Below are 257,880 nucleotides of genomic sequence, written 5' to 3'. Positions count from 1 at the left end.
CATGCTTTGCATGTATGAGGACCTGGGGCATTTCCACTTGTTTCTCTTTTTGACTGTCATATGATCTCTATCCACTAGATGGCCCTTTGAGCACAGTAATCCTCTGGTGGAAATCTTCCCCTGGAAGTCATCTCTTATGGAGAAGCAAAATGCACACTGCTTCAGTGTGACCATGAGGTTTTCCATTCTTGCTCCAGTTTTCCCTGCTCTTTTGCTAGTGCTTCACTCGGCAGAATGTTTTGACCAGAAGAGTTCTCCCTGAAAATTATGTCTGCGGGACAGACACACTGCATACCGAGGGGATGTAGCTCAGTGGTAGAGCACTTGCTTTGCATGGATGAGGCCCTGGGTCCAATCCCTGGCATCTCCAATTGTTTCCCTTTTTTTGACTGTCATATGGTCTCTGTCCACGAGATGGCTCTTTGAGCACGGTAATCCTCTGGTGGAATACTTCCCCTGGAAGTCATCTCTTATGGAGAAGCATAATGCACACTGCTTCAGCTGACCATGTGCTTTTCCAGTCTTGCTCCCGTTTTCCCTGGTCTTTTGCTAGTGCTTCAGTTGGCAGCATATTTTGACCGGAAGAATTCTCCCAGGAAAAGATGTCTGCAGGACAGGCCCACTGCACACCGAGGGGATGTAGCTCAGTGGTAGAGCGCATGCTTCGCATGTATGAGGTCCCGGGTTCAATCCCCGGCATCTCCATTTGCATAAACATCAGTGTGATTTTGTCCCGGTTATTTTGTATTTCACACTGCAACTCGGGCCATGATTATAGGATCATCGACATTCATATCTATTTGTCTGAGAAAACGCTGGTGCCCGTATGGCAAACCTGCCTATAATATATCACTGAGGTTTACGTCCCTGCCAGTGTCAACATCCTGTATGCCTTCACAATCACTACAAATAGAAATGCACAGAGAGAAACATCACACCACAGTTTTAACGGTGCAGAATCGTGAAAGTATTGGCATTGCCTTGCGTTTCTTTTCAGTCGATTGTTTTGGTTCCGAATGTATAGCTCCACCATTGTACCTTTGTAGCATATGATGCCTAGCTTTAAAAATAATTTGTTTTCACTGGATGTGGCCACAGATGTGCCTCTGTTGTCAACCTAAGTCGATCAGGTTCTGTAACTTGTTAGTTTTGAGCTGGAATATCCTACCAGCTCTGCTGCTGGGGCCTATCTCTGGCTTCTAAAAGCAAAAGTCTTGAACATATTGATATTTTTCATTAGTTGGTCAGGGGAATTGCATGGGGGGGCAGCCTTTCTGCATGTTTCTATGGACAACCAGACACAGGTGGCTCTAAAATGAAGTCTGCCATTTGGAAACTCCAATTCGACAGTTACCGTCAGTTCTGGGCGCTGTTAGTCCCAAGCAGCCAGCCAGCATCTGGTAGATTTCACAGTTCCTTGCTGGCAGTGGGGATGTAACTCAGTGGTAGAGCACATACTTGGGAAGTATGAGGCCACAGGTTCGATCCCAGGCATCTCCATGTGATATTTTTCCTCAATTGTGGGCTTTTTATCCTGTACATAGGAATTAGGATGATGTGTTCTTTTGCCATACTAAATCCTGTTCCTGAACGTCTTCTCTTTGGAGCCGATGATTGTGGACATGCACGGTGCACCATGCTTCAGTGTGATGTCTGCTTTTTTCATTGGAAGCCTGTTAGCCTGATCTCTTACCGGGATGACACAAGGCAGACTCGTTCAGACAGAGGGGCATTGGCTGAAAATAGTGTCTCCACCGGTCCCCCTGCTAGGCAGTGGTGTCATTCTGAGGTGCTGTGCACGCTCACCAACTATCACCCCCTCTGACCTTTCCCACCGCAGAACACCCTGAATGCATTCAGCGGGTTATGCTTCATTCTAGGGCTGCAATGGATCGCCTAGTGGCAAAACCAATGGAAGCACCATTGACCTTCCGCAGAATTCCACTGCTTGTCTGCCTAGAGAAGCGACATCTGCCGAGTGTGCTAGGGACACTCATGACGGCAGAGCTATAGAGTGGTGGGTCCACGTTGCTTTCCACTAGCCAGCAAATACAGAAGGACATCCGAAAGAGGTGTCAGTCTATCTAGCAACATATGTGGGCTTTCGGCTGGAGGAATTCCTGCGCGAAATGGTGCTATCTCATTTTTGGTGTTTGAAGACATACATATATATATATATATATATATATATATTTATTTTTTCTCCATAACTACACTTCTCAAATCTGGGGCATCTATCCGAGATGGCTGTGTCACATTATGTGATGTCTCAGGCACCAACGTGATGAGATCGACCTGGCGCTTTAACTTTGTCATTGTAAGTAGTAAGATGTAATTTGGCAGTTGTCATGTTTTTTCATATGCACTACTGCAAACCCCTTTCCTTACTTAGCCCACTCCCTCCTGAAGCTTTTAGGTGTGATGAGGAAGCGTCCTCTCAGCGGGGATGTAGCTCAGTGGTAGAGCGCATGCTTTGCATGTATGAGGACCTGGGGCATTTCCACTTGTTTCTCTTTTTGACTGTCATATGATCTCTATCCACTAGATGGCCCTTTGAGCACAGTAATCCTCTGGTGGAAATCTTCCCCTGGAAGTCATCTCTTATGGAGAAGCAAAATGCACACTGCTTCAGTGTGACCATGAGGTTTTCCATTCTTGCTCCAGTTTTCCCTGCTCTTTTGCTAGTGCTTCACTCGGCAGAATGTTTTGACCAGAAGAGTTCTCCCTGAAAATTATGTCTGCGGGACAGACACACTGCATACCGAGGGGATGTAGCTCAGTGGTAGAGCACTTGCTTTGCATGGATGAGGCCCTGGGTCCAATCCCTGGCATCTCCAATTGTTTCCCTTTTTTTGACTGTCATATGGTCTCTGTCCACGAGATGGCTCTTTGAGCACGGTAATCCTCTGGTGGAATACTTCCCCTGGAAGTCATCTCTTATGGAGAAGCATAATGCACACTGCTTCAGCTGACCATGTGCTTTTCCAGTCTTGCTCCCGTTTTCCCTGGTCTTTTGCTAGTGCTTCAGTTGGCAGCATATTTTGACCGGAAGAATTCTCCCAGGAAAAGATGTCTGCAGGACAGGCCCACTGCACACCGAGGGGATGTAGCTCAGTGGTAGAGCGCATGCTTCGCATGTATGAGGTCCCGGGTTCAATCCCCGGCATCTCCATTTGCATAAACATCAGTGTGATTTTGTCCCGGTTATTTTGTATTTCACACTGCAACTCGGGCCATGATTATAGGATCATCGACATTCATATCTATTTGTCTGAGAAAACGCTGGTGCCCGTATGGCAAACCTGCCTATAATATATCACTGAGGTTTACGTCCCTGCCAGTGTCAACATCCTGTATGCCTTCACAATCACTACAAATAGAAATGCACAGAGAGAAACATCACACCACAGTTTTAACGGTGCAGAATCGTGAAAGTATTGGCATTGCCTTGCGTTTCTTTTCAGTCGATTGTTTTGGTTCCGAATGTATAGCTCCACCATTGTACCTTTGTAGCATATGATGCCTAGCTTTAAAAATAATTTGTTTTCACTGGATGTGGCCACAGATGTGCCTCTGTTGTCAACCTAAGTCGATCAGGTTCTGTAACTTGTTAGTTTTGAGCTGGAATATCCTACCAGCTCTGCTGCTGGGGCCTATCTCTGGCTTCTAAAAGCAAAAGTCTTGAACATATTGATATTTTTCATTAGTTGGTCAGGGGAATTGCATGGGGGGGCAGCCTTTCTGCATGTTTCTATGGACAACCAGACACAGGTGGCTCTAAAATGAAGTCTGCCATTTGGAAACTCCAATTCGACAGTTACCGTCAGTTCTGGGCGCTGTTAGTCCCAAGCAGCCAGCCAGCATCTGGTAGATTTCACAGTTCCTTGCTGGCAGTGGGGATGTAACTCAGTGGTAGAGCACATACTTGGGAAGTATGAGGCCACAGGTTCGATCCCAGGCATCTCCATGTGATATTTTTCCTCAATTGTGGGCTTTTTATCCTGTACATAGGAATTAGGATGATGTGTTCTTTTGCCATACTAAATCCTGTTCCTGAACGTCTTCTCTTTGGAGCCGATGATTGTGGACATGCACGGTGCACCATGCTTCAGTGTGATGTCTGCTTTTTTCATTGGAAGCCTGTTAGCCTGATCTCTTACCGGGATGACACAAGGCAGACTCGTTCAGACAGAGGGGCATTGGCTGAAAATAGTGTCTCCACCGGTCCCCCTGCTAGGCAGTGGTGTCATTCTGAGGTGCTGTGCACGCTCACCAACTATCACCCCCTCTGACCTTTCCCACCGCAGAACACCCTGAATGCATTCAGCGGGTTATGCTTCATTCTAGGGCTGCAATGGATCGCCTAGTGGCAAAACCAATGGAAGCACCATTGACCTTCCGCAGAATTCCACTGCTTGTCTGCCTAGAGAAGCGACATCTGCCGAGTGTGCTAGGGACACTCATGACGGCAGAGCTATAGAGTGGTGGGTCCACGTTGCTTTCCACTAGCCAGCAAATACAGAAGGACATCCGAAAGAGGTGTCAGTCTATCTAGCAACATATGTGGGCTTTCGGCTGGAGGAATTCCTGCGCGAAATGGTGCTATCTCATTTTTGGTGTTTGAAGACATACATATATATATATATATATATATATATATTTATTTTTTCTCCATAACTACACTTCTCAAATCTGGGGCATCTATCCGAGATGGCTGTGTCACATTATGTGATGTCTCAGGCACCAACGTGATGAGATCGACCTGGCGCTTTAACTTTGTCATTGTAAGTAGTAAGATGTAATTTGGCAGTTGTCATGTTTTTTCATATGCACTACTGCAAACCCCTTTCCTTACTTAGCCCACTCCCTCCTGAAGCTTTTAGGTGTGATGAGGAAGCGTCCTCTCAGCGGGGATGTAGCTCAGTGGTAGAGCGCATGCTTTGCATGTATGAGGACCTGGGGCATTTCCACTTGTTTCTCTTTTTGACTGTCATATGATCTCTATCCACTAGATGGCCCTTTGAGCACAGTAATCCTCTGGTGGAAATCTTCCCCTGGAAGTCATCTCTTATGGAGAAGCAAAATGCACACTGCTTCAGTGTGACCATGAGGTTTTCCATTCTTGCTCCAGTTTTCCCTGCTCTTTTGCTAGTGCTTCACTCGGCAGAATGTTTTGACCAGAAGAGTTCTCCCTGAAAATTATGTCTGCGGGACAGACACACTGCATACCGAGGGGATGTAGCTCAGTGGTAGAGCACTTGCTTTGCATGGATGAGGCCCTGGGTCCAATCCCTGGCATCTCCAATTGTTTCCCTTTTTTTGACTGTCATATGGTCTCTGTCCACGAGATGGCTCTTTGAGCACGGTAATCCTCTGGTGGAATACTTCCCCTGGAAGTCATCTCTTATGGAGAAGCATAATGCACACTGCTTCAGCTGACCATGTGCTTTTCCAGTCTTGCTCCCGTTTTCCCTGGTCTTTTGCTAGTGCTTCAGTTGGCAGCATATTTTGACCGGAAGAATTCTCCCAGGAAAAGATGTCTGCAGGACAGGCCCACTGCACACCGAGGGGATGTAGCTCAGTGGTAGAGCGCATGCTTCGCATGTATGAGGTCCCGATCTCCATTTGCATAAACATCAGTGTGATTTTGTCCCGGTTATTTTGTATTTCACACTGCAACTCGGGCCATGATTATAGGATCATCGACATTCATATCTATTTGTCTGAGAAAACGCTGGTGCCCGTATGGCAAACCTGCCTATAATATATCACTGAGGTTTACGTCCCTGCCAGTGTCAACATCCTGTATGCCTTCACAATCACTACAAATAGAAATGCACAGAGAGAAACATCACACCACAGTTTTAACGGTGCAGAATCGTGAAAGTATTGGCATTGCCTTGCGTTTCTTTTCAGTCGATTGTTTTGGTTCCGAATGTATAGCTCCACCATTGTACCTTTGTAGCATATGATGCCTAGCTTTAAAAATAATTTGTTTTCACTGGATGTGGCCACAGATGTGCCTCTGTTGTCAACCTAAGTCGATCAGGTTCTGTAACTTGTTAGTTTTGAGCTGGAATATCCTACCAGCTCTGCTGCTGGGGCCTATCTCTGGCTTCTAAAAGCAAAAGTCTTGAACATATTGATATTTTTCATTAGTTGGTCAGGGGAATTGCATGGGGGGGCAGCCTTTCTGCATGTTTCTATGGACAACCAGACACAGGTGGCTCTAAAATGAAGTCTGCCATTTGGAAACTCCAATTCGACAGTTACCGTCAGTTCTGGGCGCTGTTAGTCCCAAGCAGCCAGCCAGCATCTGGTAGATTTCACAGTTCCTTGCTGGCAGTGGGCATGTAACTCAGTGGTAGAGCACATACTTGGGAAGTATGAGGCCACAGGTTCGATCCCAGGCATCTCCATGTGATATTTTTCCTCAATTGTGGGCTTTTCATCCTGTACATAGGAATTAGGATGATGTGTTCTTTTGCCATACTAAATCCTGTTCCTGAACGTCTTCTCTTTGGAGCCGATGATTGTGGACATGCACGGTGCACCATGCTTCAGTGTGATGTCTGCTTTTTTCATTGGAAGCCTGTTAGCCTGATCTCTTACCGGGATGACACAAGGCAGACTCGTTCAGACAGAGGGGCATTGGCTGAAAATAGTGTCTCCACCGGTCCCCCTGCTAGGCAGTGGTGTCATTCTGAGGTGCTGTGCACGCTCACCAACTATCACCCCCTCTGACCTTTCCCACCGCAGAACACCCTGAATGCATTCAGCGGGTTATGCTTCATTCTAGGGCTGCAATGGATCGCCTAGTGGCAAAACCAATGGAAGCACCATTGACCTTCCGCAGAATTCCACTGCTTGTCTGCCTAGAGAAGCGACATCTGCCGAGTGTGCTAGGGACACTCATGACGGCAGAGCTATAGAGTGGTGGGTCCACGTTGCTTTCCACTAGCCAGCAAATACAGAAGGACATCCGAAAGAGGTGTCAGTCTATCTAGCAACATATGTGGGCTTTCGGCTGGAGGAATTCCTGCGCGAAATGGTGCTATCTCATTTTTGGTGTTTGAAGACATACATATATATATATATATATATATATATTTATTTTTTCTCCATAACTACACTTCTCAAATCTGGGGCATCTATCCGAGATGGCTGTGTCACATTATGTGATGTCTCAGGCACCAACGTGATGAGATCGACCTGGCGCTTTAACTTTGTCATTGTAAGTAGTAAGATGTAATTTGGCAGTTGTCATGTTTTTTCATATGCACTACTGCAAACCCCTTTCCTTACTTAGCCCACTCCCTCCTGAAGCTTTTAGGTGTGATGAGGAAGCGTCCTCTCAGCGGGGATGTAGCTCAGTGGTAGAGCGCATGCTTTGCATGTATGAGGACCTGGGGCATTTCCACTTGTTTCTCTTTTTGACTGTCATATGATCTCTATCCACTAGATGGCCCTTTGAGCACAGTAATCCTCTGGTGGAAATCTTCCCCTGGAAGTCATCTCTTATGGAGAAGCAAAATGCACACTGCTTCAGTGTGACCATGAGGTTTTCCATTCTTGCTCCAGTTTTCCCTGCTCTTTTGCTAGTGCTTCACTCGGCAGAATGTTTTGACCAGAAGAGTTCTCCCTGAAAATTATGTCTGCGGGACAGACACACTGCATACCGAGGGGATGTAGCTCAGTGGTAGAGCACTTGCTTTGCATGGATGAGGCCCTGGGTCCAATCCCTGGCATCTCCAATTGTTTCCCTTTTTTTGACTGTCATATGGTCTCTGTCCACGAGATGGCTCTTTGAGCACGGTAATCCTCTGGTGGAATACTTCCCCTGGAAGTCATCTCTTATGGAGAAGCATAATGCACACTGCTTCAGCTGACCATGTGCTTTTCCAGTCTTGCTCCCGTTTTCCCTGGTCTTTTGCTAGTGCTTCAGTTGGCAGCATATTTTGACCGGAAGAATTCTCCCAGGAAAAGATGTCTGCAGGACAGGCCCACTGCACACCGAGGGGATGTAGCTCAGTGGTAGAGCGCATGCTTCGCATGTATGAGGTCCCGATCTCCATTTGCATAAACATCAGTGTGATTTTGTCCCGGTTATTTTGTATTTCACACTGCAACTCGGGCCATGATTATAGGATCATCGACATTCATATCTATTTGTCTGAGAAAACGCTGGTGCCCGTATGGCAAACCTGCCTATAATATATCACTGAGGTTTACGTCCCTGCCAGTGTCAACATCCTGTATGCCTTCACAATCACTACAAATAGAAATGCACAGAGAGAAACATCACACCACAGTTTTAACGGTGCAGAATCGTGAAAGTATTGGCATTGCCTTGCGTTTCTTTTCAGTCGATTGTTTTGGTTCCGAATGTATAGCTCTACCATTGTACCTTTGTAGCATATGATGCCTAGCTTTAAAAATAATTTGTTTTCACTGGATGTGGCCACAGATGTGCCTCTGTTGTCAACCTAAGTCGATCAGGTTCTGTAACTTGTTAGTTTTGAGCTGGAATATCCTACCAGCTCTGCTGCTGGGGCCTATCTCTGGCTTCTAAAAGCAAAAGTCTTGAACATATTGATATTTTTCATTAGTTGGTCAGGGGAATTGCATGGGGGGGCAGCCTTTCTGCATGTTTCTATGGACAACCAGACACAGGTGGCTCTAAAATGAAGTCTGCCATTTGGAAACTCCAATTCGACAGTTACCGTCAGTTCTGGGCGCTGTTAGTCCCAAGCAGCCAGCCAGCATCTGGTAGATTTCACAGTTCCTTGCTGGCAGTGGGCATGTAACTCAGTGGTAGAGCACATACTTGGGAAGTATGAGGCCACAGGTTCGATCCCAGGCATCTCCATGTGATATTTTTCCTCAATTGTGGGCTTTTTATCCTGTACATAGGAATTAGGATGATGTGTTCTTTTGCCATACTAAATCCTGTTCCTGAACGTCTTCTCTTTGGAGCCGATGATTGTGGACATGCACGGTGCACCATGCTTCAGTGTGATGTCTGCTTTTTTCATTGGAAGCCTGTTAGCCTGATCTCTTACCGGGATGACACAAGGCAGACTCGTTCAGACAGAGGGGCATTGGCTGAAAATAGTGTCTCCACCGGTCCCCCTGCTAGGCAGTGGTGTCATTCTGAGGTGCTGTGCACGCTCACCAACTATCACCCCCTCTGACCTTTCCCACCGCAGAACACCCTGAATGCATTCAGCGGGTTATGCTTCATTCTAGGGCTGCAATGGATCGCCTAGTGGCAAAACCAATGGAAGCACCATTGACCTTCCGCAGAATTCCACTGCTTGTCTGCCTAGAGAAGCGACATCTGCCGAGTGTGCTAGGGACACTCATGACGGCAGAGCTATAGAGTGGTGGGTCCACGTTGCTTTCCACTAGCCAGCAAATACAGAAGGACATCCGAAAGAGGTGTCAGTCTATCTAGCAACATATGTGGGCTTTCGGCTGGAGGAATTCCTGCGCGAAATGATGCTATCTCATTTTTGGTGTTTGAAGACATACATATATATATATATATATATATATATTTATTTTTTCTCCATAACTACACTTCTCAAATCTGGGGCATCTATCCGAGATGGCTGTGTCACATTATGTGATGTCTCAGGCACCAACGTGATGAGATCGACCTGGCGCTTTAACTTTGTCATTGTAAGTAGTAAGATGTAATTTGGCAGTTGTCATGTTTTTTCATATGCACTACTGCAAACCCCTTTCCTTACTTAGCCCACTCCCTCCTGAAGCTTTTAGGTGTGATGAGGAAGCGTCCTCTCAGCGGGGATGTAGCTCAGTGGTAGAGCGCATGCTTTGCATGTATGAGGACCTGGGGCATTTCCACTTGTTTCTCTTTTTGACTGTCATATGATCTCTATCCACTAGATGGCCCTTTGAGCACAGTAATCCTCTGGTGGAAATCTTCCCCTGGAAGTCATCTCTTATGGAGAAGCAAAATGCACACTGCTTCAGTGTGACCATGAGGTTTTCCATTCTTGCTCCAGTTTTCCCTGCTCTTTTGCTAGTGCTTCACTCGGCAGAATGTTTTGACCAGAAGAGTTCTCCCTGAAAATTATGTCTGCGGGACAGACACACTGCATACCGAGGGGATGTAGCTCAGTGGTAGAGCACTTGCTTTGCATGGATGAGGCCCTGGGTCCAATCCCTGGCATCTCCAATTGTTTCCCTTTTTTTGACTGTCATATGGTCTCTGTCCACGAGATGGCTCTTTGAGCACGGTAATCCTCTGGTGGAATACTTCCCCTGGAAGTCATCTCTTATGGAGAAGCATAATGCACACTGCTTCAGCTGACCATGTGCTTTTCCAGTCTTGCTCCCGTTTTCCCTGGTCTTTTGCTAGTGCTTCAGTTGGCAGCATATTTTGACCGGAAGAATTCTCCCAGGAAAAGATGTCTGCAGGACAGGCCCACTGCACACCGAGGGGATGTAGCTCAGTGGTAGAGCGCATGCTTCGCATGTATGAGGTCCCGGGTTCAATCCCCGGCATCTCCATTTGCATAAACATCAGTGTGATTTTGTCCCGGTTATTTTGTATTTCACACTGCAACTCGGGCCATGATTATAGGATCATCGACATTCATATCTATTTGTCTGAGAAAACGCTGGTGCCCGTATGGCAAACCTGCCTATAATATATCACTGAGGTTTACGTCCCTGCCAGTGTCAACATCCTGTATGCCTTCACAATCACTACAAATAGAAATGCACAGAGAGAAACATCACACCACAGTTTTAACGGTGCAGAATCGTGAAAGTATTGGCATTGCCTTGCGTTTCTTTTCAGTCGATTGTTTTGGTTCCGAATGTATAGCTCCACCATTGTACCTTTGTAGCATATGATGCCTAGCTTTAAAAATAATTTGTTTTCACTGGATGTGGCCACAGATGTGCCTCTGTTGTCAACCTAAGTCGATCAGGTTCTGTAACTTGTTAGTTTTGAGCTGGAATATCCTACCAGCTCTGCTGCTGGGGCCTATCTCTGGCTTCTAAAAGCAAAAGTCTTGAACATATTGATATTTTTCATTAGTTGGTCAGGGGAATTGCATGGGGGGGCAGCCTTTCTGCATGTTTCTATGGACAACCAGACACAGGTGGCTCTAAAATGAAGTCTGCCATTTGGAAACTCCAATTCGACAGTTACCGTCAGTTCTGGGCGCTGTTAGTCCCAAGCAGCCAGCCAGCATCTGGTAGATTTCACAGTTCCTTGCTGGCAGTGGGGATGTAACTCAGTGGTAGAGCACATACTTGGGAAGTATGAGGCCACAGGTTCGATCCCAGGCATCTCCATGTGATATTTTTCCTCAATTGTGGGCTTTTTATCCTGTACATAGGAATTAGGATGATGTGTTCTTTTGCCATACTAAATCCTGTTCCTGAACGTCTTCTCTTTGGAGCCGATGATTGTGGACATGCACGGTGCACCATGCTTCAGTGTGATGTCTGCTTTTTTCATTGGAAGCCTGTTAGCCTGATCTCTTACCGGGATGACACAAGGCAGACTCGTTCAGACAGAGGGGCATTGGCTGAAAATAGTGTCTCCACCGGTCCCCCTGCTAGGCAGTGGTGTCATTCTGAGGTGCTGTGCACGCTCACCAACTATCACCCCCTCTGACCTTTCCCACCGCAGAACACCCTGAATGCATTCAGCGGGTTATGCTTCATTCTAGGGCTGCAATGGATCGCCTAGTGGCAAAACCAATGGAAGCACCATTGACCTTCCGCAGAATTCCACTGCTTGTCTGCCTAGAGAAGCGACATCTGCCGAGTGTGCTAGGGACACTCATGACGGCAGAGCTATAGAGTGGTGGGTCCACGTTGCTTTCCACTAGCCAGCAAATACAGAAGGACATCCGAAAGAGGTGTCAGTCTATCTAGCAACATATGTGGGCTTTCGGCTGGAGGAATTCCTGCGCGAAATGGTGCTATCTCATTTTTGGTGTTTGAAGACATACATATATATATATATATATATATATATATTTATTTTTTCTCCATAACTACACTTCTCAAATCTGGGGCATCTATCCGAGATGGCTGTGTCACATTATGTGATGTCTCAGGCACCAACGTGATGAGATCGACCTGGCGCTTTAACTTTGTCATTGTAAGTAGTAAGATGTAATTTGGCAGTTGTCATGTTTTTTCATATGCACTACTGCAAACCCCTTTCCTTACTTAGCCCACTCCCTCCTGAAGCTTTTAGGTGTGATGAGGAAGCGTCCTCTCAGCGGGGATGTAGCTCAGTGGTAGAGCGCATGCTTTGCATGTATGAGGACCTGGGGCATTTCCACTTGTTTCTCTTTTTGACTGTCATATGATCTCTATCCACTAGATGGCCCTTTGAGCACAGTAATCCTCTGGTGGAAATCTTCCCCTGGAAGTCATCTCTTATGGAGAAGCAAAATGCACACTGCTTCAGTGTGACCATGAGGTTTTCCATTCTTGCTCCAGTTTTCCCTGCTCTTTTGCTAGTGCTTCACTCGGCAGAATGTTTTGACCAGAAGAGTTCTCCCTGAAAATTATGTCTGCGGGACAGACACACTGCATACCGAGGGGATGTAGCTCAGTGGTAGAGCACTTGCTTTGCATGGATGAGGCCCTGGGTCCAATCCCTGGCATCTCCAATTGTTTCCCTTTTTTTGACTGTCATATGGTCTCTGTCCACGAGATGGCTCTTTGAGCACGGTAATCCTCTGGTGGAATACTTCCCCTGGAAGTCATCTCTTATGGAGAAGCATAATGCACACTGCTTCAGCTGACCATGTGCTTTTCCAGTCTTGCTCCCGTTTTCCCTGGTCTTTTGCTAGTGCTTCAGTTGGCAGCATATTTTGACCGGAAGAATTCTCCCAGGAAAAGATGTCTGCAGGACAGGCCCACTGCACACCGAGGGGATGTAGCTCAGTGGTAGAGCGCATGCTTCGCATGTATGAGGTCCCGATCTCCATTTGCATAAACATCAGTGTGATTTTGTCCCGGTTATTTTGTATTTCACACTGCAACTCGGGCCATGATTATAGGATCATCGACATTCATATCTATTTGTCTGAGAAAACGCTGGTGCCCGTATGGCAAACCTGCCTATAATATATCACTGAGGTTTACGTCCCTGCCAGTGTCAACATCCTGTATGCCTTCACAATCACTACAAATAGAAATGCACAGAGAGAAACATCACACCACAGTTTTAACGGTGCAGAATCGTGAAAGTATTGGCATTGCCTTGCGTTTCTTTTCAGTCGATTGTTTTGGTTCCGAATGTATAGCTCCACCATTGTACCTTTGTAGCATATGATGCCTAGCTTTAAAAATAATTTGTTTTCACTGGATGTGGCCACAGATGTGCCTCTGTTGTCAACCTAAGTCGATCAGGTTCTGTAACTTGTTAGTTTTGAGCTGGAATATCCTACCAGCTCTGCTGCTGGGGCCTATCTCTGGCTTCTAAAAGCAAAAGTCTTGAACATATTGATATTTTTCATTAGTTGGTCAGGGGAATTGCATGGGGGGGCAGCCTTTCTGCATGTTTCTATGGACAACCAGACACAGGTGGCTCTAAAATGAAGTCTGCCATTTGGAAACTCCAATTCGACAGTTACCGTCAGTTCTGGGCGCTGTTAGTCCCAAGCAGCCAGCCAGCATCTGGTAGATTTCACAGTTCCTTGCTGGCAGTGGGCATGTAACTCAGTGGTAGAGCACATACTTGGGAAGTATGAGGCCACAGGTTCGATCCCAGGCATCTCCATGTGATATTTTTCCTCAATTGTGGGCTTTTCATCCTGTACATAGGAATTAGGATGATGTGTTCTTTTGCCATACTAAATCCTGTTCCTGAACGTCTTCTCTTTGGAGCCGATGATTGTGGACATGCACGGTGCACCATGCTTCAGTGTGATGTCTGCTTTTTTCATTGGAAGCCTGTTAGCCTGATCTCTTACCGGGATGACACAAGGCAGACTCGTTCAGACAGAGGGGCATTGGCTGAAAATAGTGTCTCCACCGGTCCCCCTGCTAGGCAGTGGTGTCATTCTGAGGTGCTGTGCACGCTCACCAACTATCACCCCCTCTGACCTTTCCCACCGCAGAACACCCTGAATGCATTCAGCGGGTTATGCTTCATTCTAGGGCTGCAATGGATCGCCTAGTGGCAAAACCAATGGAAGCACCATTGACCTTCCGCAGAATTCCACTGCTTGTCTGCCTAGAGAAGCGACATCTGCCGAGTGTGCTAGGGACACTCATGACGGCAGAGCTATAGAGTGGTGGGTCCACGTTGCTTTCCACTAGCCAGCAAATACAGAAGGACATCCGAAAGAGGTGTCAGTCTATCTAGCAACATATGTGGGCTTTCGGCTGGAGGAATTCCTGCGCGAAATGGTGCTATCTCATTTTTGGTGTTTGAAGACATACATATATATATATATATATATATATATTTATTTTTTCTCCATAACTACACTTCTCAAATCTGGGGCATCTATCCGAGATGGCTGTGTCACATTATGTGATGTCTCAGGCACCAACGTGATGAGATCGACCTGGCGCTTTAACTTTGTCATTGTAAGTAGTAAGATGTAATTTGGCAGTTGTCATGTTTTTTCATATGCACTACTGCAAACCCCTTTCCTTACTTAGCCCACTCCCTCCTGAAGCTTTTAGGTGTGATGAGGAAGCGTCCTCTCAGCGGGGATGTAGCTCAGTGGTAGAGCGCATGCTTTGCATGTATGAGGACCTGGGGCATTTCCACTTGTTTCTCTTTTTGACTGTCATATGATCTCTATCCACTAGATGGCCCTTTGAGCACAGTAATCCTCTGGTGGAAATCTTCCCCTGGAAGTCATCTCTTATGGAGAAGCAAAATGCACACTGCTTCAGTGTGACCATGAGGTTTTCCATTCTTGCTCCAGTTTTCCCTGCTCTTTTGCTAGTGCTTCACTCGGCAGAATGTTTTGACCAGAAGAGTTCTCCCTGAAAATTATGTCTGCGGGACAGACACACTGCATACCGAGGGGATGTAGCTCAGTGGTAGAGCACTTGCTTTGCATGGATGAGGCCCTGGGTCCAATCCCTGGCATCTCCAATTGTTTCCCTTTTTTTGACTGTCATATGGTCTCTGTCCACGAGATGGCTCTTTGAGCACGGTAATCCTCTGGTGGAATACTTCCCCTGGAAGTCATCTCTTATGGAGAAGCATAATGCACACTGCTTCAGCTGACCATGTGCTTTTCCAGTCTTGCTCCCGTTTTCCCTGGTCTTTTGCTAGTGCTTCAGTTGGCAGCATATTTTGACCGGAAGAATTCTCCCAGGAAAAGATGTCTGCAGGACAGGCCCACTGCACACCGAGGGGATGTAGCTCAGTGGTAGAGCGCATGCTTCGCATGTATGAGGTCCCGATCTCCATTTGCATAAACATCAGTGTGATTTTGTCCCGGTTATTTTGTATTTCACACTGCAACTCGGGCCATGATTATAGGATCATCGACATTCATATCTATTTGTCTGAGAAAACGCTGGTGCCCGTATGGCAAACCTGCCTATAATATATCACTGAGGTTTACGTCCCTGCCAGTGTCAACATCCTGTATGCCTTCACAATCACTACAAATAGAAATGCACAGAGAGAAACATCACACCACAGTTTTAACGGTGCAGAATCGTGAAAGTATTGGCATTGCCTTGCGTTTCTTTTCAGTCGATTGTTTTGGTTCCGAATGTATAGCTCCACCATTGTACCTTTGTAGCATATGATGCCTAGCTTTAAAAATAATTTGTTTTCACTGGATGTGGCCACAGATGTGCCTCTGTTGTCAACCTAAGTCGATCAGGTTCTGTAACTTGTTAGTTTTGAGCTGGAATATCCTACCAGCTCTGCTGCTGGGGCCTATCTCTGGCTTCTAAAAGCAAAAGTCTTGAACATATTGATATTTTTCATTAGTTGGTCAGGGGAATTGCATGGGGGGGCAGCCTTTCTGCATGTTTCTATGGACAACCAGACACAGGTGGCTCTAAAATGAAGTCTGCCATTTGGAAACTCCAATTCGACAGTTACCGTCAGTTCTGGGCGCTGTTAGTCCCAAGCAGCCAGCCAGCATCTGGTAGATTTCACAGTTCCTTGCTGGCAGTGGGCATGTAACTCAGTGGTAGAGCACATACTTGGGAAGTATGAGGCCACAGGTTCGATCCCAGGCATCTCCATGTGATATTTTTCCTCAATTGTGGGCTTTTCATCCTGTACATAGGAATTAGGATGATGTGTTCTTTTGCCATACTAAATCCTGTTCCTGAACGTCTTCTCTTTGGAGCCGATGATTGTGGACATGCACGGTGCACCATGCTTCAGTGTGATGTCTGCTTTTTTCATTGGAAGCCTGTTAGCCTGATCTCTTACCGGGATGACACAAGGCAGACTCGTTCAGACAGAGGGGCATTGGCTGAAAATAGTGTCTCCACCGGTCCCCCTGCTAGGCAGTGGTGTCATTCTGAGGTGCTGTGCACGCTCACCAACTATCACCCCCTCTGACCTTTCCCACCGCAGAACACCCTGAATGCATTCAGCGGGTTATGCTTCATTCTAGGGCTGCAATGGATCGCCTAGTGGCAAAACCAATGGAAGCACCATTGACCTTCCGCAGAATTCCACTGCTTGTCTGCCTAGAGAAGCGACATCTGCCGAGTGTGCTAGGGACACTCATGACGGCAGAGCTATAGAGTGGTGGGTCCACGTTGCTTTCCACTAGCCAGCAAATACAGAAGGACATCCGAAAGAGGTGTCAGTCTATCTAGCAACATATGTGGGCTTTCGGCTGGAGGAATTCCTGCGCGAAATGGTGCTATCTCATTTTTGGTGTTTGAAGACATACATATATATATATATATATATATATATTTATTTTTTCTCCATAACTACACTTCTCAAATCTGGGGCATCTATCCGAGATGGCTGTGTCACATTATGTGATGTCTCAGGCACCAACGTGATGAGATCGACCTGGCGCTTTAACTTTGTCATTGTAAGTAGTAAGATGTAATTTGGCAGTTGTCATGTTTTTTCATATGCACTACTGCAAACCCCTTTCCTTACTTAGCCCACTCCCTCCTGAAGCTTTTAGGTGTGATGAGGAAGCGTCCTCTCAGCGGGGATGTAGCTCAGTGGTAGAGCGCATGCTTTGCATGTATGAGGACCTGGGGCATTTCCACTTGTTTCTCTTTTTGACTGTCATATGATCTCTATCCACTAGATGGCCCTTTGAGCACAGTAATCCTCTGGTGGAAATCTTCCCCTGGAAGTCATCTCTTATGGAGAAGCAAAATGCACACTGCTTCAGTGTGACCATGAGGTTTTCCATTCTTGCTCCAGTTTTCCCTGCTCTTTTGCTAGTGCTTCACTCGGCAGAATGTTTTGACCAGAAGAGTTCTCCCTGAAAATTATGTCTGCGGGACAGACACACTGCATACCGAGGGGATGTAGCTCAGTGGTAGAGCACTTGCTTTGCATGGATGAGGCCCTGGGTCCAATCCCTGGCATCTCCAATTGTTTCCCTTTTTTTGACTGTCATATGGTCTCTGTCCACGAGATGGCTCTTTGAGCACGGTAATCCTCTGGTGGAATACTTCCCCTGGAAGTCATCTCTTATGGAGAAGCATAATGCACACTGCTTCAGCTGACCATGTGCTTTTCCAGTCTTGCTCCCGTTTTCCCTGGTCTTTTGCTAGTGCTTCAGTTGGCAGCATATTTTGACCGGAAGAATTCTCCCAGGAAAAGATGTCTGCAGGACAGGCCCACTGCACACCGAGGGGATGTAGCTCAGTGGTAGAGCGCATGCTTCGCATGTATGAGGTCCCGATCTCCATTTGCATAAACATCAGTGTGATTTTGTCCCGGTTATTTTGTATTTCACACTGCAACTCGGGCCATGATTATAGGATCATCGACATTCATATCTATTTGTCTGAGAAAACGCTGGTGCCCGTATGGCAAACCTGCCTATAATATATCACTGAGGTTTACGTCCCTGCCAGTGTCAACATCCTGTATGCCTTCACAATCACTACAAATAGAAATGCACAGAGAGAAACATCACACCACAGTTTTAACGGTGCAGAATCGTGAAAGTATTGGCATTGCCTTGCGTTTCTTTTCAGTCGATTGTTTTGGTTCCGAATGTATAGCTCTACCATTGTACCTTTGTAGCATATGATGCCTAGCTTTAAAAATAATTTGTTTTCACTGGATGTGGCCACAGATGTGCCTCTGTTGTCAACCTAAGTCGATCAGGTTCTGTAACTTGTTAGTTTTGAGCTGGAATATCCTACCAGCTCTGCTGCTGGGGCCTATCTCTGGCTTCTAAAAGCAAAAGTCTTGAACATATTGATATTTTTCATTAGTTGGTCAGGGGAATTGCATGGGGGGGCAGCCTTTCTGCATGTTTCTATGGACAACCAGACACAGGTGGCTCTAAAATGAAGTCTGCCATTTGGAAACTCCAATTCGACAGTTACCGTCAGTTCTGGGCGCTGTTAGTCCCAAGCAGCCAGCCAGCATCTGGTAGATTTCACAGTTCCTTGCTGGCAGTGGGCATGTAACTCAGTGGTAGAGCACATACTTGGGAAGTATGAGGCCACAGGTTCGATCCCAGGCATCTCCATGTGATATTTTTCCTCAATTGTGGGCTTTTTATCCTGTACATAGGAATTAGGATGATGTGTTCTTTTGCCATACTAAATCCTGTTCCTGAACGTCTTCTCTTTGGAGCCGATGATTGTGGACATGCACGGTGCACCATGCTTCAGTGTGATGTCTGCTTTTTTCATTGGAAGCCTGTTAGCCTGATCTCTTACCGGGATGACACAAGGCAGACTCGTTCAGACAGAGGGGCATTGGCTGAAAATAGTGTCTCCACCGGTCCCCCTGCTAGGCAGTGGTGTCATTCTGAGGTGCTGTGCACGCTCACCAACTATCACCCCCTCTGACCTTTCCCACCGCAGAACACCCTGAATGCATTCAGCGGGTTATGCTTCATTCTAGGGCTGCAATGGATCGCCTAGTGGCAAAACCAATGGAAGCATCATTGACCTTCCGCAGAATTCCACTGCTTGTCTGCCTAGAGAAGCGACATCTGCCGAGTGTGCTAGGGACACTCATGACGGCAGAGCTATAGAGTGGTGGGTCCACGTTGCTTTCCACTAGCCAGCAAATACAGAAGGACATCCGAAAGAGGTGTCAGTCTATCTAGCAACATATGTGGGCTTTCGGCTGGAGGAATTCCTGCGCGAAATGATGCTATCTCATTTTTGGTGTTTGAAGACATACATATATATATATATATATATATATATTTATTTTTTCTCCATAACTACACTTCTCAAATCTGGGGCATCTATCCGAGATGGCTGTGTCACATTATGTGATGTCTCAGGCACCAACGTGATGAGATCGACCTGGCGCTTTAACTTTGTCATTGTAAGTAGTAAGATGTAATTTGGCAGTTGTCATGTTTTTTCATATGCACTACTGCAAACCCCTTTCCTTACTTAGCCCACTCCCTCCTGAAGCTTTTAGGTGTGATGAGGAAGCGTCCTCTCAGCGGGGATGTAGCTCAGTGGTAGAGCGCATGCTTTGCATGTATGAGGACCTGGGGCATTTCCACTTGTTTCTCTTTTTGACTGTCATATGATCTCTATCCACTAGATGGCCCTTTGAGCACAGTAATCCTCTGGTGGAAATCTTCCCCTGGAAGTCATCTCTTATGGAGAAGCAAAATGCACACTGCTTCAGTGTGACCATGAGGTTTTCCATTCTTGCTCCAGTTTTCCCTGCTCTTTTGCTAGTGCTTCACTCGGCAGAATGTTTTGACCAGAAGAGTTCTCCCTGAAAATTATGTCTGCGGGACAGACACACTGCATACCGAGGGGATGTAGCTCAGTGGTAGAGCACTTGCTTTGCATGGATGAGGCCCTGGGTCCAATCCCTGGCATCTCCAATTGTTTCCCTTTTTTTGACTGTCATATGGTCTCTGTCCACGAGATGGCTCTTTGAGCACGGTAATCCTCTGGTGGAATACTTCCCCTGGAAGTCATCTCTTATGGAGAAGCATAATGCACACTGCTTCAGCTGACCATGTGCTTTTCCAGTCTTGCTCCCGTTTTCCCTGGTCTTTTGCTAGTGCTTCAGTTGGCAGCATATTTTGACCGGAAGAATTCTCCCAGGAAAAGATGTCTGCAGGACAGGCCCACTGCACACCGAGGGGATGTAGCTCAGTGGTAGAGCGCATGCTTCGCATGTATGAGGTCCCGATCTCCATTTGCATAAACATCAGTGTGATTTTGTCCCGGTTATTTTGTATTTCACACTGCAACTCGGGCCATGATTATAGGATCATCGACATTCATATCTATTTGTCTGAGAAAACGCTGGTGCCCGTATGGCAAACCTGCCTATAATATATCACTGAGGTTTACGTCCCTGCCAGTGTCAACATCCTGTATGCCTTCACAATCACTACAAATAGAAATGCACAGAGAGAAACATCACACCACAGTTTTAACGGTGCAGAATCGTGAAAGTATTGGCATTGCCTTGCGTTTCTTTTCAGTCGATTGTTTTGGTTCCGAATGTATAGCTCTACCATTGTACCTTTGTAGCATATGATGCCTAGCTTTAAAAATAATTTGTTTTCACTGGATGTGGCCACAGATGTGCCTCTGTTGTCAACCTAAGTCGATCAGGTTCTGTAACTTGTTAGTTTTGAGCTGGAATATCCTACCAGCTCTGCTGCTGGGGCCTATCTCTGGCTTCTAAAAGCAAAAGTCTTGAACATATTGATATTTTTCATTAGTTGGTCAGGGGAATTGCATGGGGGGGCAGCCTTTCTGCATGTTTCTATGGACAACCAGACACAGGTGGCTCTAAAATGAAGTCTGCCATTTGGAAACTCCAATTCGACAGTTACCGTCAGTTCTGGGCGCTGTTAGTCCCAAGCAGCCAGCCAGCATCTGGTAGATTTCACAGTTCCTTGCTGGCAGTGGGCATGTAACTCAGTGGTAGAGCACATACTTGGGAAGTATGAGGCCACAGGTTCGATCCCAGGCATCTCCATGTGATATTTTTCCTCAATTGTGGGCTTTTTATCCTGTACATAGGAATTAGGAGGATGTGTTCTTTTGCCATACTAAATCCTGTTCCTGAACGTCTTCTCTTTGGAGCCGATGATTGTGGACATGCACGGTGCACCATGCTTCAGTGTGATGTCTGCTTTTTTCATTGGAAGCCTGTTAGCCTGATCTCTTACCGGGATGACACAAGGCAGACTCGTTCAGACAGAGGGGCATTGGCTGAAAATAGTGTCTCCACCGGTCCCCCTGCTAGGCAGTGGTGTCATTCTGAGGTGCTGTGCACGCTCACCAACTATCACCCCCTCTGACCTTTCCCACCGCAGAACACCCTGAATGCATTCAGCGGGTTATGCTTCATTCTAGGGCTGCAATGGATCGCCTAGTGGCAAAACCAATGGAAGCACCATTGACCTTCCGCAGAATTCCACTGCTTGTCTGCCTAGAGAAGCGACATCTGCCGAGTGTGCTAGGGACACTCATGACGGCAGAGCTATAGAGTGGTGGGTCCACGTTGCTTTCCACTAGCCAGCAAATACAGAAGGACATCCGAAAGAGGTGTCAGTCTATCTAGCAACATATGTGGGCTTTCGGCTGGAGGAATTCCTGCGCGAAATGATGCTATCTCATTTTTGGTGTTTGAAGACATACATATATATATATATATATATATATATATTTATTTTTTCTCCATAACTACACTTCTCAAATCTGGGGCATCTATCCGAGATGGCTGTGTCACATTATGTGATGTCTCAGGCACCAACGTGATGAGATCGACCTGGCGCTTTAACTTTGTCATTGTAAGTAGTAAGATGTAATTTGGCAGTTGTCATGTTTTTTCATATGCACTACTGCAAACCCCTTTCCTTACTTAGCCCACTCCCTCCTGAAGCTTTTAGGTGTGATGAGGAAGCGTCCTCTCAGCGGGGATGTAGCTCAGTGGTAGAGCGCATGCTTTGCATGTATGAGGACCTGGGGCATTTCCACTTGTTTCTCTTTTTGACTGTCATATGATCTCTATCCACTAGATGGCCCTTTGAGCACAGTAATCCTCTGGTGGAAATCTTCCCCTGGAAGTCATCTCTTATGGAGAAGCAAAATGCACACTGCTTCAGTGTGACCATGAGGTTTTCCATTCTTGCTCCAGTTTTCCCTGCTCTTTTGCTAGTGCTTCACTCGGCAGAATGTTTTGACCAGAAGAGTTCTCCCTGAAAATTATGTCTGCGGGACAGACACACTGCATACCGAGGGGATGTAGCTCAGTGGTAGAGCACTTGCTTTGCATGGATGAGGCCCTGGGTCCAATCCCTGGCATCTCCAATTGTTTCCCTTTTTTTGACTGTCATATGGTCTCTGTCCACGAGATGGCTCTTTGAGCACGGTAATCCTCTGGTGGAATACTTCCCCTGGAAGTCATCTCTTATGGAGAAGCATAATGCACACTGCTTCAGCTGACCATGTGCTTTTCCAGTCTTGCTCCCGTTTTCCCTGGTCTTTTGCTAGTGCTTCAGTTGGCAGCATATTTTGACCGGAAGAATTCTCCCAGGAAAAGATGTCTGCAGGACAGGCCCACTGCACACCGAGGGGATGTAGCTCAGTGGTAGAGCGCATGCTTCGCATGTATGAGGTCCCGGGTTCAATCCCCGGCATCTCCATTTGCATAAACATCAGTGTGATTTTGTCCCGGTTATTTTGTATTTCACACTGCAACTCGGGCCATGATTATAGGATCATCGACATTCATATCTATTTGTCTGAGAAAACGCTGGTGCCCGTATGGCAAACCTGCCTATAATATATCACTGAGGTTTACGTCCCTGCCAGTGTCAACATCCTGTATGCCTTCACAATCACTACAAATAGAAATGCACAGAGAGAAACATCACACCACAGTTTTAACGGTGCAGAATCGTGAAAGTATTGGCATTGCCTTGCGTTTCTTTTCAGTCGATTGTTTTGGTTCCGAATGTATAGCTCCACCATTGTACCTTTGTAGCATATGATGCCTAGCTTTAAAAATAATTTGTTTTCACTGGATGTGGCCACAGATGTGCCTCTGTTGTCAACCTAAGTCGATCAGGTTCTGTAACTTGTTAGTTTTGAGCTGGAATATCCTACCAGCTCTGCTGCTGGGGCCTATCTCTGGCTTCTAAAAGCAAAAGTCTTGAACATATTGATATTTTTCATTAGTTGGTCAGGGGAATTGCATGGGGGGGCAGCCTTTCTGCATGTTTCTATGGACAACCAGACACAGGTGGCTCTAAAATGAAGTCTGCCATTTGGAAACTCCAATTCGACAGTTACCGTCAGTTCTGGGCGCTGTTAGTCCCAAGCAGCCAGCCAGCATCTGGTAGATTTCACAGTTCCTTGCTGGCAGTGGGGATGTAACTCAGTGGTAGAGCACATACTTGGGAAGTATGAGGCCACAGGTTCGATCCCAGGCATCTCCATGTGATATTTTTCCTCAATTGTGGGCTTTTTATCCTGTACATAGGAATTAGGATGATGTGTTCTTTTGCCATACTAAATCCTGTTCCTGAACGTCTTCTCTTTGGAGCCGATGATTGTGGACATGCACGGTGCACCATGCTTCAGTGTGATGTCTGCTTTTTTCATTGGAAGCCTGTTAGCCTGATCTCTTACCGGGATGACACAAGGCAGACTCGTTCAGACAGAGGGGCATTGGCTGAAAATAGTGTCTCCACCGGTCCCCCTGCTAGGCAGTGGTGTCATTCTGAGGTGCTGTGCACGCTCACCAACTATCACCCCCTCTGACCTTTCCCACCGCAGAACACCCTGAATGCATTCAGCGGGTTATGCTTCATTCTAGGGCTGCAATGGATCGCCTAGTGGCAAAACCAATGGAAGCACCATTGACCTTCCGCAGAATTCCACTGCTTGTCTGCCTAGAGAAGCGACATCTGCCGAGTGTGCTAGGGACACTCATGACGGCAGAGCTATAGAGTGGTGGGTCCACGTTGCTTTCCACTAGCCAGCAAATACAGAAGGACATCCGAAAGAGGTGTCAGTCTATCTAGCAACATATGTGGGCTTTCGGCTGGAGGAATTCCTGCGCGAAATGGTGCTATCTCATTTTTGGTGTTTGAAGACATACATATATATATATATATATATATATATATTTATTTTTTCTCCATAACTACACTTCTCAAATCTGGGGCATCTATCCGAGATGGCTGTGTCACATTATGTGATGTCTCAGGCACCAACGTGATGAGATCGACCTGGCGCTTTAACTTTGTCATTGTAAGTAGTAAGATGTAATTTGGCAGTTGTCATGTTTTTTCATATGCACTACTGCAAACCCCTTTCCTTACTTAGCCCACTCCCTCCTGAAGCTTTTAGGTGTGATGAGGAAGCGTCCTCTCAGCGGGGATGTAGCTCAGTGGTAGAGCGCATGCTTTGCATGTATGAGGACCTGGGGCATTTCCACTTGTTTCTCTTTTTGACTGTCATATGATCTCTATCCACTAGATGGCCCTTTGAGCACAGTAATCCTCTGGTGGAAATCTTCCCCTGGAAGTCATCTCTTATGGAGAAGCAAAATGCACACTGCTTCAGTGTGACCATGAGGTTTTCCATTCTTGCTCCAGTTTTCCCTGCTCTTTTGCTAGTGCTTCACTCGGCAGAATGTTTTGACCAGAAGAGTTCTCCCTGAAAATTATGTCTGCGGGACAGACACACTGCATACCGAGGGGATGTAGCTCAGTGGTAGAGCACTTGCTTTGCATGGATGAGGCCCTGGGTCCAATCCCTGGCATCTCCAATTGTTTCCCTTTTTTTGACTGTCATATGGTCTCTGTCCACGAGATGGCTCTTTGAGCACGGTAATCCTCTGGTGGAATACTTCCCCTGGAAGTCATCTCTTATGGAGAAGCATAATGCACACTGCTTCAGCTGACCATGTGCTTTTCCAGTCTTGCTCCCGTTTTCCCTGGTCTTTTGCTAGTGCTTCAGTTGGCAGCATATTTTGACCGGAAGAATTCTCCCAGGAAAAGATGTCTGCAGGACAGGCCCACTGCACACCGAGGGGATGTAGCTCAGTGGTAGAGCGCATGCTTCGCATGTATGAGGTCCCGATCTCCATTTGCATAAACATCAGTGTGATTGTGTCCCGGTTATTTTGTATTTCACACTGCAACTCGGGCCATGATTATAGGATCATCGACATTCATATCTATTTGTCTGAGAAAACGCTGGTGCCCGTATGGCAAACCTGCCTATAATATATCACTGAGGTTTACGTCCCTGCCAGTGTCAACATCCTGTATGCCTTCACAATCACTACAAATAGAAATGCACAGAGAGAAACATCACACCACAGTTTTAACGGTGCAGAATCGTGAAAGTATTGGCATTGCCTTGCGTTTCTTTTCAGTCGATTGTTTTGGTTCCGAATGTATAGCTCCACCATTGTACCTTTGTAGCATATGATGCCTAGCTTTAAAAATAATTTGTTTTCACTGGATGTGGCCACAGATGTGCCTCTGTTGTCAACCTAAGTCGATCAGGTTCTGTAACTTGTTAGTTTTGAGCTGGAATATCCTACCAGCTCTGCTGCTGGGGCCTATCTCTGGCTTCTAAAAGCAAAAGTCTTGAACATATTGATATTTTTCATTAGTTGGTCAGGGGAATTGCATGGGGGGGCAGCCTTTCTGCATGTTTCTATGGACAACCAGACACAGGTGGCTCTAAAATGAAGTCTGCCATTTGGAAACTCCAATTCGACAGTTACCGTCAGTTCTGGGCGCTGTTAGTCCCAAGCAGCCAGCCAGCATCTGGTAGATTTCACAGTTCCTTGCTGGCAGTGGGGATGTAACTCAGTGGTAGAGCACATACTTGGGAAGTATGAGGCCACAGGTTCGATCCCAGGCATCTCCATGTGATATTTTTCCTCAATTGTGGGCTTTTTATCCTGTACATAGGAATTAGGATGATGTGTTCTTTTGCCATACTAAATCCTGTTCCTGAACGTCTTCTCTTTGGAGCCGATGATTGTGGACATGCACGGTGCACCATGCTTCAGTGTGATGTCTGCTTTTTTCATTGGAAGCCTGTTAGCCTGATCTCTTACCGGGATGACACAAGGCAGACTCGTTCAGACAGAGGGGCATTGGCTGAAAATAGTGTCTCCACCGGTCCCCCTGCTAGGCAGTGGTGTCATTCTGAGGTGCTGTGCACGCTCACCAACTATCACCCCCTCTGACCTTTCCCACCGCAGAACACCCTGAATGCATTCAGCGGGTTATGCTTCATTCTAGGGCTGCAATGGATCGCCTAGTGGCAAAACCAATGGAAGCACCATTGACCTTCCGCAGAATTCCACTGCTTGTCTGCCTAGAGAAGCGACATCTGCCGAGTGTGCTAGGGACACTCATGACGGCAGAGCTATAGAGTGGTGGGTCCACGTTGCTTTCCACTAGCCAGCAAATACAGAAGGACATCCGAAAGAGGTGTCAGTCTATCTAGCAACATATGTGGGCTTTCGGCTGGAGGAATTCCTGCGCGAAATGGTGCTATCTCATTTTTGGTGTTTGAAGACATACATATATATATATATATATATATATATATTTATTTTTTCTCCATAACTACACTTCTCAAATCTGGGGCATCTATCCGAGATGGCTGTGTCACATTATGTGATGTCTCAGGCACCAACGTGATGAGATCGACCTGGCGCTTTAACTTTGTCATTGTAAGTAGTAAGATGTAATTTGGCAGTTGTCATGTTTTTTCATATGCACTACTGCAAACCCCTTTCCTTACTTAGCCCACTCCCTCCTGAAGCTTTTAGGTGTGATGAGGAAGCGTCCTCTCAGCGGGGATGTAGCTCAGTGGTAGAGCGCATGCTTTGCATGTATGAGGACCTGGGGCATTTCCACTTGTTTCTCTTTTTGACTGTCATATGATCTCTATCCACTAGATGGCCCTTTGAGCACAGTAATCCTCTGGTGGAAATCTTCCCCTGGAAGTCATCTCTTATGGAGAAGCAAAATGCACACTGCTTCAGTGTGACCATGAGGTTTTCCATTCTTGCTCCAGTTTTCCCTGCTCTTTTGCTAGTGCTTCACTCGGCAGAATGTTTTGACCAGAAGAGTTCTCCCTGAAAATTATGTCTGCGGGACAGACACACTGCATACCGAGGGGATGTAGCTCAGTGGTAGAGCACTTGCTTTGCATGGATGAGGCCCTGGGTCCAATCCCTGGCATCTCCAATTGTTTCCCTTTTTTTGACTGTCATATGGTCTCTGTCCACGAGATGGCTCTTTGAGCACGGTAATCCTCTGGTGGAATACTTCCCCTGGAAGTCATCTCTTATGGAGAAGCATAATGCACACTGCTTCAGCTGACCATGTGCTTTTCCAGTCTTGCTCCCGTTTTCCCTGGTCTTTTGCTAGTGCTTCAGTTGGCAGCATATTTTGACCGGAAGAATTCTCCCAGGAAAAGATGTCTGCAGGACAGGCCCACTGCACACCGAGGGGATGTAGCTCAGTGGTAGAGCGCATGCTTCGCATGTATGAGGTCCCGATCTCCATTTGCATAAACATCAGTGTGATTGTGTCCCGGTTATTTTGTATTTCACACTGCAACTCGGGCCATGATTATAGGATCATCGACATTCATATCTATTTGTCTGAGAAAACGCTGGTGCCCGTATGGCAAACCTGCCTATAATATATCACTGAGGTTTACGTCCCTGCCAGTGTCAACATCCTGTATGCCTTCACAATCACTACAAATAGAAATGCACAGAGAGAAACATCACACCACAGTTTTAACGGTGCAGAATCGTGAAAGTATTGGCATTGCCTTGCGTTTCTTTTCAGTCGATTGTTTTGGTTCCGAATGTATAGCTCCACCATTGTACCTTTGTAGCATATGATGCCTAGCTTTAAAAATAATTTGTTTTCACTGGATGTGGCCACAGATGTGCCTCTGTTGTCAACCTAAGTCGATCAGGTTCTGTAACTTGTTAGTTTTGAGCTGGAATATCCTACCAGCTCTGCTGCTGGGGCCTATCTCTGGCTTCTAAAAGCAAAAGTCTTGAACATATTGATATTTTTCATTAGTTGGTCAGGGGAATTGCATGGGGGGGCAGCCTTTCTGCATGTTTCTATGGACAACCAGACACAGGTGGCTCTAAAATGAAGTCTGCCATTTGGAAACTCCAATTCGACAGTTACCGTCAGTTCTGGGCGCTGTTAGTCCCAAGCAGCCAGCCAGCATCTGGTAGATTTCACAGTTCCTTGCTGGCAGTGGGCATGTAACTCAGTGGTAGAGCACATACTTGGGAAGTATGAGGCCACAGGTTCGATCCCAGGCATCTCCATGTGATATTTTTCCTCAATTGTGGGCTTTTCATCCTGTACATAGGAATTAGGATGATGTGTTCTTTTGCCATACTAAATCCTGTTCCTGAACGTCTTCTCTTTGGAGCCGATGATTGTGGACATGCACGGTGCACCATGCTTCAGTGTGATGTCTGCTTTTTTCATTGGAAGCCTGTTAGCCTGATCTCTTACCGGGATGACACAAGGCAGACTCGTTCAGACAGAGGGGCATTGGCTGAAAATAGTGTCTCCACCGGTCCCCCTGCTAGGCAGTGGTGTCATTCTGAGGTGCTGTGCACGCTCACCAACTATCACCCCCTCTGACCTTTCCCACCGCAGAACACCCTGAATGCATTCAGCGGGTTATGCTTCATTCTAGGGCTGCAATGGATCGCCTAGTGGCAAAACCAATGGAAGCACCATTGACCTTCCGCAGAATTCCACTGCTTGTCTGCCTAGAGAAGCGACATCTGCCGAGTGTGCTAGGGACACTCATGACGGCAGAGCTATAGAGTGGTGGGTCCACGTTGCTTTCCACTAGCCAGCAAATACAGAAGGACATCCGAAAGAGGTGTCAGTCTATCTAGCAACATATGTGGGCTTTCGGCTGGAGGAATTCCTGCGCGAAATGGTGCTATCTCATTTTTGGTGTTTGAAGACATACATATATATATATATATATATATATATATTTATTTTTTCTCCATAACTACACTTCTCAAATCTGGGGCATCTATCCGAGATGGCTGTGTCACATTATGTGATGTCTCAGGCACCAACGTGATGAGATCGACCTGGCGCTTTAACTTTGTCATTGTAAGTAGTAAGATGTAATTTGGCAGTTGTCATGTTTTTTCATATGCACTACTGCAAACCCCTTTCCTTACTTAGCCCACTCCCTCCTGAAGCTTTTAGGTGTGATGAGGAAGCGTCCTCTCAGCGGGGATGTAGCTCAGTGGTAGAGCGCATGCTTTGCATGTATGAGGACCTGGGGCATTTCCACTTGTTTCTCTTTTTGACTGTCATATGATCTCTATCCACTAGATGGCCCTTTGAGCACAGTAATCCTCTGGTGGAAATCTTCCCCTGGAAGTCATCTCTTATGGAGAAGCAAAATGCACACTGCTTCAGTGTGACCATGAGGTTTTCCATTCTTGCTCCAGTTTTCCCTGCTCTTTTGCTAGTGCTTCACTCGGCAGAATGTTTTGACCAGAAGAGTTCTCCCTGAAAATTATGTCTGCGGGACAGACACACTGCATACCGAGGGGATGTAGCTCAGTGGTAGAGCACTTGCTTTGCATGGATGAGGCCCTGGGTCCAATCCCTGGCATCTCCAATTGTTTCCCTTTTTTTGACTGTCATATGGTCTCTGTCCACGAGATGGCTCTTTGAGCACGGTAATCCTCTGGTGGAATACTTCCCCTGGAAGTCATCTCTTATGGAGAAGCATAATGCACACTGCTTCAGCTGACCATGTGCTTTTCCAGTCTTGCTCCCGTTTTCCCTGGTCTTTTGCTAGTGCTTCAGTTGGCAGCATATTTTGACCGGAAGAATTCTCCCAGGAAAAGATGTCTGCAGGACAGGCCCACTGCACACCGAGGGGATGTAGCTCAGTGGTAGAGCGCATGCTTCGCATGTATGAGGTCCCGATCTCCATTTGCATAAACATCAGTGTGATTTTGTCCCGGTTATTTTGTATTTCACACTGCAACTCGGGCCATGATTATAGGATCATCGACATTCATATCTATTTGTCTGAGAAAACGCTGGTGCCCGTATGGCAAACCTGCCTATAATATATCACTGAGGTTTACGTCCCTGCCAGTGTCAACATCCTGTATGCCTTCACAATCACTACAAATAGAAATGCACAGAGAGAAACATCACACCACAGTTTTAACGGTGCAGAATCGTGAAAGTATTGGCATTGCCTTGCGTTTCTTTTCAGTCGATTGTTTTGGTTCCGAATGTATAGCTCTACCATTGTACCTTTGTAGCATATGATGCCTAGCTTTAAAAATAATTTGTTTTCACTGGATGTGGCCACAGATGTGCCTCTGTTGTCAACCTAAGTCGATCAGGTTCTGTAACTTGTTAGTTTTGAGCTGGAATATCCTACCAGCTCTGCTGCTGGGGCCTATCTCTGGCTTCTAAAAGCAAAAGTCTTGAACATATTGATATTTTTCATTAGTTGGTCAGGGGAATTGCATGGGGGGGCAGCCTTTCTGCATGTTTCTATGGACAACCAGACACAGGTGGCTCTAAAATGAAGTCTGCCATTTGGAAACTCCAATTCGACAGTTACCGTCAGTTCTGGGCGCTGTTAGTCCCAAGCAGCCAGCCAGCATCTGGTAGATTTCACAGTTCCTTGCTGGCAGTGGGCATGTAACTCAGTGGTAGAGCACATACTTGGGAAGTATGAGGCCACAGGTTCGATCCCAGGCATCTCCATGTGATATTTTTCCTCAATTGTGGGCTTTTTATCCTGTACATAGGAATTAGGATGATGTGTTCTTTTGCCATACTAAATCCTGTTCCTGAACGTCTTCTCTTTGGAGCCGATGATTGTGGACATGCACGGTGCACCATGCTTCAGTGTGATGTCTGCTTTTTTCATTGGAAGCCTGTTAGCCTGATCTCTTACCGGGATGACACAAGGCAGACTCGTTCAGACAGAGGGGCATTGGCTGAAAATAGTGTCTCCACTGGTCCCCCTGCTAGGCAGTGGTGTCATTCTGAGGTGCTGTGCACGCTCACCAACTATCACCCCCTCTGACCTTTCCCACCGCAGAACACCCTGAATGCATTCAGCGGGTTATGCTTCATTCTAGGGCTGCAATGGATCGCCTAGTGGCAAAACCAATGGAAGCACCATTGACCTTCCGCAGAATTCCACTGCTTGTCTGCCTAGAGAAGCGACATCTGCCGAGTGTGCTAGGGACACTCATGACGGCAGAGCTATAGAGTGGTGGGTCCACGTTGCTTTCCACTAGCCAGCAAATACAGAAGGACATCCGAAAGAGGTGTCAGTCTATCTAGCAACATATGTGGGCTTTCGGCTGGAGGAATTCCTGCGCGAAATGATGCTATCTCATTTTTGGTGTTTGAAGACATACATATATATATATATATATATATATATTTATTTTTTCTCCATAACTACACTTCTCAAATCTGGGGCATCTATCCGAGATGGCTGTGTCACATTATGTGATGTCTCAGGCACCAACGTGATGAGATCGACCTGGCGCTTTAACTTTGTCATTGTAAGTAGTAAGATGTAATTTGGCAGTTGTCATGTTTTTTCATATGCACTACTGCAAACCCCTTTCCTTACTTAGCCCACTCCCTCCTGAAGCTTTTAGGTGTGATGAGGAAGCGTCCTCTCAGCGGGGATGTAGCTCAGTGGTAGAGCGCATGCTTTGCATGTATGAGGACCTGGGGCATTTCCACTTGTTTCTCTTTTTGACTGTCATATGATCTCTATCCACTAGATGGCCCTTTGAGCACAGTAATCCTCTGGTGGAAATCTTCCCCTGGAAGTCATCTCTTATGGAGAAGCAAAATGCACACTGCTTCAGTGTGACCATGAGGTTTTCCATTCTTGCTCCAGTTTTCCCTGCTCTTTTGCTAGTGCTTCACTCGGCAGAATGTTTTGACCAGAAGAGTTCTCCCTGAAAATTATGTCTGCGGGACAGACACACTGCATACCGAGGGGATGTAGCTCAGTGGTAGAGCACTTGCTTTGCATGGATGAGGCCCTGGGTCCAATCCCTGGCATCTCCAATTGTTTCCCTTTTTTTGACTGTCATATGGTCTCTGTCCACGAGATGGCTCTTTGAGCACGGTAATCCTCTGGTGGAATACTTCCCCTGGAAGTCATCTCTTATGGAGAAGCATAATGCACACTGCTTCAGCTGACCATGTGCTTTTCCAGTCTTGCTCCCGTTTTCCCTGGTCTTTTGCTAGTGCTTCAGTTGGCAGCATATTTTGACCGGAAGAATTCTCCCAGGAAAAGATGTCTGCAGGACAGGCCCACTGCACACCGAGGGGATGTAGCTCAGTGGTAGAGCGCATGCTTCGCATGTATGAGGTCCCGGGTTCAATCCCCGGCATCTCCATTTGCATAAACATCAGTGTGATTTTGTCCCGGTTATTTTGTATTTCACACTGCAACTCGGGCCATGATTATAGGATCATCGACATTCATATCTATTTGTCTGAGAAAACGCTGGTGCCCGTATGGCAAACCTGCCTATAATATATCACTGAGGTTTACGTCCCTGCCAGTGTCAACATCCTGTATGCCTTCACAATCACTACAAATAGAAATGCACAGAGAGAAACATCACACCACAGTTTTAACGGTGCAGAATCGTGAAAGTATTGGCATTGCCTTGCGTTTCTTTTCAGTCGATTGTTTTGGTTCCGAATGTATAGCTCCACCATTGTACCTTTGTAGCATATGATGCCTAGCTTTAAAAATAATTTGTTTTCACTGGATGTGGCCACAGATGTGCCTCTGTTGTCAACCTAAGTCGATCAGGTTCTGTAACTTGTTAGTTTTGAGCTGGAATATCCTACCAGCTCTGCTGCTGGGGCCTATCTCTGGCTTCTAAAAGCAAAAGTCTTGAACATATTGATATTTTTCATTAGTTGGTCAGGGGAATTGCATGGGGGGGCAGCCTTTCTGCATGTTTCTATGGACAACCAGACACAGGTGGCTCTAAAATGAAGTCTGCCATTTGGAAACTCCAATTCGACAGTTACCGTCAGTTCTGGGCGCTGTTAGTCCCAAGCAGCCAGCCAGCATCTGGTAGATTTCACAGTTCCTTGCTGGCAGTGGGGATGTAACTCAGTGGTAGAGCACATACTTGGGAAGTATGAGGCCACAGGTTCGATCCCAGGCATCTCCATGTGATATTTTTCCTCAATTGTGGGCTTTTTATCCTGTACATAGGAATTAGGATGATGTGTTCTTTTGCCATACTAAATCCTGTTCCTGAACGTCTTCTCTTTGGAGCCGATGATTGTGGACATGCACGGTGCACCATGCTTCAGTGTGATGTCTGCTTTTTTCATTGGAAGCCTGTTAGCCTGATCTCTTACCGGGATGACACAAGGCAGACTCGTTCAGACAGAGGGGCATTGGCTGAAAATAGTGTCTCCACCGGTCCCCCTGCTAGGCAGTGGTGTCATTCTGAGGTGCTGTGCACGCTCACCAACTATCACCCCCTCTGACCTTTCCCACCGCAGAACACCCTGAATGCATTCAGCGGGTTATGCTTCATTCTAGGGCTGCAATGGATCGCCTAGTGGCAAAACCAATGGAAGCACCATTGACCTTCCGCAGAATTCCACTGCTTGTCTGCCTAGAGAAGCGACATCTGCCGAGTGTGCTAGGGACACTCATGACGGCAGAGCTATAGAGTGGTGGGTCCACGTTGCTTTCCACTAGCCAGCAAATACAGAAGGACATCCGAAAGAGGTGTCAGTCTATCTAGCAACATATGTGGGCTTTCGGCTGGAGGAATTCCTGCGCGAAATGGTGCTATCTCATTTTTGGTGTTTGAAGACATACATATATATATATATATATATATATATTTATTTTTTCTCCATAACTACACTTCTCAAATCTGGGGCATCTATCCGAGATGGCTGTGTCACATTATGTGATGTCTCAGGCACCAACGTGATGAGATCGACCTGGCGCTTTAACTTTGTCATTGTAAGTAGTAAGATGTAATTTGGCAGTTGTCATGTTTTTTCATATGCACTACTGCAAACCCCTTTCCTTACTTAGCCCACTCCCTCCTGAAGCTTTTAGGTGTGATGAGGAAGCGTCCTCTCAGCGGGGATGTAGCTCAGTGGTAGAGCGCATGCTTTGCATGTATGAGGACCTGGGGCATTTCCACTTGTTTCTCTTTTTGACTGTCATATGATCTCTATCCACTAGATGGCCCTTTGAGCACAGTAATCCTCTGGTGGAAATCTTCCCCTGGAAGTCATCTCTTATGGAGAAGCAAAATGCACACTGCTTCAGTGTGACCATGAGGTTTTCCATTCTTGCTCCAGTTTTCCCTGCTCTTTTGCTAGTGCTTCACTCGGCAGAATGTTTTGACCAGAAGAGTTCTCCCTGAAAATTATGTCTGCGGGACAGACACACTGCATACCGAGGGGATGTAGCTCAGTGGTAGAGCACTTGCTTTGCATGGATGAGGCCCTGGGTCCAATCCCTGGCATCTCCAATTGTTTCCCTTTTTTTGACTGTCATATGGTCTCTGTCCACGAGATGGCTCTTTGAGCACGGTAATCCTCTGGTGGAATACTTCCCCTGGAAGTCATCTCTTATGGAGAAGCATAATGCACACTGCTTCAGCTGACCATGTGCTTTTCCAGTCTTGCTCCCGTTTTCCCTGGTCTTTTGCTAGTGCTTCAGTTGGCAGCATATTTTGACCGGAAGAATTCTCCCAGGAAAAGATGTCTGCAGGACAGGCCCACTGCACACCGAGGGGATGTAGCTCAGTGGTAGAGCGCATGCTTCGCATGTATGAGGTCCCGATCTCCATTTGCATAAACATCAGTGTGATTTTGTCCCGGTTATTTTGTATTTCACACTGCAACTCGGGCCATGATTATAGGATCATCGACATTCATATCTATTTGTCTGAGAAAACGCTGGTGCCCGTATGGCAAACCTGCCTATAATATATCACTGAGGTTTACGTCCCTGCCAGTGTCAACATCCTGTATGCCTTCACAATCACTACAAATAGAAATGCACAGAGAGAAACATCACACCACAGTTTTAACGGTGCAGAATCGTGAAAGTATTGGCATTGCCTTGCGTTTCTTTTCAGTCGATTGTTTTGGTTCCGAATGTATAGCTCCACCATTGTACCTTTGTAGCATATGATGCCTAGCTTTAAAAATAATTTGTTTTCACTGGATGTGGCCACAGATGTGCCTCTGTTGTCAACCTAAGTCGATCAGGTTCTGTAACTTGTTAGTTTTGAGCTGGAATATCCTACCAGCTCTGCTGCTGGGGCCTATCTCTGGCTTCTAAAAGCAAAAGTCTTGAACATATTGATATTTTTCATTAGTTGGTCAGGGGAATTGCATGGGGGGGCAGCCTTTCTGCATGTTTCTATGGACAACCAGACACAGGTGGCTCTAAAATGAAGTCTGCCATTTGGAAACTCCAATTCGACAGTTACCGTCAGTTCTGGGCGCTGTTAGTCCCAAGCAGCCAGCCAGCATCTGGTAGATTTCACAGTTCCTTGCTGGCAGTGGGCATGTAACTCAGTGGTAGAGCACATACTTGGGAAGTATGAGGCCACAGGTTCGATCCCAGGCATCTCCATGTGATATTTTTCCTCAATTGTGGGCTTTTCATCCTGTACATAGGAATTAGGATGATGTGTTCTTTTGCCATACTAAATCCTGTTCCTGAACGTCTTCTCTTTGGAGCCGATGATTGTGGACATGCACGGTGCACCATGCTTCAGTGTGATGTCTGCTTTTTTCATTGGAAGCCTGTTAGCCTGATCTCTTACCGGGATGACACAAGGCAGACTCGTTCAGACAGAGGGGCATTGGCTGAAAATAGTGTCTCCACCGGTCCCCCTGCTAGGCAGTGGTGTCATTCTGAGGTGCTGTGCACGCTCACCAACTATCACCCCCTCTGACCTTTCCCACCGCAGAACACCCTGAATGCATTCAGCGGGTTATGCTTCATTCTAGGGCTGCAATGGATCGCCTAGTGGCAAAACCAATGGAAGCACCATTGACCTTCCGCAGAATTCCACTGCTTGTCTGCCTAGAGAAGCGACATCTGCCGAGTGTGCTAGGGACACTCATGACGGCAGAGCTATAGAGTGGTGGGTCCACGTTGCTTTCCACTAGCCAGCAAATACAGAAGGACATCCGAAAGAGGTGTCAGTCTATCTAGCAACATATGTGGGCTTTCGGCTGGAGGAATTCCTGCGCGAAATGGTGCTATCTCATTTTTGGTGTTTGAAGACATACATATATATATATATATATATATATATTTATTTTTTCTCCATAACTACACTTCTCAAATCTGGGGCATCTATCCGAGATGGCTGTGTCACATTATGTGATGTCTCAGGCACCAACGTGATGAGATCGACCTGGCGCTTTAACTTTGTCATTGTAAGTAGTAAGATGTAATTTGGCAGTTGTCATGTTTTTTCATATGCACTACTGCAAACCCCTTTCCTTACTTAGCCCACTCCCTCCTGAAGCTTTTAGGTGTGATGAGGAAGCGTCCTCTCAGCGGGGATGTAGCTCAGTGGTAGAGCGCATGCTTTGCATGTATGAGGACCTGGGGCATTTCCACTTGTTTCTCTTTTTGACTGTCATATGATCTCTATCCACTAGATGGCCCTTTGAGCACAGTAATCCTCTGGTGGAAATCTTCCCCTGGAAGTCATCTCTTATGGAGAAGCAAAATGCACACTGCTTCAGTGTGACCATGAGGTTTTCCATTCTTGCTCCAGTTTTCCCTGCTCTTTTGCTAGTGCTTCACTCGGCAGAATGTTTTGACCAGAAGAGTTCTCCCTGAAAATTATGTCTGCGGGACAGACACACTGCATACCGAGGGGATGTAGCTCAGTGGTAGAGCACTTGCTTTGCATGGATGAGGCCCTGGGTCCAATCCCTGGCATCTCCAATTGTTTCCCTTTTTTTGACTGTCATATGGTCTCTGTCCACGAGATGGCTCTTTGAGCACGGTAATCCTCTGGTGGAATACTTCCCCTGGAAGTCATCTCTTATGGAGAAGCATAATGCACACTGCTTCAGCTGACCATGTGCTTTTCCAGTCTTGCTCCCGTTTTCCCTGGTCTTTTGCTAGTGCTTCAGTTGGCAGCATATTTTGACCGGAAGAATTCTCCCAGGAAAAGATGTCTGCAGGACAGGCCCACTGCACACCGAGGGGATGTAGCTCAGTGGTAGAGCGCATGCTTCGCATGTATGAGGTCCCGATCTCCATTTGCATAAACATCAGTGTGATTTTGTCCCGGTTATTTTGTATTTCACACTGCAACTCGGGCCATGATTATAGGATCATCGACATTCATATCTATTTGTCTGAGAAAACGCTGGTGCCCGTATGGCAAACCTGCCTATAATATATCACTGAGGTTTACGTCCCTGCCAGTGTCAACATCCTGTATGCCTTCACAATCACTACAAATAGAAATGCACAGAGAGAAACATCACACCACAGTTTTAACGGTGCAGAATCGTGAAAGTATTGGCATTGCCTTGCGTTTCTTTTCAGTCGATTGTTTTGGTTCCGAATGTATAGCTCCACCATTGTACCTTTGTAGCATATGATGCCTAGCTTTAAAAATAATTTGTTTTCACTGGATGTGGCCACAGATGTGCCTCTGTTGTCAACCTAAGTCGATCAGGTTCTGTAACTTGTTAGTTTTGAGCTGGAATATCCTACCAGCTCTGCTGCTGGGGCCTATCTCTGGCTTCTAAAAGCAAAAGTCTTGAACATATTGATATTTTTCATTAGTTGGTCAGGGGAATTGCATGGGGGGGCAGCCTTTCTGCATGTTTCTATGGACAACCAGACACAGGTGGCTCTAAAATGAAGTCTGCCATTTGGAAACTCCAATTCGACAGTTACCGTCAGTTCTGGGCGCTGTTAGTCCCAAGCAGCCAGCCAGCATCTGGTAGATTTCACAGTTCCTTGCTGGCAGTGGGCATGTAACTCAGTGGTAGAGCACATACTTGGGAAGTATGAGGCCACAGGTTCGATCCCAGGCATCTCCATGTGATATTTTTCCTCAATTGTGGGCTTTTCATCCTGTACATAGGAATTAGGATGATGTGTTCTTTTGCCATACTAAATCCTGTTCCTGAACGTCTTCTCTTTGGAGCCGATGATTGTGGACATGCACGGTGCACCATGCTTCAGTGTGATGTCTGCTTTTTTCATTGGAAGCCTGTTAGCCTGATCTCTTACCGGGATGACACAAGGCAGACTCGTTCAGACAGAGGGGCATTGGCTGAAAATAGTGTCTCCACCGGTCCCCCTGCTAGGCAGTGGTGTCATTCTGAGGTGCTGTGCACGCTCACCAACTATCACCCCCTCTGACCTTTCCCACCGCAGAACACCCTGAATGCATTCAGCGGGTTATGCTTCATTCTAGGGCTGCAATGGATCGCCTAGTGGCAAAACCAATGGAAGCACCATTGACCTTCCGCAGAATTCCACTGCTTGTCTGCCTAGAGAAGCGACATCTGCCGAGTGTGCTAGGGACACTCATGACGGCAGAGCTATAGAGTGGTGGGTCCACGTTGCTTTCCACTAGCCAGCAAATACAGAAGGACATCCGAAAGAGGTGTCAGTCTATCTAGCAACATATGTGGGCTTTCGGCTGGAGGAATTCCTGCGCGAAATGGTGCTATCTCATTTTTGGTGTTTGAAGACATACATATATATATATATATATATATATATTTATTTTTTCTCCATAACTACACTTCTCAAATCTGGGGCATCTATCCGAGATGGCTGTGTCACATTATGTGATGTCTCAGGCACCAACGTGATGAGATCGACCTGGCGCTTTAACTTTGTCATTGTAAGTAGTAAGATGTAATTTGGCAGTTGTCATGTTTTTTCATATGCACTACTGCAAACCCCTTTCCTTACTTAGCCCACTCCCTCCTGAAGCTTTTAGGTGTGATGAGGAAGCGTCCTCTCAGCGGGGATGTAGCTCAGTGGTAGAGCGCATGCTTTGCATGTATGAGGACCTGGGGCATTTCCACTTGTTTCTCTTTTTGACTGTCATATGATCTCTATCCACTAGATGGCCCTTTGAGCACAGTAATCCTCTGGTGGAAATCTTCCCCTGGAAGTCATCTCTTATGGAGAAGCAAAATGCACACTGCTTCAGTGTGACCATGAGGTTTTCCATTCTTGCTCCAGTTTTCCCTGCTCTTTTGCTAGTGCTTCACTCGGCAGAATGTTTTGACCAGAAGAGTTCTCCCTGAAAATTATGTCTGCGGGACAGACACACTGCATACCGAGGGGATGTAGCTCAGTGGTAGAGCACTTGCTTTGCATGGATGAGGCCCTGGGTCCAATCCCTGGCATCTCCAATTGTTTCCCTTTTTTTGACTGTCATATGGTCTCTGTCCACGAGATGGCTCTTTGAGCACGGTAATCCTCTGGTGGAATACTTCCCCTGGAAGTCATCTCTTATGGAGAAGCATAATGCACACTGCTTCAGCTGACCATGTGCTTTTCCAGTCTTGCTCCCGTTTTCCCTGGTCTTTTGCTAGTGCTTCAGTTGGCAGCATATTTTGACCGGAAGAATTCTCCCAGGAAAAGATGTCTGCAGGACAGGCCCACTGCACACCGAGGGGATGTAGCTCAGTGGTAGAGCGCATGCTTCGCATGTATGAGGTCCCGATCTCCATTTGCATAAACATCAGTGTGATTTTGTCCCGGTTATTTTGTATTTCACACTGCAACTCGGGCCATGATTATAGGATCATCGACATTCATATCTATTTGTCTGAGAAAACGCTGGTGCCCGTATGGCAAACCTGCCTATAATATATCACTGAGGTTTACGTCCCTGCCAGTGTCAACATCCTGTATGCCTTCACAATCACTACAAATAGAAATGCACAGAGAGAAACATCACACCACAGTTTTAACGGTGCAGAATCGTGAAAGTATTGGCATTGCCTTGCGTTTCTTTTCAGTCGATTGTTTTGGTTCCGAATGTATAGCTCTACCATTGTACCTTTGTAGCATATGATGCCTAGCTTTAAAAATAATTTGTTTTCACTGGATGTGGCCACAGATGTGCCTCTGTTGTCAACCTAAGTCGATCAGGTTCTGTAACTTGTTAGTTTTGAGCTGGAATATCCTACCAGCTCTGCTGCTGGGGCCTATCTCTGGCTTCTAAAAGCAAAAGTCTTGAACATATTGATATTTTTCATTAGTTGGTCAGGGGAATTGCATGGGGGGGCAGCCTTTCTGCATGTTTCTATGGACAACCAGACACAGGTGGCTCTAAAATGAAGTCTGCCATTTGGAAACTCCAATTCGACAGTTACCGTCAGTTCTGGGCGCTGTTAGTCCCAAGCAGCCAGCCAGCATCTGGTAGATTTCACAGTTCCTTGCTGGCAGTGGGCATGTAACTCAGTGGTAGAGCACATACTTGGGAAGTATGAGGCCACAGGTTCGATCCCAGGCATCTCCATGTGATATTTTTCCTCAATTGTGGGCTTTTTATCCTGTACATAGGAATTAGGATGATGTGTTCTTTTGCCATACTAAATCCTGTTCCTGAACGTCTTCTCTTTGGAGCCGATGATTGTGGACATGCACGGTGCACCATGCTTCAGTGTGATGTCTGCTTTTTTCATTGGAAGCCTGTTAGCCTGATCTCTTACCGGGATGACACAAGGCAGACTCGTTCAGACAGAGGGGCATTGGCTGAAAATAGTGTCTCCACCGGTCCCCCTGCTAGGCAGTGGTGTCATTCTGAGGTGCTGTGCACGCTCACCAACTATCACCCCCTCTGACCTTTCCCACCGCAGAACACCCTGAATGCATTCAGCGGGTTATGCTTCATTCTAGGGCTGCAATGGATCGCCTAGTGGCAAAACCAATGGAAGCACCATTGACCTTCCGCAGAATTCCACTGCTTGTCTGCCTAGAGAAGCGACATCTGCCGAGTGTGCTAGGGACACTCATGACGGCAGAGCTATAGAGTGGTGGGTCCACGTTGCTTTCCACTAGCCAGCAAATACAGAAGGACATCCGAAAGAGGTGTCAGTCTATCTAGCAACATATGTGGGCTTTCGGCTGGAGGAATTCCTGCGCGAAATGGTGCTATCTCATTTTTGGTGTTTGAAGACATACATATATATATATATATATATATATATTTATTTTTTCTCCATAACTACACTTCTCAAATCTGGGGCATCTATCCGAGATGGCTGTGTCACATTATGTGATGTCTCAGGCACCAACGTGATGAGATCGACCTGGCGCTTTAACTTTGTCATTGTAAGTAGTAAGATGTAATTTGGCAGTTGTCATGTTTTTTCATATGCACTACTGCAAACCCCTTTCCTTACTTAGCCCACTCCCTCCTGAAGCTTTTAGGTGTGATGAGGAAGCGTCCTCTCAGCGGGGATGTAGCTCAGTGGTAGAGCGCATGCTTTGCATGTATGAGGACCTGGGGCATTTCCACTTGTTTCTCTTTTTGACTGTCATATGATCTCTATCCACTAGATGGCCCTTTGAGCACAGTAATCCTCTGGTGGAAATCTTCCCCTGGAAGTCATCTCTTATGGAGAAGCAAAATGCACACTGCTTCAGTGTGACCATGAGGTTTTCCATTCTTGCTCCAGTTTTCCCTGCTCTTTTGCTAGTGCTTCACTCGGCAGAATGTTTTGACCAGAAGAGTTCTCCCTGAAAATTATGTCTGCGGGACAGACACACTGCATACCGAGGGGATGTAGCTCAGTGGTAGAGCACTTGCTTTGCATGGATGAGGCCCTGGGTCCAATCCCTGGCATCTCCAATTGTTTCCCTTTTTTTGACTGTCATATGGTCTCTGTCCACGAGATGGCTCTTTGAGCACGGTAATCCTCTGGTGGAATACTTCCCCTGGAAGTCATCTCTTATGGAGAAGCATAATGCACACTGCTTCAGCTGACCATGTGCTTTTCCAGTCTTGCTCCCGTTTTCCCTGGTCTTTTGCTAGTGCTTCAGTTGGCAGCATATTTTGACCGGAAGAATTCTCCCAGGAAAAGATGTCTGCAGGACAGGCCCACTGCACACCGAGGGGATGTAGCTCAGTGGTAGAGCGCATGCTTCGCATGTATGAGGTCCCGGGTTCAATCCCCGGCATCTCCATTTGCATAAACATCAGTGTGATTTTGTCCCGGTTATTTTGTATTTCACACTGCAACTCGGGCCATGATTATAGGATCATCGACATTCATATCTATTTGTCTGAGAAAACGCTGGTGCCCGTATGGCAAACCTGCCTATAATATATCACTGAGGTTTACGTCCCTGCCAGTGTCAACATCCTGTATGCCTTCACAATCACTACAAATAGAAATGCACAGAGAGAAACATCACACCACAGTTTTAACGGTGCAGAATCGTGAAAGTATTGGCATTGCCTTGCGTTTCTTTTCAGTCGATTGTTTTGGTTCCGAATGTATAGCTCCACCATTGTACCTTTGTAGCATATGATGCCTAGCTTTAAAAATAATTTGTTTTCACTGGATGTGGCCACAGATGTGCCTCTGTTGTCAACCTAAGTCGATCAGGTTCTGTAACTTGTTAGTTTTGAGCTGGAATATCCTACCAGCTCTGCTGCTGGGGCCTATCTCTGGCTTCTAAAAGCAAAAGTCTTGAACATATTGATATTTTTCATTAGTTGGTCAGGGGAATTGCATGGGGGGGCAGCCTTTCTGCATGTTTCTATGGACAACCAGACACAGGTGGCTCTAAAATGAAGTCTGCCATTTGGAAACTCCAATTCGACAGTTACCGTCAGTTCTGGGCGCTGTTAGTCCCAAGCAGCCAGCCAGCATCTGGTAGATTTCACAGTTCCTTGCTGGCAGTGGGGATGTAACTCAGTGGTAGAGCACATACTTGGGAAGTATGAGGCCACAGGTTCGATCCCAGGCATCTCCATGTGATATTTTTCCTCAATTGTGGGCTTTTTATCCTGTACATAGGAATTAGGATGATGTGTTCTTTTGCCATACTAAATCCTGTTCCTGAACGTCTTCTCTTTGGAGCCGATGATTGTGGACATGCACGGTGCACCATGCTTCAGTGTGATGTCTGCTTTTTTCATTGGAAGCCTGTTAGCCTGATCTCTTACCGGGATGACACAAGGCAGACTCGTTCAGACAGAGGGGCATTGGCTGAAAATAGTGTCTCCACCGGTCCCCCTGCTAGGCAGTGGTGTCATTCTGAGGTGCTGTGCACGCTCACCAACTATCACCCCCTCTGACCTTTCCCACCGCAGAACACCCTGAATGCATTCAGCGGGTTATGCTTCATTCTAGGGCTGCAATGGATCGCCTAGTGGCAAAACCAATGGAAGCACCATTGACCTTCCGCAGAATTCCACTGCTTGTCTGCCTAGAGAAGCGACATCTGCCGAGTGTGCTAGGGACACTCATGACGGCAGAGCTATAGAGTGGTGGGTCCACGTTGCTTTCCACTAGCCAGCAAATACAGAAGGACATCCGAAAGAGGTGTCAGTCTATCTAGCAACATATGTGGGCTTTCGGCTGGAGGAATTCCTGCGCGAAATGGTGCTATCTCATTTTTGGTGTTTGAAGACATACATATATATATATATATATATATATATTTATTTTTTCTCCATAACTACACTTCTCAAATCTGGGGCATCTATCCGAGATGGCTGTGTCACATTATGTGATGTCTCAGGCACCAACGTGATGAGATCGACCTGGCGCTTTAACTTTGTCATTGTAAGTAGTAAGATGTAATTTGGCAGTTGTCATGTTTTTTCATATGCACTACTGCAAACCCCTTTCCTTACTTAGCCCACTCCCTCCTGAAGCTTTTAGGTGTGATGAGGAAGCGTCCTCTCAGCGGGGATGTAGCTCAGTGGTAGAGCGCATGCTTTGCATGTATGAGGACCTGGGGCATTTCCACTTGTTTCTCTTTTTGACTGTCATATGATCTCTATCCACTAGATGGCCCTTTGAGCACAGTAATCCTCTGGTGGAAATCTTCCCCTGGAAGTCATCTCTTATGGAGAAGCAAAATGCACACTGCTTCAGTGTGACCATGAGGTTTTCCATTCTTGCTCCAGTTTTCCCTGCTCTTTTGCTAGTGCTTCACTCGGCAGAATGTTTTGACCAGAAGAGTTCTCCCTGAAAATTATGTCTGCGGGACAGACACACTGCATACCGAGGGGATGTAGCTCAGTGGTAGAGCACTTGCTTTGCATGGATGAGGCCCTGGGTCCAATCCCTGGCATCTCCAATTGTTTCCCTTTTTTTGACTGTCATATGGTCTCTGTCCACGAGATGGCTCTTTGAGCACGGTAATCCTCTGGTGGAATACTTCCCCTGGAAGTCATCTCTTATGGAGAAGCATAATGCACACTGCTTCAGCTGACCATGTGCTTTTCCAGTCTTGCTCCCGTTTTCCCTGGTCTTTTGCTAGTGCTTCAGTTGGCAGCATATTTTGACCGGAAGAATTCTCCCAGGAAAAGATGTCTGCAGGACAGGCCCACTGCACACCGAGGGGATGTAGCTCAGTGGTAGAGCGCATGCTTCGCATGTATGAGGTCCCGATCTCCATTTGCATAAACATCAGTGTGATTTTGTCCCGGTTATTTTGTATTTCACACTGCAACTCGGGCCATGATTATAGGATCATCGACATTCATATCTATTTGTCTGAGAAAACGCTGGTGCCCGTATGGCAAACCTGCCTATAATATATCACTGAGGTTTACGTCCCTGCCAGTGTCAACATCCTGTATGCCTTCACAATCACTACAAATAGAAATGCACAGAGAGAAACATCACACCACAGTTTTAACGGTGCAGAATCGTGAAAGTATTGGCATTGCCTTGCGTTTCTTTTCAGTCGATTGTTTTGGTTCCGAATGTATAGCTCTACCATTGTACCTTTGTAGCATATGATGCCTAGCTTTAAAAATAATTTGTTTTCACTGGATGTGGCCACAGATGTGCCTCTGTTGTCAACCTAAGTCGATCAGGTTCTGTAACTTGTTAGTTTTGAGCTGGAATATCCTACCAGCTCTGCTGCTGGGGCCTATCTCTGGCTTCTAAAAGCAAAAGTCTTGAACATATTGATATTTTTCATTAGTTGGTCAGGGGAATTGCATGGGGGGGCAGCCTTTCTGCATGTTTCTATGGACAACCAGACACAGGTGGCTCTAAAATGAAGTCTGCCATTTGGAAACTCCAATTCGACAGTTACCGTCAGTTCTGGGCGCTGTTAGTCCCAAGCAGCCAGCCAGCATCTGGTAGATTTCACAGTTCCTTGCTGGCAGTGGGCATGTAACTCAGTGGTAGAGCACATACTTGGGAAGTATGAGGCCACAGGTTCGATCCCAGGCATCTCCATGTGATATTTTTCCTCAATTGTGGGCTTTTTATCCTGTACATAGGAATTAGGATGATGTGTTCTTTTGCCATACTAAATCCTGTTCCTGAACGTCTTCTCTTTGGAGCCGATGATTGTGGACATGCACGGTGCACCATGCTTCAGTGTGATGTCTGCTTTTTTCATTGGAAGCCTGTTAGCCTGATCTCTTACCGGGATGACACAAGGCAGACTCGTTCAGACAGAGGGGCATTGGCTGAAAATAGTGTCTCCACCGGTCCCCCTGCTAGGCAGTGGTGTCATTCTGAGGTGCTGTGCACGCTCACCAACTATCACCCCCTCTGACCTTTCCCACCGCAGAACACCCTGAATGCATTCAGCGGGTTATGCTTCATTCTAGGGCTGCAATGGATCGCCTAGTGGCAAAACCAATGGAAGCACCATTGACCTTCCGCAGAATTCCACTGCTTGTCTGCCTAGAGAAGCGACATCTGCCGAGTGTGCTAGGGACACTCATGACGGCAGAGCTATAGAGTGGTGGGTCCACGTTGCTTTCCACTAGCCAGCAAATACAGAAGGACATCCGAAAGAGGTGTCAGTCTATCTAGCAACATATGTGGGCTTTCGGCTGGAGGAATTCCTGCGCGAAATGGTGCTATCTCATTTTTGGTGTTTGAAGACATACATATATATATATATATATATATATTATTTTTTCTCCATAACTACACTTCTCAAATCTGGGGCATCTATCCGAGATGGCTGTGTCACATTATGTGATGTCTCAGGCACCAACGTGATGAGATCGACCTGGCGCTTTAACTTTGTCATTGTAAGTAGTAAGATGTAATTTGGCAGTTGTCATGTTTTTTCATATGCACTACTGCAAACCCCTTTCCTTACTTAGCCCACTCCCTCCTGAAGCTTTTAGGTGTGATGAGGAAGCGTCCTCTCAGCGGGGATGTAGCTCAGTGGTAGAGCGCATGCTTTGCATGTATGAGGACCTGGGGCATTTCCACTTGTTTCTCTTTTTGACTGTCATATGATCTCTATCCACTAGATGGCCCTTTGAGCACAGTAATCCTCTGGTGGAAATCTTCCCCTGGAAGTCATCTCTTATGGAGAAGCAAAATGCACACTGCTTCAGTGTGACCATGAGGTTTTCCATTCTTGCTCCAGTTTTCCCTGCTCTTTTGCTAGTGCTTCACTCGGCAGAATGTTTTGACCAGAAGAGTTCTCCCTGAAAATTATGTCTGCGGGACAGACACACTGCATACCGAGGGGATGTAGCTCAGTGGTAGAGCACTTGCTTTGCATGGATGAGGCCCTGGGTCCAATCCCTGGCATCTCCAATTGTTTCCCTTTTTTTGACTGTCATATGGTCTCTGTCCACGAGATGGCTCTTTGAGCACGGTAATCCTCTGGTGGAATACTTCCCCTGGAAGTCATCTCTTATGGAGAAGCATAATGCACACTGCTTCAGCTGACCATGTGCTTTTCCAGTCTTGCTCCCGTTTTCCCTGGTCTTTTGCTAGTGCTTCAGTTGGCAGCATATTTTGACCGGAAGAATTCTCCCAGGAAAAGATGTCTGCAGGACAGGCCCACTGCACACCGAGGGGATGTAGCTCAGTGGTAGAGCGCATGCTTCGCATGTATGAGGTCCCGATCTCCATTTGCATAAACATCAGTGTGATTTTGTCCCGGTTATTTTGTATTTCACACTGCAACTCGGGCCATGATTATAGGATCATCGACATTCATATCTATTTGTCTGAGAAAACGCTGGTGCCCGTATGGCAAACCTGCCTATAATATATCACTGAGGTTTACGTCCCTGCCAGTGTCAACATCCTGTATGCCTTCACAATCACTACAAATAGAAATGCACAGAGAGAAACATCACACCACAGTTTTAACGGTGCAGAATCGTGAAAGTATTGGCATTGCCTTGCGTTTCTTTTCAGTCGATTGTTTTGGTTCCGAATGTATAGCTCTACCATTGTACCTTTGTAGCATATGATGCCTAGCTTTAAAAATAATTTGTTTTCACTGGATGTGGCCACAGATGTGCCTCTGTTGTCAACCTAAGTCGATCAGGTTCTGTAACTTGTTAGTTTTGAGCTGGAATATCCTACCAGCTCTGCTGCTGGGGCCTATCTCTGGCTTCTAAAAGCAAAAGTCTTGAACATATTGATATTTTTCATTAGTTGGTCAGGGGAATTGCATGGGGGGGCAGCCTTTCTGCATGTTTCTATGGACAACCAGACACAGGTGGCTCTAAAATGAAGTCTGCCATTTGGAAACTCCAATTCGACAGTTACCGTCAGTTCTGGGCGCTGTTAGTCCCAAGCAGCCAGCCAGCATCTGGTAGATTTCACAGTTCCTTGCTGGCAGTGGGCATGTAACTCAGTGGTAGAGCACATACTTGGGAAGTATGAGGCCACAGGTTCGATCCCAGGCATCTCCATGTGATATTTTTCCTCAATTGTGGGCTTTTTATCCTGTACATAGGAATTAGGATGATGTGTTCTTTTGCCATACTAAATCCTGTTCCTGAACGTCTTCTCTTTGGAGCCGATGATTGTGGACATGCACGGTGCACCATGCTTCAGTGTGATGTCTGCTTTTTTCATTGGAAGCCTGTTAGCCTGATCTCTTACCGGGATGACACAAGGCAGACTCGTTCAGACAGAGGGGCATTGGCTGAAAATAGTGTCTCCACCGGTCCCCCTGCTAGGCAGTGGTGTCATTCTGAGGTGCTGTGCACGCTCACCAACTATCACCCCCTCTGACCTTTCCCACCGCAGAACACCCTGAATGCATTCAGCGGGTTATGCTTCATTCTAGGGCTGCAATGGATCGCCTAGTGGCAAAACCAATGGAAGCACCATTGACCTTCCGCAGAATTCCACTGCTTGTCTGCCTAGAGAAGCGACATCTGCCGAGTGTGCTAGGGACACTCATGACGGCAGAGCTATAGAGTGGTGGGTCCACGTTGCTTTCCACTAGCCAGCAAATACAGAAGGACATCCGAAAGAGGTGTCAGTCTATCTAGCAACATATGTGGGCTTTCGGCTGGAGGAATTCCTGCGCGAAATGGTGCTATCTCATTTTTGGTGTTTGAAGACATACATATATATATATATATATATATATATTTATTTTTTCTCCATAACTACACTTCTCAAATCTGGGGCATCTATCCGAGATGGCTGTGTCACATTATGTGATGTCTCAGGCACCAACGTGATGAGATCGACCTGGCGCTTTAACTTTGTCATTGTAAGTAGTAAGATGTAATTTGGCAGTTGTCATGTTTTTTCATATGCACTACTGCAAACCCCTTTCCTTACTTAGCCCACTCCCTCCTGAAGCTTTTAGGTGTGATGAGGAAGCGTCCTCTCAGCGGGGATGTAGCTCAGTGGTAGAGCGCATGCTTTGCATGTATGAGGACCTGGGGCATTTCCACTTGTTTCTCTTTTTGACTGTCATATGATCTCTATCCACTAGATGGCCCTTTGAGCACAGTAATCCTCTGGTGGAAATCTTCCCCTGGAAGTCATCTCTTATGGAGAAGCAAAATGCACACTGCTTCAGTGTGACCATGAGGTTTTCCATTCTTGCTCCAGTTTTCCCTGCTCTTTTGCTAGTGCTTCACTCGGCAGAATGTTTTGACCAGAAGAGTTCTCCCTGAAAATTATGTCTGCGGGACAGACACACTGCATACCGAGGGGATGTAGCTCAGTGGTAGAGCACTTGCTTTGCATGGATGAGGCCCTGGGTCCAATCCCTGGCATCTCCAATTGTTTCCCTTTTTTTGACTGTCATATGGTCTCTGTCCACGAGATGGCTCTTTGAGCACGGTAATCCTCTGGTGGAATACTTCCCCTGGAAGTCATCTCTTATGGAGAAGCATAATGCACACTGCTTCAGCTGACCATGTGCTTTTCCAGTCTTGCTCCCGTTTTCCCTGGTCTTTTGCTAGTGCTTCAGTTGGCAGCATATTTTGACCGGAAGAATTCTCCCAGGAAAAGATGTCTGCAGGACAGGCCCACTGCACACCGAGGGGATGTAGCTCAGTGGTAGAGCGCATGCTTCGCATGTATGAGGTCCCGGGTTCAATCCCCGGCATCTCCATTTGCATAAACATCAGTGTGATTTTGTCCCGGTTATTTTGTATTTCACACTGCAACTCGGGCCATGATTATAGGATCATCGACATTCATATCTATTTGTCTGAGAAAACGCTGGTGCCCGTATGGCAAACCTGCCTATAATATATCACTGAGGTTTACGTCCCTGCCAGTGTCAACATCCTGTATGCCTTCACAATCACTACAAATAGAAATGCACAGAGAGAAACATCACACCACAGTTTTAACGGTGCAGAATCGTGAAAGTATTGGCATTGCCTTGCGTTTCTTTTCAGTCGATTGTTTTGGTTCCGAATGTATAGCTCCACCATTGTACCTTTGTAGCATATGATGCCTAGCTTTAAAAATAATTTGTTTTCACTGGATGTGGCCACAGATGTGCCTCTGTTGTCAACCTAAGTCGATCAGGTTCTGTAACTTGTTAGTTTTGAGCTGGAATATCCTACCAGCTCTGCTGCTGGGGCCTATCTCTGGCTTCTAAAAGCAAAAGTCTTGAACATATTGATATTTTTCATTAGTTGGTCAGGGGAATTGCATGGGGGGGCAGCCTTTCTGCATGTTTCTATGGACAACCAGACACAGGTGGCTCTAAAATGAAGTCTGCCATTTGGAAACTCCAATTCGACAGTTACCGTCAGTTCTGGGCGCTGTTAGTCCCAAGCAGCCAGCCAGCATCTGGTAGATTTCACAGTTCCTTGCTGGCAGTGGGGATGTAACTCAGTGGTAGAGCACATACTTGGGAAGTATGAGGCCACAGGTTCGATCCCAGGCATCTCCATGTGATATTTTTCCTCAATTGTGGGCTTTTTATCCTGTACATAGGAATTAGGATGATGTGTTCTTTTGCCATACTAAATCCTGTTCCTGAACGTCTTCTCTTTGGAGCCGATGATTGTGGACATGCACGGTGCACCATGCTTCAGTGTGATGTCTGCTTTTTTCATTGGAAGCCTGTTAGCCTGATCTCTTACCGGGATGACACAAGGCAGACTCGTTCAGACAGAGGGGCATTGGCTGAAAATAGTGTCTCCACCGGTCCCCCTGCTAGGCAGTGGTGTCATTCTGAGGTGCTGTGCACGCTCACCAACTATCACCCCCTCTGACCTTTCCCACCGCAGAACACCCTGAATGCATTCAGCGGGTTATGCTTCATTCTAGGGCTGCAATGGATCGCCTAGTGGCAAAACCAATGGAAGCACCATTGACCTTCCGCAGAATTCCACTGCTTGTCTGCCTAGAGAAGCGACATCTGCCGAGTGTGCTAGGGACACTCATGACGGCAGAGCTATAGAGTGGTGGGTCCACGTTGCTTTCCACTAGCCAGCAAATACAGAAGGACATCCGAAAGAGGTGTCAGTCTATCTAGCAACATATGTGGGCTTTCGGCTGGAGGAATTCCTGCGCGAAATGGTGCTATCTCATTTTTGGTGTTTGAAGACATACATATATATATATATATATATATATATTTATTTTTTCTCCATAACTACACTTCTCAAATCTGGGGCATCTATCCGAGATGGCTGTGTCACATTATGTGATGTCTCAGGCACCAACGTGATGAGATCGACCTGGCGCTTTAACTTTGTCATTGTAAGTAGTAAGATGTAATTTGGCAGTTGTCATGTTTTTTCATATGCACTACTGCAAACCCCTTTCCTTACTTAGCCCACTCCCTCCTGAAGCTTTTAGGTGTGATGAGGAAGCGTCCTCTCAGCGGGGATGTAGCTCAGTGGTAGAGCGCATGCTTTGCATGTATGAGGACCTGGGGCATTTCCACTTGTTTCTCTTTTTGACTGTCATATGATCTCTATCCACTAGATGGCCCTTTGAGCACAGTAATCCTCTGGTGGAAATCTTCCCCTGGAAGTCATCTCTTATGGAGAAGCAAAATGCACACTGCTTCAGTGTGACCATGAGGTTTTCCATTCTTGCTCCAGTTTTCCCTGCTCTTTTGCTAGTGCTTCACTCGGCAGAATGTTTTGACCAGAAGAGTTCTCCCTGAAAATTATGTCTGCGGGACAGACACACTGCATACCGAGGGGATGTAGCTCAGTGGTAGAGCACTTGCTTTGCATGGATGAGGCCCTGGGTCCAATCCCTGGCATCTCCAATTGTTTCCCTTTTTTTGACTGTCATATGGTCTCTGTCCACGAGATGGCTCTTTGAGCACGGTAATCCTCTGGTGGAATACTTCCCCTGGAAGTCATCTCTTATGGAGAAGCATAATGCACACTGCTTCAGCTGACCATGTGCTTTTCCAGTCTTGCTCCCGTTTTCCCTGGTCTTTTGCTAGTGCTTCAGTTGGCAGCATATTTTGACCGGAAGAATTCTCCCAGGAAAAGATGTCTGCAGGACAGGCCCACTGCACACCGAGGGGATGTAGCTCAGTGGTAGAGCGCATGCTTCGCATGTATGAGGTCCCGATCTCCATTTGCATAAACATCAGTGTGATTTTGTCCCGGTTATTTTGTATTTCACACTGCAACTCGGGCCATGATTATAGGATCATCGACATTCATATCTATTTGTCTGAGAAAACGCTGGTGCCCGTATGGCAAACCTGCCTATAATATATCACTGAGGTTTACGTCCCTGCCAGTGTCAACATCCTGTATGCCTTCACAATCACTACAAATAGAAATGCACAGAGAGAAACATCACACCACAGTTTTAACGGTGCAGAATCGTGAAAGTATTGGCATTGCCTTGCGTTTCTTTTCAGTCGATTGTTTTGGTTCCGAATGTATAGCTCTACCATTGTACCTTTGTAGCATATGATGCCTAGCTTTAAAAATAATTTGTTTTCACTGGATGTGGCCACAGATGTGCCTCTGTTGTCAACCTAAGTCGATCAGGTTCTGTAACTTGTTAGTTTTGAGCTGGAATATCCTACCAGCTCTGCTGCTGGGGCCTATCTCTGGCTTCTAAAAGCAAAAGTCTTGAACATATTGATATTTTTCATTAGTTGGTCAGGGGAATTGCATGGGGGGGCAGCCTTTCTGCATGTTTCTATGGACAACCAGACACAGGTGGCTCTAAAATGAAGTCTGCCATTTGGAAACTCCAATTCGACAGTTACCGTCAGTTCTGGGCGCTGTTAGTCCCAAGCAGCCAGCCAGCATCTGGTAGATTTCACAGTTCCTTGCTGGCAGTGGGCATGTAACTCAGTGGTAGAGCACATACTTGGGAAGTATGAGGCCACAGGTTCGATCCCAGGCATCTCCATGTGATATTTTTCCTCAATTGTGGGCTTTTTATCCTGTACATAGGAATTAGGATGATGTGTTCTTTTGCCATACTAAATCCTGTTCCTGAACGTCTTCTCTTTGGAGCCGATGATTGTGGACATGCACGGTGCACCATGCTTCAGTGTGATGTCTGCTTTTTTCATTGGAAGCCTGTTAGCCTGATCTCTTACCGGGATGACACAAGGCAGACTCGTTCAGACAGAGGGGCATTGGCTGAAAATAGTGTCTCCACCGGTCCCCCTGCTAGGCAGTGGTGTCATTCTGAGGTGCTGTGCACGCTCACCAACTATCACCCCCTCTGACCTTTCCCACCGCAGAACACCCTGAATGCATTCAGCGGGTTATGCTTCATTCTAGGGCTGCAATGGATCGCCTAGTGGCAAAACCAATGGAAGCACCATTGACCTTCCGCAGAATTCCACTGCTTGTCTGCCTAGAGAAGCGACATCTGCCGAGTGTGCTAGGGACACTCATGACGGCAGAGCTATAGAGTGGTGGGTCCACGTTGCTTTCCACTAGCCAGCAAATACAGAAGGACATCCGAAAGAGGTGTCAGTCTATCTAGCAACATATGTGGGCTTTCGGCTGGAGGAATTCCTGCGCGAAATGGTGCTATCTCATTTTTGGTGTTTGAAGACATACATATATATATATATATATATATTTATTTTTTCTCCATAACTACACTTCTCAAATCTGGGGCATCTATCCGAGATGGCTGTGTCACATTATGTGATGTCTCAGGCACCAACGTGATGAGATCGACCTGGCGCTTTAACTTTGTCATTGTAAGTAGTAAGATGTAATTTGGCAGTTGTCATGTTTTTTCATATGCACTACTGCAAACCCCTTTCCTTACTTAGCCCACTCCCTCCTGAAGCTTTTAGGTGTGATGAGGAAGCGTCCTCTCAGCGGGGATGTAGCTCAGTGGTAGAGCGCATGCTTTGCATGTATGAGGACCTGGGGCATTTCCACTTGTTTCTCTTTTTGACTGTCATATGATCTCTATCCACTAGATGGCCCTTTGAGCACAGTAATCCTCTGGTGGAAATCTTCCCCTGGAAGTCATCTCTTATGGAGAAGCAAAATGCACACTGCTTCAGTGTGACCATGAGGTTTTCCATTCTTGCTCCAGTTTTCCCTGCTCTTTTGCTAGTGCTTCACTCGGCAGAATGTTTTGACCAGAAGAGTTCTCCCTGAAAATTATGTCTGCGGGACAGACACACTGCATACCGAGGGGATGTAGCTCAGTGGTAGAGCACTTGCTTTGCATGGATGAGGCCCTGGGTCCAATCCCTGGCATCTCCAATTGTTTCCCTTTTTTTGACTGTCATATGGTCTCTGTCCACGAGATGGCTCTTTGAGCACGGTAATCCTCTGGTGGAATACTTCCCCTGGAAGTCATCTCTTATGGAGAAGCATAATGCACACTGCTTCAGCTGACCATGTGCTTTTCCAGTCTTGCTCCCGTTTTCCCTGGTCTTTTGCTAGTGCTTCAGTTGGCAGCATATTTTGACCGGAAGAATTCTCCCAGGAAAAGATGTCTGCAGGACAGGCCCACTGCACACCGAGGGGATGTAGCTCAGTGGTAGAGCGCATGCTTCGCATGTATGAGGTCCCGGGTTCAATCCCCGGCATCTCCATTTGCATAAACATCAGTGTGATTTTGTCCCGGTTATTTTGTATTTCACACTGCAACTCGGGCCATGATTATAGGATCATCGACATTCATATCTATTTGTCTGAGAAAACGCTGGTGCCCGTATGGCAAACCTGCCTATAATATATCACTGAGGTTTACGTCCCTGCCAGTGTCAACATCCTGTATGCCTTCACAATCACTACAAATAGAAATGCACAGAGAGAAACATCACACCACAGTTTTAACGGTGCAGAATCGTGAAAGTATTGGCATTGCCTTGCGTTTCTTTTCAGTCGATTGTTTTGGTTCCGAATGTATAGCTCCACCATTGTACCTTTGTAGCATATGATGCCTAGCTTTAAAAATAATTTGTTTTCACTGGATGTGGCCACAGATGTGCCTCTGTTGTCAACCTAAGTCGATCAGGTTCTGTAACTTGTTAGTTTTGAGCTGGAATATCCTACCAGCTCTGCTGCTGGGGCCTATCTCTGGCTTCTAAAAGCAAAAGTCTTGAACATATTGATATTTTTCATTAGTTGGTCAGGGGAATTGCATGGGGGGGCAGCCTTTCTGCATGTTTCTATGGACAACCAGACACAGGTGGCTCTAAAATGAAGTCTGCCATTTGGAAACTCCAATTCGACAGTTACCGTCAGTTCTGGGCGCTGTTAGTCCCAAGCAGCCAGCCAGCATCTGGTAGATTTCACAGTTCCTTGCTGGCAGTGGGGATGTAACTCAGTGGTAGAGCACATACTTGGGAAGTATGAGGCCACAGGTTCGATCCCAGGCATCTCCATGTGATATTTTTCCTCAATTGTGGGCTTTTTATCCTGTACATAGGAATTAGGATGATGTGTTCTTTTGCCATACTAAATCCTGTTCCTGAACGTCTTCTCTTTGGAGCCGATGATTGTGGACATGCACGGTGCACCATGCTTCAGTGTGATGTCTGCTTTTTTCATTGGAAGCCTGTTAGCCTGATCTCTTACCGGGATGACACAAGGCAGACTCGTTCAGACAGAGGGGCATTGGCTGAAAATAGTGTCTCCACCGGTCCCCCTGCTAGGCAGTGGTGTCATTCTGAGGTGCTGTGCACGCTCACCAACTATCACCCCCTCTGACCTTTCCCACCGCAGAACACCCTGAATGCATTCAGCGGGTTATGCTTCATTCTAGGGCTGCAATGGATCGCCTAGTGGCAAAACCAATGGAAGCACCATTGACCTTCCGCAGAATTCCACTGCTTGTCTGCCTAGAGAAGCGACATCTGCCGAGTGTGCTAGGGACACTCATGACGGCAGAGCTATAGAGTGGTGGGTCCACGTTGCTTTCCACTAGCCAGCAAATACAGAAGGACATCCGAAAGAGGTGTCAGTCTATCTAGCAACATATGTGGGCTTTCGGCTGGAGGAATTCCTGCGCGAAATGGTGCTATCTCATTTTTGGTGTTTGAAGACATACATATATATATATATATATATATATATTTATTTTTTCTCCATAACTACACTTCTCAAATCTGGGGCATCTATCCGAGATGGCTGTGTCACATTATGTGATGTCTCAGGCACCAACGTGATGAGATCGACCTGGCGCTTTAACTTTGTCATTGTAAGTAGTAAGATGTAATTTGGCAGTTGTCATGTTTTTTCATATGCACTACTGCAAACCCCTTTCCTTACTTAGCCCACTCCCTCCTGAAGCTTTTAGGTGTGATGAGGAAGCGTCCTCTCAGCGGGGATGTAGCTCAGTGGTAGAGCGCATGCTTTGCATGTATGAGGACCTGGGGCATTTCCACTTGTTTCTCTTTTTGACTGTCATATGATCTCTATCCACTAGATGGCCCTTTGAGCACAGTAATCCTCTGGTGGAAATCTTCCCCTGGAAGTCATCTCTTATGGAGAAGCAAAATGCACACTGCTTCAGTGTGACCATGAGGTTTTCCATTCTTGCTCCAGTTTTCCCTGCTCTTTTGCTAGTGCTTCACTCGGCAGAATGTTTTGACCAGAAGAGTTCTCCCTGAAAATTATGTCTGCGGGACAGACACACTGCATACCGAGGGGATGTAGCTCAGTGGTAGAGCACTTGCTTTGCATGGATGAGGCCCTGGGTCCAATCCCTGGCATCTCCAATTGTTTCCCTTTTTTTGACTGTCATATGGTCTCTGTCCACGAGATGGCTCTTTGAGCACGGTAATCCTCTGGTGGAATACTTCCCCTGGAAGTCATCTCTTATGGAGAAGCATAATGCACACTGCTTCAGCTGACCATGTGCTTTTCCAGTCTTGCTCCCGTTTTCCCTGGTCTTTTGCTAGTGCTTCAGTTGGCAGCATATTTTGACCGGAAGAATTCTCCCAGGAAAAGATGTCTGCAGGACAGGCCCACTGCACACCGAGGGGATGTAGCTCAGTGGTAGAGCGCATGCTTCGCATGTATGAGGTCCCGATCTCCATTTGCATAAACATCAGTGTGATTTTGTCCCGGTTATTTTGTATTTCACACTGCAACTCGGGCCATGATTATAGGATCATCGACATTCATATCTATTTGTCTGAGAAAACGCTGGTGCCCGTATGGCAAACCTGCCTATAATATATCACTGAGGTTTACGTCCCTGCCAGTGTCAACATCCTGTATGCCTTCACAATCACTACAAATAGAAATGCACAGAGAGAAACATCACACCACAGTTTTAGCGGTGCAGAATCGTGAAAGTATTGGCATTGCCTTGCGTTTCTTTTCAGTCGATTGTTTTGGTTCCGAATGTATAGCTCCACCATTGTACCTTTGTAGCATATGATGCCTAGCTTTAAAAATAATTTGTTTTCACTGGATGTGGCCACAGATGTGCCTCTGTTGTCAACCTAAGTCGATCAGGTTCTGTAACTTGTTAGTTTTGAGCTGGAATATCCTACCAGCTCTGCTGCTGGGGCCTATCTCTGGCTTCTAAAAGCAAAAGTCTTGAACATATTGATATTTTTCATTAGTTGGTCAGGGGAATTGCATGGGGGGGCAGCCTTTCTGCATGTTTCTATGGACAACCAGACACAGGTGGCTCTAAAATGAAGTCTGCCATTTGGAAACTCCAATTCGACAGTTACCGTCAGTTCTGGGCGCTGTTAGTCCCAAGCAGCCAGCCAGCATCTGGTAGATTTCACAGTTCCTTGCTGGCAGTGGGGATGTAACTCAGTGGTAGAGCACATACTTGGGAAGTATGAGGCCACAGGTTCGATCCCAGGCATCTCCATGTGATATTTTTCCTCAATTGTGGGCTTTTCATCCTGTACATAGGAATTAGGATGATGTGTTCTTTTGCCATACTAAATCCTGTTCCTGAACGTCTTCTCTTTGGAGCCGATGATTGTGGACATGCACGGTGCACCATGCTTCAGTGTGATGTCTGCTTTTTTCATTGGAAGCCTGTTAGCCTGATCTCTTACCGGGATGACACAAGGCAGACTCGTTCAGACAGAGGGGCATTGGCTGAAAATAGTGTCTCCACCGGTCCTCCTGCTAGGCAGTGGTGTCATTCTGAGGTGCTGTGCACGCTCACCAACTATCACCCCCTCTGACCTTTCCCACCGCAGAACACCCTGAATGCATTCAGCGGGTTATGCTTCATTCTAGGGCTGCAATGGATCGCCTAGTGGCAAAACCAATGGAAGCACCATTGACCTTCCGCAGAATTCCACTGCTTGTCTGCCTAGAGAAGCGACATCTGCCGAGTGTGCTAGGGACACTCATGACGGCAGAGCTATAGAGTGGTGGGTCCACGTTGCTTTCCACTAGCCAGCAAATACAGAAGGACATCCGAAAGAGGTGTCAGTCTATCTAGCAACATATGTGGGCTTTCGGCTGGAGGAATTCCTGCGCGAAATGGTGCTATCTCATTTTTGGTGTTTGAAGACATACATATATATATATATATATATATATATATATATATATATATTTATTTTTTCTCCATAACTACACTTCTCAAATCTGGGGCATCTATCTGAGATGGCTGTGTCACATTATGTGATGTCTCAGGCACCAACGTGATGAGATCGACCTGGCGCTTTAACTTTGTCATTGTAAGTAGTAAGATGTAATTTGGCAGTTGTCATGTTTTTTCATATGCACTACTGCAAACCCCTTTCCTTACTTAGCCCACTCCCTCCTGAAGCTTTTAGGTGTGATGAGGAAGTGTCCTCTCAGCGGGGATGTAGCTCAGTGGTAGAGCGCATGCTTTGCATGTATGAGGACCTGGGGCATTTCCACTTGTTTCTCTTTTTGACTGTCATATGATCTCTATCCACTAGATGGCCCTTTGAGCACAGTAATCCTCTGGTGGAAATCTTCCCCTGGAAGTCATCTCTTATGGAGAAGCAAAATGCACACTGCTTCAGTGTGACCATGAGGTTTTCCATTCTTGCTCCAGTTTTCCCTGCTCTTTTGCTAGTGCTTCACTCGGCAGAATGTTTTGACCAGAAGAGTTCTCCCTGAAAATTATGTCTGCGGGACAGACACACTGCATACCGAGGGGATGTAGCTCAGTGGTAGAGCACTTGCTTTGCATGGATGAGGCCCTGGGTCCAATCCCTGGCATCTCCAATTGTTTCCCTTTTTTTGACTGTCATATGGTCTCTGTCCACGAGATGGCTCTTTGAGCACGGTAATCCTCTGGTGGAATACTTCCCCTGGAAGTCATCTCTTATGGAGAAGCATAATGCACACTGCTTCAGCTGACCATGTGCTTTTCCAGTCTTGCTCCCGTTTTCCCTGGTCTTTTGCTAGTGCTTCAGTTGGCAGCATATTTTGACCGGAAGAATTCTCCCAGGAAAAGATGTCTGCAGGACAGGCCCACTGCACACCGAGGGGATGTAGCTCAGTGGTAGAGCGCATGCTTCGCATGTATGAGGTCCCGGGTTCAATCCCCGGCATCTCCATTTGCATAAACATCAGTGTGATTTTGTCCCGGTTATTTTGTATTTCACACTGCAACTCGGGCCATGATTATAGGATCATCGACATTCATATCTATTTGTCTGAGAAAACGCTGGTGCCCGTATGGCAAACCTGCCTATAATATATCACTGAGGTTTACGTCCCTGCCAGTGTCAACATCCTGTATGCCTTCACAATCACTACAAATAGAAATGCACAGAGAGAAACATCACACCACAGTTTTAGCGGTGCAGAATCGTGAAAGTATTGGCATTGCCTTGCGTTTCTTTTCAGTCGATTGTTTTGGTTCCGAATGTATAGCTCCACCATTGTACCTTTGTAGCATATGATGCCTAGCTTTAAAAATAATTTGTTTTCACTGGATGTGGCCACAGATGTGCCTCTGTTGTCAACCTAAGTCGATCAGGTTCTGTAACTTGTTAGTTTTGAGCTGGAATATCCTACCAGCTCTGCTGCTGGGGCCTATCTCTGGCTTCTAAAAGCAAAAGTCTTGAACATATTGATATTTTTCATTAGTTGGTCAGGGGAATTGCATGGGGGGGCAGCCTTTCTGCATGTTTCTATGGACAACCAGACACAGGTGGCTCTAAAATGAAGTCTGCCATTTGGAAACTCCAATTCGACAGTTACCGTCAGTTCTGGGCGCTGTTAGTCCCAAGCAGCCAGCCAGCATCTGGTAGATTTCACAGTTCCTTGCTGGCAGTGGGGATGTAACTCAGTGGTAGAGCACATACTTGGGAAGTATGAGGCCACAGGTTCGATCCCAGGCATCTCCATGTGATATTTTTCCTCAATTGTGGGCTTTTCATCCTGTACATAGGAATTAGGATGATGTGTTCTTTTGCCATACTAAATCCTGTTCCTGAACGTCTTCTCTTTGGAGCCGATGATTGTGGACATGCACGGTGCACCATGCTTCAGTGTGATGTCTGCTTTTTTCATTGGAAGCCTGTTAGCCTGATCTCTTACCGGGATGACACAAGGCAGACTCGTTCAGACAGAGGGGCATTGGCTGAAAATAGTGTCTCCACCGGTCCTCCTGCTAGGCAGTGGTGTCATTCTGAGGTGCTGTGCACGCTCACCAACTATCACCCCCTCTGACCTTTCCCACCGCAGAACACCCTGAATGCATTCAGCGGGTTATGCTTCATTCTAGGGCTGCAATGGATCGCCTAGTGGCAAAACCAATGGAAGCACCATTGACCTTCCGCAGAATTCCACTGCTTGTCTGCCTAGAGAAGCGACATCTGCCGAGTGTGCTAGGGACACTCATGACGGCAGAGCTATAGAGTGGTGGGTCCACGTTGCTTTCCACTAGCCAGCAAATACAGAAGGACATCCGAAAGAGGTGTCAGTCTATCTAGCAACATATGTGGGCTTTCGGCTGGAGGAATTCCTGCGCGAAATGGTGCTATCTCATTTTTGGTGTTTGAAGACATACATATATATATATATATATATATATATATATATATATATATATTTATTTTTTCTCCATAACTACACTTCTCAAATCTGGGGCATCTATCTGAGATGGCTGTGTCACATTATGTGATGTCTCAGGCACCAACGTGATGAGATCGACCTGGCGCTTTAACTTTGTCATTGTAAGTAGTAAGATGTAATTTGGCAGTTGTCATGTTTTTTCATATGCACTACTGCAAACCCCTTTCCTTACTTAGCCCACTCCCTCCTGAAGCTTTTAGGTGTGATGAGGAAGTGTCCTCTCAGCGGGGATGTAGCTCAGTGGTAGAGCGCATGCTTTGCATGTATGAGGACCTGGGGCATTTCCACTTGTTTCTCTTTTTGACTGTCATATGATCTCTATCCACTAGATGGCCCTTTGAGCACAGTAATCCTCTGGTGGAAATCTTCCCCTGGAAGTCATCTCTTATGGAGAAGCAAAATGCACACTGCTTCAGTGTGACCATGAGGTTTTCCATTCTTGCTCCAGTTTTCCCTGCTCTTTTGCTAGTGCTTCACTCGGCAGAATGTTTTGACCAGAAGAGTTCTCCCTGAAAATTATGTCTGCGGGACAGACACACTGCATACCGAGGGGATGTAGCTCAGTGGTAGAGCACTTGCTTTGCATGGATGAGGCCCTGGGTCCAATCCCTGGCATCTCCAATTGTTTCCCTTTTTTTGACTGTCATATGGTCTCTGTCCACGAGATGGCTCTTTGAGCACGGTAATCCTCTGGTGGAATACTTCCCCTGGAAGTCATCTCTTATGGAGAAGCATAATGCACACTGCTTCAGCTGACCATGTGCTTTTCCAGTCTTGCTCCCGTTTTCCCTGGTCTTTTGCTAGTGCTTCAGTTGGCAGCATATTTTGACCGGAAGAATTCACCCAGGAAAAGATGTCTGCAGGACAGGCCCACTGCACACCGAGGGGATGTAGCTCAGTGGTAGAGCGCATGCTTCGCATGTATGAGGTCCCGGGTTCAATCCCCGGCATCTCCATTTGCATAAACATCAGTGTGATTTTGTCCCGGTTATTTTGTATTTCACACTGCAACTCGGGCCATGATTATAGGATCATCGACATTCATATCTATTTGTCTGAGAAAACGCTGGTGCCCGTATGGCAAACCTGCCTATAATATATCACTGAGGTTTACGTCCCTGCCAGTGTCAACATCCTGTATGCCTTCACAATCACTACAAATAGAAATGCACAGAGAGAAACATCACACCACAGTTTTAACGGTGCAGAATCGTGAAAGGATTGGCATTGCCTTGCGTTTCTTTTCAGTCGATTGTTTTGGTTCCGAATGTATAGCTCCACCATTGTACCTTTGTAGCATATGATGCCTAGCTTTAAAAATAATTTGTTTTCACTGGATGTGGCCACAGATGTGCCTCTGTTGTCAACCTAAGTCGATCAGGTTCTGTAACTTGTTAGTTTTGAGCTGGAATATCCTACCAGCTCTGCTGCTGGGGCCTATCTCTGGCTTCTAAAAGCAAAAGTCTTGAACATATTGATATTTTTCATTAGTTGGTCAGGGGAATTGCATGGGGGGGCAGCCTTTCTGCATGTTTCTATGGACAACCAGACACAGGTGGCTCTAAAATGAAGTCTGCCATTTGGAAACTCCAATTCGACAGTTACCGTCAGTTCTGGGCGCTGTTAGTCCCAAGCAGCCAGCCAGCATCTGGTAGATTTCACAGTTCTTTGCTGGCAGTGGGGATGTAACTCAGTGGTAGAGCACATACTTGAGAAGTATGAGGCCACAGGTTCGATCCCAGGCATCTCCATGTGATATTTTTCCTCAATTGTGGGCTTTTTATCCTGTACATAGGAATTAGGATGATGTGTTCTTTTGCCATACTAAATCCTGTTCCTGAACGTCTTCTCTTTGGAGCCGATGATTGTGGACATGCACGGTGCACCATGCTTCAGTGTGATGTCTGCTTTTTTCATTGGAAGCCTGTTAGCCTGATCTCTTACCGGGATGACACAAGGCAGACTCGTTCAGACAGAGGGGCATTGGCTGAAAATAGTGTCTCCACCGGTCCCCCTGCTAGGCAGTGGTGTCATTCTGAGGTGCTGTGCACGCTCACCAACTATCACCCCCTCTGACCTTTCCCACCGCAGAACACCCTGAATGCATTCAGCGGGTTATGCTTCATTCTAGGGCTGCAATGGATCGCCTAGTGGCAAAACCAATGGAAGCACCATTGACCTTCCGCAGAATTCCACTGCTTGTCTGCCTAGAGAAGCGACATCTGCCGAGTGTGCTATGGACACTCATGACGGCAGAGCTATAGAGTGGTGGGTCCACGTTGCTTTCCACTAGCCAGCAAATACAGAAGGACATCCGAAAGAGGTGTCAGTCTATCCAGCAACATTTGTGGGCTTTCGGCTGGAGGAATTCCTGCAGGAAATGGTGCTATCTCATTTTTGGTGTTTGAAGACATACATATATATATATATATATATATATATATATATATATTTATTTTTTCTCCATAACTACACTTCTCAAATCTGGGGCATCTATCCGAGATGGCCGTGTCACATTATGTGATGTCTCAGGCACCAACGTGATGAGATCGACCTGGCGCTTTAACTTTGTCATTGTAAGTAGTAAGATGTAATTTGGCAGCTGTCATGTTTTTTCATATGCACTACTGCAAACCCCTTTCCTTACTTAGCCCACTCCCTCCTGAAGCTTCTAGGTGTGATGAGGAAGTGTCCTCTCAGCGGGGGTGTAGCTCAGTGGTAGAGCGCATGCTTTGCATGTATGAGGACCCGGGGCATTTCCACTTGTTTCTCTTTTTGACTGTCATATGATCTCTATCCACTAGATGGCCCTTTGAGCACAGTAATCCTCTGGTGGAAATCTTCCCTTGGAAGTCATCTCTTATGGAGAAGCAAAATGCACACTGCTTCAGTGTGACCATGAGGTTTTCCATTCTTGCTCCAGTTTTCCCTGCTCTTTTGCTAGTGCTTCACTCGGCAGAATGTTTTGACCAGAAGAGTTCTCCCTGAAAATTATGTCTGCAGGACAGACACACTGCATACCGAGGGGATGTAGCTCAGTGGTAGAGCACTTGCTTTGCATGTATGAGGCCCCGGGTCCAATCCCTGGCATCTCCAATTGTTTCCCTTTTTTTGACTGTCATATGGTCTCTGTCCACTAGATGGCTCTTTGATCACGGTAATCCTCTGGTGGAATACTTCCCCTGGAAGTCATCTCTTATGGAGAAGCATAATGCACACTGCTTCAGTGTGACCATGTGCTTTTCCAGTCTTGCTCCCGTTTTCCCTGGTCTTTTGCTAGTGCTTCAGTTGGCAGCATATTTTGACCAGAAGAATTCTCCCAGGAAAAGATGTCTGCAGGACAGACTCACCACACACCGAGGGGATGTAGCTCAGTGGTAGAGCACATGCTTCGCATGTATGAGGTCCCGGGTTCAGTCCCCGACATCTCCATTTGCATAAACATCAGTGTGATTTTGTCCCGGTTATTTTGTATTTCACACTGCAACTCGGGCCATGATTATAGGATCATCGACATTCATATCTATTTGTCTGAGAAAACGCTGGTGCCCGTATCGCAAACCTGCCTGTAATATATCAGTGAGGTTTGCGTCCCTGCCAGTGTCAACATCCTGTATGCCTTCACAATCACTACAAATAGAAATGCACAGAGAGTACCATCACACCACAGTTTTAACCGTGCAGAATCGTGAAAGGATTGGCATTGCCTTGCGTTTCTTTTCAGTCGATTGTTTTGGTTCCGAATGGATAGCTCCACCATTGTACCTTTGTAGCATATGATGGCTAGCTTTAAAAATAATTTGTTTTCACTGGATGTGGCCACATATGTACCTCTGTTGTCAACCTAAGTTGATCAGGTTCTGTAACTTGTTAGTTTTGAGCTGGAATATGCTACCAGCTCTGCTGCTGGGGGCCTATCTTCGGCTTCTAAAAGCAAAAGCCTTGAACATATTGATATTTTTCATAAGTTGATCAGGGGGATTACAGGGGGGGCAGCTTTTCTGCATGTTTCTATGGACAACCAGACACAGGAGGCTCTAAAATGAAGTCCGCCATTTGGAAACTCCAATTCGACAGTTACCATCAGTTCTGGGCGCTGTTAGTCCCAAGCAGCCAGCCAGTATCTGGTAGATTTCATAGGTCTTTGCTGGCAGCAGGGCTGTAACTCAGTGGTAGAGCACATGCTTTGGAAGTATGAGGCCACAGGTTCGATCCCCGGCATCTCCATATGATATGTTTCCTCAAGTGTTGGCTTTTTCCTGTACATGGGAATTAGGATGATGTGTTCTTTTGCCATACTAAATCCTGTTGCTGAACGTCTTCTCTTTGGAGCCGATGATTGTGGACATGCACGGTGCACCATGCTTCAGTGTGATGTCTGCTTTTTTCATTGGAAGCCTGTTAGCCTGATCTCTTACCGGGATGACACAAGGCAGACTCGTTCAGACAGAGGGGCATTGGCTGAAAATAGTGTCTCCACCGGTCCCCCTGCTAGGCAGTGGTATCATTCTGAGGTGCTGTGCACGCTCACCAACTATCACCCCCTCTGACCTTTCCCACCGCAGAACACCCTGAATGCATTCAGCGGGTTATGCTTCATTCTAGGGCTGCAATGGATCGCCTAGTGGCAAAACCAATGGAAGCACCATTGACTTCCGCAGAATTCCACTGCTTGTCTGCCTAGAGAAGCGACATCTGCCGAGTGTGCTAGGGACACTCATGACGGCAGAGCTATAGAGTGGTGGGTCCACGTTGCTTTCCACTAGCCAGCAAATACAGAAGGACATCCGAAAGAGGTGTCAGTCTATCCAGCAACATTTGTGGGCTTTCGGCTGGAGGAATTCCTGCGCGAAATGGTGCTATCTCATTTTTGGTGTTTGAAGACATACATATATATATATATATATATTTATTTTTTCTCCATAACTACACTTCTCAAATCTGGGGCATCTATCCGAGATGGCTGTGTCACATTATGTGATGTCTCAGGCACCAACGTGATGAGATCGACCTGGCGCTTTAACTTTGTCATTGTAAGTAGTAAGATGTAATTTGGCAGTTGTCATGTTTTTTCATATGCACTACTGCAAACCCCTTTCCTTACTTAGCCCACTCCCTCCTGAAGCTTTTAGGTGTGATGAGGAAGTGTCCTCTCAGCGGGGATGTAGCTCAGTGGTAGAGCGCATGCTTTGCATGTATGAGGACCTGGGGCATTTCCACTTGTTTCTCTTTTTGACTGTCATATGATCTCTATCCACTAGATGGCCCTTTGAGCACAGTAATCCTCTGGTGGAAATCTTCCCCTGGAAGTCATCTCTTATGGAGAAGCAAAATGCACACTGCTTCAGTGTGACCATGAGGTTTTCCATTCTTGCTCCAGTTTTCCCTGCTCTTTTGCTAGTGCTTCACTCGGCAGAATGTTTTGACCAGAAGAGTTCTCCCTGAAAATTATGTCTGCGGGACAGACACACTGCATACCAAGGGGATGTAGCTCAGTGGTAGAGCACTTGCTTTGCATGGATGAGGCCCTGGGTCCAATCCCTGGCATCTCCAATTGTTTCCCTTTTTTTGACTGTCATATGGTCTCTGTCCACTAGATGGCTCTTTGAGCACGGTAATCCTCTGGTGGAATACTTCCCCTGGAAGTCATCTCTTATGGAGAAGCATAATGCACACTGCTTCAGCTGACCATGTGCTTTTCCAGTCTTGCTCCCGTTTTCCCTGGTCTTTTGCTAGTGCTTCAGTTGGCAGCATATTTTAACCGGAAGAATTCTCCCAGGAAAAGATGTCTGCAGGACAGGCCCACTGCACACCGAGGGGATGTAGCTCAGTGGTAGAGCGCATGCTTCGCATGTATGAGGTCCCGGGTTCAATCCCCGGCATCTCCATTTGCATAAACATCAGTGTGATTTTGTCCCGGTTATTTTGTATTTCACACTGCAACTCGGGCCATGATTATAGGATCATCGACATTCATATCTATTTGTCTGAGAAAACGCTGGTGCCCGTATGGCAAACCTGCCTATAATATATCACTGAGGTTTACGTCCCTGCCAGTGTCAACATCCTGTATGCCTTCACAATCACTACAAATAGAAATGCACAGAGAGAACCTTCACACCACAGTTTTAACGGTGCAGAATCGTGAAAGGATTCGCATTGCCTTGCGTTTCTTTTCAGTCGATTGTTTTGGTTCCGAATGTATAGCTCCACCATTGTACCTTTGTAGCATATGATGGCTAGCTTTAAAAATAATTTGTTTTCACTGGATGTGGCCACAGATGTGCCTCTGTTGTCAACCTAAGTCGATCAGGTTCTGTAACTTGTTAGTTTTGAGCTGGAATATCCTACCAGCTCTGCTGCTGGGGCCTATCTCTGGCTTCTAAAAGCAAAAGTCTTGAACATATTGATATTTTTCATTAGTTGGTCAGGGGAATTGCATGGGGGGGCAGCCTTTCTGCATGTTTCTATGGACAACCAGACACAGGTGGCTCTAAAATGAAGTCTGCCATTTGGAAACTCCAATTCGACAGTTACCGTCAGTTCTGGGCGCTGTTAGTCCCAAGCAGCCAGCCAGCATCTGGTAGATTTCACAGTTCCTTGCTGGCAGTGGGGATGTAACTCAGTGGTAGAGCACATACTTGGGAAATATGAGGCCACAGGTTCGATCCCAGGCATCTCCATGTGATATTTTTCCTCAATTGTGGGCTTTTTATCCTGTACATAGGAATTAGGATGATGTGTTCTTTTGCCATACTAAATCCTGTTCCTGAACGTCTTCTCTTTGGAGCCGATGATTGTGGACATGCACGGTGCACCATGCTTCAGTGTGATGTCTGCTTTTTTCATTGGAAGCCTGTTAGCCTGATCTCTTACCGGGACGACACAAGGCAGACTCGTTCAGACAGAGGGGCATTGGCTGAGAATAGTGTCTCCACCGGTCCCCCTGCTAGGCAGTGGTGTCATTCTGAGGTGCTGTGCACGCTCACCAACTATCACCCCCTCTGACCTTTCCCACCGCAGAACACCCTGAATGCATTCAGCGGGTTATGCTTCATTCTAGGGCTGCAATGGATCGCCTAGTGGCAAAACCAATGGAAGCACCATTGACCTTCCGCAGAATTCCACTGCTTGTCTGCCTAGAGAAGCGACATCTGCCGAGTGTGCTATGGACACTCATGACGGCAGAGCTATAGAGTGGTGGGTCCACGTTGCTTTCCACTAGCCAGCAAATACAGAAGGACATCCGAAAGAGGTGTCAGTCTATCCAGCAACATTTGTGGGCTTTCGGCTGGAGGAATTCCTGCACGAAATGGTGCTATCTCATTTTTGGTGTTTGAAGACATACATATATATATACATTATGTGATGTCTCAGGCACCAACGTGATGAGATCGACCTGGCGCTTTAACTTTGTCATTGTAAGTAGTAAGATGTAATTTGGCAGCTGTCATGTTTTTTCATATGCACTACTGCAAACCCCTTTCCTTACTTAGCCCACTCCCTCCTGAAGCTTCTAGGTGTGATGAGGAAGTGTCCTCTCAGCGGGGGTGTAGCTCAGTGGTAGAGCGCATGCTTTGCATGTATGAGGACCCGGGGCATTTCCACTTGTTTCTCTTTTTGACTGTCATATGATCTCTATCCACTAGATGGCCCTTTGAGCACAGTAATCCTCTGGTGGAAATCTTCCCTTGGAAGTCATCTCTTATGGAGAAGCAAAATGCACACTGCTTCAGTGTGACCATGAGGTTTTCCATTCTTGCTCCAGTTTTCCCTGCTCTTTTGCTAGTGCTTCACTCGGCAGAATGTTTTGACCAGAAGAGTTCTCCCTGAAAATTATGTCTGCAGGACAGACACACTGCATACCGAGGGGATGTAGCTCAGTGGTAGAGCACTTGCTTTGCATGTATGAGGCCCCGGGTCCAATCCCTGGCATCTCCAATTGTTTCCCTTTTTTTGACTGTCATATGGTCTCTGTCCACTAGATGGCTCTTTGATCACGGTAATCCTCTGGTGGAATACTTCCCCTGGAAGTCATCTCTTATGGAGAAGCATAATGCACACTGCTTCAGTGTGACCATGTGCTTTTCCAGTCTTGCTCCCGTTTTCCCTGGTCTTTTGCTAGTGCTTCAGTTGGCAGCATATTTTGACCAGAAGAATTCTCCCAGGAAAAGATGTCTGCAGGACAGACTCACCACACACCGAGGGGATGTAGCTCAGTGGTAGAGCACATGCTTCGCATGTATGAGGTCCCGGGTTCAGTCCCCGACATCTCCATTTGCATAAACATCAGTGTGATTTTGTCCCGGTTATTTTGTATTTCACACTGCAACTCGGGCCATGATTATAGGATCATCGACATTCATATCTATTTGTCTGAGAAAACGCTGGTGCCCGTATCGCAAACCTGCCTGTAATATATCAGTGAGGTTTGCGTCCCTGCCAGTGTCAACATCCTGTATGCCTTCACAATCACTACAAATAGAAATGCACAGAGAGTACCATCACACCACAGTTTTAACCGTGCAGAATCGTGAAAGGATTGGCATTGCCTTGCGTTTCTTTTCAGTCGATTGTTTTGGTTCCGAATGGATAGCTCCACCATTGTACCTTTGTAGCATATGATGGCTAGCTTTAAAAATAATTTGTTTTCACTGGATGTGGCCACATATGTACCTCTGTTGTCAACCTAAGTTGATCAGGTTCTGTAACTTGTTAGTTTTGAGCTGGAATATGCTACCAGCTCTGCTGCTGGGGGCCTATCTTCGGCTTCTAAAAGCAAAAGCCTTGAACATATTGATATTTTTCATAAGTTGATCAGGGGGATTACAGGGGGGGCAGCTTTTCTGCATGTTTCTATGGACAACCAGACACAGGTGGCTCTAAAATGAAGTCCGCCATTTGGAAACTCCAATTCGACAGTTACCATCAGTTCTGGGCGCTGTTAGTCCCAAGCAGCCAGCCAGTATCTGGTAGATTTCATAGGTCTTTGCTGGCAGCAGGGCTGTAACTCAGTGGTAGAGCACATGCTTTGGAAGTATGAGGCCACAGGTTCGATCCCCGGCATCTCCATATGATATGTTTCCTCAAGTGTTGGCTTTTTCCTGTACATGGGAATTAGGATGATGTGTTCTTTTGCCATACTAAATCCTGTTGCTGAACGTCTTCTCTTTGGAGCCGATGATTGTGGACATGCACGGTGCACCATGCTTCAGTGTGATGTCTGCTTTTTTCATTGGAAGCCTGTTAGCCTGATCTCTTACCGGGACGACACAAGGCAGACTCGTTCAGACAGAGGGGCATTGGCTGAGAATAGTGTCTCCACCGGTCCCCCTGCTAGGCAGTGGTGTCATTCTGAGGTGCTGTGCACGCTCACCAACTATCACCCCCTCTGACCTTTCCCACCGCAGAACACCCTGAATGCATTCAGCGGGTTATGCTTCATTCTAGGGCTGCAATGGATCGCCTAGTGGCAAAACCAATGGAAGCACCATTGACCTTCCGCAGAATTCCACTGCTTGTCTGCCTAGAGAAGCGACATCTGCCGAGTGTGCTATGGACACTCATGACGGCAGAGCTATAGAGTGGTGGGTCCACGTTGCTTTCCACTAGCCAGCAAATACAGAAGGACATCCGAAAGAGGTGTCAGTCTATCCAGCAACATTTGTGGGCTTTCGGCTGGAGGAATTCCTGCGCGAAATGGTGCTATCTCATTTTTGGTGTTTGAAGACATACATATATATATATATATATATTTATTTTTTCTCCATAACTACACTTCTCAAATCTGGGGCATCTATCCGAGATGGCTGTGTCACATTATGTGATGTCTCAGGCACCAACGTGATGAGATCGACCTGGCGCTTTAACTTTGTCATTGTAAGTAGTAAGATGTAATTTGGCAGTTGTCATGTTTTTTCATATGCACTACTGCAAACCCCTTTCCTTACTTAGCCCACTCCCTCCTGAAGCTTTTAGGTGTGATGAGGAAGTGTCCTCTCAGCGGGGATGTAGCTCAGTGGTAGAGCGCATGCTTTGCATGTATGAGGACCTGGGGCATTTCCACTTGTTTCTCTTTTTGACTGTCATATGATCTCTATCCACTAGATGGCCCTTTGAGCACAGTAATCCTCTGGTGGAAATCTTCCCCTGGAAGTCATCTCTTATGGAGAAGCAAAATGCACACTGCTTCAGTGTGACCATGAGGTTTTCCATTCTTGCTCCAGTTTTCCCTGCTCTTTTGCTAGTGCTTCACTCGGCAGAATGTTTTGACCAGAAGAGTTCTCCCTGAAAATTATGTCTGCGGGACAGACACACTGCATACCAAGGGGATGTAGCTCAGTGGTAGAGCACTTGCTTTGCATGGATGAGGCCCTGGGTCCAATCCCTGGCATCTCCAATTGTTTCCCTTTTTTTGACTGTCATATGGTCTCTGTCCACTAGATGGCTCTTTGAGCACGGTAATCCTCTGGTGGAATACTTCCCCTGGAAGTCATCTCTTATGGAGAAGCATAATGCACACTGCTTCAGCTGACCATGTGCTTTTCCAGTCTTGCTCCCGTTTTCCCTGGTCTTTTGCTAGTGCTTCAGTTGGCAGCATATTTTAACCGGAAGAATTCTCCCAGGAAAAGATGTCTGCAGGACAGGCCCACTGCACACCGAGGGGATGTAGCTCAGTGGTAGAGCGCATGCTTCGCATGTATGAGGTCCCGGGTTCAATCCCCGGCATCTCCATTTGCATAAACATCAGTGTGATTTTGTCCCGGTTATTTTGTATTTCACACTGCAACTCGGGCCATGATTATAGGATCATCGACATTCATATCTATTTGTCTGAGAAAACGCTGGTGCCCGTATGGCAAACCTGCCTATAATATATCACTGAGGTTTACGTCCCTGCCAGTGTCAACATCCTGTATGCCTTCACAATCACTACAAATAGAAATGCACAGAGAGAACCTTCACACCACAGTTTTAACGGTGCAGAATCGTGAAAGGATTCGCATTGCCTTGCGTTTCTTTTCAGTCGATTGTTTTGGTTCCGAATGTATAGCTCCACCATTGTACCTTTGTAGCATATGATGGCTAGCTTTAAAAATAATTTGTTTTCACTGGATGTGGCCACAGATGTGCCTCTGTTGTCAACCTAAGTCGATCAGGTTCTGTAACTTGTTAGTTTTGAGCTGGAATATCCTACCAGCTCTGCTGCTGGGGCCTATCTCTGGCTTCTAAAAGCAAAAGTCTTGAACATATTGATATTTTTCATTAGTTGGTCAGGGGAATTGCATGGGGGGGCAGCCTTTCTGCATGTTTCTATGGACAACCAGACACAGGTGGCTCTAAAATGAAGTCTGCCATTTGGAAACTCCAATTCGACAGTTACCGTCAGTTCTGGGCGCTGTTAGTCCCAAGCAGCCAGCCAGCATCTGGTAGATTTCACAGTTCCTTGCTGGCAGTGGGGATGTAACTCAGTGGTAGAGCACATACTTGGGAAATATGAGGCCACAGGTTCGATCCCAGGCATCTCCATGTGATATTTTTCCTCAATTGTGGGCTTTTTATCCTGTACATAGGAATTAGGATGATGTGTTCTTTTGCCATACTAAATCCTGTTCCTGAACGTCTTCTCTTTGGAGCCGATGATTGTGGACATGCACGGTGCACCATGCTTCAGTGTGATGTCTGCTTTTTTCATTGGAAGCCTGTTAGCCTGATCTCTTACCGGGACGACACAAGGCAGACTCGTTCAGACAGAGGGGCATTGGCTGAGAATAGTGTCTCCACCGGTCCCCCTGCTAGGCAGTGGTGTCATTCTGAGGTGCTGTGCACGCTCACCAACTATCACCCCCTCTGACCTTTCCCACCGCAGAACACCCTGAATGCATTCAGCGGGTTATGCTTCATTCTAGGGCTGCAATGGATCGCCTAGTGGCAAAACCAATGGAAGCACCATTGACCTTCCGCAGAATTCCACTGCTTGTCTGCCTAGAGAAGCGACATCTGCCGAGTGTGCTATGGACACTCATGACGGCAGAGCTATAGAGTGGTGGGTCCACGTTGCTTTCCACTAGCCAGCAAATACAGAAGGACATCCGAAAGAGGTGTCAGTCTATCCAGCAACATTTGTGGGCTTTCGGCTGGAGGAATTCCTGCACGAAATGGTGCTATCTCATTTTTGGTGTTTGAAGACATACATATATATATATATATATATATATATATATATATATATATATTTATTTTTTCTCCATAACTACACTTCTCAAATCTGGGGCATCTATCCGAGATGGCCGTGTCACATTATGTGATGTCTCAGGCACCAACGTGATGAGATCGACCTGGCGCTTTAACTTTGTCATTGTAAGTAGTAAGATGTAATTTGGCAGCTGTCATGTTTTTTCATATGCACTACTGCAAACCCCTTTCCTTACTTAGCCCACTCCCTCCTGAAGCTTCTAGGTGTGATGAGGAAGTGTCCTCTCAGCGGGGGTGTAGCTCAGTGGTAGAGCGCATGCTTTGCATGTATGAGGACCCGGGGCATTTCCACTTGTTTCTCTTTTTGACTGTCATATGATCTCTATCCACTAGATGGCCCTTTGAGCACAGTAATCCTCTGGTGGAAATCTTCCCTTGGAAGTCATCTCTTATGGAGAAGCAAAATGCACACTGCTTCAGTGTGACCATGAGGTTTTCCATTCTTGCTCCAGTTTTCCCTGCTCTTTTGCTAGTGCTTCACTCGGCAGAATGTTTTGACCAGAAGAGTTCTCCCTGAAAATTATGTCTGCAGGACAGACACACTGCATACCGAGGGGATGTAGCTCAGTGGTAGAGCACTTGCTTTGCATGTATGAGGCCCCGGGTCCAATCCCTGGCATCTCCAATTGTTTCCCTTTTTTTGACTGTCATATGGTCTCTGTCCACTAGATGGCTCTTTGATCACGGTAATCCTCTGGTGGAATACTTCCCCTGGAAGTCATCTCTTATGGAGAAGCATAATGCACACTGCTTCAGTGTGACCATGTGCTTTTCCAGTCTTGCTCCCGTTTTCCCTGGTCTTTTGCTAGTGCTTCAGTTGGCAGCATATTTTGACCAGAAGAATTCTCCCAGGAAAAGATGTCTGCAGGACAGACTCACCACACACCGAGGGGATGTAGCTCAGTGGTAGAGCACATGCTTCGCATGTATGAGGTCCCGGGTTCAGTCCCCGACATCTCCATTTGCATAAACATCAGTGTGATTTTGTCCCGGTTATTTTGTATTTCACACTGCAACTCGGGCCATGATTATAGGATCATCGACATTCATATCTATTTGTCTGAGAAAACGCTGGTGCCCGTATCGCAAACCTGCCTGTAATATATCAGTGAGGTTTGCGTCCCTGCCAGTGTCAACATCCTGTATGCCTTCACAATCACTACAAATAGAAATGCACAGAGAGTACCATCACACCACAGTTTTAACCGTGCAGAATCGTGAAAGGATTGGCATTGCCTTGCGTTTCTTTTCAGTCGATTGTTTTGGTTCCGAATGGATAGCTCCACCATTGTACCTTTGTAGCATATGATGGCTAGCTTTAAAAATAATTTGTTTTCACTGGATGTGGCCACATATGTACCTCTGTTGTCAACCTAAGTTGATCAGGTTCTGTAACTTGTTAGTTTTGAGCTGGAATATGCTACCAGCTCTGCTGCTGGGGGCCTATCTTCGGCTTCTAAAAGCAAAAGCCTTGAACATATTGATATTTTTCATAAGTTGATCAGGGGGATTACAGGGGGGGCAGCTTTTCTGCATGTTTCTATGGACAACCAGACACAGGTGGCTCTAAAATGAAGTCCGCCATTTGGAAACTCCAATTCGACAGTTACCATCAGTTCTGGGCGCTGTTAGTCCCAAGCAGCCAGCCAGTATCTGGTAGATTTCATAGGTCTTTGCTGGCAGCAGGGCTGTAACTCAGTGGTAGAGCACATGCTTTGGAAGTATGAGGCCACAGGTTCGATCCCCGGCATCTCCATATGATATGTTTCCTCAAGTGTTGGCTTTTTCCTGTACATGGGAATTAGGATGATGTGTTCTTTTGCCATACTAAATCCTGTTGCTGAACGTCTTCTCTTTGGAGCCGATGATTGTGGACATGCACGGTGCACCATGCTTCAGTGTGATGTCTGCTTTTTTCATTGGAAGCCTGTTAGCCTGATCTCTTACCGGGATGACACAAGGCAGACTCGTTCAGACAGAGGGGCATTGGCTGAAAATAGTGTCTCCACCGGTCCCCCTGCTAGGCAGTGGTATCATTCTGAGGTGCTGTGCACGCTCACCAACTATCACCCCCTCTGACCTTTCCCACCGCAGAACACCCTGAATGCATTCAGCGGGTTATGCTTCATTCTAGGGCTGCAATGGATCGCCTAGTGGCAAAACCAATGGAAGCACCATTGACTTCCGCAGAATTCCACTGCTTGTCTGCCTAGAGAAGCGACATCTGCCGAGTGTGCTAGGGACACTCATGACGGCAGAGCTATAGAGTGGTGGGTCCACGTTGCTTTCCACTAGCCAGCAAATACAGAAGGACATCCGAAAGAGGTGTCAGTCTATCCAGCAACATTTGTGGGCTTTCGGCTGGAGGAATTCCTGCGCGAAATGGTGCTATCTCATTTTTGGTGTTTGAAGACATACATATATATATATATATATATTTATTTTTTCTCCATAACTACACTTCTCAAATCTGGGGCATCTATCGGAGATGGCTGTGTCACATTATGTGATGTCTCAGGCACCAACGTGATGAGATCGACCTGGCGCTTTAACTTTGTCATTGTAAGTAGTAAGATGTAATTTGGCAGTTGTCATGTTTTTTCATATGCACTACTGCAAACCCCTTTCCTTACTTAGCCCACTCCCTCCTGAAGCTTTTAGGTGTGATGAGGAAGTGTCCTCTCAGCGGGGATGTAGCTCAGTGGTAGAGCGCATGCTTTGCATGTATGAGGACCTGGGGCATTTCCACTTGTTTCTCTTTTTGACTGTCATATGATCTCTATCCACTAGATGGCCCTTTGAGCACAGTAATCCTCTGGTGGAAATCTTCCCCTGGAAGTCATCTCTTATGGAGAAGCAAAATGCACACTGCTTCAGTGTGACCATGAGGTTTTCCATTCTTGCTCCAGTTTTCCCTGCTCTTTTGCTAGTGCTTCACTCGGCAGAATGTTTTGACCAGAAGAGTTCTCCCTGAAAATTATGTCTGCGGGACAGACACACTGCATACCAAGGGGATGTAGCTCAGTGGTAGAGCACTTGCTTTGCATGGATGAGGCCCTGGGTCCAATCCCTGGCATCTCCAATTGTTTCCCTTTTTTTGACTGTCATATGGTCTCTGTCCACTAGATGGCTCTTTGAGCACGGTAATCCTCTGGTGGAATACTTCCCCTGGAAGTCATCTCTTATGGAGAAGCATAATGCACACTGCTTCAGCTGACCATGTGCTTTTCCAGTCTTGCTCCCGTTTTCCCTGGTCTTTTGCTAGTGCTTCAGTTGGCAGCATATTTTAACCGGAAGAATTCTCCCAGGAAAAGATGTCTGCAGGACAGGCCCACTGCACACCGAGGGGATGTAGCTCAGTGGTAGAGCGCATGCTTCGCATGTATGAGGTCCCGGGTTCAATCCCCGGCATCTCCATTTGCATAAACATCAGTGTGATTTTGTCCCGGTTATTTTGTATTTCACACTGCAACTCGGGCCATGATTATAGGATCATCGACATTCATATCTATTTGTCTGAGAAAACGCTGGTGCCCGTATGGCAAACCTGCCTATAATATATCACTGAGGTTTACGTCCCTGCCAGTGTCAACATCCTGTATGCCTTCACAATCACTACAAATAGAAATGCACAGAGAGAACCTTCACACCACAGTTTTAACGGTGCAGAATCGTGAAAGGATTCGCATTGCCTTGCGTTTCTTTTCAGTCGATTGTTTTGGTTCCGAATGTATAGCTCCACCATTGTACCTTTGTAGCATATGATGGCTAGCTTTAAAAATAATTTGTTTTCACTGGATGTGGCCACAGATGTGCCTCTGTTGTCAACCTAAGTCGATCAGGTTCTGTAACTTGTTAGTTTTGAGCTGGAATATCCTACCAGCTCTGCTGCTGGGGCCTATCTCTGGCTTCTAAAAGCAAAAGTCTTGAACATATTGATATTTTTCATTAGTTGGTCAGGGGAATTGCATGGGGGGGCAGCCTTTCTGCATGTTTCTATGGACAACCAGACACAGGTGGCTCTAAAATGAAGTCTGCCATTTGGAAACTCCAATTCGACAGTTACCGTCAGTTCTGGGCGCTGTTAGTCCCAAGCAGCCAGCCAGCATCTGGTAGATTTCACAGTTCCTTGCTGGCAGTGGGGATGTAACTCAGTGGTAGAGCACATACTTGGGAAATATGAGGCCACAGGTTCGATCCCAGGCATCTCCATGTGATATTTTTCCTCAATTGTGGGCTTTTTATCCTGTACATAGGAATTAGGATGATGTGTTCTTTTGCCATACTAAATCCTGTTCCTGAACGTCTTCTCTTTGGAGCCGATGATTGTGGACATGCACGGTGCACCATGCTTCAGTGTGATGTCTGCTTTTTTCATTGGAAGCCTGTTAGCCTGATCTCTTACCGGGACGACACAAGGCAGACTCGTTCAGACAGAGGGGCATTGGCTGAGAATAGTGTCTCCACCGGTCCCCCTGCTAGGCAGTGGTGTCATTCTGAGGTGCTGTGCACGCTCACCAACTATCACCCCCTCTGACCTTTCCCACCGCAGAACACCCTGAATGCATTCAGCGGGTTATGCTTCATTCTAGGGCTGCAATGGATCGCCTAGTGGCAAAACCAATGGAAGCACCATTGACCTTCCGCAGAATTCCACTGCTTGTCTGCCTAGAGAAGCGACATCTGCCGAGTGTGCTATGGACACTCATGACGGCAGAGCTATAGAGTGGTGGGTCCACGTTGCTTTCCACTAGCCAGCAAATACAGAAGGACATCCGAAAGAGGTGTCAGTCTATCCAGCAACATTTGTGGGCTTTCGGCTGGAGGAATTCCTGCACGAAATGGTGCTATCTCATTTTTGGTGTTTGAAGACATACATATATATATATATATATATATATATATATATATATATATATATATATTTATTTTTTCTCCATAACTACACTTCTCAAATCTGGGGCATCTATCCGAGATGGCCGTGTCACATTATGTGATGTCTCAGGCACCAACGTGATGAGATCGACCTGGCGCTTTAACTTTGTCATTGTAAGTAGTAAGATGTAATTTGGCAGCTGTCATGTTTTTTCATATGCACTACTGCAAACCCCTTTCCTTACTTAGCCCACTCCCTCCTGAAGCTTCTAGGTGTGATGAGGAAGTGTCCTCTCAGCGGGGGTGTAGCTCAGTGGTAGAGCGCATGCTTTGCATGTATGAGGACCCGGGGCATTTCCACTTGTTTCTCTTTTTGACTGTCATATGATCTCTATCCACTAGATGGCCCTTTGAGCACAGTAATCCTCTGGTGGAAATCTTCCCTTGGAAGTCATCTCTTATGGAGAAGCAAAATGCACACTGCTTCAGTGTGACCATGAGGTTTTCCATTCTTGCTCCAGTTTTCCCTGCTCTTTTGCTAGTGCTTCACTCGGCAGAATGTTTTGACCAGAAGAGTTCTCCCTGAAAATTATGTCTGCAGGACAGACACACTGCATACCGAGGGGATGTAGCTCAGTGGTAGAGCACTTGCTTTGCATGTATGAGGCCCCGGGTCCAATCCCTGGCATCTCCAATTGTTTCCCTTTTTTTGACTGTCATATGGTCTCTGTCCACTAGATGGCTCTTTGATCACGGTAATCCTCTGGTGGAATACTTCCCCTGGAAGTCATCTCTTATGGAGAAGCATAATGCACACTGCTTCAGTGTGACCATGTGCTTTTCCAGTCTTGCTCCCGTTTTCCCTGGTCTTTTGCTAGTGCTTCAGTTGGCAGCATATTTTGACCAGAAGAATTCTCCCAGGAAAAGATGTCTGCAGGACAGACTCACCACACACCGAGGGGATGTAGCTCAGTGGTAGAGCACATGCTTCGCATGTATGAGGTCCCGGGTTCAGTCCCCGACATCTCCATTTGCATAAACATCAGTGTGATTTTGTCCCGGTTATTTTGTATTTCACACTGCAACTCGGGCCATGATTATAGGATCATCGACATTCATATCTATTTGTCTGAGAAAACGCTGGTGCCCGTATCGCAAACCTGCCTGTAATATATCAGTGAGGTTTGCGTCCCTGCCAGTGTCAACATCCTGTATGCCTTCACAATCACTACAAATAGAAATGCACAGAGAGTACCATCACACCACAGTTTTAACCGTGCAGAATCGTGAAAGGATTGGCATTGCCTTGCGTTTCTTTTCAGTCGATTGTTTTGGTTCCGAATGGATAGCTCCACCATTGTACCTTTGTAGCATATGATGGCTAGCTTTAAAAATAATTTGTTTTCACTGGATGTGGCCACATATGTACCTCTGTTGTCAACCTAAGTTGATCAGGTTCTGTAACTTGTTAGTTTTGAGCTGGAATATGCTACCAGCTCTGCTGCTGGGGGCCTATCTTCTGCTTCTAAAAGCAAAAGCCTTGAACATATTGATATTTTTCATAAGTTGATCAGGGGGATTACAGGGGGGGCAGCTTTTCTGCATGTTTCTATGGACAACCAGACACAGGTGGCTCTAAAATGAAGTCCGCCATTTGGAAACTCCAATTCGACAGTTACCATCAGTTCTGGGCGCTGTTAGTCCCAAGCAGCCAGCCAGTATCTGGTAGATTTCATAGGTCTTTGCTGGCAGCAGGGCTGTAACTCAGTGGTAGAGCACATGCTTTGGAAGTATGAGGCCACAGGTTCGATCCCCTGCATCTCCATATGATATGTTTCCTCAAGTGTTGGCTTTTTCCTGTACATGGGAATTAGGATGATGTGTTCTTTTGCCATACTAAATCCTGTTGCTGAACGTCTTCTCTTTGGAGCCGATGATTGTGGACATGCACGGTGCACCATGCTTCAGTGTGATGTCTGCTTTTTTCATTGGAAGCCTGTTAGCCTGATCTCTTACCGGGATGACACAAGGCAGACTCGTTCAGACAGAGGGGCATTGGCTGAAAATAGTGTCTCCACCGGTCCCCCTGCTAGGCAGTGGTATCATTCTGAGGTGCTGTGCACGCTCACCAACTATCACCCCCTCTGACCTTTCCCACCGCAGAACACCCTGAATGCATTCAGCGGGTTATGCTTCATTCTAGGGCTGCAATGGATCGCCTAGTGGCAAAACCAATGGAAGCACCATTGACTTCCGCAGAATTCCACTGCTTGTCTGCCTAGAGAAGCGACATCTGCCGAGTGTGCTAGGGACACTCATGACGGCAGAGCTATAGAGTGGTGGGTCCACGTTGCTTTCCACTAGCCAGCAAATACAGAAGGACATCCGAAAGAGGTGTCAGTCTATCCAGCAACATTTGTGGGCTTTCGGCTGGAGGAATTCCTGCGCGAAATGGTGCTATCTCATTTTTGGTGTTTGAAGACATACATATATATATATATATATATTTATTTTTTCTCCATAACTACACTTCTCAAATCTGGGGCATCTATCCGAGATGGCTGTGTCACATTATGTGATGTCTCAGGCACCAACGTGATGAGATCGACCTGGCGCTTTAACTTTGTCATTGTAAGTAGTAAGATGTAATTTGGCAGTTGTCATGTTTTTTCATATGCACTACTGCAAACCCCTTTCCTTACTTAGCCCACTCCCTCCTGAAGCTTTTAGGTGTGATGAGGAAGTGTCCTCTCAGCGGGGATGTAGCTCAGTGGTAGAGCGCATGCTTTGCATGTATGAGGACCTGGGGCATTTCCACTTGTTTCTCTTTTTGACTGTCATATGATCTCTATCCACTAGATGGCCCTTTGAGCACAGTAATCCTCTGGTGGAAATCTTCCCCTGGAAGTCATCTCTTATGGAGAAGCAAAATGCACACTGCTTCAGTGTGACCATGAGGTTTTCCATTCTTGCTCCAGTTTTCCCTGCTCTTTTGCTAGTGCTTCACTCGGCAGAATGTTTTGACCAGAAGAGTTCTCCCTGAAAATTATGTCTGCGGGACAGACACACTGCATACCAAGGGGATGTAGCTCAGTGGTAGAGCACTTGCTTTGCATGGATGAGGCCCTGGGTCCAATCCCTGGCATCTCCAATTGTTTCCCTTTTTTTGACTGTCATATGGTCTCTGTCCACTAGATGGCTCTTTGAGCACGGTAATCCTCTGGTGGAATACTTCCCCTGGAAGTCATCTCTTATGGAGAAGCATAATGCACACTGCTTCAGCTGACCATGTGCTTTTCCAGTCTTGCTCCCGTTTTCCCTGGTCTTTTGCTAGTGCTTCAGTTGGCAGCATATTTTAACCGGAAGAATTCTCCCAGGAAAAGATGTCTGCAGGACAGGCCCACTGCACACCGAGGGGATGTAGCTCAGTGGTAGAGCGCATGCTTCGCATGTATGAGGTCCCGGGTTCAATCCCCGGCATCTCCATTTGCATAAACATCAGTGTGATTTTGTCCCGGTTATTTTGTATTTCACACTGCAACTCGGGCCATGATTATAGGATCATCGACATTCATATCTATTTGTCTGAGAAAACGCTGGTGCCCGTATGGCAAACCTGCCTATAATATATCACTGAGGTTTACGTCCCTGCCAGTGTCAACATCCTGTATGCCTTCACAATCACTACAAATAGAAATGCACAGAGAGAACCTTCACACCACAGTTTTAACGGTGCAGAATCGTGAAAGGATTCGCATTGCCTTGCGTTTCTTTTCAGTCGATTGTTTTGGTTCCGAATGTATAGCTCCACCATTGTACCTTTGTAGCATATGATGGCTAGCTTTAAAAATAATTTGTTTTCACTGGATGTGGCCACAGATGTGCCTCTGTTGTCAACCTAAGTCGATCAGGTTCTGTAACTTGTTAGTTTTGAGCTGGAATATCCTACCAGCTCTGCTGCTGGGGCCTATCTCTGGCTTCTAAAAGCAAAAGTCTTGAACATATTGATATTTTTCATTAGTTGGTCAGGGGAATTGCATGGGGGGGCAGCCTTTCTGCATGTTTCTATGGACAACCAGACACAGGTGGCTCTAAAATGAAGTCTGCCATTTGGAAACTCCAATTCGACAGTTACCGTCAGTTCTGGGCGCTGTTAGTCCCAAGCAGCCAGCCAGCATCTGGTAGATTTCACAGTTCCTTGCTGGCAGTGGGGATGTAACTCAGTGGTAGAGCACATACTTGGGAAATATGAGGCCACAGGTTCGATCCCAGGCATCTCCATGTGATATTTTTCCTCAATTGTGGGCTTTTTATCCTGTACATAGGAATTAGGATGATGTGTTCTTTTGCCATACTAAATCCTGTTCCTGAACGTCTTCTCTTTGGAGCCGATGATTGTGGACATGCACGGTGCACCATGCTTCAGTGTGATGTCTGCTTTTTTCATTGGAAGCCTGTTAGCCTGATCTCTTACCGGGACGACACAAGGCAGACTCGTTCAGACAGAGGGGCATTGGCTGAGAATAGTGTCTCCACCGGTCCCCCTGCTAGGCAGTGGTGTCATTCTGAGGTGCTGTGCACGCTCACCAACTATCACCCCCTCTGACCTTTCCCACCGCAGAACACCCTGAATGCATTCAGCGGGTTATGCTTCATTCTAGGGCTGCAATGGATCGCCTAGTGGCAAAACCAATGGAAGCACCATTGACCTTCCGCAGAATTCCACTGCTTGTCTGCCTAGAGAAGCGACATCTGCCGAGTGTGCTATGGACACTCATAACGGCAGAGCTATAGAGTGGTGGGTCCACGTTGCTTTCCACTAGCCAGCAAATACAGAAGGACATCTGAAAGAGGTGTCAGTCTATCTAGCAACATATGTGGGCTTTCGGCTGGAGGAATTCCTGCGCGAAATGGTGCTATCTCATTTTTGGTGTTTGAAGACATACATATATATATATATATATATATATATATATATATATATATATATATATATATATTTATTTTTTCTCCATAACTACACTTCTCAAATCTGGGGCATCTATACGAGATGGCTGTGTCACATTATGTGATGTCTCAGGCACCAACGTGATAAGATCGACCTGGCGCTTTAACTTTGTCATTGTAAGTAGTAAGATGTAATTTGGCAGTTGTCATGTTTTTTCATATGCACTACTGCAAACCCCTTTCCTTACTTAGCCCACTCCCTCCTGAAGCTTTTAGGTGTGATGAGGAAGTGTCCTCTCAGCGGGGATGTAGCTCAGTGGTAGAGCGCATGCTTTGCATGTATGAGGACCTGGGGCATTTCCACTTGTTTCTCTTTTTGACTGTCATATGATCTCTATCCACTAGATGGCCCTTTGAGCACAGTAATCCTCTGGTGGAAATCTTCCCCTGGAAGTCATCTCTTATGGAGAAGCAAAATGCACACTGCTTCAGTGTGACCATGAGGTTTTCCATTCTTGCTCCAGTTTTCCCTGCTCTTTTGCTAGTGCTTCACTCGGCAGAATGTTTTGACCAGAAGAGTTCTCCCTGAAAATTATGTCTGCGGGACAGACACACTGCATACCGAGGGGATGTAGCTCAGTGGTAGAGCACTTGCTTTGCATGGATGAGGCCCTGGGTCCAATCCCTGGCATCTCCAATTGTTTCCCTTTTTTTGACTGTCATATGGTCTCTGTCCACTAGATGGCTCTTTGAGCATGGTAATCCTCTGGTGGAATACTTCCCCTGGAAGTCATCTCTTATGGAGAAGCATAATGCACACTGCTTCAGCTGACCATGTGCTTTTCCAGTCTTGCTCCCGTTTTCCCTGGTCTTTTGCTAGTGCTTCAGTTGGCAGCATATTTTGACCGGAAGAATTCTCCCAGGAAAAGATGTCTGCAGGACAGGCCCACCGCACACCGAGGGGATGTAGCTCAGTGGTAGAGCGCATGCTTCGCATGTATGAGGTCCCGGGTTCAATCCCCGGCATCTCCATTTGCATAAACATCAGTGTGATTTTGTCCCGGTTATTTTGTATTTCACACTGCAACTCGGGCCATGATTATAGGATCATCGACATTCATATCTATTTGTCTGAGAAAACGCTGGTGCCCGTATGGCAAACCTGCCTATAATATATCACTGAGGTTTGCGTCCCTGCCAGTGTCAACATCCTGTATGCCTTCACAATCACTACAAATAGAAATGCACAGAGAGAAACATCACACCACAGTTTTAACGGTGCAGAATCGTCAAAGGATTGGCATTGCCTTGCGTTTCTTTTCAGTCGATTGTTTTGGTTCCGAATGTATAGCTCCACCATTGTACCTTTGTAGCATATGATGCCTAGCTTTAAAAATAATTTGTTTTCACTGGATGTGGCCACAGATGTGCCTCTGTTGTCAACCTAAGTCGATCAGGTTCTGTAACTTGTTAGTTTTGAGCTGGAATATCCTACCAGCTCTGCTGCTGGGGCCTATCTCTGGCTTCTAAAAGCAAAAGTCTTGAACATATTGATATTTTTCATTAGTTGGTCAGGGGAATTGCATGGGGGGGGGCAGCCTTTCTGCATGTTTCTATGGACAACCAGACACAGGTGGCTCTAAAATGAAGTCTGCCATTTGGAAACTCCAATTCGACAGTTACCGTCAGTTCTGGGAGCTGTTAGTCCCAAGCAGCCAGCCAGCATCTGGTAGATTTCACAGTTCCTTGCTGGCAGTGGGGATGTAATTCAGTGGTAGAGCACATACTTGGGAAGTATGAGGCCACAGGTTCGATCCCAGGCATTTCCATGTGATATTTTTCCTCAATTGTGGGCTTTTTATACTGTACATAGGAATTAGGATGATGTGTTCTTTTGCCATACTAAATCCTGTTCCTGAACGTCTTCTCTTTGGAGCCGATGATTGTGGACATGCACGGTGCACCATGCTTCAGTCTGATGTCTGCTTTTTTCATTGGAAGCCCGTTAGCCTGATCTCTTACCGGGATGAAACAAGGCAGACTCGTTCAGAGAGGCATTGGCTGAGAATAGTGTCTCCACCGGTCCCCCTGCTAGGCAGTGGTGTCATTCTGAGGTGCTGTGCACGCTCACCAACTATCACCCCCTCTGACCTTTCCCACCGCAGAACACCCTGAATGTATTCAGCGGGCTATGCTTCATTCTAGGGCTGCAATGGATCGCCTAGTGGCAAAACCAATGGAAGCACCATTGACCTTCCGCAGAATTCCACTGCTTGTCTGCCTAGAGAAGCGACATCTGCCCAGTGTGCTATGGACACTCTTGACGGCAGAGCTATAGAGTGGTGGGTCCACGTTGCTTTACACTAGCCAGCAAATACAGAAGGACATCCAAAGAGGTGTCAGTCTATCCAGCAACATTTGTGGGCTTTCGGCTGGAGGAATTCCTGCGCGAAATGGTGCTATCTCAATTTTGGTGTTTGAAGACATACATATATATATATATATATATATATATTTATTTTTTCTCCATAACTACACTTCTCAAATCTGGGGCATCTATACGAGATGGCTGTGTCACATTATGTGATGTCTCAGGCACCAACGTGATGAGATCGACCTGGCGCTTTAACTTTGTCATTGTAAGTAGTAAGATGTAATTTGGCAGTTGTCATGTTTTTTCATATGCACTACTGCAAACCCCTTTCCTTACTTAGCCCACTCCCTCCTGAAGCTTTTAGGTGTGATGAGGAAGTGTCCTCTCAGCGGGGATGTAGCTCAGTGGTAGAGCGCATGCTTTGCACGTATGAGGACCTGGGGCATTTCCACTTGTTTCTCTTTTTGACTGTCATATGATCTCTATCCACTAGATGGCCCTTTGAGCTCAGTAATCCTCTGGTGGAAATCTTCCCCTGGAAGTCATCTCTTATGGAGAAGCAAAATGCACACTGCTTCAGTGTGACCATGAGGTTTTCCATTCTTGCTCCAGTTTTCCCTGCTCTTTTGCTAGTGCTTCACTCGGCAGAATGTTTTGACCAGAAGAGTTCTCCCTGAAAATTATGTCTGCGGGACAGACACACTGCATACCGAGGGGATGTAGCTCAGTGGTAGAGCACTTGCTTTGCATGGATGAGGCCCTGGGTCCAATCCCTGGCATCTCCAATTGTTTCCCTTTTTTTGACTGTCATATGGTCTCTGTCCACTAGATGGCTCTTTGAGCATGGTAATCCTCTGGTGGAATACTTCCCCTGGAAGTCATCTCTTATGGAGAAGCATAATGCACACTGCTTCAGCTGACCATGTGCTTTTCCAGTCTTGCTCCCGTTTTCCCTGGTCTTTTGCTAGTGCTTCAGTTGGCAGCATATTTTGACCGGAAGAATTCTCCCAGGAAAAGATGTCTGCAGGACAGGCCCACCGCACACCGAGGGGATGTAGCTCAGTGGTAGAGCGCATGCTTCGCATGTATGAGGTCCCGGGTTCAATCCCCGGCATCTCCATTTGCATAAACATCAGTGTGATTTTGTCCCGGTTATTTTGTATTTCACACTGCAACTCGGGCCATGATTATAGGATCATCGACATTCATATCTATTTGTCTGAGAAAACGCTGGTGCCCGTATGGCAAACCTGCCTATAATATATCACTGAGGTTTGCGTCCCTGCCAGTGTCAACATCCTGTATGCCTTCACAATCACTACAAATAGAAATGCACAGAGAGAAACATCACACCACAGTTTTAACGGTGCAGAATCGTGAAAGGATTGGCATTGCCTTGCGTTTCTTTTCAGTCGATTGTTTTGGTTCCGAATGTATAGCTCCACCATTGTACCTTTGTAGCATATGATGCCTAGCTTTAAAAATAATTTGTTTTCACTGGATGTGGCCACAGATGTGCCTCTGTTGTCAACCTAAGTCGATCAGGTTCTGTAACTTGTTAGTTTTGAGCTGGAATATCCTACCAGCTCTGCTGCTGGGGCCTATCTCTGGCTTCTAAAAGCAAAAGTCTTGAACATATTGATATTTTTCATTAGTTGGTCAGGGGAATTGCATGGGGGGGGGGCAGCCTTTCTGCATGTTTCTATGGACAACCAGACACAGGTGGCTCTAAAATGAAGTCTGCCATTTGGAAACTCCAATTCGACAGTTACCGTCAGTTCTGGGAGCTGTTAGTCCCAAGCAGCCAGCCAGCATCTGGTAGATTTCACAGTTCCTTGCTGGCAGTGGGGATGTAATTCAGTGGTAGAGCACATACTTGGGAAGTATGAGGCCACAGGTTCGATCCCAGGCATTTCCATGTGATATTTTTCCTCAATTGTGGGCTTTTTATACTGTACATAGGAATTAGGATGATGTGTTCTTTTGCCATACTAAATCCTGTTCCTGAACGTCTTCTCTTTGGAGCCGATGATTGTGGACATGCACGGTGCACCATGCTTCAGTGTGATGTCTGCTTTTTTCATTGGAAGCCTGTTAGCCTGATCTCTTACCGGGACGACACAAGGCAGACTCGTTCAGACAGAGGGGCATTGGCTGAGAATAGTGTCTCCACCGGTCCCCCTGCTAGGCAGTGGTGTCATTCTGAGGTGCTGTGCACGCTCACCAACTATCACCCCCTCTGACCTTTCCCACCGCAGAACACCCTGAATGCATTCAGCGGGTTATGCTTCATTCTAGGGCTGCAATGGATCGCCTAGTGGCAAAACCAATGGAAGCACCATTGACCTTCCGCAGAATTCCACTGCTTGTCTGCCTAGAGAAGCGACATCTGCCGAGTGTGCTATGGACACTCATGACGGCAGAGCTATAGAGTGGTGGGTCCACGTTGCTTTCCACTAGCCAGCAAATACAGAAGGACATCCGAAAGAGGTGTCAGTCTATCCAGCAACATTTGTGGGCTTTCGGCTGGAGGAATTCCTGCGCGAAATGGTGCTATCTCATTTTTGGTGTTTGAAGACATACATATATATATATATATATATTTATTTTTTCTCCATAACTACACTTCTCAAATCTGGGGCATCTATCCGAGATGGCTGTGTCACATTATGTGATGTCTCAGGCACCAACGTGATGAGATCGACCTGGCGCTTTAACTTTGTCATTGTAAGTAGTAAGATGTAATTTGGCAGTTGTCATGTTTTTTCATATGCACTACTGCAAACCCCTTTCCTTACTTAGCCCACTCCCTCCTGAAGCTTTTAGGTGTGATGAGGAAGTGTCCTCTCAGCGGGGATGTAGCTCAGTGGTAGAGCGCATGCTTTGCATGTATGAGGACCTGGGGCATTTCCACTTGTTTCTCTTTTTGACTGTCATATGATCTCTATCCACTAGATGGCCCTTTGAGCACAGTAATCCTCTGGTGGAAATCTTCCCCTGGAAGTCATCTCTTATGGAGAAGCAAAATGCACACTGCTTCAGTGTGACCATGAGGTTTTCCATTCTTGCTCCAGTTTTCCCTGCTCTTTTGCTAGTGCTTCACTCGGCAGAATGTTTTGACCAGAAGAGTTCTCCCTGAAAATTATGTCTGCGGGACAGACACACTGCATACCAAGGGGATGTAGCTCAGTGGTAGAGCACTTGCTTTGCATGGATGAGGCCCTGGGTCCAATCCCTGGCATCTCCAATTGTTTCCCTTTTTTTGACTGTCATATGGTCTCTGTCCACTAGATGGCTCTTTGAGCACGGTAATCCTCTGGTGGAATACTTCCCCTGGAAGTCATCTCTTATGGAGAAGCATAATGCACACTGCTTCAGCTGACCATGTGCTTTTCCAGTCTTGCTCCCGTTTTCCCTGGTCTTTTGCTAGTGCTTCAGTTGGCAGCATATTTTAACCGGAAGAATTCTCCCAGGAAAAGATGTCTGCAGGACAGGCCCACTGCACACCGAGGGGATGTAGCTCAGTGGTAGAGCGCATGCTTCGCATGTATGAGGTCCCGGGTTCAATCCCCGGCATCTCCATTTGCATAAACATCAGTGTGATTTTGTCCCGGTTATTTTGTATTTCACACTGCAACTCGGGCCATGATTATAGGATCATCGACATTCATATCTATTTGTCTGAGAAAACGCTGGTGCCCGTATGGCAAACCTGCCTATAATATATCACTGAGGTTTACGTCCCTGCCAGTGTCAACATCCTGTATGCCTTCACAATCACTACAAATAGAAATGCACAGAGAGAACCTTCACACCACAGTTTTAACGGTGCAGAATCGTGAAAGGATTCGCATTGCCTTGCGTTTCTTTTCAGTCGATTGTTTTGGTTCCGAATGTATAGCTCCACCATTGTACCTTTGTAGCATATGATGGCTAGCTTTAAAAATAATTTGTTTTCACTGGATGTGGCCACAGATGTGCCTCTGTTGTCAACCTAAGTCGATCAGGTTCTGTAACTTGTTAGTTTTGAGCTGGAATATCCTACCAGCTCTGCTGCTGGGGCCTATCTCTGGCTTCTAAAAGCAAAAGTCTTGAACATATTGATATTTTTCATTAGTTGGTCAGGGGAATTGCATGGGGGGGCAGCCTTTCTGCATGTTTCTATGGACAACCAGACACAGGTGGCTCTAAAATGAAGTCTGCCATTTGGAAACTCCAATTCGACAGTTACCGTCAGTTCTGGGCGCTGTTAGTCCCAAGCAGCCAGCCAGCATCTGGTAGATTTCACAGTTCCTTGCTGGCAGTGGGGATGTAACTCAGTGGTAGAGCACATACTTGGGAAATATGAGGCCACAGGTTCGATCCCAGGCATCTCCATGTGATATTTTTCCTCAATTGTGGGCTTTTTATCCTGTACATAGGAATTAGGATGATGTGTTCTTTTGCCATACTAAATCCTGTTCCTGAACGTCTTCTCTTTGGAGCCGATGATTGTGGACATGCACGGTGCACCATGCTTCAGTGTGATGTCTGCTTTTTTCATTGGAAGCCTGTTAGCCTGATCTCTTACCGGGACGACACAAGGCAGACTCGTTCAGACAGAGGGGCATTGGCTGAGAATAGTGTCTCCACCGGTCCCCCTGCTAGGCAGTGGTGTCATTCTGAGGTGCTGTGCACGCTCACCAACTATCACCCCCTCTGACCTTTCCCACCGCAGAACACCCTGAATGCATTCAGCGGGTTATGCTTCATTCTAGGGCTGCAATGGATCGCCTAGTGGCAAAACCAATGGAAGCACCATTGACCTTCCGCAGAATTCCACTGCTTGTCTGCCTAGAGAAGCGACATCTGCCGAGTGTGCTATGGACACTCATAACGGCAGAGCTATAGAGTGGTGGGTCCACGTTGCTTTCCACTAGCCAGCAAATACAGAAGGACATCTGAAAGAGGTGTCAGTCTATCTAGCAACATATGTGGGCTTTCGGCTGGAGGAATTCCTGCGCGAAATGGTGCTATCTCATTTTTGGTGTTTGAAGACATACATATATATATATATATATATATATATATATATATATATATATATATATATATTTATTTTTTCTCCATAACTACACTTCTCAAATCTGGGGCATCTATACGAGATGGCTGTGTCACATTATGTGATGTCTCAGGCACCAACGTGATAAGATCGACCTGGCGCTTTAACTTTGTCATTGTAAGTAGTAAGATGTAATTTGGCAGTTGTCATGTTTTTTCATATGCACTACTGCAAACCCCTTTCCTTACTTAGCCCACTCCCTCCTGAAGCTTTTAGGTGTGATGAGGAAGTGTCCTCTCAGCGGGGATGTAGCTCAGTGGTAGAGCGCATGCTTTGCATGTATGAGGACCTGGGGCATTTCCACTTGTTTCTCTTTTTGACTGTCATATGATCTCTATCCACTAGATGGCCCTTTGAGCACAGTAATCCTCTGGTGGAAATCTTCCCCTGGAAGTCATCTCTTATGGAGAAGCAAAATGCACACTGCTTCAGTGTGACCATGAGGTTTTCCATTCTTGCTCCAGTTTTCCCTGCTCTTTTGCTAGTGCTTCACTCGGCAGAATGTTTTGACCAGAAGAGTTCTCCCTGAAAATTATGTCTGCGGGACAGACACACTGCATACCGAGGGGATGTAGCTCAGTGGTAGAGCACTTGCTTTGCATGGATGAGGCCCTGGGTCCAATCCCTGGCATCTCCAATTGTTTCCCTTTTTTTGACTGTCATATGGTCTCTGTCCACTAGATGGCTCTTTGAGCATGGTAATCCTCTGGTGGAATACTTCCCCTGGAAGTCATCTCTTATGGAGAAGCATAATGCACACTGCTTCAGCTGACCATGTGCTTTTCCAGTCTTGCTCCCGTTTTCCCTGGTCTTTTGCTAGTGCTTCAGTTGGCAGCATATTTTGACCGGAAGAATTCTCCCAGGAAAAGATGTCTGCAGGACAGGCCCACCGCACACCGAGGGGATGTAGCTCAGTGGTAGAGCGCATGCTTCGCATGTATGAGGTCCCGGGTTCAATCCCCGGCATCTCCATTTGCATAAACATCAGTGTGATTTTGTCCCGGTTATTTTGTATTTCACACTGCAACTCGGGCCATGATTATAGGATCATCGACATTCATATCTATTTGTCTGAGAAAACGCTGGTGCCCGTATGGCAAACCTGCCTATAATATATCACTGAGGTTTGCGTCCCTGCCAGTGTCAACATCCTGTATGCCTTCACAATCACTACAAATAGAAATGCACAGAGAGAAACATCACACCACAGTTTTAACGGTGCAGAATCGTCAAAGGATTGGCATTGCCTTGCGTTTCTTTTCAGTCGATTGTTTTGGTTCCGAATGTATAGCTCCACCATTGTACCTTTGTAGCATATGATGCCTAGCTTTAAAAATAATTTGTTTTCACTGGATGTGGCCACAGATGTGCCTCTGTTGTCAACCTAAGTCGATCAGGTTCTGTAACTTGTTAGTTTTGAGCTGGAATATCCTACCAGCTCTGCTGCTGGGGCCTATCTCTGGCTTCTAAAAGCAAAAGTCTTGAACATATTGATATTTTTCATTAGTTGGTCAGGGGAATTGCATGGGGGGGGGCAGCCTTTCTGCATGTTTCTATGGACAACCAGACACAGGTGGCTCTAAAATGAAGTCTGCCATTTGGAAACTCCAATTCGACAGTTACCGTCAGTTCTGGGAGCTGTTAGTCCCAAGCAGCCAGCCAGCATCTGGTAGATTTCACAGTTCCTTGCTGGCAGTGGGGATGTAATTCAGTGGTAGAGCACATACTTGGGAAGTATGAGGCCACAGGTTCGATCCCAGGCATTTCCATGTGATATTTTTCCTCAATTGTGGGCTTTTTATACTGTACATAGGAATTAGGATGATGTGTTCTTTTGCCATACTAAATCCTGTTCCTGAACGTCTTCTCTTTGGAGCCGATGATTGTGGACATGCACGGTGCACCATGCTTCAGTCTGATGTCTGCTTTTTTCATTGGAAGCCCGTTAGCCTGATCTCTTACCGGGATGAAACAAGGCAGACTCGTTCAGAGAGGCATTGGCTGAGAATAGTGTCTCCACCGGTCCCCCTGCTAGGCAGTGGTGTCATTCTGAGGTGCTGTGCACGCTCACCAACTATCACCCCCTCTGACCTTTCCCACCGCAGAACACCCTGAATGTATTCAGCGGGCTATGCTTCATTCTAGGGCTGCAATGGATCGCCTAGTGGCAAAACCAATGGAAGCACCATTGACCTTCCGCAGAATTCCACTGCTTGTCTGCCTAGAGAAGCGACATCTGCCCAGTGTGCTATGGACACTCTTGACGGCAGAGCTATAGAGTGGTGGGTCCACGTTGCTTTACACTAGCCAGCAAATACAGAAGGACATCCAAAGAGGTGTCAGTCTATCCAGCAACATTTGTGGGCTTTCGGCTGGAGGAATTCCTGCGCGAAATGGTGCTATCTCAATTTTGGTGTTTGAAGACATACATATATATATATATATATATATATATTTATTTTTTCTCCATAACTACACTTCTCAAATCTGGGGCATCTATACGAGATGGCTGTGTCACATTATGTGATGTCTCAGGCACCAACGTGATGAGATCGACCTGGCGCTTTAACTTTGTCATTGTAAGTAGTAAGATGTAATTTGGCAGTTGTCATGTTTTTTCATATGCACTACTGCAAACCCCTTTCCTTACTTAGCCCACTCCCTCCTGAAGCTTTTAGGTGTGATGAGGAAGTGTCCTCTCAGCGGGGATGTAGCTCAGTGGTAGAGCGCATGCTTTGCACGTATGAGGACCTGGGGCATTTCCACTTGTTTCTCTTTTTGACTGTCATATGATCTCTATCCACTAGATGGCCCTTTGAGCTCAGTAATCCTCTGGTGGAAATCTTCCCCTGGAAGTCATCTCTTATGGAGAAGCAAAATGCACACTGCTTCAGTGTGACCATGAGGTTTTCCATTCTTGCTCCAGTTTTCCCTGCTCTTTTGCTAGTGCTTCACTCGGCAGAATGTTTTGACCAGAAGAGTTCTCCCTGAAAATTATGTCTGCGGGACAGACACACTGCATACCGAGGGGATGTAGCTCAGTGGTAGAGCACTTGCTTTGCATGGATGAGGCCCTGGGTCCAATCCCTGGCATCTCCAATTGTTTCCCTTTTTTTGACTGTCATATGGTCTCTGTCCACTAGATGGCTCTTTGAGCATGGTAATCCTCTGGTGGAATACTTCCCCTGGAAGTCATCTCTTATGGAGAAGCATAATGCACACTGCTTCAGCTGACCATGTGCTTTTCCAGTCTTGCTCCCGTTTTCCCTGGTCTTTTGCTAGTGCTTCAGTTGGCAGCATATTTTGACCGGAAGAATTCTCCCAGGAAAAGATGTCTGCAGGACAGGCCCACCGCACACCGAGGGGATGTAGCTCAGTGGTAGAGCGCATGCTTCGCATGTATGAGGTCCCGGGTTCAATCCCCGGCATCTCCATTTGCATAAACATCAGTGTGATTTTGTCCCGGTTATTTTGTATTTCACACTGCAACTCGGGCCATGATTATAGGATCATCGACATTCATATCTATTTGTCTGAGAAAACGCTGGTGCCCGTATGGCAAACCTGCCTATAATATATCACTGAGGTTTGCGTCCCTGCCAGTGTCAACATCCTGTATGCCTTCACAATCACTACAAATAGAAATGCACAGAGAGAAACATCACACCACAGTTTTAACGGTGCAGAATCGTGAAAGGATTGGCATTGCCTTGCGTTTCTTTTCAGTCGATTGTTTTGGTTCCGAATGTATAGCTCCACCATTGTACCTTTGTAGCATATGATGCCTAGCTTTAAAAATAATTTGTTTTCACTGGATGTGGCCACAGATGTGCCTCTGTTGTCAACCTAAGTCGATCAGGTTCTGTAACTTGTTAGTTTTGAGCTGGAATATCCTACCAGCTCTGCTGCTGGGGCCTATCTCTGGCTTCTAAAAGCAAAAGTCTTGAACATATTGATATTTTTCATTAGTTGGTCAGGGGAATTGCATGGGGGGGGGGCAGCCTTTCTGCATGTTTCTATGGACAACCAGACACAGGTGGCTCTAAAATGAAGTCTGCCATTTGGAAACTCCAATTCGACAGTTACCGTCAGTTCTGGGAGCTGTTAGTCCCAAGCAGCCAGCCAGCATCTGGTAGATTTCACAGTTCCTTGCTGGCAGTGGGGATGTAATTCAGTGGTAGAGCACATACTTGGGAAGTATGAGGCCACAGGTTCGATCCCAGGCATTTCCATGTGATATTTTTCCTCAATTGTGGGCTTTTTATACTGTACATAGGAATTAGGATGATGTGTTCTTTTGCCATACTAAATCCTGTTCCTGAACGTCTTCTCTTTGGAGCCGATGATTGTGGACATGCACGGTGCACCATGCTTCAGTGTGATGTCTGCTTTTTTCATTGGAAGCCTGTTAGCCTGATCTCTTACCGGGACGACACAAGGCAGACTCGTTCAGACAGAGGGGCATTGGCTGAGAATAGTGTCTCCACCGGTCCCCCTGCTAGGCAGTGGTGTCATTCTGAGGTGCTGTGCACGCTCACCAACTATCACCCCCTCTGACCTTTCCCACCGCAGAACACCCTGAATGCATTCAGCGGGTTATGCTTCATTCTAGGGCTGCAATGGATCGCCTAGTGGCAAAACCAATGGAAGCACCATTGACCTTCCGCAGAATTCCACTGCTTGTCTGCCTAGAGAAGCGACATCTGCCGAGTGTGCTATGGACACTCATGACGGCAGAGCTATAGAGTGGTGGGTCCACGTTGCTTTCCACTAGCCAGCAAATACAGAAGGACATCCGAAAGAGGTGTCAGTCTATCCAGCAACATTTGTGGGCTTTCGGCTGGAGGAATTCCTGCGCGAAATGGTGCTATCTCATTTTTGGTGTTTGAAGACATACATATATATATATATATATATTTATTTTTTCTCCATAACTACACTTCTCAAATCTGGGGCATCTATCCGAGATGGCTGTGTCACATTATGTGATGTCTCAGGCACCAACGTGATGAGATCGACCTGGCGCTTTAACTTTGTCATTGTAAGTAGTAAGATGTAATTTGGCAGTTGTCATGTTTTTTCATATGCACTACTGCAAACCCCTTTCCTTACTTAGCCCACTCCCTCCTGAAGCTTTTAGGTGTGATGAGGAAGTGTCCTCTCAGCGGGGATGTAGCTCAGTGGTAGAGCGCATGCTTTGCATGTATGAGGACCTGGGGCATTTCCACTTGTTTCTCTTTTTGACTGTCATATGATCTCTATCCACTAGATGGCCCTTTGAGCACAGTAATCCTCTGGTGGAAATCTTCCCCTGGAAGTCATCTCTTATGGAGAAGCAAAATGCACACTGCTTCAGTGTGACCATGAGGTTTTCCATTCTTGCTCCAGTTTTCCCTGCTCTTTTGCTAGTGCTTCACTCGGCAGAATGTTTTGACCAGAAGAGTTCTCCCTGAAAATTATGTCTGCGGGACAGACACACTGCATACCAAGGGGATGTAGCTCAGTGGTAGAGCACTTGCTTTGCATGGATGAGGCCCTGGGTCCAATCCCTGGCATCTCCAATTGTTTCCCTTTTTTTGACTGTCATATGGTCTCTGTCCACTAGATGGCTCTTTGAGCACGGTAATCCTCTGGTGGAATACTTCCCCTGGAAGTCATCTCTTATGGAGAAGCATAATGCACACTGCTTCAGCTGACCATGTGCTTTTCCAGTCTTGCTCCCGTTTTCCCTGGTCTTTTGCTAGTGCTTCAGTTGGCAGCATATTTTAACCGGAAGAATTCTCCCAGGAAAAGATGTCTGCAGGACAGGCCCACTGCACACCGAGGGGATGTAGCTCAGTGGTAGAGCGCATGCTTCGCATGTATGAGGTCCCGGGTTCAATCCCCGGCATCTCCATTTGCATAAACATCAGTGTGATTTTGTCCCGGTTATTTTGTATTTCACACTGCAACTCGGGCCATGATTATAGGATCATCGACATTCATATCTATTTGTCTGAGAAAACGCTGGTGCCCGTATGGCAAACCTGCCTATAATATATCACTGAGGTTTACGTCCCTGCCAGTGTCAACATCCTGTATGCCTTCACAATCACTACAAATAGAAATGCACAGAGAGAACCTTCACACCACAGTTTTAACGGTGCAGAATCGTGAAAGGATTCGCATTGCCTTGCGTTTCTTTTCAGTCGATTGTTTTGGTTCCGAATGTATAGCTCCACCATTGTACCTTTGTAGCATATGATGGCTAGCTTTAAAAATAATTTGTTTTCACTGGATGTGGCCACAGATGTGCCTCTGTTGTCAACCTAAGTCGATCAGGTTCTGTAACTTGTTAGTTTTGAGCTGGAATATCCTACCAGCTCTGCTGCTGGGGCCTATCTCTGGCTTCTAAAAGCAAAAGTCTTGAACATATTGATATTTTTCATTAGTTGGTCAGGGGAATTGCATGGGGGGGCAGCCTTTCTGCATGTTTCTATGGACAACCAGACACAGGTGGCTCTAAAATGAAGTCTGCCATTTGGAAACTCCAATTCGACAGTTACCGTCAGTTCTGGGCGCTGTTAGTCCCAAGCAGCCAGCCAGCATCTGGTAGATTTCACAGTTCCTTGCTGGCAGTGGGGATGTAACTCAGTGGTAGAGCACATACTTGGGAAATATGAGGCCACAGGTTCGATCCCAGGCATCTCCATGTGATATTTTTCCTCAATTGTGGGCTTTTTATCCTGTACATAGGAATTAGGATGATGTGTTCTTTTGCCATACTAAATCCTGTTCCTGAACGTCTTCTCTTTGGAGCCGATGATTGTGGACATGCACGGTGCACCATGCTTCAGTGTGATGTCTGCTTTTTTCATTGGAAGCCTGTTAGCCTGATCTCTTACCGGGACGACACAAGGCAGACTCGTTCAGACAGAGGGGCATTGGCTGAGAATAGTGTCTCCACCGGTCCCCCTGCTAGGCAGTGGTGTCATTCTGAGGTGCTGTGCACGCTCACCAACTATCACCCCCTCTGACCTTTCCCACCGCAGAACACCCTGAATGCATTCAGCGGGTTATGCTTCATTCTAGGGCTGCAATGGATCGCCTAGTGGCAAAACCAATGGAAGCACCATTGACCTTCCGCAGAATTCCACTGCTTGTCTGCCTAGAGAAGCGACATCTGCCGAGTGTGCTATGGACACTCATGACGGCAGAGCTATAGAGTGGTGGGTCCACGTTGCTTTCCACTAGCCAGCAAATACAGAAGGACATCCGAAAGAGGTGTCAGTCTATCCAGCAACATTTGTGGGCTTTCGGCTGGAGGAATTCCTGCACGAAATGGTGCTATCTCATTTTTGGTGTTTGAAGACATACATATATATATATATATATATATATATATATATATATATATATATATTTATTTTTTCTCCATAACTACACTTCTCAAATCTGGGGCATCTATCCGAGATGGCCGTGTCACATTATGTGATGTCTCAGGCACCAACGTGATGAGATCGACCTGGCGCTTTAACTTTGTCATTGTAAGTAGTAAGATGTAATTTGGCAGCTGTCATGTTTTTTCATATGCACTACTGCAAACCCCTTTCCTTACTTAGCCCACTCCCTCCTGAAGCTTCTAGGTGTGATGAGGAAGTGTCCTCTCAGCGGGGGTGTAGCTCAGTGGTAGAGCGCATGCTTTGCATGTATGAGGACCCGGGGCATTTCCACTTGTTTCTCTTTTTGACTGTCATATGATCTCTATCCACTAGATGGCCCTTTGAGCACAGTAATCCTCTGGTGGAAATCTTCCCTTGGAAGTCATCTCTTATGGAGAAGCAAAATGCACACTGCTTCAGTGTGACCATGAGGTTTTCCATTCTTGCTCCAGTTTTCCCTGCTCTTTTGCTAGTGCTTCACTCGGCAGAATGTTTTGACCAGAAGAGTTCTCCCTGAAAATTATGTCTGCAGGACAGACACACTGCATACCGAGGGGATGTAGCTCAGTGGTAGAGCACTTGCTTTGCATGTATGAGGCCCCGGGTCCAATCCCTGGCATCTCCAATTGTTTCCCTTTTTTTGACTGTCATATGGTCTCTGTCCACTAGATGGCTCTTTGATCACGGTAATCCTCTGGTGGAATACTTCCCCTGGAAGTCATCTCTTATGGAGAAGCATAATGCACACTGCTTCAGTGTGACCATGTGCTTTTCCAGTCTTGCTCCCGTTTTCCCTGGTCTTTTGCTAGTGCTTCAGTTGGCAGCATATTTTGACCAGAAGAATTCTCCCAGGAAAAGATGTCTGCAGGACAGACTCACCACACACCGAGGGGATGTAGCTCAGTGGTAGAGCACATGCTTCGCATGTATGAGGTCCCGGGTTCAGTCCCCGACATCTCCATTTGCATAAACATCAGTGTGATTTTGTCCCGGTTATTTTGTATTTCACACTGCAACTCGGGCCATGATTATAGGATCATCGACATTCATATCTATTTGTCTGAGAAAACGCTGGTGCCCGTATCGCAAACCTGCCTGTAATATATCAGTGAGGTTTGCGTCCCTGCCAGTGTCAACATCCTGTATGCCTTCACAATCACTACAAATAGAAATGCACAGAGAGTACCATCACACCACAGTTTTAACCGTGCAGAATCGTGAAAGGATTGGCATTGCCTTGCGTTTCTTTTCAGTCGATTGTTTTGGTTCCGAATGGATAGCTCCACCATTGTACCTTTGTAGCATATGATGGCTAGCTTTAAAAATAATTTGTTTTCACTGGATGTGGCCACATATGTACCTCTGTTGTCAACCTAAGTTGATCAGGTTCTGTAACTTGTTAGTTTTGAGCTGGAATATGCTACCAGCTCTGCTGCTGGGGGCCTATCTTCGGCTTCTAAAAGCAAAAGCCTTGAACATATTGATATTTTTCATAAGTTGATCAGGGGGATTACAGGGGGGGCAGCTTTTCTGCATGTTTCTATGGACAACCAGACACAGGTGGCTCTAAAATGAAGTCCGCCATTTGGAAACTCCAATTCGACAGTTACCATCAGTTCTGGGCGCTGTTAGTCCCAAGCAGCCAGCCAGTATCTGGTAGATTTCATAGGTCTTTGCTGGCAGCAGGGCTGTAACTCAGTGGTAGAGCACATGCTTTGGAAGTATGAGGCCACAGGTTCGATCCCCGGCATCTCCATATGATATGTTTCCTCAAGTGTTGGCTTTTTCCTGTACATGGGAATTAGGATGATGTGTTCTTTTGCCATACTAAATCCTGTTGCTGAACGTCTTCTCTTTGGAGCCGATGATTGTGGACATGCACGGTGCACCATGCTTCAGTGTGATGTCTGCTTTTTTCATTGGAAGCCTGTTAGCCTGATCTCTTACCGGGATGACACAAGGCAGACTCGTTCAGACAGAGGGGCATTGGCTGAAAATAGTGTCTCCACCGGTCCCCCTGCTAGGCAGTGGTATCATTCTGAGGTGCTGTGCACGCTCACCAACTATCACCCCCTCTGACCTTTCCCACCGCAGAACACCCTGAATGCATTCAGCGGGTTATGCTTCATTCTAGGGCTGCAATGGATCGCCTAGTGGCAAAACCAATGGAAGCACCATTGACTTCCGCAGAATTCCACTGCTTGTCTGCCTAGAGAAGCGACATCTGCCGAGTGTGCTAGGGACACTCATGACGGCAGAGCTATAGAGTGGTGGGTCCACGTTGCTTTCCACTAGCCAGCAAATACAGAAGGACATCCGAAAGAGGTGTCAGTCTATCCAGCAACATTTGTGGGCTTTCGGCTGGAGGAATTCCTGCGCGAAATGGTGCTATCTCATTTTTGGTGTTTGAAGACATACATATATATATATATATATATTTATTTTTTCTCCATAACTACACTTCTCAAATCTGGGGCATCTATCCGAGATGGCTGTGTCACATTATGTGATGTCTCAGGCACCAACGTGATGAGATCGACCTGGCGCTTTAACTTTGTCATTGTAAGTAGTAAGATGTAATTTGGCAGTTGTCATGTTTTTTCATATGCACTACTGCAAACCCCTTTCCTTACTTAGCCCACTCCCTCCTGAAGCTTTTAGGTGTGATGAGGAAGTGTCCTCTCAGCGGGGATGTAGCTCAGTGGTAGAGCGCATGCTTTGCATGTATGAGGACCTGGGGCATTTCCACTTGTTTCTCTTTTTGACTGTCATATGATCTCTATCCACTAGATGGCCCTTTGAGCACAGTAATCCTCTGGTGGAAATCTTCCCCTGGAAGTCATCTCTTATGGAGAAGCAAAATGCACACTGCTTCAGTGTGACCATGAGGTTTTCCATTCTTGCTCCAGTTTTCCCTGCTCTTTTGCTAGTGCTTCACTCGGCAGAATGTTTTGACCAGAAGAGTTCTCCCTGAAAATTATGTCTGCGGGACAGACACACTGCATACCAAGGGGATGTAGCTCAGTGGTAGAGCACTTGCTTTGCATGGATGAGGCCCTGGGTCCAATCCCTGGCATCTCCAATTGTTTCCCTTTTTTTGACTGTCATATGGTCTCTGTCCACTAGATGGCTCTTTGAGCACGGTAATCCTCTGGTGGAATACTTCCCCTGGAAGTCATCTCTTATGGAGAAGCATAATGCACACTGCTTCAGCTGACCATGTGCTTTTCCAGTCTTGCTCCCGTTTTCCCTGGTCTTTTGCTAGTGCTTCAGTTGGCAGCATATTTTAACCGGAAGAATTCTCCCAGGAAAAGATGTCTGCAGGACAGGCCCACTGCACACCGAGGGGATGTAGCTCAGTGGTAGAGCGCATGCTTCGCATGTATGAGGTCCCGGGTTCAATCCCCGGCATCTCCATTTGCATAAACATCAGTGTGATTTTGTCCCGGTTATTTTGTATTTCACACTGCAACTCGGGCCATGATTATAGGATCATCGACATTCATATCTATTTGTCTGAGAAAACGCTGGTGCCCGTATGGCAAACCTGCCTATAATATATCACTGAGGTTTACGTCCCTGCCAGTGTCAACATCCTGTATGCCTTCACAATCACTACAAATAGAAATGCACAGAGAGAACCTTCACACCACAGTTTTAACGGTGCAGAATCGTGAAAGGATTCGCATTGCCTTGCGTTTCTTTTCAGTCGATTGTTTTGGTTCCGAATGTATAGCTCCACCATTGTACCTTTGTAGCATATGATGGCTAGCTTTAAAAATAATTTGTTTTCACTGGATGTGGCCACAGATGTGCCTCTGTTGTCAACCTAAGTCGATCAGGTTCTGTAACTTGTTAGTTTTGAGCTGGAATATCCTACCAGCTCTGCTGCTGGGGCCTATCTCTGGCTTCTAAAAGCAAAAGTCTTGAACATATTGATATTTTTCATTAGTTGGTCAGGGGAATTGCATGGGGGGGCAGCCTTTCTGCATGTTTCTATGGACAACCAGACACAGGTGGCTCTAAAATGAAGTCTGCCATTTGGAAACTCCAATTCGACAGTTACCGTCAGTTCTGGGCGCTGTTAGTCCCAAGCAGCCAGCCAGCATCTGGTAGATTTCACAGTTCCTTGCTGGCAGTGGGGATGTAACTCAGTGGTAGAGCACATACTTGGGAAATATGAGGCCACAGGTTCGATCCCAGGCATCTCCATGTGATATTTTTCCTCAATTGTGGGCTTTTTATCCTGTACATAGGAATTAGGATGATGTGTTCTTTTGCCATACTAAATCCTGTTCCTGAACGTCTTCTCTTTGGAGCCGATGATTGTGGACATGCACGGTGCACCATGCTTCAGTGTGATGTCTGCTTTTTTCATTGGAAGCCTGTTAGCCTGATCTCTTACCGGGACGACACAAGGCAGACTCGTTCAGACAGAGGGGCATTGGCTGAGAATAGTGTCTCCACCGGTCCCCCTGCTAGGCAGTGGTGTCATTCTGAGGTGCTGTGCACGCTCACCAACTATCACCCCCTCTGACCTTTCCCACCGCAGAACACCCTGAATGCATTCAGCGGGTTATGCTTCATTCTAGGGCTGCAATGGATCGCCTAGTGGCAAAACCAATGGAAGCACCATTGACCTTCCGCAGAATTCCACTGCTTGTCTGCCTAGAGAAGCGACATCTGCCGAGTGTGCTATGGACACTCATGACGGCAGAGCTATAGAGTGGTGGGTCCACGTTGCTTTCCACTAGCCAGCAAATACAGAAGGACATCCGAAAGAGGTGTCAGTCTATCCAGCAACATTTGTGGGCTTTCGGCTGGAGGAATTCCTGCACGAAATGGTGCTATCTCATTTTTGGTGTTTGAAGACATACATATATATATATATATATATATATATATATATATATATATATATATATTTATTTTTTCTCCATAACTACACTTCTCAAATCTGGGGCATCTATCCGAGATGGCCGTGTCACATTATGTGATGTCTCAGGCACCAACGTGATGAGATCGACCTGGCGCTTTAACTTTGTCATTGTAAGTAGTAAGATGTAATTTGGCAGCTGTCATGTTTTTTCATATGCACTACTGCAAACCCCTTTCCTTACTTAGCCCACTCCCTCCTGAAGCTTCTAGGTGTGATGAGGAAGTGTCCTCTCAGCGGGGGTGTAGCTCAGTGGTAGAGCGCATGCTTTGCATGTATGAGGACCCGGGGCATTTCCACTTGTTTCTCTTTTTGACTGTCATATGATCTCTATCCACTAGATGGCCCTTTGAGCACAGTAATCCTCTGGTGGAAATCTTCCCTTGGAAGTCATCTCTTATGGAGAAGCAAAATGCACACTGCTTCAGTGTGACCATGAGGTTTTCCATTCTTGCTCCAGTTTTCCCTGCTCTTTTGCTAGTGCTTCACTCGGCAGAATGTTTTGACCAGAAGAGTTCTCCCTGAAAATTATGTCTGCAGGACAGACACACTGCATACCGAGGGGATGTAGCTCAGTGGTAGAGCACTTGCTTTGCATGTATGAGGCCCCGGGTCCAATCCCTGGCATCTCCAATTGTTTCCCTTTTTTTGACTGTCATATGGTCTCTGTCCACTAGATGGCTCTTTGATCACGGTAATCCTCTGGTGGAATACTTCCCCTGGAAGTCATCTCTTATGGAGAAGCATAATGCACACTGCTTCAGTGTGACCATGTGCTTTTCCAGTCTTGCTCCCGTTTTCCCTGGTCTTTTGCTAGTGCTTCAGTTGGCAGCATATTTTGACCAGAAGAATTCTCCCAGGAAAAGATGTCTGCAGGACAGACTCACCACACACCGAGGGGATGTAGCTCAGTGGTAGAGCACATGCTTCGCATGTATGAGGTCCCGGGTTCAGTCCCCGACATCTCCATTTGCATAAACATCAGTGTGATTTTGTCCCGGTTATTTTGTATTTCACACTGCAACTCGGGCCATGATTATAGGATCATCGACATTCATATCTATTTGTCTGAGAAAACGCTGGTGCCCGTATCGCAAACCTGCCTGTAATATATCAGTGAGGTTTGCGTCCCTGCCAGTGTCAACATCCTGTATGCCTTCACAATCACTACAAATAGAAATGCACAGAGAGTACCATCACACCACAGTTTTAACCGTGCAGAATCGTGAAAGGATTGGCATTGCCTTGCGTTTCTTTTCAGTCGATTGTTTTGGTTCCGAATGGATAGCTCCACCATTGTACCTTTGTAGCATATGATGGCTAGCTTTAAAAATAATTTGTTTTCACTGGATGTGGCCACATATGTACCTCTGTTGTCAACCTAAGTTGATCAGGTTCTGTAACTTGTTAGTTTTGAGCTGGAATATGCTACCAGCTCTGCTGCTGGGGGCCTATCTTCTGCTTCTAAAAGCAAAAGCCTTGAACATATTGATATTTTTCATAAGTTGATCAGGGGGATTACAGGGGGGGCAGCTTTTCTGCATGTTTCTATGGACAACCAGACACAGGTGGCTCTAAAATGAAGTCCGCCATTTGGAAACTCCAATTCGACAGTTACCATCAGTTCTGGGCGCTGTTAGTCCCAAGCAGCCAGCCAGTATCTGGTAGATTTCATAGGTCTTTGCTGGCAGCAGGGCTGTAACTCAGTGGTAGAGCACATGCTTTGGAAGTATGAGGCCACAGGTTCGATCCCCGGCATCTCCATATGATATGTTTCCTCAAGTGTTGGCTTTTTCCTGTACATGGGAATTAGGATGATGTGTTCTTTTGCCATACTAAATCCTGTTGCTGAACGTCTTCTCTTTGGAGCCGATGATTGTGGACATGCACGGTGCACCATGCTTCAGTGTGATGTCTGCTTTTTTCATTGGAAGCCTGTTAGCCTGATCTCTTACCGGGACGACACAAGGCAGACTCGTTCAGACAGAGGGGCATTGGCTGAGAATAGTGTCTCCACCGGTCCCCCTGCTAGGCAGTGGTGTCATTCTGAGGTGCTGTGCACGCTCACCAACTATCACCCCCTCTGACCTTTCCCACCGCAGAACACCCTGAATGCATTCAGCGGGTTATGCTTCATTCTAGGGCTGCAATGGATCGCCTAGTGGCAAAACCAATGGAAGCACCATTGACCTTCCGCAGAATTCCACTGCTTGTCTGCCTAGAGAAGCGACATCTGCCGAGTGTGCTATGGACACTCATGACGGCAGAGCTATAGAGTGGTGGGTCCACGTTGCTTTCCACTAGCCAGCAAATACAGAAGGACATCCGAAAGAGGTGTCAGTCTATCCAGCAACATTTGTGGGCTTTCGGCTGGAGGAATTCCTGCGCGAAATGGTGCTATCTCATTTTTGGTGTTTGAAGACATACATATATATATATATATATATTTATTTTTTCTCCATAACTACACTTCTCAAATCTGGGGCATCTATCCGAGATGGCTGTGTCACATTATGTGATGTCTCAGGCACCAACGTGATGAGATCGACCTGGCGCTTTAACTTTGTCATTGTAAGTAGTAAGATGTAATTTGGCAGTTGTCATGTTTTTTCATATGCACTACTGCAAACCCCTTTCCTTACTTAGCCCACTCCCTCCTGAAGCTTTTAGGTGTGATGAGGAAGTGTCCTCTCAGCGGGGATGTAGCTCAGTGGTAGAGCGCATGCTTTGCATGTATGAGGACCTGGGGCATTTCCACTTGTTTCTCTTTTTGACTGTCATATGATCTCTATCCACTAGATGGCCCTTTGAGCACAGTAATCCTCTGGTGGAAATCTTCCCCTGGAAGTCATCTCTTATGGAGAAGCAAAATGCACACTGCTTCAGTGTGACCATGAGGTTTTCCATTCTTGCTCCAGTTTTCCCTGCTCTTTTGCTAGTGCTTCACTCGGCAGAATGTTTTGACCAGAAGAGTTCTCCCTGAAAATTATGTCTGCGGGACAGACACACTGCATACCAAGGGGATGTAGCTCAGTGGTAGAGCACTTGCTTTGCATGGATGAGGCCCTGGGTCCAATCCCTGGCATCTCCAATTGTTTCCCTTTTTTTGACTGTCATATGGTCTCTGTCCACTAGATGGCTCTTTGAGCACGGTAATCCTCTGGTGGAATACTTCCCCTGGAAGTCATCTCTTATGGAGAAGCATAATGCACACTGCTTCAGCTGACCATGTGCTTTTCCAGTCTTGCTCCCGTTTTCCCTGGTCTTTTGCTAGTGCTTCAGTTGGCAGCATATTTTAACCGGAAGAATTCTCCCAGGAAAAGATGTCTGCAGGACAGGCCCACTGCACACCGAGGGGATGTAGCTCAGTGGTAGAGCGCATGCTTCGCATGTATGAGGTCCCGGGTTCAATCCCCGGCATCTCCATTTGCATAAACATCAGTGTGATTTTGTCCCGGTTATTTTGTATTTCACACTGCAACTCGGGCCATGATTATAGGATCATCGACATTCATATCTATTTGTCTGAGAAAACGCTGGTGCCCGTATGGCAAACCTGCCTATAATATATCACTGAGGTTTACGTCCCTGCCAGTGTCAACATCCTGTATGCCTTCACAATCACTACAAATAGAAATGCACAGAGAGAACCTTCACACCACAGTTTTAACGGTGCAGAATCGTGAAAGGATTCGCATTGCCTTGCGTTTCTTTTCAGTCGATTGTTTTGGTTCCGAATGTATAGCTCCACCATTGTACCTTTGTAGCATATGATGGCTAGCTTTAAAAATAATTTGTTTTCACTGGATGTGGCCACAGATGTGCCTCTGTTGTCAACCTAAGTCGATCAGGTTCTGTAACTTGTTAGTTTTGAGCTGGAATATCCTACCAGCTCTGCTGCTGGGGCCTATCTCTGGCTTCTAAAAGCAAAAGTCTTGAACATATTGATATTTTTCATTAGTTGGTCAGGGGAATTGCATGGGGGGGCAGCCTTTCTGCATGTTTCTATGGACAACCAGACACAGGTGGCTCTAAAATGAAGTCTGCCATTTGGAAACTCCAATTCGACAGTTACCGTCAGTTCTGGGCGCTGTTAGTCCCAAGCAGCCAGCCAGCATCTGGTAGATTTCACAGTTCCTTGCTGGCAGTGGGGATGTAACTCAGTGGTAGAGCACATACTTGGGAAATATGAGGCCACAGGTTCGATCCCAGGCATCTCCATGTGATATTTTTCCTCAATTGTGGGCTTTTTATCCTGTACATAGGAATTAGGATGATGTGTTCTTTTGCCATACTAAATCCTGTTCCTGAACGTCTTCTCTTTGGAGCCGATGATTGTGGACATGCACGGTGCACCATGCTTCAGTGTGATGTCTGCTTTTTTCATTGGAAGCCTGTTAGCCTGATCTCTTACCGGGACGACACAAGGCAGACTCGTTCAGACAGAGGGGCATTGGCTGAGAATAGTGTCTCCACCGGTCCCCCTGCTAGGCAGTGGTGTCATTCTGAGGTGCTGTGCACGCTCACCAACTATCACCCCCTCTGACCTTTCCCACCGCAGAACACCCTGAATGCATTCAGCGGGTTATGCTTCATTCTAGGGCTGCAATGGATCGCCTAGTGGCAAAACCAATGGAAGCACCATTGACCTTCCGCAGAATTCCACTGCTTGTCTGCCTAGAGAAGCGACATCTGCCGAGTGTGCTATGGACACTCATAACGGCAGAGCTATAGAGTGGTGGGTCCACGTTGCTTTCCACTAGCCAGCAAATACAGAAGGACATCTGAAAGAGGTGTCAGTCTATCTAGCAACATATGTGGGCTTTCGGCTGGAGGAATTCCTGCGCGAAATGGTGCTATCTCATTTTTGGTGTTTGAAGACATACATATATATATATATATATATATATATATATATATATATATTTATTTTTTCTCCATAACTACACTTCTCAAATCTGGGGCATCTATACGAGATGGCTGTGTCACATTATGTGATGTCTCAGGCACCAACGTGATAAGATCGACCTGGCGCTTTAACTTTGTCATTGTAAGTAGTAAGATGTAATTTGGCAGTTGTCATGTTTTTTCATATGCACTACTGCAAACCCCTTTCCTTACTTAGCCCACTCCCTCCTGAAGCTTTTAGGTGTGATGAGGAAGTGTCCTCTCAGCGGGGATGTAGCTCAGTGGTAGAGCGCATGCTTTGCATGTATGAGGACCTGGGGCATTTCCACTTGTTTCTCTTTTTGACTGTCATATGATCTCTATCCACTAGATGGCCCTTTGAGCACAGTAATCCTCTGGTGGAAATCTTCCCCTGGAAGTCATCTCTTATGGAGAAGCAAAATGCACACTGCTTCAGTGTGACCATGAGGTTTTCCATTCTTGCTCCAGTTTTCCCTGCTCTTTTGCTAGTGCTTCACTCGGCAGAATGTTTTGACCAGAAGAGTTCTCCCTGAAAATTATGTCTGCGGGACAGACACACTGCATACCGAGGGGATGTAGCTCAGTGGTAGAGCACTTGCTTTGCATGGATGAGGCCCTGGGTCCAATCCCTGGCATCTCCAATTGTTTCCCTTTTTTTGACTGTCATATGGTCTCTGTCCACTAGATGGCTCTTTGAGCATGGTAATCCTCTGGTGGAATACTTCCCCTGGAAGTCATCTCTTATGGAGAAGCATAATGCACACTGCTTCAGCTGACCATGTGCTTTTCCAGTCTTGCTCCCGTTTTCCCTGGTCTTTTGCTAGTGCTTCAGTTGGCAGCATATTTTGACCGGAAGAATTCTCCCAGGAAAAGATGTCTGCAGGACAGGCCCACCGCACACCGAGGGGATGTAGCTCAGTGGTAGAGCGCATGCTTCGCATGTATGAGGTCCCGGGTTCAATCCCCGGCATCTCCATTTGCATAAACATCAGTGTGATTTTGTCCCGGTTATTTTGTATTTCACACTGCAACTCGGGCCATGATTATAGGATCATCGACATTCATATCTATTTGTCTGAGAAAACGCTGGTGCCCGTATGGCAAACCTGCCTATAATATATCACTGAGGTTTGCGTCCCTGCCAGTGTCAACATCCTGTATGCCTTCACAATCACTACAAATAGAAATGCACAGAGAGAAACATCACACCACAGTTTTAACGGTGCAGAATCGTCAAAGGATTGGCATTGCCTTGCGTTTCTTTTCAGTCGATTGTTTTGGTTCCGAATGTATAGCTCCACCATTGTACCTTTGTAGCATATGATGCCTAGCTTTAAAAATAATTTGTTTTCACTGGATGTGGCCACAGATGTGCCTCTGTTGTCAACCTAAGTCGATCAGGTTCTGTAACTTGTTAGTTTTGAGCTGGAATATCCTACCAGCTCTGCTGCTGGGGCCTATCTCTGGCTTCTAAAAGCAAAAGTCTTGAACATATTGATATTTTTCATTAGTTGGTCAGGGGAATTGCATGGGGGGGGGCAGCCTTTCTGCATGTTTCTATGGACAACCAGACACAGGTGGCTCTAAAATGAAGTCTGCCATTTGGAAACTCCAATTCGACAGTTACCGTCAGTTCTGGGAGCTGTTAGTCCCAAGCAGCCAGCCAGCATCTGGTAGATTTCACAGTTCCTTGCTGGCAGTGGGGATGTAATTCAGTGGTAGAGCACATACTTGGGAAGTATGAGGCCACAGGTTCGATCCCAGGCATTTCCATGTGATATTTTTCCTCAATTGTGGGCTTTTTATACTGTACATAGGAATTAGGATGATGTGTTCTTTTGCCATACTAAATCCTGTTCCTGAACGTCTTCTCTTTGGAGCCGATGATTGTGGACATGCACGGTGCACCATGCTTCAGTCTGATGTCTGCTTTTTTCATTGGAAGCCCGTTAGCCTGATCTCTTACCGGGATGAAACAAGGCAGACTCGTTCAGAGAGGCATTGGCTGAGAATAGTGTCTCCACCGGTCCCCCTGCTAGGCAGTGGTGTCATTCTGAGGTGCTGTGCACGCTCACCAACTATCACCCCCTCTGACCTTTCCCACCGCAGAACACCCTGAATGTATTCAGCGGGCTATGCTTCATTCTAGGGCTGCAATGGATCGCCTAGTGGCAAAACCAATGGAAGCACCATTGACCTTCCGCAGAATTCCACTGCTTGTCTGCCTAGAGAAGCGACATCTGCCCAGTGTGCTATGGACACTCTTGACGGCAGAGCTATAGAGTGGTGGGTCCACGTTGCTTTACACTAGCCAGCAAATACAGAAGGACATCCAAAGAGGTGTCAGTCTATCCAGCAACATTTGTGGGCTTTCGGCTGGAGGAATTCCTGCGCGAAATGGTGCTATCTCAATTTTGGTGTTTGAAGACATACATATATATATATATATATATATATATTTATTTTTTCTCCATAACTACACTTCTCAAATCTGGGGCATCTATACGAGATGGCTGTGTCACATTATGTGATGTCTCAGGCACCAACGTGATGAGATCGACCTGGCGCTTTAACTTTGTCATTGTAAGTAGTAAGATGTAATTTGGCAGTTGTCATGTTTTTTCATATGCACTACTGCAAACCCCTTTCCTTACTTAGCCCACTCCCTCCTGAAGCTTTTAGGTGTGATGAGGAAGTGTCCTCTCAGCGGGGATGTAGCTCAGTGGTAGAGCGCATGCTTTGCACGTATGAGGACCTGGGGCATTTCCACTTGTTTCTCTTTTTGACTGTCATATGATCTCTATCCACTAGATGGCCCTTTGAGCTCAGTAATCCTCTGGTGGAAATCTTCCCCTGGAAGTCATCTCTTATGGAGAAGCAAAATGCACACTGCTTCAGTGTGACCATGAGGTTTTCCATTCTTGCTCCAGTTTTCCCTGCTCTTTTGCTAGTGCTTCACTCGGCAGAATGTTTTGACCAGAAGAGTTCTCCCTGAAAATTATGTCTGCGGGACAGACACACTGCATACCGAGGGGATGTAGCTCAGTGGTAGAGCACTTGCTTTGCATGGATGAGGCCCTGGGTCCAATCCCTGGCATCTCCAATTGTTTCCCTTTTTTTGACTGTCATATGGTCTCTGTCCACTAGATGGCTCTTTGAGCATGGTAATCCTCTGGTGGAATACTTCCCCTGGAAGTCATCTCTTATGGAGAAGCATAATGCACACTGCTTCAGCTGACCATGTGCTTTTCCAGTCTTGCTCCCGTTTTCCCTGGTCTTTTGCTAGTGCTTCAGTTGGCAGCATATTTTGACCGGAAGAATTCTCCCAGGAAAAGATGTCTGCAGGACAGGCCCACCGCACACCGAGGGGATGTAGCTCAGTGGTAGAGCGCATGCTTCGCATGTATGAGGTCCCGGGTTCAATCCCCGGCATCTCCATTTGCATAAACATCAGTGTGATTTTGTCCCGGTTATTTTGTATTTCACACTGCAACTCGGGCCATGATTATAGGATCATCGACATTCATATTTATTTGTCTGAGAAAACGCTGGTGCCCGTATGGCAAACCTGCCTATAATATATCACTGAGGTTTGCGTCCCTGCCAGTGTCAACATCCTGTATGCCTTCACAATCACTACAAATAGAAATGCACAGAGAGAAACATCACACCACAGTTTTAACGGTGCAGAATCGTGAAAGGATTGGCATTGCCTTGCGTTTCTTTTCAGTCGATTGTTTTGGTTCCGAATGTATAGCTCCACCATTGTACCTTTGTAGCATATGATGCCTAGCTTTAAAAATAATTTGTTTTCACTGGATGTGGCCACAGATGTGCCTCTGTTGTCAACCTAAGTCGATCAGGTTCTGTAACTTGTTAGTTTTGAGCTGGAATATCCTACCAGCTCTGCTGCTGGGGCCTATCTCTGGCTTCTAAAAGCAAAAGTCTTGAACATATTGATATTTTTCATTAGTTGGTCAGGGGAATTGCATGGGGGGGGGGCAGCCTTTCTGCATGTTTCTATGGACAACCAGACACAGGTGGCTCTAAAATGAAGTCTGCCATTTGGAAACTCCAATTCGACAGTTACCGTCAGTTCTGGGAGCTGTTAGTCCCAAGCAGCCAGCCAGCATCTGGTAGATTTCACAGTTCCTTGCTGGCAGTGGGGATGTAATTCAGTGGTAGAGCACATACTTGGGAAGTATGAGGCCACAGGTTCGATCCCAGGCATTTCCATGTGATATTTTTCCTCAATTGTGGGCTTTTTATACTGTACATAGGAATTAGGATGATGTGTTCTTTTGCCATACTAAATCCTGTTCCTGAACGTCTTCTCTTTGGAGCCGATGATTGTGGACATGCACGGTGCACCATGCTTCAGTGTGATGTCTGCTTTTTTCATTGGAAGCCTGTTAGCCTGATCTCTTACCGGGACGACACAAGGCAGACTCGTTCAGACAGAGGGGCATTGGCTGAGAATAGTGTCTCCACCGGTCCCCCTGCTAGGCAGTGGTGTCATTCTGAGGTGCTGTGCACGCTCACCAACTATCACCCCCTCTGACCTTTCCCACCGCAGAACACCCTGAATGCATTCAGCGGGTTATGCTTCATTCTAGGGCTGCAATGGATCGCCTAGTGGCAAAACCAATGGAAGCACCATTGACCTTCCGCAGAATTCCACTGCTTGTCTGCCTAGAGAAGCGACATCTGCCGAGTGTGCTATGGACACTCATGACGGCAGAGCTATAGAGTGGTGGGTCCACGTTGCTTTCCACTAGCCAGCAAATACAGAAGGACATCCGAAAGAGGTGTCAGTCTATCCAGCAACATTTGTGGGCTTTCGGCTGGAGGAATTCCTGCGCGAAATGGTGCTATCTCATTTTTGGTGTTTGAAGACATACATATATATATATATATATATTTATTTTTTCTCCATAACTACACTTCTCAAATCTGGGGCATCTATCCGAGATGGCTGTGTCACATTATGTGATGTCTCAGGCACCAACGTGATGAGATCGACCTGGCGCTTTAACTTTGTCATTGTAAGTAGTAAGATGTAATTTGGCAGTTGTCATGTTTTTTCATATGCACTACTGCAAACCCCTTTCCTTACTTAGCCCACTCCCTCCTGAAGCTTTTAGGTGTGATGAGGAAGTGTCCTCTCAGCGGGGATGTAGCTCAGTGGTAGAGCGCATGCTTTGCATGTATGAGGACCTGGGGCATTTCCACTTGTTTCTCTTTTTGACTGTCATATGATCTCTATCCACTAGATGGCCCTTTGAGCACAGTAATCCTCTGGTGGAAATCTTCCCCTGGAAGTCATCTCTTATGGAGAAGCAAAATGCACACTGCTTCAGTGTGACCATGAGGTTTTCCATTCTTGCTCCAGTTTTCCCTGCTCTTTTGCTAGTGCTTCACTCGGCAGAATGTTTTGACCAGAAGAGTTCTCCCTGAAAATTATGTCTGCGGGACAGACACACTGCATACCAAGGGGATGTAGCTCAGTGGTAGAGCACTTGCTTTGCATGGATGAGGCCCTGGGTCCAATCCCTGGCATCTCCAATTGTTTCCCTTTTTTTGACTGTCATATGGTCTCTGTCCACTAGATGGCTCTTTGAGCACGGTAATCCTCTGGTGGAATACTTCCCCTGGAAGTCATCTCTTATGGAGAAGCATAATGCACACTGCTTCAGCTGACCATGTGCTTTTCCAGTCTTGCTCCCGTTTTCCCTGGTCTTTTGCTAGTGCTTCAGTTGGCAGCATATTTTAACCGGAAGAATTCTCCCAGGAAAAGATGTCTGCAGGACAGGCCCACTGCACACCGAGGGGATGTAGCTCAGTGGTAGAGCGCATGCTTCGCATGTATGAGGTCCCGGGTTCAATCCCCGGCATCTCCATTTGCATAAACATCAGTGTGATTTTGTCCCGGTTATTTTGTATTTCACACTGCAACTCGGGCCATGATTATAGGATCATCGACATTCATATCTATTTGTCTGAGAAAACGCTGGTGCCCGTATGGCAAACCTGCCTATAATATATCACTGAGGTTTACGTCCCTGCCAGTGTCAACATCCTGTATGCCTTCACAATCACTACAAATAGAAATGCACAGAGAGAACCTTCACACCACAGTTTTAACGGTGCAGAATCGTGAAAGGATTCGCATTGCCTTGCGTTTCTTTTCAGTCGATTGTTTTGGTTCCGAATGTATAGCTCCACCATTGTACCTTTGTAGCATATGATGGCTAGCTTTAAAAATAATTTGTTTTCACTGGATGTGGCCACAGATGTGCCTCTGTTGTCAACCTAAGTCGATCAGGTTCTGTAACTTGTTAGTTTTGAGCTGGAATATCCTACCAGCTCTGCTGCTGGGGCCTATCTCTGGCTTCTAAAAGCAAAAGTCTTGAACATATTGATATTTTTCATTAGTTGGTCAGGGGAATTGCATGGGGGGGCAGCCTTTCTGCATGTTTCTATGGACAACCAGACACAGGTGGCTCTAAAATGAAGTCTGCCATTTGGAAACTCCAATTCGACAGTTACCGTCAGTTCTGGGCGCTGTTAGTCCCAAGCAGCCAGCCAGCATCTGGTAGATTTCACAGTTCCTTGCTGGCAGTGGGGATGTAACTCAGTGGTAGAGCACATACTTGGGAAATATGAGGCCACAGGTTCGATCCCAGGCATCTCCATGTGATATTTTTCCTCAATTGTGGGCTTTTTATCCTGTACATAGGAATTAGGATGATGTGTTCTTTTGCCATACTAAATCCTGTTCCTGAACGTCTTCTCTTTGGAGCCGATGATTGTGGACATGCACGGTGCACCATGCTTCAGTGTGATGTCTGCTTTTTTCATTGGAAGCCTGTTAGCCTGATCTCTTACCGGGACGACACAAGGCAGACTCGTTCAGACAGAGGGGCATTGGCTGAGAATAGTGTCTCCACCGGTCCCCCTGCTAGGCAGTGGTGTCATTCTGAGGTGCTGTGCACGCTCACCAACTATCACCCCCTCTGACCTTTCCCACCGCAGAACACCCTGAATGCATTCAGCGGGTTATGCTTCATTCTAGGGCTGCAATGGATCGCCTAGTGGCAAAACCAATGGAAGCACCATTGACCTTCCGCAGAATTCCACTGCTTGTCTGCCTAGAGAAGCGACATCTGCCGAGTGTGCTATGGACACTCATGACGGCAGAGCTATAGAGTGGTGGGTCCACGTTGCTTTCCACTAGCCAGCAAATACAGAAGGACATCCGAAAGAGGTGTCAGTCTATCCAGCAACATTTGTGGGCTTTCGGCTGGAGGAATTCCTGCACGAAATGGTGCTATCTCATTTTTGGTGTTTGAAGACATACATATATATATATATATATATATATATATATATATATATATATATTTATTTTTTCTCCATAACTACACTTCTCAAATCTGGGGCATCTATCCGAGATGGCCGTGTCACATTATGTGATGTCTCAGGCACCAACGTGATGAGATCGACCTGGCGCTTTAACTTTGTCATTGTAAGTAGTAAGATGTAATTTGGCAGCTGTCATGTTTTTTCATATGCACTACTGCAAACCCCTTTCCTTACTTAGCCCACTCCCTCCTGAAGCTTCTAGGTGTGATGAGGAAGTGTCCTCTCAGCGGGGGTGTAGCTCAGTGGTAGAGCGCATGCTTTGCATGTATGAGGACCCGGGGCATTTCCACTTGTTTCTCTTTTTGACTGTCATATGATCTCTATCCACTAGATGGCCCTTTGAGCACAGTAATCCTCTGGTGGAAATCTTCCCTTGGAAGTCATCTCTTATGGAGAAGCAAAATGCACACTGCTTCAGTGTGACCATGAGGTTTTCCATTCTTGCTCCAGTTTTCCCTGCTCTTTTGCTAGTGCTTCACTCGGCAGAATGTTTTGACCAGAAGAGTTCTCCCTGAAAATTATGTCTGCAGGACAGACACACTGCATACCGAGGGGATGTAGCTCAGTGGTAGAGCACTTGCTTTGCATGTATGAGGCCCCGGGTCCAATCCCTGGCATCTCCAATTGTTTCCCTTTTTTTGACTGTCATATGGTCTCTGTCCACTAGATGGCTCTTTGATCACGGTAATCCTCTGGTGGAATACTTCCCCTGGAAGTCATCTCTTATGGAGAAGCATAATGCACACTGCTTCAGTGTGACCATGTGCTTTTCCAGTCTTGCTCCCGTTTTCCCTGGTCTTTTGCTAGTGCTTCAGTTGGCAGCATATTTTGACCAGAAGAATTCTCCCAGGAAAAGATGTCTGCAGGACAGACTCACCACACACCGAGGGGATGTAGCTCAGTGGTAGAGCACATGCTTCGCATGTATGAGGTCCCGGGTTCAGTCCCCGACATCTCCATTTGCATAAACATCAGTGTGATTTTGTCCCGGTTATTTTGTATTTCACACTGCAACTCGGGCCATGATTATAGGATCATCGACATTCATATCTATTTGTCTGAGAAAACGCTGGTGCCCGTATCGCAAACCTGCCTGTAATATATCAGTGAGGTTTGCGTCCCTGCCAGTGTCAACATCCTGTATGCCTTCACAATCACTACAAATAGAAATGCACAGAGAGTACCATCACACCACAGTTTTAACCGTGCAGAATCGTGAAAGGATTGGCATTGCCTTGCGTTTCTTTTCAGTCGATTGTTTTGGTTCCGAATGGATAGCTCCACCATTGTACCTTTGTAGCATATGATGGCTAGCTTTAAAAATAATTTGTTTTCACTGGATGTGGCCACATATGTACCTCTGTTGTCAACCTAAGTTGATCAGGTTCTGTAACTTGTTAGTTTTGAGCTGGAATATGCTACCAGCTCTGCTGCTGGGGGCCTATCTTCTGCTTCTAAAAGCAAAAGCCTTGAACATATTGATATTTTTCATAAGTTGATCAGGGGGATTACAGGGGGGGCAGCTTTTCTGCATGTTTCTATGGACAACCAGACACAGGTGGCTCTAAAAAGAAGTCCGCCATTTGGAAACTCCAATTCGACAGTTACCATCAGTTCTGGGCGCTGTTAGTCCCAAGCAGCCAGCCAGTATCTGGTAGATTTCATAGGTCTTTGCTGGCAGCAGGGCTGTAACTCAGTGGTAGAGCACATGCTTTGGAAGTATGAGGCCACAGGTTCGATCCCCGGCATCTCCATATGATATGTTTCCTCAAGTGTTGGCTTTTTCCTGTACATGGGAATTAGGATGATGTGTTCTTTTGCCATACTAAATCCTGTTGCTGAACGTCTTCTCTTTGGAGCCGATGATTGTGGACATGCACGGTGCACCATGCTTCAGTGTGATGTCTGCTTTTTTCATTGGAAGCCTGTTAGCCTGATCTCTTACCGGGATGACACAAGGCAGACTCGTTCAGACAGAGGGGCATTGGCTGAAAATAGTGTCTCCACCGGTCCCCCTGCTAGGCAGTGGTATCATTCTGAGGTGCTGTGCACGCTCACCAACTATCACCCCCTCTGACCTTTCCCACCGCAGAACACCCTGAATGCATTCAGCGGGTTATGCTTCATTCTAGGGCTGCAATGGATCGCCTAGTGGCAAAACCAATGGAAGCACCATTGACTTCCGCAGAATTCCACTGCTTGTCTGCCTAGAGAAGCGACATCTGCCGAGTGTGCTAGGGACACTCATGACGGCAGAGCTATAGAGTGGTGGGTCCACGTTGCTTTCCACTAGCCAGCAAATACAGAAGGACATCCGAAAGAGGTGTCAGTCTATCCAGCAACATTTGTGGGCTTTCGGCTGGAGGAATTCCTGCGCGAAATGGTGCTATCTCATTTTTGGTGTTTGAAGACATACATATATATATATATATATATTTATTTTTTCTCCATAACTACACTTCTCAAATCTGGGGCATCTATCCGAGATGGCTGTGTCACATTATGTGATGTCTCAGGCACCAACGTGATGAGATCGACCTGGCGCTTTAACTTTGTCATTGTAAGTAGTAAGATGTAATTTGGCAGTTGTCATGTTTTTTCATATGCACTACTGCAAACCCCTTTCCTTACTTAGCCCACTCCCTCCTGAAGCTTTTAGGTGTGATGAGGAAGTGTCCTCTCAGCGGGGATGTAGCTCAGTGGTAGAGCGCATGCTTTGCATGTATGAGGACCTGGGGCATTTCCACTTGTTTCTCTTTTTGACTGTCATATGATCTCTATCCACTAGATGGCCCTTTGAGCACAGTAATCCTCTGGTGGAAATCTTCCCCTGGAAGTCATCTCTTATGGAGAAGCAAAATGCACACTGCTTCAGTGTGACCATGAGGTTTTCCATTCTTGCTCCAGTTTTCCCTGCTCTTTTGCTAGTGCTTCACTCGGCAGAATGTTTTGACCAGAAGAGTTCTCCCTGAAAATTATGTCTGCGGGACAGACACACTGCATACCAAGGGGATGTAGCTCAGTGGTAGAGCACTTGCTTTGCATGGATGAGGCCCTGGGTCCAATCCCTGGCATCTCCAATTGTTTCCCTTTTTTTGACTGTCATATGGTCTCTGTCCACTAGATGGCTCTTTGAGCACGGTAATCCTCTGGTGGAATACTTCCCCTGGAAGTCATCTCTTATGGAGAAGCATAATGCACACTGCTTCAGCTGACCATGTGCTTTTCCAGTCTTGCTCCCGTTTTCCCTGGTCTTTTGCTAGTGCTTCAGTTGGCAGCATATTTTAACCGGAAGAATTCTCCCAGGAAAAGATGTCTGCAGGACAGGCCCACTGCACACCGAGGGGATGTAGCTCAGTGGTAGAGCGCATGCTTCGCATGTATGAGGTCCCGGGTTCAATCCCCGGCATCTCCATTTGCATAAACATCAGTGTGATTTTGTCCCGGTTATTTTGTATTTCACACTGCAACTCGGGCCATGATTATAGGATCATCGACATTCATATCTATTTGTCTGAGAAAACGCTGGTGCCCGTATGGCAAACCTGCCTATAATATATCACTGAGGTTTACGTCCCTGCCAGTGTCAACATCCTGTATGCCTTCACAATCACTACAAATAGAAATGCACAGAGAGAACCTTCACACCACAGTTTTAACGGTGCAGAATCGTGAAAGGATTCGCATTGCCTTGCGTTTCTTTTCAGTCGATTGTTTTGGTTCCGAATGTATAGCTCCACCATTGTACCTTTGTAGCATATGATGGCTAGCTTTAAAAATAATTTGTTTTCACTGGATGTGGCCACAGATGTGCCTCTGTTGTCAACCTAAGTCGATCAGGTTCTGTAACTTGTTAGTTTTGAGCTGGAATATCCTACCAGCTCTGCTGCTGGGGCCTATCTCTGGCTTCTAAAAGCAAAAGTCTTGAACATATTGATATTTTTCATTAGTTGGTCAGGGGAATTGCATGGGGGGGCAGCCTTTCTGCATGTTTCTATGGACAACCAGACACAGGTGGCTCTAAAATGAAGTCTGCCATTTGGAAACTCCAATTCGACAGTTACCGTCAGTTCTGGGCGCTGTTAGTCCCAAGCAGCCAGCCAGCATCTGGTAGATTTCACAGTTCCTTGCTGGCAGTGGGGATGTAACTCAGTGGTAGAGCACATACTTGGGAAATATGAGGCCACAGGTTCGATCCCAGGCATCTCCATGTGATATTTTTCCTCAATTGTGGGCTTTTTATCCTGTACATAGGAATTAGGATGATGTGTTCTTTTGCCATACTAAATCCTGTTCCTGAACGTCTTCTCTTTGGAGCCGATGATTGTGGACATGCACGGTGCACCATGCTTCAGTGTGATGTCTGCTTTTTTCATTGGAAGCCTGTTAGCCTGATCTCTTACCGGGACGACACAAGGCAGACTCGTTCAGACAGAGGGGCATTGGCTGAGAATAGTGTCTCCACCGGTCCCCCTGCTAGGCAGTGGTGTCATTCTGAGGTGCTGTGCACGCTCACCAACTATCACCCCCTCTGACCTTTCCCACCGCAGAACACCCTGAATGCATTCAGCGGGTTATGCTTCATTCTAGGGCTGCAATGGATCGCCTAGTGGCAAAACCAATGGAAGCACCATTGACCTTCCGCAGAATTCCACTGCTTGTCTGCCTAGAGAAGCGACATCTGCCGAGTGTGCTATGGACACTCATGACGGCAGAGCTATAGAGTGGTGGGTCCACGTTGCTTTCCACTAGCCAGCAAATACAGAAGGACATCCGAAAGAGGTGTCAGTCTATCCAGCAACATTTGTGGGCTTTCGGCTGGAGGAATTCCTGCACGAAATGGTGCTATCTCATTTTTGGTGTTTGAAGACATACATATATATATATATATATATATATATATATATATATATATATATATATATATATATTTATTTTTTCTCCATAACTACACTTCTCAAATCTGGGGCATCTATCCGAGATGGCCGTGTCACATTATGTGATGTCTCAGGCACCAACGTGATGAGATCGACCTGGCGCTTTAACTTTGTCATTGTAAGTAGTAAGATGTAATTTGGCAGCTGTCATGTTTTTTCATATGCACTACTGCAAACCCCTTTCCTTACTTAGCCCACTCCCTCCTGAAGCTTCTAGGTGTGATGAGGAAGTGTCCTCTCAGCGGGGGTGTAGCTCAGTGGTAGAGCGCATGCTTTGCATGTATGAGGACCCGGGGCATTTCCACTTGTTTCTCTTTTTGACTGTCATATGATCTCTATCCACTAGATGGCCCTTTGAGCACAGTAATCCTCTGGTGGAAATCTTCCCTTGGAAGTCATCTCTTATGGAGAAGCAAAATGCACACTGCTTCAGTGTGACCATGAGGTTTTCCATTCTTGCTCCAGTTTTCCCTGCTCTTTTGCTAGTGCTTCACTCGGCAGAATGTTTTGACCAGAAGAGTTCTCCCTGAAAATTATGTCTGCAGGACAGACACACTGCATACCGAGGGGATGTAGCTCAGTGGTAGAGCACTTGCTTTGCATGTATGAGGCCCCGGGTCCAATCCCTGGCATCTCCAATTGTTTCCCTTTTTTTGACTGTCATATGGTCTCTGTCCACTAGATGGCTCTTTGATCACGGTAATCCTCTGGTGGAATACTTCCCCTGGAAGTCATCTCTTATGGAGAAGCATAATGCACACTGCTTCAGTGTGACCATGTGCTTTTCCAGTCTTGCTCCCGTTTTCCCTGGTCTTTTGCTAGTGCTTCAGTTGGCAGCATATTTTGACCAGAAGAATTCTCCCAGGAAAAGATGTCTGCAGGACAGACTCACCACACACCGAGGGGATGTAGCTCAGTGGTAGAGCACATGCTTCGCATGTATGAGGTCCCGGGTTCAGTCCCCGACATCTCCATTTGCATAAACATCAGTGTGATTTTGTCCCGGTTATTTTGTATTTCACACTGCAACTCGGGCCATGATTATAGGATCATCGACATTCATATCTATTTGTCTGAGAAAACGCTGGTGCCCGTATCGCAAACCTGCCTGTAATATATCAGTGAGGTTTGCGTCCCTGCCAGTGTCAACATCCTGTATGCCTTCACAATCACTACAAATAGAAATGCACAGAGAGTACCATCACACCACAGTTTTAACCGTGCAGAATCGTGAAAGGATTGGCATTGCCTTGCGTTTCTTTTCAGTCGATTGTTTTGGTTCCGAATGGATAGCTCCACCATTGTACCTTTGTAGCATATGATGGCTAGCTTTAAAAATAATTTGTTTTCACTGGATGTGGCCACATATGTACCTCTGTTGTCAACCTAAGTTGATCAGGTTCTGTAACTTGTTAGTTTTGAGCTGGAATATGCTACCAGCTCTGCTGCTGGGGGCCTATCTTCTGCTTCTAAAAGCAAAAGCCTTGAACATATTGATATTTTTCATAAGTTGATCAGGGGGATTACAGGGGGGGCAGCTTTTCTGCATGTTTCTATGGACAACCAGACACAGGTGGCTCTAAAATGAAGTCCGCCATTTGGAAACTCCAATTCGACAGTTACCATCAGTTCTGGGCGCTGTTAGTCCCAAGCAGCCAGCCAGTATCTGGTAGATTTCATAGGTCTTTGCTGGCAGCAGGGCTGTAACTCAGTGGTAGAGCACATGCTTTGGAAGTATGAGGCCACAGGTTCGATCCCCGGCATCTCCATATGATATGTTTCCTCAAGTGTTGGCTTTTTCCTGTACATGGGAATTAGGATGATGTGTTCTTTTGCCATACTAAATCCTGTTGCTGAACGTCTTCTCTTTGGAGCCGATGATTGTGGACATGCACGGTGCACCATGCTTCAGTGTGATGTCTGCTTTTTTCATTGGAAGCCTGTTAGCCTGATCTCTTACCGGGATGACACAAGGCAGACTCGTTCAGACAGAGGGGCATTGGCTGAAAATAGTGTCTCCACCGGTCCCCCTGCTAGGCAGTGGTATCATTCTGAGGTGCTGTGCACGCTCACCAACTATCACCCCCTCTGACCTTTCCCACCGCAGAACACCCTGAATGCATTCAGCGGGTTATGCTTCATTCTAGGGCTGCAATGGATCGCCTAGTGGCAAAACCAATGGAAGCACCATTGACTTCCGCAGAATTCCACTGCTTGTCTGCCTAGAGAAGCGACATCTGCCGAGTGTGCTAGGGACACTCATGACGGCAGAGCTATAGAGTGGTGGGTCCACGTTGCTTTCCACTAGCCAGCAAATACAGAAGGACATCCGAAAGAGGTGTCAGTCTATCCAGCAACATTTGTGGGCTTTCGGCTGGAGGAATTCCTGCGCGAAATGGTGCTATCTCATTTTTGGTGTTTGAAGACATACATATATATATATATATATATTTATTTTTTCTCCATAACTACACTTCTCAAATCTGGGGCATCTATCCGAGATGGCTGTGTCACATTATGTGATGTCTCAGGCACCAACGTGATGAGATCGACCTGGCGCTTTAACTTTGTCATTGTAAGTAGTAAGATGTAATTTGGCAGTTGTCATGTTTTTTCATATGCACTACTGCAAACCCCTTTCCTTACTTAGCCCACTCCCTCCTGAAGCTTTTAGGTGTGATGAGGAAGTGTCCTCTCAGCGGGGATGTAGCTCAGTGGTAGAGCGCATGCTTTGCATGTATGAGGACCTGGGGCATTTCCACTTGTTTCTCTTTTTGACTGTCATATGATCTCTATCCACTAGATGGCCCTTTGAGCACAGTAATCCTCTGGTGGAAATCTTCCCCTGGAAGTCATCTCTTATGGAGAAGCAAAATGCACACTGCTTCAGTGTGACCATGAGGTTTTCCATTCTTGCTCCAGTTTTCCCTGCTCTTTTGCTAGTGCTTCACTCGGCAGAATGTTTTGACCAGAAGAGTTCTCCCTGAAAATTATGTCTGCGGGACAGACACACTGCATACCAAGGGGATGTAGCTCAGTGGTAGAGCACTTGCTTTGCATGGATGAGGCCCTGGGTCCAATCCCTGGCATCTCCAATTGTTTCCCTTTTTTTGACTGTCATATGGTCTCTGTCCACTAGATGGCTCTTTGAGCACGGTAATCCTCTGGTGGAATACTTCCCCTGGAAGTCATCTCTTATGGAGAAGCATAATGCACACTGCTTCAGCTGACCATGTGCTTTTCCAGTCTTGCTCCCGTTTTCCCTGGTCTTTTGCTAGTGCTTCAGTTGGCAGCATATTTTAACCGGAAGAATTCTCCCAGGAAAAGATGTCTGCAGGACAGGCCCACTGCACACCGAGGGGATGTAGCTCAGTGGTAGAGCGCATGCTTCGCATGTATGAGGTCCCGGGTTCAATCCCCGGCATCTCCATTTGCATAAACATCAGTGTGATTTTGTCCCGGTTATTTTGTATTTCACACTGCAACTCGGGCCATGATTATAGGATCATCGACATTCATATCTATTTGTCTGAGAAAACGCTGGTGCCCGTATGGCAAACCTGCCTATAATATATCACTGAGGTTTACGTCCCTGCCAGTGTCAACATCCTGTATGCCTTCACAATCACTACAAATAGAAATGCACAGAGAGAACCTTCACACCACAGTTTTAACGGTGCAGAATCGTGAAAGGATTCGCATTGCCTTGCGTTTCTTTTCAGTCGATTGTTTTGGTTCCGAATGTATAGCTCCACCATTGTACCTTTGTAGCATATGATGGCTAGCTTTAAAAATAATTTGTTTTCACTGGATGTGGCCACAGATGTGCCTCTGTTGTCAACCTAAGTCGATCAGGTTCTGTAACTTGTTAGTTTTGAGCTGGAATATCCTACCAGCTCTGCTGCTGGGGCCTATCTCTGGCTTCTAAAAGCAAAAGTCTTGAACATATTGATATTTTTCATTAGTTGGTCAGGGGAATTGCATGGGGGGGCAGCCTTTCTGCATGTTTCTATGGACAACCAGACACAGGTGGCTCTAAAATGAAGTCTGCCATTTGGAAACTCCAATTCGACAGTTACCGTCAGTTCTGGGCGCTGTTAGTCCCAAGCAGCCAGCCAGCATCTGGTAGATTTCACAGTTCCTTGCTGGCAGTGGGGATGTAACTCAGTGGTAGAGCACATACTTGGGAAATATGAGGCCACAGGTTCGATCCCAGGCATCTCCATGTGATATTTTTCCTCAATTGTGGGCTTTTTATCCTGTACATAGGAATTAGGATGATGTGTTCTTTTGCCATACTAAATCCTGTTCCTGAACGTCTTCTCTTTGGAGCCGATGATTGTGGACATGCACGGTGCACCATGCTTCAGTGTGATGTCTGCTTTTTTCATTGGAAGCCTGTTAGCCTGATCTCTTACCGGGACGACACAAGGCAGACTCGTTCAGACAGAGGGGCATTGGCTGAGAATAGTGTCTCCACCGGTCCCCCTGCTAGGCAGTGGTGTCATTCTGAGGTGCTGTGCACGCTCACCAACTATCACCCCCTCTGACCTTTCCCACCGCAGAACACCCTGAATGCATTCAGCGGGTTATGCTTCATTCTAGGGCTGCAATGGATCGCCTAGTGGCAAAACCAATGGAAGCACCATTGACCTTCCGCAGAATTCCACTGCTTGTCTGCCTAGAGAAGCGACATCTGCCGAGTGTGCTATGGACACTCATGACGGCAGAGCTATAGAGTGGTGGGTCCACGTTGCTTTCCACTAGCCAGCAAATACAGAAGGACATCCGAAAGAGGTGTCAGTCTATCCAGCAACATTTGTGGGCTTTCGGCTGGAGGAATTCCTGCACGAAATGGTGCTATCTCATTTTTGGTGTTTGAAGACATACATATATATATATATATATATATATATATATATATATATATATATATATATTTATTTTTTCTCCATAACTACACTTCTCAAATCTGGGGCATCTATCCGAGATGGCCGTGTCACATTATGTGATGTCTCAGGCACCAACGTGATGAGATCGACCTGGCGCTTTAACTTTGTCATTGTAAGTAGTAAGATGTAATTTGGCAGCTGTCATGTTTTTTCATATGCACTACTGCAAACCCCTTTCCTTACTTAGCCCACTCCCTCCTGAAGCTTCTAGGTGTGATGAGGAAGTGTCCTCTCAGCGGGGGTGTAGCTCAGTGGTAGAGCGCATGCTTTGCATGTATGAGGACCCGGGGCATTTCCACTTGTTTCTCTTTTTGACTGTCATATGATCTCTATCCACTAGATGGCCCTTTGAGCACAGTAATCCTCTGGTGGAAATCTTCCCTTGGAAGTCATCTCTTATGGAGAAGCAAAATGCACACTGCTTCAGTGTGACCATGAGGTTTTCCATTCTTGCTCCAGTTTTCCCTGCTCTTTTGCTAGTGCTTCACTCGGCAGAATGTTTTGACCAGAAGAGTTCTCCCTGAAAATTATGTCTGCAGGACAGACACACTGCATACCGAGGGGATGTAGCTCAGTGGTAGAGCACTTGCTTTGCATGTATGAGGCCCCGGGTCCAATCCCTGGCATCTCCAATTGTTTCCCTTTTTTTGACTGTCATATGGTCTCTGTCCACTAGATGGCTCTTTGATCACGGTAATCCTCTGGTGGAATACTTCCCCTGGAAGTCATCTCTTATGGAGAAGCATAATGCACACTGCTTCAGTGTGACCATGTGCTTTTCCAGTCTTGCTCCCGTTTTCCCTGGTCTTTTGCTAGTGCTTCAGTTGGCAGCATATTTTGACCAGAAGAATTCTCCCAGGAAAAGATGTCTGCAGGACAGACTCACCACACACCGAGGGGATGTAGCTCAGTGGTAGAGCACATGCTTCGCATGTATGAGGTCCCGGGTTCAGTCCCCGACATCTCCATTTGCATAAACATCAGTGTGATTTTGTCCCGGTTATTTTGTATTTCACACTGCAACTCGGGCCATGATTATAGGATCATCGACATTCATATCTATTTGTCTGAGAAAACGCTGGTGCCCGTATCGCAAACCTGCCTGTAATATATCAGTGAGGTTTGCGTCCCTGCCAGTGTCAACATCCTGTATGCCTTCACAATCACTACAAATAGAAATGCACAGAGAGTACCATCACACCACAGTTTTAACCGTGCAGAATCGTGAAAGGATTGGCATTGCCTTGCGTTTCTTTTCAGTCGATTGTTTTGGTTCCGAATGGATAGCTCCACCATTGTACCTTTGTAGCATATGATGGCTAGCTTTAAAAATAATTTGTTTTCACTGGATGTGGCCACATATGTACCTCTGTTGTCAACCTAAGTTGATCAGGTTCTGTAACTTGTTAGTTTTGAGCTGGAATATGCTACCAGCTCTGCTGCTGGGGGCCTATCTTCGGCTTCTAAAAGCAAAAGCCTTGAACATATTGATATTTTTCATAAGTTGATCAGGGGGATTACAGGGGGGGCAGCTTTTCTGCATGTTTCTATGGACAACCAGACACAGGTGGCTCTAAAATGAAGTCCGCCATTTGGAAACTCCAATTCGACAGTTACCATCAGTTCTGGGCGCTGTTAGTCCCAAGCAGCCAGCCAGTATCTGGTAGATTTCATAGGTCTTTGCTGGCAGCAGGGCTGTAACTCAGTGGTAGAGCACATGCTTTGGAAGTATGAGGCCACAGGTTCGATCCCCGGCATCTCCATATGATATGTTTCCTCAAGTGTTGGCTTTTTCCTGTACATGGGAATTAGGATGATGTGTTCTTTTGCCATACTAAATCCTGTTGCTGAACGTCTTCTCTTTGGAGCCGATGATTGTGGACATGCACGGTGCACCATGCTTCAGTGTGATGTCTGCTTTTTTCATTGGAAGCCTGTTAGCCTGATCTCTTACCGGGATGACACAAGGCAGACTCGTTCAGACAGAGGGGCATTGGCTGAAAATAGTGTCTCCACCGGTCCCCCTGCTAGGCAGTGGTATCATTCTGAGGTGCTGTGCACGCTCACCAACTATCACCCCCTCTGACCTTTCCCACCGCAGAACACCCTGAATGCATTCAGCGGGTTATGCTTCATTCTAGGGCTGCAATGGATCGCCTAGTGGCAAAACCAATGGAAGCACCATTGACTTCCGCAGAATTCCACTGCTTGTCTGCCTAGAGAAGCGACATCTGCCGAGTGTGCTAGGGACACTCATGACGGCAGAGCTATAGAGTGGTGGGTCCACGTTGCTTTCCACTAGCCAGCAAATACAGAAGGACATCCGAAAGAGGTGTCAGTCTATCCAGCAACATTTGTGGGCTTTCGGCTGGAGGAATTCCTGCGCGAAATGGTGCTATCTCATTTTTGGTGTTTGAAGACATACATATATATATATATATATATTTATTTTTTCTCCATAACTACACTTCTCAAATCTGGGGCATCTATCCGAGATGGCTGTGTCACATTATGTGATGTCTCAGGCACCAACGTGATGAGATCGACCTGGCGCTTTAACTTTGTCATTGTAAGTAGTAAGATGTAATTTGGCAGTTGTCATGTTTTTTCATATGCACTACTGCAAACCCCTTTCCTTACTTAGCCCACTCCCTCCTGAAGCTTTTAGGTGTGATGAGGAAGTGTCCTCTCAGCGGGGATGTAGCTCAGTGGTAGAGCGCATGCTTTGCATGTATGAGGACCTGGGGCATTTCCACTTGTTTCTCTTTTTGACTGTCATATGATCTCTATCCACTAGATGGCCCTTTGAGCACAGTAATCCTCTGGTGGAAATCTTCCCCTGGAAGTCATCTCTTATGGAGAAGCAAAATGCACACTGCTTCAGTGTGACCATGAGGTTTTCCATTCTTGCTCCAGTTTTCCCTGCTCTTTTGCTAGTGCTTCACTCGGCAGAATGTTTTGACCAGAAGAGTTCTCCCTGAAAATTATGTCTGCGGGACAGACACACTGCATACCAAGGGGATGTAGCTCAGTGGTAGAGCACTTGCTTTGCATGGATGAGGCCCTGGGTCCAATCCCTGGCATCTCCAATTGTTTCCCTTTTTTTGACTGTCATATGGTCTCTGTCCACTAGATGGCTCTTTGAGCACGGTAATCCTCTGGTGGAATACTTCCCCTGGAAGTCATCTCTTATGGAGAAGCATAATGCACACTGCTTCAGGTGACCATGTGCTTTTCCAGTCTTGCTCCCGTTTTCCCTGGTCTTTTGCTAGTGCTTCAGTTGGCAGCATATTTTAACCGGAAGAATTCTCCCAGGAAAAGATGTCTGCAGGACAGGCCCACTGCACACCGAGGGGATGTAGCTCAGTGGTAGAGCGCATGCTTCGCATGTATGAGGTCCCGGGTTCAATCCCCGGCATCTCCATTTGCATAAACATCAGTGTGATTTTGTCCCGGTTATTTTGTATTTCACACTGCAACTCGGGCCATGATTATAGGATCATCGACATTCATATCTATTTGTCTGAGAAAACGCTGGTGCCCGTATGGCAAACCTGCCTATAATATATCACTGAGGTTTACGTCCCTGCCAGTGTCAACATCCTGTATGCCTTCACAATCACTACAAATAGAAATGCACAGAGAGAACCTTCACACCACAGTTTTAACGGTGCAGAATCGTGAAAGGATTCGCATTGCCTTGCGTTTCTTTTCAGTCGATTGTTTTGGTTCCGAATGTATAGCTCCACCATTGTACCTTTGTAGCATATGATGGCTAGCTTTAAAAATAATTTGTTTTCACTGGATGTGGCCACAGATGTGCCTCTGTTGTCAACCTAAGTCGATCAGGTTCTGTAACTTGTTAGTTTTGAGCTGGAATATCCTACCAGCTCTGCTGCTGGGGCCTATCTCTGGCTTCTAAAAGCAAAAGTCTTGAACATATTGATATTTTTCATTAGTTGGTCAGGGGAATTGCATGGGGGGGCAGCCTTTCTGCATGTTTCTATGGACAACCAGACACAGGTGGCTCTAAAATGAAGTCTGCCATTTGGAAACTCCAATTCGACAGTTACCGTCAGTTCTGGGCGCTGTTAGTCCCAAGCAGCCAGCCAGCATCTGGTAGATTTCACAGTTCCTTGCTGGCAGTGGGGATGTAACTCAGTGGTAGAGCACATACTTGGGAAATATGAGGCCACAGGTTCGATCCCAGGCATCTCCATGTGATATTTTTCCTCAATTGTGGGCTTTTTATCCTGTACATAGGAATTAGGATGATGTGTTCTTTTGCCATACTAAATCCTGTTCCTGAACGTCTTCTCTTTGGAGCCGATGATTGTGGACATGCACGGTGCACCATGCTTCAGTGTGATGTCTGCTTTTTTCATTGGAAGCCTGTTAGCCTGATCTCTTACCGGGACGACACAAGGCAGACTCGTTCAGACAGAGGGGCATTGGCTGAGAATAGTGTCTCCACCGGTCCCCCTGCTAGGCAGTGGTGTCATTCTGAGGTGCTGTGCACGCTCACCAACTATCACCCCCTCTGACCTTTCCCACCGCAGAACACCCTGAATGCATTCAGCGGGTTATGCTTCATTCTAGGGCTGCAATGGATCGCCTAGTGGCAAAACCAATGGAAGCACCATTGACCTTCCGCAGAATTCCACTGCTTGTCTGCCTAGAGAAGCGACATCTGCCGAGTGTGCTATGGACACTCATGACGGCAGAGCTATAGAGTGGTGGGTCCACGTTGCTTTCCACTAGCCAGCAAATACAGAAGGACATCCGAAAGAGGTGTCAGTCTATCCAGCAACATTTGTGGGCTTTCGGCTGGAGGAATTCCTGCACGAAATGGTGCTATCTCATTTTTGGTGTTTGAAGACATACATATATATATATATATATATATATATATATATATATATATATATATATATATATATATATATATTTATTTTTTCTCCATAACTACACTTCTCAAATCTGGGGCATCTATCCGAGATGGCCGTGTCACATTATGTGATGTCTCAGGCACCAACGTGATGAGATCGACCTGGCGCTTTAACTTTGTCATTGTAAGTAGTAAGATGTAATTTGGCAGCTGTCATGTTTTTTCATATGCACTACTGCAAACCCCTTTCCTTACTTAGCCCACTCCCTCCTGAAGCTTCTAGGTGTGATGAGGAAGTGTCCTCTCAGCGGGGGTGTAGCTCAGTGGTAGAGCGCATGCTTTGCATGTATGAGGACCCGGGGCATTTCCACTTGTTTCTCTTTTTGACTGTCATATGATCTCTATCCACTAGATGGCCCTTTGAGCACAGTAATCCTCTGGTGGAAATCTTCCCTTGGAAGTCATCTCTTATGGAGAAGCAAAATGCACACTGCTTCAGTGTGACCATGAGGTTTTCCATTCTTGCTCCAGTTTTCCCTGCTCTTTTGCTAGTGCTTCACTCGGCAGAATGTTTTGACCAGAAGAGTTCTCCCTGAAAATTATGTCTGCAGGACAGACACACTGCATACCGAGGGGATGTAGCTCAGTGGTAGAGCACTTGCTTTGCATGTATGAGGCCCCGGGTCCAATCCCTGGCATCTCCAATTGTTTCCCTTTTTTTGACTGTCATATGGTCTCTGTCCACTAGATGGCTCTTTGATCACGGTAATCCTCTGGTGGAATACTTCCCCTGGAAGTCATCTCTTATGGAGAAGCATAATGCACACTGCTTCAGTGTGACCATGTGCTTTTCCAGTCTTGCTCCCGTTTTCCCTGGTCTTTTGCTAGTGCTTCAGTTGGCAGCATATTTTGACCAGAAGAATTCTCCCAGGAAAAGATGTCTGCAGGACAGACTCACCACACACCGAGGGGATGTAGCTCAGTGGTAGAGCACATGCTTCGCATGTATGAGGTCCCGGGTTCAGTCCCCGACATCTCCATTTGCATAAACATCAGTGTGATTTTGTCCCGGTTATTTTGTATTTCACACTGCAACTCGGGCCATGATTATAGGATCATCGACATTCATATCTATTTGTCTGAGAAAACGCTGGTGCCCGTATCGCAAACCTGCCTGTAATATATCAGTGAGGTTTGCGTCCCTGCCAGTGTCAACATCCTGTATGCCTTCACAATCACTACAAATAGAAATGCACAGAGAGTACCATCACACCACAGTTTTAACCGTGCAGAATCGTGAAAGGATTGGCATTGCCTTGCGTTTCTTTTCAGTCGATTGTTTTGGTTCCGAATGGATAGCTCCACCATTGTACCTTTGTAGCATATGATGGCTAGCTTTAAAAATAATTTGTTTTCACTGGATGTGGCCACATATGTACCTCTGTTGTCAACCTAAGTTGATCAGGTTCTGTAACTTGTTAGTTTTGAGCTGGAATATGCTACCAGCTCTGCTGCTGGGGGCCTATCTTCGGCTTCTAAAAGCAAAAGCCTTGAACATATTGATATTTTTCATAAGTTGATCAGGGGGATTACAGGGGGGGCAGCTTTTCTGCATGTTTCTATGGACAACCAGACACAGGTGGCTCTAAAATGAAGTCCGCCATTTGGAAACTCCAATTCGACAGTTACCATCAGTTCTGGGCGCTGTTAGTCCCAAGCAGCCAGCCAGTATCTGGTAGATTTCATAGGTCTTTGCTGGCAGCAGGGCTGTAACTCAGTGGTAGAGCACATGCTTTGGAAGTATGAGGCCACAGGTTCGATCCCCGGCATCTCCATATGATATGTTTCCTCAAGTGTTGGCTTTTTCCTGTACATGGGAATTAGGATGATGTGTTCTTTTGCCATACTAAATCCTGTTGCTGAACGTCTTCTCTTTGGAGCCGATGATTGTGGACATGCACGGTGCACCATGCTTCAGTGTGATGTCTGCTTTTTTCATTGGAAGCCTGTTAGCCTGATCTCTTACCGGGATGACACAAGGCAGACTCGTTCAGACAGAGGGGCATTGGCTGAAAATAGTGTCTCCACCGGTCCCCCTGCTAGGCAGTGGTATCATTCTGAGGTGCTGTGCACGCTCACCAACTATCACCCCCTCTGACCTTTCCCACCGCAGAACACCCTGAATGCATTCAGCGGGTTATGCTTCATTCTAGGGCTGCAATGGATCGCCTAGTGGCAAAACCAATGGAAGCACCATTGACTTCCGCAGAATTCCACTGCTTGTCTGCCTAGAGAAGCGACATCTGCCGAGTGTGCTAGGGACACTCATGACGGCAGAGCTATAGAGTGGTGGGTCCACGTTGCTTTCCACTAGCCAGCAAATACAGAAGGACATCCGAAAGAGGTGTCAGTCTATCCAGCAACATTTGTGGGCTTTCGGCTGGAGGAATTCCTGCGCGAAATGGTGCTATCTCATTTTTGGTGTTTGAAGACATACATATATATATATATATATATTTATTTTTTCTCCATAACTACACTTCTCAAATCTGGGGCATCTATCCGAGATGGCTGTGTCACATTATGTGATGTCTCAGGCACCAACGTGATGAGATCGACCTGGCGCTTTAACTTTGTCATTGTAAGTAGTAAGATGTAATTTGGCAGTTGTCATGTTTTTTCATATGCACTACTGCAAACCCCTTTCCTTACTTAGCCCACTCCCTCCTGAAGCTTTTAGGTGTGATGAGGAAGTGTCCTCTCAGCGGGGATGTAGCTCAGTGGTAGAGCGCATGCTTTGCATGTATGAGGACCTGGGGCATTTCCACTTGTTTCTCTTTTTGACTGTCATATGATCTCTATCCACTAGATGGCCCTTTGAGCACAGTAATCCTCTGGTGGAAATCTTCCCCTGGAAGTCATCTCTTATGGAGAAGCAAAATGCACACTGCTTCAGTGTGACCATGAGGTTTTCCATTCTTGCTCCAGTTTTCCCTGCTCTTTTGCTAGTGCTTCACTCGGCAGAATGTTTTGACCAGAAGAGTTCTCCCTGAAAATTATGTCTGCGGGACAGACACACTGCATACCAAGGGGATGTAGCTCAGTGGTAGAGCACTTGCTTTGCATGGATGAGGCCCTGGGTCCAATCCCTGGCATCTCCAATTGTTTCCCTTTTTTTGACTGTCATATGGTCTCTGTCCACTAGATGGCTCTTTGAGCACGGTAATCCTCTGGTGGAATACTTCCCCTGGAAGTCATCTCTTATGGAGAAGCATAATGCACACTGCTTCAGCTGACCATGTGCTTTTCCAGTCTTGCTCCCGTTTTCCCTGGTCTTTTGCTAGTGCTTCAGTTGGCAGCATATTTTAACCGGAAGAATTCTCCCAGGAAAAGATGTCTGCAGGACAGGCCCACTGCACACCGAGGGGATGTAGCTCAGTGGTAGAGCGCATGCTTCGCATGTATGAGGTCCCGGGTTCAATCCCCGGCATCTCCATTTGCATAAACATCAGTGTGATTTTGTCCCGGTTATTTTGTATTTCACACTGCAACTCGGGCCATGATTATAGGATCATCGACATTCATATCTATTTGTCTGAGAAAACGCTGGTGCCCGTATGGCAAACCTGCCTATAATATATCACTGAGGTTTACGTCCCTGCCAGTGTCAACATCCTGTATGCCTTCACAATCACTACAAATAGAAATGCACAGAGAGAACCTTCACACCACAGTTTTAACGGTGCAGAATCGTGAAAGGATTCGCATTGCCTTGCGTTTCTTTTCAGTCGATTGTTTTGGTTCCGAATGTATAGCTCCACCATTGTACCTTTGTAGCATATGATGGCTAGCTTTAAAAATAATTTGTTTTCACTGGATGTGGCCACAGATGTGCCTCTGTTGTCAACCTAAGTCGATCAGGTTCTGTAACTTGTTAGTTTTGAGCTGGAATATCCTACCAGCTCTGCTGCTGGGGCCTATCTCTGGCTTCTAAAAGCAAAAGTCTTGAACATATTGATATTTTTCATTAGTTGGTCAGGGGAATTGCATGGGGGGGCAGCCTTTCTGCATGTTTCTATGGACAACCAGACACAGGTGGCTCTAAAATGAAGTCTGCCATTTGGAAACTCCAATTCGACAGTTACCGTCAGTTCTGGGCGCTGTTAGTCCCAAGCAGCCAGCCAGCATCTGGTAGATTTCACAGTTCCTTGCTGGCAGTGGGGATGTAACTCAGTGGTAGAGCACATACTTGGGAAATATGAGGCCACAGGTTCGATCCCAGGCATCTCCATGTGATATTTTTCCTCAATTGTGGGCTTTTTATCCTGTACATAGGAATTAGGATGATGTGTTCTTTTGCCATACTAAATCCTGTTCCTGAACGTCTTCTCTTTGGAGCCGATGATTGTGGACATGCACGGTGCACCATGCTTCAGTGTGATGTCTGCTTTTTTCATTGGAAGCCTGTTAGCCTGATCTCTTACCGGGACGACACAAGGCAGACTCGTTCAGACAGAGGGGCATTGGCTGAGAATAGTGTCTCCACCGGTCCCCCTGCTAGGCAGTGGTGTCATTCTGAGGTGCTGTGCACGCTCACCAACTATCACCCCCTCTGACCTTTCCCACCGCAGAACACCCTGAATGCATTCAGCGGGTTATGCTTCATTCTAGGGCTGCAATGGATCGCCTAGTGGCAAAACCAATGGAAGCACCATTGACCTTCCGCAGAATTCCACTGCTTGTCTGCCTAGAGAAGCGACATCTGCCGAGTGTGCTATGGACACTCATGACGGCAGAGCTATAGAGTGGTGGGTCCACGTTGCTTTCCACTAGCCAGCAAATACAGAAGGACATCCGAAAGAGGTGTCAGTCTATCCAGCAACATTTGTGGGCTTTCGGCTGGAGGAATTCCTGCACGAAATGGTGCTATCTCATTTTTGGTGTTTGAAGACATACATATATATATATATATATATATATTTATTTTTTCTCCATAACTACACTTCTCAAATCTGGGGCATCTATCCGAGATGGCCGTGTCACATTATGTGATGTCTCAGGCACCAACGTGATGAGATCGACCTGGCGCTTTAACTTTGTCATTGTAAGTAGTAAGATGTAATTTGGCAGCTGTCATGTTTTTTCATATGCACTACTGCAAACCCCTTTCCTTACTTAGCCCACTCCCTCCTGAAGCTTCTAGGTGTGATGAGGAAGTGTCCTCTCAGCGGGGGTGTAGCTCAGTGGTAGAGCGCATGCTTTGCATGTATGAGGACCCGGGGCATTTCCACTTGTTTCTCTTTTTGACTGTCATATGATCTCTATCCACTAGATGGCCCTTTGAGCACAGTAATCCTCTGGTGGAAATCTTCCCTTGGAAGTCATCTCTTATGGAGAAGCAAAATGCACACTGCTTCAGTGTGACCATGAGGTTTTCCATTCTTGCTCCAGTTTTCCCTGCTCTTTTGCTAGTGCTTCACTCGGCAGAATGTTTTGACCAGAAGAGTTCTCCCTGAAAATTATGTCTGCAGGACAGACACACTGCATACCGAGGGGATGTAGCTCAGTGGTAGAGCACTTGCTTTGCATGTATGAGGCCCCGGGTCCAATCCCTGGCATCTCCAATTGTTTCCCTTTTTTTGACTGTCATATGGTCTCTGTCCACTAGATGGCTCTTTGATCACGGTAATCCTCTGGTGGAATACTTCCCCTGGAAGTCATCTCTTATGGAGAAGCATAATGCACACTGCTTCAGTGTGACCATGTGCTTTTCCAGTCTTGCTCCCGTTTTCCCTGGTCTTTTGCTAGTGCTTCAGTTGGCAGCATATTTTGACCAGAAGAATTCTCCCAGGAAAAGATGTCTGCAGGACAGACTCACCACACACCGAGGGGATGTAGCTCAGTGGTAGAGCACATGCTTCGCATGTATGAGGTCCCGGGTTCAGTCCCCGACATCTCCATTTGCATAAACATCAGTGTGATTTTGTCCCGGTTATTTTGTATTTCACACTGCAACTCGGGCCATGATTATAGGATCATCGACATTCATATCTATTTGTCTGAGAAAACGCTGGTGCCCGTATGGCAAACCTGCCTATAATATATCACTGAGGTTTACGTCCCTGCCAGTGTCAACATCCTGTATGCCTTCACAATCACTACAAATAGAAATGCACAGAGAGAACCTTCACACCACAGTTTTAACGGTGCAGAATCGTGAAAGGATTCGCATTGCCTTGCGTTTCTTTTCAGTCGATTGTTTTGGTTCCGAATGTATAGCTCCACCATTGTACCTTTGTAGCATATGATGGCTAGCTTTAAAAATAATTTGTTTTCACTGGATGTGGCCACAGATGTGCCTCTGTTGTCAACCTAAGTCGATCAGGTTCTGTAACTTGTTAGTTTTGAGCTGGAATATCCTACCAGCTCTGCTGCTGGGGCCTATCTCTGGCTTCTAAAAGCAAAAGTCTTGAACATATTGATATTTTTCATTAGTTGGTCAGGGGAATTGCATGGGGGGGCAGCCTTTCTGCATGTTTCTATGGACAACCAGACACAGGTGGCTCTAAAATGAAGTCTGCCATTTGGAAACTCCAATTCGACAGTTACCGTCAGTTCTGGGCGCTGTTAGTCCCAAGCAGCCAGCCAGTATCTGGTAGATTTCATAGGTCTTTGCTGGCAGCAGGGCTGTAACTCAGTGGTAGAGCACATGCTTTGGAAGTATGAGGCCACAGGTTCGATCCCCGGCATCTCCATATGATATGTTTCCTCAAGTGTTGGCTTTTTCCTGTACATGGGAATTAGGATGATGTGTTCTTTTGCCATACTAAATCCTGTTGCTGAACGTCTTCTCTTTGGAGCCGATGATTGTGGACATGCACGGTGCACCATGCTTCAGTGTGATGTCTGCTTTTTTCATTGGAAGCCTGTTAGCCTGATCTCTTACCGGGATGACACAAGGCAGACTCGTTCAGACAGAGGGGCATTGGCTGAAAATAGTGTCTCCACCGGTCCCCCTGCTAGGCAGTGGTATCATTCTGAGGTGCTGTGCACGCTCACCAACTATCACCCCCTCTGACCTTTCCCACCGCAGAACACCCTGAATGCATTCAGCGGGTTATGCTTCATTCTAGGGCTGCAATGGATCGCCTAGTGGCAAAACCAATGGAAGCACCATTGACTTCCGCAGAATTCCACTGCTTGTCTGCCTAGAGAAGCGACATCTGCCGAGTGTGCTAGGGACACTCATGACGGCAGAGCTATAGAGTGGTGGGTCCACGTTGCTTTCCACTAGCCAGCAAATACAGAAGGACATCCGAAAGAGGTGTCAGTCTATCCAGCAACATTTGTGGGCTTTCGGCTGGAGGAATTCCTGCGCGAAATGGTGCTATCTCATTTTTGGTGTTTGAAGACATACATATATATATATATATATATTTATTTTTTCTCCATAACTACACTTCTCAAATCTGGGGCATCTATCCGAGATGGCTGTGTCACATTATGTGATGTCTCAGGCACCAACGTGATGAGATCGACCTGGCGCTTTAACTTTGTCATTGTAAGTAGTAAGATGTAATTTGGCAGTTGTCATGTTTTTTCATATGCACTACTGCAAACCCCTTTCCTTACTTAGCCCACTCCCTCCTGAAGCTTTTAGGTGTGATGAGGAAGTGTCCTCTCAGCGGGGATGTAGCTCAGTGGTAGAGCGCATGCTTTGCATGTATGAGGACCTGGGGCATTTCCACTTGTTTCTCTTTTTGACTGTCATATGATCTCTATCCACTAGATGGCCCTTTGAGCACAGTAATCCTCTGGTGGAAATCTTCCCCTGGAAGTCATCTCTTATGGAGAAGCAAAATGCACACTGCTTCAGTGTGACCATGAGGTTTTCCATTCTTGCTCCAGTTTTCCCTGCTCTTTTGCTAGTGCTTCACTCGGCAGAATGTTTTGACCAGAAGAGTTCTCCCTGAAAATTATGTCTGCGGGACAGACACACTGCATACCAAGGGGATGTAGCTCAGTGGTAGAGCACTTGCTTTGCATGGATGAGGCCCTGGGTCCAATCCCTGGCATCTCCAATTGTTTCCCTTTTTTTGACTGTCATATGGTCTCTGTCCACTAGATGGCTCTTTGAGCACGGTAATCCTCTGGTGGAATACTTCCCCTGGAAGTCATCTCTTATGGAGAAGCATAATGCACACTGCTTCAGCTGACCATGTGCTTTTCCAGTCTTGCTCCCGTTTTCCCTGGTCTTTTGCTAGTGCTTCAGTTGGCAGCATATTTTAACCGGAAGAATTCTCCCAGGAAAAGATGTCTGCAGGACAGGCCCACTGCACACCGAGGGGATGTAGCTCAGTGGTAGAGCGCATGCTTCGCATGTATGAGGTCCCGGGTTCAATCCCCGGCATCTCCATTTGCATAAACATCAGTGTGATTTTGTCCCGGTTATTTTGTATTTCACACTGCAACTCGGGCCATGATTATAGGATCATCGACATTCATATCTATTTGTCTGAGAAAACGCTGGTGCCCGTATGGCAAACCTGCCTATAATATATCACTGAGGTTTACGTCCCTGCCAGTGTCAACATCCTGTATGCCTTCACAATCACTACAAATAGAAATGCACAGAGAGAACCTTCACACCACAGTTTTAACGGTGCAGAATCGTGAAAGGATTCGCATTGCCTTGCGTTTCTTTTCAGTCGATTGTTTTGGTTCCGAATGTATAGCTCCACCATTGTACCTTTGTAGCATATGATGGCTAGCTTTAAAAATAATTTGTTTTCACTGGATGTGGCCACAGATGTGCCTCTGTTGTCAACCTAAGTCGATCAGGTTCTGTAACTTGTTAGTTTTGAGCTGGAATATCCTACCAGCTCTGCTGCTGGGGCCTATCTCTGGCTTCTAAAAGCAAAAGTCTTGAACATATTGATATTTTTCATTAGTTGGTCAGGGGAATTGCATGGGGGGGCAGCCTTTCTGCATGTTTCTATGGACAACCAGACACAGGTGGCTCTAAAATGAAGTCTGCCATTTGGAAACTCCAATTCGACAGTTACCGTCAGTTCTGGGCGCTGTTAGTCCCAAGCAGCCAGCCAGTATCTGGTAGATTTCATAGGTCTTTGCTGGCAGCAGGGCTGTAACTCAGTGGTAGAGCACATGCTTTGGAAGTATGAGGCCACAGGTTCGATCCCCGGCATCTCCATATGATATGTTTCCTCAAGTGTTGGCTTTTTCCTGTACATGGGAATTAGGATGATGTGTTCTTTTGCCATACTAAATCCTGTTGCTGAACGTCTTCTCTTTGGAGCCGATGATTGTGGACATGCACGGTGCACCATGCTTCAGTGTGATGTCTGCTTTTTTCATTGGAAGCCTGTTAGCCTGATCTCTTACCGGGATGACACAAGGCAGACTCGTTCAGACAGAGGGGCATTGGCTGAAAATAGTGTCTCCACCGGTCCCCCTGCTAGGCAGTGGTATCATTCTGAGGTGCTGTGCACGCTCACCAACTATCACCCCCTCTGACCTTTCCCACCGCAGAACACCCTGAATGCATTCAGCGGGTTATGCTTCATTCTAGGGCTGCAATGGATCGCCTAGTGGCAAAACCAATGGAAGCACCATTGACTTCCGCAGAATTCCACTGCTTGTCTGCCTAGAGAAGCGACATCTGCCGAGTGTGCTAGGGACACTCATGACGGCAGAGCTATAGAGTGGTGGGTCCACGTTGCTTTCCACTAGCCAGCAAATACAGAAGGACATCCGAAAGAGGTGTCAGTCTATCCAGCAACATTTGTGGGCTTTCGGCTGGAGGAATTCCTGCGCGAAATGGTGCTATCTCATTTTTGGTGTTTGAAGACATACATATATATATATATATATATTTATTTTTTCTCCATAACTACACTTCTCAAATCTGGGGCATCTATCCGAGATGGCTGTGTCACATTATGTGATGTCTCAGGCACCAACGTGATGAGATCGACCTGGCGCTTTAACTTTGTCATTGTAAGTAGTAAGATGTAATTTGGCAGTTGTCATGTTTTTTCATATGCACTACTGCAAACCCCTTTCCTTACTTAGCCCACTCCCTCCTGAAGCTTTTAGGTGTGATGAGGAAGTGTCCTCTCAGCGGGGATGTAGCTCAGTGGTAGAGCGCATGCTTTGCATGTATGAGGACCTGGGGCATTTCCACTTGTTTCTCTTTTTGACTGTCATATGATCTCTATCCACTAGATGGCCCTTTGAGCACAGTAATCCTCTGGTGGAAATCTTCCCCTGGAAGTCATCTCTTATGGAGAAGCAAAATGCACACTGCTTCAGTGTGACCATGAGGTTTTCCATTCTTGCTCCAGTTTTCCCTGCTCTTTTGCTAGTGCTTCACTCGGCAGAATGTTTTGACCAGAAGAGTTCTCCCTGAAAATTATGTCTGCGGGACAGACACACTGCATACCAAGGGGATGTAGCTCAGTGGTAGAGCACTTGCTTTGCATGGATGAGGCCCTGGGTCCAATCCCTGGCATCTCCAATTGTTTCCCTTTTTTTGACTGTCATATGGTCTCTGTCCACTAGATGGCTCTTTGAGCACGGTAATCCTCTGGTGGAATACTTCCCCTGGAAGTCATCTCTTATGGAGAAGCATAATGCACACTGCTTCAGGTGACCATGTGCTTTTCCAGTCTTGCTCCCGTTTTCCCTGGTCTTTTGCTAGTGCTTCAGTTGGCAGCATATTTTAACCGGAAGAATTCTCCCAGGAAAAGATGTCTGCAGGACAGGCCCACTGCACACCGAGGGGATGTAGCTCAGTGGTAGAGCGCATGCTTCGCATGTATGAGGTCCCGGGTTCAATCCCCGGCATCTCCATTTGCATAAACATCAGTGTGATTTTGTCCCGGTTATTTTGTATTTCACACTGCAACTCGGGCCATGATTATAGGATCATCGACATTCATATCTATTTGTCTGAGAAAACGCTGGTGCCCGTATGGCAAACCTGCCTATAATATATCACTGAGGTTTACGTCCCTGCCAGTGTCAACATCCTGTATGCCTTCACAATCACTACAAATAGAAATGCACAGAGAGAACCTTCACACCACAGTTTTAACGGTGCAGAATCGTGAAAGGATTCGCATTGCCTTGCGTTTCTTTTCAGTCGATTGTTTTGGTTCCGAATGTATAGCTCCACCATTGTACCTTTGTAGCATATGATGGCTAGCTTTAAAAATAATTTGTTTTCACTGGATGTGGCCACAGATGTGCCTCTGTTGTCAACCTAAGTCGATCAGGTTCTGTAACTTGTTAGTTTTGAGCTGGAATATCCTACCAGCTCTGCTGCTGGGGCCTATCTCTGGCTTCTAAAAGCAAAAGTCTTGAACATATTGATATTTTTCATTAGTTGGTCAGGGGAATTGCATGGGGGGGCAGCCTTTCTGCATGTTTCTATGGACAACCAGACACAGGTGGCTCTAAAATGAAGTCTGCCATTTGGAAACTCCAATTCGACAGTTACCGTCAGTTCTGGGCGCTGTTAGTCCCAAGCAGCCAGCCAGCATCTGGTAGATTTCACAGTTCCTTGCTGGCAGTGGGGATGTAACTCAGTGGTAGAGCACATACTTGGGAAATATGAGGCCACAGGTTCGATCCCAGGCATCTCCATGTGATATTTTTCCTCAATTGTGGGCTTTTTATCCTGTACATAGGAATTAGGATGATGTGTTCTTTTGCCATACTAAATCCTGTTCCTGAACGTCTTCTCTTTGGAGCCGATGATTGTGGACATGCACGGTGCACCATGCTTCAGTGTGATGTCTGCTTTTTTCATTGGAAGCCTGTTAGCCTGATCTCTTACCGGGACGACACAAGGCAGACTCGTTCAGACAGAGGGGCATTGGCTGAGAATAGTGTCTCCACCGGTCCCCCTGCTAGGCAGTGGTGTCATTCTGAGGTGCTGTGCACGCTCACCAACTATCACCCCCTCTGACCTTTCCCACCGCAGAACACCCTGAATGCATTCAGCGGGTTATGCTTCATTCTAGGGCTGCAATGGATCGCCTAGTGGCAAAACCAATGGAAGCACCATTGACCTTCCGCAGAATTCCACTGCTTGTCTGCCTAGAGAAGCGACATCTGCCGAGTGTGCTATGGACACTCATGACGGCAGAGCTATAGAGTGGTGGGTCCACGTTGCTTTCCACTAGCCAGCAAATACAGAAGGACATCCGAAAGAGGTGTCAGTCTATCCAGCAACATTTGTGGGCTTTCGGCTGGAGGAATTCCTGCACGAAATGGTGCTATCTCATTTTTGGTGTTTGAAGACATACATATATATATATATATATATATATATATATATATATATATATATATATATATATATTTATTTTTTCTCCATAACTACACTTCTCAAATCTGGGGCATCTATCCGAGATGGCCGTGTCACATTATGTGATGTCTCAGGCACCAACGTGATGAGATCGACCTGGCGCTTTAACTTTGTCATTGTAAGTAGTAAGATGTAATTTGGCAGCTGTCATGTTTTTTCATATGCACTACTGCAAACCCCTTTCCTTACTTAGCCCACTCCCTCCTGAAGCTTCTAGGTGTGATGAGGAAGTGTCCTCTCAGCGGGGGTGTAGCTCAGTGGTAGAGCGCATGCTTTGCATGTATGAGGACCCGGGGCATTTCCACTTGTTTCTCTTTTTGACTGTCATATGATCTCTATCCACTAGATGGCCCTTTGAGCACAGTAATCCTCTGGTGGAAATCTTCCCTTGGAAGTCATCTCTTATGGAGAAGCAAAATGCACACTGCTTCAGTGTGACCATGAGGTTTTCCATTCTTGCTCCAGTTTTCCCTGCTCTTTTGCTAGTGCTTCACTCGGCAGAATGTTTTGACCAGAAGAGTTCTCCCTGAAAATTATGTCTGCAGGACAGACACACTGCATACCGAGGGGATGTAGCTCAGTGGTAGAGCACTTGCTTTGCATGTATGAGGCCCCGGGTCCAATCCCTGGCATCTCCAATTGTTTCCCTTTTTTTGACTGTCATATGGTCTCTGTCCACTAGATGGCTCTTTGATCACGGTAATCCTCTGGTGGAATACTTCCCCTGGAAGTCATCTCTTATGGAGAAGCATAATGCACACTGCTTCAGTGTGACCATGTGCTTTTCCAGTCTTGCTCCCGTTTTCCCTGGTCTTTTGCTAGTGCTTCAGTTGGCAGCATATTTTGACCAGAAGAATTCTCCCAGGAAAAGATGTCTGCAGGACAGACTCACCACACACCGAGGGGATGTAGCTCAGTGGTAGAGCACATGCTTCGCATGTATGAGGTCCCGGGTTCAGTCCCCGACATCTCCATTTGCATAAACATCAGTGTGATTTTGTCCCGGTTATTTTGTATTTCACACTGCAACTCGGGCCATGATTATAGGATCATCGACATTCATATCTATTTGTCTGAGAAAACGCTGGTGCCCGTATCGCAAACCTGCCTGTAATATATCAGTGAGGTTTGCGTCCCTGCCAGTGTCAACATCCTGTATGCCTTCACAATCACTACAAATAGAAATGCACAGAGAGTACCATCACACCACAGTTTTAACCGTGCAGAATCGTGAAAGGATTGGCATTGCCTTGCGTTTCTTTTCAGTCGATTGTTTTGGTTCCGAATGGATAGCTCCACCATTGTACCTTTGTAGCATATGATGGCTAGCTTTAAAAATAATTTGTTTTCACTGGATGTGGCCACATATGTACCTCTGTTGTCAACCTAAGTTGATCAGGTTCTGTAACTTGTTAGTTTTGAGCTGGAATATGCTACCAGCTCTGCTGCTGGGGGCCTATCTTCGGCTTCTAAAAGCAAAAGCCTTGAACATATTGATATTTTTCATAAGTTGATCAGGGGGATTACAGGGGGGGCAGCTTTTCTGCATGTTTCTATGGACAACCAGACACAGGTGGCTCTAAAATGAAGTCCGCCATTTGGAAACTCCAATTCGACAGTTACCATCAGTTCTGGGCGCTGTTAGTCCCAAGCAGCCAGCCAGTATCTGGTAGATTTCATAGGTCTTTGCTGGCAGCAGGGCTGTAACTCAGTGGTAGAGCACATGCTTTGGAAGTATGAGGCCACAGGTTCGATCCCCGGCATCTCCATATGATATGTTTCCTCAAGTGTTGGCTTTTTCCTGTACATGGGAATTAGGATGATGTGTTCTTTTGCCATACTAAATCCTGTTGCTGAACGTCTTCTCTTTGGAGCCGATGATTGTGGACATGCACGGTGCACCATGCTTCAGTGTGATGTCTGCTTTTTTCATTGGAAGCCTGTTAGCCTGATCTCTTACCGGGATGACACAAGGCAGACTCGTTCAGACAGAGGGGCATTGGCTGAAAATAGTGTCTCCACCGGTCCCCCTGCTAGGCAGTGGTATCATTCTGAGGTGCTGTGCACGCTCACCAACTATCACCCCCTCTGACCTTTCCCACCGCAGAACACCCTGAATGCATTCAGCGGGTTATGCTTCATTCTAGGGCTGCAATGGATCGCCTAGTGGCAAAACCAATGGAAGCACCATTGACTTCCGCAGAATTCCACTGCTTGTCTGCCTAGAGAAGCGACATCTGCCGAGTGTGCTAGGGACACTCATGACGGCAGAGCTATAGAGTGGTGGGTCCACGTTGCTTTCCACTAGCCAGCAAATACAGAAGGACATCCGAAAGAGGTGTCAGTCTATCCAGCAACATTTGTGGGCTTTCGGCTGGAGGAATTCCTGCGCGAAATGGTGCTATCTCATTTTTGGTGTTTGAAGACATACATATATATATATATATATATTTATTTTTTCTCCATAACTACACTTCTCAAATCTGGGGCATCTATCCGAGATGGCTGTGTCACATTATGTGATGTCTCAGGCACCAACGTGATGAGATCGACCTGGCGCTTTAACTTTGTCATTGTAAGTAGTAAGATGTAATTTGGCAGTTGTCATGTTTTTTCATATGCACTACTGCAAACCCCTTTCCTTACTTAGCCCACTCCCTCCTGAAGCTTTTAGGTGTGATGAGGAAGTGTCCTCTCAGCGGGGATGTAGCTCAGTGGTAGAGCGCATGCTTTGCATGTATGAGGACCTGGGGCATTTCCACTTGTTTCTCTTTTTGACTGTCATATGATCTCTATCCACTAGATGGCCCTTTGAGCACAGTAATCCTCTGGTGGAAATCTTCCCCTGGAAGTCATCTCTTATGGAGAAGCAAAATGCACACTGCTTCAGTGTGACCATGAGGTTTTCCATTCTTGCTCCAGTTTTCCCTGCTCTTTTGCTAGTGCTTCACTCGGCAGAATGTTTTGACCAGAAGAGTTCTCCCTGAAAATTATGTCTGCGGGACAGACACACTGCATACCAAGGGGATGTAGCTCAGTGGTAGAGCACTTGCTTTGCATGGATGAGGCCCTGGGTCCAATCCCTGGCATCTCCAATTGTTTCCCTTTTTTTGACTGTCATATGGTCTCTGTCCACTAGATGGCTCTTTGAGCACGGTAATCCTCTGGTGGAATACTTCCCCTGGAAGTCATCTCTTATGGAGAAGCATAATGCACACTGCTTCAGCTGACCATGTGCTTTTCCAGTCTTGCTCCCGTTTTCCCTGGTCTTTTGCTAGTGCTTCAGTTGGCAGCATATTTTAACCGGAAGAATTCTCCCAGGAAAAGATGTCTGCAGGACAGGCCCACCGCACACCGAGGGGATGTAGCTCAGTGGTAGAGCGCATGCTTCGCATGTATGAGGTCCCGGGTTCAATCCCCGGTATCTCCATTTGCATAAACATCAGTGTGATTTTGTCCCGGTTATTTTGTATTTCACACTGCAACTCGGGCCATGATTATAGGATCATCGACATTCATATCTATTTGTCTGAGAAAACGCTGGTGCCCGTATGGCAAACCTGCCTATAATATATCACTGAGGTTTACGTCCCTGCCAGTGTCAACATCCTGTATGCCTTCACAATCACTACAAATAGAAATGCACAGAGAGAACCTTCACACCACAGTTTTAACGGTGCAGAATCGTGAAAGGATTCGCATTGCCTTGCGTTTCTTTTCAGTCGATTGTTTTGGTTCCGAATGTATAGCTCCACCATTGTACCTTTGTAGCATATGATGGCTAGCTTTAAAAATAATTTGTTTTCACTGGATGTGGCCACAGATGTGCCTCTGTTGTCAACCTAAGTCGATCAGGTTCTGTAACTTGTTAGTTTTGAGCTGGAATATCCTACCAGCTCTGCTGCTGGGGCCTATCTCTGGCTTCTAAAAGCAAAAGTCTTGAACATATTGATATTTTTCATTAGTTGGTCAGGGGAATTGCATGGGGGGGCAGCCTTTCTGCATGTTTCTATGGACAACCAGACACAGGTGGCTCTAAAATGAAGTCTGCCATTTGGAAACTCCAATTCGACAGTTACCGTCAGTTCTGGGCGCTGTTAGTCCCAAGCAGCCAGCCAGCATCTGGTAGACTTCACAGTTCCTTGCTGGCAGTGGGGATGTAACTCAGTGGTAGAGCACATACTTGGGAAATATGAGGCCACAGGTTCGATCCCAGGCATCTCCATGTGATATTTTTCCTCAATTGTGGGCTTTTTATCCTGTACATAGGAATTAGGATGATGTGTTCTTTTGCCATACTAAATCCTGTTCCTGAACGTCTTCTCTTTGGAGCCGATGATTGTGGACATGCACGGTGCACCATGCTTCAGTGTGATGTCTGCTTTTTTCATTGGAAGCCTGTTAGCCTGATCTCTTACCGGGACGACACAAGGCAGACTCGTTCAGACAGAGGGGCATTGGCTGAGAATAGTGTCTCCACCGGTCCCCCTGCTAGGCAGTGGTGTCATTCTGAGGTGCTGTGCACGCTCACCAACTATCACCCCCTCTGACCTTTCCCACCGCAGAACACCCTGAATGCATTCAGCGGGTTATGCTTCATTCTAGGGCTGCAATGGATCGCCTAGTGGCAAAACCAATGGAAGCACCATTGACCTTCCGCAGAATTCCACTGCTTGTCTGCCTAGAGAAGCGACATCTGCCGAGTGTGCTATGGACACTCATGACGGCAGAGCTATAGAGTGGTGGGTCCACGTTGCTTTCCACTAGCCAGCAAATACAGAAGGACATCCGAAAGAGGTGTCAGTCTATCCAGCAACATTTGTGGGCTTTCGGCTGGAGGAATTCCTGCACGAAATGGTGCTATCTCATTTTTGGTGTTTGAAGACATACATATATATATATATATATATATATATATATATATATATATATATATATATATATTTTTTCTCCATAACTACACTTCTCAAATCTGGGGCATCTATCCGAGATGGCCGTGTCACATTATGTGATGTCTCAGGCACCAACGTGATGAGATCGACCTGGCGCTTTAACTTTGTCATTGTAAGTAGTAAGATGTAATTTGGCAGCTGTCATGTTTTTTCATATGCACTACTGCAAACCCCTTTCCTTACTTAGCCCACTCCCTCCTGAAGCTTCTAGGTGTGATGAGGAAGTGTCCTCTCAGCGGGGGTGTAGCTCAGTGGTAGAGCGCCTGCTTTGCATGTATGAGGACCCGGGGCATTTCCACTTGTTTCTCTTTTTGACTGTCATATGATCTCTATCCACTAGATGGCCCTTTGAGCACAGTAATCCTCTGGTGGAAATCTTCCCTTGGAAGTCATCTCTTATGGAGAAGCAAAATGCACACTGCTTCAGTATGACCATGAGGTTTTCCATTCTTGCTCCAGTTTTCCCTGCTCTTTTGCTAGTGCTTCACTCGGCAGAATGTTTTGACCAGAAGAGTTCTCCCTGAAAATTATGTCTGCAGGACAGACACACTGCATACCGAGGGGATGTAGCTCAGTGGTAGAGCACTTGCTTTGCATGTATGAGGCCCCGGGTCCAATCCCTGGCATCTCCAATTGTTTCCCTTTTTTTGACTGTCATATGGTCTCTGTCCACTAGATGGCTCTTTGATCACGGTAATCCTCTGGTGGAATACTTCCCCTGGAAGTCATCTCTTATGGAGAAGCATAATGCACACTGCTTCAGTGTGACCATGTGCTTTTCCAGTCTTGCTCCCGTTTTCCCTGGTCTTTTGCTAGTGCTTCAGTTGGCAGCATATTTTGACCAGAAGAATTCTCCCAGGAAAAGATGTCTGCAGGACAGACTCACCACACACCGAGGGGATGTAGCTCAGTGGTAGAGCACATGCTTCGCATGTATGAGGTCCCGGGTTCAGTCCCCGACATCTCCATTTGCATAAACATCAGTGTGATTTTGTCCCGGTTATTTTGTATTTCACACTGCAACTCGGGCCATGATTATAGGATCATCGACATTCATATCTATTTGTCTGAGAAAACGCTGGTGCCCGTATCGCAAACCTGCCTGTAATATATCAGTGAGGTTTGCGTCCCTGCCAGTGTCAACATCCTGTATGCCTTCACAATCACTACAAATAGAAATGCACAGAGAGTACCATCACACCACAGTTTTAACCGTGCAGAATCGTGAAAGGATTGGCATTGCCTTGCGTTTCTTTTCAGTCGATTGTTTTGGTTCCGAATGGATAGCTCCACCATTGTACCTTTGTAGCATATGATGGCTAGCTTTAAAAATAATTTGTTTTCACTGGATGTGGCCACATATGTACCTCTGTTGTCAACCTAAGTTGATCAGGTTCTGTAACTTGTTAGTTTTGAGCTGGAATATGCTACCAGCTCTGCTGCTGGGGGCCTATCTTCGGCTTCTAAAAGCAAAAGCCTTGAACATATTGATATTTTTCATAAGTTGATCAGGGGGATTACAGGGGGGGCAGCTTTTCTGCATGTTTCTATGGACAACCAGACACAGGTGGCTCTAAAATGAAGTCCGCCATTTGGAAACTCCAATTCGACAGTTACCATCAGTTCTGGGCGCTGTTAGTCCCAAGCAGCCAGCCAGTATCTGGTAGATTTCATAGGTCTTTGCTGGCAGCAGGGCTGTAACTCAGTGGTAGAGCACATGCTTTGGAAGTATGAGGCCACAGGTTCGATCCCCGGCATCTCCATATGATATGTTTCCTCAAGTGTTGGCTTTTTCCTGTACATGGGAATTAGGATGATGTGTTCTTTTGCCATACTAAATCCTGTTGCTGAACGTCTTCTCTTTGGAGCCGATGATTGTGGACATGCACGGTGCACCATGCTTCAGTGTGATGTCTGCTTTTTTCATTGGAAGCCTGTTAGCCTGATCTCTTACCGGGATGACACAAGGCAGACTCGTTCAGACAGAGGGGCATTGGCTGAAAATAGTGTCTCCACCGGTCCCCCTGCTAGGCAGTGGTATCATTCTGAGGTGCTGTGCACGCTCACCAACTATCACCCCCTCTGACCTTTCCCACCGCAGAACACCCTGAATGCATTCAGCGGGTTATGCTTCATTCTAGGGCTGCAATGGATCGCCTAGTGGCAAAACCAATGGAAGCACCATTGACTTCCGCAGAATTCCACTGCTTGTCTGCCTAGAGAAGCGACATCTGCCGAGTGTGCTAGGGACACTCATGACGGCAGAGCTATAGAGTGGTGGGTCCACGTTGCTTTCCACTAGCCAGCAAATACAGAAGGACATCCGAAAGAGGTGTCAGTCTATCCAGCAACATTTGTGGGCTTTCGGCTGGAGGAATTCCTGCGCGAAATGGTGCTATCTCATTTTTGGTGTTTGAAGACATACATATATATATATATATATATTTATTTTTTCTCCATAACTACACTTCTCAAATCTGGGGCATCTATCCGAGATGGCTGTGTCACATTATGTGATGTCTCAGGCACCAACGTGATGAGATCGACCTGGCGCTTTAACTTTGTCATTGTAAGTAGTAAGATGTAATTTGGCAGTTGTCATGTTTTTTCATATGCACTACTGCAAACCCCTTTCCTTACTTAGCCCACTCCCTCCTGAAGCTTTTAGGTGTGATGAGGAAGTGTCCTCTCAGCGGGGATGTAGCTCAGTGGTAGAGCGCATGCTTTGCATGTATGAGGACCTGGGGCATTTCCACTTGTTTCTCTTTTTGACTGTCATATGATCTCTATCCACTAGATGGCCCTTTGAGCACAGTAATCCTCTGGTGGAAATCTTCCCCTGGAAGTCATCTCTTATGGAGAAGCAAAATGCACACTGCTTCAGTGTGACCATGAGGTTTTCCATTCTTGCTCCAGTTTTCCCTGCTCTTTTGCTAGTGCTTCACTCGGCAGAATGTTTTGACCAGAAGAGTTCTCCCTGAAAATTATGTCTGCGGGACAGACACACTGCATACCAAGGGGATGTAGCTCAGTGGTAGAGCACTTGCTTTGCATGGATGAGGCCCTGGGTCCAATCCCTGGCATCTCCAATTGTTTCCCTTTTTTTGACTGTCATATGGTCTCTGTCCACTAGATGGCTCTTTGAGCACGGTAATCCTCTGGTGGAATACTTCCCCTGGAAGTCATCTCTTATGGAGAAGCATAATGCACACTGCTTCAGCTGACCATGTGCTTTTCCAGTCTTGCTCCCGTTTTCCCTGGTCTTTTGCTAGTGCTTCAGTTGGCAGCATATTTTAACCGGAAGAATTCTCCCAGGAAAAGATGTCTGCAGGACAGGCCCACCGCACACCGAGGGGATGTAGCTCAGTGGTAGAGCGCATGCTTCGCATGTATGAGGTCCCGGGTTCAATCCCCGGCATCTCCATTTGCATAAACATCAGTGTGATTTTGTCCCGGTTATTTTGTATTTCACACTGCAACTCGGGCCATGATTATAGGATCATCGACATTCATATCTATTTGTCTGAGAAAACGCTGGTGCCCGTATGGCAAACCTGCCTATAATATATCACTGAGGTTTACGTCCCTGCCAGTGTCAACATCCTGTATGCCTTCACAATCACTACAAATAGAAATGCACAGAGAGAACCTTCACACCACAGTTTTAACGGTGCAGAATCGTGAAAGGATTCGCATTGCCTTGCGTTTCTTTTCAGTCGATTGTTTTGGTTCCGAATGTATAGCTCCACCATTGTACCTTTGTAGCATATGATGGCTAGCTTTAAAAATAATTTGTTTTCACTGGATGTGGCCACAGATGTGCCTCTGTTGTCAACCTAAGTCGATCAGGTTCTGTAACTTGTTAGTTTTGAGCTGGAATATCCTACCAGCTCTGCTGCTGGGGCCTATCTCTGGCTTCTAAAAGCAAAAGTCTTGAACATATTGATATTTTTCATTAGTTGGTCAGGGGAATTGCATGGGGGGGCAGCCTTTCTGCATGTTTCTATGGACAACCAGACACAGGTGGCTCTAAAATGAAGTCTGCCATTTGGAAACTCCAATTCGACAGTTACCGTCAGTTCTGGGCGCTGTTAGTCCCAAGCAGCCAGCCAGCATCTGGTAGATTTCACAGTTCCTTGCTGGCAGTGGGGATGTAACTCAGTGGTAGAGCACATACTTGGGAAATATGAGGCCACAGGTTCGATCCCAGGCATCTCCATGTGATATTTTTCCTCAATTGTGGGCTTTTTATCCTGTACATAGGAATTAGGATGATGTGTTCTTTTGCCATACTAAATCCTGTTCCTGAACGTCTTCTCTTTGGAGCCGATGATTGTGGACATGCACGGTGCACCATGCTTCAGTGTGATGTCTGCTTTTTTCATTGGAAGCCTGTTAGCCTGATCTCTTACCGGGACGACACAAGGCAGACTCGTTCAGACAGAGGGGCATTGGCTGAGAATAGTGTCTCCACCGGTCCCCCTGCTAGGCAGTGGTGTCATTCTGAGGTGCTGTGCACGCTCACCAACTATCGCCCCCTCTGACCTTTCCCACCGCAGAACACCCTGAATGCATTCAGCGGGTTATGCTTCATTCTAGGGCTGCAATGGATCGCCTAGTGGCAAAACCAATGGAAGCACCATTGACCTTCCGCAGAATTCCACTGCTTGTCTGCCTAGAGAAGTGACATCTGCCGAGTGTGCTATGGACACTCATGACGGCAGAGCTATAGAGTGGTGGGTCCACGTTGCTTTCCACTAGCCAGCAAATACAGAAGGACATCCGAAAGAGGTGTCAGTCTATCCAGCAACATTTGTGGGCTTTCGGCTGGAGGAATTCCTGCACGAAATGGTGCTATCTCATTTTTGGTGTTTGAAGACATACATATATATATATATATATATATATATATATATATATATATTTATTTTTTCTCCATAACTACACTTCTCAAATCTGGGGCATCTATCCGAGATGGCCGTGTCACATTATGTGATGTCTCAGGCACCAACGTGATGAGATCGACCTGGCGCTTTAACTTTGTCATTGTAAGTAGTAAGATGTAATTTGGCAGCTGTCATGTTTTTTCATATGCACTACTGCAAACCCCTTTCCTTACTTAGCCCACTCCCTCCTGAAGCTTCTAGGTGTGATGAGGAAGTGTCCTCTCAGCGGGGGTGTAGCTCAGTGGTAGAGCGCATGCTTTGCATGTATGAGGACCCGGGGCATTTCCACTTGTTTCTCTTTTTGACTGTCATATGATCTCTATCCACTAGATGGCCCTTTGAGCACAGTAATCCTCTGGTGGAAATCTTCCCTTGGAAGTCATCTCTTATGGAGAAGCAAAATGCACACTGCTTCAGTGTGACCATGAGGTTTTCCATTCTTGCTCCAGTTTTCCCTGCTCTTTTGCTAGTGCTTCACTCGGCAGAATGTTTTGACCAGAAGAGTTCTCCCTGAAAATTATGTCTGCAGGACAGACACACTGCATACCGAGGGGATGTAGCTCAGTGGTAGAGCACTTGCTTTGCATGTATGAGGCCCCGGGTCCAATCCCTGGCATCTCCAATTGTTTCCCTTTTTTTGACTGTCATATGGTCTCTGTCCACTAGATGGCTCTTTGATCACGGTAATCCTCTGGTGGAATACTTCCCCTGGAAGTCATCTCTTATGGAGAAGCATAATGCACACTGCTTCAGTGTGACCATGTGCTTTTCCAGTCTTGCTCCCGTTTTCCCTGGTCTTTTGCTAGTGCTTCAGTTGGCAGCATATTTTGACCAGAAGAATTCTCCCAGGAAAAGATGTCTGCAGGACAGACTCACCACACACCGAGGGGATGTAGCTCAGTGGTAGAGCACATGCTTCGCATGTATGAGGTCCCGGGTTCAGTCCCCGACATCTCCATTTGCATAAACATCAGTGTGATTTTGTCCCGGTTATTTTGTATTTCACACTGCAACTCGGGCCATGATTATAGGATCATCGACATTCATATCTATTTGTCTGAGAAAACGCTGGTGCCCGTATCGCAAACCTGCCTGTAATATATCAGTGAGGTTTGCGTCCCTGCCAGTGTCAACATCCTGTATGCCTTCACAATCACTACAAATAGAAATGCACAGAGAGTACCATCACACCACAGTTTTAACCGTGCAGAATCGTGAAAGGATTGGCATTGCCTTGCGTTTCTTTTCAGTCGATTGTTTTGGTTCCGAATGGATAGCTCCACCATTGTACCTTTGTAGCATATGATGGCTAGCTTTAAAAATAATTTGTTTTCACTGGATGTGGCCACATATGTACCTCTGTTGTCAACCTAAGTTGATCAGGTTCTGTAACTTGTTAGTTTTGAGCTGGAATATGCTACCAGCTCTGCTGCTGGGGGCCTATCTTCGGCTTCTAAAAGCAAAAGCCTTGAACATATTGATATTTTTCATAAGTTGATCAGGGGGATTACAGGGGGGGCAGCTTTTCTGCATGTTTCTATGGACAACCAGACACAGGTGGCTCTAAAATGAAGTCCGCCATTTGGAAACTCCAATTCGACAGTTACCATCAGTTCTGGGCGCTGTTAGTCCCAAGCAGCCAGCCAGTATCTGGTAGATTTCATAGGTCTTTGCTGGCAGCAGGGCTGTAACTCAGTGGTAGAGCACATGCTTTGGAAGTATGAGGCCACAGGTTCGATCCCCGGCATCTCCATATGATATGTTTCCTCAAGTGTTGGCTTTTTCCTGTACATGGGAATTAGGATGATGTGTTCTTTTGCCATACTAAATCCTGTTGCTGAACGTCTTCTCTTTGGAGCCGATGATTGTGGACATGCACGGTGCACCATGCTTCAGTGTGATGTCTGCTTTTTTCATTGGAAGCCTGTTAGCCTGATCTCTTACCGGGATGACACAAGGCAGACTCGTTCAGACAGAGGGGCATTGGCTGAAAATAGTGTCTCCACCGGTCCCCCTGCTAGGCAGTGGTATCATTCTGAGGTGCTGTGCACGCTCACCAACTATCACCCCCTCTGACCTTTCCCACCGCAGAACACCCTGAATGCATTCAGCGGGTTATGCTTCATTCTAGGGCTGCAATGGATCGCCTAGTGGCAAAACCAATGGAAGCACCATTGACTTCCGCAGAATTCCACTGCTTGTCTGCCTAGAGAAGCGACATCTGCCGAGTGTGCTAGGGACACTCATGACGGCAGAGCTATAGAGTGGTGGGTCCACGTTGCTTTCCACTAGCCAGCAAATACAGAAGGACATCCGAAAGAGGTGTCAGTCTATCCAGCAACATTTGTGGGCTTTCGGCTGGAGGAATTCCTGCGCGAAATGGTGCTATCTCATTTTTGGTGTTTGAAGACATACATATATATATATATATATATTTATTTTTTCTCCATAACTACACTTCTCAAATCTGGGGCATCTATCCGAGATGGCTGTGTCACATTATGTGATGTCTCAGGCACCAACGTGATGAGATCGACCTGGCGCTTTAACTTTGTCATTGTAAGTAGTAAGATGTAATTTGGCAGTTGTCATGTTTTTTCATATGCACTACTGCAAACCCCTTTCCTTACTTAGCCCACTCCCTCCTGAAGCTTTTAGGTGTGATGAGGAAGTGTCCTCTCAGCGGGGATGTAGCTCAGTGGTAGAGCGCATGCTTTGCATGTATGAGGACCTGGGGCATTTCCACTTGTTTCTCTTTTTGACTGTCATATGATCTCTATCCACTAGATGGCCCTTTGAGCACAGTAATCCTCTGGTGGAAATCTTCCCCTGGAAGTCATCTCTTATGGAGAAGCAAAATGCACACTGCTTCAGTGTGACCATGAGGTTTTCCATTCTTGCTCCAGTTTTCCCTGCTCTTTTGCTAGTGCTTCACTCGGCAGAATGTTTTGACCAGAAGAGTTCTCCCTGAAAATTATGTCTGCGGGACAGACACACTGCATACCAAGGGGATGTAGCTCAGTGGTAGAGCACTTGCTTTGCATGGATGAGGCCCTGGGTCCAATCCCTGGCATCTCCAATTGTTTCCCTTTTTTTGACTGTCATATGGTCTCTGTCCACTAGATGGCTCTTTGAGCACGGTAATCCTCTGGTGGAATACTTCCCCTGGAAGTCATCTCTTATGGAGAAGCATAATGCACACTGCTTCAGCTGACCATGTGCTTTTCCAGTCTTGCTCCCGTTTTCCCTGGTCTTTTGCTAGTGCTTCAGTTGGCAGCATATTTTAACCGGAAGAATTCTCCCAGGAAAAGATGTCTGCAGGACAGGCCCACCGCACACCGAGGGGATGTAGCTCAGTGGTAGAGCGCATGCTTCGCATGTATGAGGTCCCGGGTTCAATCCCCGGTATCTCCATTTGCATAAACATCAGTGTGATTTTGTCCCGGTTATTTTGTATTTCACACTGCAACTCGGGCCATGATTATAGGATCATCGACATTCATATCTATTTGTCTGAGAAAACGCTGGTGCCCGTATGGCAAACCTGCCTATAATATATCACTGAGGTTTACGTCCCTGCCAGTGTCAACATCCTGTATGCCTTCACAATCACTACAAATAGAAATGCACAGAGAGAACCTTCACACCACAGTTTTAACGGTGCAGAATCGTGAAAGGATTCGCATTGCCTTGCGTTTCTTTTCAGTCGATTGTTTTGGTTCCGAATGTATAGCTCCACCATTGTACCTTTGTAGCATATGATGGCTAGCTTTAAAAATAATTTGTTTTCACTGGATGTGGCCACAGATGTGCCTCTGTTGTCAACCTAAGTCGATCAGGTTCTGTAACTTGTTAGTTTTGAGCTGGAATATCCTACCAGCTCTGCTGCTGGGGCCTATCTCTGGCTTCTAAAAGCAAAAGTCTTGAACATATTGATATTTTTCATTAGTTGGTCAGGGGAATTGCATGGGGGGGCAGCCTTTCTGCATGTTTCTATGGACAACCAGACACAGGTGGCTCTAAAATGAAGTCTGCCATTTGGAAACTCCAATTCGACAGTTACCGTCAGTTCTGGGCGCTGTTAGTCCCAAGCAGCCAGCCAGCATCTGGTAGACTTCACAGTTCCTTGCTGGCAGTGGGGATGTAACTCAGTGGTAGAGCACATACTTGGGAAATATGAGGCCACAGGTTCGATCCCAGGCATCTCCATGTGATATTTTTCCTCAATTGTGGGCTTTTTATCCTGTACATAGGAATTAGGATGATGTGTTCTTTTGCCATACTAAATCCTGTTCCTGAACGTCTTCTCTTTGGAGCCGATGATTGTGGACATGCACGGTGCACCATGCTTCAGTGTGATGTCTGCTTTTTTCATTGGAAGCCTGTTAGCCTGATCTCTTACCGGGACGACACAAGGCAGACTCGTTCAGACAGAGGGGCATTGGCTGAGAATAGTGTCTCCACCGGTCCCCCTGCTAGGCAGTGGTGTCATTCTGAGGTGCTGTGCACGCTCACCAACTATCACCCCCTCTGACCTTTCCCACCGCAGAACACCCTGAATGCATTCAGCGGGTTATGCTTCATTCTAGGGCTGCAATGGATCGCCTAGTGGCAAAACCAATGGAAGCACCATTGACCTTCCGCAGAATTCCACTGCTTGTCTGCCTAGAGAAGCGACATCTGCCGAGTGTGCTATGGACACTCATGACGGCAGAGCTATAGAGTGGTGGGTCCACGTTGCTTTCCACTAGCCAGCAAATACAGAAGGACATCCGAAAGAGGTGTCAGTCTATCCAGCAACATTTGTGGGCTTTCGGCTGGAGGAATTCCTGCACGAAATGGTGCTATCTCATTTTTGGTGTTTGAAGACATACATATATATATATATATATATATATATATATATATATATATATATATATATATATTTTTTCTCCATAACTACACTTCTCAAATCTGGGGCATCTATCCGAGATGGCCGTGTCACATTATGTGATGTCTCAGGCACCAACGTGATGAGATCGACCTGGCGCTTTAACTTTGTCATTGTAAGTAGTAAGATGTAATTTGGCAGCTGTCATGTTTTTTCATATGCACTACTGCAAACCCCTTTCCTTACTTAGCCCACTCCCTCCTGAAGCTTCTAGGTGTGATGAGGAAGTGTCCTCTCAGCGGGGGTGTAGCTCAGTGGTAGAGCGCCTGCTTTGCATGTATGAGGACCCGGGGCATTTCCACTTGTTTCTCTTTTTGACTGTCATATGATCTCTATCCACTAGATGGCCCTTTGAGCACAGTAATCCTCTGGTGGAAATCTTCCCTTGGAAGTCATCTCTTATGGAGAAGCAAAATGCACACTGCTTCAGTATGACCATGAGGTTTTCCATTCTTGCTCCAGTTTTCCCTGCTCTTTTGCTAGTGCTTCACTCGGCAGAATGTTTTGACCAGAAGAGTTCTCCCTGAAAATTATGTCTGCAGGACAGACACACTGCATACCGAGGGGATGTAGCTCAGTGGTAGAGCACTTGCTTTGCATGTATGAGGCCCCGGGTCCAATCCCTGGCATCTCCAATTGTTTCCCTTTTTTTGACTGTCATATGGTCTCTGTCCACTAGATGGCTCTTTGATCACGGTAATCCTCTGGTGGAATACTTCCCCTGGAAGTCATCTCTTATGGAGAAGCATAATGCACACTGCTTCAGTGTGACCATGTGCTTTTCCAGTCTTGCTCCCGTTTTCCCTGGTCTTTTGCTAGTGCTTCAGTTGGCAGCATATTTTGACCAGAAGAATTCTCCCAGGAAAAGATGTCTGCAGGACAGACTCACCACACACCGAGGGGATGTAGCTCAGTGGTAGAGCACATGCTTCGCATGTATGAGGTCCCGGGTTCAGTCCCCGACATCTCCATTTGCATAAACATCAGTGTGATTTTGTCCCGGTTATTTTGTATTTCACACTGCAACTCGGGCCATGATTATAGGATCATCGACATTCATATCTATTTGTCTGAGAAAACGCTGGTGCCCGTATCGCAAACCTGCCTGTAATATATCAGTGAGGTTTGCGTCCCTGCCAGTGTCAACATCCTGTATGCCTTCACAATCACTACAAATAGAAATGCACAGAGAGTACCATCACACCACAGTTTTAACCGTGCAGAATCGTGAAAGGATTGGCATTGCCTTGCGTTTCTTTTCAGTCGATTGTTTTGGTTCCGAATGGATAGCTCCACCATTGTACCTTTGTAGCATATGATGGCTAGCTTTAAAAATAATTTGTTTTCACTGGATGTGGCCACATATGTACCTCTGTTGTCAACCTAAGTTGATCAGGTTCTGTAACTTGTTAGTTTTGAGCTGGAATATGCTACCAGCTCTGCTGCTGGGGGCCTATCTTCGGCTTCTAAAAGCAAAAGCCTTGAACATATTGATATTTTTCATAAGTTGATCAGGGGGATTACAGGGGGGGCAGCTTTTCTGCATGTTTCTATGGACAACCAGACACAGGTGGCTCTAAAATGAAGTCCGCCATTTGGAAACTCCAATTCGACAGTTACCATCAGTTCTGGGCGCTGTTAGTCCCAAGCAGCCAGCCAGTATCTGGTAGATTTCATAGGTCTTTGCTGGCAGCAGGGCTGTAACTCAGTGGTAGAGCACATGCTTTGGAAGTATGAGGCCACAGGTTCGATCCCCGGCATCTCCATATGATATGTTTCCTCAAGTGTTGGCTTTTTCCTGTACATGGGAATTAGGATGATGTGTTCTTTTGCCATACTAAATCCTGTTGCTGAACGTCTTCTCTTTGGAGCCGATGATTGTGGACATGCACGGTGCACCATGCTTCAGTGTGATGTCTGCTTTTTTCATTGGAAGCCTGTTAGCCTGATCTCTTACCGGGATGACACAAGGCAGACTCGTTCAGACAGAGGGGCATTGGCTGAAAATAGTGTCTCCACCGGTCCCCCTGCTAGGCAGTGGTATCATTCTGAGGTGCTGTGCACGCTCACCAACTATCACCCCCTCTGACCTTTCCCACCGCAGAACACCCTGAATGCATTCAGCGGGTTATGCTTCATTCTAGGGCTGCAATGGATCGCCTAGTGGCAAAACCAATGGAAGCACCATTGACTTCCGCAGAATTCCACTGCTTGTCTGCCTAGAGAAGCGACATCTGCCGAGTGTGCTAGGGACACTCATGACGGCAGAGCTATAGAGTGGTGGGTCCACGTTGCTTTCCACTAGCCAGCAAATACAGAAGGACATCCGAAAGAGGTGTCAGTCTATCCAGCAACATTTGTGGGCTTTCGGCTGGAGGAATTCCTGCGCGAAATGGTGCTATCTCATTTTTGGTGTTTGAAGACATACATATATATATATATATATATTTATTTTTTCTCCATAACTACACTTCTCAAATCTGGGGCATCTATCCGAGATGGCTGTGTCACATTATGTGATGTCTCAGGCACCAACGTGATGAGATCGACCTGGCGCTTTAACTTTGTCATTGTAAGTAGTAAGATGTAATTTGGCAGTTGTCATGTTTTTTCATATGCACTACTGCAAACCCCTTTCCTTACTTAGCCCACTCCCTCCTGAAGCTTTTAGGTGTGATGAGGAAGTGTCCTCTCAGCGGGGATGTAGCTCAGTGGTAGAGCGCATGCTTTGCATGTATGAGGACCTGGGGCATTTCCACTTGTTTCTCTTTTTGACTGTCATATGATCTCTATCCACTAGATGGCCCTTTGAGCACAGTAATCCTCTGGTGGAAATCTTCCCCTGGAAGTCATCTCTTATGGAGAAGCAAAATGCACACTGCTTCAGTGTGACCATGAGGTTTTCCATTCTTGCTCCAGTTTTCCCTGCTCTTTTGCTAGTGCTTCACTCGGCAGAATGTTTTGACCAGAAGAGTTCTCCCTGAAAATTATGTCTGCGGGACAGACACACTGCATACCAAGGGGATGTAGCTCAGTGGTAGAGCACTTGCTTTGCATGGATGAGGCCCTGGGTCCAATCCCTGGCATCTCCAATTGTTTCCCTTTTTTTGACTGTCATATGGTCTCTGTCCACTAGATGGCTCTTTGAGCACGGTAATCCTCTGGTGGAATACTTCCCCTGGAAGTCATCTCTTATGGAGAAGCATAATGCACACTGCTTCAGCTGACCATGTGCTTTTCCAGTCTTGCTCCCGTTTTCCCTGGTCTTTTGCTAGTGCTTCAGTTGGCAGCATATTTTAACCGGAAGAATTCTCCCAGGAAAAGATGTCTGCAGGACAGGCCCACCGCACACCGAGGGGATGTAGCTCAGTGGTAGAGCGCATGCTTCGCATGTATGAGGTCCCGGGTTCAATCCCCGGCATCTCCATTTGCATAAACATCAGTGTGATTTTGTCCCGGTTATTTTGTATTTCACACTGCAACTCGGGCCATGATTATAGGATCATCGACATTCATATCTATTTGTCTGAGAAAACGCTGGTGCCCGTATGGCAAACCTGCCTATAATATATCACTGAGGTTTACGTCCCTGCCAGTGTCAACATCCTGTATGCCTTCACAATCACTACAAATAGAAATGCACAGAGAGAACCTTCACACCACAGTTTTAACGGTGCAGAATCGTGAAAGGATTCGCATTGCCTTGCGTTTCTTTTCAGTCGATTGTTTTGGTTCCGAATGTATAGCTCCACCATTGTACCTTTGTAGCATATGATGGCTAGCTTTAAAAATAATTTGTTTTCACTGGATGTGGCCACAGATGTGCCTCTGTTGTCAACCTAAGTCGATCAGGTTCTGTAACTTGTTAGTTTTGAGCTGGAATATCCTACCAGCTCTGCTGCTGGGGCCTATCTCTGGCTTCTAAAAGCAAAAGTCTTGAACATATTGATATTTTTCATTAGTTGGTCAGGGGAATTGCATGGGGGGGCAGCCTTTCTGCATGTTTCTATGGACAACCAGACACAGGTGGCTCTAAAATGAAGTCTGCCATTTGGAAACTCCAATTCGACAGTTACCGTCAGTTCTGGGCGCTGTTAGTCCCAAGCAGCCAGCCAGCATCTGGTAGATTTCACAGTTCCTTGCTGGCAGTGGGGATGTAACTCAGTGGTAGAGCACATACTTGGGAAATATGAGGCCACAGGTTCGATCCCAGGCATCTCCATGTGATATTTTTCCTCAATTGTGGGCTTTTTATCCTGTACATAGGAATTAGGATGATGTGTTCTTTTGCCATACTAAATCCTGTTCCTGAACGTCTTCTCTTTGGAGCCGATGATTGTGGACATGCACGGTGCACCATGCTTCAGTGTGATGTCTGCTTTTTTCATTGGAAGCCTGTTAGCCTGATCTCTTACCGGGACGACACAAGGCAGACTCGTTCAGACAGAGGGGCATTGGCTGAGAATAGTGTCTCCACCGGTCCCCCTGCTAGGCAGTGGTGTCATTCTGAGGTGCTGTGCACGCTCACCAACTATCGCCCCCTCTGACCTTTCCCACCGCAGAACACCCTGAATGCATTCAGCGGGTTATGCTTCATTCTAGGGCTGCAATGGATCGCCTAGTGGCAAAACCAATGGAAGCACCATTGACCTTCCGCAGAATTCCACTGCTTGTCTGCCTAGAGAAGTGACATCTGCCGAGTGTGCTATGGACACTCATGACGGCAGAGCTATAGAGTGGTGGGTCCACGTTGCTTTCCACTAGCCAGCAAATACAGAAGGACATCCGAAAGAGGTGTCAGTCTATCCAGCAACATTTGTGGGCTTTCGGCTGGAGGAATTCCTGCACGAAATGGTGCTATCTCATTTTTGGTGTTTGAAGACATACATATATATATATATATATATATATATATATATATATATATTTATTTTTTCTCCATAACTACACTTCTCAAATCTGGGGCATCTATCCGAGATGGCCGTGTCACATTATGTGATGTCTCAGGCACCAACGTGATGAGATCGACCTGGCGCTTTAACTTTGTCATTGTAAGTAGTAAGATGTAATTTGGCAGCTGTCATGTTTTTTCATATGCACTACTGCAAACCCCTTTCCTTACTTAGCCCACTCCCTCCTGAAGCTTCTAGGTGTGATGAGGAAGTGTCCTCTCAGCGGGGGTGTAGCTCAGTGGTAGAGCGCATGCTTTGCATGTATGAGGACCCGGGGCATTTCCACTTGTTTCTCTTTTTGACTGTCATATGATCTCTATCCACTAGATGGCCCTTTGAGCACAGTAATCCTCTGGTGGAAATCTTCCCTTGGAAGTCATCTCTTATGGAGAAGCAAAATGCACACTGCTTCAGTGTGACCATGAGGTTTTCCATTCTTGCTCCAGTTTTCCCTGCTCTTTTGCTAGTGCTTCACTCGGCAGAATGTTTTGACCAGAAGAGTTCTCCCTGAAAATTATGTCTGCAGGACAGACACACTGCATACCGAGGGGATGTAGCTCAGTGGTAGAGCACTTGCTTTGCATGTATGAGGCCCCGGGTCCAATCCCTGGCATCTCCAATTGTTTCCCTTTTTTTGACTGTCATATGGTCTCTGTCCACTAGATGGCTCTTTGATCACGGTAATCCTCTGGTGGAATACTTCCCCTGGAAGTCATCTCTTATGGAGAAGCATAATGCACACTGCTTCAGTGTGACCATGTGCTTTTCCAGTCTTGCTCCCGTTTTCCCTGGTCTTTTGCTAGTGCTTCAGTTGGCAGCATATTTTGACCAGAAGAATTCTCCCAGGAAAAGATGTCTGCAGGACAGACTCACCACACACCGAGGGGATGTAGCTCAGTGGTAGAGCACATGCTTCGCATGTATGAGGTCCCGGGTTCAGTCCCCGACATCTCCATTTGCATAAACATCAGTGTGATTTTGTCCCGGTTATTTTGTATTTCACACTGCAACTCGGGCCATGATTATAGGATCATCGACATTCATATCTATTTGTCTGAGAAAACGCTGGTGCCCGTATCGCAAACCTGCCTGTAATATATCAGTGAGGTTTGCGTCCCTGCCAGTGTCAACATCCTGTATGCCTTCACAATCACTACAAATAGAAATGCACAGAGAGTACCATCACACCACAGTTTTAACCGTGCAGAATCGTGAAAGGATTGGCATTGCCTTGCGTTTCTTTTCAGTCGATTGTTTTGGTTCCGAATGGATAGCTCCACCATTGTACCTTTGTAGCATATGATGGCTAGCTTTAAAAATAATTTGTTTTCACTGGATGTGGCCACATATGTACCTCTGTTGTCAACCTAAGTTGATCAGGTTCTGTAACTTGTTAGTTTTGAGCTGGAATATGCTACCAGCTCTGCTGCTGGGGGCCTATCTTCGGCTTCTAAAAGCAAAAGCCTTGAACATATTGATATTTTTCATAAGTTGATCAGGGGGATTACAGGGGGGGCAGCTTTTCTGCATGTTTCTATGGACAACCAGACACAGGTGGCTCTAAAATGAAGTCCGCCATTTGGAAACTCCAATTCGACAGTTACCATCAGTTCTGGGCGCTGTTAGTCCCAAGCAGCCAGCCAGTATCTGGTAGATTTCATAGGTCTTTGCTGGCAGCAGGGCTGTAACTCAGTGGTAGAGCACATGCTTTGGAAGTATGAGGCCACAGGTTCGATCCCCGGCATCTCCATATGATATGTTTCCTCAAGTGTTGGCTTTTTCCTGTACATGGGAATTAGGATGATGTGTTCTTTTGCCATACTAAATCCTGTTGCTGAACGTCTTTCCTTTGGAGCCGATGATTGTGGACATGCACGGTGCACCATGCTTCAGTGTGATGTCTGCTTTTTTCATTGGAAGCCTGTTAGCCTGATCTCTTACCGGGATGACACAAGGCAGACTCGTTCAGACAGAGGGGCATTGGCTGAAAATAGTGTCTCCACCGGTCCCCCTGCTAGGCAGTGGTATCATTCTGAGGTGCTGTGCACGCTCACCAACTATCACCCCCTCTGACCTTTCCCACCGCAGAACACCCTGAATGCATTCAGCGGGTTATGCTTCATTCTAGGGCTGCAATGGATCGCCTAGTGGCAAAACCAATGGAAGCACCATTGACTTCCGCAGAATTCCACTGCTTGTCTGCCTAGAGAAGCGACATCTGCCGAGTGTGCTAGGGACACTCATGACGGCAGAGCTATAGAGTGGTGGGTCCACGTTGCTTTCCACTAGCCAGCAAATACAGAAGGACATCCGAAAGAGGTGTCAGTCTATCCAGCAACATTTGTGGGCTTTCGGCTGGAGGAATTCCTGCGCGAAATGGTGCTATCTCATTTTTGGTGTTTGAAGACATACATATATATATATATATATATTTATTTTTTCTCCATAACTACACTTCTCAAATCTGGGGCATCTATCCGAGATGGCTGTGTCACATTATGTGATGTCTCAGGCACCAACGTGATGAGATCGACCTGGCGCTTTAACTTTGTCATTGTAAGTAGTAAGATGTAATTTGGCAGTTGTCATGTTTTTTCATATGCACTACTGCAAACCCCTTTCCTTACTTAGCCCACTCCCTCCTGAAGCTTTTAGGTGTGATGAGGAAGTGTCCTCTCAGCGGGGATGTAGCTCAGTGGTAGAGCGCATGCTTTGCATGTATGAGGACCTGGGGCATTTCCACTTGTTTCTCTTTTTGACTGTCATATGATCTCTATCCACTAGATGGCCCTTTGAGCACAGTAATCCTCTGGTGGAAATCTTCCCCTGGAAGTCATCTCTTATGGAGAAGCAAAATGCACACTGCTTCAGTGTGACCATGAGGTTTTCCATTCTTGCTCCAGTTTTCCCTGCTCTTTTGCTAGTGCTTCACTCGGCAGAATGTTTTGACCAGAAGAGTTCTCCCTGAAAATTATGTCTGCGGGACAGACACACTGCATACCAAGGGGATGTAGCTCAGTGGTAGAGCACTTGCTTTGCATGGATGAGGCCCTGGGTCCAATCCCTGGCATCTCCAATTGTTTCCCTTTTTTTGACTGTCATATGGTCTCTGTCCACTAGATGGCTCTTTGAGCACGGTAATCCTCTGGTGGAATACTTCCCCTGGAAGTCATCTCTTATGGAGAAGCATAATGCACACTGCTTCAGCTGACCATGTGCTTTTCCAGTCTTGCTCCCGTTTTCCCTGGTCTTTTGCTAGTGCTTCAGTTGGCAGCATATTTTAACCGGAAGAATTCTCCCAGGAAAAGATGTCTGCAGGACAGGCCCACCGCACACCGAGGGGATGTAGCTCAGTGGTAGAGCGCATGCTTCGCATGTATGAGGTCCCGGGTTCAATCCCCGGCATCTCCATTTGCATAAACATCAGTGTGATTTTGTCCCGGTTATTTTGTATTTCACACTGCAACTCGGGCCATGATTATAGGATCATCGACATTCGTATCTATTTGTCTGAGAAAACGCTGGTGCCCGTATGGCAAACCTGCCTATAATATATCACTGAGGTTTACGTCCCTGCCAGTGTCAACATCCTGTATGCCTTCACAATCACTACAAATAGAAATGCACAGAGAGAACCTTCACACCACAGTTTTAACGGTGCAGAATCGTGAAAGGATTCGCATTGCCTTGCGTTTCTTTTCAGTCGATTGTTTTGGTTCCGAATGTATAGCTCCACCATTGTACCTTTGTAGCATATGATGGCTAGCTTTAAAAATAATTTGTTTTCACTGGATGTGGCCACAGATGTGCCTCTGTTGTCAACCTAAGTCGATCAGGTTCTGTAACTTGTTAGTTTTGAGCTGGAATATCCTACCAGCTCTGCTGCTGGGGCCTATCTCTGGCTTCTAAAAGCAAAAGTCTTGAACATATTGATATTTTTCATTAGTTGGTCAGGGGAATTGCATGGGGGGGCAGCCTTTCTGCATGTTTCTATGGACAACCAGACACAGGTGGCTCTAAAATGAAGTCTGCCATTTGGAAACTCCAATTCGACAGTTACCGTCAGTTCTGGGCGCTGTTAGTCCCAAGCAGCCAGCCAGCATCTGGTAGATTTCACAGTTCCTTGCTGGCAGTGGGGATGTAACTCAGTGGTAGAGCACATACTTGGGAAATATGAGGCCACAGGTTCGATCCCAGGCATCTCCATGTGATATTTTTCCTCAATTGTGGGCTTTTTATCCTGTACATAGGAATTAGGATGATGTGTTCTTTTGCCATACTAAATCCTGTTCCTGAACGTCTTCTCTTTGGAGCCGATGATTGTGGACATGCACGGTGCACCATGCTTCAGTGTGATGTCTGCTTTTTTCATTGGAAGCCTGTTAGCCTGATCTCTTACCGGGACGACACAAGGCAGACTCGTTCAGACAGAGGGGCATTGGCTGAGAATAGTGTCTCCACCGGTCCCCCTGCTAGGCAGTGGTGTCATTCTGAGGTGCTGTGCACGCTCACCAACTATCACCCCCTCTGACCTTTCCCACCGCAGAACACCCTGAATGCATTCAGCGGGTTATGCTTCATTCTAGGGCTGCAATGGATCGCCTAGTGGCAAAACCAATGGAAGCACCATTGACCTTCCGCAGAATTCCACTGCTTGTCTGCCTAGAGAAGTGACATCTGCCGAGTGTGCTATGGACACTCATGACGGCAGAGCTATAGAGTGGTGGGTCCACGTTGCTTTCCACTAGCCAGCAAATACAGAAGGACATCCGAAAGAGGTGTCAGTCTATCCAGCAACATTTGTGGGCTTTCGGCTGGAGGAATTCCTGCACGAAATGGTGCTATCTCATTTTTGGTGTTTGAAGACATACATATATATATATATATATATATATATATATATATATATATATATATATATATATATATTTATTTTTTCTCCATAACTACACTTCTCAAATCTGGGGCATCTATCCGAGATGGCCGTGTCACATTATGTGATGTCTCAGGCACCAACGTGATGAGATCGACCTGGCGCTTTAACTTTGTCATTGTAAGTAGTAAGATGTAATTTGGCAGCTGTCATGTTTTTTCATATGCACTACTGCAAACCCCTTTCCTTACTTAGCCCACTCCCTCCTGAAGCTTCTAGGTGTGATGAGGAAGTGTCCTCTCAGCGGGGGTGTAGCTCAGTGGTAGAGCGCATGCTTTGCATGTATGAGGACCCGGGGCATTTCCACTTGTTTCTCTTTTTGACTGTCATATGATCTCTATCCACTAGATGGCCCTTTGAGCACAGTAATCCTCTGGTGGAAATCTTCCCTTGGAAGTCATCTCTTATGGAGAAGCAAAATGCACACTGCTTCAGTGTGACCATGAGGTTTTCCATTCTTGCTCCAGTTTTCCCTGCTCTTTTGCTAGTGCTTCACTCGGCAGAATGTTTTGACCAGAAGAGTTCTCCCTGAAAATTATGTCTGCAGGACAGACACACTGCATACCGAGGGGATGTAGCTCAGTGGTAGAGCACTTGCTTTGCATGTATGAGGCCCCGGGTCCAATCCCTGGCATCTCCAATTGTTTCCCTTTTTTTGACTGTCATATGGTCTCTGTCCACTAGATGGCTCTTTGATCACGGTAATCCTCTGGTGGAATACTTCCCCTGGAAGTCATCTCTTATGGAGAAGCATAATGCACACTGCTTCAGTGTGACCATGTGCTTTTCCAGTCTTGCTCCCGTTTTCCCTGGTCTTTTGCTAGTGCTTCAGTTGGCAGCATATTTTGACCAGAAGAATTCTCCCAGGAAAAGATGTCTGCAGGACAGACTCACCACACACCGAGGGGATGTAGCTCAGTGGTAGAGCACATGCTTCGCATGTATGAGGTCCCGGGTTCAGTCCCCGACATCTCCATTTGCATAAACATCAGTGTGATTTTGTCCCGGTTATTTTGTATTTCACACTGCAACTCGGGCCATGATTATAGGATCATCGACATTCATATCTATTTGTCTGAGAAAACGCTGGTGCCCGTATCGCAAACCTGCCTGTAATATATCAGTGAGGTTTGCGTCCCTGCCAGTGTCAACATCCTGTATGCCTTCACAATCACTACAAATAGAAATGCACAGAGAGTACCATCACACCACAGTTTTAACCGTGCAGAATCGTGAAAGGATTGGCATTGCCTTGCGTTTCTTTTCAGTCGATTGTTTTGGTTCCGAATGGATAGCTCCACCATTGTACCTTTGTAGCATATGATGGCTAGCTTTAAAAATAATTTGTTTTCACTGGATGTGGCCACATATGTACCTCTGTTGTCAACCTAAGTTGATCAGGTTCTGTAACTTGTTAGTTTTGAGCTGGAATATGCTACCAGCTCTGCTGCTGGGGGCCTATCTTCGGCTTCTAAAAGCAAAAGCCTTGAACATATTGATATTTTTCATAAGTTGATCAGGGGGATTACAGGGGGGGCAGCTTTTCTGCATGTTTCTATGGACAACCAGACACAGGTGGCTCTAAAATGAAGTCCGCCATTTGGAAACTCCAATTCGACAGTTACCATCAGTTCTGGGCGCTGTTAGTCCCAAGCAGCCAGCCAGTATCTGGTAGATTTCATAGGTCTTTGCTGGCAGCAGGGCTGTAACTCAGTGGTAGAGCACATGCTTTGGAAGTATGAGGCCACAGGTTCGATCCCCGGCATCTCCATATGATATGTTTCCTCAAGTGTTGGCTTTTTCCTGTACATGGGAATTAGGATGATGTGTTCTTTTGCCATACTAAATCCTGTTGCTGAACGTCTTCTCTTTGGAGCCGATGATTGTGGACATGCACGGTGCACCATGCTTCAGTGTGATGTCTGCTTTTTTCATTGGAAGCCTGTTAGCCTGATCTCTTACCGGGATGACACAAGGCAGACTCGTTCAGACAGAGGGGCATTGGCTGAAAATAGTGTCTCCACCGGTCCCCCTGCTAGGCAGTGGTATCATTCTGAGGTGCTGTGCACGCTCACCAACTATCACCCCCTCTGACCTTTCCCACCGCAGAACACCCTGAATGCATTCAGCGGGTTATGCTTCATTCTAGGGCTGCAATGGATCGCCTAGTGGCAAAACCAATGGAAGCACCATTGACTTCCGCAGAATTCCACTGCTTGTCTGCCTAGAGAAGCGACATCTGCCGAGTGTGCTAGGGACACTCATGACGGCAGAGCTATAGAGTGGTGGGTCCACGTTGCTTTCCACTAGCCAGCAAATACAGAAGGACATCCGAAAGAGGTGTCAGTCTATCCAGCAACATTTGTGGGCTTTCGGCTGGAGGAATTCCTGCGCGAAATGGTGCTATCTCATTTTTGGTGTTTGAAGACATACATATATATATATATATATTTATTTTTTCTCCATAACTACACTTCTCAAATCTGGGGCATCTATCCGAGATGGCTGTGTCACATTATGTGATGTCTCAGGCACCAACGTGATGAGATCGACCTGGCGCTTTAACTTTGTCATTGTAAGTAGTAAGATGTAATTTGGCAGTTGTCATGTTTTTTCATATGCACTACTGCAAACCCCTTTCCTTACTTAGCCCACTCCCTCCTGAAGCTTTTAGGTGTGATGAGGAAGTGTCCTCTCAGCGGGGATGTAGCTCAGTGGTAGAGCGCATGCTTTGCATGTATGAGGACCTGGGGCATTTCCACTTGTTTCTCTTTTTGACTGTCATATGATCTCTATCCACTAGATGGCCCTTTGAGCACAGTAATCCTCTGGTGGAAATCTTCCCCTGGAAGTCATCTCTTATGGAGAAGCAAAATGCACACTGCTTCAGTGTGACCATGAGGTTTTCCATTCTTGCTCCAGTTTTCCCTGCTCTTTTGCTAGTGCTTCACTCGGCAGAATGTTTTGACCAGAAGAGTTCTCCCTGAAAATTATGTCTGCGGGACAGACACACTGCATACCAAGGGGATGTAGCTCAGTGGTAGAGCACTTGCTTTGCATGGATGAGGCCCTGGGTCCAATCCCTGGCATCTCCAATTGTTTCCCTTTTTTTGACTGTCATATGGTCTCTGTCCACTAGATGGCTCTTTGAGCACGGTAATCCTCTGGTGGAATACTTCCCCTGGAAGTCATCTCTTATGGAGAAGCATAATGCACACTGCTTCAGCTGACCATGTGCTTTTCCAGTCTTGCTCCCGTTTTCCCTGGTCTTTTGCTAGTGCTTCAGTTGGCAGCATATTTTAACCGGAAGAATTCTCCCAGGAAAAGATGTCTGCAGGACAGGCCCACTGCACACCGAGGGGATGTAGCTCAGTGGTAGAGCGCATGCTTCGCATGTATGAGGTCCCGGGTTCAATCCCCGGCATCTCCATTTGCATAAACATCAGTGTGATTTTGTCCCGGTTATTTTGTATTTCACACTGCAACTCGGGCCATGATTATAGGATCATCGACATTCATATCTATTTGTCTGAGAAAACGCTGGTGCCCGTATGGCAAACCTGCCTATAATATATCACTGAGGTTTACGTCCCTGCCAGTGTCAACATCCTGTATGCCTTCACAATCACTACAAATAGAAATGCACAGAGAGAACCTTCACACCACAGTTTTAACGGTGCAGAATCGTGAAAGGATTCGCATTGCCTTGCGTTTCTTTTCAGTCGATTGTTTTGGTTCCGAATGTATAGCTCCACCATTGTACCTTTGTAGCATATGATGGCTAGCTTTAAAAATAATTTGTTTTCACTGGATGTGGCCACAGATGTGCCTCTGTTGTCAACCTAAGTCGATCAGGTTCTGTAACTTGTTAGTTTTGAGCTGGAATATCCTACCAGCTCTGCTGCTGGGGCCTATCTCTGGCTTCTAAAAGCAAAAGTCTTGAACATATTGATATTTTTCATTAGTTGGTCAGGGGAATTGCATGGGGGGGCAGCCTTTCTGCATGTTTCTATGGACAACCAGACACAGGTGGCTCTAAAATGAAGTCTGCCATTTGGAAACTCCAATTCGACAGTTACCGTCAGTTCTGGGCGCTGTTAGTCCCAAGCAGCCAGCCAGCATCTGGTAGATTTCACAGTTCCTTGCTGGCAGTGGGGATGTAACTCAGTGGTAGAGCACATACTTGGGAAATATGAGGCCACAGGTTCGATCCCAGGCATCTCCATGTGATATTTTTCCTCAATTGTGGGCTTTTTATCCTGTACATAGGAATTAGGATGATGTGTTCTTTTGCCATACTAAATCCTGTTCCTGAACGTCTTCTCTTTGGAGCCGATGATTGTGGACATGCACGGTGCACCATGCTTCAGTGTGATGTCTGCTTTTTTCATTGGAAGCCTGTTAGCCTGATCTCTTACCGGGACGACACAAGGCAGACTCGTTCAGACAGAGGGGCATTGGCTGAGAATAGTGTCTCCACCGGTCCCCCTGCTAGGCAGTGGTGTCATTCTGAGGTGCTGTGCACGCTCACCAACTATCACCCCCTCTGACCTTTCCCACCGCAGAACACCCTGAATGCATTCAGCGGGTTATGCTTCATTCTAGGGCTGCAATGGATCGCCTAGTGGCAAAACCAATGGAAGCACCATTGACCTTCCGCAGAATTCCACTGCTTGTCTGCCTAGAGAAGCGACATCTGCCGAGTGTGCTATGGACACTCATGACGGCAGAGCTATAGAGTGGTGGGTCCACGTTGCTTTCCACTAGCCAGCAAATACAGAAGGACATCTGAAAGAGGTGTCAGTCTATCTAGCAACATATGTGGGCTTTCGGCTGGAGGAATTCCTGCGCGAAATGGTGCTATCTCATTTTTGGTGTTTGAAGACATACATATATATATATATATATATATATATATATATATATATATATATATATATATATATATATTTATTTTTTCTCCATAACTACACTTCTCAAATCTGGGGCATCTATACGAGATGGCTGTGTCACATTATGTGATGTCTCAGGCACCAACGTGATAAGATCGACCTGGCGCTTTAACTTTGTCATTGTAAGTAGTAAGATGTAATTTGGCAGTTGTCATGTTTTTTCATATGCACTACTGCAAACCCCTTTCCTTACTTAGCCCACTCCCTCCTGAAGCTTTTAGGTGTGATGAGGAAGTGTCCTCTCAGCGGGGATGTAGCTCAGTGGTAGAGCGCATGCTTTGCATGTATGAGGACCTGGGGCATTTCCACTTGTTTCTCTTTTTGACTGTCATATGATCTCTATCCACTAGATGGCCCTTTGAGCACAGTAATCCTCTGGTGGATATCTTTCCCTGGAAGTCATCTCTTATGGAGAAGCAAAATGCACACTGCTTCAGTGTGACCATGAGGTTTTCCATTCTTGCTCCAGTTTTCCCTGCTCTTTTGCTAGTGCTTCACTCGGCAGAATGTTTTGACCAGAAGAGTTCTCCCTGAAAATTATGTCTGCGGGACAGACACACTGCATACCGAGGGGATGTAGCTCAGTGGTAGAGCACTTGCTTTGCATGGATGAGGCCCTGGGTCCAATCCCTGGCATCTCCAATTGTTTCCCTTTTTTTGACTGTCATATGGTCTCTGTCCACTAGATGGCTCTTTGAGCATGGTAATCCTCTGGTGGAATACTTCCCCTGGAAGTCATCTCTTATGGAGAAGCATAATGCACACTGCTTCAGCTGACCATGTGCTTTTCCAGTCTTGCTCCCGTTTTCCCTGGTCTTTTGCTAGTGCTTCAGTTGGCAGCATATTTTGACCGGAAGAATTCTCCCAGGAAAAGATGTCTGCAGGACAGGCCCACCGCACACCGAGGGGATGTAGCTCAGTGGTAGAGCGCATGCTTCGCATGTATGAGGTCCCGGGTTCAATCCCCGGCATCTCCATTTGCATAAACATCAGTGTGATTTTGTCCCGGTTATTTTGTATTTCACACTGCAACTCGGGCCATGATTATAGGATCATCGACATTCATATCTATTTGTCTGAGAAAACGCTGGTGCCCGTATGGCAAACCTGCCTATAATATATCACTGAGGTTTGCGTCCCTGCCAGTGTCAACATCCTGTATGCCTTCACAATCACTACAAATAGAAATGCACAGAGAGAAACATCACACCACAGTTTTAACGGTGCAGAATCGTGAAAGGATTGGCATTGCCTTGCGTTTCTTTTCAGTCGATTGTTTTGGTTCCGAATGTATAGCTCCACCATTGTACCTTTGTAGCATATGATGCCTAGCTTTAAAAATAATTTGTTTTCACTGGATGTGGCCACAGATGTGCCTCTGTTGTCAACCTAAGTCGATCAGGTTCTGTAACTTGTTAGTTTTGAGCTGGAATATCCTACCAGCTCTGCTGCTGGGGCCTATCTCTGGCTTCTAAAAGCAAAAGTCTTGAACATATTGATATTTTTCATTAGTTGGTCAGGGGAATTGCATGGGGGGGGGCAGCCTTTCTGCATGTTTCTATGGACAACCAGACACAGGTGGCTCTAAAATGAAGTCTGCCATTTGGAAACTCAAATTCGACAGTTACCGTCAGTTCTGGGAGCTGTTAGTCCCAAGCAGCCAGCCAGCATCTGGTAGATTTCACAGTTCCTTAGATTTCACAGTTCCTTGCTGGCAGTGGGGATGTAATTCAGTGGTAGAGCACATACTTGGGAAGTATGAGGCCACAGGTTCGATCCCAGGCATTTCCATGTGATATTTTTCCTCAATTGTGGGCTTTTTATACTGTACATAGGAATTAGGATGATGTGTTCTTTTGCCATACTAAATCCTGTTCCTGAACGTCTTCTCTTTGGAGCCGATGATTGTGGACATGCACGGTGCACCATGCTTCAGTCTGATGTCTGCTTTTTTCATTGGAAGCCCGTTAGCCTGATCTCTTACCGGGATGAAACAAGGCAGACTCGTTCAGAGAGGCATTGGCTGAGAATAGTGTCTCCACCGGTCCCCCTGCTAGGCAGTGGTGTCATTCTGAGGTGCTGTGCACGCTCACCAACTATCACCCCCTCTGACCTTTCCCACCGCAGAACACCCTGAATGTATTCAGCGGGCTATGCTTCATTCTAGGGCTGCAATGGATCGCCTAGTGGCAAAACCAATGGAAGCACCATTGACCTTCCGCAGAATTCCACTGCTTGTCTGCCTAGAGAAGCGACATCTGCCCAGTGTGCTATGGACACTCTTGACGGCAGAGCTATAGAGTGGTGGGTCCACGTTGCTTTACACTAGCCAGCAAATACAGAAGGACATCCAAAGAGGTGTCAGTCTATCCAGCAACATTTGTGGGCTTTCGGCTGGAGGAATTCCTGCGCGAAATGGTGCTATCTCAATTTTGGTGTTTGAAGACATACATATATATATATATATATATATATATTTATTTTTTCTCCATAACTACACTTCTCAAATCTGGGGCATCTATACGAGATGGCTGTGTCACATTATGTGATGTCTCAGGCACCAACGTGATGAGATCGACCTGGCGCTTTAACTTTGTCATTGTAAGTAGTAAGATGTAATTTGGCAGTTGTCATGTTTTTTCATATGCACTACTGCAAACCCCTTTCCTTACTTAGCCCACTCCCTCCTGAAGCTTTTAGGTGTGATGAGGAAGTGTCCTCTCAGCGGGGATGTAGCTCAGTGGTAGAGCGCATGCTTTGCACGTATGAGGACCTGGGGCATTTCCACTTGTTTCTCTTTTTGACTGTCATATGATCTCTATCCACTAGATGGCCCTTTGAGCACAGTAATCCTCTGGTGGAAATCTTCCCCTGGAAGTCATCTCTTATGGAGAAGCAAAATGCACACTGCTTCAGTGTGACCATGAGGTTTTCCATTCTTGCTCCAGTTTTCCCTGCTCTTTTGCTAGTGCTTCACTCGGCAGAATGTTTTGACCAGAAGAGTTCTCCCTGAAAATTATGTCTGCGGGACAGACACACTGCATACCGAGGGGATGTAGCTCAGTGGTAGAGCACTTGCTTTGCATGGATGAGGCCCTGGGTCCAATCCCTGGCATCTCCAATTGTTTCCCTTTTTTTGACTGTCATATGGTCTCTGTCCACTAGATGGCTCTTTGAGCATGGTAATCCTCTGGTGGAATACTTCCCCTGGAAGTCATCTCTTATGGAGAAGCATAATGCACACTGCTTCAGCTGACCATGTGCTTTTCCAGTCTTGCTCCCGTTTTCCCTGGTCTTTTGCTAGTGCTTCAGTTGGCAGCATATTTTGACCGGAAGAATTCTCCCAGGAAAAGATGTCTGCAGGACAGGCCCACCGCACACCGAGGGGATGTAGCTCAGTGGTAGAGCGCATGCTTCGCATGTATGAGGTCCCGGGTTCAATCCCCGGCATCTCCATTTGCATAAACATCAGTGTGATTTTGTCCCGGTTATTTTGTATTTCACACTGCAACTCGGGCCATGATTATAGGATCATCGACATTCATATCTATTTGTCTGAGAAAACGCTGGTGCCCGTATGGCAAACCTGCCTATAATATATCACTGAGGTTTGCGTCCCTGCCAGTGTCAACATCCTGTATGCCTTCACAATCACTACAAATAGAAATGCACAGAGAGAAACATCACACCACAGTTTTAACGGTGCAGAATCGTGAAAGGATTGGCATTGCCTTGCGTTTCTTTTCAGTCGATTGTTTTGGTTCCGAATGTATAGCTCCACCATTGTACCTTTGTAGCATATGATGCCTAGCTTTAAAAATAATTTGTTTTCACTGGATGTGGCCACAGATGTGCCTCTGTTGTCAACCTAAGTCGATCAGGTTCTGTAACTTGTTAGTTTTGAGCTGGAATATCCTACCAGCTCTGCTGCTGGGGCCTATCTCTGGCTTCTAAAAGCAAAAGTCTTGAACATATTGATATTTTTCATTAGTTGGTCAGGGGAATTGCATGGGGGGGGGCAGCCTTTCTGCATGTTTCTATGGACAACCAGACACAGGTGGCTCTAAAATGAAGTCTGCCATTTGGAAACTTCAATTCGACAGTTACCGTCAGTTCTGGGAGCTGTTAGTCCCAAGCAGCCAGCCAGCATCTGGTAGATTTCACAGTTCCTTGCTGGCAGTGGGGATGTAATTCAGTGGTAGAGCACATACTTGGGAAGTATGAGGCCACAGGTTCGATCCCAGGCATTTCCATGTGATATTTTTCCTCAATTGTGGGCTTTTTATACTGTACATAGGAATTAGGATGATGTGTTCTTTTGCCATACTAAATCCTGTTCCTGAACGTCTTCTCTTTGGAGCCGATGATTGTGGACATGCACGGTGCACCATGCTTCAGTGTGATGTCTGCTTTTTTCATTGGAAGCCTGTTAGCCTGATCTCTTACCGGGACGACACAAGGCAGACTCGTTCAGACAGAGGGGCATTGGCTGAGAATAGTGTCTCCACCGGTCCCCCTGCTAGGCAGTGGTGTCATTCTGAGGTGCTGTGCACGCTCACCAACTATCACCCCCTCTGACCTTTCCCACCGCAGAACACCCTGAATGCATTCAGCGGGTTATGCTTCATTCTAGGGCTGCAATGGATCGCCTAGTGGCAAAACCAATGGAAGCACCATTGACCTTCCGCAGAATTCCACTGCTTGTCTGCCTAGAGAAGCGACATCTGCCGAGTGTGCTATGGACACTCATGACGGCAGAGCTATAGAGTGGTGGGTCCACGTTGCTTTCCACTAGCCAGCAAATACAGAAGGACATCTGAAAGAGGTGTCAGTCTATCTAGCAACATATGTGGGCTTTCGGCTGGAGGAATTCCTGCGCGAAATGGTGCTATCTCATTTTTGGTGTTTGAAGACATACATATATATATATATATATATATATATATATATATATATATATATATATATATATATATATTTATTTTTTCTCCATAACTACACTTCTCAAATCTGGGGCATCTATACGAGATGGCTGTGTCACATTATGTGATGTCTCAGGCACCAACGTGATGAGATCGACCTGGCGCTTTAACTTTGTCATTGTAAGTAGTAAGATGTAATTTGGCAGTTGTCATGTTTTTTCATATGCACTACTGCAAACCCCTTTCCTTACTTAGCCCACTCCCTCCTGAAGCTTTTAGGTGTGATGAGGAAGTGTCCTCTCAGCGGGGATGTAGCTCAGTGGTAGAGCGCATGCTTTGCATGTATGAGGACCTGGGGCATTTCCACTTGTTTCTCTTTTTGACTGTCATATGATCTCTATCCACTAGATGGCCCTTTGAGCACAGTAATCCTCTGGTGGAAATCTTCCCCTGGAAGTCATCTCTTATGGAGAAGCAAAATGCACACTGCTTCAGTGTGACCATGAGGTTTTCCATTCTTGCTCCAGTTTTCCCTGCTCTTTTGCTAGTGCTTCACTCGGCAGAATGTTTTGACCAGAAGAGTTCTCCCTGAAAATTATGTCTGCGGGACAGACACACTGCATACCAAGGGGATGTAGCTCAGTGGTAGAGCACTTGCTTTGCATGGATGAGGCCCTGGGTCCAATCCCTGGCATCTCCAATTGTTTCCCTTTTTTTGACTGTCATATGGTCTCTGTCCACTAGATGGCTCTTTGAGCACGGTAATCCTCTGGTGGAATACTTCCCCTGGAAGTCATCTCTTATGGAGAAGCATAATGCACACTGCTTCAGCTGACCATGTGCTTTTCCAGTCTTGCTCCCGTTTTCCCTGGTCTTTTGCTAGTGCTTCAGTTGGCAGCATATTTTAACCGGAAGAATTCTCCCAGGAAAAGATGTCTGCAGGACAGGCCCACTGCACACCGAGGGGATGTAGCTCAGTGGTAGAGCGCATGCTTTGCATGTATGAGGTCCCGGGTTCAATCCCCGGCATCTCCATTTGCATAAACATCAGTGTGATTTTGTCCGGGTTATTTTGTATTTCACACTGCAACTCGGGCCATGATTATAGGATCATCGACATTCATATCTATTTGTCTGAGAAAACGCTGGTGCCCGTATGGCAAACCTGCCTATAATATATCACTGAGGTTTACGTCCCTGCCAGTGTCAACATCCTGTATGCCTTCACAATCACTACAAATAGAAATGCACAGAGAGAACCTTCACACCACAGTTTTAACGGTGCAGAATCGTGAAAGGATTCGCATTGCCTTGCGTTTCTTTTCAGTCGATTGTTTTGGTTCCGAATGTATAGCTCCACCATTGTACCTTTGTAGCATATGATGGCTAGCTTTAAAAATAATTTGTTTTCACTGGATGTGGCCACAGATGTGCCTCTGTTGTCAACCTAAGTCGATCAGGTTCTGTAACTTGTTAGTTTTGAGCTGGAATATCCTACCAGCTCTGCTGCTGGGGCCTATCTCTGGCTTCTAAAAGCAAAAGTCTTGAACATATTGATATTTTTCATTAGTTGGTCAGGGGAATTGCATGGGGGGGCAGCCTTTCTGCATGTTTCTATGGACAACCAGACACAGGTGGCTCTAAAATGAAGTCTGCCATTTGGAAACTCCAATTCGACAGTTACCGTCAGTTCTGGGCGCTGTTAGTCCCAAGCAGCCAGCCAGCATCTGGTAGATTTCACAGTTCCTTGCTGGCAGTGGGGATGTAACTCAGTGGTAGAGCACATACTTGGGAAATATGAGGCCACAGGTTCGATCCCAGGCATCTCCATGTGATATTTTTCCTCAATTGTGGGCTTTTTATCCTGTACATAGGAATTAGGATGATGTGTTCTTTTGCCATACTAAATCCTGTTCCTGAACGTCTTCTCTTTGGAGCCGATGATTGTGGACATGCACGGTGCACCATGCTTCAGTGTGATGTCTGCTTTTTTCATTGGAAGCCTGTTAGCCTGATCTCTTACCGGGACGACACAAGGCAGACTCGTTCAGACAGAGGGGCATTGGCTGAGAATAGTGTCTCCACCGGTCCCCCTGCTAGGCAGTGGTGTCATTCTGAGGTGCTGTGCACGCTCACCAACTATCACCCCCTCTGACCTTTCCCACCGCAGAACACCCTGAATGCATTCAGCGGGTTATGCTTCATTCTAGGGCTGCAATGGATCGCCTAGTGGCAAAACCAATGGAAGCACCATTGACCTTCCGCAGAATTCCACTGCTTGTCTGCCTAGAGAAGCGACATCTGCCGAGTGTGCTATGGACACTCATGACGGCAGAGCTATAGAGTGGTGGGTCCACGTTGCTTTCCACTAGCCAGCAAATACAGAAGGACATCTGAAAGAGGTGTCAGTCTATCTAGCAACATATGTGGGCTTTCGGCTGGAGGAATTCCTGCGCGAAATGGTGCTATCTCATTTTTGGTGTTTGAAGACATACATATATATATATATATATATATATATATATATATATTTATTTTTTCTCCATAACTACACTTCTCAAATCTGGGGCATCTATACGAGATGGCTGTGTCACATTATGTGATGTCTCAGGCACCAACGTGATAAGATCGACCTGGCGCTTTAACTTTGTCATTGTAAGTAGTAAGATGTAATTTGGCAGTTGTCATGTTTTTTCATATGCACTACTGCAAACCCCTTTCCTTACTTAGCCCACTCCCTCCTGAAGCTTTTAGGTGTGATGAGGAAGTGTCCTCTCAGCGGGGATGTAGCTCAGTGGTAGAGCGCATGCTTTGCATGTATGAGGACCTGGGGCATTTCCACTTGTTTCTCTTTTTGACTGTCATATGATCTCTATCCACTAGATGGCCCTTTGAGCACAGTAATCCTCTGGTGGATATCTTCCCCTGGAAGTCATCTCTTATGGAGAAGCAAAATGCACACTGCTTCAGTGTGACCATGAGGTTTTCCATTCTTGCTCCAGTTTTCCCTGCTCTTTTGCTAGTGCTTCACTCGGCAGAATGTTTTGACCAGAAGAGTTCTCCCTGAAAATTATGTCTGCGGGACAGACACACTGCATACCGAGGGGATGTAGCTCAGTGGTAGAGCACTTGCTTTGCATGGATGAGGCCCTGGGTCCAATCCCTGGCATCTCCAATTGTTTCCCTTTTTTTGACTGTCATATGGTCTCTGTCCACTAGATGGCTCTTTGAGCATGGTAATCCTCTGGTGGAATACTTCCCCTGGAAGTCATCTCTTATGGAGAAGCATAATGCACACTGCTTCAGCTGACCATGTGCTTTTCCAGTCTTGCTCCCGTTTTCCCTGGTCTTTTGCTAGTGCTTCAGTTGGCAGCATATTTTGACCGGAAGAATTCTCCCAGGAAAAGATGTCTGCAGGACAGGCCCACCGCACACCGAGGGGATGTAGCTCAGTGGTAGAGCGCATGCTTCGCATGTATGAGGTCCCGGGTTCAATCCCCGGCATCTCCATTTGCATAAACATCAGTGTGATTTTGTCCCGGTTATTTTGTATTTCACACTGCAACTCGGGCCATGATTATAGGATCATCGACATTCATATCTATTTGTCTGAGAAAACGCTGGTGCCCGTATGGCAAACCTGCCTATAATATATCACTGAGGTTTGCGTCCCTGCCAGTGTCAACATCCTGTATGCCTTCACAATCACTACAAATAGAAATGCACAGAGAGAAACATCACACCACAGTTTTAACGGTGCAGAATCGTGAAAGGATTGGCATTGCCTTGCGTTTCTTTTCAGTCGATTGTTTTGGTTCCGAATGTATAGCTCCACCATTGTACCTTTGTAGCATATGATGCCTAGCTTTAAAAATAATTTGTTTTCACTGGATGTGGCCACAGATGTGCCTCTGTTGTCAACCTAAGTCGATCAGGTTCTGTAACTTGTTAGTTTTGAGCTGGAATATCCTACCAGCTCTGCTGCTGGGGCCTATCTCTGGCTTCTAAAAGCAAAAGTCTTGAACATATTGATATTTTTCATTAGTTGGTCAGGGGAATTGCATGGGGGGGGGCAGCCTTTCTGCATGTTTCTATGGACAACCAGACACAGGTGGCTCTAAAATGAAGTCTGCCATTTGGAAACTCCAATTCGACAGTTACCGTCAGTTCTGGGAGCTGTTAGTCCCAAGCAGCCAGCCAGCATCTGGTAGATTTCACAGTTCCTTGCTGGCAGTGGGGATGTAATTCAGTGGTAGAGCACATACTTGGGAAGTATGAGGCCACAGGTTCGATCCCAGGCATTTCCATGTGATATTTTTCCTCAATTGTGGGCTTTTTATACTGTACATAGGAATTAGGATGATGTGTTCTTTTGCCATACTAAATCCTGTTCCTGAACGTCTTCTCTTTGGAGCCGATGATTGTGGACATGCACGGTGCACCATGCTTCAGTCTGATGTCTGCTTTTTTCATTGGAAGCCCGTTAGCCTGATCTCTTACCGGGATGAAACAAGGCAGACTCGTTCAGAGAGGCATTGGCTGAGAATAGTGTCTCCACCGGTCCCCCTGCTAGGCAGTGGTGTCATTCTGAGGTGCTGTGCACGCTCACCAACTATCACCCCCTCTGACCTTTCCCACCGCAGAACACCCTGAATGTATTCAGCGGGCTATGCTTCATTCTAGGGCTGCAATGGATCGCCTAGTGGCAAAACCAATGGAAGCACCATTGACCTTCCGCAGAATTCCACTGCTTGTCTGCCTAGAGAAGCGACATCTGCCCAGTGTGCTATGGACACTCTTGACGGCAGAGCTATAGAGTGGTGGGTCCACGTTGCTTTACACTAGCCAGCAAATACAGAAGGACATCCAAAGAGGTGTCAGTCTATCCAGCAACATTTGTGGGCTTTCGGCTGGAGGAATTCCTGCGCGAAATGGTGCTATCTCAATTTTGGTGTTTGAAGACATACATATATATATATATATATATATATATTTATTTTTTCTCCATAACTACACTTCTCAAATCTGGGGCATCTATACGAGATGGCTGTGTCACATTATGTGATGTCTCAGGCACCAACGTGATGAGATCGACCTGGCGCTTTAACTTTGTCATTGTAAGTAGTAAGATGTAATTTGGCAGTTGTCATGTTTTTTCATATGCACTACTGCAAACCCCTTTCCTTACTTAGCCCACTCCCTCCTGAAGCTTTTAGGTGTGATGAGGAAGTGTCCTCTCAGCGGGGATGTAGCTCAGTGGTAGAGCGCATGCTTTGCACGTATGAGGACCTGGGGCATTTCCACTTGTTTCTCTTTTTGACTGTCATATGATCTCTATCCACTAGATGGCCCTTTGAGCACAGTAATCCTCTGGTGGAAATCTTCCCCTGGAAGTCATCTCTTATGGAGAAGCAAAATGCACACTGCTTCAGTGTGACCATGAGGTTTTCCATTCTTGCTCCAGTTTTCCCTGCTCTTTTGCTAGTGCTTCACTCGGCAGAATGTTTTGACCAGAAGAGTTCTCCCTGAAAATTATGTCTGCGGGACAGACACACTGCATACCGAGGGGATGTAGCTCAGTGGTAGAGCACTTGCTTTGCATGGATGAGGCCCTGGGTCCAATCCCTGGCATCTCCAATTGTTTCCCTTTTTTTGACTGTCATATGGTCTCTGTCCACTAGATGGCTCTTTGAGCATGGTAATCCTCTGGTGGAATACTTCCCCTGGAAGTCATCTCTTATGGAGAAGCATAATGCACACTGCTTCAGCTGACCATGTGCTTTTCCAGTCTTGCTCCCGTTTTCCCTGGTCTTTTGCTAGTGCTTCAGTTGGCAGCATATTTTGACCGGAAGAATTCTCCCAGGAAAAGATGTCTGCAGGACAGGCCCACCGCACACCGAGGGGATGTAGCTCAGTGGTAGAGCGCATGCTTCGCATGTATGAGGTCCCGGGTTCAATCCCCGGCATCTCCATTTGCATAAACATCAGTGTGATTTTGTCCCGGTTATTTTGTATTTCACACTGCAACTCGGGCCATGATTATAGGATCATCGACATTCATATCTATTTGTCTGAGAAAACGCTGGTGCCCGTATGGCAAACCTGCCTATAATATATCACTGAGGTTTGCGTCCCTGCCAGTGTCAACATCCTGTATGCCTTCACAATCACTACAAATAGAAATGCACAGAGAGAAACATCACACCACAGTTTTAACGGTGCAGAATCGTGAAAGGATTGGCATTGCCTTGCGTTTCTTTTCAGTCGATTGTTTTGGTTCCGAATGTATAGCTCCACCATTGTACCTTTGTAGCATATGATGCCTAGCTTTAAAAATAATTTGTTTTCACTGGATGTGGCCACAGATGTGCCTCTGTTGTCAACCTAAGTCGATCAGGTTCTGTAACTTGTTAGTTTTGAGCTGGAATATCCTACCAGCTCTGCTGCTGGGGCCTATCTCTGGCTTCTAAAAGCAAAAGTCTTGAACATATTGATATTTTTCATTAGTTGGTCAGGGGAATTGCATGGGGGGGGGCAGCCTTTCTGCATGTTTCTATGGACAACCAGACACAGGTGGCTCTAAAATGAAGTCTGCCATTTGGAAACTCCAATTCGACAGTTACCGTCAGTTCTGGGAGCTGTTAGTCCCAAGCAGCCAGCCAGCATCTGGTAGATTTCACAGTTCCTTGCTGGCAGTGGGGATGTAATTCAGTGGTAGAGCACATACTTGGGAAGTATGAGGCCACAGGTTCGATCCCAGGCATTTCCATGTGATATTTTTCCTCAATTGTGGGCTTTTTATACTGTACATAGGAATTAGGATGATGTGTTCTTTTGCCATACTAAATCCTGTTCCTGAACGTCTTCTCTTTGGAGCCGATGATTGTGGACATGCACGGTGCACCATGCTTCAGTGTGATGTCTGCTTTTTTCATTGGAAGCCTGTTAGCCTGATCTCTTACCGGGACGACACAAGGCAGACTCGTTCAGACAGAGGGGCATTGGCTGAGAATAGTGTCTCCACCGGTCCCCCTGCTAGGCAGTGGTGTCATTCTGAGGTGCTGTGCACGCTCACCAACTATCACCCCCTCTGACCTTTCCCACCGCAGAACACCCTGAATGCATTCAGCGGGTTATGCTTCATTCTAGGGCTGCAATGGATCGCCTAGTGGCAAAACCAATGGAAGCACCATTGACCTTCCGCAGAATTCCACTGCTTGTCTGCCTAGAGAAGCGACATCTGCCGAGTGTGCTATGGACACTCATGACGGCAGAGCTATAGAGTGGTGGGTCCACGTTGCTTTCCACTAGCCAGCAAATACAGAAGGACATCCGAAAGAGGTGTCAGTCTATCCAGCAACATTTGTGGGCTTTCGGCTGGAGGAATTCCTGCGCGAAATGGTGCTATCTCATTTTTGGTGTTTGAAGACATACATATATATATATATATATATATTTATTTTTTCTCCATAACTACACTTCTCAAATCTGGGGCATCTATCCGAGATGGCTGTGTCACATTATGTGATGTCTCAGGCACCAACGTGATGAGATCGACCTGGCGCTTTAACTTTGTCATTGTAAGTAGTAAGATGTAATTTGGCAGTTGTCATGTTTTTTCATATGCACTACTGCAAACCCCTTTCCTTACTTAGCCCACTCCCTCCTGAAGCTTTTAGGTGTGATGAGGAAGTGTCCTCTCAGCGGGGATGTAGCTCAGTGGTAGAGCGCATGCTTTGCATGTATGAGGACCTGGGGCATTTCCACTTGTTTCTCTTTTTGACTGTCATATGATCTCTATCCACTAGATGGCCCTTTGAGCACAGTAATCCTCTGGTGGAAATCTTCCCCTGGAAGTCATCTCTTATGGAGAAGCAAAATGCACACTGCTTCAGTGTGACCATGAGGTTTTCCATTCTTGCTCCAGTTTTCCCTGCTCTTTTGCTAGTGCTTCACTCGGCAGAATGTTTTGACCAGAAGAGTTCTCCCTGAAAATTATGTCTGCGGGACAGACACACTGCATACCAAGGGGATGTAGCTCAGTGGTAGAGCACTTGCTTTGCATGGATGAGGCCCTGGGTCCAATCCCTGGCATCTCCAATTGTTTCCCTTTTTTTGACTGTCATATGGTCTCTGTCCACTAGATGGCTCTTTGAGCACGGTAATCCTCTGGTGGAATACTTCCCCTGGAAGTCATCTCTTATGGAGAAGCATAATGCACACTGCTTCAGCTGACCATGTGCTTTTCCAGTCTTGCTCCCGTTTTCCCTGGTCTTTTGCTAGTGCTTCAGTTGGCAGCATATTTTAACCGGAAGAATTCTCCCAGGAAAAGATGTCTGCAGGACAGGCCCACTGCACACCGAGGGGATGTAGCTCAGTGGTAGAGCGCATGCTTCGCATGTATGAGGTCCCGGGTTCAATCCCCGGCATCTCCATTTGCATAAACATCAGTGTGATTTTGTCCCGGTTATTTTGTATTTCACACTGCAACTCGGGCCATGATTATAGGATCATCGACATTCATATCTATTTGTCTGAGAAAACGCTGGTGCCCGTATGGCAAACCTGCCTATAATATATCACTGAGGTTTACGTCCCTGCCAGTGTCAACATCCTGTATGCCTTCACAATCACTACAAATAGAAATGCACAGAGAGAACCTTCACACCACAGTTTTAACGGTGCAGAATCGTGAAAGGATTCGCATTGCCTTGCGTTTCTTTTCAGTCGATTGTTTTGGTTCCGAATGTATAGCTCCACCATTGTACCTTTGTAGCATATGATGGCTAGCTTTAAAAATAATTTGTTTTCACTGGATGTGGCCACAGATGTGCCTCTGTTGTCAACCTAAGTCGATCAGGTTCTGTAACTTGTTAGTTTTGAGCTGGAATATCCTACCAGCTCTGCTGCTGGGGCCTATCTCTGGCTTCTAAAAGCAAAAGTCTTGAACATATTGATATTTTTCATTAGTTGGTCAGGGGAATTGCATGGGGGGGCAGCCTTTCTGCATGTTTCTATGGACAACCAGACACAGGTGGCTCTAAAATGAAGTCTGCCATTTGGAAACTCCAATTCGACAGTTACCGTCAGTTCTGGGCGCTGTTAGTCCCAAGCAGCCAGCCAGCATCTGGTAGATTTCACAGTTCCTTGCTGGCAGTGGGGATGTAACTCAGTGGTAGAGCACATACTTGGGAAATATGAGGCCACAGGTTCGATCCCAGGCATCTCCATGTGATATTTTTCCTCAATTGTGGGCTTTTTATCCTGTACATAGGAATTAGGATGATGTGTTCTTTTGCCATACTAAATCCTGTTCCTGAACGTCTTCTCTTTGGAGCCGATGATTGTGGACATGCACGGTGCACCATGCTTCAGTGTGATGTCTGCTTTTTTCATTGGAAGCCTGTTAGCCTGATCTCTTACCGGGACGACACAAGGCAGACTCGTTCAGACAGAGGGGCATTGGCTGAGAATAGTGTCTCCACCGGTCCCCCTGCTAGGCAGTGGTGTCATTCTGAGGTGCTGTGCACGCTCACCAACTATCACCCCCTCTGACCTTTCCCACCGCAGAACACCCTGAATGCATTCAGCGGGTTATGCTTCATTCTAGGGCTGCAATGGATCGCCTAGTGGCAAAACCAATGGAAGCACCATTGACCTTCCGCAGAATTCCACTGCTTGTCTGCCTAGAGAAGCGACATCTGCCGAGTGTGCTATGGACACTCATAACGGCAGAGCTATAGAGTGGTGGGTCCACGTTGCTTTCCACTAGCCAGCAAATACAGAAGGACATCTGAAAGAGGTGTCAGTCTATCTAGCAACATATGTGGGCTTTCGGCTGGAGGAATTCCTGCGCGAAATGGTGCTATCTCATTTTTGGTGTTTGAAGACATACATATATATATATATATATATATATATATATATATATTTATTTTTTCACCATAACTACACTTCTCAAATCTGGGGCATCTATACGAGATGGCTGTGTCACATTATGTGATGTCTCAGGCACCAACGTGATAAGATCGACCTGGCGCTTTAACTTTGTCATTGTAAGTAGTAAGATGTAATTTGGCAGTTGTCATGTTTTTTCATATGCACTACTGCAAACCCCTTTCCTTACTTAGCCCACTCCCTCCTGAAGCTTTTAGGTGTGATGAGGAAGTGTCCTCTCAGCGGGGATGTAGCTCAGTGGTAGAGCGCATGCTTTGCATGTATGAGGACCTGGGGCATTTCCACTTGTTTCTCTTTTTGACTGTCATATGATCTCTATCCACTAGATGGCCCTTTGAGCACAGTAATCCTCTGGTGGAAATCTTCCCCTGGAAGTCATCTCTTATGGAGAAGCAAAATGCACACTGCTTCAGTGTGACCATGAGGTTTTCCATTCTTGCTCCAGTTTTCCCTGCTCTTTTGCTAGTGCTTCACTCGGCAGAATGTTTTGACCAGAAGAGTTCTCCCTGAAAATTATGTCTGCGGGACAGACACACTGCATACCGAGGGGATGTAGCTCAGTGGTAGAGCACTTGCTTTGCATGGATGAGGCCCTGGGTCCAATCCCTGGCATCTCCAATTGTTTCCCTTTTTTTGACTGTCATATGGTCTCTGTCCACTAGATGGCTCTTTGAGCATGGTAATCCTCTGGTGGAATACTTCCCCTGGAAGTCATCTCTTATGGAGAAGCATAATGCACACTGCTTCAGCTGACCATGTGCTTTTCCAGTCTTGCTCCCGTTTTCCCTGGTCTTTTGCTAGTGCTTCAGTTGGCAGCATATTTTGACCGGAAGAATTCTCCCAGGAAAAGATGTCTGCAGGACAGGCCCACCGCACACCGAGGGGATGTAGCTCAGTGGTAGAGCGCATGCTTCGCATGTATGAGGTCCCGGGTTCAATCCCTGGCATCTCCATTTGCATAAACATCAGTGTGATTTTGTCCCGGTTATTTTGTATTTCACACTGCAACTCGGGCCATGATTATAGGATCATCGACATTCATATCTATTTGTCTGAGAAAACGCTGGTGCCCGTACGGCAAACCTGCCTATAATATATCACTGAGGTTTGCGTCCCTGCCAGTGTCAACATCCTGTATGCCTTCACAATCACTACAAATAGAAATGCACAGAGAGAAACATCACACCACAGTTTTAACGGTGCAGAATCGTGAAAGGATTGGCATTGCCTTGCGTTTCTTTTCAGTCGATTGTTTTGGTTCCGAATGTATAGCTCCACCATTGTACCTTTGTAGCATATGATGCCTAGCTTTAAAAATAATTTGTTTTCACTGGATGTGGCCACAGATGTGCCTCTGTTGTCAACCTAAGTCGATCAGGTTCTGTAACTTGTTAGTTTTGAGCTGGAATATCCTACCAGCTCTGCTGCTGGGGCCTATCTCTGGCTTCTAAAAGCAAAAGTCTTGAACATATTGATATTTTTCATTAGTTGGTCAGGGGAATTGCATGGGGGGGGGCAGCCTTTCTGCATGTTTCTATGGACAACCAGACACAGGTGGCTCTAAAATGAAGTCTGCCATTTGGAAACTCCAATTCGACAGTTACCGTCAGTTCTGGGAGCTGTTAGTCCCAAGCAGCCAGCCAGCATCTGGTAGATTTCACAGTTCCTTGCTGGCAGTGGGGATGTAATTCAGTGGTAGAGCACATACTTGGGAAGTATGAGGCCACAGGTTCGATCCCAGGCATTTCCATGTGATATTTTTCCTCAATTGTGGGCTTTTTATACTGTACATAGGAATTAGGATGATGTGTTCTTTTGCCATACTAAATCCTGTTCCTGAACGTCTTCTCTTTGGAGCCGATGATTGTGGACATGCACGGTGCACCATGCTTCAGTCTGATGTCTGCTTTTTTCATTGGAAGCCCGTTAGCCTGATCTCTTACCGGGATGAAACAAGGCAGACTCGTTCAGAGAGGCATTGGCTGAGAATAGTGTCTCCACCGGTCCCCCTGCTAGGCAGTGGTGTCATTCTGAGGTGCTGTGCACGCTCACCAACTATCACCCCCTCTGACCTTTCCCACCGCAGAACACCCTGAATGTATTCAGCGGGCTATGCTTCATTCTAGGGCTGCAATGGATCGCCTAGTGGCAAAACCAATGGAAGCACCATTGACCTTCCGCAGAATTCCACTGCTTGTCTGCCTAGAGAAGCGACATCTGCCCAGTGTGCTATGGACACTCTTGACGGCAGAGCTATAGAGTGGTGGGTCCACGTTGCTTTACACTAGCCAGCAAATACAGAAGGACATCCAAAGAGGTGTCAGTCTATCCAGCAACATTTGTGGGCTTTCGGCTGGAGGAATTCCTGCGCGAAATGGTGCTATCTCAATTTTGGTGTTTGAAGACATACATATATATATATATATATATATATATATATTTATTTTTTCTCCATAACTACACTTCTCAAATCTGGGGCATCTATACGAGATGGCTGTGTCACATTATGTGATGTCTCAGGCACCAACGTGATGAGATCGACCTGGCGCTTTAACTTTGTCATTGTAAGTAGTAAGATGTAATTTGGCAGTTGTCATGTTTTTTCATATGCACTACTGCAAACCCCTTTCCTTACTTAGCCCACTCCCTCCTGAAGCTTTTAGGTGTGATGAGGAAGTGTCCTCTCAGCGGGGATGTAGCTCAGTGGTAGAGCGCATGCTTTGCACGTATGAGGACCCGGGGCATTTCCACTTGTTTCTCTTTTTGACTGTCATATGATCTCTATCCACTAGATGGCCCTTTGAGCACAGTAATCCTCTGGTGGAAATCTTCCCCTGGAAGTCATCTCTTATGGAGAAGCAAAATGCACACTGCTTCAGTGTGACCATGAGGTTTTCCATTCTTGCTCCAGTTTTCCCTGCTCTTTTGCTAGTGCTTCACTCGGCAGAATGTTTTGACCAGAAGAGTTCTCCCTGAAAATTATGTCTGCGGGACAGACACACTGCATACCGAGGGGATGTAGCTCAGTGGTAGAGCACTTGCTTTGCATGGATGAGGCCCTGGGTCCAATCCCTGGCATCTCCAATTGTTTCCCTTTTTTTGACTGTCATATGGTCTCTGTCCACTAGATGGCTCTTTGAGCATGGTAATCCTCTGGTGGAATACTTCCCCTGGAAGTCATCTCTTATGGAGAAGCATAATGCACACTGCTTCAGCTGACCATGTGCTTTTCCAGTCTTGCTCCCGTTTTCCCTGGTCTTTTGCTAGTGCTTCAGTTGGCAGCATATTTTGACCGGAAGAATTCTCCCAGGAAAAGATGTCTGCAGGACAGGCCCACCGCACACCGAGGGGATGTAGCTCAGTGGTAGAGCGCATGCTTCGCATGTATGAGGTCCCGGGTTCAATCCCCGGCATCTCCATTTGCATAAACATCAGTGTGATTTTGTCCCGGTTATTTTGTATTTCACACTGCAACTCGGGCCATGATTATAGGATCATCGACATTCATATCTATTTGTCTGAGAAAACGCTGGTGCCCGTATGGCAAACCTGCCTATAATATATCACTGAGGTTTGCGTCCCTGCCAGTGTCAACATCCTGTATGCCTTCACAATCACTACAAATAGAAATGCACAGAGAGAAACATCACACCACAGTTTTAACGGTGCAGAATCGTGAAAGGATTGGCATTGCCTTGCGTTTCTTTTCAGTCGATTGTTTTGGTTCCGAATGTATAGCTCCACCATTGTACCTTTGTAGCATATGATGCCTAGCTTTAAAAATAATTTGTTTTCACTGGATGTGGCCACAGATGTGCCTCTGTTGTCAACCTAAGTCGATCAGGTTCTGTAACTTGTTAGTTTTGAGCTGGAATATCCTACCAGCTCTGCTGCTGGGGCCTATCTCTGGCTTCTAAAAGCAAAAGTCTTGAACATATTGATATTTTTCATTAGTTGGTCAGGGGAATTGCATGGGGGGGGGCAGCCTTTCTGCATGTTTCTATGGACAACCAGACACAGGTGGCTCTAAAATGAAGTCTGCCATTTGGAAACTCCAATTCGACAGTTACCGTCAGTTCTGGGAGCTGTTAGTCCCAAGCAGCCAGCCAGCATCTGGTAGATTTCACAGTTCCTTGCTGGCAGTGGGGATGTAATTCAGTGGTAGAGCACATACTTGGGAAGTATGAGGCCACAGGTTCGATCCCAGGCATTTCCATGTGATATTTTTCCTCAATTGTGGGCTTTTTATACTGTACATAGGAATTAGGATGATGTGTTCTTTTGCCATACTAAATCCTGTTCCTGAATGTCTTCTCTTTGGAGCCGATGATTGTGGACATGCACGGTGCACCATGCTTCAGTGTGATATCTGCTTTTTTCATTGGAAGCCTGTTAGCCTGATCTCTTACCGGGACGACACAAGGCAGACTCGTTCAGACAGAGGGGCATTGGCTGAGAATAGTGTCTCCACCGGTCCCCCTGCTAGGCAGTGGTGTCATTCTGAGGTGCTGTGCACGCTCACCAACTATCACCCCCTCTGACCTTTCCCACCGCAGAACACCCTGAATGCATTCAGCCGGTTATGCTTCATTCTAGGGCTGCAATGGATCGCCTAGTGGCAAAACCAATGGAAGCACCATTGACCTTCCGCAGAATTCCACTGCTTGTCTGCCTAGAGAAGCGACATCTGCCGAGTGTGCTATGGACACTCATGACGGCAGAGCTATAGAGTGGTGGGTCCACGTTGCTTTCCACTAGCCAGCAAATACAGAAGGACATCCGAAAGAGGTGTCAGTCTATCCAGCAACATTTGTGGGCTTTCGGCTGGAGGAATTCCTGCGCGAAATGGTGCTATCTCATTTTTGGTGTTTGAAGACATACATATATATATATATATATATTTATTTTTTCTCCATAACTACACTTCTCAAATCTGGGGCATCTATCCGAGATGGCTGTGTCACATTATGTGATGTCTCAGGCACCAACGTGATGAGATCGACCTGGCGCTTTAACTTTGTCATTGTAAGTAGTAAGATGTAATTTGGCAGTTGTCATGTTTTTTCATATGCACTACTGCAAACCCCTTTCCTTACTTAGCCCACTCCCTCCTGAAGCTTTTAGGTGTGATGAGGAAGTGTCCTCTCAGCGGGGATGTAGCTCAGTGGTAGAGCGCATGCTTTGCATGTATGAGGACCTGGGGCATTTCCACTTGTTTCTCTTTTTGACTGTCATATGATCTCTATCCACTAGATGGCCCTTTGAGCACAGTAATCCTCTGGTGGAAATCTTCCCCTGGAAGTCATCTCTTATGGAGAAGCAAAATGCACACTGCTTCAGTGTGACCATGAGGTTTTCCATTCTTGCTCCAGTTTTCCCTGCTCTTTTGCTAGTGCTTCACTCGGCAGAATGTTTTGACCAGAAGAGTTCTCCCTGAAAATTATGTCTGCGGGACAGACACACTGCATACCAAGGGGATGTAGCTCAGTGGTAGAGCACTTGCTTTGCATGGATGAGGCCCTGGGTCCAATCCCTGGCATCTCCAATTGTTTCCCTTTTTTTGACTGTCATATGGTCTCTGTCCACTAGATGGCTCTTTGAGCACGGTAATCCTCTGGTGGAATACTTCCCCTGGAAGTCATCTCTTATGGAGAAGCATAATGCACACTGCTTCAGCTGACCATGTGCTTTTCCAGTCTTGCTCCCGTTTTCCCTGGTCTTTTGCTAGTGCTTCAGTTGGCAGCATATTTTAACCGGAAGAATTCTCCCAGGAAAAGATGTCTGCAGGACAGGCCCACTGCACACCGAGGGGATGTAGCTCAGTGGTAGAGCGCATGCTTCGCATGTATGAGGTCCCGGGTTCAATCCCCGGCATCTCCATTTGCATAAACATCAGTGTGATTTTGTCCCGGTTATTTTGTATTTCACACTGCAACTCGGGCCATGATTATAGGATCATCGACATTCATATCTATTTGTCTGAGAAAACGCTGGTGCCCGTATGGCAAACCTGCCTATAATATATCACTGAGGTTTACGTCCCTGCCAGTGTCAACATCCTGTATGCCTTCACAATCACTACAAATAGAAATGCACAGAGAGAACCTTCACACCACAGTTTTAACGGTGCAGAATCGTGAAAGGATTCGCATTGCCTTGCGTTTCTTTTCAGTCGATTGTTTTGGTTCCGAATGTATAGCTCCACCATTGTACCTTTGTAGCATATGATGGCTAGCTTTAAAAATAATTTGTTTTCACTGGATGTGGCCACAGATGTGCCTCTGTTGTCAACCTAAGTCGATCAGGTTCTGTAACTTGTTAGTTTTGAGCTGGAATATCCTACCAGCTCTGCTGCTGGGGCCTATCTCTGGCTTCTAAAAGCAAAAGTCTTGAACATATTGATATTTTTCATTAGTTGGTCAGGGGAATTGCATGGGGGGGCAGCCTTTCTGCATGTTTCTATGGACAACCAGACACAGGTGGCTCTAAAATGAAGTCTGCCATTTGGAAACTCCAATTCGACAGTTACCGTCAGTTCTGGGCGCTGTTAGTCCCAAGCAGCCAGCCAGCATCTGGTAGATTTCACAGTTCCTTGCTGGCAGTGGGGATGTAACTCAGTGGTAGAGCACATACTTGGGAAATATGAGGCCACAGGTTCGATCCCAGGCATCTCCATGTGATATTTTTCCTCAATTGTGGGCTTTTTATCCAGTACATAGGAATTAGGATGATGTGTTCTTTTGCCATACTAAATCCTGTTCCTGAACGTCTTCTCTTTGGAGCCGATGATTGTGGACATGCACGGTGCACCATGCTTCAGTGTGATGTCTGCTTTTTTCATTGGAAGCCTGTTAGCCTGATCTCTTACCGGGACGACACAAGGCAGACTCGTTCAGACAGAGGGGCATTGGCTGAGAATAGTGTCTCCACCGGTCCCCCTGCTAGGCAGTGGTGTCATTCTGAGGTGCTGTGCACGCTCACCAACTATCACCCCCTCTGACCTTTCCCACCGCAGAACACCCTGAATGCATTCAGCGGGTTATGCTTCATTCTAGGGCTGCAATGGATCGCCTAGTGGCAAAACCAATGGAAGCACCATTGACCTTCCGCAGAATTCCACTGCTTGTCTGCCTAGAGAAGCGACATCTGCCGAGTGTGCTATGGACACTCATGACGGCAGAGCTATAGAGTGGTGGGTCCACGTTGCTTTCCACTAGCCAGCAAATACAGAAGGACATCTGAAAGAGGTGTCAGTCTATCTAGCAACATATGTGGGCTTTCGGCTGGAGGAATTCCTGCGCGAAATGGTGCTATCTCATTTTTGGTGTTTGAAGACATACATATATATATATATATATATATATATATATATATATATATATATATATATATTTATTTTTTCTCCATAACTACACTTCTCAAATCTGGGGCATCTATACGAGATGGCTGTGTCACATTATGTGATGTCTCAGGCACCAACGTGATAAGATCGACCTGGCGCTTTAACTTTGTCATTGTAAGTAGTAAGATGTAATTTGGCAGTTGTCATGTTTTTTCATATGCACTACTGCAAACCCCTTTCCTTACTTAGCCCACTCCCTCCTGAAGCTTTTAGGTGTGATGAGGAAGTGTCCTCTCAGCGGGGATGTAGCTCAGTGGTAGAGCGCATGCTTTGCATGTATGAGGACCTGGGGCATTTCCACTTGTTTCTCTTTTTGACTGTCATATGATCTCTATCCACTAGATGGCCCTTTGAGCACAGTAATCCTCTGGTGGAAATCTTCCCCTGGAAGTCATCTCTTATGGAGAAGCAAAATGCACACTGCTTCAGTGTGACCATGAGGTTTTCCATTCTTGCTCCAGTTTTCCCTGCTCTTTTGCTAGTGCTTCACTCGGCAGAATGTTTTGACCAGAAGAGTTCTCCCTGAAAATTATGTCTGCGGGACAGACACACTGCATACCGAGGGGATGTAGCTCAGTGGTAGAGCACTTGCTTTGCATGGATGAGGCCCTGGGTCCAATCCCTGGCATCTCCAATTGTTTCCCTTTTTTTGACTGTCATATGGTCTCTGTCCACTAGATGGCTCTTTGAGCATGGTAATCCTCTGGTGGAATACTTCCCCTGGAAGTCATCTCTTATGGAGAAGCATAATGCACACTGCTTCAGCTGACCATGTGCTTTTCCAGTCTTGCTCCCGTTTTCCCTGGTCTTTTGCTAGTGCTTCAGTTGGCAGCATATTTTGACCAGAAGAATTCTCCCAGGAAAAGATGTCTGCAGGACAGGCCCACCGCACACCGAGGGGATGTAGCTCAGTGGTAGAGCGCATGCTTCGCATGTATGAGGTCCCGGGTTCAATCCCCGGCATCTCCATTTGCATAAACATCAGTGTGATTTTGTCCCGGTTATTTTGTATTTCACACTGCAACTCGGGCCATGATTATAGGATCATCGACATTCATATCTATTTGTCTGAGAAAACGCTGGTGCCCGTATGGCAAACCTGCCTATAATATATCACTGAGGTTTGCGTCCCTGCCAGTGTCAACATCCTGTATGCCTTCACAATCACTACAAATAGAAATGCACAGAGAGAAACATCACACCACAGTTTTAACGGTGCAGAATCGTGAAAGGATTGGCATTGCCTTGCGTTTCTTTTCAGTCGATTGTTTTGGTTCCGAATGTATAGGTCCACCATTGTACCTTTGTAGCATATGATGCCTAGCTTTAAAAATAATTTGTTTTCACTGGATGTGGCCACAGATGTGCCTCTGTTGTCAACCTAAGTCGATCAGGTTCTGTAACTTGTTAGTTTTGAGCTGGAATATCCTACCAGCTCTGCTGCTGGGGCCTATCTCTGGCTTCTAAAAGCAAAAGTCTTGAACATATTGATATTTTTCATTAGTTGGTCAGGGGAATTGCATGGGGGGGGGGCAGCCTTTCTGCATGTTTCTATGGACAACCAGACACAGGTGGCTCTAAAATGAAGTCTGCCATTTGGAAACTCCAATTCGACAGTTACCGTCAGTTCTGGGAGCTGTTAGTCCCAAGCAGCCAGCCAGCATCTGGTAGATTTCACAGTTCCTTGCTGGCAGTGGGGATGTAATTCAGTGGTAGAGCACATACTTGGGAAGTATGAGGCCACAGGTTCGATCCCAGGCATTTCCATGTGATATTTTTCCTCAATTGTGGGCTTTTTATACTGTACATAGGAATTAGGATGATGTGTTCTTTTGCCATACTAAATCCTGTTCCTGAACGTCTTCTCTTTGGAGCCGATGATTGTGGACATGCACGGTGCACCATGCTTCAGTCTGATGTCTGCTTTTTTCATTGGAAGCCCGTTAGCCTGATCTCTTACCGGGATGAAACAAGGCAGACTCGTTCAGAGAGGCATTGGCTGAGAATAGTGTCTCCACCGGTCCCCCTGCTAGGCAGTGGTGTCATTCTGAGGTGCTGTGCACGCTCACCAACTATCACCCCCTCTGACCTTTCCCACCGCAGAACACCCTGAATGTATTCAGCGGGCTATGCTTCATTCTAGGGCTGCAATGGATCGCCTAGTGGCAAAACCAATGGAAGCACCATTGACCTTCCGCAGAATTCCACTGCTTGTCTGCCTAGAGAAGCGACATCTGCCCAGTGTGCTATGGACACTCTTGACGGCAGAGCTATAGAGTGGTGGGTCCACGTTGCTTTACACTAGCCAGCAAATACAGAAGGACATCCAAAGAGGTGTCAGTCTATCCAGCAACATTTGTGGGCTTTCGGCTGGAGGAATTCCTGCGCGAAATGGTGCTATCTCAATTTTGGTGTTTGAAGACATACATATATATATATATATATATATATATTTATTTTTTCTCCATAACTACACTTCTCAAATCTGGGGCATCTATACGAGATGGCTGTGTCACATTATGTGATGTCTCAGGCACCAACGTGATGAGATCGACCTGGCGCTTTAACTTTGTCATTGTAAGTAGTAAGATGTAATTTGGCAGTTGTCATGTTTTTTCATATGCACTACTGCAAACCCCTTTCCTTACTTAGCCCACTCCCTCCTGAAGCTTTTAGGTGTGATGAGGAAGTGTCCTCTCAGCGGGGATGTAGCTCAGTGGTAGAGCGCATGCTTTGCACGTATGAGGACCTGGGGCATTTCCACTTGTTTCTCTTTTTGACTGTCATATGATCTCTATCCACTAGATGGCCCTTTGAGCACAGTAATCCTCTGGTGGAAATCTTCCCCTGGAAGTCATCTCTTATGGAGAAGCAAAATGCACACTGCTTCAGTGTGACCATGAGGTTTTCCATTCTTGCTCCAGTTTTCCCTGCTCTTTTGCTAGTGCTTCACTCGGCAGAATGTTTTGACCAGAAGAGTTCTCCCTGAAAATTATGTCTGCGGGACAGACACACTGCATACCGAGGGGATGTAGCTCAGTGGTAGAGCACTTGCTTTGCATGGATGAGGCCCTGGGTCCAATCCCTGGCATCTCCAATTGTTTCCCTTTTTTTGACTGTCATATGGTCTCTGTCCACTAGATGGCTCTTTGAGCATGGTAATCCTCTGGTGGAATACTTCCCCTGGAAGTCATCTCTTATGGAGAAGCATAATGCACACTGCTTCAGCTGACCATGTGCTTTTCCAGTCTTGCTCCCGTTTTCCCTGGTCTTTTGCTAGTGCTTCAGTTGGCAGCATATTTTAACCGGAAGAATTCTCCCAGGAAAAGATGTCTGCAGGACAGGCCCACTGCACACCGAGGGGATGTAGCTCAGTGGTAGAGCGCATGCTTCGCATGTATGAGGTCCCGGGTTCAATCCCCGGCATCTCCATTTGCATAAACATCAGTGTGATTTTGTCCCGGTTATTTTGTATTTCACACTGCAACTCGGGCCATGATTATAGGATCATCGACATTCATATCTATTTGTCTGAGAAAACGCTGGTGCCCGTATGGCAAACCTGCCTATAATATATCACTGAGGTTTACGTCCCTGCCAGTGTCAACATCCTGTATGCCTTCACAATCACTACAAATAGAAATGCACAGAGAGAACCTTCACACCACAGTTTTAACGGTGCAGAATCGTGAAAGGATTCGCATTGCCTTGCGTTTCTTTTCAGTCGATTGTTTTGGTTCCGAATGTATAGCTCCACCATTGTACCTTTGTAGCATATGATGGCTAGCTTTAAAAATAATTTGTTTTCACTGGATGTGGCCACAGATGTGCCTCTGTTGTCAACCTAAGTCGATCAGGTTCTGTAACTTGTTAGTTTTGAGCTGGAATATCCTACCAGCTCTGCTGCTGGGGCCTATCTCTGGCTTCTAAAAGCAAAAGTCTTGAACATATTGATATTTTTCATTAGTTGGTCAGGGGAATTGCATGGGGGGGCAGCCTTTCTGCATGTTTCTATGGACAACCAGACACAGGTGGCTCTAAAATGAAGTCTGCCATTTGGAAACTCCAATTCGACAGTTACCGTCAGTTCTGGGCGCTGTTAGTCCCAAGCAGCCAGCCAGCATCTGGTAGATTTCACAGTTCCTTGCTGGCAGTGGGGATGTAACTCAGTGGTAGAGCACATACTTGGGAAATATGAGGCCACAGGTTCGATCCCAGGCATCTCCATGTGATATTTTTCCTCAATTGTGGGCTTTTTATCCTGTACATAGGAATTAGGATGATGTGTTCTTTTGCCATACTAAATCCTGTTCCTGAACGTCTTCTCTTTGGAGCCGATGATTGTGGACATGCACGGTGCACCATGCTTCAGTGTGATGTCTGCTTTTTTCATTGGAAGCCTGTTAGCCTGATCTCTTACCGGGACGACACAAGGCAGACTCGTTCAGACAGAGGGGCATTGGCTGAGAATAGTGTCTCCACCGGTCCCCCTGCTAGGCAGTGGTGTCATTCTGAGGTGCTGTGCACGCTCACCAACTATCACCCCCTCTGACCTTTCCCACCGCAGAACACCCTGAATGCATTCAGCGGGTTATGCTTCATTCTAGGGCTGCAATGGATCGCCTAGTGGCAAAACCAATGGAAGCACCATTGACCTTCCGCAGAATTCCACTGCTTGTCTGCCTAGAGAAGCGACATCTGCCGAGTGTGCTATGGACACTCATGACGGCAGAGCTATAGAGTGGTGGGTCCACGTTGCTTTCCACTAGCCAGCAAATACAGAAGGACATCTGAAAGAGGTGTCAGTCTATCTAGCAACATATGTGGGCTTTCGGCTGGAGGAATTCCTGCGCGAAATGGTGCTATCTCATTTTTGGTGTTTGAAGACATACATATATATATATATATATATATATATATATATATATATATATATATATATATATATTATTTTTTCTCCATAACTACACTTCTCAAATCTGGGGCATCTATACGAGATGGCTGTGTCACATTATGTGATGTCTCAGGCACCAACGTGATAAGATCGACCTGGCGCTTTAACTTTGTCATTGTAAGTAGTAAGATGTAATTTGGCAGTTGTCATGTTTTTTCATATGCACTACTGCAAACCCCTTTCCTTACTTAGCCCACTCCCTCCTGAAGCTTTTAGGTGTGATGAGGAAGTGTCCTCTCAGCGGGGATGTAGCTCAGTGGTAGAGCGCATGCTTTGCATGTATGAGGACCTGGGGCATTTCCACTTGTTTCTCTTTTTGACTGTCATATGATCTCTATCCACTAGATGGCCCTTTGAGCACAGTAATCCTCTGGTGGAAATCTTCCCCTGGAAGTCATCTCTTATGGAGAAGCAAAATGCACACTGCTTCAGTGTGACCATGAGGTTTTCCATTCTTGCTCCAGTTTTCCCTGCTCTTTTGCTAGTGCTTCACTCGGCAGAATGTTTTGACCAGAAGAGTTCTCCCTGAAAATTATGTCTGCGGGACAGACACACTGCATACCGAGGGGATGTAGCTCAGTGGTAGAGCACTTGCTTTGCATGGATGAGGCCCTGGGTCCAATCCCTGGCATCTCCAATTGTTTCCCTTTTTTTGACTGTCATATGGTCTCTGTCCACTAGATGGCTCTTTGAGCATGGTAATCCTCTGGTGGAATACTTCCCCTGGAAGTCATCTCTTATGGAGAAGCATAATGCACACTGCTTCAGCTGACCATGTGCTTTTCCAGTCTTGCTCCCGTTTTCCCTGGTCTTTTGCTAGTGCTTCAGTTGGCAGCATATTTTGACCGGAAGAATTCTCCCAGGAAAAGATGTCTGCAGGACAGGCCCACCGCACACCGAGGGGATGTAGCTCAGTGGTAGAGCGCATGCTTCGCATGTATGAGGTCCCGGGTTCAATCCCCGGCATCTCCATTTGCATAAACATCAGTGTGATTTTGTCCCGGTTATTTTGTATTTCACACTGCAACTCGGGCCATGATTATAGGATCATCGACATTCATATCTATTTGTCTGAGAAAACGCTGGTGCCCGTACGGCAAACCTGCCTATAATATATCACTGAGGTTTGCGTCCCTGCCAGTGTCAACATCCTGTATGCCTTCACAATCACTACAAATAGAAATGCACAGAGAGAAACATCACACCACAGTTTTAACGGTGCAGAATCGTGAAAGGATTGGCATTGCCTTGCGTTTCTTTTCAGTCGATTGTTTTGGTTCCGAATGTATAGCTCCACCATTGTACCTTTGTAGCATATGATGCCTAGCTTTAAAAATAATTTGTTTTCACTGGATGTGGCCACAGATGTGCCTCTGTTGTCAACCTAAGTCGATCAGGTTCTGTAACTTGTTAGTTTTGAGCTGGAATATCCTACCAGCTCTGCTGCTGGGGCCTATCTCTGGCTTCTAAAAGCAAAAGTCTTGAACATATTGATATTTTTCATTAGTTGGTCAGGGGAATTGCATGGGGGGGGGCAGCCTTTCTGCATGTTTCTATGGACAACCAGACACAGGTGGCTCTAAAATGAAGTCTGCCATTTGGAAACTCCAATTCGACAGTTACCGTCAGTTCTGGGAGCTGTTAGTCCCAAGCAGCCAGCCAGCATCTGGTAGATTTCACAGTTCCTTGCTGGCAGTGGGGATGTAATTCAGTGGTAGAGCACATACTTGGGAAGTATGAGGCCACAGGTTCGATCCCAGGCATTTCCATGTGATATTTTTCCTCAATTGTGGGCTTTTTATACTGTACATAGGAATTAGGATGATGTGTTCTTTTGCCATACTAAATCCTGTTCCTGAACGTCTTCTCTTTGGAGCCGATGATTGTGGACATGCACGGTGCACCATGCTTCAGTCTGATGTCTGCTTTTTTCATTGGAAGCCCGTTAGCCTGATCTCTTACCGGGATGAAACAAGGCAGACTCGTTCAGAGAGGCATTGGCTGAGAATAGTGTCTCCACCGGTCCCCCTGCTAGGCAGTGGTGTCATTCTGAGGTGCTGTGCACGCTCACCAACTATCACCCCCTCTGACCTTTCCCACCGCAGAACACCCTGAATGTATTCAGCGGGCTATGCTTCATTCTAGGGCTGCAATGGATCGCCTAGTGGCAAAACCAATGGAAGCACCATTGACCTTCCGCAGAATTCCACTGCTTGTCTGCCTAGAGAAGCGACATCTGCCCAGTGTGCTATGGACACTCTTGACGGCAGAGCTATAGAGTGGTGGGTCCACGTTGCTTTACACTAGCCAGCAAATACAGAAGGACATCCAAAGAGGTGTCAGTCTATCCAGCAACATTTGTGGGCTTTCGGCTGGAGGAATTCCTGCGCGAAATGGTGCTATCTCAATTTTGGTGTTTGAAGACATACATATATATATATATATATATATATATATTTATTTTTTCTCCATAACTACACTTCTCAAATCTGGGGCATCTATACGAGATGGCTGTGTCACATTATGTGATGTCTCAGGCACCAACGTGATGAGATCGACCTGGCGCTTTAACTTTGTCATTGTAAGTAGTAAGATGTAATTTGGCAGTTGTCATGTTTTTTCATATGCACTACTGCAAACCCCTTTCCTTACTTAGCCCACTCCCTCCTGAAGCTTTTAGGTGTGATGAGGAAGTGTCCTCTCAGCGGGGATGTAGCTCAGTGGTAGAGCGCATGCTTTGCACGTATGAGGACCTGGGGCATTTCCACTTGTTTCTCTTTTTGACTGTCATATGATCTCTATCCACTAGATGGCCCTTTGAGCACAGTAATCCTCTGGTGGAAATCTTCCCCTGGAAGTCATCTCTTATGGAGAAGCAAAATGCACACTGCTTCAGTGTGACCATGAGGTTTTCCATTCTTGCTCCAGTTTTCCCTGCTCTTTTGCTAGTGCTTCACTCGGCAGAATGTTTTGACCAGAAGAGTTCTCCCTGAAAATTATGTCTGCGGGACAGACACACTGCATACCGAGGGGATGTAGCTCAGTGGTAGAGCACTTGCTTTGCATGGATGAGGCCCTGGGTCCAATCCCTGGCATCTCCAATTGTTTCCCTTTTTTTGACTGTCATATGGTCTCTGTCCACTAGATGGCTCTTTGAGCATGGTAATCCTCTGGTGGAATACTTCCCCTGGAAGTCATCTCTTATGGAGAAGCATAATGCACACTGCTTCAGCTGACCATGTGCTTTTCCAGTCTTGCTCCCGTTTTCCCTGGTCTTTTGCTAGTGCTTCAGTTGGCAGCATATTTTGACCGGAAGAATTCTCCCAGGAAAAGATGTCTGCAGGACAGGCCCACCGCACACCGAGGGGATGTAGCTCAGTGGTAGAGCGCATGCTTCGCATGTATGAGGTCCCGGGTTCAATCCCCGGCATCTCCATTTGCATAAACATCAGTGTGATTTTGTCCCGGTTATTTTGTATTTCACACTGCAACTCGGGCCATGATTATAGGATCATCGACATTCATATCTATTTGTCTGAGAAAACGCTGGTGCCCGTATGGCAAACCTGCCTATAATATATCACTGAGGTTTGCGTCCCTGCCAGTGTCAACATCCTGTATGCCTTCACAATCACTACAAATAGAAATGCACAGAGAGAAACATCACACCACAGTTTTAACGGTGCAGAATCGTGAAAGGATTGGCATTGCCTTGCGTTTCTTTTCAGTCGATTGTTTTGGTTCCGAATGTATAGCTCCACCATTGTACCTTTGTAGCATATGATGCCTAGCTTTAAAAATAATTTGTTTTCACTGGATGTGGCCACAGATGTGCCTCTGTTGTCAACCTAAGTCGATCAGGTTCTGTAACTTGTTAGTTTTGAGCTGGAATATCCTACCAGCTCTGCTGCTGGGGCCTATCTCTGGCTTCTAAAAGCAAAAGTCTTGAACATATTGATATTTTTCATTAGTTGGTCAGGGGAATTGCATGGGGGGGGGCAGCCTTTCTGCATGTTTCTATGGACAACCAGACACAGGTGGCTCTAAAATGAAGTCTGCCATTTGGAAACTCCAATTCGACAGTTACCGTCAGTTCTGGGAGCTGTTAGTCCCAAGCAGCCAGCCAGCATCTGGTAGATTTCACAGTTCCTTGCTGGCAGTGGGGATGTAATTCAGTGGTAGAGCACATACTTGGGAAGTATGAGGCCACAGGTTCGATCCCAGGCATTTCCATGTGATATTTTTCCTCAATTGTGGGCTTTTTATACTGTACATAGGAATTAGGATGATGTGTTCTTTTGCCATACTAAATCCTGTTCCTGAATGTCTTCTCTTTGGAGCCGATGATTGTGGACATGCACGGTGCACCATGCTTCAGTGTGATATCTGCTTTTTTCATTGGAAGCCTGTTAGCCTGATCTCTTACCGGGACGACACAAGGCAGACTCGTTCAGACAGAGGGGCATTGGCTGAGAATAGTGTCTCCACCGGTCCCCCTGCTAGGCAGTGGTGTCATTCTGAGGTGCTGTGCACGCTCACCAACTATCACCCCCTCTGACCTTTCCCACCGCAGAACACCCTGAATGCATTCAGCGGGTTATGCTTCATTCTAGGGCTGCAATGGATCGCCTAGTGGCAAAACCAATGGAAGCACCATTGACCTTCCGCAGAATTCCACTGCTTGTCTGCCTAGAGAAGCGACATCTGCCGAGTGTGCTATGGACACTCATGACGGCAGAGCTATAGAGTGGTGGGTCCACGTTGCTTTCCACTAGCCAGCAAATACAGAAGGACATCCGAAAGAGGTGTCAGTCTATCCAGCAACATTTGTGGGCTTTCGGCTGGAGGAATTCCTGCGCGAAATGGTGCTATCTCATTTTTGGTGTTTGAAGACATACATATATATATATATATATATTTATTTTTTCTCCATAACTACACTTCTCAAATCTGGGGCATCTATCCGAGATGGCTGTGTCACATTATGTGATGTCTCAGGCACCAACGTGATGAGATCGACCTGGCGCTTTAACTTTGTCATTGTAAGTAGTAAGATGTAATTTGGCAGTTGTCATGTTTTTTCATATGCACTACTGCAAACCCCTTTCCTTACTTAGCCCACTCCCTCCTGAAGCTTTTAGGTGTGATGAGGAAGTGTCCTCTCAGCGGGGATGTAGCTCAGTGGTAGAGCGCATGCTTTGCATGTATGAGGACCTGGGGCATTTCCACTTGTTTCTCTTTTTGACTGTCATATGATCTCTATCCACTAGATGGCCCTTTGAGCACAGTAATCCTCTGGTGGAAATCTTCCCCTGGAAGTCATCTCTTATGGAGAAGCAAAATGCACACTGCTTCAGTGTGACCATGAGGTTTTCCATTCTTGCTCCAGTTTTCCCTGCTCTTTTGCTAGTGCTTCACTCGGCAGAATGTTTTGACCAGAAGAGTTCTCCCTGAAAATTATGTCTGCGGGACAGACACACTGCATACCAAGGGGATGTAGCTCAGTGGTAGAGCACTTGCTTTGCATGGATGAGGCCCTGGGTCCAATCCCTGGCATCTCCAATTGTTTCCCTTTTTTTGACTGTCATATGGTCTCTGTCCACTAGATGGCTCTTTGAGCACGGTAATCCTCTGGTGGAATACTTCCCCTGGAAGTCATCTCTTATGGAGAAGCATAATGCACACTGCTTCAGCTGACCATGTGCTTTTCCAGTCTTGCTCCCGTTTTCCCTGGTCTTTTGCTAGTGCTTCAGTTGGCAGCATATTTTAACCGGAAGAATTCTCCCAGGAAAAGATGTCTGCAGGACAGGCCCACTGCACACCGAGGGGATGTAGCTCAGTGGTAGAGCGCATGCTTCGCATGTATGAGGTCCCGGGTTCAATCCCCGGCATCTCCATTTGCATAAACATCAGTGTGATTTTGTCCCGGTTATTTTGTATTTCACACTGCAACTCGGGCCATGATTATAGGATCATCGACATTCATATCTATTTGTCTGAGAAAACGCTGGTGCCCGTATGGCAAACCTGCCTATAATATATCACTGAGGTTTACGTCCCTGCCAGTGTCAACATCCTGTATGCCTTCACAATCACTACAAATAGAAATGCACAGAGAGAACCTTCACACCACAGTTTTAACGGTGCAGAATCGTGAAAGGATTCGCATTGCCTTGCGTTTCTTTTCAGTCGATTGTTTTGGTTCCGAATGTATAGCTCCACCATTGTACCTTTGTAGCATATGATGGCTAGCTTTAAAAATAATTTGTTTTCACTGGATGTGGCCACAGATGTGCCTCTGTTGTCAACCTAAGTCGATCAGGTTCTGTAACTTGTTAGTTTTGAGCTGGAATATCCTACCAGCTCTGCTGCTGGGGCCTATCTCTGGCTTCTAAAAGCAAAAGTCTTGAACATATTGATATTTTTCATTAGTTGGTCAGGGGAATTGCATGGGGGGGCAGCCTTTCTGCATGTTTCTATGGACAACCAGACACAGGTGGCTCTAAAATGAAGTCTGCCATTTGGAAACTCCAATTCGACAGTTACCGTCAGTTCTGGGCGCTGTTAGTCCCAAGCAGCCAGCCAGCATCTGGTAGATTTCACAGTTCCTTGCTGGCAGTGGGGATGTAACTCAGTGGTAGAGCACATACTTGGGAAATATGAGGCCACAGGTTCGATCCCAGGCATCTCCATGTGATATTTTTCCTCAATTGTGGGCTTTTTATCCTGTACATAGGAATTAGGATGATGTGTTCTTTTGCCATACTAAATCCTGTTCCTGAACGTCTTCTCTTTGGAGCCGATGATTGTGGACATGCACGGTGCACCATGCTTCAGTGTGATGTCTGCTTTTTTCATTGGAAGCCTGTTAGCCTGATCTCTTACCGGGACGACACAAGGCAGACTCGTTCAGACAGAGGGGCATTGGCTGAGAATAGTGTCTCCACCGGTCCCCCTGCTAGGCAGTGGTGTCATTCTGAGGTGCTGTGCACGCTCACCAACTATCACCCCCTCTGACCTTTCCCACCGCAGAACACCCTGAATGCATTCAGCGGGTTATGCTTCATTCTAGGGCTGCAATGGATCGCCTAGTGGCAAAACCAATGGAAGCACCATTGACCTTCCGCAGAATTCCACTGCTTGTCTGCCTAGAGAAGCGACATCTGCCGAGTGTGCTATGGACACTCATGACGGCAGAGCTATAGAGTGGTGGGTCCACGTTGCTTTCCACTAGCCAGCAAATACAGAAGGACATCTGAAAGAGGTGTCAGTCTATCTAGCAACATATGTGGGCTTTCGGCTGGAGGAATTCCTGCGCGAAATGGTGCTATCTCATTTTTGGTGTTTGAAGACATACATATATATATATATATATATATATATATATATATATATATATATATTTATTTTTTCTCCATAACTACACTTCTCAAATCTGGGGCATCTATACGAGATGGCTGTGTCACATTATGTGATGTCTCAGGCACCAACGTGATAAGATCGACCTGGCGCTTTAACTTTGTCATTGTAAGTAGTAAGATGTAATTTGGCAGTTGTCATGTTTTTTCATATGCACTACTGCAAACCCCTTTCCTTACTTAGCCCACTCCCTCCTGAAGCTTTTAGGTGTGATGAGGAAGTGTCCTCTCAGCGGGGATGTAGCTCAGTGGTAGAGCGCATGCTTTGCATGTATGAGGACCTGGGGCATTTCCACTTGTTTCTCTTTTTGACTGTCATATGATCTCTATCCACTAGATGGCCCTTTGAGCACAGTAATCCTCTGGTGGAAATCTTCCCCTGGAAGTCATCTCTTATGGAGAAGCAAAATGCACACTGCTTCAGTGTGACCATGAGGTTTTCCATTCTTGCTCCAGTTTTCCCTGCTCTTTTGCTAGTGCTTCACTCGGCAGAATGTTTTGACCAGAAGAGTTCTCCCTGAAAATTATGTCTGCGGGACAGACACACTGCATACCGAGGGGATGTAGCTCAGTGGTAGAGCACTTGCTTTGCATGGATGAGGCCCTGGGTCCAATCCCTGGCATCTCCAATTGTTTCCCTTTTTTTGACTGTCATATGGTCTCTGTCCACTAGATGGCTCTTTGAGCATGGTAATCCTCTGGTGGAATACTTCCCCTGGAAGTCATCTCTTATGGAGAAGCATAATGCACACTGCTTCAGCTGACCATGTGCTTTTCCAGTCTTGCTCCCGTTTTCCCTGGTCTTTTGCTAGTGCTTCAGTTGGCAGCATATTTTGACCGGAAGAATTCTCCCAGGAAAAGATGTCTGCAGGACAGGCCCACCGCACACCGAGGGGATGTAGCTCAGTGGTAGAGCGCATGCTTCGCATGTATGAGGTCCCGGGTTCAATCCCCGGCATCTCCATTTGCATAAACATCAGTGTGATTTTGTCCCGGTTATTTTGTATTTCACACTGCAACTCGGGCCATGATTATAGGATCATCGACATTCATATCTATTTGTCTGAGAAAACGCTGGTGCCCGTATGGCAAACCTGCCTATAATATATCACTGAGGTTTGCGTCCCTGCCAGTGTCAACATCCTGTATGCCTTCACAATCACTACAAATAGAAATGCACAGAGAGAAACATCACACCACAGTTTTAACGGTGCAGAATCGTGAAAGGATTGGCATTGCCTTGCGTTTCTTTTCAGTCGATTGTTTTGGTTCCGAATGTATAGGTCCACCATTGTACCTTTGTAGCATATGATGCCTAGCTTTAAAAATAATTTGTTTTCACTGGATGTGGCCACAGATGTGCCTCTGTTGTCAACCTAAGTCGATCAGGTTCTGTAACTTGTTAGTTTTGAGCTGGAATATCCTACCAGCTCTGCTGCTGGGGCCTATCTCTGGCTTCTAAAAGCAAAAGTCTTGAACATATTGATATTTTTCATTAGTTGGTCAGGGGAATTGCATGGGGGGGGGCAGCCTTTCTGCATGTTTCTATGGACAACCAGACACAGGTGGCTCTAAAATGAAGTCTGCCATTTGGAAACTCCAATTCGACAGTTACCGTCAGTTCTGGGAGCTGTTAGTCCCAAGCAGCCAGCCAGCATCTGGTAGATTTCACAGTTCCTTGCTGGCAGTGGGGATGTAATTCAGTGGTAGAGCACATACTTGGGAAGTATGAGGCCACAGGTTCGATCCCAGGCATTTCCATGTGATATTTTTCCTCAATTGTGGGCTTTTTATACTGTACATAGGAATTAGGATGATGTGTTCTTTTGCCATACTAAATCCTGTTCCTGAACGTCTTCTCTTTGGAGCCGATGATTGTGGACATGCACGGTGCACCATGCTTCAGTCTGATGTCTGCTTTTTTCATTGGAAGCCCGTTAGCCTGATCTCTTACCGGGATGAAACAAGGCAGACTCGTTCAGAGAGGCATTGGCTGAGAATAGTGTCTCCACCGGTCCCCCTGCTAGGCAGTGGTGTCATTCTGAGGTGCTGTGCACGCTCACCAACTATCACCCCCTCTGACCTTTCCCACCGCAGAACACCCTGAATGTATTCAGCGGGCTATGCTTCATTCTAGGGCTGCAATGGATCGCCTAGTGGCAAAACCAATGGAAGCACCATTGACCTTCCGCAGAATTCCACTGCTTGTCTGCCTAGAGAAGCGACATCTGCCCAGTGTGCTATGGACACTCTTGACGGCAGAGCTATAGAGTGGTGGGTCCACGTTGCTTTACACTAGCCAGCAAATACAGAAGGACATCCAAAGAGGTGTCAGTCTATCCAGCAACATTTGTGGGCTTTCGGCTGGAGGAATTCCTGCGCGAAATGGTGCTATCTCAATTTTGGTGTTTGAAGACATACATATATATATATATATATATATATATATTTATTTTTTCTCCATAACTACACTTCTCAAATCTGGGGCATCTATACGAGATGGCTGTGTCACATTATGTGATGTCTCAGGCACCAACGTGATGAGATCGACCTGGCGCTTTAACTTTGTCATTGTAAGTAGTAAGATGTAATTTGGCAGTTGTCATGTTTTTTCATATGCACTACTGCAAACCCCTTTCCTTACTTAGCCCACTCCCTCCTGAAGCTTTTAGGTGTGATGAGGAAGTGTCCTCTCAGCGGGGATGTAGCTCAGTGGTAGAGCGCATGCTTTGCACGTATGAGGACCTGGGGCATTTCCACTTGTTTCTCTTTTTGACTGTCATATGATCTCTATCCACTAGATGGCCCTTTGAGCACAGTAATCCTCTGGTGGAAATCTTCCCCTGGAAGTCATCTCTTATGGAGAAGCAAAATGCACACTGCTTCAGTGTGACCATGAGGTTTTCCATTCTTGCTCCAGTTTTCCCTGCTCTTTTGCTAGTGCTTCACTCGGCAGAATGTTTTGACCAGAAGAGTTCTCCCTGAAAATTATGTCTGCGGGACAGACACACTGCATACCGAGGGGATGTAGCTCAGTGGTAGAGCACTTGCTTTGCATGGATGAGGCCCTGGGTCCAATCCCTGGCATCTCCAATTGTTTCCCTTTTTTTGACTGTCATATGGTCTCTGTCCACTAGATGGCTCTTTGAGCATGGTAATCCTCTGGTGGAATACTTCCCCTGGAAGTCATCTCTTATGGAGAAGCATAATGCACACTGCTTCAGCTGACCATGTGCTTTTCCAGTCTTGCTCCCGTTTTCCCTGGTCTTTTGCTAGTGCTTCAGTTGGCAGCATATTTTGACCGGAAGAATTCTCCCAGGAAAAGATGTCTGCAGGACAGGCCCACCGCACACCGAGGGGATGTAGCTCAGTGGTAGAGCGCATGCTTCGCATGTATGAGGTCCCGGGTTCAATCCCCGGCATCTCCATTTGCATAAACATCAGTGTGATTTTGTCCCGGTTATTTTGTATTTCACACTGCAACTCGGGCCATGATTATAGGATCATCGACATTCATATCTATTTGTCTGAGAAAACGCTGGTGCCCGTATGGCAAACCTGCCTATAATATATCACTGAGGTTTGCGTCCCTGCCAGTGTCAACATCCTGTATGCCTTCACAATCACTACAAATAGAAATGCACAGAGAGAAACATCACACCACAGTTTTAACGGTGCAGAATCGTGAAAGGATTGGCATTGCCTTGCGTTTCTTTTCAGTCGATTGTTTTGGTTCCGAATGTATAGCTCCACCATTGTACCTTTGTAGCATATGATGCCTAGCTTTAAAAATAATTTGTTTTCACTGGATGTGGCCACAGATGTGCCTCTGTTGTCAACCTAAGTCGATCAGGTTCTGTAACTTGTTAGTTTTGAGCTGGAATATCCTACCAGCTCTGCTGCTGGGGCCTATCTCTGGCTTCTAAAAGCAAAAGTCTTGAACATATTGATATTTTTCATTAGTTGGTCAGGGGAATTGCATGGGGGGGGGCAGCCTTTCTGCATGTTTCTATGGACAACCAGACACAGGTGGCTCTAAAATGAAGTCTGCCATTTGGAAACTCCAATTCGACAGTTACCGTCAGTTCTGGGAGCTGTTAGTCCCAAGCAGCCAGCCAGCATCTGGTAGATTTCACAGTTCCTTGCTGGCAGTGGGGATGTAATTCAGTGGTAGAGCACATACTTGGGAAGTATGAGGCCACAGGTTCGATCCCAGGCATTTCCATGTGATATTTTTCCTCAATTGTGGGCTTTTTATACTGTACATAGGAATTAGGATGATGTGTTCTTTTGCCATACTAAATCCTGTTCCTGAATGTCTTCTCTTTGGAGCCGATGATTGTGGACATGCACGGTGCACCATGCTTCAGTGTGATATCTGCTTTTTTCATTGGAAGCCTGTTAGCCTGATCTCTTACCGGGACGACACAAGGCAGACTCGTTCAGACAGAGGGGCATTGGCTGAGAATAGTGTCTCCACCGGTCCCCCTGCTAGGCAGTGGTGTCATTCTGAGGTGCTGTGCACGCTCACCAACTATCACCCCCTCTGACCTTTCCCACCGCAGAACACCCTGAATGCATTCAGCGGGTTATGCTTCATTCTAGGGCTGCAATGGATCGCCTAGTGGCAAAACCAATGGAAGCACCATTGACCTTCCGCAGAATTCCACTGCTTGTCTGCCTAGAGAAGCGACATCTGCCGAGTGTGCTATGGACACTCATGACGGCAGAGCTATAGAGTGGTGGGTCCACGTTGCTTTCCACTAGCCAGCAAATACAGAAGGACATCCGAAAGAGGTGTCAGTCTATCCAGCAACATTTGTGGGCTTTCGGCTGGAGGAATTCCTGCGCGAAATGGTGCTATCTCATTTTTGGTGTTTGAAGACATACATATATATATATATATATATTTATTTTTTCTCCATAACTACACTTCTCAAATCTGGGGCATCTATCCGAGATGGCTGTGTCACATTATGTGATGTCTCAGGCACCAACGTGATGAGATCGACCTGGCGCTTTAACTTTGTCATTGTAAGTAGTAAGATGTAATTTGGCAGTTGTCATGTTTTTTCATATGCACTACTGCAAACCCCTTTCCTTACTTAGCCCACTCCCTCCTGAAGCTTTTAGGTGTGATGAGGAAGTGTCCTCTCAGCGGGGATGTAGCTCAGTGGTAGAGCGCATGCTTTGCATGTATGAGGACCTGGGGCATTTCCACTTGTTTCTCTTTTTGACTGTCATATGATCTCTATCCACTAGATGGCCCTTTGAGCACAGTAATCCTCTGGTGGAAATCTTCCCCTGGAAGTCATCTCTTATGGAGAAGCAAAATGCACACTGCTTCAGTGTGACCATGAGGTTTTCCATTCTTGCTCCAGTTTTCCCTGCTCTTTTGCTAGTGCTTCACTCGGCAGAATGTTTTGACCAGAAGAGTTCTCCCTGAAAATTATGTCTGCGGGACAGACACACTGCATACCAAGGGGATGTAGCTCAGTGGTAGAGCACTTGCTTTGCATGGATGAGGCCCTGGGTCCAATCCCTGGCATCTCCAATTGTTTCCCTTTTTTTGACTGTCATATGGTCTCTGTCCACTAGATGGCTCTTTGAGCACGGTAATCCTCTGGTGGAATACTTCCCCTGGAAGTCATCTCTTATGGAGAAGCATAATGCACACTGCTTCAGCTGACCATGTGCTTTTCCAGTCTTGCTCCCGTTTTCCCTGGTCTTTTGCTAGTGCTTCAGTTGGCAGCATATTTTAACCGGAAGAATTCTCCCAGGAAAAGATGTCTGCAGGACAGGCCCACTGCACACCGAGGGGATGTAGCTCAGTGGTAGAGCGCATGCTTCGCATGTATGAGGTCCCGGGTTCAATCCCCGGCATCTCCATTTGCATAAACATCAGTGTGATTTTGTCCCGGTTATTTTGTATTTCACACTGCAACTCGGGCCATGATTATAGGATCATCGACATTCATATCTATTTGTCTGAGAAAACGCTGGTGCCCGTATGGCAAACCTGCCTATAATATATCACTGAGGTTTACGTCCCTGCCAGTGTCAACATCCTGTATGCCTTCACAATCACTACAAATAGAAATGCACAGAGAGAACCTTCACACCACAGTTTTAACGGTGCAGAATCGTGAAAGGATTCGCATTGCCTTGCGTTTCTTTTCAGTCGATTGTTTTGGTTCCGAATGTATAGCTCCACCATTGTACCTTTGTAGCATATGATGGCTAGCTTTAAAAATAATTTGTTTTCACTGGATGTGGCCACAGATGTGCCTCTGTTGTCAACCTAAGTCGATCAGGTTCTGTAACTTGTTAGTTTTGAGCTGGAATATCCTACCAGCTCTGCTGCTGGGGCCTATCTCTGGCTTCTAAAAGCAAAAGTCTTGAACATATTGATATTTTTCATTAGTTGGTCAGGGGAATTGCATGGGGGGGCAGCCTTTCTGCATGTTTCTATGGACAACCAGACACAGGTGGCTCTAAAATGAAGTCTGCCATTTGGAAACTCCAATTCGACAGTTACCGTCAGTTCTGGGCGCTGTTAGTCCCAAGCAGCCAGCCAGCATCTGGTAGATTTCACAGTTCCTTGCTGGCAGTGGGGATGTAACTCAGTGGTAGAGCACATACTTGGGAAATATGAGGCCACAGGTTCGATCCCAGGCATCTCCATGTGATATTTTTCCTCAATTGTGGGCTTTTTATCCTGTACATAGGAATTAGGATGATGTGTTCTTTTGCCATACTAAATCCTGTTCCTGAACGTCTTCTCTTTGGAGCCGATGATTGTGGACATGCACGGTGCACCATGCTTCAGTGTGATGTCTGCTTTTTTCATTGGAAGCCTGTTAGCCTGATCTCTTACCGGGACGACACAAGGCAGACTCGTTCAGACAGAGGGGCATTGGCTGAGAATAGTGTCTCCACCGGTCCCCCTGCTAGGCAGTGGTGTCATTCTGAGGTGCTGTGCACGCTCACCAACTATCACCCCCTCTGACCTTTCCCACCGCAGAACACCCTGAATGCATTCAGCGGGTTATGCTTCATTCTAGGGCTGCAATGGATCGCCTAGTGGCAAAACCAATGGAAGCACCATTGACCTTCCGCAGAATTCCACTGCTTGTCTGCCTAGAGAAGCGACATCTGCCGAGTGTGCTATGGACACTCATGACGGCAGAGCTATAGAGTGGTGGGTCCACGTTGCTTTCCACTAGCCAGCAAATACAGAAGGACATCTGAAAGAGGTGTCAGTCTATCTAGCAACATATGTGGGCTTTCGGCTGGAGGAATTCCTGCGCGAAATGGTGCTATCTCATTTTTGGTGTTTGAAGACATACATATATATATATATATATATATATATATATATATATATATATATATTTATTTTTTCTCCATAACTACACTTCTCAAATCTGGGGCATCTATACGAGATGGCTGTGTCACATTATGTGATGTCTCAGGCACCAACGTGATAAGATCGACCTGGCGCTTTAACTTTGTCATTGTAAGTAGTAAGATGTAATTTGGCAGTTGTCATGTTTTTTCATATGCACTACTGCAAACCCCTTTCCTTACTTAGCCCACTCCCTCCTGAAGCTTTTAGGTGTGATGAGGAAGTGTCCTCTCAGCGGGGATGTAGCTCAGTGGTAGAGCGCATGCTTTGCATGTATGAGGACCTGGGGCATTTCCACTTGTTTCTCTTTTTGACTGTCATATGATCTCTATCCACTAGATGGCCCTTTGAGCACAGTAATCCTCTGGTGGAAATCTTCCCCTGGAAGTCATCTCTTATGGAGAAGCAAAATGCACACTGCTTCAGTGTGACCATGAGGTTTTCCATTCTTGCTCCAGTTTTCCCTGCTCTTTTGCTAGTGCTTCACTCGGCAGAATGTTTTGACCAGAAGAGTTCTCCCTGAAAATTATGTCTGCGGGACAGACACACTGCATACCGAGGGGATGTAGCTCAGTGGTAGAGCACTTGCTTTGCATGGATGAGGCCCTGGGTCCAATCCCTGGCATCTCCAATTGTTTCCCTTTTTTTGACTGTCATATGGTCTCTGTCCACTAGATGGCTCTTTGAGCATGGTAATCCTCTGGTGGAATACTTCCCCTGGAAGTCATCTCTTATGGAGAAGCATAATGCACACTGCTTCAGCTGACCATGTGCTTTTCCAGTCTTGCTCCCGTTTTCCCTGGTCTTTTGCTAGTGCTTCAGTTGGCAGCATATTTTGACCGGAAGAATTCTCCCAGGAAAAGATGTCTGCAGGACAGGCCCACCGCACACCGAGGGGATGTAGCTCAGTGGTAGAGCGCATGCTTCGCATGTATGAGGTCCCGGGTTCAATCCCCGGCATCTCCATTTGCATAAACATCAGTGTGATTTTGTCCCGGTTATTTTGTATTTCACACTGCAACTCGGGCCATGATTATAGGATCATCGACATTCATATCTATTTGTCTGAGAAAACGCTGGTGCCCGTATGGCAAACCTGCCTATAATATATCACTGAGGTTTGCGTCCCTGCCAGTGTCAACATCCTGTATGCCTTCACAATCACTACAAATAGAAATGCACAGAGAGAAACATCACACCACAGTTTTAACGGTGCAGAATCGTGAAAGGATTGGCATTGCCTTGCGTTTCTTTTCAGTCGATTGTTTTGGTTCCGAATGTATAGGTCCACCATTGTACCTTTGTAGCATATGATGCCTAGCTTTAAAAATAATTTGTTTTCACTGGATGTGGCCACAGATGTGCCTCTGTTGTCAACCTAAGTCGATCAGGTTCTGTAACTTGTTAGTTTTGAGCTGGAATATCCTACCAGCTCTGCTGCTGGGGCCTATCTCTGGCTTCTAAAAGCAAAAGTCTTGAACATATTGATATTTTTCATTAGTTGGTCAGGGGAATTGCATGGGGGGGGGCAGCCTTTCTGCATGTTTCTATGGACAACCAGACACAGGTGGCTCTAAAATGAAGTCTGCCATTTGGAAACTCCAATTCGACAGTTACCGTCAGTTCTGGGAGCTGTTAGTCCCAAGCAGCCAGCCAGCATCTGGTAGATTTCACAGTTCCTTGCTGGCAGTGGGGATGTAATTCAGTGGTAGAGCACATACTTGGGAAGTATGAGGCCACAGGTTCGATCCCAGGCATTTCCATGTGATATTTTTCCTCAATTGTGGGCTTTTTATACTGTACATAGGAATTAGGATGATGTGTTCTTTTGCCATACTAAATCCTGTTCCTGAACGTCTTCTCTTTGGAGCCGATGATTGTGGACATGCACGGTGCACCATGCTTCAGTCTGATGTCTGCTTTTTTCATTGGAAGCCCGTTAGCCTGATCTCTTACCGGGATGAAACAAGGCAGACTCGTTCAGAGAGGCATTGGCTGAGAATAGTGTCTCCACCGGTCCCCCTGCTAGGCAGTGGTGTCATTCTGAGGTGCTGTGCACGCTCACCAACTATCACCCCCTCTGACCTTTCCCACCGCAGAACACCCTGAATGTATTCAGCGGGCTATGCTTCATTCTAGGGCTGCAATGGATCGCCTAGTGGCAAAACCAATGGAAGCACCATTGACCTTCCGCAGAATTCCACTGCTTGTCTGCCTAGAGAAGCGACATCTGCCCAGTGTGCTATGGACACTCTTGACGGCAGAGCTATAGAGTGGTGGGTCCACGTTGCTTTACACTAGCCAGCAAATACAGAAGGACATCCAAAGAGGTGTCAGTCTATCCAGCAACATTTGTGGGCTTTCGGCTGGAGGAATTCCTGCGCGAAATGGTGCTATCTCAATTTTGGTGTTTGAAGACATACATATATATATATATATATATATATATATTTATTTTTTCTCCATAACTACACTTCTCAAATCTGGGGCATCTATACGAGATGGCTGTGTCACATTATGTGATGTCTCAGGCACCAACGTGATGAGATCGACCTGGCGCTTTAACTTTGTCATTGTAAGTAGTAAGATGTAATTTGGCAGTTGTCATGTTTTTTCATATGCACTACTGCAAACCCCTTTCCTTACTTAGCCCACTCCCTCCTGAAGCTTTTAGGTGTGATGAGGAAGTGTCCTCTCAGCGGGGATGTAGCTCAGTGGTAGAGCGCATGCTTTGCACGTATGAGGACCTGGGGCATTTCCACTTGTTTCTCTTTTTGACTGTCATATGATCTCTATCCACTAGATGGCCCTTTGAGCACAGTAATCCTCTGGTGGAAATCTTCCCCTGGAAGTCATCTCTTATGGAGAAGCAAAATGCACACTGCTTCAGTGTGACCATGAGGTTTTCCATTCTTGCTCCAGTTTTCCCTGCTCTTTTGCTAGTGCTTCACTCGGCAGAATGTTTTGACCAGAAGAGTTCTCCCTGAAAATTATGTCTGCGGGACAGACACACTGCATACCGAGGGGATGTAGCTCAGTGGTAGAGCACTTGCTTTGCATGGATGAGGCCCTGGGTCCAATCCCTGGCATCTCCAATTGTTTCCCTTTTTTTGACTGTCATATGGTCTCTGTCCACTAGATGGCTCTTTGAGCATGGTAATCCTCTGGTGGAATACTTCCCCTGGAAGTCATCTCTTATGGAGAAGCATAATGCACACTGCTTCAGCTGACCATGTGCTTTTCCAGTCTTGCTCCCGTTTTCCCTGGTCTTTTGCTAGTGCTTCAGTTGGCAGCATATTTTGACCGGAAGAATTCTCCCAGGAAAAGATGTCTGCAGGACAGGCCCACCGCACACCGAGGGGATGTAGCTCAGTGGTAGAGCGCATGCTTCGCATGTATGAGGTCCCGGGTTCAATCCCCGGCATCTCCATTTGCATAAACATCAGTGTGATTTTGTCCCGGTTATTTTGTATTTCACACTGCAACTCGGGCCATGATTATAGGATCATCGACATTCATATCTATTTGTCTGAGAAAACGCTGGTGCCCGTATGGCAAACCTGCCTATAATATATCACTGAGGTTTGCGTCCCTGCCAGTGTCAACATCCTGTATGCCTTCACAATCACTACAAATAGAAATGCACAGAGAGAAACATCACACCACAGTTTTAACGGTGCAGAATCGTGAAAGGATTGGCATTGCCTTGCGTTTCTTTTCAGTCGATTGTTTTGGTTCCGAATGTATAGCTCCACCATTGTACCTTTGTAGCATATGATGCCTAGCTTTAAAAATAATTTGTTTTCACTGGATGTGGCCACAGATGTGCCTCTGTTGTCAACCTAAGTCGATCAGGTTCTGTAACTTGTTAGTTTTGAGCTGGAATATCCTACCAGCTCTGCTGCTGGGGCCTATCTCTGGCTTCTAAAAGCAAAAGTCTTGAACATATTGATATTTTTCATTAGTTGGTCAGGGGAATTGCATGGGGGGGGGCAGCCTTTCTGCATGTTTCTATGGACAACCAGACACAGGTGGCTCTAAAATGAAGTCTGCCATTTGGAAACTCCAATTCGACAGTTACCGTCAGTTCTGGGAGCTGTTAGTCCCAAGCAGCCAGCCAGCATCTGGTAGATTTCACAGTTCCTTGCTGGCAGTGGGGATGTAATTCAGTGGTAGAGCACATACTTGGGAAGTATGAGGCCACAGGTTCGATCCCAGGCATTTCCATGTGATATTTTTCCTCAATTGTGGGCTTTTTATACTGTACATAGGAATTAGGATGATGTGTTCTTTTGCCATACTAAATCCTGTTCCTGAATGTCTTCTCTTTGGAGCCGATGATTGTGGACATGCACGGTGCACCATGCTTCAGTGTGATATCTGCTTTTTTCATTGGAAGCCTGTTAGCCTGATCTCTTACCGGGACGACACAAGGCAGACTCGTTCAGACAGAGGGGCATTGGCTGAGAATAGTGTCTCCACCGGTCCCCCTGCTAGGCAGTGGTGTCATTCTGAGGTGCTGTGCACGCTCACCAACTATCACCCCCTCTGACCTTTCCCACCGCAGAACACCCTGAATGCATTCAGCGGGTTATGCTTCATTCTAGGGCTGCAATGGATCGCCTAGTGGCAAAACCAATGGAAGCACCATTGACCTTCCGCAGAATTCCACTGCTTGTCTGCCTAGAGAAGCGACATCTGCCGAGTGTGCTATGGACACTCATGACGGCAGAGCTATAGAGTGGTGGGTCCACGTTGCTTTCCACTAGCCAGCAAATACAGAAGGACATCCGAAAGAGGTGTCAGTCTATCCAGCAACATTTGTGGGCTTTCGGCTGGAGGAATTCCTGCGCGAAATGGTGCTATCTCATTTTTGGTGTTTGAAGACATACATATATATATATATATATATTTATTTTTTCTCCATAACTACACTTCTCAAATCTGGGGCATCTATCCGAGATGGCTGTGTCACATTATGTGATGTCTCAGGCACCAACGTGATGAGATCGACCTGGCGCTTTAACTTTGTCATTGTAAGTAGTAAGATGTAATTTGGCAGTTGTCATGTTTTTTCATATGCACTACTGCAAACCCCTTTCCTTACTTAGCCCACTCCCTCCTGAAGCTTTTAGGTGTGATGAGGAAGTGTCCTCTCAGCGGGGATGTAGCTCAGTGGTAGAGCGCATGCTTTGCATGTATGAGGACCTGGGGCATTTCCACTTGTTTCTCTTTTTGACTGTCATATGATCTCTATCCACTAGATGGCCCTTTGAGCACAGTAATCCTCTGGTGGAAATCTTCCCCTGGAAGTCATCTCTTATGGAGAAGCAAAATGCACACTGCTTCAGTGTGACCATGAGGTTTTCCATTCTTGCTCCAGTTTTCCCTGCTCTTTTGCTAGTGCTTCACTCGGCAGAATGTTTTGACCAGAAGAGTTCTCCCTGAAAATTATGTCTGCGGGACAGACACACTGCATACCAAGGGGATGTAGCTCAGTGGTAGAGCACTTGCTTTGCATGGATGAGGCCCTGGGTCCAATCCCTGGCATCTCCAATTGTTTCCCTTTTTTTGACTGTCATATGGTCTCTGTCCACTAGATGGCTCTTTGAGCACGGTAATCCTCTGGTGGAATACTTCCCCTGGAAGTCATCTCTTATGGAGAAGCATAATGCACACTGCTTCAGCTGACCATGTGCTTTTCCAGTCTTGCTCCCGTTTTCCCTGGTCTTTTGCTAGTGCTTCAGTTGGCAGCATATTTTAACCGGAAGAATTCTCCCAGGAAAAGATGTCTGCAGGACAGGCCCACTGCACACCGAGGGGATGTAGCTCAGTGGTAGAGCGCATGCTTCGCATGTATGAGGTCCCGGGTTCAATCCCCGGCATCTCCATTTGCATAAACATCAGTGTGATTTTGTCCCGGTTATTTTGTATTTCACACTGCAACTCGGGCCATGATTATAGGATCATCGACATTCATATCTATTTGTCTGAGAAAACGCTGGTGCCCGTATGGCAAACCTGCCTATAATATATCACTGAGGTTTACGTCCCTGCCAGTGTCAACATCCTGTATGCCTTCACAATCACTACAAATAGAAATGCACAGAGAGAACCTTCACACCACAGTTTTAACGGTGCAGAATCGTGAAAGGATTCGCATTGCCTTGCGTTTCTTTTCAGTCGATTGTTTTGGTTCCGAATGTATAGCTCCACCATTGTACCTTTGTAGCATATGATGGCTAGCTTTAAAAATAATTTGTTTTCACTGGATGTGGCCACAGATGTGCCTCTGTTGTCAACCTAAGTCGATCAGGTTCTGTAACTTGTTAGTTTTGAGCTGGAATATCCTACCAGCTCTGCTGCTGGGGCCTATCTCTGGCTTCTAAAAGCAAAAGTCTTGAACATATTGATATTTTTCATTAGTTGGTCAGGGGAATTGCATGGGGGGGCAGCCTTTCTGCATGTTTCTATGGACAACCAGACACAGGTGGCTCTAAAATGAAGTCTGCCATTTGGAAACTCCAATTCGACAGTTACCGTCAGTTCTGGGCGCTGTTAGTCCCAAGCAGCCAGCCAGCATCTGGTAGATTTCACAGTTCCTTGCTGGCAGTGGGGATGTAACTCAGTGGTAGAGCACATACTTGGGAAATATGAGGCCACAGGTTCGATCCCAGGCATCTCCATGTGATATTTTTCCTCAATTGTGGGCTTTTTATCCTGTACATAGGAATTAGGATGATGTGTTCTTTTGCCATACTAAATCCTGTTCCTGAACGTCTTCTCTTTGGAGCCGATGATTGTGGACATGCACGGTGCACCATGCTTCAGTGTGATGTCTGCTTTTTTCATTGGAAGCCTGTTAGCCTGATCTCTTACCGGGACGACACAAGGCAGACTCGTTCAGACAGAGGGGCATTGGCTGAGAATAGTGTCTCCACCGGTCCCCCTGCTAGGCAGTGGTGTCATTCTGAGGTGCTGTGCACGCTCACCAACTATCACCCCCTCTGACCTTTCCCACCGCAGAACACCCTGAATGCATTCAGCGGGTTATGCTTCATTCTAGGGCTGCAATGGATCGCCTAGTGGCAAAACCAATGGAAGCACCATTGACCTTCCGCAGAATTCCACTGCTTGTCTGCCTAGAGAAGCGACATCTGCCGAGTGTGCTATGGACACTCATGACGGCAGAGCTATAGAGTGGTGGGTCCACGTTGCTTTCCACTAGCCAGCAAATACAGAAGGACATCTGAAAGAGGTGTCAGTCTATCTAGCAACATATGTGGGCTTTCGGCTGGAGGAATTCCTGCGCGAAATGGTGCTATCTCATTTTTGGTGTTTGAAGACATACATATATATATATATATATATATATATATATATATATATATATATTTATTTTTTCTCCATAACTACACTTCTCAAATCTGGGGCATCTATACGAGATGGCTGTGTCACATTATGTGATGTCTCAGGCACCAACGTGATAAGATCGACCTGGCGCTTTAACTTTGTCATTGTAAGTAGTAAGATGTAATTTGGCAGTTGTCATGTTTTTTCATATGCACTACTGCAAACCCCTTTCCTTACTTAGCCCACTCCCTCCTGAAGCTTTTAGGTGTGATGAGGAAGTGTCCTCTCAGCGGGGATGTAGCTCAGTGGTAGAGCGCATGCTTTGCATGTATGAGGACCTGGGGCATTTCCACTTGTTTCTCTTTTTGACTGTCATATGATCTCTATCCACTAGATGGCCCTTTGAGCACAGTAATCCTCTGGTGGATATCTTCCCCTGGAAGTCATCTCTTATGGAGAAGCAAAATGCACACTGCTTCAGTGTGACCATGAGGTTTTCCATTCTTGCTCCAGTTTTCCCTGCTCTTTTGCTAGTGCTTCACTCGGCAGAATGTTTTGACCAGAAGAGTTCTCCCTGAAAATTATGTCTGCGGGACAGACACACTGCATACCGAGGGGATGTAGCTCAGTGGTAGAGCACTTGCTTTGCATGGATGAGGCCCTGGGTCCAATCCCTGGCATCTCCAATTGTTTCCCTTTTTTTGACTGTCATATGGTCTCTGTCCACTAGATGGCTCTTTGAGCATGGTAATCCTCTGGTGGAATACTTCCCCTGGAAGTCATCTCTTATGGAGAAGCATAATGCACACTGCTTCAGCTGACCATGTGCTTTTCCAGTCTTGCTCCCGTTTTCCCTGGTCTTTTGCTAGTGCTTCAGTTGGCAGCATATTTTGACCGGAAGAATTCTCCCAGGAAAAGATGTCTGCAGGACAGGCCCACCGCACACCGAGGGGATGTAGCTCAGTGGTAGAGCGCATGCTTCGCATGTATGAGGTCCCGGGTTCAATCCCCGGCATCTCCATTTGCATAAACATCAGTGTGATTTTGTCCCGGTTATTTTGTATTTCACACTGCAACTCGGGCCATGATTATAGGATCATCGACATTCATATCTATTTGTCTGAGAAAACGCTGGTGCCCGTATGGCACACCTGCCTATAATATATCACTGAGGTTTGCGTCCCTGCCAGTGTCAACATCCTGTATGCCTTCACAATCACTACAAATAGAAATGCACAGAGAGAAACATCACACCACAGTTTTAACGGTGCAGAATCGTGAAAGGATTGGCATTGCCTTGCGTTTCTTTTCAGTCGATTGTTTTGGTTCCGAATGTATAGCTCCACCATTGTACCTTTGTAGCATATGATGCCTAGCTTTAAAAATAATTTGTTTTCACTGGATGTGGCCACAGATGTGCCTCTGTTGTCAACCTAAGTCGATCAGGTTCTGTAACTTGTTAGTTTTGAGCTGGAATATCCTACCAGCTCTGCTGCTGGGGCCTATCTCTGGCTTCTAAAAGCAAAAGTCTTGAACATATTGATATTTTTCATTAGTTGGTCAGGGGAATTGCATGGGGGGGGGCAGCCTTTCTGCATGTTTCTATGGACAACCAGACACAGGTGGCTCTAAAATGAAGTCTGCCATTTGGAAACTCCAATTCGACAGTTACCGTCAGTTCTGGGAGCTGTTAGTCCCAAGCAGCCAGCCAGCATCTGGTAGATTTCACAGTTCCTTGCTGGCAGTGGGGATGTAATTCAGTGGTAGAGCACATACTTGGGAAGTATGAGGCCACAGGTTCGATCCCAGGCATTTCCATGTGATATTTTTCCTCAATTGTGGGCTTTTTATACTGTACATAGGAATTAGGATGATGTGTTCTTTTGCCATACTAAATCCTGTTCCTGAACGTCTTCTCTTTGGAGCCGATGATTGTGGACATGCACGGTGCACCATGCTTCAGTCTGATGTCTGCTTTTTTCATTGGAAGCCCGTTAGCCTGATCTCTTACCGGGATGAAACAAGGCAGACTCGTTCAGAGAGGCATTGGCTGAGAATAGTGTCTCCACCGGTCCCCCTGCTAGGCAGTGGTGTCATTCTGAGGTGCTGTGCACGCTCACCAACTATCACCCCCTCTGACCTTTCCCACCGCAGAACACCCTGAATGTATTCAGCGGGCTATGCTTCATTCTAGGGCTGCAATGGATCGCCTAGTGGCAAAACCAATGGAAGCACCATTGACCTTCCGCAGAATTCCACTGCTTGTCTGCCTAGAGAAGCGACATCTGCCCAGTGTGCTATGGACACTCTTGACGGCAGAGCTATAGAGTGGTGGGTCCACGTTGCTTTACACTAGCCAGCAAATACAGAAGGACATCCAAAGAGGTGTCAGTCTATCCAGCAACATTTGTGGGCTTTCGGCTGGAGGAATTCCTGCGCGAAATGGTGCTATCTCAATTTTGGTGTTTGAAGACATACATATATATATATATATATATATATATTTATTTTTTCTCCATAACTACACTTCTCAAATCTGGGGCATCTATACGAGATGGCTGTGTCACATTATGTGATGTCTCAGGCACCAACGTGATGAGATCGACCTGGCGCTTTAACTTTGTCATTGTAAGTAGTAAGATGTAATTTGGCAGTTGTCATGTTTTTTCATATGCACTACTGCAAACCCCTTTCCTTACTTAGCCCACTCCCTCCTGAAGCTTTTAGGTGTGATGAGGAAGTGTCCTCTCAGCGGGGATGTAGCTCAGTGGTAGAGCGCATGCTTTGCACGTATGAGGACCTGGGGCATTTCCACTTGTTTCTCTTTTTGACTGTCATATGATCTCTATCCACTAGATGGCCCTTTGAGCACAGTAATCCTCTGGTGGAAATCTTCCCCTGGAAGTCATCTCTTATGGAGAAGCAAAATGCACACTGCTTCAGTGTGACCATGAGGTTTTCCATTCTTGCTCCAGTTTTCCCTGCTCTTTTGCTAGTGCTTCACTCGGCAGAATGTTTTGACCAGAAGAGTTCTCCCTGAAAATTATGTCTGCGGGACAGACACACTGCATACCGAGGGGATGTAGCTCAGTGGTAGAGCACTTGCTTTGCATGGATGAGGCCCTGGGTCCAATCCCTGGCATCTCCAATTGTTTCCCTTTTTTTGACTGTCATATGGTCTCTGTCCACTAGATGGCTCTTTGAGCATGGTAATCCTCTGGTGGAATACTTCCCCTGGAAGTCATCTCTTATGGAGAAGCATAATGCACACTGCTTCAGCTGACCATGTGCTTTTCCAGTCTTGCTCCCGTTTTCCCTGGTCTTTTGCTAGTGCTTCAGTTGGCAGCATATTTTGACCGGAAGAATTCTCCCAGGAAAAGATGTCTGCAGGACAGGCCCACCGCACACCGAGGGGATGTAGCTCAGTGGTAGAGCGCATGCTTCGCATGTATGAGGTCCCGGGTTCAATCCCCGGCATCTCCATTTGCATAAACATCAGTGTGATTTTGTCCCGGTTATTTTGTATTTCACACTGCAACTCGGGCCATGATTATAGGATCATCGACATTCATATCTATTTGTCTGAGAAAACGCTGGTGCCCGTATGGCAAACCTGCCTATAATATATCACTGAGGTTTGCGTCCCTGCCAGTGTCAACATCCTGTATGCCTTCACAATCACTACAAATAGAAATGCACAGAGAGAAACATCACACCACAGTTTTAACGGTGCAGAATCGTGAAAGGATTGGCATTGCCTTGCGTTTCTTTTCAGTCGATTGTTTTGGTTCCGAATGTATAGCTCCACCATTGTACCTTTGTAGCATATGATGCCTAGCTTTAAAAATAATTTGTTTTCACTGGATGTGGCCACAGATGTGCCTCTGTTGTCAACCTAAGTCGATCAGGTTCTGTAACTTGTTAGTTTTGAGCTGGAATATCCTACCAGCTCTGCTGCTGGGGCCTATCTCTGGCTTCTAAAAGCAAAAGTCTTGAACATATTGATATTTTTCATTAGTTGGTCAGGGGAATTGCATGGGGGGGGGCAGCCTTTCTGCATGTTTCTATGGACAACCAGACACAGGTGGCTCTAAACTGAAGTCTGCCATTTGGAAACTCCAATTCGACAGTTACCGTCAGTTCTGGGAGCTGTTAGTCCCAAGCAGCCAGTCAGCATCTGGTAGATTTCACAGTTCCTTGCTGGCAGTGGGGATGTAATTCAGTGGTAGAGCACATACTTGGGAAGTATGAGGCCACAGGTTCGATCCCAGGCATTTCCATGTGATATTTTTCCTCAATTGTGGGCTTTTTATACTGTACATAGGAATTAGGATGATGTGTTCTTTTGCCATACTAAATCCTGTTCCTGAACGTCTTCTCTTTGGAGCCGATGATTGTGGACATGCACGGTGCACCATGCTTCAGTCTGATGTCTGCTTTTTTCATTGGAAGCCCGTTAGCCTGATCTCTTACCGGGATGAAACAAGGCAGACTCGTTCAGAGAGGCATTGGCTGAGAATAGTGTCTCCACCGGTCCCCCTGCTAGGCAGTGGTGTCATTCTGAGGTGCTGTGCACGCTCACCAACTATCACCCCCTCTGACCTTTCCCACCGCAGAACACCCTGAATGTATTCAGCGGGCTATGCTTCATTCTAGGGCTGCAATGGATCGCCTAGTGGCAAAACCAATGGAAGCACCATTGACCTTCCGCAGAATTCCACTGCTTGTCTGCCTAGAGAAGCGACATCTGCCCAGTGTGCTATGGACACTCTTGACGGCAGAGCTATAGAGTGGTGGGTCCACGTTGCTTTACACTAGCCAGCAAATACAGAAGGACATCCAAAGAGGTGTCAGTCTATCCAGCAACATTTGTGGGCTTTCGGCTGGAGGAATTCCTGCGCGAAATGGTGCTATCTCAATTTTGGTGTTTGAAGACATACATATATATATATATATATATATATATTTATTTTTTCTCCATAACTACACTTCTCAAATCTGGGGCATCTATACGAGATGGCTGTGTCACATTATGTGATGTCTCAGGCACCAACGTGATGAGATCGACCTGGCGCTTTAACTTTGTCATTGTAAGTAGTAAGATGTAATTTGGCAGTTGTCATGTTTTTTCATATGCACTACTGCAAACCCCTTTCCTTACTTAGCCCACTCCCTCCTGAAGCTTTTAGGTGTGATGAGGAAGTGTCCTCTCAGCGGGGATGTAGCTCAGTGGTAGAGCGCATGCTTTGCACGTATGAGGACCTGGGGCATTTCCACTTGTTTCTCTTTTTGACTGTCATATGATCTCTATCCACTAGATGGCCCTTTGAGCACAGTAATCCTCTGGTGGAAATCTTCCCCTGGAAGTCATCTCTTATGGAGAAGCAAAATGCACACTGCTTCAGTGTGACCATGAGGTTTTCCATTCTTGCTCCAGTTTTCCCTGCTCTTTTGCTAGTGCTTCACTCGGCAGAATGTTTTGACCAGAAGAGTTCTCCCTGAAAATTATGTCTGCGGGACAGACACACTGCATACCGAGGGGATGTAGCTCAGTGGTAGAGCACTTGCTTTGCATGGATGAGGCCCTGGGTCCAATCCCTGGCATCTCCAATTGTTTCCCTTTTTTTGACTGTCATATGGTCTCTGTCCACTAGATGGCTCTTTGAGCATGGTAATCCTCTGGTGGAATACTTCCCCTGGAAGTCATCTCTTATGGAGAAGCATAATGCACACTGCTTCAGCTGACCATGTGCTTTTCCAGTCTTGCTCCCGTTTTCCCTGGTCTTTTGCTAGTGCTTCAGTTGGCAGCATATTTTGACCGGAAGAATTCTCCCAGGAAAAGATGTCTGCAGGACAGGCCCACCGCACACCGAGGGGATGTAGCTCAGTGGTAGAGCGCATGCTTCGCATGTATGAGGTCCCGGGTTCAATCCCCGGCATCTCCATTTGCATAAACATCAGTGTGATTTTGTCCCGGTTATTTTGTATTTCACACTGCAACTCGGGCCATGATTATAGGATCATCGACATTCATATCTATTTGTCTGAGAAAACGCTGGTGCCCGTATGGCAAACCTGCCTATAATATATCACTGAGGTTTGCGTCCCTGCCAGTGTCAACATCCTGTATGCCTTCACAATCACTACAAATAGAAATGCACAGAGAGAAACATCACACCACAGTTTTAACGGTGCAGAATCGTGAAAGGATTGGCATTGCCTTGCGTTTCTTTTCAGTCGATTGTTTTGGTTCCGAATGTATAGCTCCACCATTGTACCTTTGTAGCATATGATGCCTAGCTTTAAAAATAATTTGTTTTCACTGGATGTGGCCACAGATGTGCCTCTGTTGTCAACCTAAGTCGATCAGGTTCTGTAACTTGTTAGTTTTGAGCTGGAATATCCTACCAGCTCTGCTGCTGGGGCCTATCTCTGGCTTCTAAAAGCAAAAGTCTTGAACATATTGATATTTTTCATTAGTTGGTCAGGGGAATTGCATGGGGGGGGGCAGCCTTTCTGCATGTTTCTATGGACAACCAGACACAGGTGGCTCTAAACTGAAGTCTGCCATTTGGAAACTCCAATTCGACAGTTACCGTCAGTTCTGGGAGCTGTTAGTCCCAAGCAGCCAGTCAGCATCTGGTAGATTTCACAGTTCCTTGCTGGCAGTGGGGATGTAATTCAGTGGTAGAGCACATACTTGGGAAGTATGAGGCCACAGGTTCGATCCCAGGCATTTCCATGTGATATTTTTCCTCAATTGTGGGCTTTTTATACTGTACATAGGAATTAGGATGATGTGTTCTTTTGCCATACTAAATCCTGTTCCTGAACGTCTTCTCTTTGGAGCCGATGATTGTGGACATGCACGGTGCACCATGCTTCAGTCTGATGTCTGCTTTTTTCATTGGAAGCCCGTTAGCCTGATCTCTTACCGGGATGAAACAAGGCAGACTCGTTCAGAGAGGCATTGGCTGAGAATAGTGTCTCCACCGGTCCCCCTGCTAGGCAGTGGTGTCATTCTGAGGTGCTGTGCACGCTCACCAACTATCACCCCCTCTGACCTTTCCCACCGCAGAACACCCTGAATGTATTCAGCGGGCTATGCTTCATTCTAGGGCTGCAATGGATCGCCTAGTGGCAAAACCAATGGAAGCACCATTGACCTTCCGCAGAATTCCACTGCTTGTCTGCCTAGAGAAGCGACATCTGCCCAGTGTGCTATGGACACTCTTGACGGCAGAGCTATAGAGTGGTGGGTCCACGTTGCTTTACACTAGCCAGCAAATACAGAAGGACATCCAAAGAGGTGTCAGTCTATCCAGCAACATTTGTGGGCTTTCGGCTGGAGGAATTCCTGCGCGAAATGGTGCTATCTCAATTTTGGTGTTTGAAGACATACATATATATATATATATATATATATATTTATTTTTTCTCCATAACTACACTTCTCAAATCTGGGGCATCTATACGAGATGGCTGTGTCACATTATGTGATGTCTCAGGCACCAACGTGATGAGATCGACCTGGCGCTTTAACTTTGTCATTGTAAGTAGTAAGATGTAATTTGGCAGTTGTCATGTTTTTTCATATGCACTACTGCAAACCCCTTTCCTTACTTAGCCCACTCCCTCCTGAAGCTTTTAGGTGTGATGAGGAAGTGTCCTCTCAGCGGGGATGTAGCTCAGTGGTAGAGCGCATGCTTTGCACGTATGAGGACCTGGGGCATTTCCACTTGTTTCTCTTTTTGACTGTCATATGATCTCTATCCACTAGATGGCCCTTTGAGCACAGTAATCCTCTGGTGGAAATCTTCCCCTGGAAGTCATCTCTTATGGAGAAGCAAAATGCACACTGCTTCAGTGTGACCATGAGGTTTTCCATTCTTGCTCCAGTTTTCCCTGCTCTTTTGCTAGTGCTTCACTCGGCAGAATGTTTTGACCAGAAGAGTTCTCCCTGAAAATTATGTCTGCGGGACAGACACACTGCATACCGAGGCGATGTAGCTCAGTGGTAGAGCACTTGCTTTGCATGGATGAGGCCCTGGGTCCAATCCCTGGCATCTCCAATTGTTTCCCTTTTTTTGACTGTCATATGGTCTCTGTCCACTAGATGGCTCTTTGAGCATGGTAATCCTCTGGTGGAATACTTCCCCTGGAAGTCATCTCTTATGGAGAAGCATAATGCACACTGCTTCAGCTGACCATGTGCTTTTCCAGTCTTGCTCCCGTTTTCCCTGGTCTTTTGCTAGTGCTTCAGTTGGCAGCATATTTTGACCGGAAGAATTCTCCCAGGAAAAGATGTCTGCAGGACAGGCCCACCGCACACCGAGGGGATGTAGCTCAGTGGTAGAGCGCATGCTTCGCATGTATGAGGTCCCGGGTTCAATCCCCGGCATCTCCATTTGCATAAACATCAGTGTGATTTTGTCCCGGTTATTTTGTATTTCACACTGCAACTCGGGCCATGATTATAGGATCATCGACATTCATATCTATTTGTCTGAGAAAACGCTGGTGCCCGTATGGCAAACCTGCCTATAATATATCACTGAGGTTTGCGTCCCTGCCAGTGTCAACATCCTGTATGCCTTCACAATCACTACAAATAGAAATGCACAGAGAGAAACATCACACCACAGTTTTAACGGTGCAGAATCGTGAAAGGATTGGCATTGCCTTGCGTTTCTTTTCAGTCGATTGTTTTGGTTCCGAATGTATAGCTCCACCATTGTACCTTTGTAGCATATGATGCCTAGCTTTAAAAATAATTTGTTTTCACTGGATGTGGCCACAGATGTGCCTCTGTTGTCAACCTAAGTCGATCAGGTTCTGTAACTTGTTAGTTTTGAGCTGGAATATCCTACCAGCTCTGCTGCTGGGGCCTATCTCTGGCTTCTAAAAGCAAAAGTCTTGAACATATTGATATTTTTCATTAGTTGGTCAGGGGAATTGCATGGGGGGGGGGCAGCCTTTCTGCATGTTTCTATGGACAACCAGACACAGGTGGCTCTAAAATGAAGTCTGCCATTTGGAAACTCCAATTCGACAGTTACCGTCAGTTCTGGGAGCTGTTAGTCCCAAGCAGCCAGCCAGCATCTGGTAGATTTCACAGTTCCTTGCTGGCAGTGGGGATGTAATTCAGTGGTAGAGCACATACTTGGGAAGTATGAGGCCACAGGTTCGATCCCAGGCATTTCCATGTGATATTTTTCCTCAATTGTGGGCTTTTTATACTGTACATAGGAATTAGGATGATGTGTTCTTTTGCCATACTAAATCCTGTTCCTGAACGTCTTCTCTTTGGAGCCGATGATTGTGGACATGCACGGTGCACCATGCTTCAGTCTGATGTCTGCTTTTTTCATTGGAAGCCCGTTAGCCTGATCTCTTACCGGGATGAAACAAGGCAGACTCGTTCAGAGAGGCATTGGCTGAGAATAGTGTCTCCACCGGTCCCCCTGCTAGGCAGTGGTGTCATTCTGAGGTGCTGTGCACGCTCACCAACTATCACCCCCTCTGACCTTTCCCACCGCAGAACACCCTGAATGTATTCAGCGGGCTATGCTTCATTCTAGGGCTGCAATGGATCGCCTAGTGGCAAAACCAATGGAAGCACCATTGACCTTCCGCAGAATTCCACTGCTTGTCTGCCTAGAGAAGCGACATCTGCCCAGTGTGCTATGGACACTCTTGACGGCAGAGCTATAGAGTGGTGGGTCCACGTTGCTTTACACTAGCCAGCAAATACAGAAGGACATCCAAAGAGGTGTCAGTCTATCCAGCAACATTTGTGGGCTTTCGGCTGGAGGAATTCCTGCGCGAAATGGTGCTATCTCAATTTTGGTGTTTGAAGACATACATATATATATATATATATATATATATATATATTTATTTTTTCTCCATAACTACACTTCTCAAATCTGGGGCATCTATACGAGATGGCTGTGTCACATTATGTGATGTCTCAGGCACCAACGTGATGAGATCGACCTGGCGCTTTAACTTTGTCATTGTAAGTAGTAAGATGTAATTTGGCAGTTGTCATGTTTTTTCATATGCACTACTGCAAACCCCTTTCCTTACTTAGCCCACTCCCTCCTGAAGCTTTTAGGTGTGATGAGGAAGTGTCCTCTCAGCGGGGATGTAGCTCAGTGGTAGAGCGCATGCTTTGCACGTATGAGGACCTGGGGCATTTCCACTTGTTTCTCTTTTTGACTGTCATATGATCTCTATCCACTAGATGGCCCTTTGAGCACAGTAATCCTCTGGTGGAAATCTTCCCCTGGAAGTCATCTCTTATGGAGAAGCAAAATGCACACTGCTTCAGTGTGACCATGAGGTTTTCCATTCTTGCTCCAGTTTTCCCTGCTCTTTTGCTAGTGCTTCACTCGGCAGAATGTTTTGACCAGAAGAGTTCTCCCTGAAAATTATGTCTGCGGGACAGACACACTGCATACCGAGGGGATGTAGCTCAGTGGTAGAGCACTTGCTTTGCATGGATGAGGCCCTGGGTCCAATCCCTGGCATCTCCAATTGTTTCTCTTTTTTTGACTGTCATATGGTCTCTGTCCACTAGATGGCTCTTTGAGCATGGTAATCCTCTGGTGGAATACTTCCCCTGGAAGTCATCTCTTATGGAGAAGCATAATGCACACTGCTTCAGCTGACCATGTGCTTTTCCAGTCTTGCTCCCGTTTTCCCTGGTCTTTTGCTAGTGCTTCAGTTGGCAGCATATTTTGACCGGAAGAATTCTCCCAGGAAAAGATGTCTGCAGGACAGGCCCGCCGCACACCGAGGGGATGTAGCTCAGTGGTAGAGCGCATGCTTCGCATGTATGAGGTCCCGGGTTCAATCCCCGGCATCTCCATTTGCATAAACATCAGTGTGATTTTGTCCCGGTTATTTTGTATTTCACACTGCAACTCGGGCCATGATTATAGGATCATCGACATTCATATCTATTTGTCTGAGAAAACGCTGGTGCCCGTATGGCAAACCTGCCTATAATATATCACTGAGGTTTGCGTCCCTGCCAGTGTCAACATCCTGTATGCCTTCACAATCACTACAAATAGAAATGCACAGAGAGAAACATCACACCACAGTTTTAACGGTGCAGAATCGTGAAAGGATTGGCATTGCCTTGCGTTTCTTTTCAGTCGATTGTTTTGGTTCCGAATGTATAGCTCCACCATTGTACCTTTGTAGCATATGATGTCTAGCTTTAAAAATAATTTGTTTTCACTGGATGTGGCCACAGATGTGCCTCTGTTGTCAACCTAAGTCGATCAGGTTCTGTAACTTGTTAGTTTTGAGCTGGAATATCCTACCAGCTCTGCTGCTGGGGCCTATCTCTGGCTTCTAAAAGCAAAAGTCTTGAACATATTGATATTTTTCATTAGTTGGTCAGGGGAATTGCATGGGGGGGGGGCAGCCTTTCTGCATGTTTCTATGGACAACCAGACACAGGTGGCTCTAAAATGAAGTCTGCCATTTGGAAACTCCAATTCGACAGTTACCGTCAGTTCTGGGAGCTGTTAGTCCCAAGCAGCCAGCCAGCATCTGGTAGATTTCACAGTTCCTTGCTGGCAGTGGGGATGTAATTCAGTGGTAGAGCACATACTTGGGAAGTATGAGGCCACAGGTTCGATCCCAGGCATTTCCATGTGATATTTTTCCTCAATTGTGGGCTTTTTATACTGTACATAGGAATTAGGATGATGTGTTCTTTTGCCATACTAAATCCTGTTCCTGAACGTCTTCTCTTTGGAGCCGATGATTGTGGACATGCACGGTGCACCATGCTTCAGTCTGATGTCTGCTTTTTTCATTGGAAGCCCGTTAGCCTGATCTCTTACCGGGATGAAACAAGGCAGACTCGTTCAGAGAGGCATTGGCTGAGAATAGTGCCTCCACCGGTCCCCCTGCTAGGCAGTGGTGTCATTCTGAGGTGCTGTGCACGCTCACCAACTATCACCCCCTCTGACCTTTCCCACCGCAGAACACCCTGAATGTATTCAGCGGGCTATGCTTCATTCTAGGGCTGCAATGGATCGCCTAGTGGCAAAACCAATGGAAGCACCATTGACCTTCCGCAGAATTCCACTGCTTGTCTGCCTAGAGAAGCGACATCTGCCCAGTGTGCTATGGACACTCTTGACGGCAGAGCTATAGAGTGGTGGGTCCACGTTGCTTTACACTAGCCAGCAAATACAGAAGGACATCCAAAGAGGTGTCAGTCTATCCAGCAACATTTGTGGGCTTTCGGCTGGAGGAATTCCTGCGCGAAATGGTGCTATCTCAATTTTGGTGTTTGAAGACATACATATATATATATATAAATATATATATATTTATTTTTTCTCCATAACTACACTTCTCAAATCTGGGGCATCTATACGAGATGGCTGTGTCACATTATGTGATGTCTCAGGCACCAACGTGATGAGATCGACCTGGCGCTTTAACTTTGTCATTGTAAGTAGTAAGATGTAATTTGGCAGTTGTCATGTTTTTTCATATGCACTACTGCAAACCCCTTTCCTTACTTAGCCCACTCCCTCCTGAAGCTTTTAGGTGTGATGAGGAAGTGTCCTCTCAGCGGGGATGTAGCTCAGTGGTAGAGCGCATGCTTTGCACGTATGAGGACCTGGGGCATTTCCACTTGTTTCTCTTTTTGACTGTCATATGATCTCTATCCACTAGATGGCCCTTTGAGCACAGTAATCCTCTGGTGGAAATCTTCCCCTGGAAGTCATCTCTTATGGAGAAGCAAAATGCACACTGCTTCAGTGTGACCATGAGGTTTTCCATTCTTGCTCCAGTTTTCCCTGCTCTTTTGCTAGTGCTTCACTCGGCAGAATGTTTTGACCAGAAGAGTTCTCCCTGAAAATTATGTCTGCGGGACAGACACACTGCATACCGAGGGGATGTAGCTCAGTGGTAGAGCACTTGCTTTGCATGGATGAGGCCCTGGGTCCAATCCCTGGCATCTCCAATTGTTTCCCTTTTTTTGACTGTCATATGGTCTCTGTCCACTAGATGGCTCTTTGAGCATGGTAATCCTCTGGTGGAATACTTCCCCTGGAAGTCATCTCTTATGGAGAAGCATAATGCACACTGCTTCAGCTGACCATGTGCTTTTCCAGTCTTGCTCCCGTTTTCCCTGGTCTTTTGCTAGTGCTTCAGTTGGCAGCATATTTTGACCGGAAGAATTCTCCCAGGAAAAGATGTCTGCAGGACAGGCCCACCGCACACCGAGGGGATGTAGCTCAGTGGTAGAGCGCATGTTTCGCATGTATGAGGTCCCGGGTTCAATCCCCGGCATCTCCATTTGCATAAACATCAGTGTGATTTTGTCCCGGTTATTTTGTATTTCACACTGCAACTCGGGCCATGATTATAGGATCATCGACATTCATATCTATTTGTCTGAGAAAACGCTGGTGCCCGTATGGCAAACCTGCCTATAATATATCACTGAGGTTTGCGTCCCTGCCAGTGTCAACATCCTGTATGCCTTCACAATCACTACAAATAGAAATGCACAGAGAGAAACATCACACCACAGTTTTAACGGTGCAGAATCGTGAAAGGATTGGCATTGCCTTGCGTTTCTTTTCAGTCGATTGTTTTGGTTCCGAATGTATAGCTCCACCATTGTACCTTTGTAGCATATGATGCCTAGCTTTAAAAATAATTTGTTTTCACTGGATGTGGCCACAGATGTGCCTCTGTTGTCAACCTAAGTCGATCAGGTTCTGTAACTTGTTAGTTTTGAGCTGGAATATCCTACCAGCTCTGCTGCTGGGGCCTATCTCTGGCTTCTAAAAGCAAAAGTCTTGAACATATTGATATTTTTCATTAGTTGGTCAGGGGAATTGCATGGGGGGGGGCAGCCTTTCTGCATGTTTCTATGGACAACCAGACACAGGTGGCTCTAAAATGAAGTCTGCCATTTGGAAACTCCAATTCGACAGTTACCGTCAGTTCTGGGAGCTGTTAGTCCCAAGCAGCCAGCCAGCATCTGGTAGATTTCACAGTTCCTTGCTGGCAGTGGGGATGTAATTCAGTGGTAGAGCACATACTTGGGAAGTATGAGGCCACAGGTTCGATCCCAGGCATTTCCATGTGATATTTTTCCTCAATTGTGGGCTTTTTATACTGTACATAGGAATTAGGATGATGTGTTCTTTTGCCATACTAAATCCTGTTCCTGAACGTCTTCTCTTTGGAGCCGATGATTGTGGACATGCACGGTGCACCATGCTTCAGTCTGATGTCTGCTTTTTTCATTGGAAGCCCGTTAGCCTGATCTCTTACCGGGATGAAACAAGGCAGACTCGTTCAGAGAGGCATTGGCTGAGAATAGTGCCTCCACCGGTCCCCCTGCTAGGCAGTGGTGTCATTCTGAGGTGCTGTGCACGCTCACCAACTATCACCCCCTCTGACCTTTCCCACCGCAGAACACCCTGAATGTATTCAGCGGGCTATGCTTCATTCTAGGGCTGCAATGGATCGCCTAGTGGCAAAACCAATGGAAGCACCATTGACCTTCCGCAGAATTCCACTGCTTGTCTGCCTAGAGAAGCGACATCTGCCCAGTGTGCTATGGACACTCTTGACGGCAGAGCTATAGAGTGGTGGGTCCACGTTGCTTTACACTAGCCAGCAAATACAGAAGGACATCCAAAGAGGTGTCAGTCTATCCAGCAACATTTGTGGGCTTTCGGCTGGAGGAATTCCTGCGCGAAATGGTGCTATCTCAATTTTGGTGTTTGAAGACATACATATATATATATATATATATATATATATATATATATATATATTTATTTATTTTTTCTCCATAACTACACTTCTCAAATCTGGGGCATCTATACGAGATGGCTGTGTCACATTATGTGATGTCTCAGGCACCAACGTGATGAGATCGACCTGGCGCTTTAACTTTGTCATTGTAAGTAGTAAGATGTAATTTGGCAGTTGTCATGTTTTTTCATATGCACTACTGCAAACCCCTTTCCTTACTTAGCCCACTCCCTCCTGAAGCTTTTAGGTGTGATGAGGAAGTGTCCTCTCAGCGGGGATGTAGCTCAGTGGTAGAGCGCATGCTTTGCACGTATGAGGACCTGGGGCATTTCCACTTGTTTCTCTTTTTGACTGTCATATGATCTCTATCCACTAGATGGCCCTTTGAGCACAGTAATCCTCTGGTGGAAATCTTCCCCTGGAAGTCATCTCTTATGGAGAAGCAAAATGCACACTGCTTCAGTGTGACCATGAGGTTTTCCATTCTTGCTCCAGTTTTCCCTGCTCTTTTGCTAGTGCTTCACTCGGCAGAATGTTTTGACCAGAAGAGTTCTCCCTGAAAATTATGTCTGCGGGACAGACACACTGCATACCGAGGGGATGTAGCTCAGTGGTAGAGCACTTGCTTTGCATGGATGAGGCCCTGGGTCCAATCCCTGGCATCTCCAATTGTTTCCCTTTTTTTGACTGTCATATGGTCTCTGTCCACTAGATGGCTCTTTGAGCATGGTAATCCTCTGGTGGAATACTTCCCCTGGAAGTCATCTCTTATGGAGAAGCATAATGCACACTGCTTCAGCTGACCATGTGCTTTTCCAGTCTTGCTCCCGTTTTCCCTGGTCTTTTGCTAGTGCTTCAGTTGGCAGCATATTTTGACCGGAAGAATTCTCCCAGGAAAAGATGTCTGCAGGACAGGCCCACCGCACACCGAGGGGATGTAGCTCAGTGGTAGAGCGCATGCTTCGCATGTATGAGGTCCCGGGTTCAATCCCCGGCATCTCCATTTGCATAAACATCAGTGTGATTTTGTCCCGGTTATTTTGTATTTCACACTGCAACTCGGGCCATGATTATAGGATCATCGACATTCATATCTATTTGTCTGAGAAAACGCTGGTGCCCGTATGGCAAACCTGCCTATAATATATCACTGAGGTTTGCGTCCCTGCCAGTGTCAACATCCTGTATGCCTTCACAATCACTACAAATAGAAATGCACAGAGAGAAACATCACACCACAGTTTTAACGGTGCAGAATCGTGAAAGGATTGGCATTGCCTTGCGTTTCTTTTCAGTCGATTGTTTTGGTTCCGAATGTATAGCTCCACCATTGTACCTTTGTAGCATATGATGCCTAGCTTTAAAAATAATTTGTTTTCACTGGATGTGGCCACAGATGTGCCTCTGTTGTCAACCTAAGTCGATCAGGTTCTGTAACTTGTTAGTTTTGAGCTGGAATATCCTACCAGCTCTGCTGCTGGGGCCTATCTCTGGCTTCTAAAAGCAAAAGTCTTGAACATATTGATATTTTTCATTAGTTGGTCAGGGGAATTGCATGGGGGGGGGGCAGCCTTTCTGCATGTTTCTATGGACAACCAGACACAGGTGGCTCTAAAATGAAGTCTGCCATTTGGAAACTCCAATTCGACAGTTACCGTCAGTTCTGGGAGCTGTTAGTCCCAAGCAGCCAGCCAGCATCTGGTAGATTTCACAGTTCCTTGCTGGCAGTGGGGATGTAATTCAGTGGTAGAGCACATACTTGGGAAGTATGAGGCCACAGGTTCGATCCCAGGCATTTCCATGTGATATTTTTCCTCAATTGTGGGCTTTTTATACTGTACATAGGAATTAGGATGATGTGTTCTTTTGCCATACTAAATCCTGTTCCTGAACGTCTTCTCTTTGGAGCCGATGATTGTGGACATGCACGGTGCACCATGCTTCAGTCTGATGTCTGCTTTTTTCATTGGAAGCCCGTTAGCCTGATCTCTTACCGGGATGAAACAAGGCAGACTCGTTCAGAGAGGCATTGGCTGAGAATAGTGTCTCCACCGGTCCCCCTGCTAGGCAGTGGTGTCATTCTGAGGTGCTGTGCACGCTCACCAACTATCACCCCCTCTGACCTTTCCCACCGCAGAACACCCTGAATGTATTCAGCGGGCTATGCTTCATTCTAGGGCTGCAATGGATCGCCTAGTGGCAAAACCAATGGAAGCACCATTGACCTTCCGCAGAATTCCACTGCTTGTCTGCCTAGAGAAGCGACATCTGCCCAGTGTGCTATGGACACTCTTGACGGCAGAGCTATAGAGTGGTGGGTCCACGTTGCTTTACACTAGCCAGCAAATACAGAAGGACATCCAAAGAGGTGTCAGTCTATCCAGCAACATTTGTGGGCTTTCGGCTGGAGGAATTCCTGCGCGAAATGGTGCTATCTCAATTTTGGTGTTTGAAGACATACATATATATATATATATATATATATATATATATTTATTTTTTCTCCATAACTACACTTCTCAAATCTGGGGCATCTATACGAGATGGCTGTGTCACATTATGTGATGTCTCAGGCACCAACGTGATGAGATCGACCTGGCGCTTTAACTTTGTCATTGTAAGTAGTAAGATGTAATTTGGCAGTTGTCATGTTTTTTCATATGCACTACTGCAAACCCCTTTCCTTACTTAGCCCACTCCCTCCTGAAGCTTTTAGGTGTGATGAGGAAGTGTCCTCTCAGCGGGGATGTAGCTCAGTGGTAGAGCGCATGCTTTGCACGTATGAGGACCTGGGGCATTTCCACTTGTTTCTCTTTTTGACTGTCATATGATCTCTATCCACTAGATGGCCCTTTGAGCACAGTAATCCTCTGGTGGAAATCTTCCCCTGGAAGTCATCTCTTATGGAGAAGCAAAATGCACACTGCTTCAGTGTGACCATGAGGTTTTCCATTCTTGCTCCAGTTTTCCCTGCTCTTTTGCTAGTGCTTCACTCGGCAGAATGTTTTGACCAGAAGAGTTCTCCCTGAAAATTATGTCTGCGGGACAGACACACTGCATACCGAGGGGATGTAGCTCAGTGGTAGAGCACTTGCTTTGCATGGATGAGGCCCTGGGTCCAATCCCTGGCATCTCCAATTGTTTCTCTTTTTTTGACTGTCATATGGTCTCTGTCCACTAGATGGCTCTTTGAGCATGGTAATCCTCTGGTGGAATACTTCCCCTGGAAGTCATCTCTTATGGAGAAGCATAATGCACACTGCTTCAGCTGACCATGTGCTTTTCCAGTCTTGCTCCCGTTTTCCCTGGTCTTTTGCTAGTGCTTCAGTTGGCAGCATATTTTGACCGGAAGAATTCTCCCAGGAAAAGATGTCTGCAGGACAGGCCCGCCGCACACCGAGGGGATGTAGCTCAGTGGTAGAGCGCATGCTTCGCATGTATGAGGTCCCGGGTTCAATCCCCGGCATCTCCATTTGCATAAACATCAGTGTGATTTTGTCCCGGTAATTTTGTATTTCACACTGCAACTCGGGCCATGATTATAGGATCATCGACATTCATATCTATTTGTCTGAGAAAACGCTGGTGCCCGTATGGCAAACCTGCCTATAATATATCACTGAGGTTTGCGTCCCTGCCAGTGTCAACATCCTGTATGCCTTCACAATCACTACAAATAGAAATGCACAGAGAGAAACATCACACCACAGTTTTAACGGTGCAGAATCGTGAAAGGATTGGCATTGCCTTGCGTTTCTTTTCAGTCGATTGTTTTGGTTCCGAATGTATAGCTCCACCATTGTACCTTTGTAGCATATGATGCCTAGCTTTAAAAATAATTTGTTTTCACTGGATGTGGCCACAGATGTGCCTCTGTTGTCAACCTAAGTCGATCAGGTTCTGTAACTTGTTAGTTTTGAGCTGGAATATCCTACCAGCTCTGCTGCTGGGGCCTATCTCTGGCTTCTAAAAGCAAAAGTCTTGAACATATTGATATTTTTCATTAGTTGGTCAGGGGAATTGCATGGGGGGGGGCAGCCTTTCTGCATGTTTCTATGGACAACCAGACACAGGTGGCTCTAAAATGAAGTCTGCCATTTGGAAACTCCAATTCGACAGTTACCGTCAGTTCTGGGAGCTGTTAGTCCCAAGCAGCCAGCCAGCATCTGGTAGATTTCACAGTTCCTTGCTGGCAGTGGGGATGTAATTCAGTGGTAGAGCACATACTTGGGAAGTATGAGGCCACAGGTTCGATCCCAGGCATTTCCATGTGATATTTTTCCTCAATTGTGGGCTTTTTATACTGTACATAGGAATTAGGATGATGTGTTCTTTTGCCATACTAAATCCTGTTCCTGAACGTCTTCTCTTTGGAGCCGATGATTGTGGACATGCACGGTGCACCATGCTTCAGTCTGATGTCTGCTTTTTTCATTGGAAGCCCGTTAGCCTGATCTCTTACCGGGATGAAACAAGGCAGACTCGTTCAGAGAGGCATTGGCTGAGAATAGTGTCTCCACCGGTCCCCCTGCTAGGCAGTGGTGTCATTCTGAGGTGCTGTGCACGCTCACCAACTATCACCCCCTCTGACCTTTCCCACCGCAGAACACCCTGAATGTATTCAGCGGGCTATGCTTCATTCTAGGGCTGCAATGGATCGCCTAGTGGCAAAACCAATGGAAGCACCATTGACCTTCCGCAGAATTCCACTGCTTGTCTGCCTAGAGAAGCGACATCTGCCCAGTGTGCTATGGACACTCTTGACGGCAGAGCTATAGAGTGGTGGGTCCACGTTGCTTTACACTAGCCAGCAAATACAGAAGGACATCCAAAGAGGTGTCAGTCTATCCAGCAACATTTGTGGGCTTTCGGCTGGAGGAATTCCTGCGCGAAATGGTGCTATCTCAATTTTGGTGTTTGAAGACATACATATATATATATATATATATATATATATATATATATTTATTTTTTCTCCATAACTACACTTCTCAAATCTGGGGCATCTATACGAGATGGCTGTGTCACATTATGTGATGTCTCAGGCACCAACGTGATGAGATCGACCTGGCGCTTTAACTTTGTCATTGTAAGTAGTAAGATGTAATTTGGCAGTTGTCATGTTTTTTCATATGCACTACTGCAAACCCCTTTCCTTACTTAGCCCACTCCCTCCTGAAGCTTTTAGGTGTGATGAGGAAGTGTCCTCTCAGCGGGGATGTAGCTCAGTGGTAGAGCGCATGCTTTGCACGTATGAGGACCTGGGGCATTTCCACTTGTTTCTCTTTTTGACTGTCATATGATCTCTATCCACTAGATGGCCCTTTGAGCACAGTAATCCTCTGGTGGAAATCTTCCCCTGGAAGTCATCTCTTATGGAGAAGCAAAATGCACACTGCTTCAGTGTGACCATGAGGTTTTCCATTCTTGCTCCAGTTTTCCCTGCTCTTTTGCTAGTGCTTCACTCGGCAGAATGTTTTGACCAGAAGAGTTCTCCCTGAAAATTATGTCTGCGGGACAGACACACTGCATACCGAGGGGATGTAGCTCAGTGGTAGAGCACTTGCTTTGCATGGATGAGGCCCTGGGTCCAATCCCTGGCATCTCCAATTGTTTCCCTTTTTTTGACTGTCATATGGTCTCTGTCCACTAGATGGCTCTTTGAGCATGGTAATCCTCTGGTGGAATACTTCCCCTGGAAGTCATCTCTTATGGAGAAGCATAATGCACACTGCTTCAGCTGACCATGTGCTTTTCCAGTCTTGCTCCCGTTTTCCCTGGTCTTTTGCTAGTGCTTCAGTTGGCAGCATATTTTGACCGGAAGAATTCTCCCAGGAAAAGATGTCTGCAGGACAGGCCCACCGCACACCGAGGGGATGTAGCTCAGTGGTAGAGCGCATGTTTCGCATGTATGAGGTCCCGGGTTCAATCCCCGGCATCTCCATTTGCATAAACATCAGTGTGATTTTGTCCCGGTTATTTTGTATTTCACACTGCAACTCGGGCCATGATTATAGGATCATCGACATTCATATCTATTTGTCTGAGAAAACGCTGGTGCCCGTATGGCAAACCTGCCTATAATATATCACTGAGGTTTGCGTCCCTGCCAGTGTCAACATCCTGTATGCCTTCACAATCACTACAAATAGAAATGCACAGAGAGAAACATCACACCACAGTTTTAACGGTGCAGAATCGTGAAAGGATTGGCATTGCCTTGCGTTTCTTTTCAGTCGATTGTTTTGGTTCCGAATGTATAGCTCCACCATTGTACCTTTGTAGCATATGATGCCTAGCTTTAAAAATAATTTGTTTTCACTGGATGTGGCCACAGATGTGCCTCTGTTGTCAACCTAAGTCGATCAGGTTCTGTAACTTGTTAGTTTTGAGCTGGAATATCCTACCAGCTCTGCTGCTGGGGCCTATCTCTGGCTTCTAAAAGCAAAAGTCTTGAACATATTGATATTTTTCATTAGTTGGTCAGGGGAATTGCATGGGGGGGGGCAGCCTTTCTGCATGTTTCTATGGACAACCAGACACAGGTGGCTCTAAAATGAAGTCTGCCATTTGGAAACTCCAATTCGACAGTTACCGTCAGTTCTGGGAGCTGTTAGTCCCAAGCAGCCAGCCAGCATCTGGTAGATTTCACAGTTCCTTGCTGGCAGTGGGGATGTAATTCAGTGGTAGAGCACATACTTGGGAAGTATGAGGCCACAGGTTCGATCCCAGGCATTTCCATGTGATATTTTTCCTCAATTGTGGGCTTTTTATACTGTACATAGGAATTAGGATGATGTGTTCTTTTGCCATACTAAATCCTGTTCCTGAACGTCTTCTCTTTGGAGCCGATGATTGTGGACATGCACGGTGCACCATGCTTCAGTCTGATGTCTGCTTTTTTCATTGGAAGCCCGTTAGCCTGATCTCTTACCGGGATGAAACAAGGCAGACTCGTTCAGAGAGGCATTGGCTGAGAATAGTGCCTCCACCGGTCCCCCTGCTAGGCAGTGGTGTCATTCTGAGGTGCTGTGCACGCTCACCAACTATCACCCCCTCTGACCTTTCCCACCGCAGAACACCCTGAATGTATTCAGCGGGCTATGCTTCATTCTAGGGCTGCAATGGATCGCCTAGTGGCAAAACCAATGGAAGCACCATTGACCTTCCGCAGAATTCCACTGCTTGTCTGCCTAGAGAAGCGACATCTGCCCAGTGTGCTATGGACACTCTTGACGGCAGAGCTATAGAGTGGTGGGTCCACGTTGCTTTACACTAGCCAGCAAATACAGAAGGACATCCAAAGAGGTGTCAGTCTATCCAGCAACATTTGTGGGCTTTCGGCTGGAGGAATTCCTGCGCGAAATGGTGCTATCTCAATTTTGGTGTTTGAAGACATACATATATATATATATATATATATATATATATATATATATATATATATATATTTATTTATTTTTTCTCCATAACTACACTTCTCAAATCTGGGGCATCTATACGAGATGGCTGTGTCACATTATGTGATGTCTCAGGCACCAACGTGATGAGATCGACCTGGCGCTTTAACTTTGTCATTGTAAGTAGTAAGATGTAATTTGGCAGTTGTCATGTTTTTTCATATGCACTACTGCAAACCCCTTTCCTTACTTAGCCCACTCCCTCCTGAAGCTTTTAGGTGTGATGAGGAAGTGTCCTCTCAGCGGGGATGTAGCTCAGTGGTAGAGCGCATGCTTTGCACGTATGAGGACCTGGGGCATTTCCACTTGTTTCTCTTTTTGACTGTCATATGATCTCTATCCACTAGATGGCCCTTTGAGCACAGTAATCCTCTGGTGGAAATCTTCCCCTGGAAGTCATCTCTTATGGAGAAGCAAAATGCACACTGCTTCAGTGTGACCATGAGGTTTTCCATTCTTGCTCCAGTTTTCCCTGCTCTTTTGCTAGTGCTTCACTCGGCAGAATGTTTTGACCAGAAGAGTTCTCCCTGAAAATTATGTCTGCGGGACAGACACACTGCATACCGAGGGGATGTAGCTCAGTGGTAGAGCACTTGCTTTGCATGGATGAGGCCCTGGGTCCAATCCCTGGCATCTCCAATTGTTTCTCTTTTTTTGACTGTCATATGGTCTCTGTCCACTAGATGGCTCTTTGAGCATGGTAATCCTCTGGTGGAATACTTCCCCTGGAAGTCATCTCTTATGGAGAAGCATAATGCACACTGCTTCAGCTGACCATGTGCTTTTCCAGTCTTGCTCCCGTTTTCCCTGGTCTTTTGCTAGTGCTTCAGTTGGCAGCATATTTTGACCGGAAGAATTCTCCCAGGAAAAGATGTCTGCAGGACAGGCCCGCCGCACACCGAGGGGATGTAGCTCAGTGGTAGAGCGCATGCTTCGCATGTATGAGGTCCCGGGTTCAATCCCCGGCATCTCCATTTGCATAAACATCAGTGTGATTTTGTCCCGGTAATTTTGTATTTCACACTGCAACTCGGCCCATGATTATAGGATCATCGACATTCATATCTATTTGTCTGAGAAAACGCTGGTGCCCGTATGGCAAACCTGCCTATAATATATCACTGAGGTTTGCGTCCCTGCCAGTGTCAACATCCTGTATGCCTTCACAATCACTACAAATAGAAATGCACAGAGAGAAACATCACACCACAGTTTTAACGGTGCAGAATCGTGAAAGGATTGGCATTGCCTTGCGTTTCTTTTCAGTCGATTGTTTTGGTTCCGAATGTATAGCTCCACCATTGTACCTTTGTAGCATATGATGCCTAGCTTTAAAAATAATTTGTTTTCACTGGATGTGGCCACAGATGTGCCTCTGTTGTCAACCTAAGTCGATCAGGTTCTGTAACTTGTTAGTTTTGAGCTGGAATATCCTACCAGCTCTGCTGCTGGGGCCTATCTCTGGCTTCTAAAAGCAAAAGTCTTGAACATATTGATATTTTTCATTAGTTGGTCAGGGGAATTGCATGGGGGGGGGCAGCCTTTCTGCATGTTTCTATGGACAACCAGACACAGGTGGCTCTAAAATGAAGTCTGCCATTTGGAAACTCCAATTCGACAGTTACCGTCAGTTCTGGGAGCTGTTAGTCCCAAGCAGCCAGCCAGCATCTGGTAGATTTCACAGTTCCTTGCTGGCAGTGGGGATGTAATTCAGTGGTAGAGCACATACTTGGGAAGTATGAGGCCACAGGTTCGATCCCAGGCATTTCCATGTGATATTTTTCCTCAATTGTGGGCTTTTTATACTGTACATAGGAATTAGGATGATGTGTTCTTTTGCCATACTAAATCCTGTTCCTGAACGTCTTCTCTTTGGAGCCGATGATTGTGGACATGCACGGTGCACCATGCTTCAGTCTGATGTCTGCTTTTTTCATTGGAAGCCCGTTAGCCTGATCTCTTACCGGGATGAAACAAGGCAGACTCGTTCAGAGAGGCATTGGCTGAGAATAGTGTCTCCACCGGTCCCCCTGCTAGGCAGTGGTGTCATTCTGAGGTGCTGTGCACGCTCACCAACTATCACCCCCTCTGACCTTTCCCACCGCAGAACACCCTGAATGTATTCAGCGGGCTATGCTTCATTCTAGGGCTGCAATGGATCGCCTAGTGGCAAAACCAATGGAAGCACCATTGACCTTCCGCAGAATTCCACTGCTTGTCTGCCTAGAGAAGCGACATCTGCCCAGTGTGCTATGGACACTCTTGACGGCAGAGCTATAGAGTGGTGGGTCCACGTTGCTTTACACTAGCCAGCAAATACAGAAGGACATCCAAAGAGGTGTCAGTCTATCCAGCAACATTTGTGGGCTTTCGGCTGGAGGAATTCCTGCGCGAAATGGTGCTATCTCAATTTTGGTGTTTGAAGACATACATATATATATATATATATATATATATATATATATATTTATTTTTTCTCCATAACTACACTTCTCAAATCTGGGGCATCTATACGAGATGGCTGTGTCACATTATGTGATGTCTCAGGCACCAACGTGATGAGATCGACCTGGCGCTTTAACTTTGTCATTGTAAGTAGTAAGATGTAATTTGGCAGTTGTCATGTTTTTTCATATGCACTACTGCAAACCCCTTTCCTTACTTAGCCCACTCCCTCCTGAAGCTTTTAGGTGTGATGAGGAAGTGTCCTCTCAGCGGGGATGTAGCTCAGTGGTAGAGCGCATGCTTTGCACGTATGAGGACCTGGGGCATTTCCACTTGTTTCTCTTTTTGACTGTCATATGATCTCTATCCACTAGATGGCCCTTTGAGCACAGTAATCCTCTGGTGGAAATCTTCCCCTGGAAGTCATCTCTTATGGAGAAGCAAAATGCACACTGCTTCAGTGTGACCATGAGGTTTTCCATTCTTGCTCCAGTTTTCCCTGCTCTTTTGCTAGTGCTTCACTCGGCAGAATGTTTTGACCAGAAGAGTTCTCCCTGAAAATTATGTCTGCGGGACAGACACACTGCATACCGAGGGGATGTAGCTCAGTGGTAGAGCACTTGCTTTGCATGGATGAGGCCCTGGGTCCAATCCCTGGCATCTCCAATTGTTTCCCTTTTTTTGACTGTCATATGGTCTCTGTCCACTAGATGGCTCTTTGAGCATGGTAATCCTCTGGTGGAATACTTCCCCTGGAAGTCATCTCTTATGGAGAAGCATAATGCACACTGCTTCAGCTGACCATGTGCTTTTCCAGTCTTGCTCCCGTTTTCCCTGGTCTTTTGCTAGTGCTTCAGTTGGCAGCATATTTTGACCGGAAGAATTCTCCCAGGAAAAGATGTCTGCAGGACAGGCCCACCGCACACCGAGGGGATGTAGCTCAGTGGTAGAGCGCATGTTTCGCATGTATGAGGTCCCGGGTTCAATCCCCGGCATCTCCATTTGCATAAACATCAGTGTGATTTTGTCCCGGTTATTTTGTATTTCACACTGCAACTCGGGCCATGATTATAGGATCATCGACATTCATATCTATTTGTCTGAGAAAACGCTGGTGCCCGTATGGCAAACCTGCCTATAATATATCACTGAGGTTTGCGTCCCTGCCAGTGTCAACATCCTGTATGCCTTCACAATCACTACAAATAGAAATGCACAGAGAGAAACATCACACCACAGTTTTAACGGTGCAGAATCGTGAAAGGATTGGCATTGCCTTGCGTTTCTTTTCAGTCGATTGTTTTGGTTCCGAATGTATAGCTCCACCATTGTACCTTTGTAGCATATGATGCCTAGCTTTAAAAATAATTTGTTTTCACTGGATGTGGCCACAGATGTGCCTCTGTTGTCAACCTAAGTCGATCAGGTTCTGTAACTTGTTAGTTTTGAGCTGGAATATCCTACCAGCTCTGCTGCTGGGGCCTATCTCTGGCTTCTAAAAGCAAAAGTCTTGAACATATTGATATTTTTCATTAGTTGGTCAGGGGAATTGCATGGGGGGGGGCAGCCTTTCTGCATGTTTCTATGGACAACCAGACACAGGTGGCTCTAAAATGAAGTCTGCCATTTGGAAACTCCAATTCGACAGTTACCGTCAGTTCTGGGAGCTGTTAGTCCCAAGCAGCCAGCCAGCATCTGGTAGATTTCACAGTTCCTTGCTGGCAGTGGGGATGTAATTCAGTGGTAGAGCACATACTTGGGAAGTATGAGGCCACAGGTTCGATCCCAGGCATTTCCATGTGATATTTTTCCTCAATTGTGGGCTTTTTATACTGTACATAGGAATTAGGATGATGTGTTCTTTTGCCATACTAAATCCTGTTCCTGAACGTCTTCTCTTTGGAGCCGATGATTGTGGACATGCACGGTGCACCATGCTTCAGTCTGATGTCTGCTTTTTTCATTGGAAGCCCGTTAGCCTGATCTCTTACCGGGATGAAACAAGGCAGACTCGTTCAGAGAGGCATTGGCTGAGAATAGTGCCTCCACCGGTCCCCCTGCTAGGCAGTGGTGTCATTCTGAGGTGCTGTGCACGCTCACCAACTATCACCCCCTCTGACCTTTCCCACCGCAGAACACCCTGAATGTATTCAGCGGGCTATGCTTCATTCTAGGGCTGCAATGGATCGCCTAGTGGCAAAACCAATGGAAGCACCATTGACCTTCCGCAGAATTCCACTGCTTGTCTGCCTAGAGAAGCGACATCTGCCCAGTGTGCTATGGACACTCTTGACGGCAGAGCTATAGAGTGGTGGGTCCACGTTGCTTTACACTAGCCAGCAAATACAGAAGGACATCCAAAGAGGTGTCAGTCTATCCAGCAACATTTGTGGGCTTTCGGCTGGAGGAATTCCTGCGCGAAATGGTGCTATCTCAATTTTGGTGTTTGAAGACATACATATATATATATATATATATATATATATATATATATATATATTTATTTATTTTTTCTCCATAACTACACTTCTCAAATCTGGGGCATCTATACGAGATGGCTGTGTCACATTATGTGATGTCTCAGGCACCAACGTGATGAGATCGACCTGGCGCTTTAACTTTGTCATTGTAAGTAGTAAGATGTAATTTGGCAGTTGTCATGTTTTTTCATATGCACTACTGCAAACCCCTTTCCTTACTTAGCCCACTCCCTCCTGAAGCTTTTAGGTGTGATGAGGAAGTGTCCTCTCAGCGGGGATGTAGCTCAGTGGTAGAGCGCATGCTTTGCACGTATGAGGACCTGGGGCATTTCCACTTGTTTCTCTTTTTGACTGTCATATGATCTCTATCCACTAGATGGCCCTTTGAGCACAGTAATCCTCTGGTGGAAATCTTCCCCTGGAAGTCATCTCTTATGGAGAAGCAAAATGCACACTGCTTCAGTGTGACCATGAGGTTTTCCATTCTTGCTCCAGTTTTCCCTGCTCTTTTGCTAGTGCTTCACTCGGCAGAATGTTTTGACCAGAAGAGTTCTCCCTGAAAATTATGTCTGCGGGACAGACACACTGCATACCGAGGGGATGTAGCTCAGTGGTAGAGCACTTGCTTTGCATGGATGAGGCCCTGGGTCCAATCCCTGGCATCTCCAATTGTTTCCCTTTTTTTGACTGTCATATGGTCTCTGTCCACTAGATGGCTCTTTGAGCATGGTAATCCTCTGGTGGAATACTTCCCCTGGAAGTCATCTCTTATGGAGAAGCATAATGCACACTGCTTCAGCTGACCATGTGCTTTTCCAGTCTTGCTCCCGTTTTCCCTGGTCTTTTGCTAGTGCTTCAGTTGGCAGCATATTTTGACCGGAAGAATTCTCCCAGGAAAAGATGTCTGCAGGACAGGCCCACCGCACACCGAGGGGATGTAGCTCAGTGGTAGAGCGCATGCTTCGCATGTATGAGGTCCCGGGTTCAATCCCCGGCATCTCCATTTGCATAAACATCAGTGTGATTTTGTCCCGGTTATTTTGTATTTCACACTGCAACTCGGGCCATGATTATAGGATCATCGACATTCATATCTATTTGTCTGAGAAAACGCTGGTGCCCGTATGGCAAACCTGCCTATAATATATCACTGAGGTTTGCGTCCCTGCCAGTGTCAACATCCTGTATGCCTTCACAATCACTACAAATAGAAATGCACAGAGAGAAACATCACACCACAGTTTTAACGGTGCAGAATCGTGAAAGGATTGGCATTGCCTTGCGTTTCTTTTCAGTCGATTGTTTTGGTTCCGAATGTATAGCTCCACCATTGTACCTTTGTAGCATATGATGCCTAGCTTTAAAAATAATTTGTTTTCACTGGATGTGGCCACAGATGTGCCTCTGTTGTCAACCTAAGTCGATCAGGTTCTGTAACTTGTTAGTTTTGAGCTGGAATATCCTACCAGCTCTGCTGCTGGGGCCTATCTCTGGCTTCTAAAAGCAAAAGTCTTGAACATATTGATATTTTTCATTAGTTGGTCAGGGGAATTGCATGGGGGGGGGGCAGCCTTTCTGCATGTTTCTATGGACAACCAGACACAGGTGGCTCTAAAATGAAGTCTGCCATTTGGAAACTCCAATTCGACAGTTACCGTCAGTTCTGGGAGCTGTTAGTCCCAAGCAGCCAGCCAGCATCTGGTAGATTTCACAGTTCCTTGCTGGCAGTGGGGATGTAATTCAGTGGTAGAGCACATACTTGGGAAGTATGAGGCCACAGGTTCGATCCCAGGCATTTCCATGTGATATTTTTCCTCAATTGTGGGCTTTTTATACTGTACATAGGAATTAGGATGATGTGTTCTTTTGCCATACTAAATCCTGTTCCTGAACGTCTTCTCTTTGGAGCCGATGATTGTGGACATGCACGGTGCACCATGCTTCAGTCTGATGTCTGCTTTTTTCATTGGAAGCCCGTTAGCCTGATCTCTTACCGGGATGAAACAAGGCAGACTCGTTCAGAGAGGCATTGGCTGAGAATAGTGTCTCCACCGGTCCCCCTGCTACGCAGTGGTGTCATTCTGAGGTGCTGTGCACGCTCACCAACTATCACCCCCTCTGACCTTTCCCACCGCAGAACACCCTGAATGTATTCAGCGGGCTATGCTTCATTCTAGGGCTGCAATGGATCGCCTAGTGGCAAAACCAATGGAAGCACCATTGACCTTCCGCAGAATTCCACTGCTTGTCTGCCTAGAGAAGCGACATCTGCCCAGTGTGCTATGGACACTCTTGACGGCAGAGCTATAGAGTGGTGGGTCCACGTTGCTTTACACTAGCCAGCAAATACAGAAGGACATCCAAAGAGGTGTCAGTCTATCCAGCAACATTTGTGGGCTTTCGGCTGGAGGAATTCCTGCGCGAAATGGTGCTATCTCAATTTTGGTGTTTGAAGACATACATATATATATATATATATATATATATATATATTTATTTTTTCTCCATAACTACACTTCTCAAATCTGGGGCATCTATACGAGATGGCTGTGTCACATTATGTGATGTCTCAGGCACCAACGTGATGAGATCGACCTGGCGCTTTAACTTTGTCATTGTAAGTAGTAAGATGTAATTTGGCAGTTGTCATGTTTTTTCATATGCACTACTGCAAACCCCTTTCCTTACTTAGCCCACTCCCTCCTGAAGCTTTTAGGTGTGATGAGGAAGTGTCCTCTCAGCGGGGATGTAGCTCAGTGGTAGAGCGCATGCTTTGCACGTATGAGGACCTGGGGCATTTCCACTTGTTTCTCTTTTTGACTGTCATATGATCTCTATCCACTAGATGGCCCTTTGAGCACAGTAATCCTCTGGTGGAAATCTTCCCCTGGAAGTCATCTCTTATGGAGAAGCAAAATGCACACTGCTTCAGTGTGACCATGAGGTTTTCCATTCTTGCTCCAGTTTTCCCTGCTCTTTTGCTAGTGCTTCACTCGGCAGAATGTTTTGACCAGAAGAGTTCTCCCTGAAAATTATGTCTGCGGGACAGACACACTGCATACCGAGGGGATGTAGCTCAGTGGTAGAGCACTTGCTTTGCATGGATGAGGCCCTGGGTCCAATCCCTGGCATCTCCAATTGTTTCTCTTTTTTTGACTGTCATATGGTCTCTGTCCACTAGATGGCTCTTTGAGCATGGTAATCCTCTGGTGGAATACTTCCCCTGGAAGTCATCTCTTATGGAGAAGCATAATGCACACTGCTTCAGCTGACCATGTGCTTTTCCAGTCTTGCTCCCGTTTTCCCTGGTCTTTTGCTAGTGCTTCAGTTGGCAGCATATTTTGACCGGAAGAATTCTCCCAGGAAAAGATGTCTGCAGGACAGGCCCGCCGCACACCGAGGGGATGTAGCTCAGTGGTAGAGCGCATGCTTCGCATGTATGAGGTCCCGGGTTCAATCCCCGGCATCTCCATTTGCATAAACATCAGTGTGATTTTGTCCCGGTTATTTTGTATTTCACACTGCAACTCGGGCCATGATTATAGGATCATCGACATTCATATCTATTTGTCTGAGAAAACGCTGGTGCCCGTATGGCAAACCTGCCTATAATATATCACTGAGGTTTGCGTCCCTGCCAGTGTCAACATCCTGTATGCCTTCACAATCACTACAAATAGAAATGCACAGAGAGAAACATCACACCACAGTTTTAACGGTGCAGAATCGTGAAAGGATTGGCATTGCCTTGCGTTTCTTTTCAGTCGATTGTTTTGGTTCCGAATGTATAGCTCCACCATTGTACCTTTGTAGCATATGATGCCTAGCTTTAAAAATAATTTGTTTTCACTGGATGTGGCCACAGATGTGCCTCTGTTGTCAACCTAAGTCGATCAGGTTCTGTAACTTGTTAGTTTTGAGCTGGAATATCCTACCAGCTCTGCTGCTGGGGCCTATCTCTGGCTTCTAAAAGCAAAAGTCTTGAACATATTGATATTTTTCATTAGTTGGTCAGGGGAATTGCATGGGGGGGGGCAGCCTTTCTGCATGTTTCTATGGACAACCAGACACAGGTGGCTCTAAAATGAAGTCTGCCATTTGGAAACTCCAATTCGACAGTTACCGTCAGTTCTGGGAGCTGTTAGTCCCAAGCAGCCAGCCAGCATCTGGTAGATTTCACAGTTCCTTGCTGGCAGTGGGGATGTAATTCAGTGGTAGAGCACATACTTGGGAAGTATGAGGCCACAGGTTCGATCCCAGGCATTTCCATGTGATATTTTTCCTCAATTGTGGGCTTTTTATACTGTACATAGGAATTAGGATGATGTGTTCTTTTGCCATACTAAATCCTGTTCCTGAACGTCTTCTCTTTGGAGCCGATGATTGTGGACATGCACGGTGCACCATGCTTCAGTCTGATGTCTGCTTTTTTCATTGGAAGCCCGTTAGCCTGATCTCTTACCGGGATGAAACAAGGCAGACTCGTTCAGAGAGGCATTGGCTGAGAATAGTGCCTCCACCGGTCCCCCTGCTAGGCAGTGGTGTCATTCTGAGGTGCTGTGCACGCTCACCAACTATCACCCCCTCTGACCTTTCCCACCGCAGAACACCCTGAATGTATTCAGCGGGCTATGCTTCATTCTAGGGCTGCAATGGATCGCCTAGTGGCAAAACCAATGGAAGCACCATTGACCTTCCGCAGAATTCCACTGCTTGTCTGCCTAGAGAAGCGACATCTGCCCAGTGTGCTATGGACACTCTTGACGGCAGAGCTATAGAGTGGTGGGTCCACGTTGCTTTACACTAGCCAGCAAATACAGAAGGACATCCAAAGAGGTGTCAGTCTATCCAGCAACATTTGTGGGCTTTCGGCTGGAGGAATTCCTGCGCGAAATGGTGCTATCTCAATTTTGGTGTTTGAAGACATACATATATATATATATAAATATATATATATTTATTTTTTCTCCATAACTACACTTCTCAAATCTGGGGCATCTATACGAGATGGCTGTGTCACATTATGTGATGTCTCAGGCACCAACGTGATGAGATCGACCTGGCGCTTTAACTTTGTCATTGTAAGTAGTAAGATGTAATTTGGCAGTTGTCATGTTTTTTCATATGCACTACTGCAAACCCCTTTCCTTACTTAGCCCACTCCCTCCTGAAGCTTTTAGGTGTGATGAGGAAGTGTCCTCTCAGCGGGGATGTAGCTCAGTGGTAGAGCGCATGCTTTGCACGTATGAGGACCTGGGGCATTTCCACTTGTTTCTCTTTTTGACTGTCATATGATCTCTATCCACTAGATGGCCCTTTGAGCACAGTAATCCTCTGGTGGAAATCTTCCCCTGGAAGTCATCTCTTATGGAGAAGCAAAATGCACACTGCTTCAGTGTGACCATGAGGTTTTCCATTCTTGCTCCAGTTTTCCCTGCTCTTTTGCTAGTGCTTCACTCGGCAGAATGTTTTGACCAGAAGAGTTCTCCCTGAAAATTATGTCTGCGGGACAGACACACTGCATACCGAGGGGATGTAGCTCAGTGGTAGAGCACTTGCTTTGCATGGATGAGGCCCTGGGTCCAATCCCTGGCATCTCCAATTGTTTCCCTTTTTTTGACTGTCATATGGTCTCTGTCCACTAGATGGCTCTTTGAGCATGGTAATCCTCTGGTGGAATACTTCCCCTGGAAGTCATCTCTTATGGAGAAGCATAATGCACACTGCTTCAGCTGACCATGTGCTTTTCCAGTCTTGCTCCCGTTTTCCCTGGTCTTTTGCTAGTGCTTCAGTTGGCAGCATATTTTGACCGGAAGAATTCTCCCAGGAAAAGATGTCTGCAGGACAGGCCCACCGCACACCGAGGGGATGTAGCTCAGTGGTAGAGCGCATGTTTCGCATGTATGAGGTCCCGGGTTCAATCCCCGGCATCTCCATTTGCATAAACATCAGTGTGATTTTGTCCCGGTTATTTTGTATTTCACACTGCAACTCGGGCCATGATTATAGGATCATCGACATTCATATCTATTTGTCTGAGAAAACGCTGGTGCCCGTATGGCAAACCTGCCTATAATATATCACTGAGGTTTGCGTCCCTGCCAGTGTCAACATCCTGTATGCCTTCACAATCACTACAAATAGAAATGCACAGAGAGAAACATCACACCACAGTTTTAACGGTGCAGAATCGTGAAAGGATTGGCATTGCCTTGCGTTTCTTTTCAGTCGATTGTTTTGGTTCCGAATGTATAGCTCCACCATTGTACCTTTGTAGCATATGATGCCTAGCTTTAAAAATAATTTGTTTTCACTGGATGTGGCCACAGATGTGCCTCTGTTGTCAACCTAAGTCGATCAGGTTCTGTAACTTGTTAGTTTTGAGCTGGAATATCCTACCAGCTCTGCTGCTGGGGCCTATCTCTGGCTTCTAAAAGCAAAAGTCTTGAACATATTGATATTTTTCATTAGTTGGTCAGGGGAATTGCATGGGGGGGGGCAGCCTTTCTGCATGTTTCTATGGACAACCAGACACAGGTGGCTCTAAAATGAAGTCTGCCATTTGGAAACTCCAATTCGACAGTTACCGTCAGTTCTGGGAGCTGTTAGTCCCAAGCAGCCAGCCAGCATCTGGTAGATTTCACAGTTCCTTGCTGGCAGTGGGGATGTAATTCAGTGGTAGAGCACATACTTGGGAAGTATGAGGCCACAGGTTCGATCCCAGGCATTTCCATGTGATATTTTTCCTCAATTGTGGGCTTTTTATACTGTACATAGGAATTAGGATGATGTGTTCTTTTGCCATACTAAATCCTGTTCCTGAACGTCTTCTCTTTGGAGCCGATGATTGTGGACATGCACGGTGCACCATGCTTCAGTCTGATGTCTGCTTTTTTCATTGGAAGCCCGTTAGCCTGATCTCTTACCGGGATGAAACAAGGCAGACTCGTTCAGAGAGGCATTGGCTGAGAATAGTGCCTCCACCGGTCCCCCTGCTAGGCAGTGGTGTCATTCTGAGGTGCTGTGCACGCTCACCAACTATCACCCCCTCTGACCTTTCCCACCGCAGAACACCCTGAATGTATTCAGCGGGCTATGCTTCATTCTAGGGCTGCAATGGATCGCCTAGTGGCAAAACCAATGGAAGCACCATTGACCTTCCGCAGAATTCCACTGCTTGTCTGCCTAGAGAAGCGACATCTGCCCAGTGTGCTATGGACACTCTTGACGGCAGAGCTATAGAGTGGTGGGTCCACGTTGCTTTACACTAGCCAGCAAATACAGAAGGACATCCAAAGAGGTGTCAGTCTATCCAGCAACATTTGTGGGCTTTCGGCTGGAGGAATTCCTGCGCGAAATGGTGCTATCTCAATTTTGGTGTTTGAAGACATACATATATATATATATATATATATATATATATATATATATATATTTATTTATTTTTTCTCCATAACTACACTTCTCAAATCTGGGGCATCTATACGAGATGGCTGTGTCACATTATGTGATGTCTCAGGCACCAACGTGATGAGATCGACCTGGCGCTTTAACTTTGTCATTGTAAGTAGTAAGATGTAATTTGGCAGTTGTCATGTTTTTTCATATGCACTACTGCAAACCCCTTTCCTTACTTAGCCCACTCCCTCCTGAAGCTTTTAGGTGTGATGAGGAAGTGTCCTCTCAGCGGGGATGTAGCTCAGTGGTAGAGCGCATGCTTTGCACGTATGAGGACCTGGGGCATTTCCACTTGTTTCTCTTTTTGACTGTCATATGATCTCTATCCACTAGATGGCCCTTTGAGCACAGTAATCCTCTGGTGGAAATCTTCCCCTGGAAGTCATCTCTTATGGAGAAGCAAAATGCACACTGCTTCAGTGTGACCATGAGGTTTTCCATTCTTGCTCCAGTTTTCCCTGCTCTTTTGCTAGTGCTTCACTCGGCAGAATGTTTTGACCAGAAGAGTTCTCCCTGAAAATTATGTCTGCGGGACAGACACACTGCATACCGAGGGGATGTAGCTCAGTGGTAGAGCACTTGCTTTGCATGGATGAGGCCCTGGGTCCAATCCCTGGCATCTCCAATTGTTTCTCTTTTTTTGACTGTCATATGGTCTCTGTCCACTAGATGGCTCTTTGAGCATGGTAATCCTCTGGTGGAATACTTCCCCTGGAAGTCATCTCTTATGGAGAAGCATAATGCACACTGCTTCAGCTGACCATGTGCTTTTCCAGTCTTGCTCCCGTTTTCCCTGGTCTTTTGCTAGTGCTTCAGTTGGCAGCATATTTTGACCGGAAGAATTCTCCCAGGAAAAGATGTCTGCAGGACAGGCCCGCCGCACACCGAGGGGATGTAGCTCAGTGGTAGAGCGCATGCTTCGCATGTATGAGGTCCCGGGTTCAATCCCCGGCATCTCCATTTGCATAAACATCAGTGTGATTTTGTCCCGGTAATTTTGTATTTCACACTGCAACTCGGGCCATGATTATAGGATCATCGACATTCATATCTATTTGTCTGAGAAAACGCTGGTGCCCGTATGGCAAACCTGCCTATAATATATCACTGAGGTTTGCGTCCCTGCCAGTGTCAACATCCTGTATGCCTTCACAATCACTACAAATAGAAATGCACAGAGAGAAACATCACACCACAGTTTTAACGGTGCAGAATCGTGAAAGGATTGGCATTGCCTTGCGTTTCTTTTCAGTCGATTGTTTTGGTTCCGAATGTATAGCTCCACCATTGTACCTTTGTAGCATATGATGCCTAGCTTTAAAAATAATTTGTTTTCACTGGATGTGGCCACAGATGTGCCTCTGTTGTCAACCTAAGTCGATCAGGTTCTGTAACTTGTTAGTTTTGAGCTGGAATATCCTACCAGCTCTGCTGCTGGGGCCTATCTCTGGCTTCTAAAAGCAAAAGTCTTGAACATATTGATATTTTTCATTAGTTGGTCAGGGGAATTGCATGGGGGGGGGCAGCCTT

At 46.3% G+C, this 257,880-nt stretch overlaps 106 non-coding genes across 106 annotated transcripts; all 106 read left to right on the top strand.

Moving 5' to 3' along the window:
- Positions 1 to 633: 633 nt before the first annotated feature.
- On the top strand, positions 634 to 705 carry TRNAA-CGC (transfer RNA alanine (anticodon CGC)). The gene has a single exon. It is a non-coding gene; the product is annotated as a tRNA-Ala (tRNA).
- Positions 706 to 3,100: 2,395 nt separating this feature from the next.
- TRNAA-CGC (transfer RNA alanine (anticodon CGC)) lies at positions 3,101 to 3,172 on the top strand. The gene has a single exon. It is a non-coding gene; the product is annotated as a tRNA-Ala (tRNA).
- A 7,295-nt stretch (positions 3,173 to 10,467) lies between these two features.
- Positions 10,468 to 10,539, top strand: TRNAA-CGC (transfer RNA alanine (anticodon CGC)). Its single transcript has one exon. It is a non-coding gene; the product is annotated as a tRNA-Ala (tRNA).
- Positions 10,540 to 22,736: 12,197 nt separating this feature from the next.
- Positions 22,737 to 22,808, top strand: TRNAA-CGC (transfer RNA alanine (anticodon CGC)). The gene has a single exon. It is a non-coding gene; the product is annotated as a tRNA-Ala (tRNA).
- Positions 22,809 to 32,557: 9,749 nt separating this feature from the next.
- On the top strand, positions 32,558 to 32,629 carry TRNAA-CGC (transfer RNA alanine (anticodon CGC)). Its single transcript has one exon. It is a non-coding gene; the product is annotated as a tRNA-Ala (tRNA).
- A 9,743-nt stretch (positions 32,630 to 42,372) lies between these two features.
- TRNAA-CGC (transfer RNA alanine (anticodon CGC)) lies at positions 42,373 to 42,444 on the top strand. Its single transcript has one exon. It is a non-coding gene; the product is annotated as a tRNA-Ala (tRNA).
- A 7,290-nt stretch (positions 42,445 to 49,734) lies between these two features.
- Positions 49,735 to 49,806, top strand: TRNAA-CGC (transfer RNA alanine (anticodon CGC)). The gene has a single exon. It is a non-coding gene; the product is annotated as a tRNA-Ala (tRNA).
- Positions 49,807 to 54,645: 4,839 nt separating this feature from the next.
- On the top strand, positions 54,646 to 54,717 carry TRNAA-CGC (transfer RNA alanine (anticodon CGC)). The gene has a single exon. It is a non-coding gene; the product is annotated as a tRNA-Ala (tRNA).
- Positions 54,718 to 59,574: 4,857 nt separating this feature from the next.
- TRNAA-CGC (transfer RNA alanine (anticodon CGC)) lies at positions 59,575 to 59,646 on the top strand. The gene has a single exon. It is a non-coding gene; the product is annotated as a tRNA-Ala (tRNA).
- Positions 59,647 to 62,055: 2,409 nt separating this feature from the next.
- On the top strand, positions 62,056 to 62,127 carry TRNAA-CGC (transfer RNA alanine (anticodon CGC)). The gene has a single exon. It is a non-coding gene; the product is annotated as a tRNA-Ala (tRNA).
- Positions 62,128 to 64,195: 2,068 nt separating this feature from the next.
- TRNAA-UGC (transfer RNA alanine (anticodon UGC)) lies at positions 64,196 to 64,267 on the top strand. Its single transcript has one exon. It is a non-coding gene; the product is annotated as a tRNA-Ala (tRNA).
- A 264-nt stretch (positions 64,268 to 64,531) lies between these two features.
- On the top strand, positions 64,532 to 64,603 carry TRNAA-CGC (transfer RNA alanine (anticodon CGC)). Its single transcript has one exon. It is a non-coding gene; the product is annotated as a tRNA-Ala (tRNA).
- Positions 64,604 to 66,987: 2,384 nt separating this feature from the next.
- Positions 66,988 to 67,059, top strand: TRNAA-CGC (transfer RNA alanine (anticodon CGC)). The gene has a single exon. It is a non-coding gene; the product is annotated as a tRNA-Ala (tRNA).
- A 1,981-nt stretch (positions 67,060 to 69,040) lies between these two features.
- On the top strand, positions 69,041 to 69,112 carry TRNAA-UGC (transfer RNA alanine (anticodon UGC)). The gene has a single exon. It is a non-coding gene; the product is annotated as a tRNA-Ala (tRNA).
- Positions 69,113 to 69,376: 264 nt separating this feature from the next.
- TRNAA-CGC (transfer RNA alanine (anticodon CGC)) lies at positions 69,377 to 69,448 on the top strand. Its single transcript has one exon. It is a non-coding gene; the product is annotated as a tRNA-Ala (tRNA).
- Positions 69,449 to 71,833: 2,385 nt separating this feature from the next.
- Positions 71,834 to 71,905, top strand: TRNAA-CGC (transfer RNA alanine (anticodon CGC)). Its single transcript has one exon. It is a non-coding gene; the product is annotated as a tRNA-Ala (tRNA).
- A 2,074-nt stretch (positions 71,906 to 73,979) lies between these two features.
- TRNAA-UGC (transfer RNA alanine (anticodon UGC)) lies at positions 73,980 to 74,051 on the top strand. The gene has a single exon. It is a non-coding gene; the product is annotated as a tRNA-Ala (tRNA).
- Positions 74,052 to 74,315: 264 nt separating this feature from the next.
- TRNAA-CGC (transfer RNA alanine (anticodon CGC)) lies at positions 74,316 to 74,387 on the top strand. Its single transcript has one exon. It is a non-coding gene; the product is annotated as a tRNA-Ala (tRNA).
- A 2,384-nt stretch (positions 74,388 to 76,771) lies between these two features.
- Positions 76,772 to 76,843, top strand: TRNAA-CGC (transfer RNA alanine (anticodon CGC)). Its single transcript has one exon. It is a non-coding gene; the product is annotated as a tRNA-Ala (tRNA).
- Positions 76,844 to 78,923: 2,080 nt separating this feature from the next.
- On the top strand, positions 78,924 to 78,995 carry TRNAA-UGC (transfer RNA alanine (anticodon UGC)). Its single transcript has one exon. It is a non-coding gene; the product is annotated as a tRNA-Ala (tRNA).
- A 264-nt stretch (positions 78,996 to 79,259) lies between these two features.
- Positions 79,260 to 79,331, top strand: TRNAA-CGC (transfer RNA alanine (anticodon CGC)). The gene has a single exon. It is a non-coding gene; the product is annotated as a tRNA-Ala (tRNA).
- A 2,384-nt stretch (positions 79,332 to 81,715) lies between these two features.
- TRNAA-CGC (transfer RNA alanine (anticodon CGC)) lies at positions 81,716 to 81,787 on the top strand. The gene has a single exon. It is a non-coding gene; the product is annotated as a tRNA-Ala (tRNA).
- Positions 81,788 to 84,208: 2,421 nt separating this feature from the next.
- On the top strand, positions 84,209 to 84,280 carry TRNAA-CGC (transfer RNA alanine (anticodon CGC)). The gene has a single exon. It is a non-coding gene; the product is annotated as a tRNA-Ala (tRNA).
- Positions 84,281 to 86,670: 2,390 nt separating this feature from the next.
- On the top strand, positions 86,671 to 86,742 carry TRNAA-CGC (transfer RNA alanine (anticodon CGC)). The gene has a single exon. It is a non-coding gene; the product is annotated as a tRNA-Ala (tRNA).
- Positions 86,743 to 89,132: 2,390 nt separating this feature from the next.
- Positions 89,133 to 89,204, top strand: TRNAA-CGC (transfer RNA alanine (anticodon CGC)). Its single transcript has one exon. It is a non-coding gene; the product is annotated as a tRNA-Ala (tRNA).
- A 2,419-nt stretch (positions 89,205 to 91,623) lies between these two features.
- Positions 91,624 to 91,695, top strand: TRNAA-CGC (transfer RNA alanine (anticodon CGC)). Its single transcript has one exon. It is a non-coding gene; the product is annotated as a tRNA-Ala (tRNA).
- Positions 91,696 to 94,085: 2,390 nt separating this feature from the next.
- TRNAA-CGC (transfer RNA alanine (anticodon CGC)) lies at positions 94,086 to 94,157 on the top strand. Its single transcript has one exon. It is a non-coding gene; the product is annotated as a tRNA-Ala (tRNA).
- A 2,390-nt stretch (positions 94,158 to 96,547) lies between these two features.
- TRNAA-CGC (transfer RNA alanine (anticodon CGC)) lies at positions 96,548 to 96,619 on the top strand. Its single transcript has one exon. It is a non-coding gene; the product is annotated as a tRNA-Ala (tRNA).
- A 2,078-nt stretch (positions 96,620 to 98,697) lies between these two features.
- Positions 98,698 to 98,769, top strand: TRNAA-UGC (transfer RNA alanine (anticodon UGC)). Its single transcript has one exon. It is a non-coding gene; the product is annotated as a tRNA-Ala (tRNA).
- A 264-nt stretch (positions 98,770 to 99,033) lies between these two features.
- Positions 99,034 to 99,105, top strand: TRNAA-CGC (transfer RNA alanine (anticodon CGC)). Its single transcript has one exon. It is a non-coding gene; the product is annotated as a tRNA-Ala (tRNA).
- A 2,384-nt stretch (positions 99,106 to 101,489) lies between these two features.
- Positions 101,490 to 101,561, top strand: TRNAA-CGC (transfer RNA alanine (anticodon CGC)). The gene has a single exon. It is a non-coding gene; the product is annotated as a tRNA-Ala (tRNA).
- Positions 101,562 to 103,641: 2,080 nt separating this feature from the next.
- On the top strand, positions 103,642 to 103,713 carry TRNAA-UGC (transfer RNA alanine (anticodon UGC)). The gene has a single exon. It is a non-coding gene; the product is annotated as a tRNA-Ala (tRNA).
- Positions 103,714 to 103,977: 264 nt separating this feature from the next.
- TRNAA-CGC (transfer RNA alanine (anticodon CGC)) lies at positions 103,978 to 104,049 on the top strand. The gene has a single exon. It is a non-coding gene; the product is annotated as a tRNA-Ala (tRNA).
- Positions 104,050 to 106,434: 2,385 nt separating this feature from the next.
- TRNAA-CGC (transfer RNA alanine (anticodon CGC)) lies at positions 106,435 to 106,506 on the top strand. Its single transcript has one exon. It is a non-coding gene; the product is annotated as a tRNA-Ala (tRNA).
- A 2,407-nt stretch (positions 106,507 to 108,913) lies between these two features.
- TRNAA-CGC (transfer RNA alanine (anticodon CGC)) lies at positions 108,914 to 108,985 on the top strand. Its single transcript has one exon. It is a non-coding gene; the product is annotated as a tRNA-Ala (tRNA).
- A 2,390-nt stretch (positions 108,986 to 111,375) lies between these two features.
- TRNAA-CGC (transfer RNA alanine (anticodon CGC)) lies at positions 111,376 to 111,447 on the top strand. The gene has a single exon. It is a non-coding gene; the product is annotated as a tRNA-Ala (tRNA).
- A 2,390-nt stretch (positions 111,448 to 113,837) lies between these two features.
- Positions 113,838 to 113,909, top strand: TRNAA-CGC (transfer RNA alanine (anticodon CGC)). Its single transcript has one exon. It is a non-coding gene; the product is annotated as a tRNA-Ala (tRNA).
- A 2,076-nt stretch (positions 113,910 to 115,985) lies between these two features.
- Positions 115,986 to 116,057, top strand: TRNAA-UGC (transfer RNA alanine (anticodon UGC)). Its single transcript has one exon. It is a non-coding gene; the product is annotated as a tRNA-Ala (tRNA).
- Positions 116,058 to 116,321: 264 nt separating this feature from the next.
- On the top strand, positions 116,322 to 116,393 carry TRNAA-CGC (transfer RNA alanine (anticodon CGC)). Its single transcript has one exon. It is a non-coding gene; the product is annotated as a tRNA-Ala (tRNA).
- A 2,384-nt stretch (positions 116,394 to 118,777) lies between these two features.
- On the top strand, positions 118,778 to 118,849 carry TRNAA-CGC (transfer RNA alanine (anticodon CGC)). The gene has a single exon. It is a non-coding gene; the product is annotated as a tRNA-Ala (tRNA).
- Positions 118,850 to 120,937: 2,088 nt separating this feature from the next.
- On the top strand, positions 120,938 to 121,009 carry TRNAA-UGC (transfer RNA alanine (anticodon UGC)). Its single transcript has one exon. It is a non-coding gene; the product is annotated as a tRNA-Ala (tRNA).
- A 264-nt stretch (positions 121,010 to 121,273) lies between these two features.
- TRNAA-CGC (transfer RNA alanine (anticodon CGC)) lies at positions 121,274 to 121,345 on the top strand. The gene has a single exon. It is a non-coding gene; the product is annotated as a tRNA-Ala (tRNA).
- A 2,384-nt stretch (positions 121,346 to 123,729) lies between these two features.
- Positions 123,730 to 123,801, top strand: TRNAA-CGC (transfer RNA alanine (anticodon CGC)). Its single transcript has one exon. It is a non-coding gene; the product is annotated as a tRNA-Ala (tRNA).
- A 2,082-nt stretch (positions 123,802 to 125,883) lies between these two features.
- On the top strand, positions 125,884 to 125,955 carry TRNAA-UGC (transfer RNA alanine (anticodon UGC)). The gene has a single exon. It is a non-coding gene; the product is annotated as a tRNA-Ala (tRNA).
- Positions 125,956 to 126,219: 264 nt separating this feature from the next.
- Positions 126,220 to 126,291, top strand: TRNAA-CGC (transfer RNA alanine (anticodon CGC)). The gene has a single exon. It is a non-coding gene; the product is annotated as a tRNA-Ala (tRNA).
- A 2,384-nt stretch (positions 126,292 to 128,675) lies between these two features.
- TRNAA-CGC (transfer RNA alanine (anticodon CGC)) lies at positions 128,676 to 128,747 on the top strand. Its single transcript has one exon. It is a non-coding gene; the product is annotated as a tRNA-Ala (tRNA).
- A 2,096-nt stretch (positions 128,748 to 130,843) lies between these two features.
- TRNAA-UGC (transfer RNA alanine (anticodon UGC)) lies at positions 130,844 to 130,915 on the top strand. The gene has a single exon. It is a non-coding gene; the product is annotated as a tRNA-Ala (tRNA).
- A 264-nt stretch (positions 130,916 to 131,179) lies between these two features.
- Positions 131,180 to 131,251, top strand: TRNAA-CGC (transfer RNA alanine (anticodon CGC)). Its single transcript has one exon. It is a non-coding gene; the product is annotated as a tRNA-Ala (tRNA).
- A 2,384-nt stretch (positions 131,252 to 133,635) lies between these two features.
- On the top strand, positions 133,636 to 133,707 carry TRNAA-CGC (transfer RNA alanine (anticodon CGC)). Its single transcript has one exon. It is a non-coding gene; the product is annotated as a tRNA-Ala (tRNA).
- Positions 133,708 to 135,763: 2,056 nt separating this feature from the next.
- TRNAA-UGC (transfer RNA alanine (anticodon UGC)) lies at positions 135,764 to 135,835 on the top strand. The gene has a single exon. It is a non-coding gene; the product is annotated as a tRNA-Ala (tRNA).
- Positions 135,836 to 136,099: 264 nt separating this feature from the next.
- Positions 136,100 to 136,171, top strand: TRNAA-CGC (transfer RNA alanine (anticodon CGC)). Its single transcript has one exon. It is a non-coding gene; the product is annotated as a tRNA-Ala (tRNA).
- A 2,384-nt stretch (positions 136,172 to 138,555) lies between these two features.
- TRNAA-CGC (transfer RNA alanine (anticodon CGC)) lies at positions 138,556 to 138,627 on the top strand. The gene has a single exon. It is a non-coding gene; the product is annotated as a tRNA-Ala (tRNA).
- Positions 138,628 to 141,011: 2,384 nt separating this feature from the next.
- TRNAA-CGC (transfer RNA alanine (anticodon CGC)) lies at positions 141,012 to 141,083 on the top strand. Its single transcript has one exon. It is a non-coding gene; the product is annotated as a tRNA-Ala (tRNA).
- Positions 141,084 to 143,171: 2,088 nt separating this feature from the next.
- Positions 143,172 to 143,243, top strand: TRNAA-UGC (transfer RNA alanine (anticodon UGC)). Its single transcript has one exon. It is a non-coding gene; the product is annotated as a tRNA-Ala (tRNA).
- Positions 143,244 to 143,507: 264 nt separating this feature from the next.
- On the top strand, positions 143,508 to 143,579 carry TRNAA-CGC (transfer RNA alanine (anticodon CGC)). Its single transcript has one exon. It is a non-coding gene; the product is annotated as a tRNA-Ala (tRNA).
- A 2,384-nt stretch (positions 143,580 to 145,963) lies between these two features.
- Positions 145,964 to 146,035, top strand: TRNAA-CGC (transfer RNA alanine (anticodon CGC)). Its single transcript has one exon. It is a non-coding gene; the product is annotated as a tRNA-Ala (tRNA).
- Positions 146,036 to 148,117: 2,082 nt separating this feature from the next.
- TRNAA-UGC (transfer RNA alanine (anticodon UGC)) lies at positions 148,118 to 148,189 on the top strand. Its single transcript has one exon. It is a non-coding gene; the product is annotated as a tRNA-Ala (tRNA).
- Positions 148,190 to 148,453: 264 nt separating this feature from the next.
- On the top strand, positions 148,454 to 148,525 carry TRNAA-CGC (transfer RNA alanine (anticodon CGC)). The gene has a single exon. It is a non-coding gene; the product is annotated as a tRNA-Ala (tRNA).
- Positions 148,526 to 150,909: 2,384 nt separating this feature from the next.
- On the top strand, positions 150,910 to 150,981 carry TRNAA-CGC (transfer RNA alanine (anticodon CGC)). The gene has a single exon. It is a non-coding gene; the product is annotated as a tRNA-Ala (tRNA).
- A 2,072-nt stretch (positions 150,982 to 153,053) lies between these two features.
- TRNAA-UGC (transfer RNA alanine (anticodon UGC)) lies at positions 153,054 to 153,125 on the top strand. Its single transcript has one exon. It is a non-coding gene; the product is annotated as a tRNA-Ala (tRNA).
- Positions 153,126 to 153,389: 264 nt separating this feature from the next.
- TRNAA-CGC (transfer RNA alanine (anticodon CGC)) lies at positions 153,390 to 153,461 on the top strand. Its single transcript has one exon. It is a non-coding gene; the product is annotated as a tRNA-Ala (tRNA).
- A 2,384-nt stretch (positions 153,462 to 155,845) lies between these two features.
- Positions 155,846 to 155,917, top strand: TRNAA-CGC (transfer RNA alanine (anticodon CGC)). Its single transcript has one exon. It is a non-coding gene; the product is annotated as a tRNA-Ala (tRNA).
- Positions 155,918 to 157,999: 2,082 nt separating this feature from the next.
- Positions 158,000 to 158,071, top strand: TRNAA-UGC (transfer RNA alanine (anticodon UGC)). Its single transcript has one exon. It is a non-coding gene; the product is annotated as a tRNA-Ala (tRNA).
- A 264-nt stretch (positions 158,072 to 158,335) lies between these two features.
- Positions 158,336 to 158,407, top strand: TRNAA-CGC (transfer RNA alanine (anticodon CGC)). The gene has a single exon. It is a non-coding gene; the product is annotated as a tRNA-Ala (tRNA).
- A 2,384-nt stretch (positions 158,408 to 160,791) lies between these two features.
- Positions 160,792 to 160,863, top strand: TRNAA-CGC (transfer RNA alanine (anticodon CGC)). The gene has a single exon. It is a non-coding gene; the product is annotated as a tRNA-Ala (tRNA).
- A 2,072-nt stretch (positions 160,864 to 162,935) lies between these two features.
- TRNAA-UGC (transfer RNA alanine (anticodon UGC)) lies at positions 162,936 to 163,007 on the top strand. Its single transcript has one exon. It is a non-coding gene; the product is annotated as a tRNA-Ala (tRNA).
- A 264-nt stretch (positions 163,008 to 163,271) lies between these two features.
- On the top strand, positions 163,272 to 163,343 carry TRNAA-CGC (transfer RNA alanine (anticodon CGC)). Its single transcript has one exon. It is a non-coding gene; the product is annotated as a tRNA-Ala (tRNA).
- Positions 163,344 to 165,727: 2,384 nt separating this feature from the next.
- Positions 165,728 to 165,799, top strand: TRNAA-CGC (transfer RNA alanine (anticodon CGC)). Its single transcript has one exon. It is a non-coding gene; the product is annotated as a tRNA-Ala (tRNA).
- Positions 165,800 to 167,889: 2,090 nt separating this feature from the next.
- Positions 167,890 to 167,961, top strand: TRNAA-UGC (transfer RNA alanine (anticodon UGC)). The gene has a single exon. It is a non-coding gene; the product is annotated as a tRNA-Ala (tRNA).
- A 264-nt stretch (positions 167,962 to 168,225) lies between these two features.
- On the top strand, positions 168,226 to 168,297 carry TRNAA-CGC (transfer RNA alanine (anticodon CGC)). Its single transcript has one exon. It is a non-coding gene; the product is annotated as a tRNA-Ala (tRNA).
- A 2,382-nt stretch (positions 168,298 to 170,679) lies between these two features.
- On the top strand, positions 170,680 to 170,751 carry TRNAA-CGC (transfer RNA alanine (anticodon CGC)). Its single transcript has one exon. It is a non-coding gene; the product is annotated as a tRNA-Ala (tRNA).
- A 2,427-nt stretch (positions 170,752 to 173,178) lies between these two features.
- On the top strand, positions 173,179 to 173,250 carry TRNAA-CGC (transfer RNA alanine (anticodon CGC)). Its single transcript has one exon. It is a non-coding gene; the product is annotated as a tRNA-Ala (tRNA).
- A 2,407-nt stretch (positions 173,251 to 175,657) lies between these two features.
- On the top strand, positions 175,658 to 175,729 carry TRNAA-CGC (transfer RNA alanine (anticodon CGC)). Its single transcript has one exon. It is a non-coding gene; the product is annotated as a tRNA-Ala (tRNA).
- Positions 175,730 to 178,158: 2,429 nt separating this feature from the next.
- Positions 178,159 to 178,230, top strand: TRNAA-UGC (transfer RNA alanine (anticodon UGC)). The gene has a single exon. It is a non-coding gene; the product is annotated as a tRNA-Ala (tRNA).
- Positions 178,231 to 180,633: 2,403 nt separating this feature from the next.
- TRNAA-CGC (transfer RNA alanine (anticodon CGC)) lies at positions 180,634 to 180,705 on the top strand. The gene has a single exon. It is a non-coding gene; the product is annotated as a tRNA-Ala (tRNA).
- Positions 180,706 to 183,095: 2,390 nt separating this feature from the next.
- Positions 183,096 to 183,167, top strand: TRNAA-CGC (transfer RNA alanine (anticodon CGC)). Its single transcript has one exon. It is a non-coding gene; the product is annotated as a tRNA-Ala (tRNA).
- A 2,391-nt stretch (positions 183,168 to 185,558) lies between these two features.
- TRNAA-CGC (transfer RNA alanine (anticodon CGC)) lies at positions 185,559 to 185,630 on the top strand. The gene has a single exon. It is a non-coding gene; the product is annotated as a tRNA-Ala (tRNA).
- A 2,403-nt stretch (positions 185,631 to 188,033) lies between these two features.
- Positions 188,034 to 188,105, top strand: TRNAA-CGC (transfer RNA alanine (anticodon CGC)). Its single transcript has one exon. It is a non-coding gene; the product is annotated as a tRNA-Ala (tRNA).
- A 2,394-nt stretch (positions 188,106 to 190,499) lies between these two features.
- Positions 190,500 to 190,571, top strand: TRNAA-CGC (transfer RNA alanine (anticodon CGC)). Its single transcript has one exon. It is a non-coding gene; the product is annotated as a tRNA-Ala (tRNA).
- Positions 190,572 to 192,960: 2,389 nt separating this feature from the next.
- TRNAA-CGC (transfer RNA alanine (anticodon CGC)) lies at positions 192,961 to 193,032 on the top strand. Its single transcript has one exon. It is a non-coding gene; the product is annotated as a tRNA-Ala (tRNA).
- A 2,419-nt stretch (positions 193,033 to 195,451) lies between these two features.
- Positions 195,452 to 195,523, top strand: TRNAA-CGC (transfer RNA alanine (anticodon CGC)). Its single transcript has one exon. It is a non-coding gene; the product is annotated as a tRNA-Ala (tRNA).
- Positions 195,524 to 197,914: 2,391 nt separating this feature from the next.
- TRNAA-CGC (transfer RNA alanine (anticodon CGC)) lies at positions 197,915 to 197,986 on the top strand. Its single transcript has one exon. It is a non-coding gene; the product is annotated as a tRNA-Ala (tRNA).
- A 2,422-nt stretch (positions 197,987 to 200,408) lies between these two features.
- On the top strand, positions 200,409 to 200,480 carry TRNAA-CGC (transfer RNA alanine (anticodon CGC)). The gene has a single exon. It is a non-coding gene; the product is annotated as a tRNA-Ala (tRNA).
- Positions 200,481 to 202,872: 2,392 nt separating this feature from the next.
- On the top strand, positions 202,873 to 202,944 carry TRNAA-CGC (transfer RNA alanine (anticodon CGC)). The gene has a single exon. It is a non-coding gene; the product is annotated as a tRNA-Ala (tRNA).
- A 2,389-nt stretch (positions 202,945 to 205,333) lies between these two features.
- TRNAA-CGC (transfer RNA alanine (anticodon CGC)) lies at positions 205,334 to 205,405 on the top strand. Its single transcript has one exon. It is a non-coding gene; the product is annotated as a tRNA-Ala (tRNA).
- A 2,413-nt stretch (positions 205,406 to 207,818) lies between these two features.
- On the top strand, positions 207,819 to 207,890 carry TRNAA-CGC (transfer RNA alanine (anticodon CGC)). Its single transcript has one exon. It is a non-coding gene; the product is annotated as a tRNA-Ala (tRNA).
- A 2,392-nt stretch (positions 207,891 to 210,282) lies between these two features.
- Positions 210,283 to 210,354, top strand: TRNAA-CGC (transfer RNA alanine (anticodon CGC)). The gene has a single exon. It is a non-coding gene; the product is annotated as a tRNA-Ala (tRNA).
- A 2,389-nt stretch (positions 210,355 to 212,743) lies between these two features.
- TRNAA-CGC (transfer RNA alanine (anticodon CGC)) lies at positions 212,744 to 212,815 on the top strand. The gene has a single exon. It is a non-coding gene; the product is annotated as a tRNA-Ala (tRNA).
- Positions 212,816 to 215,228: 2,413 nt separating this feature from the next.
- On the top strand, positions 215,229 to 215,300 carry TRNAA-CGC (transfer RNA alanine (anticodon CGC)). Its single transcript has one exon. It is a non-coding gene; the product is annotated as a tRNA-Ala (tRNA).
- Positions 215,301 to 217,692: 2,392 nt separating this feature from the next.
- On the top strand, positions 217,693 to 217,764 carry TRNAA-CGC (transfer RNA alanine (anticodon CGC)). Its single transcript has one exon. It is a non-coding gene; the product is annotated as a tRNA-Ala (tRNA).
- Positions 217,765 to 220,153: 2,389 nt separating this feature from the next.
- On the top strand, positions 220,154 to 220,225 carry TRNAA-CGC (transfer RNA alanine (anticodon CGC)). The gene has a single exon. It is a non-coding gene; the product is annotated as a tRNA-Ala (tRNA).
- A 2,411-nt stretch (positions 220,226 to 222,636) lies between these two features.
- TRNAA-CGC (transfer RNA alanine (anticodon CGC)) lies at positions 222,637 to 222,708 on the top strand. The gene has a single exon. It is a non-coding gene; the product is annotated as a tRNA-Ala (tRNA).
- A 2,390-nt stretch (positions 222,709 to 225,098) lies between these two features.
- Positions 225,099 to 225,170, top strand: TRNAA-CGC (transfer RNA alanine (anticodon CGC)). Its single transcript has one exon. It is a non-coding gene; the product is annotated as a tRNA-Ala (tRNA).
- Positions 225,171 to 227,560: 2,390 nt separating this feature from the next.
- Positions 227,561 to 227,632, top strand: TRNAA-CGC (transfer RNA alanine (anticodon CGC)). Its single transcript has one exon. It is a non-coding gene; the product is annotated as a tRNA-Ala (tRNA).
- Positions 227,633 to 230,022: 2,390 nt separating this feature from the next.
- TRNAA-CGC (transfer RNA alanine (anticodon CGC)) lies at positions 230,023 to 230,094 on the top strand. Its single transcript has one exon. It is a non-coding gene; the product is annotated as a tRNA-Ala (tRNA).
- A 2,397-nt stretch (positions 230,095 to 232,491) lies between these two features.
- On the top strand, positions 232,492 to 232,563 carry TRNAA-CGC (transfer RNA alanine (anticodon CGC)). The gene has a single exon. It is a non-coding gene; the product is annotated as a tRNA-Ala (tRNA).
- A 2,393-nt stretch (positions 232,564 to 234,956) lies between these two features.
- TRNAA-CGC (transfer RNA alanine (anticodon CGC)) lies at positions 234,957 to 235,028 on the top strand. Its single transcript has one exon. It is a non-coding gene; the product is annotated as a tRNA-Ala (tRNA).
- A 2,410-nt stretch (positions 235,029 to 237,438) lies between these two features.
- Positions 237,439 to 237,510, top strand: TRNAA-CGC (transfer RNA alanine (anticodon CGC)). Its single transcript has one exon. It is a non-coding gene; the product is annotated as a tRNA-Ala (tRNA).
- A 2,397-nt stretch (positions 237,511 to 239,907) lies between these two features.
- On the top strand, positions 239,908 to 239,979 carry TRNAA-CGC (transfer RNA alanine (anticodon CGC)). The gene has a single exon. It is a non-coding gene; the product is annotated as a tRNA-Ala (tRNA).
- Positions 239,980 to 242,379: 2,400 nt separating this feature from the next.
- On the top strand, positions 242,380 to 242,451 carry TRNAA-CGC (transfer RNA alanine (anticodon CGC)). The gene has a single exon. It is a non-coding gene; the product is annotated as a tRNA-Ala (tRNA).
- A 2,418-nt stretch (positions 242,452 to 244,869) lies between these two features.
- Positions 244,870 to 244,941, top strand: TRNAA-CGC (transfer RNA alanine (anticodon CGC)). Its single transcript has one exon. It is a non-coding gene; the product is annotated as a tRNA-Ala (tRNA).
- A 2,400-nt stretch (positions 244,942 to 247,341) lies between these two features.
- On the top strand, positions 247,342 to 247,413 carry TRNAA-CGC (transfer RNA alanine (anticodon CGC)). The gene has a single exon. It is a non-coding gene; the product is annotated as a tRNA-Ala (tRNA).
- Positions 247,414 to 249,823: 2,410 nt separating this feature from the next.
- On the top strand, positions 249,824 to 249,895 carry TRNAA-CGC (transfer RNA alanine (anticodon CGC)). The gene has a single exon. It is a non-coding gene; the product is annotated as a tRNA-Ala (tRNA).
- Positions 249,896 to 252,292: 2,397 nt separating this feature from the next.
- On the top strand, positions 252,293 to 252,364 carry TRNAA-CGC (transfer RNA alanine (anticodon CGC)). The gene has a single exon. It is a non-coding gene; the product is annotated as a tRNA-Ala (tRNA).
- A 2,392-nt stretch (positions 252,365 to 254,756) lies between these two features.
- TRNAA-CGC (transfer RNA alanine (anticodon CGC)) lies at positions 254,757 to 254,828 on the top strand. Its single transcript has one exon. It is a non-coding gene; the product is annotated as a tRNA-Ala (tRNA).
- Positions 254,829 to 257,238: 2,410 nt separating this feature from the next.
- Positions 257,239 to 257,310, top strand: TRNAA-CGC (transfer RNA alanine (anticodon CGC)). The gene has a single exon. It is a non-coding gene; the product is annotated as a tRNA-Ala (tRNA).
- Positions 257,311 to 257,880: the final 570 nt, after the last annotated feature.

This window comes from Ambystoma mexicanum (genome assembly GCF_040938575.1).
Source record: "Ambystoma mexicanum isolate Mex_15411 chromosome 12 unlocalized genomic scaffold, UKY_AmexF1_1 Mex_chr12_unloc.1, whole genome shotgun sequence".
NCBI classification, from domain to species: Eukaryota; Metazoa; Chordata; class Amphibia; order Caudata; family Ambystomatidae; genus Ambystoma; species Ambystoma mexicanum.
This window is presented reverse-complemented; position numbering and strand designations above follow the sequence as displayed.